Here is a 204493-nt window from a genome sequence, read left to right on the forward strand (position 1 = left end):
ATCAGTGGAATACAGTGTAAAAAAATTAAAACTTGTTCTACACAACATAAATGAATCTCCCAGGCACTCATCATGATGAATGACAGAAGCCAGACATAAAGAATACTGCTATACTATACTATTTCACCTATACTATACTATAGGATTTCATCTACCTGAAACTCAAAACAGGCAAAACTTACCTCTAGTGATAGAGATGAAGTACTAGTTATCTTTGGGGGAGGCAAGGCCTGCTAAAGTATTCTATCTTGGGGTGGTTTGTATATATAAGTGAAAATTTAAACTGTGCACTTAAGATATGTGTACTTTATGTAAATTGAATGTCAGTATGAGAGGTACATGGAGGGGGACCTTGGAGTTTTTCCATTGCTCTGCCCCTTTGATACCACACACAGGCCCCTGAGAGCCTTGCTAACTCCCTTTGCCTCTACCTCTCCTCCCCACCGCCCTCACCAGTGCTATGGAAACAAATTTTTGCATCACATTCTTCCAGTAACTTCCTGTTTCTCTTCAGAAAGAGCCATCCTGCCCATCCTGTCTTGTGTGATCTAGTCCCTAGGGAACTCCCTTAGCCTTCCCTTGGTTCCAAAAATGAGCCAGATTCCTTGTCTAGGGCCTTTGTACAGGCAGTTCCTTTCACCTGGAGGGCTTCTCCCAGCTATAGTTGACTCTTGGACGTTGTGGAGGTTTGGGGTGCTGACCACCCCCCTAGTAAAAAACCACGTATAACTTTTGACTTTCCAAAACTTACAGCGTCGTGTTAGCCAAAAGCCCACTAATAACATAAACAGTTGATTAAGACATATTTTGTATGTTATATGCATTATATGCTGTATTCTTACAATAAAGCTAGAGCAAAGGTTACTGAGAAAATAACCAGAGAAAATCCAGCACTCTTGTTAAAAAAAAACTCACCTGTAAGTGGACCCATACAGTTCAAGCCTGTGCTGTTGAAGGATCAACTGTAATTGCTTCTCATTCTTCAAATGACAGTTTAAACATAACATTTTCAGAGATGCCTTCCAGGACCTTCCAGAATGTGTTGAGCTCTTCTTGAAGTAGTATTTTAGCATTTTTTTCTTCACTGCAACATATTCTAATTGTGCTTACATGCTTGTGTTAGGTTTATGTTTGTGGATTTGTGTTCAGCTCTGTTTTTCCCACCAAATGGGTGTTAAGGATCACTTTTATCTCATTCATCACTCTATCCCCATTACCCAGCACAGTGCCTGGCCCATAGTAGGTGCTCAGAAATGTGTTGAATAAATGAGGAACCTACTTAGTGAATGCCTGCTGTTTGCTGTATACCATATCCAGTGCTGAAGATACAGCTGAGTATGAGATGAACATTGTCTAAGCTCACTTTCCAGAAAGGGCAAAACTTACAGTTTTGTGGGCATAAAGACTATGGGGAGATACACAGTTGAGGATTTCAGAGAAGACTTCCTGGAAGAGGAGGCCCACGAGGTCATGCTTTAAAGAGCTCTGCTACCAGAGGCCTGTTCTGGGTGAGGGCCAAACTTGTGACCAGTTCTGGACTCGTGGTGCTCTTGGATTTGCCCGTGACTGTGACTGTGTAGATGTGGAAAACAGCTTGAAATGCTAATTTTATGAGATCACAGGTAATCTCATTTCTTCTTACTGACCTGATCAGCTTCTGTGTGAGGTGATGTAGTACTTTCAGGGTTTCTCCATATATTTTAAGGCCACCTGGCTCCCTTTCAATCAGCCCAATCTCCTTGGTGATTCTAGTAGGAAGCTCGGAGCTATGGCAAGTCAAAAGTGGCTTTTAGTTTCATCAGCTCCCTCTTATGGTGTTCACTGGGTAGCTCAGAACTGGATGCTCTTGCACCCTCATTTGGAGCAGTGCAGACTGATGAGGCTTCATTGTTTTGCCCTTTACCAGCAATGTTTCATGGAAGTGAAATCATTGTAGGTTAAGAGCCAAATCTTAGTGTATAAACTCAGCCTTTCCCCAAGTATTTCTAATGACTTAGCTTAAAAATATATTTGGTTCTGCCCAGCTTTGCCCCTATATGGAAGGCATGAGTACTTGGCAGCTTGCGGGTTAGGGTTAAGGTTAGGCGCAACACTGCCAGGCAGTGAGAAGGCTGGGGGGTCTGGGCTCTGAGCCCTGAGCCCATCTCTCCCAGTGGAGTGAGTGGGGGCGGCAGGAGGAGAAAACCCCTCTTGCCTTTCGTCACTCAAACACACTGCTCTCTGACCTGGCTGGAACATCTGCTTCCCCGAATTGCACATGGGAGGCAGCCCACTATCTGATGCTTGTGTGGTCCTGCCCTCCAGCACCTACATCCACCAGGAGTTGAGTAGCCCAGACCTCTTTGGAAGGGAGTCTGGGTTCTGTGACCAGTCCCCAAGGTCTCACAGGTTGCCATCACCACTAGAAATTAAGCCGGTGGCAGTTTACTGCTCCTGCTTGCTAACAGTTGAAGAAGACCCAATTGAAATGCTCTAACCAGACTGTAACTGGGGATAACCACATGTAAAGATCTCTACGTGGAGCCATACAGCAACTTCAGAGTTGTCAGGTTGGAGGAATCTGGCACTGTGTTTTGAAGAAATGAAAACCCAGCTCCCGAGACTCTCCTTCCCACTGTGTGAGGGAGCAGACAAGCCACAGGATAGCAGTCTGTAAGTTACTCCCGGGCATCAGGACCGCTGCCAAGGACAGCCATTCTAGTGGCCACAGTGCTCTTTTTGTTAGGGCTAATAAATCCCCTCTTGTTTCCGTGACAAGGAGTTGGGGTTATTACGTTTTGATAACCAAAAGAAAGTCACCCGGACTCAGGAAAGGGGACAGAGTTCTGCTTTCTTCAGCCAGATGGACCCGAGAAGGTCTCTCATTCCCCTCAATCTTGGCCCCTGGTGGGTTTACAAATCTGAGGGGGATGCTCATAAATTTAATTGTTCAGAACTCCCAACAAGTGTTCAAGTCCGTACTTTTTATGAGGCCACGGAGTTGACTGCAACTCTTCACTTGCAATTCCTGAGAGACACATCTTGCCAGACGAGAACCAAGCAGAGACCTGAGCTAGGGCAGTGCCCGTGGCCAGGTCCATATACTGGAACCTGAGGAGAGTAAGGCCTTGGTTCTGTCAGCTATGAAATGGACTGGAGCTGTCCCTGGCTTTCAGGATGACTTGACCTGAAGGCCACAGCACCTATGGCTTCACCAATACCAGAGCCTTGCCTTGTTCCCGCCCCAGCACACCTTCCTTTCCTGCCCATAAGCCCTTGGACCCCTGGAAGTCTGTAGGGCCTGGGATATATCCCTTTTCCACTGTGTAGACCTTCACGGCTGGTCACTGTGGTGGGCTTAGCCTCTAGGGTGGTCCCTAGTCTACAGCTGCTCTCCCTAACACCTCTTCCACATAATCTGAACACCTCTGTTTCACCAAACCCCAAAGAATCCCCAGGGAGTCCCCCAGCAGCCCCTCCTGCCTGTATCTCCCATGTTCCCTGAGGTGGTACCAGGTATTCTGTCCTGCCTACAGGGGAAGGAGCCTGGACTCCTGGGGTCCAGCCCACCCATCAGGTTTCTCCCAGGCCCCTGGCCAGCCCCAACCCCTCAGAACAATGAAAGGCAACCTGGGATCTTAGAGGTGGGGGTGAGACAGCAGCAGATGGCTCTTCCTGGTAAGGGCCCCTTGGCCACAGTACAACCATTTCCAGCCAGTGAAGAAAGGACAACAGGATGCTCAGCTGCTTACACACAGGGGAAAGGGAGGAGTGAGCAATGACTTCCTCAGGGAGGCAATCCAGAGACTGGGGGAGAAGTTTCCCCTTTAACAGATGACTCACACTGCCCTTACCCCCTTTCCTGCCTGGGCCATGCCACTCAAGCTAGACTGGACTGACCTTGCCACAGCCTCTCTCCATGCCCAGCAGCAGACAGCCGGTTGCTCTGTGTCCAGAACGTCCGGCCAGCCCTCTCCAGACTCGCTTCCCAATCCTGTGGATTCTGGAATGCAATTACCCTTCCTGGGGCTCACAGCCCATATTGCAGCTTTCACACTCTGCCCAGGGGAGACCAGCAAGGTAGAGGAGCGAAGGTACCCTTTCCAAACCAACACCATTGCTCCTGCCCCACCTCCAAAACTTGGCTGTGACAACTCCTTCCCTGAAGGCTCTTCTTTCAGACATGCCCACTAAAACTAACATGTGAAATCCCAACCTGGGAGCCCTGGCTTCTGCCATGAAGAATACACAAGCCAACAGTAATAATTTTGGCTGCTTAAAAAAAATCAGTTCTCATTCCTCATGAGCCCCTCTGTGTGGATGTTTGTATTCTGCAGCCTTTCACATTAGAAATGTGAAGCCTTCATAAAAAGCTAGCCATAGCAAATCTGCTTTTCTCTCTCTCAGTGAAGGGGGAGGCATCTCATGCCAAGGTCAAGGTGCATCTCGCCATCTCACTAATGCAGAGCTGTTCCGTCACTGAGGAGCTCCTGAAGTCTCATTCTGCTCATTTCCTGCAGTGACGACCTCTGAGGTTCTCAGCCCTTGCATGGGGTCTGGCTCCAACCAGCTGTGCCTCTAACCAGATACACAGGGGATCAGGTGATTCAGGGAGAGACCCTGTTCCCCGGCCTGGGCCTTCTTGGCCTCCTCAGTGGCAAACTGAGGTGTTAGTCTGGTGGTCTCTGGGGTGCCATCCTATTCCTATGTGCATGTGAAGGGTCCAATCACAGACCTCTCTGGAGAGCTGCAGGGTCACAGCTTCCCTCCCTGAAGACATGGGGACTCCAGGAGGGCCTGGCCTCCATCTCTAGACCCTGTGACTCCACCCTCTTTTCTTGACACTCTAGTGTAAGGGAGCTTGGAATAAAGAGGTGACACGACTTGACAGATATCTCAAATATGTGTGATGGGTACATGGGTGTTTTTTTCCCTTCCTCTCCATATGTATGAGTGTTTGATGAATGCAAACAATAGTTCAGACCTCTAGGAGGTAGGTATGATAGCTGTAGATATACTATTCGCAAAGCAGATTTGATATGTGCACAGTGCAAAATATCCTCAGGTAAGCTTGAAAAGCCCAAGACGGCCTAGTGCTCAAAGGCCACCAAAAGGGCCCCAAGGTTGGCAAGGTTCACACTGAGCCCAAATAAGAACTGCACAAATGAGCTGAAACGAATATAACACTGCATGTTAATTATACTTCAATAAAAAGAAAACAAAACAGAACTGCATGCATGGCTGAACGGGTCTCTAGAACCTCCTGGTCCTGGATTGAAGTCTATGGAAGGGGCCCAGATGGAGCCAGGCATAAGTTGTTTCCGACACTATCTGGGACCATGGGGTTCAGAGTGAAGTGAGCAGCAGTGGTTAAGCGCATGGGTCAGAGCCTGGCAAGTAGGGAGGGAGCCTCTTTCAAGTCCCATCCAATGTTTACCAAGTGCCTCCAGGCATAGCCACTGGAGCCTGGGGCCTGTCTCAGGAGCTAGGAGCACCTCGGAATGGTGGATGGGCTTGTTCTGAGATGGCAGGAACCACACTTGGCCACATAGAAGCCAGCCATCATCCCTGGTCCTTCTCCAACCTACACAGGTAAGGTGACACCAGCACCCAGGGACACTTCCTCCAAACCAGCTGTCCTTTCCGCCTCACATGCTTCCTCTTGTCGCTTGGGATCCACGGCCCATCATGTCCGTAACACTTTTGGCTCTGTTACTCAACTGTCAGATGAATCCTTGCTTCACCTTCTTCACCTTTACCTGGAAGCTGCTGGGGCAAGTCACTTAACAGGAAAGAGGGCTCTACTCTGAATGAATAATTAGCAACCTGAAATAGATTCTCCATGCAATTTGTAAATTCTCCCAAATTTCTCCTTTCAACTCCCCTTTCTGCTTTCACACCTTTCCCACTTTCCTCACACCTCTGTCCCCAAGCTTCCCTCTCTCTTTGCTGCAAAGCATTTTACATCCCCTCGAGCCTTCGCAGAACCTCACAAAATGACCATCATGTCTCTCCTGTATACTCAGCCTGTTTCTGCCAACTGGATCCTCCTGACATTGAAATGTGTGTAAATCTCTTCCACCTTATTTAAGAAAAAAATGTTTTAATGTTTAATTATTTAGAGATAGCGTGTGCACGCACCTGGGTGCACATGTGGAGGGGCAGAGGGGGAGAGAGAGGATCCAAAGCAGGCTCCATGCTGTCAGTTCAGAGCCCTACACAGGCTCGAACCCATGAACCATGAGATAACAACCTAAGCAGAATCAAGAGTCAGATGCTTAACCAACTGAACCACCCAGGCGCCCCTAACTCTCTTCCATTTTAAAAAACCAAACCACCAGGGCACCTGGCTGGCTCAGTCAATGGATGCGACTCTTGATGCTAGGGTTCTGAGTTCACACCCCACGTCGGGCATAGAGCTTACTTTAAAAAAAAAAAAAAAAAGTCACCAAAAAGCCTCCCTTCAATCTAAACTCACCTTCAGCTCCTACCCACAGCTTTAATGAACCTAAGCTCCAGTGACATCTCCAGCTGCAGACCTTCCATCCCCAGTTGCCTCCTCAGTGCATCCTCCTTGATGTCATGTTTACAGTGGAACTCATGGCCTTCTTTCTGTCTTCGAGACTTTCCAGCACCGTGTCACCACTACAATGGTTCATCCCAGAGACTCGGGAGAAATCTAGGATTCCGTTCTCTTCCTGACCCTCCATATCCATTTCATCAGTGACTTCCATCTGCTTTGTCCCCACTGCCACTCCCTCAGTCTGTGAGTGGCTTTCCACATGAGGTTCACATACCCACCGGTATAAGAAAGCCATCTACTAGAGTACAGGAAGAAAATGTTAGAACTTCTATATAGATTTTCTTTTTAATCCTTTAAAATTATTTATGTTTCATAATGTAAATAGTATGTTAGTAGTGTAGTGGATATATATATGCATTCCTTGGCATATTCCAGATTTGGTCCCAGACCACTGTAAAAAAGCTAATAGTGCAATAAAGTGAGTCAAGTGAATTTTTTGGTTTTCCAGTGCATATAAAAGTTATGTTTAGGGGCGCCCGGGTGGCTCAGTCAGTTAAGTGTCTGACTTCAGCTCAGGTCATGATCTCACAGTTTGTGGGTTCGAGCCCCGCGTGGGCTCTGTGCTGTCAGTCCAGAGCCTGGAGCCTGTTCTTGATTCTATGTCTCCCTCTCTTTTTGCCCCTCCCCTGCTCACACTCTCTCAAAAATAAACATTAAAGTTCTTTTTAAGTTTTGTTTTCAATAATACTGTAGTCTGTTAAGTGTGCAACAGCATTATGTCTAAGAAAACAATGTACAGGGGTGCCTGGGTGGCTCAGTCTGTTGAGCGTCCGACCTCGGCTCAGGTCATGATCTCGCAGTTTGTGGGTTCGAGCCCCACGTCAGACTCTGTGCTGGCAGCTCAGAGCCTGGAGCCTGCTTCAGATTCTGTGTCTCCCTCTGTCTCTCTGCCTGCTCCCTCACTCACACTCTCTTTCTCCTTCAAAAATAAACATTAAAAAAAAAAGAAAACAATGTACATACCTTAATTTAAAAATACTGTATTGCTAAAAAATGCTAAGCATCATCTGAGTTTTCATTGAGTCATAATCACTGATCATAGATTATCATAACAAATACAATAATAATGCAAAAACATGAAATATTGGGAGAATTACCAAAAGTGCACAGAGATACAGAGTGAGCAAATACTGTTAGAAAAAATAATGCCAATAACTAGCTCAATGCAGAGTTGCCACAAACCTACAAATTTTAAAAAATGCTGGATCTGAAAAGTGCAATAAAGGGAAGCATATTAGAATGAGGTATTTTTGTATGTATTAATAAAATCTAGATAGTAGTCAAACTTTTGCTGATAGAAGTTCAAGAACAATAAGAAAAATGTGGAGGCCCTGATCTAAATCAGAATTGTTTTTTGCTTGGACAATTGAAATAGTTTCCTGATAGCTAGCTATCTAAAATATACATAGAATTCACAATTTTAACCATTTTTAATTGTATAGTTTTGGGGTGGTTGTGCACTATCACCACATCCATCTCCAGAAGTTTTCATCTTCTGAAACTGAAACTCTATACCCGTTAAATACAAACTCCCCATGCTCCCCTCGCCCCATTCCCTGGCAACTACCATTCTACTTCCTGTCTCTATGAGTTGCTTATTCTAGGTATCTCCTATAAGTAGAATTATAAAATATTTGTCCTTTTGTGAGTGGCTTATTTATTAGCACAATGCTTCATAGTTCATACATTTGTAGCATGTCAGAATTTCCTTCCTTTTTAAGGCTGAATAGTATTCCATTGCATGGATATACCACATTTTATCTACTCATCCATCAACGGACACTTGGGCTGCTTCCACCTTTTTGACTAATATGAAAAAGGCTGCTATGAACATGGGTGTAGAAATCTACATCCCCTTTTGCCTCCCCCTCTATAGTCCTTCTCTGCAACTGTAGTCCAGGCAATCCCTTTAAACGCACAAGCATGGTAAAATCATCCCTCGCTTTAAATTTACTAGTTTCCCACTGCTCTCAGGCAAAATCTTACTATCCTAGTTTCTCGAACACACATTGAAGACACCTGCTGTTTCTTCTGCCCTAACATGCTTTCCTCTCTGCTTCTCTAAGTTGTTTCTTCCTTCTCTCCTTTAGGACCTCAACTCCTGTTCTATTTCCTGGGCAAATAATTCCCTGATCACCCTCCTACACTAGGTCAGGGAACTCTCCCCCTCCCTCTTTCACTTTCCCCTCCTACCACTTGTCACAATTGGCACTATCTCATCGTGCGTATTTGTGGCAATTTTATTGTGTTTCCACTAGAGAATAAACCAATGAGAGTGAGGGCATTACCCTGTTCCTACAGTGCCTGTCAGGACGTGGCATCCAGTAAGCACTCATTATTTGAGTAATCTATTTCAATAATAAGTCTGTGAGGACGTAGCTAACCCCTCCCGCCCACAGGCCAAGCCACAGTGGAGGATAGGGGTGGCCCTGCAGGCTCCGGCCGGCTGCCTTTACCCCCCACCCTAGCCGTCCCACAGGGAGGTCCTCGGTGCCTGGGGTAGGAAGCTCAGGGCCGCCCCCTCCCGGCTCGCGCAGCGGGGATCAGCTCCGAGCCCCCGGGTCCGCCTCCACTCCGGCGTCCGCCTGGGGCGGGGGCGGGGCCGGCCTGGAGACGTCACTTCCGGTGTACACAGCCGGTCCGGGCGGTGTGCTGGGGGCCGGGGCGCGTCGCAGGTGAGGAACGGGAGCGAGCGGGCACTCCGTGGCGCAGGCGGGCGGGCTGGTGGGTGGCCGGTGGGCTGCGGACCGGGACTGGCGACTGGACGAGCTCGCGGACAGCCGCTCCGCTCGGGGGCGCGGGGCCGTGGGCTCCCGCCCCTTGCCCGTCCGCTGTGGAGGACGCCGGGCTCTGGGGGCGCTGGCCGGGCGGACGGAAGCCCGGAGGGGCCTCATGGCTTGTGCCCGGGACTGGGGGCGCCGGGGTACTCCGCAGACGCTGGACGGGAGGGGCGGGGGGCGCTCCCTCGGGCCTCCGGGGCCGGGGAGGTCGGGCTGGCGCCGGCGCCCGTTCCCGGAAGCCGGCGGAGCGGTCCGCGGAGGCACGGCGGCCTGTGGGCGTCCGGGGTCCGCCGAGACTGGCTGGGGACGCGGCCCTCACGCCGCCCCGCGGCTGCCTGGCCGGCTGCGCGCACCTTCGCGGCCGTGCGGGGCCACCGAGGGACACGATTTCCCGGCCCCGCGGAGCCTGCTGGCGCAGTCGAGCCGGGGGAGGTTCTGCGGGGACCCGGCAGGGCTGGGGGCTGAAGGACCCACGCCTGTGGGGCGAGTGCAGGGTCAGGGGTGTGTCTTCCTGCTCCGCGCGGTGCGAGGAAAGAAGCACGCCTGGTTGGCATGATAAGAATTCTGTTCGTACTCCTCACAAAATTTGCCAGGTGAACACTCAGGTTGGGGGACCCCGATTTGAAAAAAGCTTGTTCCGGCACCGTCACCCCCATTATAAAAGCAATTTATTCTCCTCACATTCAAGACAACACAAAAAGTGTTGTGACAATACTTTTTCAAATGACAGTCATCCGCCAGCCTGCCACTCAGTGACGATCATTGCTAACATTTTGGTTATGTCAGTAAATACAACGCATTTCACTTGTATTGTCACTTCTGTGGACTTGATTGCACACCGTAATTTAAAGCCCTGCTGGTACATAGGTAGATTGTTCCCAGTTGGTCACATCACAAGATAATTTTGTCAAAAGGAATCGTCTGATTGTTTTAGGATAAATTTACAAATGAGGTCAAAGGTAACCTTCGTGTAAAAAATCGGTTATATTTGTTTCCTTTATTGACAAGTTGGAAAAATTCTTCTCCGTCCCGGTGTTATAAAAACTTCCATTCATTTTGCTTCTCGTTTCATGGTTTTATTATGATTATTTTTTAAATTTCAGTTTAAAAATTGCTACTCAAAATTTCGTTTTGGTGTAAGATAGAAAATATTTTCCAAATGGTTAGTTGACCCAGTTTTATTGAATAAGCTATGACTGCCGTTTTATCATATTTTAGATCTGAAGTTCTCAGTATGTGTTTATAAGACACTACTCACAAATTTGATATGTAGATTTTGTGAAGACTGTTTTTAAATTTCGTTCACAGTATCTTTTCTTTTTTCTTAATTTTCCTTTACAAGGCTAGGAAATATTTCGTGTTTGGGTGTGGTTTTTTTTTTTTTTCTTTTTCTCTTTAAAAATGAAAAGTTTAGTTTATTGTTTCATTTGCTTTCTTGCTGACAGGATAACAAACTCCATATGAAGAGTTCAGGTTTGTTGTGGCAACTTTTCAGTCTGGCATTTGAGATTCTAATCTTCCTCTATTTTTGCACACGAATACGTAGGTTAGCATTGGAGACCAAGATAGAAAAGCTCTCAGATTCCCTTGGCAAGCCTTGATTTTTCAATCTAAAATTATCTCTGGATTTTTGGAAGACAGCATGTTTTAAGCATCCTTTAAAAAAAAAATTTAAACAAGTTGCATATGATTCTGCTGAAATCTTACTAAATGTTTATTCTGTTTCAATCCCGGAGCCTAATACACCAGAAGCTTTATGTCAAGTGGTGCTTCCAAGACTGTAGGAAAATAATCGTATGTAAGAGCTAGTCGGCTGGGGCATCCCATGGGTTGGGTGTCCACTCTCTTTCTTTCCCTCCTGAGACTTCGTCCTTAGTGGAAAATGATGACCTTCCTCTCTGGACAAAGAATGTTGGTTTGAATAAGGAATAGCTTTACTTTGGAGTTACGGTGGGGCCGGGGAAGGGGGGTGGGGGGTGCCTTTTTCTCTTAGTATAAGTTCACTAAGAGCCTGAATGAGTGAGGGGTTGTGTTTCAAATGTGTTTATCTCTATTGAAACTGCTCTTGAGGCCCAATCGATAGATGCAGTGGCTGCTGCTTACTCATTTCCCTTGACCTTGACCATAAATATTTGGCATGGTAAGCCAGATTTTCTTGCTGTTGTCAGTCTCCTCTTGGTTGGCCTTTTTGACTTGGAGCTATTGTAGTCCTTTTCTTAAACTTTGTGACTGTGGTTTTTCACTTGTCTTTGTTGGTGCTCGTCCCACATCTGTCTATGAGCATTTTGCAAGGCCTAGCTTCATGCCTCTACCTCTTTTCCCCCAAAACAGTGCTTCTTTGCACTCATCCAGTATGAGATCTAGGCAGAGAACCACTTCACCCCCTCACTTCTGTCTCCATACATTGACCCCAACTCAGACTTTACTGCAAGTCATTTCCATACCTCCAACAGACCCCTGGTCATGTTCTCCAGTCTGTGCTTTCTCCAGGTGAGGGAGCCCTTCACTGCTTCCCAAGGTGGACTGTCTTTCATGACTGTAAGGACCTATCTCATTCCATTTTCCTTCTTGATTGGAGTTGTATTTGCGGTTTGCTTTCTGTCCCTTTAACATGATTTGGATTTTGTATGTTTACTCTTAGGGACTTCAGACATAATCTGGTCCCACCCTGGATGAGAAAGATGAGACCCAGTGCTTTTATTGATTAATTTAGTCAGCTCACATTTATGAAGTACTCACAGTGTGGGCCAGTTACTGTTGTGGAAAATTGGAATACAGAGCTGAAAGGCACAGCCTGAAGAAGGCCAAATAAGCAATTGCCATAAAGTGTCATAAGTGCCTAGAAGTGGGGGACACATGATAAGCTCCACCAGGTTTCAGAGATCTTGCCTGTCCTGTTCACTGCTAGTATCTCCAGGACCTAGAACACAGTGTTCTGGGAAAATCAAGTGTTTGTTGAATGAATCAGTGATCATCTGTGAATGAAATGAGAATAAAAGAGCTGTCTATAGAAAAGATGTAAACCAAGAGACATTTTTGTAAGTGTAGTTTGGAGAATTTCAGGGAAAACTTTAAGTTCAACCAAAATGACCCAGCTATAACCCCAAGAAGGCATGATTGGAATGTGTTTGTAGCCAGAATTGCTTAAACTTAATTTTGTATCCTCAGAAGAAAGACTGCATTTCTAGGAGAGGGTTGGGATGGTGTCTGTGGAAATTGGGGTGGTGAATCCAAGAGAGGAATTTGGTGATATGTCTGTAGGACTGCCTGGGGACTCTGGCCAGAGGAGCTGTGTGCAGTCCTTCAGTGAGCCTCTGCACCATCAAGCAGATGGGTGCATCTCTGTTGATGCCTCTACCCAGGAGAATCTTTCCCTTGCTTTGCTTCCATTCTCCTGATACCTTCTGATTAGCACATGGCTTCACATGGAGATTTCCTGCCAACGAGAGATTATGAATGGCTGAGAGCTCCATATGCAGACTGCTCGGATCAGATCCTGGTCTTGGGGTGCTGGCTAATCTCTGTTTGCCCTTCTGTAGAATGGGGATAATAGTAGTACTTTCCTTTTTGCTGCCTCGCATCTGGTAAGTGCTCAGTAAATATTAGCTTTCATGGGTATTTATAAACTTAGTAACTAGCCCTCTGGTTCATACATAGTCATCTTTGAGTTTAGGTGACCTGAATCAGTTGCCCTGGACCAGCTTGCTCCTGGGTGCACTGACAAAACCTAGAACCAAAAGGGGTAGCCATGATAGATACAATTTTCCCAAACCGTTCCCCCAGAGAATCCACCTGCAGTTGTCAGGGAAGATTCCCTGGAGGATGGGCTTGAGCTGCATACTGTAGGAGAACGTTAGTTCGGCACCACAGTGAGGGGAAAGGACTTTTAGGGAGGGCCATGACAGGCACAAAGGTGTAGAGGTGAGCAGGCTGAGGTATGTGAGCTATAGAGTTTTAGGGTAAAGGGTAGGCAGGTACGAATAAGGAAGTAGAGGGAAATGAGATTGGAGAGGAAAGTGGAGCCAGCTCTTGAAGAAACAATTAAGAACAATATGTAACTTATTGGGCACTAACAATGTGTCAGGTATTATGTTAATCCCTTAGACTCACTGTGGTAGCCAGGTTTGGTGCCATGTGTCTTGTGTATATTACCTTGTTTAGTCTTTACAACAACCCCCTGAAGTAGAGAGGTATATTACAGGAGAAGTAACATGTGGAATGTCAGCTGGTTGGTCTCTGCCTGGTGGGTGATTCAGTCTGCACATCTCTGCAAGGCTAACACTTGGTATCTTTTGTACATTTAAAAGCCTTTGTGACTCATGTATTTCCTGATGAAGTCCACGCCCATCAAGATCCTCTGACTTTATGAACCATCTTGGGTTAAAATGTGAAAATATGTGTATCTTAGCATTGAATAAAAAAGGGTGTAGGTGCAGATATGCATCAAGCTTGGAGAAATGTCATTCAGTGAAAAAGGCAAGATGCAGAACACTGTGTATGGGCCCATTTGTGAAAAAAAAAAAAAAAAGAGAGAGAGGTACACATGAAATGTTTTGTTTTTTGTTTTTCTAAGTAGGCTTCATGCCCAGCACGGAGCCCAACATGGGGCTTGAACTCATAAGCCTGAGATCAAGACCTGAGCTGAGATCAAGAGTCGGATTCTTAACTGACTGAACCATCCAGGCGCCCCATGAAATAGGTTTCTAAGTGTAGAAAAAAAATTCCTGAAATGATAGAAAAGAAACAGTGGTTGCCTTTGGGATGAAGCCCAAGAAATCTAGGTTGTTAGACTGAACTAGCTTTTTCTCACATACTCTTTTGTGTGATTTCCTTTTCACTGTATATGTGTATTATATTTTCAATTAAAAGTTAATAAAAGCAAATTTTTAAATGTTTGCCATGTATGTAGCAGTCATTAAGAGGGGGAATGTAGCATAGATGTTGAGAACAGGACTCTATCCAGACTGCTTGGGTTCCGTTCCTACCTCTGCCACTTACTAGTCATTAATCTCTAAGTCACACAGCCTCTGGTTTCCCCATTTTACCCTGTCTGAAAATGGGAGAGGCAGCATTAGCTATCTCCCGGAGTTACAGTGAGGTGTAAATGAGTCAGTACTTGTGAAGTTCTTAGAACAGTTCCTGACCGATGTGTTTTGTGGTGGTGGTGGTGGTGGTGGTGGTGGTGGTGGTGGTGGTGGTGGTGGTGTGGCCTCGTACTGTGCACTACGGTGCATGTGAAGATGGGGCCACCCTGTTGCTGCGCACTTGCAGTTCATGCAGAAAGGGAAGCTAACAAAAAGCAATGGCAGTGGAGGCTGCAGGAGCTCACGACAGGCTCTGGGAACTGAAGGGGCCCATGATGGTTTCATCCAAACAGTGGATCTTAAATATGGGCAACTGCTAGAAAAAGTGAAATGAGAGAAAAGGGAACACAGCGACTTGTTTCAAGGGTGATCTGTGCCCTAGACAGACAAAGAAATGAGACAGGCAGGAGGCTGAAGGGAGCCTGAAATTGGGATACACCGTGTGATGGCAGGTCGTCATTATATGGCAGAGTTTTTCTGAGCAGGTATAAAATAATGATATGATTTATAAATGACATCCTAGGTTTGATGAAATGTACCTTGATCTTTGAAATGGCCATGATGTAGGTGTTCCTGTGTAATTTATTTAATGAATCCCTTAATGCAGGATGCGTGGGCTACTTCCAGGTGGATGCCTGTGGACAGTGCTGCCAGTGAGTGTCTTGGATACAGGCCTCTACATTTACTGAGTCTGTTTCTAGGATTCATTCCTAGATGCTATCACTTTTTTTTTTTTTTTGTTAACTGTTTGACTATGTCCCTTGTGTCTGGGCCACAGTCTGATATGTGGTTTTTCAAATTGGTAGTTGTAAAGAGTGTTAATGGGATAGTTTTTTGAGTGCAGAATTAGATCTAGATATTACCTGGAAAAAAAATCTAAATTTTCATATTAGAAATAATTTTGGGATTAGGTGCTAGCAAGATGGTAATTACAATGGGGAACCTGGGAATCCCAGAGTCTTCCCCTACCCCACCCCCCAGGTCCTAGAGGTGGATGCCTGAGAACTGGCAGAGGAGAGCTGGCCTGGCTCCCAGACTCAAGTGCTGCAGGTTGCGGTAACCTGGGCAGGGAAGTCAAAAGTGGTCCCTCTCTCATGCTCCCAAAGACCTGTCCTGTCCCTGAGTCTCAGAGTAGCAGAGAATGCAGCCACATCCCTGTGCTTCATAATGTGAGTCAGTCCCCCTCTTCAGCCTAGTCCTGGCTCATCTTCCTCCAGCTAGGGGCCGAAGGGGAGGGAGTGGTGAGCAGGGAAATGGGAGGAGCCTTGACCTTCCCTCTGAAGGACACAGGGCAGCCCTCTTAGTTTGTTGCCAGGACTTTGAGAGTTGGGGCCAGAGCAGCAGGAAGGTAAGTACTATTTTTGAAAAATATTGTAACTGTGGTATTTTGAGGAGGAAAAGTTTGCTTTTTTCACTGACAGTAGGGCAGTATGAAGAATCTCACTAGAAGGTAAAATGCTTCCTTCTGACTGGTGCCCAGCCTCTTTCCGAGCGGATAGCTGCAGTTCCTGAGTGAGACTCAAGCTGTGCCAGGTACTGTGGTTTATGGATTTAGGCCTCCCCACTGGACTGAAGAAACTGAGGCACAGAGTTCAAAGAAACTGAGGCGTAGATTAGTAAGTGCCATTCACTCAACTGATAACTACTGAGAACAAAGATGCATATCTAGGTCAGTCTGACTCCCAAACCCATACCAATAATGACTTGCACTTTGTCAGTGCCTGTTTCCAGGAAATCTCTTTGTATTGCAGCATCTTACCTACAAGGTAAAAGCATGAGCTTTTTCTCCCATTAGGTTGGAAGCTCCTCAAGAACAGGAATTGTGTCTGTTTCATTCATCACTGTATCCCCAGTGCCTGGAGCAGTGTCGTGCACATAGTACGGCCTCAGTAAATGCTCGAGTATGTGAGGGCTCATGGCCTGGAGAAGTGGCAGAGCCTGGAAGTCAGTCTGGTGGTAAGCCACTGCAGGCCTGCTCTAGCCCTGTCTTCCCTGCCTGGGGAGAATGGGAGGGATGGAGAGGAGGCTTCTTAAATGTCCTCACTGCTAATTATTTGACCTGCTGGGATTTTGTGAGGTAGAATGGGGTCCCTCTGCCTTGACTCTGACTTGTGGTTCTTTTTGAGAGTTGGGAAGGCTTGCTGGGTGTGCAGAATTGAAGGCAGTGTTCCCAGCTTGGAGGCAGGAGCTGGGTAATTGTCCACTGATAAAATTTTTCAAGGGTGCCTTAAATTTTCAGAAACGGTCCTGAATCTGAAGCATATTTATCTAAAATCTGTGTAATTCCTCTCCATAGTAAGAGAAATAATTTATAGATTACAGTTTGATTTACCCATTTGTATATGAGTTTCTTGATAAATACTTGTTTTTCCCCATTTGAGGTTAATTTTAAATAGGTTCTACAGTGCAAATTGTTAAGAATGAGTAGCACTATTAAGTTTTCTTAAATAACTTTCTAATGGATACATCAATTTTCATTAGTTCAGCTTGCTTTTATGTTAGGAAACTTTGCGAATAACAACTGCTAAAACTAGGCTCAAACAGAGCTGAGTGGATCAAGGCTTTTTCACGTAATATACTAATAAAAATAAACTAGAGGTTTTTAATAGATGTAGATTTGGGGGACCGTTTTAACAATTTGGGTTCAAAAAATTACATCAGTGTTTGTGTTTTTTAAAAAATGATTGACTTTAGTCAACTATACTTCAGTTTAGAAAAAAGATGGACTTTAGGCCATTCTCCTTGACTTATACCCGAATTTCTGTCATTGGCAAAATTTGTTGTTGTGAATGTTTTCATAGTGCTCAGCTGCATTTGATGTGAAAAAATTTTTTTCAATACTTTTTATTTAAAAAAATTATTTAATGTTTATTTATTTTGAGGGAGAGCATGTACAAGCAGGGTAGGGGCAGAGGGATATGTAGAGAGAATCCCCAAGCGGGCTCAGCGCTGCCAGCCTGGAGCCAGATGCAGGACTCAAACTCATGAACCATGAGATCATGACCTGGGTCAAAATCAAGAGTTGGTCGCTTAACCGACTGAGCCACCCAGGTGCCCCTGATGTGAAAAATTTTAAAGGTCCAAAACCATTTTAGTTTATAAATAAAAACCTGGTTTTACCTGAGCAGACTTTCTCAGAAGTTTCAGAGCTAACTTTATTTATCCTTTGGTGATGTGTGGTAGTTATTTGTAGATAAACCTTTTCTTGGCAAGGCATTGCCAGCTGCCCCCACCCCCTGCTTTTCCTTCTTTTGAAGACTTCTGTTGAATAAGGTTTTTTTTTGGCTCAGAGTGTTCCTCTAATAAAATTCTTTCAAAATTTCTATCCTTGTTTTGTTTTAAAGGCAACAGCTTTTGAGTTACTCTTTTGATTTTATAAGACTAAACACAAGTCTTAGGATACAGTAGGTTGATTTATTACGAAAAAATTCAATACCTAGCTAGATCTCTCCTCATGAGGACCCATAATGGATTTTTTTTCCCATTAAATTTTCACTATTTTTCTTGGTATGAAACTGAATATATGGTGATTACCATCCATTTCATTGACGTTTTTACTTATTCATATGCTGTTTACAAAAATAAATTAGTCTTGGGGCACCTGGGTGCCTCAGTTGGTTGAGTGTCCAACTCTTGGTTTTGACTCAAGTCATGATCTCACAGTTCATGGGATCAAGCCCCATGTCAGCTCTGTGCTAACAGTGCTGAGTCGGTGTGGGATTTTCTCTCTCTCTCCCCCCTTCTCTCTGCCTCTCCTGCACTCTCTTTCTCAAAATAAATAAATAATCTTAAAAAAAATAAACTAGTCTTTGATCTTCCTTTCTCTCCCCCCCCCCCAAAATACCCTCAATTTAAGCAAAATTGCCCTTCATCTATATGACTATGTAACACATTTGGCCTTTTTTTTTTTTTTTAATTTTGCCTGTGCTATTTTGAAACTGAATTTCAACTCTGTTGACTTTATGGTTAGAAAATTTTTTTCTTCTGCTTAAATTATCAGTTGTTTGTAGATTACTAAATAAAAAAAGCTCTTCAGACCCACTAATGACAACTTGCTTTGTTATTGTAGAGGAATGTCCTGTTTTGTGGTGATAAATGTTACAGTGTTACAGAGCAAGTGTCAGGACAGGAGATAGTCAGACATCACAGTGTGGAGACAGTTTGTTCCCCTCTTAGACCAGAAGCTCCTGACCGCAGGCACTGATATCCTGGGTTCCTGGAACACTCAGGCACCATTCACACACAGGGTTCAAGGTGTTGCTGTGGGATGGGTATAGTAACATCTTTATTTTAACTATTGTAAATTCGAACATTGATTAGAGTTTCTATTTAGTAGGGGTTTTTTTTTCTATGTCCTTGAGTTTTCATAGCTCACTTTAGGATACATGAACTTTGGATTTTGTCAACTGATCAGTTATTCAGTAAGTTTTTGTTTTGCATTAACAGTAGTTTTAGTAGTCATTTCTTGAACAGAAAAAAAAAATCTTGGCCTCCTTAAAACTTTTTCACTGACATGTTTTACTCCGATAGAACTTTAATGTTTCCGGAGTTTTTGCATGATTCTTTAAATTAACATTCTTTAATTAATTAACATTAGTTCCATGGAAACTGTGTCCGTATAATAGGCTAGTGTTCAGTTTTACACATATTTTTATTTGGGGGCAGTCTCCTGGGCACAGAAATAATCTGGGCTTGGTGGACCCAGAAGTGTCACTTCCTTTCCTCTGGCTTTGGCTCTCCATGCCTGCCTTTCCATTTTGATGTTTTAATGATACCCTCCCTGCTCAGTGATTTGTGTTCAGGAAGCTAGGCAGTGATTACTTTTGTTTCTGCTTTGCGAACTTCCTCCCCCACTTCCTATTTTTACCGAGCAACTACAGGAAATGAGGCAGCTCCTGGCTGGCTGCTGCTAAGCACTGATTTGGGGTGGCAGAGGACAAGGCCTTAGGGCCTGAGCCATTTAAAACATTTTCCACCTTAGTCTTTTCGCTACCTCTTTCCTGTAGGAATCACAGGAACCTGATTTTATGATTGGGTTGAGATGATGACATGTCCTCCTTACCCTTGGTGTGGTGTGGTGTTGCTCAGTAGGAGGGCAACGCTTCTGTGCAGTAGGTGAGAGGTTTTCTCCATTATAACAGTAGGAGCGGGACGTCGTGGCCCAGCTGCTGTCCTGGGTGAACAGTCTGGCAGAAGCAGAGGGTGGGCTGAAGGGACCTGTTCCAAGTAAGGCTGGAAAGGTGGGTTCTGGTCACTTAGTGGGAGCCTTGACTGGCAGGCTCGGAGGGGACTAAAGAGCCCTGTCTGCTCTCTGAGATCTTTGAAGAGTGCCTCAGCCTTTGTAGTGTTCTCCTTCCCCTGAACTCATAATGGTGTTTGTTTTTGAAGCCACTGTTTAGCATTTACCCACTTGTTTTCCCATGATAACTCTTACTGTATTGTGGACCTGTGATAGCTTAACTTATGTAGGAAGTGTGTATCCTCTTCCCAGAGAGAAGTAACTTTTTACACATTAGGTAACTTGAACACAGAAGGTGGACATCTTGGGTTGGGTAATTGTCTTTGGATGAACAAGGGAGATGCCCTGTGCATCATAGGATAGTTAGCATTTCTGGCCTCTACCCCCTAGCACTTGCCCCAGTTGTGATGACCAAAAAATGTTTCCAGACATTGCCAAATGTCCCCTGAGGTGGGTGCATGTGTGTGTATGTGTGTGAAGTATCCTCTCCTCCACTTGTTGAGAACCACTGTGTTAAAGGATTGAATGCTGACTTCTACTTTTGTAAAATGGAATAAAATACAATGTTGGGTTCCAACGCTGAGGTACATCTTCCCTTCTGCGTACTTCAGTTGAAAGAGCTGGGTCTGAGCATCTGACAGCTTGGCTTCTGGTCCTCACGGCAAGCATTCTCTCTCAGTCCTGTCTTGCTTGCTCCAGAAGACTACTGCATGTATAAAGAAGAAAATGAGAGGCATTTAGAGGCTACTGCATGTAGCAGTAACAATAGCTAACATTTATGGAGCAGTTGCTGTAGACCAGGTGAACAGAATTGGTGGGATTGAATGTAAGGGATAGAAAGCAAAGGGACCAGGACAGGGCCCACGTGGGGCAACATCTTGGGTTTAGGCTCATGGTTGGAGGTGCCTTGAACCAAGACAGTAAATACAGCAGGAGGAGCAGGGAGTGGAAGGATGACTACGTATAGTTTGAAGGACCTGAGGAGATGTCTCATGGGTCTAGTCCTGGGAGGGAGGGAGAGAGAGAGGGAGAGAGGGGTCTTGACCAGAGTTGAATGTGGGTGTCATCAAGAATAGATATGGGTATGATCTCCTAAAGAGAAATCTCTTTACTTTTCATTACTCCAGCTCAACTTCCTGTCACTTCCAAGACTACAGCTTTAAGCCATATTCTCTAAGAGTGATAAACAGAATGTTGCCGTCTAGATATTTGACAGAGGTGGGATAGTGCGGTGGAGAGCTCCGCCTCTGGCAGCAGACTGCCAGGCCCCAAACCCAGTTCTCTTGGTGACTCCTACCTTAGCCACGTGGCAAGAACTTGAAAAACTCACTTAACCTCTTTAGATGCTTCACCTACCTCACAGGGTCATGGAGAGAATTAAATTAGATAATATGTAAAGTGCATAGCACAAAGCCTAGTATTGAATACCCACTTGGTTCATGTCAGCTGTTTTTATTTTAGGGTTCTAGCAAGGATTAAATGAGATTATGTAGCTAAAGCTTGGTTTAATGCTTGACAGATTGTCGGCGCTTGATGAATGGTTTGTTTTGTTGAGGAGTGCTTGTGTGAACATGACATGTCATCGGTAGTTTTGTTTTTGTTTTTTGTTTTTTGTTTTTTGTTTTTTTTAAGCAGAGCCTTATTTCTAGCACTTAACCACTGCCTCTGTGGGCAGCAGCACTGACTGTATAAAAATCACCATTAAATAAATACTGAGGATGTACTGATCATTCATCAAATACCTGTTGAATGTTTACAGTATACTTAGCACTCTTGAATATCTTGAATGAGCTCCATGATCCCGAGCGTTGGAGGTGGCAGGGAAACACGCAAACTGGTAGTGTGATGCAGTATGTTACAATACAGTAAAGATAATGCTAAGACGTGGCCAAAAACAGTGTGTTACAGTAGCACACAGAGGGACTCCTAGCTCACTTTTTGCCAAGGTGGCTTCCCAGAGGAGGTGATTTCTAAGTTAGACATCCAAGAGAAGTGAGTATAAACCAGGAGAGCTTTCCAGGCAGAGGGAACTGAGCACGTAGATGGTAAGAGGGAAGATGGCACAAGCAAGACCTGGACAGTGGTGGGCAGTGGGGTGGGGGAAGACAGCTGGGAAGCGTTGTGGACAGCCATAACTGATGTTAAGCAGCAGAGTAGGTAATTAAATTGGCTCTAAAACAATGACACAGCAACCAGAATGGAGCAGTCCAGGAGTTTGGAAGGAGGCTCCTGTGTCATTCCAGCAAGAGGAAAAGATCAGAACTCTGGATCGGCAATAAAGATTGAAGAGAAAAGACTTGAGAGCTATTAAGAAGGCAGGAAGGGTACGACTAAATGATTAAGTGGCTGTAGAGGGGAGTGAGGAGTAGAGTATAGCACCCAGGTGTCTGGCTCACAGGTGGAGATGGTGGATCCAGTAGGTAGACAGTGATGACGTTCACTAAGACAGGAAAGGAGCAATGGAAGACGGGGAGGGTTGTTTGTGGGCACTTGATTTGAGGACCTGTCCGGAAGGTTGTTGAATATTTGGGATCAGGAGCACAGGAGAAAGATCTGGGCTAGAGAGATGGATTTGGGGATCCTCCCAGGGAGAATATGTTGATAATAGAAACAGACAAGGCACAGCATAGAACTCTGGGGGAACCATAGTGCTTCAGGTCTGTCAGGGGACGAGTGGCTCAAAGAGGCCACTAAGAATGGCCAGGGGGACAGGAGTGGAGCTTAGGAGAGCTAGCATCTCCTCAGTCAGCATTGCCTCACTCTTCTTAGTGTGATAACAGATAAGGGGAGCCAAAAAAGTAGAGTCCTAGGACTCAGAGAACAAAGAACTAAATCTTTCGGGCATTTTCTCTTGCCTGGATAGATATTTTAAATTCATGAATGTTGAGAATAAAATTCTTCAAAGCATTTTTCTGGAGTGCATTTCTAAATATGGCTTGTGTCATTCTGAACTGACAAAAAAACATGGAAATGATTGGGCTTTGAACTTCACAGACAATAACTTCACTAATCTCCCTGAAGAATTTCCTGTGGCGTCTCCACATTATCAAGGGTAGATTTAGATTTACATTGTTACAGACTGGAGAGGAGAGAAAATATTCTGTATTTTTTTCTTTGAAGAGGGAATTGTTTATGGAGTGGTTCATGTTTTTTCTTTCTTTTATAACAGCTTTATTGAAATATAACTCACTCTATAATTCGTCCATTTAAAATATATGATTCAGTGATTTTTAGTACATTCAGAATTCTACAGCCACCACCATAATCAATTTTAGAATGTTTTTATCACTCTAAAAAGAAACCCTGTACCCATTAGCATTCATTCCTTATTCTTCTCATCCCCCAGCCCTAGGCAACCATTAATCTACTTTCTGTTTCAATGGATCTGCCTATCCTGGATGTTTCATATTAATGCAGTCCTGTAGTATGTGGCCTTTTGTGTCTGTCTTCTTTCACTTAGCATAACGTTTTCAAGGCACATACGTGTTGTAGCGTGTATCAATGTTTCATTCCTTTTTATGCCTGAATAATATCCCATTGGATGGCTGCTAAATTACATCTTCTTTGTTCATTCATCAGTTGATACATTTGGGTTGTTCCCACGTTTTTACGATTATGAATAGTAAACTTCATATACAGGTTTTTTGCGTAGACATGTTTTTCATTTCTCTTAGGTGTATACGTAGGTGTGGAATTGCTCGGTTATGTGGTAATTCTATTTTTAACCTTTTGAAGTACTGCCAGACTGCTTTCCAGAGTATCTGCACCATTTTACATTCCCACAAGCAGTATATGAGGAGTCCAGTTTCTCCACATCCTCACCAGCACTTGATATTGTCTGTCTTTTTTATGAAAGCCATCTCAGTTGCTGTGAAGTGGTATCATGGTTTTAACTTGCATTTCCCTGATAGCTAATGATGCTGAGCATCTTTTTGCATGCTTATTGGCCATTTATATATCTTTTTCGAAAGGTTCATCTACGCTTGATCATTAATTTTGGCAAGTAAATTAAGTTGCAAAACCTGACGCTGAAAGAACAGATGAACATATTTGACTACAGAAATTAGGTGTGCATGCGTGTGCATACATGTAGTGAAAGATGCTGTAAACAGATATAAAAGATAAAGGACAGGCTCCCCAGAGAAGTCACCAGCACTGTACTCTCCACCCACCTGTCCTCTTCACTCTCCACCTGAGCTTGAGAAACAGAGTGTTTGATGATCCTGTTACCTAGCTGTGACTTTGGAAGTAGGGACCATGATCTCTGCCTTCTTCCCTGTAGCACTTAAGTACCCAGATACTGCCACCACTGCAGGTTTCTGTAGAACAGTGGCCTGACAAGTTAAAGAAGTAGCTTGCCACGTGGATGAACATGTTGAACCATGTATCAGAAATTCCTTCCTTTTTAGGCTTAATGATATCCCATTTTATGGTGGTACCAAATTTTGTTTACACTCATCCATTGATGGACATTCGTCTTATTTCCACCTTTTAGCTGTTATGAATAATGCTGCTATGAACATCGGTGTACAAACATCTGTTCAAATTCTTGCTTTCACTACTTTTGCTGTGTATATATCAAGAAGTGAAATTGTTGGATCTTATGGTAATTATACATTTAATTTTTTGAGGCACCATTGTACTGTTTCCACAGCGACAGTACCGTTTTATATACCCACTGGTGATGCCCAGGGTTCCAATTTTTCAGTATCCTTGAGAACATGTTATTTTCTGTGTGGTTTTTTTCTTTTTATAATAGCCACCCTTAATGGATTTGTGGTGGTATGTCATTGTGGTTTTGATTTGCAGTTTCCTGATGATCAGTAATGTTGAGCATCTTTTCATGTGTTTGTTAGCCATTTGTTTATTTCTAGTCACGTCCTTTGCCCGTATTAAAACTGGATTGTTTGGTTTGGGGTTTTTGTTTTTGTTTCTGTTTTGTTTTTTATTTTGAGTTGTATGTAGTTCTTATATATCCTGGATATTAATCCCCTTCAGAGGTATAATTTACATACATTTTCTCTCATTCTGTGGGTTGCCTTTTCACTCTGTTGATAGTGTCCTTTGATGCACAATAGTTTTAATTTTGATGAGTTCAGTTTGTCTGTTTTTTTCTTTTGTTGCCTATGCTTCAGTGTTTTATCCAGGAAGTCATTGCCAAGTCCACGCTCATTAATTTTTATATATTTAATGAATTTTGCTCTAGGAGAGTATGTATTTATTTATTTAGTATGCTTAAATTGTCCCATTATTGGCCATTAATAACGCTTATTCTTCAGGTTGAGTCTGAGTCCTTTTGACAGGAGTCACATTAGAAGAATTCCTTGCTGCCTGGCCTGATAAGAATTCCTGGCTTATCTTTTTTGTTTCTGACCCCAGATCTAGAATCAGCCATTTCTTTAAGGAGCTCTGGTTTTGGGGGTGGGAAATAGTATTAGGGACATTCATTACAACTGAGATGTGAATCCTTCTAGGTCTTTTTAGTAAAGTAAACATGTACATTTTGGAAAGAAAAAGGTAAATCATGATTTCAGGCTAATATCTCAAAATCAGATGAATCGTTAAAGGATTTTTGTTTCTTTGATTTTATATTTGTGTCTGTTCTCCTTCGTTGGCAGTAACACCAAAGAGTTACAGTAAAAATACTGTTTTCAACTTGAAATAATCCTTCTCTGTGTGGTTATGCCACACTATTTGATAGTTTAGGTTCATTTTTGTTTTTTTTTATTTTTAGGGATTGTTTTCTTTTTGATTTACTTTTCTTTTTTTAGTTGTACAAAATATTTACTTAGTTCTAAAGATAAAACTATAAAGCAAGGTAGATTGAGAGAATGAATGGCTTTCTTCCATGCCCTTGTTTACTCTGTACCACATAGGTAACATTTTTATTGGTTTTTGATTTATTCTTCTATTGCTTACTTTAAAATACATAAGCAAATGTGTGTGCATATCTCCTGCACCCTACTCCACTCTCATTTTATTTTTCCCTTGTTTTTCATCTTAGCAATCATATTTCTTATTTTCAAGAATTCTTCCTTCTGCCTCCTTTATGGTTTGCTTGCTTTTGTTTTAAGGGTACATTATCTGATATCTCTCTAAGGATACCAGTTAAAATTTCTTTTCAGGGACAAAATCTATGTTTCTTCTGGAGTCCAATCCGCTTTTCATCCTAGGTGTCCTTTTGTGTCCTCTGGTTGTTAGGGGTTTTTTGTTTTTTGTGTTTGTTTTTCGTTTTTGTTTTTTTAAGTCTACTGTCTGATGATCCTTATCAGTGAAGAACTGGGTTGATGATATATATAGGTAATTGAGAAAAGGTTCCTGTTTTTCCAGCAGTCCTTTTGCCATAGGAGGAGTTAGCTGATTAAGTGACCAACCATCAGAAGTATAGAGATCAAGTCGATGAACCTATTTCCCACTCCTTACTTCTGTACCTGCTCACTCAAAGCCAGGTGTTTATACAGCTCCTCCAGGAAAAAAGGCTCTGTCCCTCTGCCCGCCTTTGGCTCTGCGTGTTCTGGGAAGTGTTTAGCTCGGCTGTGGTCTGTTGTATCATATAATTCCCTCTGCCTTCTCTTCATCTTCTGGAAAGTGGCCAGCATTTAAATAGACTATATCCCTCAGCCCTACTCATCACTGTTGTGTTGTGATTCCCTTGTCAATGTCTTTATGGTTACTTCATTAGGATTTGGGGCCAGTGGGAAGGTAAGTATGTGTGCCTATTTATTTAGCCCATCATTCTGAAGTGAAGCTACTTTGTGCCATACCGTTGCAGACAACAGGACTGCTTTTTACTCCCATTTTCTCTGCTGGCTAATGACTGAAATGGATTTATAATTATTCTCTGTATTCCCAAATCATAGCTATCACATTGTTGAAACATGTGATGCCTCCTGCCCTAGGATACGTAGATTTCTACTTAGTTCCGGGGTTGGGACCTTTCCAGGACCTTTGTCTGTACTTTTCTCCAGACGAACAGAGATAACAAGGCCTGCCTACTCTCACTTATTGTATGGGAATGACAATAACAAGTTCATCATTTAGTGTTCAGTATGTGCCAGGTGTCATTCTATGTGCTTTATGTGTATAAACTCATTTAACTTCATAACAGTAGTTACTGTTATTATCCCTATCTTACAGATGATGAAACTGAGGCACAGAGAGGTTAAAGAACTTGCCAAGGTCACATAGCTGGTAAGTGGCAGAGCCAGGATCCCACCCAGTTAGTCGGTCCCTAAGGTCACTCTTTTATCCACTGTACTCTCTATAAAGGGAAGCTTTTCAGATTTTCTCAGGCTGACCAAACCATTTTTGATATCAATTAGGAGTATAAGAAAACTCTTTTTATACTTTGTCTAGTTTCAAGCATGTTCTTTGTTATTGTTTGAAATAGAAATTGCTGATGACTTTGATTGCAGAAAGGAAGGTTTTAAATGACATAATCAGGTCTGGGTTCAATTTTAATCTATTGAGAATTTAGCAAACTACTGTGGTGTTGAAAAAACGTGACTTATCTACTAAAATGTCCTCCTCAGCTATGTGTTTGTAAATCTTGGGCATCATTAAAACTTATGAATAAAATACTTAAATCTTACAAGTCTTGGCTACAACTAACTACTGAGGTCTTTCACAATGTATATTGACTTCCACAATGCATATGAACAATGGATTCATAAGTGATTAATATTTTCCCAGTGAAAATTCTTTGTAAGAAAATACAGAAATGTCCTGAAATAGATTGAACATATTTTAGCCCTTCAGGCAGATAAATATGGGGTGAAAGCATTAGAAAAACATTAAGCGTTGAGAAGAATTTTATGTAAAAAATAACAAAAGGGATATATCCAGGTGCTTCTGTGCATGTCTGTGTGCATTTTATACTTTTTATTGTGGAAATGTTCAGTCATACACAACAGTAGAGCAAATGGTTGATGGATCTCAGATACCCATCACCCATCCAACAGTATTTTGTCAGGGGATGTTATCACTGCCATGAAGACAACTCCTTAAATGGATGTCACCACCTTTCCTGCTTCTTAGCTCTTGGCAAAATCCTGTTTGAAAACGATAGAACCTGAGTGTTATTTCAATTCCATCATATTTCCTTGAATTCAACACTGTCTAGTTTTATTATAGCAAAGATCAGCACAGGAACAAACAGATGTGTTAAGAATAAGTAAAAGCCAGTTTTCATCTTCTTAAGGGGCTTGTGTGTTCTCTCTGCCTGGGGAAGAACCCACCTGACTGTGGGACATAAGTGGTCTTGTTAGAAGGGATTATACACACAGGTTCTCACTGAGGCACGGGGAGTACGGAGGGCAGGTGGTTCTTCACCTAGGGCTCCAATTCCAAAACTGAAGGGAGACCTCAGTGTTTTGGATATGTGTTTGACTAGGAGTGTTTTTTCATCAGTTTCTCAAAAGAGTCTATGACCTTCCCCCCCCCCCCCCCCATCTTCCACTCCCCAACTCCACATACATATACACAACACAGAACCATGTCCCGGAGCAGCCCATGTGGGAATCACCTGGCATCTGGAAAGCATCTTTGAGGACTCTGTGTTACCAAACAGCCTCTCCTGTGTGGGATCAGAATTGCGTCCACCACCTAGTCAGAACTACACAACACCCAGTAAGGCTGGGTTGTCAGCCATGGCTGATGGTAATGCTTACCCAATATTCCATATGGGCCCCTACATTTCCCAGCCTCTCTTGTCATTACATTGGTACCATGTGACTAATTCTAGTCAAAGGGCCATGAGGGGAAGTGATGTGTGTTGCTTCCAGTGGGAAGTAGTGAAGAGTAGGTCTAGTTCCTTTTTTTGTGCTGAGATGACTGGAAAACACAAGTTCTGATCATGTCACGACAAGTTGAAGAAGGGCTGCCAGACCCATGCTGAACTTCATGTGAGCAAGAAATAAATCTGTCAGGTTAAGCCACTTGTTTCAGGATTTGTTGCTACAGCATAGCTTAATCTGTCTGCCAGTCGGAATAGTTCAGAACAGAACATTTACATATGTGTTCAGAGCTCTGAGAATTCACACACCCAAGTTTGATCCCGGCGCTCTATGGTCTAGTGCAGCTGTTCAGCATCCTGGGATTTTCCCCCTCATCTGTAAATTGAAGGGCTTAAATTAGATGATCTTTATGGACCCTTTCGGCACCGACGTTTCTAGATTCTGGTTAGCAGCATTTAAGTACAGCTTTCTAATGTATGAAAAGGAGACTAACGCTGGCACTAAAGGTGTTCCTAGGAAACTTGTTTTGGGGGCACCTGGGTGGCTCAGTCAGTTGAGCATCTGACTTTGGCTCAGGTCATGATCTCACAGTTTGTGAGTTCGAGCCCCACGTTGGGCTCTGTGCTGACAGCTCAGAGCCTGGAGCCCGCTTCAGATTCTGTGTCTCCTCCTCTCTCTGCCCCTCCTCTGCTCACGCTCTATGTGTGTGTGTCTCTCTCTCTCTCTGAAAAATAAACATTAAAAAATACAAAGAAATAAAAAATAAAAAAATAAAGGTGTCCCTGGGAAACTTGTTTTTTATTATGTACCTTTTGCTGTTAAATGAGAAGTTACGAAAGGAAAATGGCAATGAAAGATTTATTATTTAAATTCATTTTTTAAAAATTCACTTAAAAATAACAGCTTTATTGAGATATAGTTTATATACCATGTGTTTTAGTACATTCACGGTGGTACAACTATCACCACTGTCTAACTTCAGTACTTTGTCATACCCCAAAAAGAAACCCTGTACCCATTAGCAGTAACTCTCCATTCTACATATCTGCTTTCTGTCTCTGGATTTGCCTGTTCTGAACATTCCGTATGAGTGGGATCATATAACATGTGGCTTCTTGTGTCTCGCTTCTTTCACTTAGCAGTGTTTTCAAGGTTCATCCATTTTAGTTTGTATCAGTATTTCATTCCTTTACATGTATGTAATATATATACATCCAGTATTATATAGCTGTACCACATCTACTCATCAGTGGGCAGACATTTGGATTGTTTCTATTTTTTGGCTACTATGAGTAATGCTGCCATGAACATTTATGTACAGGTTTTTGTGTGAATATATAGTTTTCATTTCTCTTGGGTATGTGCATAGGAGTGGAATTACTGGGTCATGTGGTAACACTATATTTAACATTTTGAGGAACTGCCAAACTGTTTTTTCCAAAGTACTGTCCCATCTTACAATCCTACTAGCAATGTGTGAGTGCCCAATTTCCCCGCATCCTCACCAGCACTGGTTATTGCCTTTTTGTTTGAAGTAATTATTTTTGATGAAGCAGCTATGTGCAAACCAAACAATGAGGAGATTTTAATACATATTTTAGCTTGTTAAGTGATTCTTTTTCACTGTGAACTTAGCACTAAAATAAAAAGTTTATTTTTAATTTATTTTGGAGAGAGAGAGCAAGAGCGTGCGTGGACATGCACGTGCCATTGGGGGAGGGACAGAGAGAGAGGGAGACAGAAGATCTGAAGCAGACTCTGTGCTGACAGCAGAGTGCCCGATTCAGGACTCAAACTCATGAACCATGAGATCATGACCTTAACTGAAGTTGGACGCCCAACTGACTGAGCTACTCAGGCATCCCTTTTTAAAAAAAAACAAAAAAACAAAAGAACAGCAGTCTTTTTATTTGTATATATATATATTAAGTTTATTCATTTATTTTGAGAGAGAGAGAGAGAGAGAGAGAGAGAATCCCAAACAAGCTCCACACTGTCCGCACAGAGCCCAGTGCGGGGCTCAACCCCACAAACTGCGAGATCATTCATGATCTGAGCCAAAATCAAGAGTCAGACACCCAACCGACTGAACCACCCAGGCACCCCTAAAATAAAATGTTTAATGACTAATAACACAATCCCCCAACTTGTTTGGATTTTAGAAAAATTATTTTTATTTGAAAAAATAATACATTCCTTCTATCTGAAACCTAGCATAACACGGTATATTAATTATACTTAAAATTTTTAAATAATACATTCTTGAAGGGAAAAGGAGTAAATGATTCACCAGATGTAATTGTTCTCTTAAAGCATAAATTTGTCTATATAAACTGTACACTTCTAAATATCAGATGGATTGTACCTTATATAGGCTTGAATCTTTAAAAATCACAACGAGGGGCGTCTGGGTGGCTCAGTTGGTTAAGCGGCCGACTTCAGCTCAGGTCATGATCTCTCGGTCCGTGAGTTCAAGCCCCGCGTCGGGCTGACAGCTCAGAGCCTGGAGCCTGTTTCAGGTTCTGTGTCTCCCTCTCTCTGACCCTCCCCTGTTCATGCTCTGTCTCTCTCTGTCTCAAAAATAAATAAACGTTAAAAAAAAAATTAAAAAAAAAATCAATGAAATCCTGACAGGTTGCGCATAATGGAACTGTTGATATGTTACATTAAGTATATTCGGGGTTCAGTATTTAAAGAACAACCTCTGTGTATCTTTTAAGATGTTCATTAACTCTGTGATTATTTGTTTCAAAGGTTGATGTTTTGTATATTAAATTGTTGAGAAGAGGTATACCCCATTATGTTGAGAATATAGGTATTTCAGGTAGTATATTTGTAGTCTATCCTCACTATTCTCAAATTCTATATTTGTGGGTTGACTTAATGACTAAAATTTATTTGTAATACAAAATCAGAACTTGTGAAGCTATTATGGTCATTTTTGGACATATGCAGAGTAACAAAAAATTTTGAATTGCCCAGTGTGCACACCCCTGTGGCTGTCAAACAAGGTGATGCTCTGCCTTCTTATTTCAACTCTTAGATTGTAAGGTGTCTATTCCATAATCTATCCAATGCCATGGTTTTTGCATGTTTATGCTTTATGTTGGCAATTTCACTGTTTAAAAAGCCCCCAAGCATAGTACTAAAGAGCTGTCAAGTGTTCCTAAGCCTAAGAAAGCTATGATGTGCCATATAGATAAAATACATGTGTTAGATAAGCTTCATTAAGGCATGAGGTACAGTCCTGTTGGTTGTTAGTTCAATATTAATGAATCAACAATATATATTAAATAAGATGTTTAAAGAGAAACAAATAAAACAAGGTTGTGTATTGACTGATGAAAATGTTATGACCAGAGACTCATAGGAATTGAATTCTGTGTGCCTTCTAAGAGTATTGATTCAGTATTTGCAAATTACAGTTTGCGTGATGACCTTACATAATGTAACTACTATAAATGACAGGGTCAGCTGTACATGATGTGTTGCTTCTTTCTTGCTGCTTTCAAGATTCTCCTTGGCTTTAGGCAATTTGATTATTTTATCCTACTTGGAGTTTGTTGAGCTTCATGTAGATTCCTGTTTTTCATCGAATTTGAGAAGTTTTTGGCCGTTATTTCTTCAAATATGTGCCTGTCCCTCCACTCCTTGTAGGAATCCCATCATATGCCCAATGGTGTCTCACAGGTCTCTGAGGCTCCTCAGACTGGATGATTTTGATTTATGTTCAAGTGTGCTGACTCTACTCACTTAGTGTATTTTATGTTGAACCACTTAGTATATTTTTTATGTCAGTTATTATATCTTTAAACTCCAGAATTTCTGTTTGGTTCTATTTTTTTCAATACAGTTTTTATCTTTTATTGGTATTCTTTATTAGCTGAGACAGCACTATCGTACTTTCCTTTAGTTCTTTACATATGGTTTCTTTGGTTCTTTCAATGTATTTTTAAATAGCTGGTTTTAAGTCTTTGTCTAGTAAATCCAGTTTCCTCAGGAATTCTTTCTGTTGTTTGTTTTCCTGTGTATGGGTCAAACTTTCTTGTTTCTTTCATGTCTTGTAAGATTTACTTGAAAACTGACCATTTTAAGTGATAGAATATGGGAACTCTGGAAAGCTGATTTTCTCCCATCTCCAAGTGAGTTCCATGTCAGTTCAGATAGAGAAGTGGGATCTTTCAGGGAACTACCAGATAGGTCAAATAATTTTAATTTCTAGGTACCGGAATCTTTGTAGGACCTCTAGCCCAGTTTTGCTCCCTCTGGTGGCTGCCCGCCTTCTGGTTTTCACTGCAAATGCAGCTATTCGTTTTCAACTCTATCACAGAGTTAGAGAACAGGGAATGGAACTAGGTCAAGTTAAAATGCTATAGAACTCACTATTCATACTGAAATTCAGCTGTTTTTCTTGAATAGATGTTCTCCAGTTTTCTGGAAGCCTGTTAGTTTCCAGAGTTTGGAAAAAGTTGATTCTGACCATTTTGGCCAGTGTTCTTATTGTTTTTATGGAAAAGAGAAGTTTTAGAGGTCCTTACTGCAGAGTAAGTGGCAGCACTTTTGATATCATTCCCCTCCTCTTTCTTTACATGTTTTTATTTTCATGAATCTGTCGCTCTTTTCTTTTTTCTTTTATTTTTTTTTTTTAACTAGAGTGCACACAAGCAGGGTCTAGAGGGGCAGAGGGAGAGAGAGGAAGAGGGAGAGAGAATGAGAATCATTTTTTTTTTTTTAACGTTTTGTTTTATTTTTTGAGAGACAGAGTGCAGGCTAAGGAGGAGCAGAAAGAGAGGGAAACAGAATCCAAAGCAAGCTCCAGGCTCTGAGCTGACAGCACAGAGCCCTGTGTAGGGCTCAAACCCACAAACTAGAGATCATGACCTGATCCGAAGTCAGATGCTCAACCGACTGAGCCACCCAGGTGCCCCAAGAGAATGAGAATCGAGCCTGATGCGGGCCGCGATCCCATGACCCTGGGATCATGACCTGAGCTGAAATCAAGAGTGAGACCCTCAACCTACTGAGCCACCCAGACATCCCTGTTGCTCTCTTCTTAATAGTGAAATTGCAGTTTGGATTAGGTCTGAATCTTAGAGTTTGCCAAGGCTTTTAATCTAGAACTTTTTCTTACACTCCAAATTAATCATATAAGCATACACATTTCAGACTAGTGCAATGCACATATTCATGGCTCCACTGGTTTATTATAAAGAAGGAAGGAGATTTGACTGAGACCAGCCATTTGGTAATCTCTGTCTTACTGCCTCTCAGGTCCCACTCTTCCCTTCCCACCCTCAGTGTTTTTTCCCTACCCAAGTGTCCCTCCTTTCTATGCTAGTTAACTTTTTGTTTTCTTCTTTTAATTTTTTTTTTTTTTGAGAGAGAGAGAAAGAGAGCAAGCTTGAGTGGGGGAGGGGCAGAAGGAGAGAGAAGATAATCTTTTTTTTTTTTTTTTTCAACGTTTATTTTTGGGACAGAGAGAGACAGAGCATGAACGGGGGAGGGGCAGAGAGAGAGGGAGACACAGAATCGGAAACAGGCTCCAGGCTCTGAGCCATCAGCCCAGAGCCTGACGCGGGGCTCGAACTCAGGGACTGCGAGATCGTGACCTGGCTGAAGTCGGACGCTTAACCGACTGCGCCACCCAGGCGCCCCAGAGAGAAGATAATCTTAAGCGGGCTCCACACCCGGCTCAGAGCCCCATGCAGGGCTCAGTCTCACGACTGTGAGATCATCAAAACCGAGGCAGATGCTTAACCGACTGAGCTACCAGAGTGCCCCATCTTCCTTTAATTTTTTGCTGAACTTAGAAAAATGCACAAATTATAACAACAGTGCTTAGTTTTTTACCTCCAAATAAACACCCAGGTGATCACCACCCTGGTTAGTCAGTAACTACCCACAGTGCTGCAGATCTACTCAGGAACCAGTGGGTCATTTTTCAGATGTAGCCTATCAGACCTTTGTTCATCTATCCTAAATAGACATTTCTGGAAGCCAGTGGTATATATGTTTTCCTGTATCTCCTTTTTTATTGGTATATAATTCACATGCCATAAAATTTACCATTTTAAAGTGTGTGATTCAGTGGGTTTTATTGTATTAACAAAGTTATATGGTTATCACCACCATCTAGTTCCAGAACATCCTTATCACCCCAGGAAGAAACTCTGTATTAATTAGCAGTCATTTCCCATTCTCTATGTGTCTTTGATTCCTGGCAACCACTAACCTACTTTTATCTGTCTCTGTAGATTTGCTCTATCTGAATGTTTCATGTCAGTGGAATCTCTCATTGTGTGGTCTTCTGTGTCTGGCTTCTTTCACTTACCATATATTTTCAAGGTTCGTCCACATTGTAGCATTTATCAGTGCTTCATTCCTTTTTATGGCTGAATGATATGTATGGCTATACCACATCCTGTTTATTCATTTACCAGTTGATAGACATTTGGGTGGTTTCCACTTTTTGGCTCTTACAAATAATACTGCTGTGGACATTTGTGTATAAGTTTTTCGCTTATGATTTTATTTAGCTGTCATGTGTAAGTTTTTATATGAACTTGTATTTTCAGTTTTCATGGGTACGTAGTTAGGAGTGGAATTTTGGGTCATATGGCAATTCTAACATTTTGAGGAACTGCCAGACGGTTTGCATCCAGACTGATGTGGTTTGCATCATTTCAGATTCCTACCAACACTGTATGAGAGTTCTAGGTTCTCCACGTTGTTGCTCATACTTGTATTGTTTTGTTTGTTGCTCTTTTTTTTTTAAGTTTTTTTTAATGTTTATCTATTTCCATTGATTTATGTGTCTTTCCTCATGCCAGTACTCCACTGATTATTATAGCTTTATAGTAGTTTTTCAAATCAGGAAGTGTGAATCCTCCAATGTATTTTTTTCTTTTTTTTTTTTAACGTGTATTTATTTTTGAGAGAGAGAGCGCAAGTGCAAACGGGAGAGGGGCAGAGAGAGAGAGAGAGAAACAGAAACACGGAATCCGAAGCAGTATCCTTCCTGACTCTGAACTATCAGCACAGAGCCCAACACCGGGCTCAAATTCATGAACCGTGAGATCATGACCCGAGCCGAAGTCAGACGCTTAACCGACTGAGCCACCAGGCTCCTCAACAACATATTTTTTTCTAATACATGTTTTGGGCATCGTGGGTCCCTTCATTTCCATATGAATCTTAGGATCAGCTTGCTGGTTTCTATAAAAAAGGTGGTTTAGATTTTGATTTTGAATTTGTAGATGAATTTGGTGAGAAATAGTGTATCTTTAAGCATTATAAGTTTGATTCAAGTAAATTTTGGAAATACATAAAGTGAAAAAAGAGTATAACTATTTATGATGCTTTCTTTAAAATTAGGTAAGTATATGGGTCTTCTTGGCCTTTCAGGACCAACTAGCAGAGGAATGGGGGTGGACTGTCAGAGCCACAGGCACCCGTGTGTCACACAGAACAAAGAGTGCTCCTCAGAACTGCGCAAGACGCTCACTATAGCCAGCGCAAGGCGATGATTTTCTTTCATAGACCACATGGTTTCTGTGTAAACAGCATTCCTGTTGAGGACTTCTGTTGTACATCAGAATTTGTAAAGCTACATCAGTTATAATAGAGCACTTGGGTAGGGATAGATAGGATTTCCTTATTGTCATAAATTTGAAAAAAGAACATTTGGGAACATTTCTTACAAGTAGTTGTCTGATATGTTGTTTCTTAAAAAGCTTATGAGGGGCACCTGGGTGGCTTAGTCGGTTGAGCGTCCGACTTCGGCTCAGGTCATGATCTCACAGCTCGTGGGTTCGAGCCTCGCGTCGGGCTCTCTGCTGACAGATCAGAGCCTGGAGCCTGCTTCGGATTCTGTGTCTCTCTCTCCCTCTGACCCTCCCCTGTTCATGCTCTGTCTCTCTCTCTCTCAAAAATAAAGAAACATTAAAAAAAATTAATAAAATAATAAATAAAAAGCTTATGAGATTTTTTTGTAATGTTTATTTATTTCCGAGACAGAGAGAGACAGCATGAGTGGGGGAGGGGCAAAGAGAGAGGGAGACACAGAATCTGAAGCAGGCTCCAGGCTCTGAGCTGTCAGCACAGAGCCTGATGCGGGGCTCGAACTCACAAACCGTGAGATCATGACCCGAGCCGAAGTCGGTCGCTCAACTGACCGAGCCACCCAGGCGCCCCAGATTTTTTAAGAGCTAAGATTCTCTTGAACACAGAGCTGCAAATGGCAGCCAGTTTAGTTGTACTTACATGCTACCTGGCTTAGAGTTGCTACACCTTTAGAGTGTGTGTGTGTTTCTCTCCTCTCTTGCTCTTTTAGCCTCCGTACCTTCCTCCGTTCCTTGTGCAATTGTAAAGGCGTGGTGGTTGGCCAAGATGAGCAACAAAGTGTGACTTGTATTTTTTTATCAACAAAAAAGTAAAATGAAAAGAAAGGAAACCTACTTATCAATAAGTAGGCCAAACTATATTCAGAGATCATGTAGTTTGTAGTTTAACAGGGACTAAGTATAACATAACTCGGTAAAATAGACTTGGACTGTTGTTACATTTGGGAGAACAGATAGTTCAGGCAAATGTGAGCCCTGATGTTAGCTGTTTGAGAAGAGTCACACTACTTCACTGTTAAAGGACCAGAGGGGCGCTTGGGTGGCTCAGTTGGTTAAGCATCCGACTTCGGCTCAGGTCATGATCTCGCGGTCTGTGGGTACGAGTCTTGTGTCGGGCGGGCTCTGTGCTGACAGCTCAGAGCCCGGATCCTGCTTTGTATTCTGTGTCTCCCTCTCTCTCTGTCCCTCCCCAGCTTGTGCTCTGTGCTTTCAAAAATAAATAAACATTAAAGGTACCAGAAACTGTAACCAGAGAAGCCCAGATGTTGCTATTTACACCTGTGCAGAGCCGGGGTTTCTGCAGAAGGTGCCCCAGGGTATGAGAACCAGCACACACCCGCCAGGCTTCCCTTTGAACATCCAGAGGGGAACCTAGGTGGGGACGAGGGGAATCCTGTCGGCAGACCTCCTGTCAGCCACTCGCCACACCAGGCTCTGTCTGTGCACTGCGCTTCCGCCCAGCTGGAGTATCCTGAATGCCCTCTGTGCCGTCCTGTTTCAGGGCCTTTGCTCTGGTGGTCCTTTGAGCTGGGGAACCCCACCCATCCCTTTGCATTTGTGAAAACCTATCCTTCGGTCAGGGGCTACCTCACGGGAACATTTTCTTTGTAGCAACCTTCTGATATCTCTCTGTTTTTGCTCCTCACTCTCTTTTCCAGTCCCCCTTAAGGTCTTAAGACTGCTGTAGTTGTTGACCATCCTCACCGTGGTCTGGATACTCTCCTGATCCCCTTGCGAATTTATGAGCTCTTTGGGGAGGAATCAAGGGTTATGCCGAATACCATCACAAATCCAGGCCCTGTTAGCCTCAGCTTTGAAGTGGTTGGTGTGGAATCAAACCTTCCTGGTTGCACTATTTTTGTACAACTTGAAGAATTTTCTAATAGTCACCATGTCATAGTTCAACTCTAGCTCCCCTACCTGCTTTTGTAAGGTTGTCTGTGATTTCTTGCTTATAGCCCGCCTTTGTGGATTTTAGCATTTCAGGAGTTAATGTTTCAGAATTCCTCATTGTCCTGTAACTTTCCTAACTTTATCTTATTTTTCCCCCTCACAGGAAATGACTTAGAGGCCTTACAAATACATCGGCGCATTCTTGCTTCAGACTTTACAATTGAGGGCCAGCCCAGTCTGGAAGCACCTCTTATTACTGTTACAAGGAAACTGCTACCTCAGCAAACAAAAAGAAAGGAGGAGACTTATAATAACAAATGCCATTTTTTAAAAAAACACTTGTTTTCAGAAAACATCAAAGGAAATTTGGAAATGTTTCGCATTGAGAAGAAGCTTTGCAGGTGAATGGATTTGGCAGGCAGGCTCTGTCAACATTCTGCAGAGGTTTGATCTTCCTTCTTCAGGACCTAGTGTGAAGTAACTGGACTGCTTTTTAAATTGCTGTTGATCAGCTTGTGGGTTTGGGGGTTCTAACTTTTCTGGTATATTGAAGATACATTATATTACATTATATTACATTTTTTAAAAGTTAAGTTATTTTTCTGCCATTGTAAATACAAGTACCAAAATATTCTTGCAAAGCAATTATAAGTAAGCATTTTTCTCGGCAAGCATATCTTTTTATTAAGAGAGTGGAATGCTAACAGTTCCTATACAGCATTTTGGACACATGTTTATTTTTGGTCAGGGGTCCTGCCTACACTGAAAATATTAATTACATAAACCTGTCGTTCTTGCATCTACTTTGGGTCACATGGTCACCTGCCTCATGGAAATGCCTTTTTTAAAACTTAGATTTGCAGAACTCCACTATTTTTATACCTAGCTACAGTTCTGGGGGGAAAGAAAATAGAATCAGGACCCTGACCCGCTCACGGTCACTGGGACAGCCACCCCTCCCGCATGTATTGCTGCAGCGCCCAGGACAGTAAAATGGACTACAAGCGGCGCTTCCTGCTTGGCGGGTCCAAGCAGAAGGTGCAGCAGCACCAGCAGTACCCGATGCCTGAGCTGGGCCGAGCACTGAGTGCTCCCCTGGCGTCGACGGCCACCACCACCCCACTGGGCAGCCTGACCGCTGCGGGCAGCTGCCACCACGCCATGCCCCACTCCACTCCCATCGCCGACATCCAGCAGGGCATCTCCAAGTACCTGGATGCCCTCAACGTCTTCTGCCGTGCCAGTACTTTCCTCACGGATCTCTTCAGCACTGTGTTTAGGAACTCTCACTACTCCAAGGCAGCCATGCAGCTTAAAGATGTGCAGGAGCATGTCATGGAAGCAGCCAGTCGGCTGACTTCAGCCATAAAGCCCGAGATCGCCAAGATGCTGATGGAACTTAGTGCTGGGGCCGCAAACTTTACAGATCAGAAGGAATTCAGCCTCCAGGACATTGAGGTAGAGTATCTTCTGTGTCATACTTGGGTAGGAAAATGTATTCCAGAGGGAAGTGAGAATGCGGTTTTCATTTTTTTCCCAAATCACGGCAGTGATGATCATCTTCTTTCTGTTGATACCCTGTCCTTGTAAAACACTTTGTGCAATACCAGGTTCTAAATTGCTTTCATTTCAAATTAAGTAGGTTAAAAGACTGTTAAACAAATCAGCCTGTATTTTATGTTCTTTCAATTTTGAAGTTGAAACTTTAGTTCTGAATAGCATACTGTTAAAAGTACATAGTGGAGACTGAGAATTCTAAATATGAGCATGAACTTTGTGAATTGTCATTATATGGAACCATTGGTTTAATGTAGAAAGTTCACACATGTTTACGGGATAAATTATTTTTCCAGTTCTAAATTAATTGATTAATATATTTCTTAGGGTCTTTGTTAATCGAAATGAAGTATTCTCCCTCTTTCAGGGCTCTAGATTAGAACGTAAGATTAGAATACAAATTTCATTCAGAATAAAGATCTATTTCCTTCATTTAGGAGATCATTTATTAAACTGATCTGCTGCTAGATTAGTGTCACTAGTGTCACTGCTAGATTTTAAAAATCATTGTTAGCTGCTCAGAGAGTTCTTCTGAGTTTGATTTCTCACGTCCTTGTGCATTTTAACCACGTGTAAGGGGTTAGGTTCCTGAATGCTAGAACAGAGAATGCCCCTTTCCATCTTGGGGCTGAATTTGATTTTAGGAAATCACGTCTTCTGAGCCAACTCTGGTGGTTAGGGTGGCTAAACAAGTTAATTTATACTGCTCTGAATTTAGGGGGTATAAAAAAGGTAAGCTATTAAATAATGTGACTAATTTGTATTGTTTAAAAGTGATTTTGAAGGTGTTTCCAAGAGAATTTAGAACTATATTTGAAAAGAGTATTATTGGTGTAAATTAGGGATCATCAGACTTTCTGTACCAAGCAAATAGTAAATTAAGTTTATTTCAGAGAGAGAGAGTGCATGCACAAGCAGGGGAGGGGCAGAGAGAGGGGGAAAGAGAGAATCCCAAGCAGGTTCTGCACTGTCAACACAGAGCCCAATGCCGGGCTCAGTTTCATGAACCACGAGATCATTACCTGAGCCGAAGTCGAGAGTCGGACACTTAACTGACTGAGCCACCCAGATGTTCCCTTCTGCTTTTTTAATAACCTTTATGAATGTAAAAACCTGTCTTACCTTCTGGATCTGTCTGTTGAACTGGATTTGGCCTGTGGGCTGTAGTTTACTGAACCTGCTGGTCATTTTCTTTTGAGTCTGTCCAAGTATATTTTAAATTTCTGATTATTTCTATGATCACATTTTATATTCAGGGAAATTACCATCTTGAAGTGTTTTTAAAATGGCTTATGATAGTTTCAAGTATTTTTTGAGTTACATGTGTAAAATATACATAAAGCATTTTTTTTTAATATACTTTTTGGGGCACCTGGGTAGTTCAGTTGGTTAAGCTGCCGACTCTTGGTTTCGGTTTAGGTCATGATCTCAGGGTTGTGAGATCGAGTCCATGTCAGGCTCTGCACTGACAGTGTAGAGCCTGCTTGGGATTTTCTCTCTCCCTCCCTCTCTGCCCCTTTCCACACTCCCACTGTCTCTCTTTCAAAATAAATAAATAAACTTAAAAAAAATGTACTTCTCAAAAGAAATTCAAAAGGTGAAATGTAAAACTGCTGCTTTACTCTCCCATCCCATTCTGTTTCCCAGAAGTGGCCACCGTTAGCTGGCCAGCGTGTGCCGTTCCAGACTGCTGTCTGGGTACATATGTGCACATGCACAAATGTACAGCTTTGGCCTTTGTTTGTTTTACAGAAAGGACCATGTTGTTCAGCCACCAGTGTGCCTGGTCGCTGCTTTGCAGAGATGTGGCAAGAGAGCAGTTAGGGACTCTGCCCTCTCAGAAAGGGTTATACAGTATTAGACTCAGCCTGTCACAGCTCTCATCCTGTAATGACATAAACACTTAGTTTTTAGACTTTCAGACAAGAGTGGTTTGAAAAATAAGGCCAAAGGCTTTTATTTTAACTTGAACGTCTTTGAGCTCTTTTTCAGCCCATGCCTCCAGGTGCTAGACGAGACAGAGTTAGTCATGGCCCTTTTGCCCTCCAACCCTTGCCTGGCCAGTGCCCTTGTTCCCCAGGTCAAGACAACTAGAGCAGGAGGAACCAGCCCTGAGGACTGGGGGTTTAGGAAGCTACTGGGCTGAAGTTGCACTTACCTTGGCCCTTCTGCTTTCTTGGGACCGTCATGGACCACTTGAGCTGAGAAGGAGAAATATTTCTTTTTTAAAAACTTTTTTTAAATTTTATTCATTTTTGAGAGACAGAGCATGAGTGGGGAAGGGGCAGAGAGAGAGGGAGACACAGAATCTGAAGCAGGCTCCAGGCGCTGAGCTGTTAGCACAGAGCCTGACACGCGGCTCGAACTCACGAACTACAGGATCATGACCTGAGCCGAAGTCAGACGCTCAATCGACTGAGCCACGCAGACGCCCCAGGAGAAATACTTCTAATTGTTGTGGTTTGGGATTTTGACTTGGCTTCCCCACTGAAATGTGATTAGGACAGCTGGAATATTACCATGTTTTTGTACATAATAGGCTAAACAGGCTTTGGAGGCTAGACTGGAAACTAAGTGCTGTTGATGGGTTTTAGAATCTATGGGTGTATTCTAAGTTTCAAACAGCTGACTTATAAGTAAATTCTAAAGTGTGATTGCCAAGTTTAGGCCCGCAGACTTAACATTTTGCTTTTTCCACAGAGCAGTATTTGTTGTTTCTGGAACTTAGGTACTGCCATGGGCCAATAAGGGTCTTACCCTCAGAATACTCACCAATTCACATGGAATGGCTAGGCATTTGGGTTTTTTCCTGTTGGTCTTTTTAGGGTTTTATCGGCAAGGCCTTGAGAGACTCTTTAACATTCATCCCTGGGGCCTCACAATGCTGAACTTGACTGGCTAGGTAGGACTTCTCTGCTGAGGAGCTTAGCCGAGGACTGTGACTGAGGACAGCCCTGAATTCAGTGTTCAAATGCATCACCGTTTTACTTTTTATTTTATTATTTTTTTCTTTTAATTTTTTTTTTTTTAATTTACATCCAAATTAGTTAACATATAGTGCAACAGTGATTTTGGGAGTAGATTCCTTAGTGCCCCTCACCCATTTAGCCCATCCCCCCTCCCCCAACCCCTCCAGTAACTCTCAGTTTGTTCTCCATATTTATGAGTCTCTTATGTTTTGTCCCCCTCCCTGTTTTTATATTATTTTTGATTCCCTTCCCTTATGTTCATCTGTTTTGTCTCTTAAAGTCCTCATATGAGTGAAGTCATATGATTTTTGTCTTTCTCTGACTAATTTCACTTAGCATAATACCCTCCAGTTCCATCCACGTAGTTGCAAATGGCAAGATTTCATTCTTTTGAATTGCTGGGTAATACTCCATTGTATATATATACCACATCTTCTTTATCCATTCATCCATTGATGGACATTTGGACTCCTTTCATACTTTGGCTATTGTTGATAGTGCTGCTATAAACATGGGGGTGCACGTGTCCCTTTGAAACAGCACACCTGTACCCCGTGGATAAATGCCTAGTAGTGCAATTGCTGGGTCTTTGGATAGTTCTATTTTTAGTTTTTTGAGAAACCTCCATACTGTTTTCCAGAGTTGCTGCACCAGCTTGCATTCCCGTCACCATTTTAAAGCTAAGTCAAAGTACTGATCCCACTGTCCCACCCTAGAGGGGGGCCAGTGTTCTGTTCCCTTACTCACAGCCAGGTCTGGGATGTGCTCCTTGATCTCGGTGCCTGGCTAGGAACTGCGGCTGCTCACTCTGTGCTCTGGGACAGACCTGGTGTGCAGGAGTCCTGTCCTGTCTGGACTTGTCAGTGACTTTGCCCCTTACCCTCCCAATCTCATGGTTATAATCTCACTGGTAGAGAAATGAGTTGTAACTGTAGTGTTTCACTAGTTAACAAGCGCTAGGATCATGGTTATGAGGCATGGGGTCAGAAGATCTGGGTTTAGAAAATGACTCTGCTTCTGTCTGTATAGTCTTGAGCAAATCTTCTAAACTCTCTAAGCCTCACTTTGCCCATCTATAAACTGGAATTATAAAATGGAATTATCAGGGCACCTGGCTGGCTCAGTCGATAGTGTGTGTGACTCTTGGTCTTGGGGCTGTGGGTTCGAGCCTCACGCTGGGAGTAGAGGTTACTTAAAAAAAAATCTTTAAAAAATAAAATAAAATGGAATTACCACCCACCTTCCAGAGTTCTGGTGAAGATCAGAGGTGATTAGTGTTTCTGAAACACTTTACCCAGTTGTCATCATTTATTATTATTGCTTCCAACATGGCTTGAATGGTGCTAATAGCCCTTCTCTGAAGTGCAGAACACAACCATGTACCAAACCAACATCAGAGAGAAATGTTCGGCAAGTATTTTTCTAACTGGAATCCTTTTAAGGGGAAAAAACTGCCACTCCTAAAACCGTTGCTCTGTTAATTTCTTTCCTGTTTTGTTTTTTAATGTTTATTTATTTTTAAGAGAGAGAAAGAGAGACAGAGGGCAAAGAGGGAAGGGGCAGAGAGAGAGAGAGAGACAGAATCTGAATCAGGCTCCAGGCTCTGAGCTGTCAGCGCAGAGCCCGACGTGGGGCTTCACCTCACCAACCGTGAGATCATGACCTGAGCTGAAGTGGGACGTTCAACCACCTGAGCCACCCAGGCGCCCCTTTCCTGGTTCTTGAAGTCGGCACCTCCCTTGTTGTAAGGCAGCAGCAGTATTACCTGCCTGATGGAGCAGCTGCCAGGACCTTTTCATCATAAAAGCCCAAGGGGACTGCTTCTACCAAGAGTCCTCCCTCTCTTTGCCTCCCGCCAAGAATGGGACATTGGGGAAGGAAGAGGGCTGGGGGTGGGGTATCCATTAAATATATTTGCAGTACCTAACAACCTTTGGACAAGCCAGTTGACAGTTTAGGTAGGACTTGTCCTCCTCTGGATTTATAGAAAACACATAGTTTACATCGTATATGAACTGGGATTTTGTCTAAATAGGAAATGTGATCTTAATTAACTGCTTCATGGGAATTCCTTTGTATAAGTCTCAAACTGTCAGTCCAGCCAAAATGTGAATTCAGGAAAGATATGGTTTCCCATATTGAATTTGTTCTTTATACAAAGCTTTGAATATCCCAACCAAACCTTTTTGTGAGGTAGACCGCACAGGACCTGCTGTCTGTATCTTTTCTCTTTGAGTCTAGGAGAATCTATCTCTACCAGAGATTTTTAAGATTATGTTAATTCCAGTTTTCCTGTAAAATGCTGGCCTGGCTAAATTGGCTGCTTTCTCCTTGATTTTATCTACCTCAGTATCGCTTGTCCTAGAAATCTGTTATCCGTTGCACTTAAACCATGTAGTCCATATTAAAGCAGTATAGACAATCCTGTAAAGTGTTTTTTTATTTATCAGAAAGTCACAGATGTCCACCTCTTTTTACAAGTATTTATCACTCGTCTTTAATAAAATTCCTTTTTCAGTGCACATGTAAGTAAAAGAATCAAACTGACTTGTGATTCATGCATTCATTGCACAGATATATATTGAACACTTTATTTGTGCCAGATACTGCCAGGCACAAAGGATACACTAGTGAACAAGATAGAAATTGTTCCCTTTGTGTAGAGAAAAGAGGACTGCAGTCTTAGATAAGATAATTAGAAACGGTGTCATTGAGGTGACATTTGACTCACTAAAAAACAAAATTCATCCAAGTAAATTTTAAAGATCTTACTGGCTTTATTCAGCTATTCATGAATCGGGCAGCATCCCATCTAGCAAGCAGATAGAAAGGAGCTCCAAGGAGCTATACAACATAGAAGGCTTTTATAAGGCAGAAAGGAGCAGGCAAAGAAAGTTTCTAGCAAAGAGTGGATTGCTTCCGGCAAGGCCACTACCTTCTATATGAGATGGAACGGGTCTCTTGGGTGGATTACCTGACTACTGTTGACCAGGTGATTCTAAATTGACAGGTTACAGGTATTATTCCTGGAAGAGGCTGAAATTGCAGTTAGGTTAAGTATTAAATCTTGGTTTGCTGATGTGAGGCTTAGCACAAGTGACTCCATTTGGGGCCCCTTGTTTCTTTCTTTATTTGTTACTTATTTATCTAAAATATTTTTACTGTTTTATTTTTGAGAGAGACAGAGTGTGAGTGGGGAAGAGGCAGAGAGAGAGGGAGGCACAGAATCTGCAGCAGGCTCCAGGATCTGAGCTGTCAGCACTGAGCCCGACTCAAATTCACAAACTGCAGGATCTTGACCCCAGCCAAAGTCAGATGCCCAACCACCCAGGCGCCCCCCCCCCCCCGTTTCTTTTTTTGAATAAAGACCTGAAGGAGGTGAAGGAGTAAGCCCTGTTGATAACCAGGAACAGAGGATTCCAGGCAGAGGGAACGGCTAGTGCAGTTTCTGAGGCAAGATGAACCTGAGTGTTTGGAGAGTGGTGAGGACCTATTGTGGCTGAAACAGTGAGCAAAAGGGAGAGTACAGGAGAGTAGGGGCGGGGGAGGTGAGGTCAGAGTGTCCTGAGGTCAGCCTTTTTTTTTTTTTTTTTCAACGTTTATTTATTTTGGGGACAGAGAGAGACAGAGCATGAACGGGGGAGGGGCAGAGAGAGAGGGAGACACAGAATCGGAAACAGGCTCCAGGCTCTGAGCCATCAGCCCAGAGCCTGATGCGGGACTCGAACCCACGGACCGCGAGATCATGACTTGGCTGAAGTCGGACGCTTAACCAACTGCGCCACCCAGGCGCCCCATGAGGTCAGCCTTTGAAGGGAAGGTGGAAGGGAGGGCAGCAGGAACAGCATCCTTGACGATTCTTGTGTGATGAGTGAGTAGCCCTTGCCACTTCTTGGGGTGGTGGTGGGGGGCTCTAGGGCTGGGGCTGGGGCCTCAGTGTTGGGAGGGCATGGCCCTCCGGGCAGATGCTGTGCATAGACATTCCAGAAGCCCAGGGCAGCTTTAGGGATCCCAGGAGTTGTATGTCTTTAAGGAGACTCTATTTTATTTCTTCTGGCAATTTTAGTGGCTTTTCAAGTATCATCACCACTTTGTAAGTGGGCAGGCAGACTTTAAATCAAACCTTTATGTAATTGAATCTCGGCCTTCAACTTTATGCACTAACAAATGTCTTTTGTGTACTGTGTGATTATCTGTGAATCTGTTTGAAATAATTCATTTGTAAGCACTGACTCGTAAGAACCTTAATTCAGACATATTCACATTTCTTTTGGTAGATATATGCCAAAAATACTGTAGAGCAACAGCAATGGAAAATATTAGGGGCTGGTTTCAAAATGTGATTTTCATTAACCTTAATGGAATTAAATTTGCATGTTGTTCCTTTTTTTTTTTTTTTTTTTTTTTGCCTAAAGGTAAAATTCATTGTTTCTTCTTTATTTTCTTTCTTGTTTTGATTAGTAGATCTTTCATAACAGATTATGGGGTCAATATTTCCTAACTATATGTGCCAAGTGAAAACCCAAATTGCTGCTATTAATCAGAAACTGAAGTTCACTTCATTAAAAGCTTATATAAATCCAGTTTTCAGGCTGTTGCTAATTTCTAACCACTCTTTTTGGCTTATTCTTTTATTGAGGTGACTCTTCTAGCATCTAAATTGCCTTCAGATTTTAGCCTTTAGAAGAATCTATAATTAATTAAGCAGCTGGAATTTGGGTGATTTTGTAAACTTCATTGTGGATCAACAAGATGTACTGTCTGCCCTGCCCAATCCGTGTGGGTGGAAGCCACTGGGGCCAGGGGGTGGCTGCCACTCTGGAAGCACTGGATCCTTTGATTTTGAGTGGCCAAGACCCACTGTGCTACCAACTCATTATTCTGAAAATTGCTAATTAAAAGAAAAACAAGGAATTAAACAAATTTCCTGCTTCTCCGGTACAACTGTTTTTTAGCGTAATCACTGGATTTTTTAGCCCTACTGGATGGGGGAAGGTTGTTCTTCTGTTTAGAAAAATCTCCGTATTTTCTGGATAGAAGAGACGATACAATTAGGAAAATCACCATTTTGCAGACCATAATGAATTAACTGACTCGGGCAAGTGGTCAACAATGGAGGATAAAACCAGTTGGTAAAAGGTCACTCGGGAACTTCATAAGGGAAAAAACAGGACTTTCTCACTCAAATCCATTGGTCAACCTCAGCATCACCAAAAATGAGATAACCAGTTAGTTGATCATATCTCCTAAGAACCACACAGTACCCCCATAGTATATTCTTGCACCTCTCCCTCTTCTCCCCTGTCCCCAGGGTGGGAGGGGACCTGACATAATCTCATCAGTCCTCTGGAATGAATTCCCAGTCTACACAAAATACGGGGCGTAGTGGAGCAAATTATACACCACAAGGAAGCCATTAGATCAGAATGTGGCATGTTCTATAGGCAGTTGACCTGATTTAACAAGTCAAGTAGCATGGGGAAAAAAAAAAAGAGGTAGAAGGCATCTAAAATGAGAGTTAAGAGATATGACAACCAAATAAGATAAGCATTTTGGGGTTGAGATTCAAGCAAACAAAAGACATTTTAAAAGAAAATTTGGGAAGTTTGAACATGTACTGTGTCTTCGTTGATTGGGATTTGCTTCAAAACATTCCAGCAAAAAAAGGTGGTATTCAGGAGAAGGGTGATAATAACATGGCAAAATGTTGATGGTTATTGAAGCTTTTTGATGGGTATATGAGGGTTTGTTAACACTCTCTATTTGTTTGGACATACTCCAAGTTTTAAAAAAGGGGGAGAGAAACTTATGTTAGGAGTAGTGAATCAGGAATACCCCATAAATGATTCCATTCCTTGGAGGATTTGTGCCTATGAAGTCGACTCATAACAGAAAGGGGAGTGTTTAGGAATCTTTAGAAAGTCTTTAAGAGTCTTTAGGAAGACTCTTCTGTTTTCTGTCTCCTCACAGAATACTTCCCTTCTGGCACTTCTGATCACCAAATGTGCGCTGGGAGTTTTTCCCACACCGGCAATTCTGAGTCAGTTTTGACACTATTTACTGGAAGTTAGCATCAGACCCCACAGTGAAAGGGCTTAGTCCCACAGGACTGTCCTCCTCCCCTTTAGACACCAATCACATGTCCAGGGTGTTGTTACCCTTGCTTACTACCAACTGGATGTAAAGGAGAGGTTCTCATGACTGCCACCATGGGTTCAGTTAATTTGAGAGAGCAGCTCACAGAACTCAGAAAACATTTTACTTACTACATCATCAAAAGCTATAACTCTTTATCAGCCAGATGAAAGGGATGCACAGGGCAAGGGGTGTGCAGCTTCCACACCCACTCCGGACGCACCAACCCTCTAGCACCTGCCCGTGTTCACCAACCCAGAGGCTCTCTGAGCCCTGTCCTTTGGGCTTTTTCCAGGCTTCATTATATAGGTGTGATTGATTAAATCATTGGCCGTTGTTGATTGATTCTACTTCTAACCTCTCCCTTCCCCAGAGTGGTGGGACTGAAAGTTCCAAACCTGTAATCAGTGGTTGGTTCCCTTGACAACCAGCCCCCCATTCCTAGGGGCTTTTCAAAAGTCACCTCATCAACAAAACTCAGGTATGGTGTAGAGAGGCTTGTTACAAATAACAAAACACACTTTATCTCTCTTAGCACATAGAAAATTCCAAGAGTTTTAGGAGCTATGTGCCAGGAACCTTGGAAGAAGACCAAAATACATATTTCTTACTATAAATCACAATATCACAGGGAGTATTATTAAGTTGTTGTGATGAAAAGGAAAGCAGGTACTTTTCAGGAAAATGAAGAAAATAAAAGTGAGTCAAGGAAGAAGCAGAAAAACACCCCCCTGGGCAGGAAGGACCCCAACAGCAGGTAGGCAGGGTGTGCTCCTCATTTTGGTGACTCAAATGGCAATGTTGCTTTCCTTTAGGAGAATAGGATTTAAAAGTTAATAGTTGCTAAAAAGGCTTCAGGGAACATAAGGGAACTACTAGGTTTGGTGGGCAAATTCGAAGGAAAGAGAAATAAAAGAGTTCCTGGAGTATAATTTTACATAGAACTAGCTTTCCTGAATTATTTTCTCTTCTAAATGTTTATGGTTATTGGTTGGCTTGTGAGATTTCACAGGATTGGATAACAGCCTGTTTTGGCAGCCTCCCTCATCTTTACAAATCAGGATTCTGAGTGTCTGTAAAATGACAGTTGCCTAAAATCCTTCTGGGACCAGCATATACAGGGGTTGTGCCCTGTACCCCGCTGCTGCCTCAGGCCAGTGTGCAGACTTTGTGTGGAGGGGGCTTGTTTGCAGTGTCCAGTCCCCCACGAGACTGGGCTTCTTTGCCCTCTGGCTGATGCTGACATATCCAGAGCCAGGAAGATAGAAATAGCTTGATGTGGAGGAACCCCAGGAGTCCTTGCTCACTCCAGGACCCCTCCTGAGGCCTCACCAGCTCCTTTGGTCTGCTCTCCTCTTTACCTAGCTGCTACCACCCACCCTCCTGGAGAAAATACACACGAGCTGGCTACGAGCTGGCAAAGATGAGTGAGAACAATCAAAAGTGCTCTCGGCCTTGTGGACAAGACAGACAAATAAGTAGACTGAGACAGTAGGTGTGATGCTGTGGGATGCAAATGACTGCTGGTTGGTTCAGAGTTCTCCTGCTCCTCTTACTCTGGCAGGACCCAGCCCCCTACACCAGAACTTCCTACCCAGCCTGGAAGAGGTTAGGGCAGGGCAGAGAACTAGGTTAGGCCCTGATAAGGATTTAGAACTTACACAGAAGGAAATGGGATTTTTTTTTTTTAATTTATTTGCTTATTTTGAGAGAGAGGGAACAGGAGGGACAGAGAGAGGGAGACAATCTCAAGCTCCATACTGTCAGAGTGGAGCCTGATGCCAGACTCCAACTCATGGAACCGTGAATGATGACCTGAGCCAAAACCAGGGGGTGGACACTCAACCAACTGAGCCACCTAGGCGCCCTGATATGGGATTTTTTAAGGGGGATTTTGAGCAAGAGACCAGCATGATTAGACTTGTTTTTATAAAAAAAATCACTATGGCTACAAGTGATAGAAACCAAACTCAAATAGCTTAAATGACAATAAAAGCAAAAAGCAGCTAATAGTGATGTATGCTGTGCTCTGTTCTGAGACTCTACACATTAATTCACTGAATTCTATTAAATTTTTTTTAACTTTTATCTTTTATTTTCGAGGGTGAGAGAGACAGAGCACAAGCAGGGGAGGGCAGAGAGAGAGTGAGACACAGAATCCGAAGCAGGCTCCACTTTGAGCTTGTGCGCACAGAGCCTGATGTGGGGCTCGAACTCGCAAACCATGAGATCATGACCTGAGCCGAAGTCGGATGCTCAACGGACTGAGCCACCCAGGCGCCCCTTAATTCTATTAATAACCTTATGAGTTAGGTACTATTCCCGTTCCTGTTTTGTTGATGAGGACACTGAGGTGTGGAGAGATGAAGCAACTTATCAAAAGTCTCCTCAGCAGATCCAGACTTTAGAGCCAGGCAGTCTCACTCTATAGAGTACAAACTCTTGACTGTAGCACTGTGCTACCTCTCAACAGAACAATATATTGACCTATGAAACTGAAGCAAATAAGCTCTTTGGGCGTGGCTGGATTCAGGGGTTCACACAGTACCGAAAAGACCCAAATTTTGTCTCTTCTCTTTGCCTTCACGAGTGTTCCCTTCATTTCTAGGCAGACTGGACTGTCCTAGACAGAAGGCTAGGCAGACTGTCTCCATGCCAGAGCCCCCAGCAACTCAACAGAAAGACCACCTCTGCTTTCCCTGAGGTTCTGACAAAAGTTCCAGAACTGAGTCTGGTTGGCTTGGCTTGGGTCACCTTGCCTGTCCTTGGACCCTATGACCAGAAAGGTTAAACTGATACGCCGATTAGCCAGGTCTGACTGTATGCCCACCCCAGGGCTGCGGTACAAGCGGAGTCCACCTCCCCCAAGCCACAGGACTGAGAGTTGCTTTCCGAGGGGGGCTCCCTCCGAAGGAGGCCACACCCAGATCTGGAGGGGGTCAGAAGATGAGAAACGCGGTTATAACCCTCCATGTGCATTGCTAAATTGTTTTGTTTGTTTTTCAGGATTTTAGCAATTATGCCTTTCTGTGAAGTCTTCTGTTATGTCTCTTGGTAAAGTTCCATAGTCTCCTTCCTAATGATTGTGTATGTTTCTTCTTAAAAGTCTTTTTTTTTTTTTTTTTTTAATTTTAATTTTAGAGAGACAGCATGCTAGCATGGGAGAGGGGCAGAGGCAGAGAGAATCTTAAGCAGACTTCACACTCAGCACCAAACCTGATGCACAGCTCAATCCCATGACCCTGGGATCATGACCTGAACTGAAATCAGGAGTTGGACACTCAGGGGCACCTGGGTGGCTCAGTTGGTTGACCATCTGTCTTCGGCTCAGGTCATGATCTTGGAGTTCATGGGTTCGAACCCCGAGTCAGGCTCTGTGCTGACAGCACGTAGCCTGGACCCTGCTTCAGATTCTGTCCCTCTCTCTCTCTCTCTCTCTCTCTGTCTCTCTGCCTCTCCCCCACTCACAGTCTATCTCTCTCCCCTTTGGACATAAATCAACATTAAAAAAAAAAATTATAAAAAAAAAAGAGTCCAACACTCAATCAACTAGTCAAGCCACCCAGAGATGCCCATATTTCTTCTTGAAATTCTTAAATAATTTATATTTCAGTTGCTCTAATGAATGAGATACTATTTTAGCATTTTTTTCTATAACATGGAAACATCCTTGATTTTTGTCTCCTTCCACATGACTGAATGCAATAATTCTCATGTTTCGATTTGTTTATTTGGGGTTTTTTAGTGTATATATGGTCACGTCATCTGCATATGTCTCCTCCCTTCCAGTAGTTACATATTTTGTGTTGACCATAAGTTTTAATATGTGAAATAATCACCTTTAAGAGTGAGCATCCGGGGCGCCTGGGTGGCTCAGTCGGTTGAGCGTCCGACTTCAGCTCAGGTCACGATCTCGCGGTCCGTGAGTTCGAGCCCCGCGTCGGGCTCTGTGCTGACGGCTCAGAGCCTGGAGCCTGCTTCCAATTCCGTGTCTCCCTCTCTCTCTGCCCCTCCCCCGTTCATGCTCTGTCTCTCTCTCTCTCTCAAAAATAAATAAATGTTAAAAAAAAAAAATTAAAAAAAAAAGTGTTCCCTTTAAAAAAAAAAGAGTGAGCATCCTTGTTTTGGTCTTCATTTTAATGGGAATGCTTTGGATATATTACTGTTGATTATTGATTTCAACAAATTAGTTTCTCGTATACATGGTACATGCTCATGATAAAAAATTCAAACATTTCTGAATAGCATAAGTCTCCCTTTTCAAAAATAATGATCCTCCCTTCCAATTCCATGCCAGTCCCAGATATAACTACTATTAATTATCTTATGGATCTCTGCAGAGAACAGCAAATAGATATGCACAGAGAAACATATAAGGAAAATACATCTTTTTATTCCCTTACACATATCCTTAATTCTATTAACAGCATACCCGTTAATTATATTACTGGCTCTTAGGTTGAAAGAATAAGCGTACAGTTCCAAGCCATAACAAATGTTATACATGATTCTTTATTCATGGGTGAGTTGTCACTTACAGGAAAGCCTTGTGTGGTTTATGGACTTCCTTTCTCCACAAAAGTCGTGATCTTCCCTGTGCCTGTTGGTAAGGTCACCCTTAAAGTAATCTCAAGGTTTGCAGCTGGTCTCTGTGGGCTGGCTGCAGAAGAGCTGTCCAGGGGAAAAAGCAGGAAGAGTGTGTGTCGGGGGGGGGGGGGGGGGGGGCGGGATCAGATGTCATTTTCATAAAGATACTGGCCTTTTGATGTTCTGCACTCAGCCCTGGAGTCACCATGCTGCTCGCTTGGCTTGGCTTGGCGTGCCAGGCACTGAAAACGCAAGAGTAAGCAAAACCAAGATCCTACCCTCATCCAGCTTAGCTTCTAGGTGGGGAAACAGACCAAAAAACAACTAGCATGTGCAAATGTCAGGTGGTGAGAGGTGCTGTAGAGAGAAATGAAGAAGGATAAGGGGGGAGAGAGAGGTAGAGGAAAGGCCAAGGATGGGACATTTGAGCAATGACTATCAGAACTACAGCTGTACAAATTCCAGAGGGAAGGATGCTCCAGATAGAGCAGTGGTTCATTCCCCAGTGGGTCAGGGTGGGCTGTTCCTCAGAGGACACTTGGCAATGTCTAGAAGTATTTTCAGTTGACACAAAAATGACATCTCCCTTCCCCCCCCCCCCCCCCCATATTAGGGGTAGGGAGGAACTTGACTGTTACACCAGAGGGCACAGAATGGTTTGAAGGAGGAGGCAGTGAACTTGCATGCTAAGGAGTCAGAATATCACTGACCCACTATGTATTTGGGGGACAATTTTTGCCATCTTTTAAGACCTTAGTTTCTCTCTCTGCTTCTGACCAGTGTCCCATCCTTCTTATCCCACACGTATACACCCATGGTTGAATGGTGTTTTTGCAGGAAGTATGGAACATTAGGTGACCTGACTCAGGCCCCAGATCCTGAAACACAGAAGTTTGCAGGAGCACAAAGGTCTTTGATTTATCTTATTTTCAATTCAAATTTACTCGGAGAAGGTGAAATCTTGGTATTTCTCTTCCTTATAGCCCATCACATTGTATTTCAATCCTGCGGCAGAACAGATGTGTAGATACTCAAAAGCTCCCCTCTACAGCCACATTCAAGCTCTTCTGCAGCTGTTGATCTCTCAGAAGTCACCCTGGGAGGAAGGGATTTTCCCTGCTTTTTTGCTTAAAAAAAAAAAAAAGAAAGAAAGAAACCAGGGGCGCCTGGCTGACTCAGTCTGTTGAGCATCTGACTTCAGCTCAGGTCACGATCTTGCAGTTTGTGAGTTCAAGCTCCAGGTTGGGCTCTGTGCTGACAGCTCTGAGCCCTGGAGCCTGCTTCGGATTCTGTGTCTCCCTCTTTCTTTGCCCCTCCTCTGCTCGTGCTGTCTCTTTCTGTCTCTCTCTCTCTCAAAATAAATAAATATTAAAAAAAATTAAAAACGAAACAAAACAGGGGCACCTGGGTGGCTCAGTCAGTTAAGCATCTGACTCTTGATCTTGGCTCAGGTCATGGTCTCACAAACTGTGAGATCAAGTCCCCAGTCAGGCTCTATGTGTGGAGCCTGCCTGGGATTCTCTCTCTCCCTCTCTCTGCCCCTCCGTGCCCCTCCTTCCAAATTAATAAACAAACTTAGAAAAAAACCAGTAAAAATTTGAAAATGTATTCAAAACAATATGATCTGAGGGGTTGTGGTTACTGCATCTGTAGCCAGTGCTGCTGGCATCTCATAAGTAAAGACCAGGGACACTGCTAGCAACATATGAGCCTGCATAAGCCAGCCCCTGTAATGGTGAAATCTCTGGTCCCAAATGTCAATAGTGTTGATGCTGAGACACCCTGATGTAGTGGGAACTGGCTTGTGCAAAAGACTCGAGACAGGAGCTGTGCTCAGAATTTTTGAGGAACAGCAAGAAAGCTGGGTGGCTAGAGCTGAGAAGGATAGGAAATAAGTTTAGAGAATAGTCAGGGGCCTGTTCACATAGAGTATAATAGGACAGAATGAGGACTTTGGATTTTCTTCTGATTGTAGTGGAAAGCCATTGGAAGATTTTGAGCAGGGGAGTACAATAATCCGCTTTCTGTTTTCTAAGACTTCCCTGTGCGAAAAGTTGCCTCTAGGAGAGAGAGTAGATGCTGCTAGTTGGCTCCCCAAATCCAGTCTCCTCTCTCTCCTTAGTAACAAAACCCTGGATTTGTTTTGTTTTGTTTTCAGACATATTGTGCCTGGAAAAAGGACTGGACTCCCAGCCTTCCTTACATCTGGGGGTCTCTTGAATAAATTCAGGTCTGGGAAGATGTAGCTAGAGGTTTGGGATGAGTCTACTGGGAAGTTTCCTTAGAAGAGGGTACACCCTTCCCCTGTCCCAGTTGGCTACTCTCTAGAATGCAGGCCAATGGCTGAAGGTCATTTAGCCACTTAGAACTATGAGGCAACTGAAGAATGCCAGCCTTGCGTGAGGATGCAGAGCAGAAGGATGGGAACTGGGTTCCTTGTGACCCCGGGAGTTCCCATTGCCTGCTCTGGACTGCCTAACCCTAGGTTTATTTTTTTATCTTAGAAAGAAAAGAAGTAAATATCACTCTTGTTTAAGCCACTACATTTGTTTTGTTGCTGTTGGGTGTAGACAGACCTAATCCGAATTGAATGGAGCAGGAAGATCAGTTAAGAGGCTATTATAGTAATTAATCCAAGCAAGAGATGATCATAACTTAGAATGTTAGCAGAGGAGGTGACTAGAAGCAGTTGTACTTGTTTTTTTTTTTTTTAATTTTTTTTTTTTTTAACGTTTATTTTTATTTTTGGGACAGAGAGAGACAGAGCATGAACGGGGGAGGGGCAGAGAGAGAGGAAGACAGAATCGGAAGCAGGCTCCAGGCTCTGAGCCATCAGCCCAGAGCCCGACGCGGGGCTCGAACTCACGGACCGTGAGATCGTGACCTGAGCTGAAGTCGGGCGCCTAACCGACTGAGCCACCCAGGCGCCCCTGTACTCGTTTTTAAGTGTACAGCTCGGTGGCATTAAGCAGATTCCCAGTATTGCGCAGACTTTACCGCCATCCAACTCCAGAACGTTTTCGTCTTCCCAAACTGAAAGCCTGAACCCTTTCAACAGTAACTCCCATTCCGCCCTCTCCCCAACCCCAGGAAACCACAATTCTGCCTTCTGTCTCTATGAATTTGCCTATGATAGGTACCTCATATAAGATCATACAATATCTGTCTTTTTGTGGCTGGCTGCTTTCACTTACCATTGTCTTTAAGGCTCATCCATATTGCAGCATGTGTCAGAGCTTCCCTCCTTTTTTAAGGCTGATTAATATTCTAGCACCGTGGGGGTGTGCATGGGTGTGCATGAGGGAGAGGGGAGGGGCTGCAAGATGGCTCCAGGGTTTATGACAAAAGCACCTGGACCACTGGTAGTACTCTTTACTGAGGCGGGGAGCAGTGGGGGAAGAGTAGCTGGAATAACAGGTCTGCAGTGCTTATTTGACATCCCAGGGGCAATGTCAGGTAGACAGTTGGATATACAAATTTGGGGTTCAGGGCTGAGGTCCGGACAGGAGATAGGAACTTGGGAACAGTAGATTCAATAGATGGTATTTAAAGCTGTGAAACTGGACCTGGTCATCAAGGGAGTGAATATAAACTGGAGAACCAGAGGGCGAATCCAAGGACGAGTGAGCCCAGGGACACTCCGGTATTTAGAGGTCAGAAGATGACTTGGAAGCAGCCTAGGAGTACGCTAAAGGAGCAGCCGGAGAGTGAGGCAGAGATGGAGTAAGTGCAGTGTCTTGGAAGCCAAGAGAAGCAAGTGTTTCAAGAAGGAGCGGGGTGAGCGGGAGGGACGCACTGTCCCAGATGCTGCTGAGAGGTGGTGGGAGACCCCCTTTTCCACCTCAGCCCAGGATTTGCCACAGCCGTCACCGGTTGGAATTCACAAGAATAACAGAGGCAGGCGGTCTGATGTGTGCGGTGAGCCCTCTCTCAGGGAACAGGTGACACACGTGGCACCAGGTCCTGGGATGCAGAAGGCCTCTCCTCAGAGTCCTATGGTGAAAATAATGTTGATGGAGTGAATTTCCACTTTGAATTCTCCATTTGTCTTTTTAATCATTTTTTTTCAGTGGAGATAGTTTAGTATTTTCTTCTTTTTAATTTTCATTTAATGTTTATTTTTGACAGAGAGAGGGAGAGAGTGTGAGCAGGGGAAGGGCAGAGAGAGAGAGGGAGACACAGAACCCAAAGCAGGCTCCAGGCTCCGAGCTAACAGCACAGAGCCTGACACGGGGCTCGAACCCACGAACTGTGAGATCATGATGTAAGCCGAAGTCGGGCGTTTAACCAGCTGAGCCACCCAGGCGCCCTTAGTATTTTCTTCTTAAGACCAGTGCCTTGAGGCACCTGGGTAGCTCAGTGGGTTAAGCTTCTGACTCTTGATTTCAGCAGGTCATGATCTTATGGTTCATAGGTTTGAACCCCACATTGGGTTGTGCAGTGACAATGTGGAGCCTGTTTGGGATACTCCATCCCCCTCTCTCTGCCCTTCCCACTCCCCTCAAAAATAAATAAATAAACATTAAAAAAAAAAAAAAAGACATGTCTTAACCGCTCAGACATCCCAGTTATAGTATTTTCTTCTTCTTTTTTTATTTATCCATCTTGGGAAGGAGAGTGCAGGGGAGGGGCAGACAGAGGGAGAGAGAATCCCAAGGAGGCTCCACACTGTCAGTGTGGAAACCAACATGAGGCTCAAACTGACAGTGAGATCATGACCTGGGCTGAAACTAAGAGCCAGACGCTCAACTGACTGAGCCACCCAGGCGCCCTGGTAATTTTTTCTTCTTGATCAAAGTGCCAACTTTTGATGAAAAATACACTCATATCAACAAAAAGAATTTCCTGAACTCTAATAGGCTCCCAGGCCGTATGCTTGTCTGGGTGACTTAAATATATTTTTATCTATGCCCCATAGAAACCCACAATATAAATTTGCTTGTTTATGGAGGAAACTTGCATTTTGAATAGGAAAAATTACTATAAGAGCAGGGTCCTTTGCTTACCAAAATTAATATGGATTTAGTTACCTTGAGTAGCCTTTCACTTCTTTTATGTCCTGAATGATATTTTATAGTTATCCTTATTAATTGTTAAGATTTATAGCAACATAGCTAAAATATAAAACTCCCTGTGCGTGTTGGCATGGTAATAAATTGTTGATATATTTTCTTTTGGACAGCAGGTTATAAAACAGAACACATAGGGGCTCCTGGGTGGCTCAGTCGGTTAAGTGTCTGACTTCAGCTCAGGTCATGATCTCCCGGTTCGTGGGTTCGAGCCCTCATTGGTCTCTGTGCTGACAGCTCGGAGCCTGGAGCCAGCTTCAGCTTCTGTGTCTCCCTCCCCCTCTCTCTGTCTCTCTGCCCCTCCCCAACTCCTGCTTTGTCTGTCTGTCTGTCTGTCTGTCTGTCTCTCTCTCTCTCTCTCTCTCAAAAATAAACATTAAAAAAATTTTTAAATAAATAGGACATATAATCTAGTTTTTACAAAAAGACCATCTACAGGTACAAATGTAGGCTGTACAGGAAACATGTAATCAGTGGTTATATCTATTTGGTAATATTTGGTAGATTTTTATTTAGCTGATCTTTTTCCCCCTAATTTGTTTGCAATGATTATGTTTTACTGACACAAAAGGTTTTGTGCACCCGAGTGCTCGGTCCATGAAGTAGGAGTTCTGAAACTGTGTCTGTCGATATTTTTACCAGCAAGGGAGCAGCATATCCAGAGGCAGAATATAATCTTGTGTGAGTGATTAGCATTTGGTGTTGGCTCAGCCACCCTTGGGCAGGTGTTAGCTTTTCTTTCCTTTCTGTATGCTCCCTCTTATATGTAACATGGCAGCTTCTTTATGCTCTAGGTTAATACCTGCTGCAAAGAGATCTTTGTCGTTTTGTTAGTTGCTTTTTAAATTTTTAAATATTTAAATACTCCCTGTAATCGATTTTTAGGTCAGACTATACATAGTTGCAGTAAGTTTCTTTTTTGCATTTTTATACTGTAATCTAATCTTCGCAAGCACTTTCCATAGCCTGGGCATGGTCCACTGCATTCTCTATTTCTCTGGAGACACATTTAGGTTTTTATATCACATTCTGGTCTATTGGTTAGGTCATTATGTAATAACTCTGGAATTATCATACGAACAAAAGAGCAAGGTTGAGGGAACTTGGAACCAACTGTAATGTTTAAGGTAAAAGTAAATATTGAAGAGAAAGAAATGATTGAATGACTTTGGAATTTCTAATAAAAGCAGCCAATCCAGATCGCCTTCATTTCATTCACTCTGGACTTTTAAACTGATCAGAAATAAATGATGGAGTTCCTGGACATTTGACCATGTGGTATATGTATCGGTTTTATTTGTTCTTCACTCTAGGGATGTGAGAAAGATGGATTGTTAAGTGAGGTTAAGTAGAAAACGAACTTAGTGAGATATTGTGTGTATCGATATGAAAATCACTAGGTGTGCTGGGGGATGGGTGGCTTTGGGCACTCCATGATCCCAACACGGGCGTAGATTCAGGGCTGAGCCAGGCCTTGCTTGGCCCTAGAAGAGCAGTAACTAAAACTAAAGTTTGAAATATTCTAGGAAGGTAGAGTTAAATTGGTCCTCTGCAACTATGGCAGTGAGAGAGGGTGGTCTTTGGGGGACTGAGTAGGGTGACCTTAAACTAAAACCTGGTTGAACTAATAAAATATAAACATCACCAAGAAGAGAAAGTTTTCTGGTTGTATCCATCAACACAACACCCTTAGCAGCAGATGTGGTATGTGTATATGGGAATGGGAGAGTGAACTCATACTGCGTTTCTGCCACCACCAGGGAGTCCCAGAAAACAAGGTTTCCTTTTAGTAGATCTTTGATGGCTGTTCCAGAATGCTCTGTGGAAATTTAGAGGCAGGAGTGGCAAGGTCAATGATTAGTCTATATTCAGGAATTGGGCCTTTATGAGGAATTGAAGTCACATTAACAGGTTTCTCTTGGGGCACCTGGGTGGCTCAGTCAGTTGAGTGTCCGACTCTTGATTTCAGCTCAGGCCATGATCTCACAGTTCGTGGGTTTGAGCCCCGAGTCAGGCTCCCCCATGACAGTGTGGAGCCTGCTTGGGGTTCTCTGTCTCTCTTTCTCTCTCTCCGTCTCTGCCCCTCCCCGACTCGAGCTGTCTGTCTGCGCCTCTCTCTCTGTCTCTGTCTCAAAATAAATAAACTTAAAAAAAAAATAACTGAATGAAAACTGAGGGGTTTTTTTTAATAATAAAATAAAAGATTTCTCTTAATGCAGAAGTCTGATATTGGCCTGAAATTCCACCAACTTGGGATGCCTTGAATAGATTTATCTTTCTTTCTTTCTTTCTTTTTTTAAGTCTTATTTATTTAAGTAATCTCTATACCCAATATGGTACTCCAATTCACAACCCTGAGATCAAGAATCACATGCCTCTCCTACTAAGACAACCAGGCTCCCCTAGGTTAGTCTTTTTTTTTTTTTTTTAATTTTTTTTTTAACGTTTATTTATTTTTGAGACAGAGAGAGACAGAGCATGAACGGGGGAGGGTCAGAGAGAGAGGGAGACACAGAATCTGAAACAGGCTCCAGGCTCTGAGCAGTCAGCACAGAGCCTGACGTGGGGCTTGAACTCACAGACCACGAGATCATGACCCGAGCCGAAGTCGGACACTTAACTGACTCAGCCACCCAGGCGCCCCTAGGTTAGTCTTTTTAAAATGCAAATGCTGGGGCAGCTAGGTGGCTCAATCGGTTAGGTGTCTGACTCTTGATTTCCGCTCAGGTCATGATCTCACAGTTTAGTGAGTTCGAGCACCACATCAGGCTCTGTGCTGATGGTGCAGAGCCTGCTTGGGACTCTCTATCTCTACCCTTCCCCTGCTCACCCTGTCTCTGTCTCTCTCAAAATAAATAAACTTAAAAAAATTTTTTTTGATGCAAATGCCAATTAAATCCAATTGCTTTATTCATAATTCTTAAATGAGACTGATGTACTGAAGGACCGAACAGATGTTTTTGGATTTGGAATTCCTCAAGAGGTAAGAGAAGCTGCTCTTTCTCCCAAGCCCCTTGTATCCTTGTATCCTCTCCCTGTTTTCATATTGCCATTTCCAGCCAGTCTTAGCAGCTGCTCTCTGCTGTGGATTCATAAACGATGAGACTCATGCCACCTAGGAGTGCCACAGGCCACCCCACTTGATACTCTTGTCCCAGTCCCTTTTCCTCTGTTAGAGAAGACTGAGCCATGCCTCCCACCTCAGGGCCTGACAGTATGCGGGGGATATCAGGGTTCCCCTCCTTTTAGTAGCCACCCCTGTTGTGGCTATGTCCTGGATCTTGTCATAGGGAGACAGTGGCTTAGCGGTTAGGAGTACAGCTTTTGGAGTGGAACATATCTGGCATCAGATCTCTGCTTCACCTCTTATCTCCTGCATGGCATTGGAACAGGTTTCTTTCTCGAAGCCTCAGTGGTATCATCTGGGAAATGGATGCTTTTCTCTTACCCACAGAGTTGCTTCACTGCAAGTAAAGTGCTTGGTATGGGTTAAGCGCTCAATAAAGGTGGCTGTTGGTACCGCTGCAACTGTATAGCTGCATTGACATTTTAAACTGCAGTGTCTCTGACCACTCCACTCATCCGTTCCCCGGGTTGCCATGTCTGTTCTTCAGCCTCACTGAATCTTGCAGTCCAAGCAGCATTCTCCGTGTGAGGGAGAAAATAGCTGCCCACGGCCCTGAGGTCACCTGCTTTTGAATTCACAACTTTAGAGTCTGTATTTCTTTCCACGTTTCTCAGGAAGACCCCCAAGGACTGGCCCAAGTCTGGGTCAAGGTGGGTGGGGTGTGTTCCAGGAGGGGAGCTGGGCTGAGACAGGAGATGCCCAGAGGCAGGCGCTCTCTCTCAAGGTAGTGTTTATGCATCTGTTACTTGAAACTTTTAGAGCAGATATTCTGTGAAATTGCTTTTCCAAATCCAGGGTGGCCATTGCTTTGATCGGCTCTTAACGAAACGTTTACGGCACAGATATTTTGTTACAAGTGTAATTTGGACTGCTGCTCCCTGCATCACGGGTGGGAGCAGGGAGATGCCGAGTTCTTGTTCTCATCATTCCTTATTTACAGGGAAGAAATTTAGATTAAATGACTCATCCAAGGTCAAACATGTAAGAATGGTGGAGACAACATACCAAAAGTCTGCCTTTAAACTGTCCGGCATCTTTTCCCCCACTTATTCCTGCAGCAGCATCGCCCTCCTTCCACCATCCTGCCCTCAACAGGGGCACCCTCCCCAGCCCCGTCCTCCCATCAACCGGTGCTGTCCTATTCTGGACGCTGGGACCCTGCATCAGGCCTTTCCCAGCATTTTCCCTTTTTAGAAGGGGGAAGGGTAGTTAACTCTTCCTTTAGTCCTTCCCTCAGAGAGCCTTTTCCTTCCCACCCCCCCTTGTGTTCCTTCTCCGGTGGCCCCTGACTTTGCATCTCCACTTAGCAGTTTGTTCTCCACCATCAGGAAGTAACCCTCCTGAGGACCAGGACTTGCTCATTGTCTTTCTTGTAGCACCCTCTAGCCTATTGTGCTTTGTACGTATCGGGTATTCACATGTTACATGTTTGCTGAAGGAATGAATGAGACCCTTGAATCATCCGCAGCTGTAAGACCGTGACCCCGGCGTACATGGTACCTGGCACGTACATCTTTGCCGTAGCCGGCAAGAGGCCGAGGAAGGAGGCAGAGAAAGAGTGTGTGCCAGAGGAGCTAGCTCCACTCCTCCTCCCGTGTGTGCCTTGTATGGGGCTTCAGGGTACCCTCGTTGTGGCCTAAACCAGTTAAGATGGAGTTTATTAGGTCCTGGTCTCAGTGCTGCCAGCCGACAGCTGTATCCAGCTGCTTAGAGCCGACTGAAGGCAGTGGGGCATACTGGCTAAGGGCACAGACATTTGAGTCAAGTGCCCACTCTGTCACCTCCAGTTTGTGTCCCCATGACAAAGTTCGTAAGCTTTCTGTGCCTCACTCTTACTGCCTGTAAAATGGGAATGACCTCGTACGGTTGTTCCTAGCATTAAATGAGATAATCCATGTGAGATCTTTAGCATAGGTGAAGTACAGGCTGAGTGCTCGATTGAGGCTGGCTGCTGTTGTGTACTAAATATTATGTACAGTGGCACTAAATACATGCTGTTTATTCCTGTCACATCACTCTAGGTTGCTAGGTCTGCTTCATCTGTGTCCCTCACCCTGCCCCATCTGGCACCGATCATTGATGGGGAGGAGCTTTGAGGCAGGTATGAGTGCAAACCCAGGAGGTTTGGGTGGGGATCCAGCCTGTAATTCTAATTGTTCTCTGTAGGAGGAGGATGCTTTGGTGTGAGATTTGTGTGAGTTTGTTTTAGTTTGGCCCTGGTGACTTCACAGGGGAAAATCGGAGTGAGTAAGTGTTACCACTGAGACTTGCCTGACTCTTTCTCTAGGAAGCAGAGCTCTGACCAGTGGAGATGGAAAAGGACAGCATCGGAAATGTATGTTGGGAGGTGGGGCCAGACTTGAATCTTGTTTTTGGCTGCCTTAAGGGACAGGGCTGGACTAGAGGGTAGACACTGGGGTTAGGTGTTGGTTCCTTGTACAGGCAATGGAAACAGTTACCCAGCCTTCAGCACCTCCCCGAGGCAGTGCACTGATCACCGACAGCCAGTGAGCCCTCCCCACTGCACTCCTACCCGTTGAATAAATTGCAAGCTCAATAAATAAAGTAATTTGTAAGTAAGTAATCCACCGTGTAAACCAGTGGAATATGACATACCCTCCATGGGAAAAACGTGAATGTCAAATTTGGTATGGACCAAACAACTGTAAAAGCTTAGGGGAAGATGTCAGTAATCGGGAAGTTCTCTGCTCAAGTTACTTTGTAAGTGACAAGTTCTTGCTCTCCTTTAAAGAAAAGAAATAGGAAATCTTAGAGAACACCTTGTAGCTAGGGTTGCCTCAAGAAAGCAAACGGAACGACAGTGTCAATAAACAGCCTTGGCCTTGGCAGATAAATGCACATTTGTGTCTTAAAATATTTATGGTCTATGGTATTTTTTTGACATGTAAATTATTATAGTTACATATTAATAGTACATATTAACACATGTCTATAATATGTTTTAAATGAATTCCCTACTTTAATGGATGTTCCATCAACCAACCAACTACTGATAATGTCTCAGGTGAGTGAGTTTCTACTGTTCTGACAGAGTTGTCCAGTATGTTTTGTTGACTCCTAGAAGACTGGTCTATCAGCTTTGTTTCCTGAGACTGGAATTAATGACACACAGCTATGTTAATAAAACTATGTTAATAACATTGTTACCAAAATAACCTGTATCTTTGGATTCCATTTCTAATAAATAGTGTCGTCTTCTAGTCAAACCGACCTTTCAGATTTTCAGTCACACGGCTTTCGCTCTGCCTTCTGAATGCCGTGTGGACATAATTGGAACTGTGGGTTCCTCTGGTTCAGTAAGAGCTCAAAGACAACCAAGGGTTGGTGTGAGCCCGAGTCCACATGAGGGGAGCAGAGAACAGGAGTGGGGGGCTAGCTGGGAACTGGGAATGCCCATTTGAACCATAGGGTTTGCGATTTGGTGGAAATATCTTGACTTCTAGACATCAGGCACCCAGGTGCGAACATGAGAACAAGGATCCTCCTAAAGGCTGGTGACTTTCTAACTTCTGTGATTTCAGACTTCCAAGTGTTGTTACCTTCTGCTCACACTGATAGTTGAGAATTTATTGCACTAATGCAGTAGCAGCCCACAACCTAAAAATCCCCTGGCTTTCTTGTTTTCACAGGTGTTGGGGCGATGTTTCCTGACAGTGGTACAGGTCCATTTCCAGTTTTTGACCCAGGCATTACAGAAGGTCCAGCCAGTGGCTCACTCGTGCTTTGCCGAGGTCGTCGTGCCAGAAAAGAAGAATGGCGGCGGCGGCGGCTTATCTGGCATGAGCCACACACCCGAACTGGAGGAAGCCGTGCGATCCTGGCGGGGGGCTGCTGAGGTAACCCTCCCTGGGGGAGATTGGTGCCCTATGTTCAACTAGGAGCGGCTCCAGAGGACCTTTGCCTGTTGGTTCCTGAAAGAGGCATTTTATTTAGAAGTGTTAGTTTTAAACCGTATCATTGGCTTGTTCATTCATTTCACAGTGAATGCTTTTGTGAACGCTCACTTTGTGCCAGGCGTGCGCCAGGCACTGGGGTGACAGCCTCTGCTCACAGCCTCCTAAGAGGGAGGGCCTACAAAAATAGGGTTAAAGGGCTGTGATGGAGGTGTGCAGGAGCCCAGAGAAAGGGTCCTGCCTCCAACTAGGAGCAGTGCAGCAAAGCTTCAAGGAAGAGAGACCAGGGAGAAGAGGTTGGAGCCGAAGTCTGGAAAGACAGGCCAGAGCTGGCTGCGGAGGGTAAAGCGGCCAGCCAGGCAGCCAGGTGGGGATGTGGTCAGTGACAGCACGTTTCTTGTAGGTATTTTGTTTTGTTTTGTTTTGTTGTTCATTTATTTAAGTAATCTCTGCACCCGACATGGGGCTCAAACGACCCCAAGATAAAGAGCCACATGCTCCTCCAACTGAGGCGCCCCACATATTCTTCTTTTTATTATTATTTTTTAAATTTTATTATTTTTAAAATTTTATTTATTTATTTATTTTTAAAAATTTTTTTTTTCAACGTTTATTTATTTTTGGGACAGAGAGAGACAGAGCATGAACGGGGGAGGGGCAGAGAGAGAGGGAGACACAGAATCGGAAACAGGCTCCAGGCTCTGAGCCATCAGCCCAGAGCCTGACGCGGGGCTCGAACTCCCGGACCGCGAGATCGTGACCTGGCTGAAGTCGGACGCTTAACCGACTGCGCCACCCAGGCGCCCCTTAAAATTTTATTTAAATCAAAGCTAGTTAACGTATAGTGTAGTATTGGTTTCAGGAGTAGAATTTAGTGATTTATCACTTATAAATAACACCCAATGCTCATCCCAACAAGTGCCCTCCTTAATGCCTGTCACTTAGCCCATCCCCCCACCCAGTACCCCTCCATTAACCCTCAATTTGTTCTCAGTATTTAAGAGTCTCTTTAAAAAAAATTTTTTTTTAGGGGCACCTGGGTGGCTCAGTCGGTTGAGCATCCGTCCGACTTCGGCTCAGGTCGTGATCTCACAGTTTGTGGGTTCGAGCCCCGCATCAGGCTCTGTGCTGACAGCTCAGAGCTGGCAGCCTGCTTCAGATTCTGTGTCTCCTCTCTCTGCCCTTCCCCCTCGCTGATGCTTTGTCTCACTGTTTCTCAAAAATAAATAAATGTAAAAAAAAGTTTAAAAAAAAATTTGTTTTTGAGACAGAGACAGAGAGACAGAGTGTGAGTGTGGGAGGGGCAGAGAGAGAGGGAGACACAGAATCTGAAGCAGGCTCCAGGCTCCAAGCTGTTAGCACAGAGCCCGACATGGGGCTCAAACCCACGATCTGAGAGATCGTGACCTGAGCCATAGTCGGACGCTTTAACCGACAGAGCCACCCAGGTGCCCCCAGTATTTAAGAGTCTCTTATGGTTTGCCTCCCTCTCTGTCTTTTCTTATTTTTCTTTCCCTTCCCCTATCTATGTTCATTTGTTTCTTAAGTGAGTGAAATCATACGTGTGTGTATATATACATATATCTATATATATATATATATCTTCCTCTCACTGATTTATTTCACTTAGCATAATACATTCTAATTCCATCCGCATTGTTGCAAGTGGCAAGATTTCATTGTTTTTGATTGCCAAATAATATTCCATTGTGTATATATGTGTGTGTGTGTGTGTATACACACACACACCACATCTTTATTCATTCATCAGTCTGGATATTTGGGCTCTTTCCATACTTTGGCTATTATCGATAGTGCTGCTATAAACATCGGGGTGCACGTGCCCCTTTGAATTGGCATTTTTGTATCCTTTGGATAAATACCTTGTAGTGCAATTGCTGGGTTGTAGGCTAGTTCTTTTTTTAACTTTTGGAGGAAGCTCCATACTGTTTTCAGAGTGGCTGCACCAGCTTTCATTCCCACCAACAGTGCAAAAGTATTCCCCTTTCTCTGTATCCTCGCCAACATGTGTTGTTGCCTGTGTTGTTAATTTTAACCATTCTGACAGGTGTGAGGTGGTAACTCATTGTAGTTTTAATTTATATTTCCCTGATGATGTGTGATGTTGAGCATCTTTTCATGTGTCTATGACCCATCTGGATGTCTTCTTTGGAAAGATGTCTGTCCATGTCTTTTGCCCATTTCTTCACTGGATTATTTGTTTTCAGGTGTTTCCAGGGGGGGTGGGAGTGAAAAGCCTTCCAAGTCAAGACTTTAACTAGGACTGACTAGGACTTTTTGATCCATTTTACATAGTGAAAGAGATAATTTACAGTTAAGGAGTATAATATTGATTTGTTTATATAATGTTTAGTTTTAATCCTTCCATAATCAGTTGGCAGAGTATTTCATGTTTTAGAAATCTCCTTGAGTCAAAATTTTAAATATTATTTACTAGTCTCACATTGTACATTCTCTAATTTTCTTATTATTTCAGTTTTATGCTGTTCTCTGTTCTTCTTTTGAATTTCTTTTCAGTTTCTTTTTCCTGTTTGTTTTGGTCTCTCTTTCCTGTTAAGGGCTTTCCCCTGCCTCTCGGTGTTTGTCAGAGCAGCCCTGAAATGCTAATTGAGGTCCAGTGTGGAAGTGGGACCTGCTGACCTTATTGCAGGTGGCCATTTGTCACCTCGCAGACCTCTGTGTCCTCTTGGTTGCTGGGCTCCAGCCTCCTGATCATGCAGCTCATAGTCATACCCTTAATACCGGGCTCACAGTCGTCTCCTGTTGACATCATCATGCTGAGAACCCAGCGCTCGTGAGGACCCCAGCAGTCCCTTGATCTCCTCACCTTAACCTTATTCTTCACCCTCTACAGTTTGCACAGGCCCTAGTGCTTTCTCACTCACTTAGCCACCAGCCGGTGACCCTGCCCTGCACTGTACCGAGGAAATAGAATCCACCTGGCAGCAGTCCCTTTTCTTCACCCCAAAACCACACTGCTTCCCCCATTCAGACCCTCATCTCTTCCTTCCCTTCATTACAGGACCCCTCCTGTCTGGGGTCCGCCCTGTCCCCACCTTCCCCCACCCTCAAGGCCTCTGTGGTGAGGCCCTGTGTTTTCTCTCCCTCTTCTTCAGCATGCCCTCCCACCCACTACGTAAACCCGCATACACAGAAATCCTCGCTGTTCTGCCCTGTTTCTCTGCTCTTCTCACAGCCAACTTCTTGGAAGTATTGTCTACCGTACCTTTGAGTCATTCTAAAAAAGATTATTATGAAAGATTTCAAGCATATAGGAAATGTCGCACATACCCTGTCTGCCTTTTAGCTTTGTCGAGTGAATCTTAACTTCTTGTCAGTTGCTTCATACCATTTGTTTATTTATTTATATGCTCACTTATTTATTTTTAAGTAGGCTTCATGCCCAGCGTACGGCTTGAACTCACAACTCCAAGATCAAGAGTCATGTGCTGTACAGACTGAGTCAGCCAGGCGCCCCTTTCATGCTTTTTATTTTTAACAGAAAAAATATTATTTACAAATGCAGCTGATTTCCTTTGTACCTTTTTGCTGCCTTACTCACATCTCTTCCTTTGTAGAGATAACCTCTTTTGAATTTGGAGTTTGTGAGTCCTGCACATATTTTTATATTTTTTACTCTGTATACATGTATCCATAAGTAGTATAAGGTGTATCTTGCACAATATGAAACTTTATATAAATAGCATCATTCAGCTCACTGAAATCTGGCTTCCCCTCCTACACAAGAACAAGCATTCTCAGGGGCACCTGGGTGGCTCTGTTGGTTGAGCGTCCAACTCTTGATTTCAGCTCAGGTCGTGATCTCACAGTTCATGGGGTTGAGCCCTGCATCAGGCTCTGTGCTGAGAGTGCAGAGCCTGCTTGAGATTCTCTCTTTCTCTCTGCTCACATTCAAGCTCTCACTCTCTCTCAATATAAATAAATAAACATAAAAAAAAAAAAAAAAAAAAGAACAGGCATTCTCTCGTCAAGGTCACTGGTGCCTTCTGTGTGGCCAAATCCAGGGAACCGTTTGACTCCATTCAGCAGCTCACAGCAATACGGGCCCTTAGAGACCCTCTCTTCCTGTGGCGTCCCTGAAGCAGGCATTAATCTCTTGGGCCATCCTCTCCATCTACTTTGCTAGCTTTTTCTCTTCAACACAACTTATACACACAACTTATGTCCGTTTCTCAGTGCTCATTTCTGAGTGCCCTCCCTGTAGGGTCTCCATATAGCCTTGGGACATTAAGAACTGCCTGTGTGCTGGGGGCCCTCACATATGTGCGACCAGTCCAATTCTGTGGGCTTCAGGCCCCTGTATTCAGCTGCTGCTTACCTCAGGTATCTAGGTGGCTCAGGCTTAGCTTTTCCCCACACCCCTGGTCTTGCCCAAATCTTCCCCATACTAGCAAGTGCTGCCATCCCACACTGGGTCATTCATACATGAAACTGAAGATTTATCCTCCTGTCTTTCCATCACATCTACATCCAGTCCATAAGCCCTGCAGGTTCCACCCCAAAGCATTACCCCACATGTGTCCCTTTCACTGCCCTAGTTCAGGATGTCCCTACTCTCCCCAGACACCTGCAGTGGCTAGATTCCCTTCTCCCCTACCTGTCTTGCCACCCTTCATCTCTCTCCATTTAAAGCTAGATGATGTTGCTACTTCCTTAGGGTGAAGTACCGACCCTTCACCATACCTGCCTAGTCCCACACAGTCTGGTTCATCTGCGGTCGCTGTCTCCCTTGCTCACTGGGTTCTAGTTTCTTTGCTGACATGTCTGCTCACCCATCCCACACTTCTGCTGACTTCCTCCTCCACCTCAAACTCATAACCTAAATGCTGATTTCTGAGTGTTTAGGGTGCTCCTCCCTATTATAGTTCTCCCTGTTTTCCTTGGTGTGTTTTTCTCCATTTTAAATGGTTTAAATGTTTTGTTTGGCCCATGAGGCTGTCAGCCCTAAGATGGTAGGCACCAGGCTTTGCGCTCCATTGCCTAGCCATAGATATGCACCACAAGACCTTCTGGGCCAAATATTTCAGTGAAAGAATCTTAGAGAGTCAAATAGTTTTAAACGGTAAGACTAGTTAGGGTTCAGGGACTGGATGGAATGTAGTCATACATGTGTAATTTGTGAAGCTTTGGAACTTTATAGCATTGTTTCTGCTAATTACCTTTCTGCAGTTTTGGTAAACATTGTAACTCCTACAGCAGAAGAACAAAAATTAGCTGTTAAAAAATGTTATTTGTTGCACAAATGTGACTGCAACAGAAATAGACATTGAAAAATTGGAAGGCAGTTCATCCTGAATTCCTTCTCCCATTTAAGAAATTAAATACATTTTTTCTGTATTCTCCAGTCCTGACCCATATGTGTAAGTAACTTACATTTCATCACAATAAGACATTGATTAGTTTTTTTTTCTTGTTTCTCTGTCTTGTTCATGAACATATTTAATGACCAAACAATAAGTATTTAAATTTTTTTGTGCAGATTTCAGAAGTCTTATTTTTCCTTTAACACTCCAGGGTACGTTTTTTCCCTGTTCTATGTTGGTGTGGCCTTTTACTTTGGTGTACAGGAACACCTAACCTTATATGTTCAATATGATGATTCTGGAAACTCCAAGTGCCAATATTTTAGTTTGGCTGTCTTTAAAAGAGAAATTAAAAATGTAAAGGTCTTACAGGGGTGCCTGGGTGGCTCAGTCAGTTAAGTATCCAAATATTGATTTCAGTTCAGGTCACGATCTCACGGTTCATGAGCACTGCACTGACAGCACGGAGCGTGCTTGGGATTCTCTCTCTCTTCTCTCTCTGCCCCCTCCCCCACCTGTGTGCATGCTCTCTTTCTCTCTCTCTCTCAAAAAAATACATTTTTAAAATGTGAAAGTTTTACATATAGGAAAAATTAATAACAGGTAGGTAAGTCTTTTTTCCAGGGTTTCTTTTTTTTATTTTCCTAAGTAGCTTCACATGCAGCATGGAGCCCAACGTGGGGCTTCAACTCATGACGCTGAGATCAAGACCTGAGCCGAGAGCCAAGATCAGGAGTCAGACACTTAACCAACTGAGCCACCTAGGCGCACCCCACCCTCCCCGGTGTTTCTTAAATAAAGTAGTTCTGTGTCAGGTTTGCTTTCTCTTCAAGATGCTTGGTTTAATCTTCCCAGATTTCTGGTTGCTCACTTGGTAATACAGACAATCCAGAATGTCCGGTATATATCTAATGCTCAGATAGCATCTGGGTTTAACTCCGTTGTTTTTTTTCTTCGTTTCTTATTTTTTAAACATAGCTAAGTCTGTTACATTCTCTTGTGCCTTCCCGTCGCTGTTACTGTTGCAGGCGACATCGAGACTGAGGGAAAGAGGCTGTGACAGCCGCCTGGCGGGCATTGAGGTGCAGCAACTCTTCTGTTCTCAGAGTGCGGCCATTCCCGAGCACCAGCTCAAGGAACTGAACTTGAAAATTGACAGCGCTTTGCAAGTAAGTGTTGTTATCTGAGGACAGATAGAAACAAGAGAGGGCATTCAAGTTGTGAGGTTGAACCAGTTGGAAGGAATAGTAGGGTGGTAGTTGGCCTGAAGTCATTCAGTCACTACAGAAATTTTAAATTCCTGTTGTCCCTGGACTTTGTCATTCTACGATCTGCCATGTAATCTTGATTCTTACAATTTTTTTGCAGGCATATAAAATAGCTCTGGAAAGCTTAGGCCACTGTGAATATGCAATGAAAGCTGGTTTCCACCTGAATCCAAAGGCAATTGAAGCCAGTTTACAGGTATGCTTCTCTTTCTGGAAGCTCTTGGGAGCCGTGGAATGGCAGTGTCGCCATACCAAGTGAACCGGCTGTCTTGGCAGAATTGCCGTGGGTCACCTCCCCTCTCCTCTCCAAACCTTTTGCAGGGCTGCTGTAGTGAGGCCGAGGCGCAGCAGACAGGGCGGAGGCAGACCCCCCCGCAGCCCATGCAGTGTGAGCTTCCCACCGTCCCTGTGCAGATAGGATCACACTTCCTGAAGGGCGTCTCCTTCAACGAATCTGCCGCCGACAACCTGAAACTTAAGACGGTAGCTTTCCATGGGGTTCCAATACCGGGTGTGAACTTGGAAACCGTTCTTAAGGGAAACCTAAGGGCTTGTATAGATTAAAAAACAAAACTGAAGTCAAGGCAGGAGGTATTAGTAAACTGGTGTCTAAAAGCAGACTATGATGACTTATTTTAACAGACATTTGCCAGGTTTATTCCTAATTTTGTTCAGATGTTTAACATAAAGTGTTTCGAAAGTACGCTATAAAATACTATCTATGATTAATGTTTTAGGGGACTTTTGTGAATTAGATAGGAAATTTTATCATGATACCGCAGTAATTATGACCAGTTTGGGAGCGTCATGTGAGCCAGGCATCATGCCAAGGGCTCCACATGCATCGTCTCGTTTAATGCTCACCCAGGAGACGGACACTGCTCTTTTCTCCATTTGACAGAGGAACTGAGGCCCAAGGTCACACAGCTACAAAGTAGTAGACTGGAATTTGAGGCTATGTAGTCTGTTTCCAGAGTCTGCATACCTGACCACTTGGTCATCCAAAATAAAGTTGAGGTTTTCATTGGTATTTATTTTTGCCAGATGATTTTGTCTCCTTATTTAGAGGAATTCAGAATTTCAAAATTCCTCAGCCAATTTGTGTCAGCAAATGTAATGCTATATTTTTTGCTAGTATAGAAATCACGTGTATGTATTAATGTCTGCGTATCCGTATTCTCTGAGGGTATCTGATGACAGTTACCGAAGAAATGAAAATGACATGATTTGGGTGGGGGGACTGAAACAGTGATCTTTTCACTATTGAAAAATAGAGGACTATTGTGTACTTGTAAATTCATTTCAGCACATTGTAGAATCTTGTACAGCTTTATCTTGAGGGGTGAACTCTCATCTTCTCGACCCGTAGCATACGATGTTGCAGCTCATCAAGGAGGCGGGCTGCTACAATGGAATTACACCCAGGGACGACCTTCCTGTGACCGAAGTACTGAACCAGGTGTGCCCGTCCACGTGGCGGGGCGCCTGCAAGACTGCTGTGCAGCTGCTGTTCGGCCAGGCTGGTCTGGTGAGTGAGCGTGTGGGACGCCCCGGAGAGAGAGCAGAGAGTGTTTCCCGCACGGGAGGATGCGGTGCGGGCACAAGTGTGGAAATACTGAATAATTTTAAAAGTTCTTCAGTACTGCAGCATTTACAGCAAGTGGAGAAGGTAGAGGAACAGCAGCATTAAAAAGCCTTTTTTGTTTTCTCGTATAGACTGATAATACACATTTGCAGGGAACCTAGTTGCAAAGTGATGTTGCGGGTTTCCTGTGCAGAAACCTTCCGTGAGTGCTGGTTGATGGGGAGGGCCTCTCTGCACAGCTCGCCCACTCTGGAACGACAGTGGTATCTTTCTGATGCTCGAACATGCCAAGCTTCTTCCTGTCTCGGGCCTTTGCCATTGATGCTCTTCTTACTTGAGAAGACTCCCCTCTGAATCTGCATGTGTGACATCTTTTCGTCTTCCAGATGTCAGCTCGAACACCGCCTCCTCCAAGAAACCTCAGTGGTATAAGCAGTGCCCCCCCCATCCAGTCACTTTGTATCCCAGCTCTCTGTTTATCTCCTTCTTAACAATGAAATAACAACATCAATTCAGAAATAAGTTTAGTCTTTTCACCTTGGGAGAGAAGAGTGACTTTTGTCAAAGGTGGGATCCAGAGATCAATCTCTGAAGTCACCACTTAGCTTTTTGTTTGGCACCTGGGACTCATGTAACCTTACAACCTTGATCCCACTTTCGAGAATTAAATGACTACTTTTGGAAAAGATAACAGCATTTCAGTCAGAGGTTAACAGAAGCTAATTAGAGATTAAGAAAATTTAAAAAACTGTTTCTTTAATTCCTACTTTATTCATAAATGGAGCTGTTGGGAGGATGCTGTTCTTTCGTTTCATGTGGGTGAGGCCTCAGGTGGCCCAGCTCAGGGTGGTGCTGCCTTGTTAGGGCCCGGTGAGGGCCGTCCACAGCGGGTAGTTAGGCTTCCTTTAGGATCCGGCCCTTAATACGGGAAGAGAAGGAGTAAGCTGGAGACCCCCTGCTGAAGTATGTGGGAGCCCACTGGCTTGAGGAAATTGATCCATATTCCGAAAGATCATGTTAGCTCTAACTAGAAAAGCCATAGGGATAAGTTCTCTAGAAAGGAGTGGGTAAAATAAGGCAGACAGACATACAGTCTGTTTTGGGAAAACGTATTTTTTAAAATAAATTAAAAGCCCCAGGTTATTGAGAGAGCAGAAACTTCTTCCAGTTCCTTACTCCTTGCTCCCAGGGCACCTTTGTGTGTGACAGACAAAGAAACTTTAGGTTGTGGTTCTAGAGATGGGAGGAGAGAGGAAACACCTGCCTGGTCCAACAATGGCTATTACTTGGACAGGAAGTCTTTTCCAAAGGACATTGCAGACCAGCTGTGGGAAATCTGTTTACAGCAGTGGAAATCAGCTCCATTAGAGGCTGAGTTCGGAATTATAATAAGCAACTCTGCATGGCTTTGAAATATAACAGATATATAGAGAGATGTAGATTTTTTTTTTTTAAGTAACCTCTACACTCCGCATGGGGCACGCACACACAACCTGAGATCAAGAGTCAGATTACTGAACAAGCCATCCGGGTGCCCTGTAACAGATTATTTTTGAAGTGCTTTATGATTTTTTCTTAAATTCTTTTAGTTATTTGAAAATATAGTCGTCATTTTGTCAAACTGTCGAACTTACCTAGCTACTATATCACCTATGTAATATTGAAGACTCTCCTCCAAATAAGAAGAGATCATTGAGAGAAGAATCATCTTAACACTTCTGAACTACTTCTGTTTTTATTGATGGTTGAGGATAAAATGATCTTGTAAAAAAAAGAGCTTCATCCACTTCTAGCTCGTATTCATTCGTTACAAATGGGCTTTTCTGAAGCTGTGGTTCAATTTTTAATGATGGTCTTATTTCTTTCAAGTGCATAAAGTAAAAAAAAAAATACTAAGTGGAAACAAAATAATTCCTAGTTAACATATTTATAGTTTGGCAAAAAGTACTAAAAGTGCTTGGAAAGTTCAGTACATCTTGCACTCAGAATTTGGTTTCTGTTTATTGAAGTATTACTGTCTTCAGTCATCTTTATTACTTGCATTTGTCTTCATGGGGCTCTTGACTGGCCTCTGCATAACTGCCTTGCCATGGGGATAGTTCTTGCCAGAGTCACTCAGTTTTAGTAAGCTCATGTATTGGATTTATTTGCGATCCATTTTCCTCTCTGAAAGCTGATTGTTGTTTTTCTCACTCTCTCTTAGGTGGTAGTTGACACAGCACAGATTGAAAATAAAGAAGCCTATGCCCCCCAAATCAGTTTAGAGGGCTCCAGAATTGTGGTTCAAGTCCCATCCACATGGTAACGTGACTCTTATATTAACACAAGCCTAATGATTGAAGTTTGCATGTCTTTGAAAACATTGCTTTGCTTTGGACAAACCCCGTGTTAGGTGACGTGTCAGGTCTTGCTACTTGCACAGGTACACGGGCAATGGTGGTGTGTTGACATCATGTGTCATGGTTATCAGTCCATGATAAGGAAGCCAAAGTGTCTGAAAAATAGTCTGACAAGTAGTATAACTAAAATGTTATATACTCCTGGATCATAATGAGCAATATTATCTTCTCTTTGTTACTGAGTCCATAGCTTTTGAACAGAGTACATCATTTTCCCTAAGTCACCAGTGTTTCTCTAAAACTAAGTACAGAACATAAAATTCCTTCTCCTCCTTTGTCTGTTCTAGTAACAACCCTGATGATCTTGAGCTCATGCCATTCCCAACCTGGGGGTGGACTGAGCCATTTTTGTTTCTAGTTATTTAATTCCATTTATGAACTAATGATAAAGTATTCTCCTTAGTTTATTAAAACTCCTACAAATCGGTAAGACAATGGACAGGTGCATGAATAGGTAATCAACAATAGATGAAGAAAATGTGTAACCTCACCTAATAGAGGCAGAGTAAAGAAACAGTATGATGTCATTTTGCCCACTGGTGTTGAAAAATTGTTTTAGAGTAATAAGTACATTTTTAAAATAAAAAAATAAAAGTTTGAGCCCAGACCATACAAAAACAGGCACAGAAAGTGAATAAATCAGACAGCCTTTCTGGAGGGCGGCTCAGTGTGTCAGAAGCCTTGAAAGAAGCGATCTGACGCCAGCGGCTCCACAGTCTGGCGGCTCATCCCGATGATGTGCAGAGAAATTCAGCTAAAGGATCAGCATCATAACTTTATTAATGGCAAAAATGAGCGTGTGTTGGCCGACTTTTGTTATTAAGATTATGATATGAATGAGTAACCATACAGAAAATTTCTGAGACATTTAGGTAGGAAGAGATGGCCATGGTCAGGTGTGATGGCACTCTTGGTGCCCAGGGGGACTAAAATGGGAGCCAGGTAATGCATTCGAGTTGTATTTAAACCATTGCTCCCAGACATGAGAGGGCCCAGTGGTAGACTCTGCCCAGAGTTTTAGAACTTGCTGATAAATCAAGTCACAGTTGATAGTTCACTTCATGTCCCAAAACCTCCCCCTTCCAATTTTTTATCTGATTATTGAGATGGCATACTGTTAACTTATATACACATCTTCATTCCTATCAAACAAGAAACTGAAAGCTCACTTGTTTATAAGATTTTTGTGTTCCTGAATTTGTTTTCCAGTTCACATCCTTCCCCACCCCAAGGTGTACAACTAGTACTAAAATGGCTAATTGCAGTTCACTGGTTCCAGAACTCTCTGTGTATGATTGATTTCCTTTGTAATTCATTGCACCTCCAGTAAAGGCCTTACAGACTGTAATTTCTTGGGGAGGCTCCCTCTGCTGGTTGCTTTTGGTAAAAATACAAAGTCTTTTAAAATGCACGTTTTTGTTTCTTTCAAAGTATAAAGTGTGTGCTTGTTGAGAAGAATGCAAGCAGAAGTGATTGCTTTACTCCACCTTCAAAAAAATAAAATTATTAGCAAAGCCAGTCAAGAATTTATTATATGCTTTGCTTTTAATAAAATGGAGTGTCCCACTGCCAGATAGGGTTTCTTTCATAATACCTTTTTAGATGTATTAATCGTCCTGTTTAAGGTGTCTATCCATTCTTTCTTTCAACAAGTACTTACTGAATACCTACTATGTGTCAGAGATACTGTCTGGCTCTCGGAATTTAAGTATGAGCAACACAGACAGGGTCCCTGCCCCTAATAGTGTTGACCTGTTAATGAGAGGGAGTGTGAGGGGCAGCTAACAAGCCTATGAGTTCAGTTCAAGCCGCGGCATGTGTATGAGGGGAATTAGAGTAGAATGATGTCATATGATGAAGAATAACTGGAATAGCTGGGAGAAGAGAGGCTCTTTTGGATGAGAAGGTCACTTGTGAGTGGTCCTTCTTTGAAGATGCGATATTTGAGAGGAACCAGCCGTGCACAGAGCAGATGGGAGAGCGTTTCTTCCAGGTAGAAGGAACAGCAAATGCAAAAGCCTGGGGTGGGGGGGGTGACCTGGCCTGGCTGGAGATGAGCGAGGTGGTCTTGAAGAGGCACAGGGTCCCTGAGGGACTTGGATTTTTATCCAGAGTAGAATGGCTTTGAGCAAGTCTGTGTGATTTACCAAAAGAATGGCTTTCATCTCTTAAAGAGATATTAGTGATCAACTCTTGAGACTGATGGATACGATAAAAGTGCCAATTTGTGGATTTTCAGAAAGAGAAATTATTCTCACCAGCAAGTGTAGTACTTCTTTCTGCATGACCAGCAGCAGATGCTCTCCTAGTGGGCAAACATATGTGACCAGCCAAATCACGGCCAGGAGTGGCTTGGGAGCACAGAGCAAGTAGGTCCTAATAATCAGCAGTTCCAGGCTGAGAGAGTCAGGTGCATGAACCCTGGCCAGGTCCACTGGCCAACATTCTCTCCCCAGAGCCAGGGTCTGGTTGGCACTGGCAGAGCTTGCCTTTTGCAGTATTTCTGAAGCTGGCCGGCTCGTAGCCTCACAGACGTATTTCTTCTCAAGCCCTAAGTCATGCTGGAGAGTGCCGCTGCCTCCTTAGGATGGCTTCGCAAGGGTTGATTTCACCATTTAACTCCCAGAGTGCTTAGGAGAAGACACACCACATCTTCCCGGTTCTGCCTCTCAGAAGAGGCCTCTTTTGAGGAGGTACCCTGAATGGGCAGTGAGCACCTGAATGGTGGGAAGCAGCTCTCAGGGGAGAGCAGTCTGGGCAGAGGCAGCAAAAGCAAAGGTTCTGAGACGTGGGCAAATCCAACATATGCAGGGAGCGAGCAAAGGCCTTGTGGCTGGGACAAGGTGAGCGGAGGTGACAGTGAAGAGAGATGTGGCCAGAGAGGCAGGAGAGACCAGGTCACAAAAACCCCTGAGGTGCCATTTAGATTTTATGTCAATCACGATGGAATGCCACCGGAGGGTTTTAAATAGGGAAGTCATGTGTTCTGATTTGTGCTATAGGAGGCTCACTCTGGCTACGTGGGAGAGTGGGCCTGGGAGGGACAGGAGTAGATAGAGGAAAGGAGGCCGGCTGGGTGGTTGGTCCTGAGACACAGCTGCTGGAGGTTTCTTGGAGTAGAGCGGTAATAAGAGGGGTGGTGAGAAGGGCTTGGATTCAGAATGTGTCTTGGAAGAAGAGCTGTCGGGAATTGCTGGTGGGTTGGCATGGGCTGTGAGGGAGCCAGAGATGATGTGTAGGTTTGGGGTAGGTCCCTGTGTTGTTTACTTATGGAGGAAGTCTGTAGGAATCAGAGTGGTTTCTGGTGGAGAGGAGAGGAATCCGTTGTGCTGGCCAGACTGCCTGTTAGATGTACCTGAGAGATGTCAAGGGTGCAGTTAGATACTGGAGAGTGGGGTTTGGGAGAAGGAGGTTGGCTGATGAAGGAGATTTGAGTCCTCAGTGTAGGGTAGTCTGTACAGCCACAGGACCGGATGCAGCAGTCTAGGGAGAAAGGACAAAACTTGGGACTCGCCACCATGCGGAGGTGGGGGAAGCGGAGCAGGAAGAGTTGGCAGAGGAGACCAGGAGGGAGCTGCCAGCCAGGTGAGAAGAAAGTTGAGCAAGTTTGGGGGTCATCGGGCTACAGAAGACAGTGCTCCGGGAGGAAAGAAACATTGCAAAACGTTGCTGAGAGATTGAGTAAGGCGGAGACAGGCAATTGACCTTTGACATTAGCAAGAACGAAGTTATTTGATAAAAGCTATTCTGGTGTAGTTATGGGGATGAAAGCCCATTGGTGGTGGGGGGAAGGGAGAATAGGAGGTAAGGGGTGCCTGAGTGGCTCAGTCGGCTAAATTCTTGATTTCGGCTCAGGTCATGGTCTCACAGTTTGCAAGATCAAGCCCCGCATCGGGCTCTGTGCTGACATTGTGGAACCTGCCTGGGATTCTCTCTCTCTTTCTGCCTCTCTCTCTCTCTCTCTCTCTCTCTCTCAAAATAAATAAATAAACTTTAAAAAAGAAAGAGAGAATATGAGGTAAGGAAGAGGAGAAGACAGTGTGTTTGGCTAAGAAGGGGAGCAGAGAAATTCACAGTGTCTGGAGGGGAATGTGGGGCAAAGAGAAAGAAACTGGTCAGTGAGGCTGGTTTGTTGGCCAAAGGGAATGTCATGGGGACAAAGGGGGCGATTAGGTGAGCAGGGTCCTCGGGAAAGCAGGAGGGTCCAGAGCATGCAGTGCTCGCTCGGCTGGAGGGACAGTCTGTGGCAGAGCAAGGCTTGTGTTCCGCCGTGACTGGAGGGGCAGGCGGCACGGGCAGGTGAGCTGGTGCGTGGTGGTGAGGAGAGGAAGCAGACCTCATCTCGTGTGTCTTCTCAGTTACTTGAGAGCCGTGATGGGGAAGAAGGGATGATGGCGGCAGGGATGGCAGGGTCTGAGGAGAGAGGACGCGGGCTGAGGTGGTCATCTTGGAAAACGTTCATTTATGGGAAGGCTGTTTGTTGCTTACCTGAAATTTGCAGCGAGTCTGGGTGGCAGACGGTGAGGGTTTTACCTCCACGGACCTGCAGTTTCCCGGGTGCGGGTGTGAAGCACTAATAAGAAAGTGGGAGCAGGGATGTTCTGGAAAGGAGCAGATACTGTGTTGGCTCACAGAATCTGCACAGGGTAGTGCAGAAAGTCAGGACCGGGGCCGGTGTGGGCAGCAAGAGGGCGTTAGGGCCCCCAGAAGGTATCCCCTCCAGCCAACCCTTCTCTTGCTCCTGAACAGACCCCAGGGAGATCCTAGAGCTCCCCCTCCTCTTGCAGGGCAGCGGGTTCCAGCGTCTGCCTTGTCATTCTTGAAGTGCTCTTCAGTTGCTCAATTTTTATTTGGTGCCAAAAGCATGTAAAAATGGCAGCCTTTTGTAGGAAGCCTGCTTGAAACCCTTTTTCAGGGAAGTGTAGCCCAGACTGACACAGCCCGGTTCGTGCCTAGGTGCCTGAAAGAGGACCCTGCGACCATGTCCCTGCTGCAGAGAAGCCTGGATCCGGAGAAGACCCTGGGGCTGGTGGACGTGCTCTACACGGCTGTGCTGGACCTCAACCGCTGGAGGGCAGGGAGGTCGGTGTCCCCGCCAGTCACCTCAAGTGCTTTATATTCAGGCCCACACTTAGGGACAGCATGACCACATACAGCTTCGTGTGTGCTCACGTCGCTGATAGCGTGTGAGTCAGTAAGGCGAGAAAGCGAATTTTTTGGTAACCTAACTTTGGAATGATTTCAGATTTTACAGAAGAGTTGCAGTGATACCAAGAATTGCTCTCTGCCCTTTACCCAGACTCCTCCAGTTACTTCACATGTCTGCCTTCATTTGTTTTATCACTCGAGAGTAAGCCCATCAAGAGGGTTTTAACCCAACTCATTTACACCTTATGAGCAGAGAAATGTTTAGAAAACTTACTTATGTCCTATATCAACTTTATATCTGAAAGCAGCTGACAGTCACAGATTGTCTCTGGAAATTATGGACATTAGAATGGTAGGGATCTTAAACATCTAGCCATGCACCCCCTTTCTTAACTCACGAGCGATGAGGCCCAGGAGACTGAGGTGGCTTGTCCGGGGTCCCACCAGCGTCGCCTGCCTCCACTCCATACCCTTTCTGACTCTAGGGCTTTCAGTACTAGAAAAAGTGCCCAGAAAACCTTGGAAGTAACAACCATCTGTTCTTAGCACTGTCTGTAAATCACTTCCAAGGACAGCAGTGCTGCACAGTGTCATTGAGTCCCACTCGCCCACCCTGTCTGCTGTGGGGCTTTGTCCACGTCCCTCTGCTGGCCCAGCCCCCGTCCTCGTCCTCCAGGCACAAAGCTGGCCTCTGCCACTTGCATGCCCACTCTACCCTTGCTTCACTCTGTACTGTGGTTAGAGGGTTTCGCTCAAACTCCTCCAGCCGGAATCTAAATGTACTTTTCACAGCCTCATGTTAGACGCTGTAGATTTTTTTTATAATAAATATGGATAGTAAGTACTTAAGTTGCATACACTTAAAAGCCTTGGGTATTCATTTATTTATCTATAAAATAAGGGAACCTGATACCAACTAGAGAGATTGTTTTTGTCCTTAAATGCGTAGAGATCATTTCATTGTCCAATCTGTATATTTGTCTTTTTTTTTTTTTTTTTTTTTTTTAATACATCTCTGTTTAAATAGGGAGCAAGCTTTACCCTGCATACAGATCCAGCTTCAGAGGGAGATCTGTGATTTTGGGAATCAGGCTGACCTGCCTTCTGGGAATGGAAACAAATCTTCAGGTGGTCTGCAGAAGACGTTCTCCAAACTGACATCCCGGTTCACCAAGAAAGCTTCGTGTACCAGCTCCAGCAGCAGCACAAATTATTCCATCCCAAATACCCCTTCCAAAAACATCTTCATAGCTGGGTGTTCAGAAGAGAAGGCCAAAATGCCCAGCAATATTGATTCAAGGTTACAAAGCATTTTGAACATTGGTAATTTCCCCAGGACTACAGACCCCTCACAGTCCACTCAGAATCCCGGTAATCAAATGGCCAATGGTTTTCTCATGGAGAGGCGTGACAACTTCCTGCAAGGGGACGATGGCAAGGATGAGAAGGGTATGAACTTACCAACCGATCAGGAAATGCAGGAGGTGATAGATTTTCTCTCGGGCTTTAACATGGGCCAGTCACATCAGGGCTCCCCGTTGGTGACAAGGCGTAATTCTGCTGCCACAGCCATGGTGACTGAACAGAAGGCAGGAGCCATGCAGCCACAGCAGCCACCACTGCCGGTGCCCCCTCCACCACGGCCGCCCCAGGCTGGGGCCCACACTCCTCTGACACCCCAGCCGGGCCTGGCAGCTCAGCAGCAGTCCCCAAAGCAACAACAGTCCCAGCTCCAATACTACCAACACCTGCTCCAACCCATTGGACCTCAGCAACCCCCACCCCAGCCTCGGGCCCCTGGGAAGTGGGTACATGGCTCATCCCAGCAGCCAGCACAGCCTGTTGGAGCAGGTCTGTCTCCTCTTGGCCAGTGGCCTGGCATATCTGATCTCAGTTCTGACTTGTACAGCTTGGGTCTGGTGAGCAGCTATATGGATAATGTGATGTCGGAGGTTTTGGGGCAGAAGCCACAGGGACCTAGAAATAACACCTGGCCAAACCGTGACCAAAGTGATGGAGTCTTTGGAATGTTGGGGGAGATTCTGCCTTTTGATCCTGCAGGTATGTGACCCACCCCTGCCCCTTGGGGTTTTCAGATAAATATAATCACTGAGGACTTCATAGCGCCTGACACAGCCTTACTTGTGGGGGGAAGTGACCTAATTTCCTTTTAAAGACGCTTTCTCACCGTCGGTTGGTAATCATGGGGCACCTCCAGCAAAGATAGGCAACAGTGGTGAGAATGAGGTTTCTCTCACTATATGGAGGATGGGATTGAGGCTAAGAGAAGTTACTTGAGTAGCTCCAAGTCCCATAATTCAAGCGGGCTCCAGTCTGGGTCCTCCCGTTCGTGAGAGACAAGGTGGCTGGTCCTTTGTGAGTACACAACCTGTTCTGTGACTCTTCTTTGCCTAGACTCTTGGGCCTATGGGAGGTAGTGGAGTACCTTCCTGCCTCATAGAATAAGGCTTCTGGCCTGAACACTGAAAATACCACCAGAGTTATCTTGGGAAATTAGAAACATAACTTCACAACAAACAAAAACAGACTAGGAGGAGGAACTAATTAAGGCCAAAAGCCATAATTAATTAAATTTAAAAGAAAAGTAGGGTCGAAATTGTAAAATAAGGGGCGCCTGGGTGGCGCAGTCGGTTCAGCGTCCGACTTCAGCCAGGTCACGATCTCGCCGTCTGGGAGTTCGAGCCCCGCGTCAGGCTCTGGGCTGATGGCTCAGAGCCTGGAGCCTGTTTCCGATTCTGTGTCTCCCTCTCTCTCTGCCCCTCCCCCGTTCATGCTCTGTCTCTCTCTGTCCCAAAAATAAATAAACGTTGAAAAAAAAAATTAAAAAAAAAAAAAAGAAATTGTAAAATAAAATCTAAAAGAAGAAATCTCTTGAAGCAAATAGACAAACCAATTTATCGTAAGCCTTAGTAAGAGCAAAGAGAGACAAGATTAAGAAAGAGAAAGGAGCTGTCATTCCAGAAATAGGAGAGGTTGAAAGAAGTGTAAGACATTACTACATATGACTCAATGACAACATATTTGAAAACTGAGTGGAAAATGACTTCTTTCCTAATAAAATACGCATTTACCAAAATCGTACCCAGAAGTGGAAGACCTGCCTAGATCTCCGTTAGTGGAAGAGATTGGAACGGTAATTATGAAGCCAACGTGATTCACCATAAAAACTTTATAAAGATTGTTAAAAAAGCAAACTGCAGTCATCTCTTCATGAATGTGGGTAGGGGCAAGACAACCTAGCAGTGTGTCGGAAGTGTCTGATACAGTGTCTGTTACTAAACCCGGTTTACTGCAGGGGTGGAAAGTGGTTCAGTGTTAGGGATTCTGCTACCGTAGAGTAATCCATCGCGTCAGCCAGTTAAATGAGATGCTGTAAAGACTCTAGAAAAAGACACCCGTAATTCCTTAAAACAAACAAACAAACAAACAAAAACAAAAGCACAGAAAAACAAAACTCAAGAGATGAATAGAAAGAAATTTCTTGAATATATATATATAAAGACTTCCAAAAGCCAGTAGCAAGTAGTACTCTATATAGTGAAACAAAATCATTCCAGTTAAAATCATGACCCAGACAGGGTGACAGCTATTACCACCAACAGCATATAACTTTGTCTTAGACTTTCTAGCAAACACGGCAAAAGAAAAAGATACACTAAAAGGCACATCTCTGGGGGCATCTGGGTGGCTCAGTTGGTTAAGCTTCCGACCTTGGCTCAGGTCATGATCTCACGTTCATGAGTTCAGGCCCCATGTCAGGCTCTCTCTTGTCGGCACAGATCCTCTGCCCCCTACCCCTCTCTGCCCCTCCCTCCCTCACGCTCTCTCTTTCTCTCAAAAACAAATAAACAAATTTAAAAAAAGAAAACCATCTTTTTGCTGGCAGCAGAATTAGAAAAAAAGAAAGCTCAATAAAAAAACTTCTAAAATTAGTAAGCAAGTCGGTAAGGCAGGTGGATGGAAGATAAATACAGAGAAATCCATTAATGTCTTCTCGAATTTAGCAAAAGGTATACAGAATAGAAAATATGTCTCATTCACAAGGAGAATACTGTGAAGTATTATAAATAACTACAGCAAATATTTATAGAAATAACCAGTGGAAGAGGAGATCCACTGCTAAAACAACCTGGCATTAACTATTAATGGAAAGAAATGTTTTCTTATGTCTTCTAAAAATTCCTCATACCGTTGCTCGTGCTTGCTTGTTCCTGCTGTCCTTGGGTGGTAGATGTGGGCAGCCCTGCCCACGGGGCACAGGGAGAGCAGGCCTACCTGGTTGCCCCTGACCGGGGTGGGTGCAGCACGGTTTCTCAGCTGCTGTTAAACGGTACGTCTTTTGATAGTCATGTAATTAAATCCAGAGTATAAATGGTGTTTGGCAGAATTTTGCCAGATCTTTGATCTTTGTTGAAGCCTGGGCAGCCTTTATGTCTTTAGCCTAAGGACTTGACTGGCTTTTGCTTCTGGCTCCTCCTTTCTGACCTGCAGGTCCTTATGTACCTTCCTGCAGACCCCACCTGAGAGCATAAGGTCTCTATAGCCCTTTCTCCAAATTAAGGAAGGGCACTCCTCTGGATAGATGAGTTTCAGAAGGCACCCTTTAGGGCAGGGCCTGGGAGAGCAGAGTGCCCCCCCTCCCCCCCCCGCCCTGCACAGACACTCTGGCCCCTGGTGGCATGGTTTGACTCACTAAGAAGGGGGCCTTGGTTTCGGCCCAGCACTACCACCCCAGTGTGGGCATCTTTGTGCATTGCACACAGGGCAGTCTCACGCAGCAGTCCTGTGGCAGTGCCCTGAGGACAGGCCAGTAATGCGATCGTGCCCTGGTACCTTCGCCAGCTTAAAGCTGACAAGTACACACTGCTGAGGCCTATTCAGTTTGTGATCCGTAGATACTTTCCTGCCATATCTTCTTGTCTGACGCTTTCTGTCATGCCTTTTATGCTGTTTTCTCTCCTGCCCATCCTTACTCGGCTCTGTCCGGTATGTTTCCAGTCACCTCTTAATGCATTCTGAAGTTTTAACTCCTCCATTACCACTCTTGTTATCTTCAGACTGAATGAGTAGGTCTGCCGTCCAGTATCCAGGAAAATCCTGGATTCGAGTTGGGCCACGTGGGAATGACATATCTCTGACTGACCATGATGCTCTGATAACTATCAGGTTATCAGTTGGCCAAAGACGACATCTGATGTTCTAAGCTCTTAAGTATGTAGCCCAGACATTGGGAATTTTTAAAGTAACTGGTGTTTAACATTTAATCATGGATCCTTTTGTGTTCTCGGTCTTTTGTTCAGAGTCAGCCTGCCTCTGTCCTAGGTATAACCCTTCTTGACAGTCCCTATGCACACACCACACCCCAGCTTCAGACCTGTGGCTGAGAGCCCATCTCACCATGGCGGGCTGCCGGGCAGTCCTGCTGCTCTGGGCCACAAGCCCGGCAGCGCCTTGGCACTTTTCATTGTGTGTGTGACCAGCACATCCTCAGGAGGCAGGGAAGGAAACAAGAGGCCAGCGTGACCCCAAAACCTATTTGTCCCTTTGTCTTGACACAGTGGGTTCAGACCCCGAGTTTGCACGCTATGTGGCAGGAGTGAGCCAGGCAATGCAGCAGAAAAGGCAAGTTCAACACGGTCGCCGCCCAGGCAACCCCCGGGGCCACTGGCCACCCATGGATGATGCCCATCGGACCTGGCCTTTCCCGGAGTTCTTCACAGAAGGGTGAGTGCTGCGTGTGTCAGGGAGGCGGAGTTTGGGACTGGGGTAAGCCCCGTGGGACCCTTGTGCACTCTTACCAGGCAGTTCATTTCCAAGGCCCCAGATGAGAGAGTGACATCTTGTCAACCCTTCAGGAGGTCAGAGTTCTGTGACAGACTCTTACAATGCCAAGTGGCATGATGTGTCTCTGTAAACACCATCATCAGTATAAATTGATAATTTTCAACACGTGCTCTTCTGCCCTAAACGAGGAACTTATTTGATGGTGTTTATGAGGTAACTGCATGTTTACCACGATCTTGATGTTGAAATGGGCATGGCCATGGAACCCATGTGATTTACGGAATGTGGCCCTTGTAGCCTCCAAAAAGCAAAGGTGTATGATCCAGAGGCCAGTGTAGTGAGACAACGGGGATTTTCATCCTAAAGACAACCGGACGTTGACTTTTCACGTCTCTTATTGCCACCGGGTTCATAAGTCTAGACGGCCAAAGACCATTTCAACTTGTTGCTCTCAAATGAATTTCCTATGCAGAGCACAGTCTTCTGAGAAGAATACAGGGCAACGATGAGCACATGTTACTTTTGAAATAAGGGACAGGAAGAACTGCTCGGGTTTTTAGAAGGGGAGGTGAGAGACCACTGTCTGGTTGTTGGATGAATGCAGGATGAAGACTGTTCCTTCAGGGCTGGGGCAGGCGGGCGGCCGGCCTGGGGGCTGTCCAGCTGGTGTCCAGGCCGGCCGCAGGAGCCCCGGGACCACCTTCTGTTTTTGGCTTTCAGGGACGGCCTACACAGCGGCTGGTCGGGTGCTCAGGCAGACTCTGCCAGCTCAAGTGATGAGACGTCCTCCGCCAACGGAGACAGCTTGTTCTCCATGTTTTCAGGGCCCGACCTCGTTGCTGCTGTCAAGCAGAGAAGGTATGAAGAGATTTCAAGTGCAAAGGACAGAGGGCCACAAGAATGCGATCCACAGCTTATTCCTCTGGAAAGCTCGGGAACCGCATTGTCCCCAGTCAGCCTGGTGTGGGAAAGGCAGAGGGCCTCGGCCACCACTGTCTTGCTGAGTCCTCTCTGGCTACCATGCAGGCTTGTAGCCCAGGTGACTTGACATTGGGTTGGGTTTTGCTGGCAGAACAGTCTAATGCAAGCGGTAGCCAAAAATACCAGTGTGAGGCAGGGGAGGGTTCTGGAGACAGGGTCTGGTCTGCTGATACTGGACTGTGTCGTGTGAGAGGCAGCCCTTTCTATGGGAGGAGCAGGACCGGGTCAACCAGGTTCTAGTCAGGCTTTGCAACTCCAGACAAGGGCTTGGCCCTCTCTGACCCTGTTTCTTCGGTGAAAAAAATAGTAATGGAGTATATTCAGGTCTGAGAAGTTTTAAAAGTAGGGATACGTGGCTGGCTCAGTTGGTGGAACATGCAACTCTTGATCTCAGGGTCATTAGTTCAAGCCCCACATGGGGCATGGTGCTTACTCAAAAAAAAGAGAGAGAGAGAAGAAAAGAGGGGCATCTGGGTGGCCCAGTCAGTTGAGCATCCGACTTTTGGTTTCAGCTCAGGTCATGATGTCACGGTTCATGAGTTGGAGCCCGAAGTCAGGCACTGCCAGGGTAGAGCCTGCTTGGGATTCTCTCTCTCTCCCTCTTTCTCTGCCCATTCCCTGCTCACTCTCTTTCTCTCAAAATAAGTAAATAAGCTTTAAAACAAACAAACATGTCAGGATGGATTGGGTGCTATGAAGAAAAATATAAGGGTCAAGGAGGCTTCTGACGAGCAGAAAACTGAACAAAATGAGGGTGAGAATTTGGCAGTGGGGTATGTGTCAGAGAGAAGAATCAGGGATGCTTTGCAAGTTCTTGTTTGGCCAGAGCATCTGGATGAAGGGGGTGCTGCAAACCGAGGCAGGAGGAGGCAGGAGGAGTGGAACTGACCAGGGGTAGGGTGTAAGATGTCTGTTTTAGACAAGGGACACTGGAGAGGGCAGTGAGACATCGGTGTGCAGCACTGCCTCTGAAACACTGCCGTCCACCTGCAGGAGCAGACTGATTTACTGGGCCCCGAGCCTGCTCCGCCCTGCCTGTGTCGTTCAGCGTCAGAACAGAAATTTTTCATGTTTGTGATTCACACCAACAGTCTTTTAAGTCCCACTTCCCCAGGGCACGGGAAGCATTCAGTATCTGTTGAATAAATTCACAAAAGCCAGAGCCAGGGGAATGGCCAGTGCCCGTCTTCACGCCTGCCACTCCCACCTCCCCAAGCCTGTGGCGGCTTCCGGGAGTGCTCCGTTCACTGGCGACCCACCGAGGCCTCCCCACCTAGAACCAGTGCCCAGAGCCACCAGAGCCAGGTGGCCAGTGTGTCCCCGGGAGGCAAGCTGGGTGGGACGCCAGGGGCCCACCGTGCTGAGCTCCGGGTTCTTTCAGGAAACACAGCAGTGGAGAACAGGAGACCAGCACGCTGCCCTCACCACCTCTTCTTAGCACCGTGGAGGACGTGAACCAGGTATCGTGGGCCTCGTTCTGGCCAAGGAGGGCCGGCTCTCTGGGGTGCAGACCATGAGCAAAGTTGCAAAGCTTCAGTTTTAAGAGGGCTTCAAAGCAATGACAGGTTCTTAACTACCTCAGCTGACTCAGAGCCAGATTTACAGGAAGCTCTGGGGCTGTGCCATCCACGGTGACAGGCAACAGCCACACGTGGCTATTTCAATTGCAACATTCCTTAGTTCCTTAGTGACACTAGCCATATGTGGTAGTGGCTACTGTGTTGAGCAGCGCAGACACAGAACATTTCTGTCCTTGCAGGTTTGATTGGATGAGGCTGTCCCGGGGCCTTGGGGCCGTGGGGAGGTGTGGGGCTCGCACGTGGCTCCTAGGTGTGCGTCAGGACAGAGACCTGGGGAGGTGGGAAAAGACGATGAACTGCCAGAAATGCCCCTAAGAACCCTCTTCTGTCTCTCAGGATAACAAAACCAAAACGTGGCCACCCAAAGCACCCTGGCAACACCCTTCCCCGGTGCCCAGCACGCTGCCGAGCCCGAGCGCACCTCTGTACGCAGTCGCCGGCCCCGGCAGCCAGTGGAACGACACCATGCAGATGCTGCAGTCCCCGGTGTGGGCCGCGACCGGCGATCGCAGCGCCACCTCCTTCACCTACGTGCAGACCCCACCGCAGCCTCCGCCCCCACCAGCCCACAAGGCAGCGCCCAAGGGCTTCAAGGCCTTCCCCGGGAAGGCTGAGCGCCGGCCGGCCTACTTGCCCCAGTACTGACCCAGGGCCGGCCTGCCCGCCCAGAGCTGTTGGGGCCAGCATCCCCACCCTGACTAGCTGGCACCAGCCCCCCCAGAGGACCAGTGCACCCCTGTCCCAGGCAGGGCTCCTTGGGGATGGGGGTAGTTGGCAGCTCCAAGCCTTCAAGGCCTGGCTTCTCAAACTTTGGAGGCATCGGACCCCTGGAGGGCCAGCTGGAGACAGGTTTCTGACCCTCAGGGAGATGCTGGGGGATCTTCAAGCTTAATAAGCTCCTCCGGTGATTCTGATGCAGGTGGGCCAGAGGCCACACTTTGAGAAACACAGCTCTCTAGTTTGTAGTCCCACTGTGTGTGCTGGGAAGGCATCAGGCCTAAAGGCTGAGAGCAAAACTGACCATTCTTCTGAAACCCTCCCCTCCCCCTTCTTAACGCATTGAGTGATGACCACACCAGTCACTGTATTTTATAGCTATTTTTCATATAGGTTTTTAGTTAAAACATCTCCTGCCCCAAATGCATTGAAGATTTTAAGATAACAAATATAGAGGCCGGAGGTTTGTTCAACACTATCTTTATTTAAGCTTAAACAAAATGGGCAAAGTATAGAATATTTGTGATCGGAAGCAATCACCTGGGTTTTCTGTGGGTGGGCAGCCCCTCGCCACCCCAGCAGCACCCAAGGGGTGCAGTCTTTACCGGATTTACAAAAGCAGGATCGTAAAACTGATGTCAGAGGCATATTCCTGATGGTGCATGGAGATGAGCCAGCTGGCTGCTGTCCGTGTGCAGAGTCAGGCTGCACCTGCTGCCCTCAGATCCACACATGGCCAGAGGCTTTGACACGGTCTCGGAACGTGGGGGTGTGGTCAAGAGGCTGCACAGACGCACCTGCACTTGAAATTGCAGTAACATTTGTGAGCTGGCTCAAGACAAACCAATTACGATGTAGACAGGAATTAATTTAAAGTCTTTTCTTTAGAAAAACACAAACAAAAAACCACCTCATTTTCAGTTAACATGTGCCATTAAATAGATGACATCCTGTGGATTTAAGGATATTTTCCAGCCAGAATGGATCCAGAAGAATTGAATGGTGCTTAAATTGAGAAATAATAATAAATATATCTATATAGAATAGACATATCCCACTGTATATTAATTGAGGTTACAGAAGTTCTTTATATAAAACTTATTTAAATTTTTCATATTTCATCTTTGAAAAAGTCTAATTGAGAAAAATCCATAATATTTTCTGGTATGAAAGTTTGACAGTATTAATATTTTTTTTATATTTTCTTAAATCATTAAACCATTTTAATATATATGTTAACTACTAATAAATGGTTTATTCTTTCTAACTCCACATAAGCTTTTCCAGCGAAGATTGTAATAACACATTTATGTTCTCATTTTTCTACGGATATAAGTAAATTTATATTTAAAAATACCAAAAAGAAAAAAGATATACGTATATGTATGTATACACACCAATTCTAGAGGACCCTTAGGGTGTCTGAGCCCAGCCATCTGAGTTCTTAGCACTGTGTTGCCAGGCTGCTCCCAGGGCTCGGGTGTCGTCTTTTGTGCTGTGGGGGTTGCCATTGCTGCCTGTACTTCTGATCCTTTCACCGCGGGTTCCGAACATTCACCTCACCACGTTTACAGAGAACTATTTTGTACATAGACTTTTCCAGGCACGTGCTTTGCGCCCACCCCGCGTGGCCCTTGTCTGTGTTAGCCGTCGGTGTGTGCACTAATCTCTGTTGAAGTTGTTTGTGGCTGTTTCCCTCGTAAGATAGTTTTCTGTTCCCTTCAGTAACGTGTCCCCAGTCCCTTGTATTTCAAGTTCTATTATACTGAAGTACTCTTGTTTTAATAGTGCCTCCCCAAGGACCTCACCCTGGACAGAGGTCAGCCCTTGACGCCCCAGTGCAGGTGACGTCGACACCGCTAATTGTCACTTTCCAGTCTGTTTTGCTCGACTAAGCAGGACATTTCGTAATTGCATCTCCGTGGGCTGTGAGACTGTGTGAAACTGTTTGTGTGGTCTCCTTGCAGGTGCTGTGTTCTCAGCACCACCTTGCTCTGAACACTGGTTATTCCAGGTGCTGCGCTCGGCAGAGGGGTCTCGCCAAAGCGCATGTGTGTGCGTGTGTGAGTGTGTGTGTCCTTTGCATGGCCGGGCGTGGCCGCCTTGCTCGGGCATCAGCAGGACATCGCGTGAATAGTTACAACGCTTCCAAACTGGAACTCTACATTTTGTATCTTACTTTTAAAGCTCCTATAAGTAAAGTAACTATTGGCTTTATTAAAAATATACATTTAATAATATCTTGTATCTCTGTTTAAAATGAACTGCAGCAGACACGTGAGAAGCCCTGCCTGATTCATGACTTTGAAAAGCTGCACCCACGTTGCTTTTGAGGTCAGTTTGTCCTCTGATTCTGAGACCTCGCAAGAGGAAAGAACCCTGGGAGTGTTGGGATGAGCTGGGGTGGGTGGGCAGGAAGCAGACAACTACCGCACATCTCCAGCCGGCTTCCCTAAGGCCAAAGGAGATCTGGATAGACGTCTGTGAGGACAGAGCCAGCGTCACAGTGAAGGAGCCACCTGGAGGGATGCAAGTTCTCTCCTTGGGTTGTGGTCCGCCAGTACCCCCATTCCACCAGCCAGGGGCGCTGTGAGCTGCCCAACCAGCCTTTCCAAGGAGCAGACCCAGGGATGAGCTCTCCCCTTGCTCCACCAGGGACCCCATATTTGGCAAGTAGATCATACCTTACAGGGAGGGACAAGGACTAGTCTCATTGAAGGATGCCCTCCTGCTAAGCAATGGGAAGCTTGTTCAGTGGGAACCACAAAGGGAGGGTGGGTTACAGGGGAATTTCAACTTTTCATTTACAGCAAGATAGTACTTGATTGAGGCTTTTTTTCATGGCCTCGGGAAAAGATACAAGCATCATTCTATAACCTACCAGTATAAATACTAAGGCTTCTTTCTGCCCAGAAGCTGAGCATGGGGACCAAGACCCAGAGCCTTCTAAGTGCACCTCAGGACAAGGTTACTTAGTAACAGCTATGTTGCATGAGTGTGATAGGAAATACACCAGAAGTACCTATTAAAATGCTAGCATTTTATTCAAGCATGCTTTGTTTACCACCAGTACTTGGTGCTGTTCACTGGTTTCAATTCACAGCAGTGGTGGAGACAGAAGAGTTCTGTGGCCAGGCTATGTGCCGGATGGGTGAGAGTAGAAAGCTGAACAGATGTTACGCCTGAACAGCAAGAGGGTCCTTGTGAGGCTGGTGACCCTCCGTTTCCACCTGGGGGATCCTGGGAAAGTAGGGCGTCCAGCTCAAAGAGTGTAGCTGAGTGCGGAACCTGCTTCGGATCCTCTGTCGGCCCATCTCTACCCCTCCTCCATTTGTACTCTCTCAAAAATACATAAACGTTTAAAAAAAAAAAGTGTAGGGGGGTGCCTGGGTGGCTCAGTCTGTTAAGCATCCGACTCCTGGTTTTGGCTGAGGTGGTGATCTCACAGCTGGTGAGTTCAAGCCCCATGTGGGGCTCTGCACTGACAGTGCAGAGCCTACTTAGAATCCTCTCTCTCTTCCCTTGTCCCGCTCTCTCTCTTTCCCTCTCTCTCTCTCTCACACTCTCAAAATAAGTCAATAAACTTTAAAAAAAATAAATAATTTTTAAAAAAGTGTAGCTGAAACACAGCATGCCAATCGTGACACTGTGAGAGGATGGCCCTTTGTGCACACCGTGTGGCCACTGTTGTGACTGCTTCCTGATCTGGAAACACTGAGGAAATAAACCCTTCCAATGGTGAGCTCCTCAAATGCCCAAAAGCCATGTATGTGGAAAGCACGACTGGCTGCCTCCCAGCCACATGTGTCGAGGAACCGCCCGGGCCAGGCTCCTGGATGTGGCTAATATTGAGCCTGAGTTTGGGAGGTGGGCATAAGTGAGGAGAAAGGACTGTTTCAAGAGTGTCATGTTCATTTCCACATCTAAAGTCACTTCAGGGCTAGGGCGCCTGGGTGGCTCAGTCGATTGAGCCTCCAACTTGGGCTCAGGTCATGATCTCGTGGTTCGTGAATTCAAGCCCTGCATCGGGCTCGCTGCTGTCAGCACGGAGCCTGCTTCAGATCCTCTGTCCCCCTCTCTCTCTGCCCCTCCCCCATTTGTGCTGTCTCTCAAAAAAAAACTTGGTTTTTTTTTTTTAATTTAATAAAGTCATCTAAGGGCAAGGCCCTTGCTAGAACCCAGGGCTGCAAAAAGATGCAGTCTCTGTTCTTAAAACTCAGTCTTGTATTTATTTTTTAATATCTTTTTAAAAATTACTTTATTTCCGGGGCACCTGGGTGGCTCAGTCGGTTAAGCCTCCGACTTCAACTCAGGTCTTGACCTCATGGCTCATGGGTTCAAGCCCCACATCAGAATCTCTGGTGTCAGCACAGAGCCTGCTTCAAATTCGCTGTCTCTCACTCTCTGCCTCTCCCCTGCTCGTGCTTTTTTCCAGTCTCACTCAAAAATAAACATTAAAAAAAAGAATGAGAAAACTGGTAAAATTATTTTAATTCCAGTGTAGTTAACCTACAGTGTTATATTTGTTTCAGGTGTACAATATAGTGATTCAACACTTCTGTACTCCATGCACATCGAGTGTACTCAATCCCCTTCGCCTATTTCACCCATCCCCCCCCACCCACCTCGCCTCTGGTAACCATCTGTTCTCTATAGTTAAGAGTCTGGTTTTTGGTTTTTGTCCCTTAAATTCCACGTATGAGTGAAATCATATGGTGTTTGTCTTCCTCAGACTGGCTCATTTCACTTAGCACCATACTTAGCTTCATCCATGTTGTTGCAGATGGCAAGATTTCATTCTTTACAGCTGAAGAAGACTCCACGTGTATATATATAGATAGCACATTTTCTTTATCCATTCATCTATTGACACATTGCTTCCATAATTTGCCTATTGTAAGTAATGCTGCAATAAACATAGGGGTGCATGTATCCCTTTGAATTAGTGTTTCCATATTCTTTGGGTGAATACCCAGTAGTGTGATTACTGACTCACAGGGTAGTTCTATTTTTAATTTTTTGAGGAACCTCCATTCTGTTTTTCACACTGGTTGCACCAGTTTGCATTCCCGCCAACAGTGCACAAAGGTTCCTGTTTCTCCACGTGTTCTTCAACGTTTGTTTTTTGTGTTTTTTAGTTTAGTCATTCAGACAGGTATGAGGTGATATTGTGGTTTTGACTTGCATTTCCCTGATAATGAGGGATGTTGAGCATCATTTCGTGTGTCTCTTGGCCATCGGTATGTCTTCTTTGGAGGACAAAACTCATAGTCTTTTAGGGGAGACAACCCCATCTTTCCCTTCCTTGTTAAGAGGCCACCCTCCATCTACCCAGCTGTTCTGGCAAAACTCTTAGAAGACATTCATTCTTGATTCCTCTTTCCTTTATTCTCCTCTTCCAGCAAGTCCTATAAGCCTATCATTACAAGGGCATTTGAATTCTTTTTAAGGTTATTTATTTTTGAGAGAGAGAATATCCCAAGCAGCCTCTGCACTGTCAGTGTGGAGCCCGATGGGGGCTTGAACTCACCAACCTCGAGATCACGTCGCCAGCTGAAACCAAGAGTCTGACGTTTCACTGAACCACCCAGGTGCCCCCAAAGCATATTTGAATTCTATTATGTTCTTAAATACGCTGCCAACAACCTGGTCATCACCTGACTCCTGCCTCTCCCTCTCTGGCCTCAGGGTTTCCCATACACCTCTGCTACCTCAACATTGCCTCCCCCAGTGCCCACTTGCCTGCTGCTCCCACAAATGCTCCCTGCTTCTGCCTCCATCTGTTCTCTTGGGCCAGAGCCCAACCTCTACCTGGGTTGTTTTTCATGATAGCACTTAGCATTCCCCTGGAGCCATGTTTGCCTTTGACCCTCTCACTAGAAGGGAGGCCTCATGAGAGCAAGGAACAAGTCTTGTTCATGGCCGCATGGCCAGGGTGCAGAATGGCGAGAAGCAATTCCAGAGGAGCCAGACCAAAAGAGGCATTGACGCGCAAATCATTGAGCAAATTCTGATGCCAAGTAAACATAGATAGATAAATTATAATTTCTAATTTTATATTTAGTATTTATTTATAATTATTTAATTTATATGTTATTTATATATTGTTATTTATAATTACTTATTATAATTATATTTATAAAAATAATAAATAACTTAAAATTAGCTCTCACATCAAACTAAAAGAATAATACATGATAACCAGCGTTTGTACCAGAACTGCGAGATGAGACTGACATTAGGAACTGCGGGTAGGATTATACAGCTTTTTACAAGCTCTATAGAGTTTTCCATTCTCGTGGAAATATGCCTCTGTGCGGTACGAAATTTTTTTAAAGCACCTAACAATAGAGTCACAGGGAAAATCTGGGGACGACATCCCGAAAGGACAAAACACGGCCGCAAGCAAAAACCGAGACGCAGGACGAGCTCCTGGCCGGCTGGAGGCGCTGATGAGCCCACTCACGGGTTTTTTGCTCGCGTGCGAGTGCGAGTGCGCGTGCGCGTGCGCATGTCGCCCCACTCAGCCTTTGTGCACATGCGCGCACACGTCCATTCCAGACGTGCGGACTGAGACGTTTGCTAGTTCTCTCTGCACCCCAGCTTCCAACCCCGCGCGGGCACATGCGCACACGTGCCTCTCGGACGTGCGAGCCCACACGCAGATGCGTGCGTATCAGCGCCCCCAACCTGCGCCGAACCCGCCTTGCCTGCGCCAAAGATCGTGCGCACCGCCCTCTCCCGAGAGTGGGCCAGCTCTAGAGGCTCCGCGGAGCTCTTTGGAGGCGCTATTCTGAATCCCTCGGCAAGTCGCCATGACTCAGCATCCCAATGGGCGCAGCGTGGATAGCCCCGCCTTCCCGTGGGCTCCTTCAACTCAGCCGCAGAACTAGCGCTCCACCCACCTTTCCCTCCCCCGGACTTCGTCCTGCATACACATGCCGGTGCTCCCATGTTTCCTGCTCCTGCCTGACTCCTGCCCAGCTACTCCGATTTAAGGCCTGACATATATAAATGCCCGTGCCTCAGTTTCCCCATCTGTAGAACAGGGCTCTTATTTGGAGCTGTGCTAGTTTCACAAATACTCAAGGGCAGCCAACTGGTTTTTCAAGGCTGCACTAGGCTCTGAAATTAAATCCTTCTGCAGAGGTAGGACTGTCCCTGACTTCCTAAGTTGCCTCCGCTGTCAAATCCTCTGTCCCGGACCAGTCTGTCTTGCTGAGGGCCCTTGAAGATGCCCAGGGCCGAGCAGGATCACTTGAACTTTCTGAGCCAGATTTTCTTTTTGTTGTGTTTTAGTCAAACGCTCCAAGCTTCACTGTCGCCAGGATCCTCAGGTATCTGAACACTATACTCTCCGGGTGGTTGCAGACAGGGGTTGGCACAACATATGGTAGCAGTGGTGGCCATGGTGGTAGAAAACAGTAGGGCTTAACTTTTGTGAGAATGTAAAATTACCTTACTTTGAAATTTTTCCAAATTCCCAAATCCCAAACCATCTCCCAAGATTTGATCAGAGATGCTAACCTCACGCTCCAAGGACTAATCACCCTCCTACACACTGCACCTTTCCTGGTGGGTTTCTCCATGCTGCCATATACAAATCCTTAGAGTCGGTCCAAAGGGACCAATAGTAATGTGGTGGTTGAATTTTCCTACCTCCCTGCTTTTTCCCTTGCTGCTGTCCTTTCTCTTTGAGATGCCGTTCTTGGCCATTTCCACTAAAACTCTACCCTGTCAATCAGAATTAATATCACAGAGGCTTGGGGCGTCTGGGTGGCTCAGTCAGTTAAGCGTCCGACTTCAGCTCAGGTCACGATCTTGCGGTGCGTGAGTTCGAGCCCCGCATCGGGCTCTGGGCTGACGGCTCGGAGCCTGGAGCCTGCTTCCGATTATGTGTCTCCCTCTCTCTCTGCCCCTCCCCTGTTCATGCTCTGTCTCTCTCTGTCTCAAAAATAAATAAAGCGTTAAAAAAAAAATATCACAGAGGCTTAATTGATGTTAAAACAGAACTGTGATGATGGGGAATTGCCAGAACGTGACAGGCAGGACAGGATTGCGATAAAGAAAAGGGCTCAGAAGGCAGGCAAACTTGGATTGATTTTCCACTTAGCAACAGAATGGCTATTTTCAGGTTTCTCAACCTGTCTGTTAAATGGGGAAGACAACAGGATTGTTAACAGGGCTGCTATGAGGATTATATGGGAGAACATTTAGCGCAGAGCTCCAAACACAGTAAACTGGCAGAAGTTTAACCATGTTAGTAGTTGGATGACGAATGGCTGTCACGTAATAATGATCTCCTTTGTCCCCTCCTATTTGTTTTCTTTCCTTATGGCCCTCCGGATAGCAATATAGTTTTCTGCTAATATAGAAAATCCATGTAACTGGGTTTTCAAAGCCCAATGTTAAATTTAAAATATTATTGGGAAATCTGGAGTCATTGAACCTGCTGGAATCACAGAGGCCAAACTGCTGGCGGTGAAAGAAGACATGACAAGGGGCACCTGGGTGGCTCGGTAGATTGTCTGACTCTTGATTTCTGCTCATGTCATGATGTCACAGTTCATGAAATCGAGCCTTGCATTGGGCTCTGCGCTGACAGAGCGGAGCCTGCTTGGAATTCTTTCTCTCCCTCTGTCTCTCTGCCCCTCCCCTGTTCTCTGGGGAGTTTTGAAGATGAGCTCTTCAAAAAGGCAATCATCAGGATTTACCTCCAGCCTCTTCTTCAGTAACCAAAGTAGCACCTGTAGGTTTCAAGTGACTGGGAGACATTAGAGAAGACAGTGTGGCAGTGCTTAGGTGAACACGCATAAAACCTTTGCAAAGACTTGGGAGTTGTAAATGACAGCTCAGCTCCAAACAACATCAACGCTAAGAAAAATTACTGATTTATGTTCCAGCTGCAGACAGAAGAGGCCTAGCCCCAGGCACTTGGGTCCTGTACCTCTCTGGGGCTCACGCTCTACATTGTTTTCCTTGACACCGGGGACTGGTCTTCAGGTCTACTCTTTCAGAAAGGCAACTTAACACTACCAAACACGGAATTTCTCTTGCCGGCACTTGTTCGGCTGGCTTATCTCTGATGCAATCAGGAAGGCAGAGGAAGAAACACGAGGATGGAACATAGTGGTTTGGGATAAAGACAACAGACATCCACTGTGGTCACCAAAGAGAGCCTACTAGAAAAAAGGAGTCAGTGGCTACTGTTGGGCTAGAGTCATCAGGAGAATCATAGGGCAAGTGATGATGAGGCAATGGCTACTGAGACTGGCCTTCCTTGGATGAGATTACAAAACATAGGATTTAGGGGCAGGAGTGCTGTTCTGTGTAGACAACTGGCTTGCACGGCTGGAGTATTTCTCAGCGACTCCAGTAGGACAGAGGCTGTTCGGCATTGTCAGGGTTGTGCTGAGTATGGGGAGCTCAATTAAATCTGAGTTGACAGCTGACCTGAAACTGAGGGTAAACAAGGACCATGTGGACAGAGCTGTTCCCTGTAAAGTCCTGCTGACCACTCATTTCTTCAGTCTTCAGCCTTAGCCTGTTTTCCTTCTTCACCTTTACGACGCCAAATATTTCTGGGCAGGAAAGGAAAAGCCATTTGCAGAGGTCAGAGGTGACAGTGACTGCATGGAGCTGGGAGGTGGGCCGGAGGAAGACCTAGGCCTGGGGGGGCATCAGGACAGGACATATTCCTGGATGGTTGGCCTTTCTAGGGGGACCAGGCAATGGAGAAGCTCAGTTTGAGTACCCAGTTTTTGGATCTCTTGTCCTCTCTGGCTGTATTTACTCTGTTTCATCCAGACTCTCATCTAGGCTCATGACTTCAAATGCAATGTATTCACTAATGACTCCCAAGTCTTTCCTCCAGCTGGAACCTTCTCTTCCGGTACTCCAGTCATGAATACCCAATGCAACACCTACACTTCAGATGTCTAATAAGGTTTGTGATCTTCCCCCCACCCCCAAATTTTCATCTCCCCAAGATGCAATGACAATTCCATTTTTCCAGGATCTTGGGTTAAAAAGTGGATGTTACCCTTGGTTGTTCATTTTCTATCTCTCAGTTCTTCAGTGTGTCTAGATCACCATACCCAACTCCTACCACGTTGACCCAAGTCACCTTCATCCCTGGCCTGTATTGTTGCAGTAGCCTCCAATCTGTTACCCTCATTTCCATTCCTGCTACCTTGTGGATCTGTAATTTGTAAACATGTCAAATGATGTCTTTCCACTGCTTAGATCCCTTCGATGGCTTCCTGTCGCTCTCAGAAAACCAAAGTTTTCACAAGGTCTTGTAAGTTCTGTGGTCTTCTTGCTTTCCTTCCCTCTCTGAACTCAACTTCTTTTTCTTTCATTCACACCACGCCAGCTACAAGTGCCTCCTTCCGCTTCTGAAACACCTAAGCGTGCTCGCTGGGGAATTTTCCAGTTGTTCTTCCCTTTGCCTGAGCACTTTCCCCCCAGACATCTAAAGTGGCTGGCTTCCTCACCTTCTTCAGGCTTTTGCTCAAAAAGTCACCTCATTAGTCATTAACCTTGGCCATTCTATTCAAATTTGCAACCCCAATTTCCAGCACCCTTTCCAGCTTTCCTTTTCAAAGTAGCAGTTACCAGCCTATGACCCACCATATATGTATTTATTACTTATGTATCTACAACCCCTGGAACACTACCTGGGACGTAGAGGGAAGTGGGAACACTACCTGGGAAGGTATTGAATGAATGGACGAAGGAAGCAGGCGGGGGAATGGGGAGCTCGGCCTCTTTACCCCAGTCACTTCCAAGCATAGGCTGGCAGACCAAGGGACTGCCTTGTTGCAGGGAGAGGCAAGCTGAGGCCCAGAGCAGCGGTGACTGCCAAGGTCGCCCCGAGGGCGCTGACAGCCGGGGAGCGGAGCGGGGCGGGGAGCGGGGTGGGGCGGGGCGGGCACTGCGCCTGCGCCATAAAGGGGATTCCGCGCACCGTGCCTCCGCTAGCTGCGCGCCGCCCGCCCCCTCTTCCTCTTCCAAGCACGTCCTAGTCCGAGTACCCCGCTGCTGTCGCCATGGCCGCGCTCACCCAGAACCCGCAATTCCAGAAGCTGCAGCAATGGTATCGCGAGCACGGCTCTGACCTCAACTTGCGCCGCCTTTTCGAGGGGGACAAGGAACGTTTTAACCACTTCAGGTGCGCGCGCGGGGCCACAGGCGGGGCGCGGGCGTGCGGGACCCGGATCCGGGTGCACAGGGCGCCGCGCATCGGGTCAGGTGTGCGGGCCCGGGGCCGGGGCGGTCGGGCCGGCGGTCCCCGGGGGTCCTCGGCCGACCCCGGCCACGGATCGGGGCCCAGGCCCAGGCCCAGGCCCCAGTTTGTCCTTGAAGCCTCCTTGAAGCAGGTTCCTGGGGGCTCGCGGAGGTCTTGGAGCCGGACTGCTTAGTCATGAGAAGCAGGCCCCTCCGCCGTTCTCCCTCCGCAGGGGCATCTCTCTCTCCACCTTCTGTCCCCGCCCCCCACCTTTAATGCCTGCCATTTGAGAAGGGGCTCCTTCCGCAGTTGTGGCCTGGGGCCTTAGCTGACGCAGCAGGCGGGAAAGGGCTGTCCCCTGAACCCCCTGGCCCAGAACGGGCGGGGACCCCCGAGGTTTGCGATGTGGGTGGGCGGGTCTAGGGGATTTGCGGGGAGCCGCGGAGAAAGGTGCAGATGTGGGGGCATGATTTCTACGAAGGAAGCTCGGTGTGCAGACCTATGCATGACCAGGAAATGGAAAGGAATCAGTGGGAGGAAATCTTGGGGGGCAGGAATCTCGTGGTGCTCCGGTGACTGGTGCAGGTGTGTTGGGGAGGGGAGGTCTGTGGCTCCAGACTGGAAGCCCCATGACCAGCCCTGCCTTCTGAGTTCTTTCCCGATTAAGTTGAGTCGCAGAGTGGAAGCTCTAGGAGGGAATGGTCACTCCACGGGGTAGGCAGGGGCAGTGCACCCAGCCGTTGTCTTCCCGGTTTTAGCAGAGGAATGGCTCCTCAGGAAGGGTCTGCAGCCCCATTGTGTGAGGCTGGCCCCATTCACTGTGCTGGTGGGCAGACAGGCGACAGCACCGCTGTGCTGAGCAGCTGAGGCTTGTTTGGGGTGTGGCTCAGGGAGAATGTTTTTTTTCTGGATGCAGCTCTGGTCGGGGAATGGGCTCTCCTGAGAAACGGGGTGTGGTCAGTGGTTTCTGCCATCTTTTTGCAGCTTGACCCTGAACACCAACCATGGGCGGATTCTGGTGGATTACTCAAAGAACCTTGTGACCGACAGTGTGATGCAGATGCTGGTGGACCTGGTAATGTTCTGCTGTGGGGGGCTTGACCTGTGACCCACAGCATGGCAAGCGAACCGGGGTCCTGGGAGCCTACAGGTCCTCGAGCAATTTTATTTCCTTCCCTCAGCGGACCTCAGTCACTGCCTCTGTGCCGACACAGGGCTCTGAGCTCCTGCCCTCCCCCGCCCCGATTCTAAGCAGCGTCCCAGGGGATTCGGTGCCAGTGTCTGAGCAGACCCTTCACAGGCAGTGGGGTGGGGGGCACCAGGCTGCAGCTGTCTGTCAGCCCCACTGGGACTGCATCAAGCCAGAGTTTGGTGGCTTGGGCACTTGGTTGCCAGTGTGAGTGGATCAGGCCTCGGTATCTTCTCTTCCCAGGCCAAGTCCAGGGGTGTGGAGGCTGCCCGGGAGCGCATGTTCAATGGCGAGAAGATCAACTTCACCGAGGTGAGCTGGCTTGGGGATGGCCGACTCTACATACCCTCCAGGGCCTCTTCCTTCCCTTTGGGGTTCATCTGACTGAGAGCACCGCACGGTGTCTTCACCTCTGCTCTTCAGCAATGTTTTTGCTTAACGAGGAGCCTGGAAGCCTATTTCCTTGAGTGGGTTGCAGGGCCGTGGGGTGCATCTTCCCCAAGACTGGCAGTCTGGACCTGGTAAGGGTGGAATGCTGTCTGCCTAGAGCACATCTCAAGCCTGCAGGGCGATGGCTTCTCAAGGCATGCTCAGAGAACTTAACTCTGGTCTATCTTTGCTCTGAGTTTTATTAGTGAAAAGAGAAATCTTAGGACAGAAGATCAACCTCCTCAGTGGTAGGCATCAGTAGGAAGCAGAGATACAGCCAGGCCTTGGGGGCCCTGTTCCTGAATTGCTGTGGAAGCCTGGAGGCATAATAATCACTGAGTGCTAAGAGTCTTATCCTCACAGTGTTATTATCCTCCTCACACAAGAGGAATCTGAAGCTCAGAGGGCAAGTCGGTTATCCAAGACGTTATAAGAGATAGCAAAGTTTCAAACTCAACTTGTCTCACTGCTGGGCTAGGCTGAGGGAAGCTGCAGTCAAGGAGGGCTTCCTGGAGGAGTGCATCTTCTTATAGAATGTCGGACAGGAGTGAGGTTGGGCAGGATGAGGGTAGAGTGGCATGATGTCTTCCACCTTAGTGAACCTCCCCTTGGGTTGGAGTCCAGAGACCGTCTCTTTCCTATCCACCTGGGATCTATAGAGCTGTTTCCTTCAAGGGCTCCTCTACTGGCTTCAGCTTGATGGGACTGTTGCTCTCACATGACAAGGACAGCTCCTTGGCACCTGTCACGGGCCTACAGTTTGGTTTGGTTTGGGTTCTGGCAGTTGGTGGGGTGGGGCCGCTTGGTGAGGGACATTTGAGTCCCTTCTTTGCTCCACATCCAAGGGGCTGGGAGTACTTTTCAGAAGGTGCCAGCAACTACCATGTACTCTCACGGAGGAGGTGAGACAAGGTTAACGAGCCCTGGTCCTCTGAGCCCATTGATTGCTTGTCTCTCACCTGTGTTCCCATTCTCTGCCTTTGCTCACTCTGTTCCTCTTTCCTTGGCTTTTCATGCTCTGAACACCGAGGGGCCCCCTGGGCTTTTCCTGGTCTCCCTCCCCCTGTGACTGTAGCCAAAGAGGAGCATCACACGCCTGCCTCCTCCAGGTCCTGGGGTAGCCTCTACACCCAGAAGCACGCAGTAGATTCTCAGTACAAGACTGTGGTACTAACACACCTCAGGGCTCGCTTGCGTGTCAGTGGAGAAAGGGCTGGGCTGACTCCTCGGCCAGGCTGCACTGTGCCCCCCCCCCGGGGGCGTGGCTGCCCTGGGCTGGGGGTGGGGGTGGGGGTCTTCACACGCTGACTGCATCCCCAGGATCGGGCAGTGCTGCATGTGGCCTTGCGGAACCGGTCAAACACCCCCATTCTGGTGGATGGTAAGGATGTGATGCCAGAGGTCAACAGGGTCCTGGAGAAGATGAAGTCTTTCTGCCAGGTAAGCAGCTCCTGCGCTAGACTTGCCCTTGGCCGTGGGTGTGCATGTGTTTGAGAATCTGGGGACCTTGATGGGCCGCCCCTCCATTCTGCTTGGAGAGAACTCAAGGCCTCATCGCATGGAGGCGGTCTGTGTGCTCGCTGGCCTGGGGGCTCTACCCTTGTTGTGATGGACCTACCACTGGCAGCCACAGAGCAACCTCTTTGCTGAACTGTAATCACCTGTGGGCTCATGGTGACAGTCTGGCCAGAATAAAGATCCGAAAAGAAAACTGAGGCCCCTAAAGGGATGGGATGGTAGAGGAGAGGAGGTAGAGCAGGTAGAAGAGAGACTTGCTTTTTCTAATCTCTTTAGCAACATGCCCTTATTTTTTATTCTAGAACTAGATAAATTGAATGGTTTATTTATTTATTTTTTTTTTATTAAAAAAAATTTTTTTTTCAACGTGTATTTATTTTTGGGACAGAGAGAGACAGAGCATGAACGGGCGAGGGGCAGAGAGAGAGGGAGACACAGAATCGGAACAGGCTCCAGGCTCTGAGCCATCAGCCCGGAGCCCGATGCGGGGCTCGAACTCACGGACCGCGAGATCGTGACCTGGCTGAAGTCGGACGCCCAACCGACTGCGCCACCCAGGCACCCCTGGTTTTTTTTATTTAACTTTATTTTTTTCATGCTTATTTTTGAGAGAGAGTGCATGCACGTGGGGGAGGGGCAGAGAGAGAGGGAGACACAGAATCCAAAGCAGGCTTCAGGCTCTGAGCTGTCAGCACAGAGCCCGATGCGGGGCTTGAACTCATGAACTGTGAGATCATGACCTGAGCCAAAGTCGGATGCTCAACCAGCTGAGCCACCTAGGTGCCATGATAAATTCAATGTTTTAACATTTCCTTGACCGTGCCCCCAGCTTGCTCTCCAGAGGCAGCATTTATAGCAGTTTCTGTGAAATCTTCTGAAAGCTTCCTATGCGTGTGCTATGTGTATACGTACATCTCTCTCTTCTTTGAAACGTGTATGTACACACGTATACACACACATGGGTTCATTTTTAACTACTTTTTGCAGCTTATTTGTACTTGTAAATAAGTAAGACATGTCCCTCTGTCCACATAACGGTGCCTCCTTTTCCTGTGGTGGGTGGGTGTAGATGTTGCTTCAGAGATCAGCTAGAGATTTCCCCACATCAACCACTGTTGCCTTAGTGTCTGTTCCAGGGTCGATTCTGCAAGGGTGAGAGGACATCCTCAAGCCTGGGGTACAGGGGTGATGTACGTGTGTGTGTGTGTGTGTGTGTGCATGTGTGCACGCGCGTGCATGCACACATGCACATAGCATGTATGGGCTGTGTGTGCTCTGAGAGTGATAATCTGGGCTCTGGTCAGCTTGTCCCTGGGAGCAGTGACCCCCACCTGTGACTGGCCCAAGTCTGTTTGCTTTGGCTACCAGCCATTTCAGACCTCAGACAGCAGGAGTGATCTGGCCATCAGTCCTGGTGGCCTGGCCAAATGAGTAGAACTTTGTGGGGTGAGGAAGGGTTGGCATCCTGATGAGACTCTGGATTCCACAGTGTTCCTTAATAGTGTGGTCGGTACTTATGATGGGCTTTGGGTGTAGGGAAGGGCCTTTCCAGCCATCGGGGGTGAGTGGTGGAGCTGACACGTGTCAGAAGCTGGTGCTCTTTCGGATGAGCGCGTGTGTGCTCAGGCCTGCGGCGTGGAGAGTGTGGCGCTGGCCGTCCGGGAAGCTATTTCCAGGAAAGCACTCCTTTAGAGCTGGCTGTGGGATACCTGACTCAGACTGATGGGGTATTTATAGTTCAAAAAAAGCTACTGAGTGGCAGCAATTCTACGGTGAGGAACACTCCCCATAGCTGTGCTGAGGTTAGAAGTTTGCCAAGGTCGGGTTGAGGATGCTCGCCATGATCCTGATTATAGTGTCAAAAGTCACAAACAACCTGGGCTCAGGGCACCTGGCTGGCTCAGTCGGTGGAGCGTGTGATTCTTGATCTTGGGGTCGTGAGTTTGAGCCCCACATTGGCCATAGAGACTACTTAAAAATAAAATCTTTAAAAATGAAAAAAAAATTAAAAAATACAAACAGCCTGAGCCCATTTATCAACGAACTAATTAGTAAAATCAGTATATGTTTATATATTGTAGTCCCGGGCACCATTAGACATTAGGGAGCTATGGTTACCTTGACCTGCCCTGCTGTTGAGGATGTGCAATGAAGTTGGAAATGGAAATTGCAAAACTGGCATGTGTTGTAAAACCCCATCTGGTGGAAGAAAGGCTGTGCGTAGTCATATTAAAGACACAAGTTTTCTCCCCTGGGATGCTTTATTGTAACAAAACTTTAATGGTGAGAGGGAGGCTTGAGAAGCTGAAGAACTTTATTTTTTTATTGATGGAAAACTTCCCATGACAATTGGTTGCCTTATTATTTTAAAAAAGAAAAAGGTTGCTGGGTCTTACTGGTTTGGGGAAAGATGTATGTAGTAGTTTTCTATTGGTGTATAATAAATTGCCCCAAAACTTAGCAGCTGAAGACAGCGATTGACGTTTCGGGATTTGCAGCGGCTGTGCTGGCTGGTTCTGGTCTCATAAGGTTGTAGTCAAGATATTGGCCAAGGTTAGCGCTCATCTGAAGGCTTGATGGAGCCTGCAGGATCTGCATCCAAGAGGACTCACTCGCGATTAATGCTGGCTTTGGGGAGGCTTCAGTTCCTCACCTTGCGGACCTCCGTACAGCAGTGTCCTCATGGCAAGGCAGCTGATTTCCCCAAGTGAGTGATCCAAGGGAGAGCAAGACAGAGTGCCTCAGGGTCTTTTGGTACCTTGAGCTAGCACGTGAAATTACATCTTTCATTCCTGTACGACTGTGTTAGTTGTATAGGTCAGTTTTGATCAAAGGAGGAGGGGACAACACAAGGACGTGAACACAAGGAGGTGAGGACCACTGGGAGCAATCTTGGGAGTTGGCTACACAGTCTGCCTTCTGGCTCCCAGTGATTATGTTCCTTCCACATGGAGAACACCCTACTCACTTTCTCCTAAGGCTGTATCCCGTTAGAAGATCAGCTGGAAGTCCAGAACCTCATCATCAGAATGAGGTAGAGGTCGAGCAGTATCTGCATTTCCTTTAATGCAACTCAGATATACTTCCTTTTGATGTGAAGACATGTGAATTAAAGAAACAATTTATTTGCACCGCACACACCCAACCCACAACGGTGAGGTAGGTGTAGGATAGCTGATATAGGAGAATTCCTGTTCAAAGAGAGGGGAGAGGGGAGGCACACAGGAGTCATTGGTCCAAACCATTTTGAAATCCAGCAGGACATAGACTCGAGGTTGGCTTGGTTAGGACTCAAGGTCTAGGAATCATTTCTCAAGGATTTTGGCCTTGCCCTCATTCATTCTTTTTACCTGAAAGGTAGTTTGTGTTTGCAGCTACATAGGTTTTTCGGCCTGCTTACTGCCCATAGAAACGTGGGTATCTAAGGATGCCTGAGTGGCTCAGTTGGTTAAGCTTCCAATATCGGCTCAGGTCATGACCTTGTGGTCTGTGAATTTGAGCCGTACCGTCAGGCGCTACACTGACCGATCAGAGCCTGGAGCCTGCTTTGGATTCTGTGTCTCCCTCTCTCTCTGCCCCTCCCCTGCTTGCTCGCTCGCTCTCTCTCAAAAATAAATGTTGGGAAAAAAAAAAAAAACAACATGGGTATCTAAAGCCCTCTTTTCCTTTTGTACTATCTCTGTCCCTTTCAGTCCAAGCCGGTAGTGTTTCTGACAATTCAGTTGTCTTTGTGGGTCTCCTATGAAGCTTACTGAGGGGGGGTTCACTCCATCAGGCAAAAGCCATACCTACAAATATCTTCAAGACAAGGCCTTTTCTATCATTGTTTTTGAGAGTGAGTTTCCTCCGAAGCCGGATATTTGACCAAAATGTTTTCTGTGTTACCACTTTAGCTCCTTCTGAGATCTAAACAAAGCATTTTATAGCCACACTCTCTGCTTCACCTTCTCACTGTGCCCTAGATTTGATCTTTGCCAAAGAGCCATCTCTTAATTTTAGCCCCTGTTGTCTAGAGAAGCTGGGAATTTCTAAACCCAAGAAGCTAGGCGGTTCCTTTAACACGACTAACGGGTTAATGTACCTGATGGGTGCACAGGTCCCTTATTCAGCTTGGGGGTGGTATGCAGTGTTGTAAACACCAGGAGACAGGAATCGGTGGGGTCCATGTGGAGCTTGGCTGCATGTCTGATGGTCCTGTCCCTGGCACCAGCGCCAGTAGTTGGCATTTCACGTCCCTCAGTCTCTCATACATTAGATTCTGCTGAGAGTTCACCCCCGTTTGGCAAATTCTGACAGTGTTACTGAGATGGGGGTGTCCCCCACTTTGTTAATGATGAAATAGAGTCTAGCTGGGGGGGGTGAGTATGGCAGGGATTTGCCAGTGTGGTCTCAGTAGGACCCTGTGAGGGTCTGGACGTTGGGCTTGAGATGTAAGGATCCTTTTGAGCAGCACTTTATACTTGGACGTTTGGGCTGAACACACCTCCCACTCTGTACCAGCGTGTCCGAAGCGGTGACTGGAAGGGGTACTCAGGCAAGCCCATCACGGACGTCATCAACATTGGCATCGGTGGCTCTGACCTGGTAAGGAGGACTCCTTTGGGATGGGGTGAGGGGTCCCACCCAGAGTCTTGGTTTTTCCAGGGTGAGACCTGGCTTTCCCCACTTCTGTAGGCCCTGAGTCTTGTTTTCTGATGCTGCATCTACCCACAGGGACCCCTCATGGTGACTGAAGCCCTTAAGCCATATTCTTCAGGAGGTCCCCGGGTCTGGTTTGTCTCCAACATCGATGGGACCCACATTGCCAAAACTCTGGCCACCCTGAACCCCGAGTCCTCCCTGTTCATCATTGCCTCCAAGGTACGGGCCTTGGACCCAGCCTGGCTCCCCAGCCCTGTGTGTGGTTGGTGGGGGTGGGGCGGGGTGGGTAGACCCTCCTGAGCACATCGTGCTTCGTGGATCAGGTCTGGCAAGCTGTGCTCAGACTGTTCTTGTCAGGCGGTAAATGCGGTTTACCTGATGGAAACCCGAACTGGTCAGTTAGAACCTTCGTCTTGTTTGCTTGCTTATTTGTTTGTTTGTTTTTGAGAGAGAGAGAGAGAGGGAGACACAGAACTCAAAGTGGGCTCCAGGCTCTGCCCTGCCAGCACAGAGCCCGATGCGGGGATCGAACTCACAAACTGTGAGATCATGACCTGAGCCGAAGTTGGACGCTTAACCCACTGAGGCACCCAGGCGCCCCAGAACTTTCATACCTGCTTGTTCTGTGGGATCTGTGCCCAGCCTGGGTTTTGTTTGTGGCCATTTATGCCCTGTTTACTCCCATCAGTGCACATAAAATATGAAGAATTCCATCTGGATTCTGAGATCACAGCCTAGCTTGGGCCAAAGGAGCTCCCAGCGTGGCCACTGCCCCTTTCCTGGAAGATGCTTTGGCCTTTGACCTGTGGTGAAGGAGTGGTGTGTGTGGGTGGGATGGGGGCTGTGTATGTGGCTTTCACTAGGATTCTTCTCAATCTGGTTGGGAAGTCCTGGAATCACAGGATCATGGTAATACTTCCAGGCCTCTGCCCCAGACAGAACCACTCATTGTGACTTTGTGGACAGTTGGGCAGAGGTTGGAGTGACTGTCACTGCTCCTTGTGATAACTGGGCACCCGCATGGCCTCTGCCACTGAACCCTGGCTCTGGGTTACAGCGACCCTGAGCTGGGGACTGACTGCTGTACTTTCTGGCTGTAGACCTTTACCACCCAGGAGACCATTACGAATGCGGAGACAGCGAAGGAGTGGTTTCTCCTGTCTGCCAAGGATGTGAGTGCTGGGGTGGGTGGTGGGCACTGCGTGGGCTGGGAAGGACGGGGTGGGCCTGCCTGTCCCACCTGAGTGACCAAACCTAATGCTACATGGGTCCCTATTTCTCCTGACGTTGGCAGCAGGAGGCAGCCTCTCTTGGTGCCCACCTTTTCTGGTTAAGACGTTTCCCAGTCCCAGACATATCAAGTGTGCCAGAACCTGCTCTGACTAGCTGATGGCACTTTAAGGTCCCTTGGCCTTGTAGGGCCTTCTCTACCCCTGGCCACACTCATTTGTTTAGAGGGAAGGGACCCTCAGCCTTGTGTCCCTGTGAGGTAGGCTGGGCCTCTAACTCCTCTCTCCTCTTGACCTTGACGTGGGGCTCCTCCAACAGCCTTAGAGCCCAGGACTGGGAGCAGTGAGTCCCACCCAGGACCTCAGTTTCTCCAGGGGTGGGAGGCTCACTACCCTTGGGCGGCCTCTGGACTCAGTTCGGTGTAACCTGACTCTGTCTCTTGTAGCCTTCTGCAGTCGCGAAGCACTTTGTCGCCCTGTCTACCAACACGGTAAGTGCCCGTGTGGGCTCCCAGACTTCCTCCCTGGGAGGGCCCAGGCCACATCAAGGTGTCAAGGTCATAGCCTATCAGAAAACTCAAGCTGAGATGTGATTCACACGTCTGGGGATCTTGGCTGGGCTGATGGGATAGAAGGGGTCAGTTGCCTGTGACGGAGGTGAGCGGCACAGCACCCCTTCTGCGTCCTGCCGTCACATCTGTGCAGCTCCAAAGAGGGATCCCGTTGACCCTGTCTACCTCTGACGCCTGGCTGAAATCCAGAACGCTCCACACACATGATCTCCTTTGGCCTGTGCCACCCTGCCCCTGGCCTGTCCCCACATGGGGTGTGCAGGGTAGGGGTGGAGGGTGCATCCCATTTCTTATATAAGAACATTAAGCCCCGGTGAAGGATTTTTGCCCAGTGACTGCATGAGTCAGTGAAGCTGGGATTAGAACACCGGTCTCCTGCCTGCCAGTTCTTACAGTCTGCCTGGCCCGGGGCTGTGCGAGGTGGGGGGGTGGGGCTGTGTGCCAGGAGTAACAAACCTCGTGGGCACTTGCTGTCTGGTGGGCTTTGTACTAGGCTATGTCAGAGCTGGAAGCACACAGGATTTCCTAACCGTTCCCCCCACCTCCTCTGCCCCTCATATCTGACTCGCACCCCTGCCTCCAGGGCTGCCCTACCCAGAGGGGAGGCAGGAGCACCTCTTAACGCTGGCTGACCAGAGCACCACTGTCTGCCTTCTGCCGGCAGAGTTGAGACTGGTCGGTAGGGTCATCGGTAGGGTCATCTCCTCCTGTCTGACTAGGGTTGCTGACCCTCTGTGCACAGGGGACCAAGCACCTGAGGAACAGGGTTGGCCATCTCCTAAAGGCTTTCTGGGGAAGGGTCACCATCTCAGATACTGGAAGGGGCTGGACAGGTGTCCTGGCTGTGTGACACCTGGCCTGGGAGGTGGCCCCTGCCCTTCTCGGGTTCCCACCCTGGGCTCAGTTTCCCGCATGTCCTGGATGGGTTGGTGTCTGCACCTCAACAGGTCCAGGAGGTGGGTCTTGCAGGGCAGTGTGTGGGCCAGGTCCCTGCACTGGGGGTGTGGCCTCCCGCCACAGGAGGGCTTCACGGACACCAGGCTGCAGCTGTTTCTGGGTATGAGCCGGCCTTGTGTCCAGTTCTAGGGGTGAAATCTGCTGGTTCCTGCCCGGCATTGACCGGCTACTCCAGCCCTGCCCCATCTGCCCGCAGCTTGAATGGCATGACGCCTGGCACCCAGGAGCTCCTGGTCTCATCCAGCTAATGTAGGCTTCCTTCTTTCTCTCCCTTTGCTCCTTTTAGACTAAAGTGAAGGAGTTTGGGATTGACCCTCAAAACATGTTCGAGTTCTGGGATGTAAGTAAAGACACTTCCTTGTGCTGGGTGAATTATGTGTCCTTTGCCGGGCGTGACCACTGAGACACAACATGAGGGGCCTATGAGGTCAGGTCAACATTTATTGAGCACCTGCTGCATGCCTAGCTTTGGGAAATGGCCGAGAGGCCCTCAGAGAGGCTTATGGGGCAGGAGCAGCCCAGTCAGGATGAGGGCTCCACTTCCACTGAGGGCGGGCTGAGCTTGCAAGGCCAAGATGACATTCCCCTGGGTGCCTGCCAGTGGCCCCCACCGTGGGGTAACTGGAGCCACCCTTACCCCCTTCACTAAACTTGAGGTTGTGAGTTATTCTCAGTGTTGACCTTTTTCTGAACTGCAGCTGCAATCTGTAAAGGCCAAGGGGCAGGGTGAGGCAGGAGGTGTGACTGGGCAGGCCTGCTCCGGAGGGGTGGGAACAGCCGGCAGATGGCAGAGAGGAGGTGCCAGGCCTGGGGCCTGCACGGAGCCTTGTCAGGCAGCCTGCAGAACAAACCTCGCCTGAGCAGCCCTAGCAGCAGGTGGTCAGGGACTCATCTCAGCTATGGCCACAGCTGGTGCCAAACAGTGAGCGGGACCTATCCTTGCGGCTTGCCTGAGCGTGGCCCTGGTGGGAGAAAGGCTCCGGCTGTGGAATGCAGGGGAGGCTTGGGGTGCAGGGCGCAGTGTGGGTGCTGTGAATGCAGCAGGCGCTGTTCTAACACGTGACCGTGGCAGGCACACCAAAGAGGGTGTCATCCAATGGGAGTTTTCCCACTGGGGCTGTTTGCAAGCCTTTAGACTGGGAGCTGTTTGCTCGGTGGCCGCATCCACAGATGTGATCTCTGAAAGCTCTGAAGGCCTCGGAGTCTGGGAGAAAATGAAGCCCTAAGGCCCTAAGGCATCTGTTGTGTGTAATGAGTTAACTTCTTTCTAGAATGGGACTAATTATGTACCATCCTTGGAAGAATTGAGAAGAGTCACTCAGATCATTTTCTTCATCCTGTGGCTCAGATGAGGAACCCCGGTCGAGAGAGACTGTGCAGCTTTCTAACATGTTGCATGTCTGATAAAGTAGGGGAGGCGCCTTCTACCTCTTTCCCGGGATCTGGAGCCTGAACAGGAGGTGGTCAGGAACGAGTGGCCTGCCAGTCACCCCTCTGTGGGTTTTCACTGGCCGTAACAGTCCAGCGTGCAGAGATGAAGGGGGGTGTGGCTTAGGGAGAGGCGCAGGTCTCCAGGTAAGGCCTGGGGTAAGGCATGGGGCTGGGGCTGGGCAGTGTGGCCTGAGTGACCGAGGTGGGCACAATGAAGGCCTCCTGGGCCAGGCCACGCATACCACATACACAGTGGCTGCAAGAGGGACCTGCCTTGGTCACTAAGGATGTATATCATTTTGAATCAAGAGGTGTCACCTGAGGAGCCAGGGACAGGGGAAATTTCTGGAGCCTAGTATCTCTCAGGTGAGACAGAGGGTCAGGACAGACATAGGGGATTTTGTACTGGCTTTGAGGTAAGATCAGAAGAGTCCAGTCTGGCAGGGGGACATATAAGTGGTGAGCCTGGTCATTTAGGGTCAGTCATGGGGTAGCCTCGTGTCGGGATCAGGCAGAGGTACGATGGTAAATAGTGGGGTTTCTCAGGGCTCAGCGGCTCAGCCAGAGTCCGCATACATTGGAGAGCTAACTTTGACTGGTGGGGTCTGAAGAGGAGCCAGGACAGGTACAGGTGAGTTCTGAGGAGGAGCAAGGACAGGTAAAGGTACTGATGAGGTCTATGAATTCTGGAAAAGACACCAGTATTTACAGATGGTTCTATCAAGTGAGGTCTGAGAAACCAAAGTCATGTACAGGTACTTTAACCTGGATCGGTGAAGTGAAGTCCCTGGCATAGGACAGTCATATACATCGGGGTCTCTCTTGACTGGTTCTGCAAAGTGAGCATCAGGTCATGGGTGTGTGATCACTCAAATGAGGTGATTAAAACTCAGAATTAGGCAAATACACGTAAGCCCCCTGAGCCACATCAGCCACCTGGCTCTCGGCATCCTGACCACGTGTGATAAGCAGAGCTCAGGGGTTGCAGAGGCCTTTGCGGATCCACAACCAGCCAAGGTTCTGGCACTGGGTTCTGGCTGGGGTGGGGTTTGAGGGGCCCAGAGAGGGAAAGTTAGGAATAGAGCAAGTTATAAAAGGTGAGGACTGGGGAGTTGGGGCGTGTGAAAAAGATACAGGAGCCGTGTTGGTAAGGTACAGTTTGAGAGGCTCGTGGCAGACAAAGGTCTAGAGACCCACGTCTATAGGGTGAGAGGTCTGAGGCCCAAGTCACTCAGGCACCAAGGGGCTCTCACCAGTCCTCCCTCAGGCCCAGGTAAGCAGCCAGGAATTTGTCCCGTCTGAGAGAAATATCTGTTCGGATTAAGTTTGTACAGTGGAGTCGGCCAAGGGCGGTCTGTAGAGCCACATCTGTCTGAGGTCTCAGGAGCTAGAGTCAGACAAGGTGTGTGTAACTAGGCAGGTTTCTTAGGGAGGCCTGGGGAGCCAAGATTTGGCACATACAGGTAGAAGCAGGTTGCTCAGGTAAGGACACTGGAGCCGGAAAAGGGCAGAGAGAGCAAAGTCTGACAAGTGGGGACTAGAAATCCATGGTCAGGTCCAGGTCAGAGCTATGTCCTCAGGTGATATCCAGCAGTTCTGGTCGTGCACAACTCGGTGATCCTAGAGGTGGTCCTGGGTCCCCTGGGAAAAGACTGAAAAGCTGGAGTCAGGCAAAAGGAAGGGGAAGGGGAACTGCATCCATGAATTCTGGGTCTGGCTCAGGGATGTAGAACAGGTCTGTGTCAGGTGGGCTTGAAGAGTTGAGGTGAGATACAGGTTTGTACTTTGGGTTTCTACCAAGTAAGGTCTGAATGCTGAGGTCGGGCTCTGGTTAGTATTCTGAATCTGAGGAGCTGGGGTCAAGCACAGGTGGGTAGAGCTGAGTTTTTCAGGTAATATCTATGAAACCAAAGGCAAGCAGAGGTAGATTGACCTGAAAAGCCATGGTTAGGTTCATTCAACTCTGTCTCACCATTGAGTTTAGGCATACGTCGGTAGACGAGATCTGTCAGGCGAGGCCTAAGGAGCTGGTGTTAGGCTTATGTAGAAAGAACTGTATCTCTTAGATGATCTCTGAGGATATGAAGTGAAGTCAGGAGGACAGGGCTCAGGCTCTCAGGTGAGATCTCAGGAACCAGGATTGGGTACGAGTGACTAGATCTGGATCTCCTAGGTAAGGTCAAGATCAGCAGATAGAACTGCATCTCTGCCTATCTTGTAGAATTATTTTGCAAGATTGACGAGTTGTGGCCAGGTACAGGTATATGGAATTGAGTTTCTCAGGAAGGGTCTACGGAGTCTGTAAATGGCACAGGTTTGTATCCTTGGGACTGTCAGCATAGTTCAGCACAGGTGAGTACAGCAGGGTTTATCAGGTAAGGTCTGTGGAGCCAAGATTAGGGCAGGTTCACAACACTCAATCTGTCCAATGAGTTCTAATAAGTCACAGTCCAGCCCTGGGAAGAACCGAATGTCTTAGGTGAGATGTGAGCAACGGAGATGAGGTATGGGTAGGCGGAGCTAGCCCACTAGGTACAGTCTCAGAAGCAAGCACAGGTAGGTAGAATTGCACTGCCAGGTGTGGTCTGAAGAGCCAGGGTCCAGCACTGGTAGGCAGATCCAGCCCACCAGGCGAGGTCTGAGGACCCAGGGGTCAAGCACAGGTAGGCAAAACTGGCCCACCAAGTATGGTCTGAGAAGCCAGGGTCAAGCCCAGGTAGGTAGAACAGGCTCACCAAGGTGAAGTCTGAGGAACCAATGTGAAACACAGGTAGGAAGAGCTGGTCTGGCAGGTGAGGTGTGAGGAACCAGGGTCAACCATAGGTCCACCAGGTATGGTCTGAGGAGTCAGAGTCAAGCACAGGTAAGTAAAACCGCCAGGTATGATCTGAGAAGCCAAGGTCAAGCAAAGGTAGGTAGGACTGGCCTATCAGGTGAAGTCTGAGGAACTGGAGTCAAGCACAGGTAGGCAGATTTGGCTTGCCAGGTGAGGTCTGAGGAGCCAGGGTCAAGCACAGGTAGGTAGAATTGGCCTGCCGGGTATGATCTGAGGAGCCAAAGTCAAGCACAGGTAGGTAGAACTGGTCCACAAAGGGTGGTTGGAGGAGCCAAGATCAAGCACAGGTAGGCAGAGCTTGCCTGGCATGTGTGGTCTGAGGAACCAGGATCAACCATAGGTGGGTAGAACTGGTCCACCAGGTATGGTCTGAGGAGCCAGAGTCAAGCACAGGTAAATAAAACTAGACCACCAGGTATGATCTGAGGAGCCTAGGTCAAGCACAGGTAGGCAGATCTGGCTTGCCAGGTGAGGTGTGAAGAAGCAGAGTCAAACACAGGTAGGTAGAACTGGTATATCAAGCAGTCTGAGGAACTGGAGTCAAGCACAGGTAGGCAGAACTGGCCTATGAGGTGAAGTCTGAGGAACTGAGGTCAAGCACAGGTAGGCAGATCTGCCTTGCTAGGTGAGGTCTGAGGAGCCAGGGTCAAGCACAGGTAGGTAGGTAGAACTAGCTTACCCGGTACAGTCTGAGGAACCAGGGTTAAGCACAGGTAACACCTCCAGGTACGATCTGAGGAGCCAAGGTCAAGCATAGGTAGGTAGAACTGGCCTATCAGGTGAAGTCTGAGGAACTGAGGTCAAGCACAGGTAGGCAGACCTGACTTGCCAGGTAAGGTCTGAGGAACCAGGGCCAAGCATAGATGGGTAGAACTGACCCACCAGGTATGGTCTGAGGAGCCAGGGTCAAGCAAAGGTAGGTAGAACTGGCTTATCAGGTGAAGTCTGAGGAACCAGGGTCAAGCATAGGTAGGTAGAATTGGCTTGCCAGTTATGGTCTGAGGAGCCAAGGTCAAGCACAGGTGAGTAAAACTAGACCACCAGGTATGATCTGAGGAGCCAAGATCAAGCAAAGGTAGGTAGAATTGGCCTATCGGATGAGATCTGAGGAACCAGGGTCATGCACAGATAGGTAGAACTGGCCTACCAGGTATGGTGTGAGGAGCCAAGGTCAAGCACAGGTAGGTAGAACTGGTCCACCAAGGGTTGTTGGAGGAGCCAAAATCAAACACAGGTAGGCAGAGCTGGCCCAGCAGGTGAGGTCTGAGGAACCAGGGTATGATCTGAGGAGCCAAAGTCAAACATAGGTAGGTAGAATTGGCCCGCCGGGTATGGTCTGAGGAGCCAGGGTCAAGGACAGGTAGGTAGAACTGGCATATCAGGTGAGGTCTGAGGAACTGAGGTCAACCACAGGTAGGTAGATTTGGCTTGCCAGGTCAGGTCTGTGGAATCAGGGTCAAGTATAGGTAGGTAGAACTGCGCTGCCATTTGTGGTCTGAGGAGCCAAAGTCAAGCATAGGTAGGTAGAACTGGCCCACCAAGGGTTGTTGGAGGAGCCAAGGTCAAACACAGGTAGGCAGAGCTGGCCCAGCAGGTGAGGTCCGAGGAACCAGGATATGATCTGAGGAGCCCAGGTTAAGCATAGGTAGGTAGGACTGGTCTATCAGGTAAAGTTTGAGGCACTTGGAGTCAAGTACAGGTAGGCAGATTTGGTTTGCCAGGTGAGGTCTGAGGAACCAGGGTCAAATATAGGTAGGTAGAACTACACGACAGTGTAGTGGTCTGAGGAGCCAAAGTCAAGCATAGGTAGGTAGAATTGGCCCACCAGGTATGGTCTGAGGAGCCAGGATCAAGGACAGGTAGGTAGAATTGGCATATCAGGTGAAGTCTGAGGAACTGAGGTCAAGCACAGGTAGGCGGATTTGGCTTGCGGGTCACGTCTGTGGAACCAGGGTCAAGTATAGGTAGGTAGAATTGCACTATCATTTGTGGTCTGAGGAGCCAAAGTCAAGCATGGGTAGGTAGAATTGGTCCACCAGGTGAGATCTGAGGATCTGGGGTAAAGTACAGGTAGGTGGAACTAGCCATTGGTCTTAAGGATTCAGGGTCAAGCACAGGTAGGTAGAACTGGCCTGTCAGATCAAGTCTGAAGAACTGGGGTCAAACACAGGAAGGCAGATCTGGTTTGCCAGGTGAGGTCTGAGGAGCCAGTGTTAATTAAGCACAGGTAGGTAGAACTGGCCCACCAGGTATGGTCTAAGGTGTCAAGGTCAGGCACTAGTAGGTTGAACTAGCCTGTCAGGTTAAGTCTGAAGAACTGGGGTCAAACACAGGTAGGCATATCTGGCTTGCCAGGACAGGTTTGAGGAGCCCGGGTCAAGCATAGGTATGTAGAACGACCACCAGGTGCAGTCTGAGGAGCCAAGGTTAAGCACAGGTAGGCAGAGCTGGCCTGGCAGGTTAGAGGAGCTGGGGTCAGAGACAGGTAGGTAGATGTGGCCAGCCAGGTATGGTCTATGTATGGATTCAGGGGCATGTAAGGTAGGCAGATCTGGTCTGCCAGGTGTGGTCTGAGGACCCAGAGTCAAGCACAGGTAGGTAGAAATCGCCCTCCAGGTGTGATCCAAAGACCAGAGTCATGCACAGGTAGGTAGAAGCGGCCCACCAGATATGGTCTGAGGAGCTAAAGGTCAAGCACAGGTAGGCAGAATTGGCCTGCTAGGTACAGTATAAGGAGCCAGGGTCATAGAAGGTAGGTAGAGCTGGCCCACCAACTGCAGTGTAAGAGCCACAGGCACGTAAAGTAGGCAGATCTGCCCTGCCAGGTGTGGTCTCGGGACCCAAGATCAAGCAAAGGTAGGTGGAGCTGGCCTGCCAGGTGTGGTCTGAGGAGGGAGGTAGAGTTGACTTTCAGGTGTTGGATTCAGGCAAAGGCATGTACCCTTGGATCTTTGTGGTGGGGCCTGAAGAAGGTTAAGCCTGGGTGGGTGGAGTGGCCACAGGCGAGTCCCACAGCATTGGGGTCTTTAGGTAGACAGACACTGTGGGGTTCAAGGGAGATCTGTAAGCCCTAAGTTAGACGAGAGTAGGTAGATGTGGCTCTCTCAAGCATGGACTTTGGAGCCAGAGATCTACACTTGAGTCTTGTTGGTGAAGTCCTTGGAACGTGGCTCTGGCTTAGGTGTGCTGGCCCAGGTTTTAGAGTTAGAGGGGAGGCTTGGAGAGCATGGGTTAGTCACAGGGAGGGAGAGCCACATCTCAAGGAGGGGGCGGGGGGGCGTCTCTAGAGCACTGGTATACACAGAGATACTTGTGTCTGATGAGGTCTGAGGCTCCTCAGTGAGCGGTTGTTGCCAGGTCAAGCAGTGGCTGCTAATGTCGGATCTGCAAGATGCCGAGATCCATGTCAGACAAGGGATATGGAGCTGGGTTTCTCAGGTTGGGCCTGGGAGTTGAGGTCAGGCCTGTTTAGACAGAGCTGAGTCTCTCAGGAAAGTGTGAGGAGTCTGAGTTGGGCTCAGGGAAGTACGCCCGAGTCTGTCATCTGAGATGTGGGGGGTCAGGCATAGATACGTGGAGCTGGGTACACCCGCTGAGCTTCCTGGAGCCAGTCTCTGACAGGTGTGTGACCCTGTAGTATGAGATACTGGAGCGGGACACAGGTAGGCAGAGCTAACCTCACAGGCGAAGCCGCTGCATCCATGCAGTGTCGTGAGTCCGTGGATCCGGAGTCATGTGGGTAGAGGTATATAAGTGTGATCTTAGGTGGGTTCTTGTCACCTGGATTCAGGTATGAGTTGGCATCCCTGGGCTTGTTAGGTGAAATGAGAAGGCAAGCTCTAGCCCAGGAATGCATAACTGATGTGGCCGGTGAGGCCTGAGAATATGGGTCAGGTGCAGGTGGGGTCCTCGGTGGTAGGATCAGGCATGGTTTGGGTAGCATGGGCTGCCCTCAAGGGAAAGCCAGAGTCATCGTAGGTATGTGTACCTGGGTCTGCCTGGGGACCCTTAGGATCAGGTAGGACAGATGGAATGCCTTGGCCAGGGCAGCTTCCTGTTCTCAGTACCCCAGTCATGCATGATAGGCAGAGCTCATGGTATTGCAGAGGCATGAGGATCTCTAGCCAGTCCAGGGTGTCGTCTATAGCACTGGGGTCTGAGTTACTCAGGTGAGGGAAATAATAGAATTATAACTAGTTAGATAAAGTGAGGTTTGTTGTGGGAGAGGCATAGAATGCTGAACTGACCGAGGAGCTATAAGGTGTGATCTGAAAGAGCCGCTGCAGCGAACATGAGTTCTAGAGACTGTGTCCTGTAGGTGGAGGTCTTAGAGGCTCAAGTCAGACACTGGCATTGCCTGGCTCCCAAAAGTGAGGTCTGATGACATGGCTCAGCCAAAATCAGCAGCTTGGCAGTCTGCTTTCTAGAATTGAGTCTGTTCGGTGAGATCTGAGAGCCCATGTCATACATGGTTTGGCCCCTGGGACGGTGTCTGTCAGGTAAGGTTTCCCCAAACCTGGACTGTTTCCAGGTGAAGGGCCTCCCTGTTCATCTCATTACCCAGGCCAAAAACCTCTGGGCTGCACTTGATTCTCTCATTCTCTCAATTCACCCTATTTGATTGAAGTTCCTGAATCAGTCCTTTGCACCCTCTTCCACAGTACTGTCACATTCCTGATGACCCCTGGCATTCCCTGCTTCATTCTCCAGCGTTGCCTTTCAGCTTCTACCCTCCAGCTCCGCTGCTTCTTTCATCTAGAATGTGCTGTGCTTCTCTTGCCCAGCCTGTCTCAATGGGCCTCCAATAGAGAATTAAGCCCTAATGCCCCAAAGCATCCAGGCGATGTAATGAATCAGCATCTCTTCTTTGCTTCTAGGAGAGTACTAGCCTTGGACCATCCTTGGGACAGTTAAGAAGTGAAGTCACTGAAAGTATTTTCTGTGGGGCTTAACTCTCTCACTATTGAGAAAGGCTGCTCTAGCCACAGGACCTTTGCCTATGCTGTGCTGGCTGCTGGAATGCTTCTCCCCACTCAGTGCTTTCCTGGGTAATGCCTGCTCATTCCTTAGATCCAAGCTCAAGCACTCCTCAGGTTCCTTTCATAATTGGTTTCACTGGTGTATTTCCTTTCTCCCAAGCACTTATATCTCATTTCACATTTATTGGCACGATTATTTCATTTACACATCTGGGGAGCCCCCATGGGCTGCTTCTGTTGCTTGTGATAGCTATGTGGTAGGTGCTCTATAAATGGCTGTTAAGAAGATGTGAATGTTTCAGGAAGATACCGAGTAGAATCTGCAAGTGTGAATGGTAGGCCTGTGTATGTCTTGGGGCTGAGACTACGACCAGGTATGAGCTCTGGGCCTGTCACTGTCCCAGGAGGCAGCCCTAGGCTTGGATATGAGGCACTGGGTCTGTCAGTATCAGAAGGGGCAAGGCCACGCCCAGGCATATTAGTATCTGAGGAGGCAGGGCCAAGGCCAGGTAGCGTTGGATCTTTCATTGTTCAAGGAAGTGTGCTTGGGCACAGGTAGGAGGCATCGGGTCTGTTCGTCTGAGGATGCAGGGCCTGGCACAGGTAGGAGGCGCTGGGTCTGTCACTGCCGAAGGAGGCCAAGCCGGGTACTGGTATGAGATTCTGACCTGTTAGTGCCCAGGTAGGTGGGCTCGCCACAGGTACAAGATGTTGGGTCTGTCACTGTTCAGAGAGGCTGGATACAGGTATGGGATACTAGGTCGGTCAGTGTCTGAGGAAGCAGGACCTGGCACAGGTATGAGGTGCTGGGTCTGTCAGAGTGTGAGGAGGTAGAGCCTGGCACAGGTATGAAGGGCTGGGTCTGTCGGTATTTGAATAGGCCTGGCACAGGTGTGAGGCATTGGGTCTGTCAGCGTCTCACGAGACATGACCAAACACGGGTATGAGCTCTGGGTCTGTCGGTGTCTGAGGCGGCCGGGCGTGACATAGGTATGAGGTGCTGGGTCTGTCAGTATTCGAAGAGGCTCGGGCACAGGTATGAAGCACTGGCTCTGTCAGTGTCTGAGGGCCTAGACCCGGCAAGGTATGAGATGCTGGTCTGTTGGTGTCTGAGGAAGTGGGGCTGGTACCAGGTACGATGTGCTGGATCTGTGTCTGAGGAGACCAGGCCTGGCGCAGGTAGGAGGCACTGGGTCTGTGGGTCTGTCTGAGGAGATGGGGCCTGGTACCAGGTATGAGCCGCCGGGTCTGTCGGAGGAGGAGGAGGCCAGGCCTGGTGCAGGTATGAGGCGCTGGGTCTATCGGAGGAGAAGGCCGGGCCTGGCGCAGGTACGAGGTGCGCCGGGTCTCTCTGTGTCTGAGGAGACAGGGCCAGCCATGGTAAGGTCTCCGGTTGGGTCTTGTGGCTCTGATCAGTCCCACCCGTAGTCTGTCCTGTTGGTCAGCACAAAGAGTTGCCAGCGCCTGGCCTGCTGTCTTGCTTCGCAGAGGTGGGTTGGGCCTGGCCCTCCATGCTGCACCTGTGGAAGAGCCTTGCTTTCAGGGGGCAAGTTTTGTGGCAGGAGGGAGGGGGGGCGGGGTGCGCCAACCCTTGTTCAGCACCTTTTCCTGTCTCTCCTAGTGGGTAGGAGGACGCTACTCGCTGTGGTCAGCCATTGGACTCTCCATTGCACTGCACGTGGGTGAGTGTTTGTTTTAGTCTTGGGAGATGATATTGTAGTCTGAGGTCAGGAGTGGGGTCTCATGTCCCTGAACACCTTCCTGACCCACAGAGGATGCTGGCCCCTCTCCCCTTGGCTGGAACATTTCTTTCGGGTCAGGACGGCAGGCCTTTTTTCTCTTGGGTTTGCAGGTTGGCCTTGATCTCTGTCCCTCACAACTGCCCTCCTGCCATTTCCCATGGTGGATGAAGTTAGATCTGCCTTTGCCCTGAGGGCAGACTCTGATTAGAAAGACTTTCTGTAGGCCCAAGTCTTCCCAGGTCCTTTTTCTTCTGGCTGCACCTCAGCCTTTCCTTGGGTCCAGAAGAAGCTGTGTCCACTGCCAGAAGGGCACCGGGCATGACCATTTCTGTTGACGCTGCTTTTGTGTCGCAGGATTTGACAACTTCGAGCAGCTGCTCTCAGGGGCTCACTGGATGGTAAGTGCTGAGGCTCATGTTCTCTGCCAGAGACATGTAGTTGCTCCAGCTCCCTCTCCTCCTGGGCAGCTGCTCGGCTCTCACTGACCCTGCTCTTGTTTCAGGACCAGCACTTCCGTACCACACCCCTGGAGAAGAACGCCCCCGTCCTGCTGGCTCTGCTGGGCATCTGGTACATCAACTGCTTTGGGTGTGAGACGCAGGCCATGCTACCCTATGACCAGTACCTGCACCGCTTTGCCGCCTACTTCCAGCAGGTACCAGCTGCCAGGCCAGGTCTTGGGTCAGCCTGTGCGGGGGACTGGGAGGCCCATGAGCCCAGGTTCTTGCCCCTCCAGGGGCTTTTCTCCCCCACTGCCCTTGGGTATAGCCAAGGCCCACCTCTGTTCCCAGTCTCAGGGTGACTCTTTGTTACCAGGGTCTGTTTGATCTGAGTGTTAGCCAAGTTTGACGACCATAGAGGGGCATGACTGGTTATCATGATGGCCAGTCAGACCCTGGCTTGGCTAGGGCATGGGTCTCAGCTCGGTCATTTCTTCCTTGGCCATCACTGTGTGCCTGCGATAGGGTGGGGGCCATCGGCCTGGACCCCTATGGCTTGCACTGCTTTTGTCCCTCTAGAAAAGCAACTCACACCCAGTCTGTGGTGCCTCTTTGGGCTACTCACAGCCTTCTGCACCCCCTCGAATCTCCAGGGCCCCCAGGGACCAAACAGCATCTCTCCTGGTCCAGATTCTCTTTCAGGGGGCCTCTTTTCAGGGCTCCCCACAGTCCAGCATCTAGTTGAGGTGACAGACCTCAGCCAGTCTTTCCCTAAGGCAACAGTTAAAGAGGGGCACCTGACTGGCTTGGTTGGAAGAGTATGCAACTCTTGATTTCAGGGTCATGAGCTCGAGTCCCACACTGGGTGTAGAGATCACCTAAATGAATAAACTTGAGGGGCACTTGGGTGGCTCAGTTGGTTAAGCGTCCGATTTCAGCTCAGGTCATGATCTTGTGGTCCATGGGTTCGAGCCCTGCGTTGGGCTCAGAGCCTGGTGCCTGCTTCAGATCCTGTATCTCCCTCTCTGCTCCTCCCCAGCTTGCGTGCTCTCTCTCAAAAACAAATATACATTAAGAAAAATGTTTTTTAATAAATAAATTAATTTAAAAAGAAATACACCAATTAAATATACTGTGACTGGTTTCTGCCCGTAGGGAGGTCCTCCTTAGACCTCCATCCCCACCTTTACCTTCCTGCAGTGCTCTAAGCCAGAAAGCCACGAGCCTGTGTCCTCAAGGGGCGATGAAAGGAACATGCCTGATGATACCCCACAGGGCAGGGCAGGTATACTTGGTGCGTCTCAGGCAGGATTTGGGCATGGTGCATGAGGAAAAGAAGACTTGCAGATAGAGGGCTGGGTTTCTGTCCCTGTTCCAGGGTGACATGGAGTCCAATGGGAAGTACATCACCAAGTCCGGCACTCGTGTGGACCACCAGACGGGCCCCATTGTGTGGGGGGAGCCAGGGACCAATGGCCAGCATGCCTTCTACCAGCTTATCCACCAAGGTAGGGCCCATCTGGCATGGGCAGGGGTGCTGCTCGGGAGGGGGAGGGCCCCCTGGCAGAGACTTCTCCCTGAGGTCAACACTCTCCTATCGGCCATGTGGGTGGCCCCCATGGGCTAGGGTAGGAGCTTGGGTGACCGCTGTGCCCTCTTACAGGCACCAAGATGATACCTTGTGACTTCCTCATCCCAGTCCAGACCCAGCACCCAATAAGGAAGGGTTTGCATCACAAGGTAAGAGCCCCATCCAGCCTCTCCTCACACTTTGTCAGGCTCACATTACACCCAAACTATTAAAGAGCTGATGCATTGGTTGGCGGTTATACTAGTTTCCTGTTTCTGCCATAACAAATTACACAATCGTAATGGCTTAAGACAACACCCGGTTTTTATATGGGTTTCAATGGATCTGAAGTCCAGCAGGCTCTACTGGGTCTTTGCTCAGGGTGGACCAAGGTCCAGTTTCCTTGATGGCAGCTAGCGGATCATTCTCAGCTCCAAGAAGCCACCTTGGCCTGTGGCACTGTCTCAGAACCAGTAGTGGTAGGTGGAGTCCCTCTCCAGCTTTGTTTCTGTCCTGCCTCCTCTGTTGATTCTCTCTGACCAACTTATTTGCCTTCCTCTTCTACTTTTTGGGGCCCATGTGATTACATTGGGCCCACCTATCCCTATCTCAGCGTCTGTTACCTTCATTCCGTCTGTAAGATCCCTTTTGCCATGTCCTGTAACCTATATAGGTGCAACAGCAGGGGCGGGGGCAAAGATCTTACTTACCACAGCAGCAAATGGGAAAACCATCTAGTACCTAACCTGACCTGACACTGGCTTTGAAGAGGATTGAGTGCACCTTATGTTAGGTGTGCAGAGTAGCATGGGTAACTGTGAGCACAGGCTTTGGAGTCAGAGACCTGGGTTTGAATTCTGATTCTTCCTCTCTCTACCTCTGTGATTCAGCACTGTTGACTTGGGGAGACAGGCTCAACTAGGAAAGAGAGGGGATGCTTTTGCCCCTTAGAATCTTACAAGATAGCTATTGCTAAAGTTCTTAGCAGGGTCCTCGGCAAGTCAGGCGTGTTCCTGAAAGGGTAGTTATTGTCATTACCTACTTTACCCTGTCATCAGATGTGACCTGCCGTCCCCTCTCACTTCCATTGAGCTCTACGTTGGGGGCTGGCAACCTGACCGAGGCTGGGACTACCCCAGCTGAGAATTGCCAGGCAGTCTTGCCCCTCTGCCTGAAGCTCAGACAGTACTTCTTGGCAGAACTGGGTGTCTCTCTTGTCAGATCCTCATGGCCAACTTTTTGGCCCAGACTGAGGCCCTGATGAAGGGGAAGTCGACAGAGGAGGCCCGGAAGGAGCTGCAGGCTGCAGGAAAGAGTCCAGAGGACTTTGAGAAGCTGTTGCCACACAAGGTCAGGACTTCTGAAGTGGGTGGCATCCTGGAGTCGGAAGGATAAAAGTTGTGAGGCCAGGGCAAGGATTCACAGCGTGCCTGTCTTGTCCTACTCAGTAGGAGGGGCTGTCCTTACAGATCTGCACATCCCGACCTCTGGGACAGGGTGTACATCCCCTCTTAAGTTATTTGGGGATCACAACTAACCAGGGGACATTCCTGGGTGTTTTCTGAAGGTCTTTGAAGGAAATCGCCCAACCAACTCTATTGTGTTCACCAAGCTCACACCATTCATTCTGGGAGCCTTGATTGGTGAGTGAGCGGGGAAGGTCCTGGCCTGGGGTAGGTTGGATGAAATGAAGCTGGTAGAGCCCTAATGTGCCCCATCTGCCACCTCTGTAGCCATGTACGAGCACAAGATCTTCGTTCAGGGCATCATCTGGGACATCAACAGCTTTGACCAGTGGGGGTGAGTTGCTGCTCCTCAAGGGGAGGGTGGAGAATGCCTGTGGGCAGGCTTACGGATTTCACTGGTGATGCTGGAACCTTCCTCTTATTCTTATCGTCCTGCCAGGGTGGAGCTGGGAAAGCAGCTGGCCAAGAAAATCGAGCCTGAGCTTGACGGCAGTAGCCCAGTGACTTCTCACGACGCTTCCACCAATGGGCTAATCAACTTCATCAAGCAGGAGCGTGAGGCCAGAAGCCACTAAACTCATGCCTGGCTGCAGTCCCTATTGTGACTGGTCCTTCTTTGTCCCTCTTCACCAGAGATGTGTACTGCACAGTCCTTCCCAGAGCACCTTCTGGCTGTAGGCTTGGAGTACAAGCCCTTTGGGGGAAGCTGGTCTGGGATTGCTATCATCACCCCTCCATGTCTGTGTGCCCTCTGTTTTACGACTGGCTGAAGTGTTTCAGTGCAGCTGATTTTTCTGACCGTTGTTCACCTTGTTCATGTATCAGAAAAATAAAGATGCCACAAAGGAGGTTGTAGGCTTAGCCTCTTCTTGTCTCTGGAAGTGGTGCTCTACACAGGAGTTAGGGCAACCAGGAGGAGTGATGTGCCTCGACTGAGGCTTGACTTGTAAGTGGTGAGCAGGTCCAGAATGGAGGATGGTCCCTTGAGAAGAGAGTGGAGGAGACATGGGGCACAAAGTCACAAGGGCAACTTAGCCACTGTAAGCAAATCCTTTTCTTTTATCCGGTCCTCACCTCAGTGATTTCGGAGGAATTGCATGCTTCTGTTCACTGGATACTTAGTTCTAAAAGCTGCATTAGATTATGTCTGTTATGGGTGAATACCTAGCCCAGATCAAGGGTAATGATCATCTTCTGGCCAGATGCTCAGGAAGTTCTTTTCTTTCAGAAGACAGGCACTGAAAAAAGGATTTTGAGCAAACTACCCTTTTATCTTCTGTTCAAGATACTTATCTTCTATTCAAGATATTAAATAATACTTTTGGCCCCTTAGGCAGAAAGGGAATTTTACTTTAAGAGTCAATGAGCAGGGGCGCCTGGGTGACTCAGTCAAGCGTCTGACTTCAGCTCAGGTCGTGATCTCACACTCCATGAGTTCCAGCCCCGCGTCAGGCTCTGTGCTGACAGCTCAGTGCCTGGAGCCTGCTTAGGATTCCGTCTCCCTCTGCCCCTCCCCTGCTCATGTTCTGTCTCTGTCTCAAAAATAAATAAAAGCATTAAGATAGATAGATAGATTGATAGATAGATAAAGAGTCAACGAGCAGAATTGATGGGCAGGCTGGAGGCTGAGCTTTCAGGGTCTACACTTGATCATCATACAGGGTCTAGACAGGGAAACTGCTGCCCCTTTCACAAAAGCCCCGTCATCACAGCTGCCTTCATCCCATTCTCTCCTGGGTTGCCCCTTTCTGAGCTGTACTCTGGGTTGGTCACATGACTTCCTCAAGACAGGGAAAGCTCCTGTAAGAAGACAAATGGCACCCGTGAAGGTTCAAAGGGAGGCATACCCTAATTATGGAATGTGACCATACAGATGTAACTATCTGCTTAAAATACTGCTTGGAAGTTGTCAGCACTTCTCTTTCTAATGGTGGTGTAGTTCTGTTTTGTTTTGTTCTGTTTTTCTTTCCAAAAACAAATGCCCACGCCTCTAAAAATGATTTTTGATGGTCTGGCTCTGTTGAGGCCCCTCCTAACCCACCTTCTTTCTTAATCTAGCTGATAAGTGAAGGCCTTATTTATTTATTTTTTTAAATTTAAATCCAAGTTAGTTAACATAGAGTGTAAGGTGGTTTCAGGAATAGAATGTAGTGATTCATCACTTACATAGAACACCCAGTGCTCATCCCAACAAGTGTCTCCTTAATGCCCATCAGCCATTTAGCCCATCCCCCTACCCACCTCCCCTCTGGCAGCCCTCAGTTTGTTCTCAATATGAGTCTCTCATGGTTTGCCTCCCTCTCTGTTTTTCCTATTTTTCCTTCTCTTATGTTCATATGTTTTGTTTCTTAAATTCCACCAGTAAAATCACGTTTTTCTCTGACTTATTCTGCTTAGCATAATAACTCTAGTTCATCCACGTTGTTGCAAATGGCAAGATTTCATTCTTTTTGATCGCCATGTAATATTCCATCGTATATAAACACCACATCTTTATCCATTCATCAGTTGATGGACATTTGGGCTCTTTCTATAATTTGGCTATTGTCGATAGTGCTGCTATAAGCATTGGGGTGCATGTGCCCCTTCAAATCAGCATTTTTATATCCTGTGGATATAGTAGTACCATTGCTGGGTTGTAAGGTAACTCTATTTTTACTTTTTTGAGGAACCTCCATACTGTTCTACATTATGGCTGCACCAGTTTGCCTTCCCACCAACAGTGCAAAAGGGTTCCCCTTCTCCACATCTTCCACCAACATCTGTTGCCTGAGTTGTTCATTTTAGCCATTGTGACAGGTGTGAGGTGATATCTTGCTGTGGTTTTGATTTGTATTTCCCTGATGATGAGTGATGTTGAGCATCTTTTCATGTGTCTGTTAGTTATGTGGATGTCTTTGGAAAAGTATCTGTTCAATCTTTTGTCTGTTTCTCCACTGGATTTATTTCTTGGGTGTTGAGTTTGATACATCCTTTATACATTCTGGATACTAATCTTTTATCTAATATGTCATTTGCAAATATCTTCTCCCATTCCATCTGTTACCTTTTAATTTTATTCTTTCCTTCACTGTGCAGAAGCTTTTGGAGGTCCCAAGAGTTCATGTTTGCTTTTGTTTCCCTTGCCTCCAGAGACCTGTCTAGTAAGAAGATGCTGTGGCCTGTTTTCTCCTCTAGGATTTTGATGGCTTCCTATCTTACATTTAGGTCTTTCAAACATTTTGAGTTTATTTTTTGTGTATGGTGTAAGAAAGTGGTCCAGGTTTATTCTTCTGCATGTCACTGTCCAGTTTTCCCAACACCATTTGCTGAAAAGACTGTCTTTTTTCCAGTGGATATTCTTTCCTGCTTTGTCGAAGATTAGTTGGCCAGAAATTTGTGGGTCCATTTCTGGGTTCTCTATTCTATTCCGTTGATCTTTGTGTCTGTTTTTGTGCCAATACCATACTGTCTTGATGATTACAGCTTTATGTAATACAGTTTGAAGTCAGGAATTGTGATGCCTCCAGCTGTGGTTTTCTTTTTCAACATTACTGTGGCTATTTTGGGTCTTTTGTGGTTCCATACAAATTTTAGAATTGTTTTTTTCTAGCTCTGTGGAAGATTTTGGTGTTATTTTGATAGGGATTGCATTGAATGTGTAGATTGCTTTGGGTAGTATAGAGTTTTTAACAATATTTATTCTTCCTGGGGTGCCTGAGTGGCTCAGTCGGTTAAGTGTCCGACTCTTGATTTTGACTCAGTCATGATATCATGGTTCCTGAGATTCTTTCTTTCTGCTTTTCTCTCTACCCCTGCCCCACTCACACTATCTCTTTCTCTCTCAAAATAAATAAATATTAAGAAACAAACCAGTATTTATTCTTCCAATCCACAAGCAGGGAATGTTTTTCCATTTCTTTGTATCTTCTTCAGTTTCTTTCGCAAACTTTCTATAGTTTTCACCATACAGATCTTTTACCTATTTGGTTAGGTTTATTCCTAGGTATTTTATGGGTTTTGATGCAATTGTAAATGGCAGTTTGTATTTTGTAAATTGTAAATGCAATTGTAAATGGGATCGACCAATTCCTTGATTTCTCTTTCTGCTGCTTTATTATTGGTGTATAGAAATGCAACTGATTTCTGTACGTTGATTTTATATCCTGTGACTTTATTGAATTCAGGTATCAGTTCTAGCAGTTTTTTGATCGTGAATGCCTTTTCTCATCAGAAGCACTTTCTCTATTACAAAGGAGCAAGCACAAAAAAGTCTGTAGAGAGAAAAATTCTAGGTGGTAGAGTTCCTCAGGCTCACTTGGCTTCACATGAAAGGTCTCTTAGGAGTAGGAGCACTGCTCCTCTAGGCCAGAGGCCAAGTCTCACGTCTTGTCCTATGCGGGAGGAGCCAGCACATGTCCGTTGGCCACACATCCCTTGGCCCTGCTTTATTCTCTCCCCCCATCACCAGCACTGTCACTTGTAGCTTCCACTTGTTGTGAGTTCTTCAACAGTGTATTATTTAGGGTTTTCCAGAAAAACAGAACCAACAGGCTATAGATATATGTAAGGAGATTTATCATGGGAATTGGCTCCAAATCCCTCCTGTGATTCTGGAGGCTGAGAAGTCCCACAATATGCGATCTACAAGCTGGAGACCCAGGAAGAACGAGGCAGGTATGTTTCAATCTGCTGTCTGAGGGCAGGAGAAGATGGATGTCTCAGCTCAAGAAAGAGAATTCTCCCTTCCTCTCCCTTTTTGTTCTCTTAGGGCCCTCAGCCTCGGTGGTGATGCCTATCCACACAGGTTAGAGCAGATCTTCTTTACTCCATCTACTGATTGAAATGCTATTCTCTAACCCTCACAGACAATCCCAGAATTAATGTTTCACCAGCTATCTGGGCATCTCTTAGCCCAACTAAATTGATGCATAAAATTAACCACCATAAACAGCTCTTCAATGTGAGATTCAAGCAGCTTTCAACATTTTCATTTTGTACTTGCTCAAGTAAATACAAACTGGGGGCCCCGCCTCGCTGTCTGTCAGCAGAGCATGTGATCTTGATCTTGGGGTTATCAGTGCGAGCCCCACGTTGGGGGTAGAGATTACATACATACATACATTCACAAAAAAACCTGTATCATAACAATGAAGTGTGTGAATCTGACAGGGAAGTCCAAACTATAAAATCATTAATTAAGTGGAATCCTTCAGATCTCACACATGCAAGCACCTTTTTGTTGTATCGTTCCAAGGACCCCACAAAAATGTTTCTATCAAATTTGGTGTTAAGTTGCCTCTGGAATTCCAGAATGTGGCAGCGATTAACATCTTGAAGATTCATCTTAAGTAGCTTTCATGCTGCGATCACACTTTGATCAAGAGATTGTAGTAGGTAGTGTTATAGAAACAGATGACTGATACTGGAGAAAGCTCAGTAACTGTTGGAAGATCTCTTGCTGTGTTAGCAAGAATACCAATTTTGTAGGTTCTTTTTTCAATAATTAAAATATATCTCTTGAGAAACCTAGCTAAAATAACAAGTATCTGCCAAGTCATCCAGCCTATTTGGCTAGACGGGAAGTGAACACCAAGGTCAGACTTCACAATGCCTTTTAAAGCTATCAGATTGGCAGTGATGAACCAGTAACAAGCTGGTTTTGTCTCCAGGTCTCCTGTGATGGGGCTGGAAGCAAACATGAGGCAATTCTATACTGCTTGGAAGGTGTCAATCATTGAAAACCTACACTTCCTTTTCTTCTTCTTTTTTTAAGTTTATTTATTTTGAGAGAGAGAGAGATCATGAGCAGGGGAGGGGCAGAGAAAGAGGGAGAGAGAGAATCCAGAGCAGGCCCCACACTGTCAGTGCAGAGCCCAATGCAGAGCTCAATCTCACCCCGAGCCTAAACCAAGAGTGGAACACTTAACCGAATGAGCCACCCAGGCGCCCCATCTACACTTCCTTTTCACGCTACTGTATGAAGACTGAATAGTGCTTTTGCAACATGTGTTTTTAAAAGGTCAGGTTTATTGAGGTATAGTTTACATACAGTAAAATTCACCTTTTGGAGTGCAGTTTTGACAAATACATAGTGATGCAACCACCAGAGTTGAGATACACAGTGTTTTCTTTTTCCTTTTTTTTTTTTAAGTTTTATTTATTTATTTAGAGAGAGAGCATGTGCAAGTGGGAGAGGGGCAGAATCCCAAGCAGGCTCTGCACTGTCAATGTGGAGCCCAATGAGGGACTTGAACTCACGAACCCGTGAGATCATGACCTGAGCCAAAGTCAGACACTTAACCGACTGACACACCCAGTACCCCAGTATACAGCATTTTCATCACCTCAGAAGGTTCCTGGTACCCCTTTCTGGTCGATCCCTACCCCGTGAACCCAAACCCTGGTAACAATTGATCTGATTTCTTTCCTCGAAGTTCACCTTTTCCAAAATGTGGCCTTTTGTGTCTGGCTTCTTTCACTTAACATGATGTTTTTGAAATTACCTAGGTAGTTGTACCACGGGCATTTGAAAAAACGATTACAGAAAATTCCAAACATATAAAAATAGTATAATAGATCTCTATGTGCCTGACACCAAATGTAAACATTTATCAACTCGTGGACTGCTCCATAATTTCCTCTATAAGCATTTTGATGTACCTGTAAAAATTAAAGACTTTGTGTGTATCTTAACGATAATACGATAATTCCACTTCAGGTAAAATTTTTTGGCAAGACTATTTTAAAGCAGATCGTGAGTACTTCCTACCTCAGTGCATTCGGAGGCACAGACTATCTGAGGCTCCTGGATTCTTAGCCCACAACAGCAGCAGTCGCCTGTCATCCACTGAAGGATCTGAAGGGGGTGGGGCCGTCTCGCGGTTGTAGCGAGACGCATGCGCGGAGAGGAGCACCGGCTCGGCTGCCGTAGTTCGCCTTTCCACGTGGGCGCCTCGTCGTCATGGCGGCCGTTCGGAAGCCAGTGCTACTCGGGCTTCGAGACACTGCAGTGCGTGGCCGCCCCACGGGGTCGGGCGCCTGGACCGCTAGCAAGCTGGGCGGCCTTCCGGTGAGGTGGGGCCCCGGAGCTGGGGTCGGCGGGTGCTGGTGAGGGCTACGGGGTGAGGTCCCTGGGCAGAGCCCGGGTCTGAGCGCCTTACCTGTCCTCAGGACGCCTTGCCCTCCGTAGCAGCGCCGAGGCCAGTGTGTGAACGTTGCAGGCAGCCTCTTGCCCTGGTCGTACAGGTGTACTGCCCCTTGGAAGGCTCCCCGTTTCATCGGCTACTGTACGTATTCGCTTGTCCCCGCCCCAGGTGCAGCATGGGCGGAGCGCGCAGGTAGGCGGGGAAGTTCAGCAGGGTGGGTGGGAGCTGGGGTCCGCACCAGCCACACGGGATAGCGACAACCGCTGGCTGGTGCTCTGCGTTGCACCCTCACTGCCATTTATTTTTACCCTGAAGCTGGAAGGTGTTCCGCTCCCAGTGCCTGCAGACTCGAGAGAAAGAGGCGCAGGACGCACAGGTAAACCGGTTGTGACCAGCGCATTATGATTTGCTGTAATTTGAGGGTATTTTCCAGAATGTCGTTTAAGACAACCTTTAAGCAGTGGTCTTCGAAGTATGTTGGAGTGGTTTTTGCACTTTTCTGAACCATGAAATGCTATCTTAAGATTTTTGTTGTTTCTTTTAATATACACTGAAGGCCTTGAGGCACATAATTCCCTGAAGTTTCTGTTTGGAAAAAAGTATGGATGTGTACGCGGTTATATGTAACACATATGTGTGTGTTTTATAGTACATATGCTTAGTGTCATGTGTGTACATGTGTATAAAAAACATTTAATAAGAAATCTGAATTTATTGAAATCAAAAAGTAGGGCAAGTTGGTAGCTGCAGAACAAAAATTCAACTTCCTTTGCCTGGATGTCACCTTATATATACACTGAGTTCTTAACATGTGCCAGGCATGGTACCAGCAATATCAGGAATGAAAAGATGAAGATCTGGTGTCTGCCTATATTTGTCAGGGTTCAGTTGCAGGTGATAAAAAAGCACTGAACTGTTAAAGTTGAAAGAATTAGGTTTTTACTAACATTGGTTAGGCTGGAGGGGGCGACTCCAGGAATGACCTTCAGAACCACATCTGAGAATGGGCTTGTTCAGGAGCTGCTAGACCACCTTCTGCATCCACAGTCAGAAAGCTGAGATGTGGTCTGGTGAACTGGAAGCTGCCCTTGTCAGATCTTTTGCCTCCAGATCCTTGCTTTATATCTAGTTACAGACTTTTGCTTCATGGCCTCTCTCTCCACTTCATTCTGTTTCAAGTTTGTGTCTCCCTAGTGGACCTGATGAAGGGAGCCCTGATTATATCTGGAACTCTAACCGCTAAGGAGTCTGGGAAATGTAGTTCTTTCCTGCCAACTTCTGCAGTACATGAAGCACGACTGAAAGAGTTTGGAATAGGTAGTTGAAAAAACCACCGTACTGCATCTGCCACACTGCCCCTGAAAAGGGAAGACAATTTTTTGTCACCTCCAACATGCTTTGGGTGAATGGGGTCCAGAAAGTTGAATCAGAGTGTGCAAGAGAGGAAGATAGTGGTGCGAAGCCTCCCTCGGGAAGGTGAAGGGATTTGTAGCTCAAGCCAAGGGAATAGGTGAGATCACCCAAGTGATCTTGATTCACTGGACTTGATTCACTGGATATTTTTCCAGAAACAGGAAAATGGCCTTGCAGCTGAGGATTGGTGTGAAGGTGCAGATGACTGGGGAAGTGACAGTGAGGAGGTGCCACCACCACAGCGCACCTTGGATTTTGGAAATGATCCCCACAGCGCCAAAGACACAGACTGTACTGCTCAGCTCCGAGATCTCCACCTGCAGGATACTGTCCTGGGCGCTGCTCCTCCTGTTTCTCCCGGGGAAGAGATGGCCCTGCCTTCCCTGGCGCCCCAGTTCCTGCCCTACTACATGTGTGTTGTAGATGAGGATGACTACAGGGACTTTGTCAGTCTAGACCACGCTCATAGCCTTCTGAGGGATTATCAACAGAAAGAAGGAATGGATATGGAACAGTTGCTTTCCCAAAGGTGAGAATGTGTGCTGCTGAGGGTGACAGGTGACTTGACCGGGAAGCTGCCACAGTAGGTGCCCTTTGGTTTTATTCTGGTAGTTGGGGAAACTTTTTCAGGCAGAACTTGTGTGTGTAGCACCTTTCTGCTTCGCTCCTCTTGATGAGAAAGGAAGACCGACGGGGGATCTTACCAGCCAACCCTGAGTTAGCTTGAAACCACTTTGCTCTGTTCATAAGTACCCTCAAGAAAAGGAACAAAGAAGTTAGGGTTGCCAGCTTCTCCAGAAGAGCATGTGTTTACTGTCTCTTTTTTTTTTCTGTTTTTAAATGTATAGCTCAGACAGGTAACTTAGAAAAATGCCATTTGTTTTTTAACTCTTGGCTGTGGCTCAGGAACTGGCCTAGGACTTCAGAGACCCTGCCAGAGCCTCGGCTCATCAGTAAAATGAGAGTCGTGTTGGTATCTCTGTTGTCTGTCTCACCAGAGGGTTTTAGGAGTCACATGAGAGAGGAGATCTTGAAAGGCTTTATAAACCAAAGCCCTCTAAAGAAAGAAGCATGGTCATTTTTGCTATTATAATAGGATATTTGGAAAGATAACCTGTGTTTGTTTGTTCGTTTGTTTGTTTGTTTTTTACCAGAGCTGTTTCCTTTGTAAGCTTTTCAGAATAATGTTGGAGTGCTTGCAGACCCGTTGGTGTCTGAAAATAATGTATAATGGACAAAGAAATGGAGAGAGTCAATGGACATAGGGCTTTTAAAATTGCAGATAATCATCCTAGAGTTGAAAATGACTAGGGAGCAGAGCTTGGGAAAAAATAACTAGGGAGCAGAGCAGGGGATTATGTTAGATATTATAAGGTATTAAATTTATTATTTTTTAAAGTTGTGTTCTTTATTATTTATTATTATTTATAATAAATAATAAAATTTATAAATAAATTTATAAATAAATAAATTTGTAAATAAATTATAAATAAAATAATAAATTTATTATTTTTAAGTTGTGTTCTTTAACTTGTTTACTCTTCTAAATATTGTAATTATCTGGATATAGATGCTCAAAAGCATTTTCTGCTTTTCTTAGTCTTCCTGGTGATGGTGATGAAAAATATGAGAAGACCACAATTAAAAGCGGAGATAAGATATTTTACAAGTTCATGAAGAGAATTGCTGCTTGTCAGGAGCAGATTTTGAGGTAAAGGCACATTTTCTTTTATTGTTTTTCTTGATTATGAGAGTAATACATGTCAGTTTGGAAAATACTGGGAAATATGAGAAAACCAGAATCTGTAATATTCCCCAAACCAAGAGGCTAAGATTTTTTCATTTATTCTATTTTATTTTATTTTATTTTATTTTATTTTATTTTATTTTATTTTATTTTATTTTATTTTTTTAAGTTTATTTTGAGAAATAGCGCAAGCCAGGGTGGGTTAGAGAGAAGAAGAGACATAATCCCAAGCAGTCTCTGCAACATCATTGCAGAGCCCAATGCTGGGCTTGAACTCACAAACTGTGAGGATCACGACCTGAGCCGAGATCAAGAGTTAGATGCTTAACCAACTGCACCACCCAGATGCCCCAAGAGACTAAGATTTTAATATATTATGTTCACTTATTTTTTTATGCATTTGGATGCATGCACGTAGGTAGGAATTATGTGTTTTAATTTTATTTATTTTTTAAAAGTTTATTTATTTATTTTGAGAGATAGAGTAAGTGTGCGCGTGCACAGGGAGGGGCAGAGAGACAGTGAGAAAAAGAGGGAGAGAGAGAGAGAATCCCAAGCAGGCTGTGTACTGTCAGTGCAGAGCTTGACCTGGGAACTTGATCTCATGAACCATGAGATCATGACCTGAGTGGAAATCAAGAGTCAGACACTTAGCCGACTGAGCCACCCAGGTAGCCTGGAATTGTATGTTTTTAAAAACATATTCAGGGGGCACCTGGCTGCCTCAGTCAGAAGAGCATGTGACTCTTGATCTCGGGGTTATAGGTTCAAGCCCCATGTTGGGTATAGAGATTACTTAAAAATTAAACAAATAAGCGCAGGGGTGCTTGGATGCTTTAGTCAGATAAGTGTCCAGCTCTTTTTTTTTTTTTTTTTAATGTTTTACTTTTGAGAGTGAGAGTGAGAGCACGAGCAGAGGAGAGACAGAGGAGTTGGGGGGGGGGGGGGCAATAGAAGATCTGAAGCGGGCTCTGTGCTGACAACAACAAGCCTGATGTGGGGCTTGAACTCACAAACTGTGAGATCATGACCTGAGCTGATTTCGGATGCTCAACCAACTGAGCTACCCAGGCACCCGCAGCATCCAACTCTTGATCTTGGCTCAAGTCATGCTCTCACTCCTGGTTTGTGAATTCAAGCCTGCTTGGAATTCTCTCTCCCTCCTGCCCCTATGCCACTCGCCCACTCGTTCTCTCTCTCCCTCTCTCCCTCTCTCTCTCTCTCAAAATAAATAAATAGACTTTAAAAAAGCACACATAATTTGGATCATACAGTATAATTTTTTTTTTAAGTACACAGAATCTAGGAATATCCTTTTAGTACATTGAGAACTTTGATTTTTTGTTTTTTTGAAGATTTTATTTTTAAGTAATCTCTGTATCCAATATAGGGCTTGAACTCACAACCCCAAGATCAAGAGTTGCATGTTCCGCAAACTGAGCCAGCCAGGTGCCCCACAGAGCTTTGATTATTTTTTTTCACTTGTCTGTTTTCCTGATTTATGGACATTTAATGTTGTTTCCAGACTTTTGCTCTTATACGTTATACTAGTGAATAGATTTGCACCTAATGTCATTTTGCACGTATGCAGGTATATCTGGGGTTACGTTCCCTGAAGTGGCATAGTTAAGCAAAAGGCTGTACAGAGTTGTAATTTTGATTAATAGTACCAGAGTGACCCTCCTAGGACTTCAATTCCTACTGGCAACCTGTAAGTGCCTGTTTTCCCATAGCCTCACCTATAGTGTGAGCTTCATGCTTTTGTATTTCTGCCAATTCAAGTGAAAACGCACATCGGGGTATAATTCATTTTGCTTGTTTCTTATTATGAGCATCTTTCTCTGTTTTTGAATCATTCCTATCCATATCTTTTGTTCATTTTTCTTAAGTTCTTGGTCCATTTGATTTTTAGGAACTCTTTATGTATTAGGGAGATTAGTCTTTTATTATGATTAATTTTCTTGGTTTGTTTGATTTTGACATTGCCTCTGGATATCTCTTTGGATGTCTAATTGTTCCCATCTAATTTGTTTCAATTTTGCACAGGTTTTTTTTTTTTTTAATGTTTGTTTATGTTTGTGAGAGAGAGAGAGAGAGAGAGAGAGCGCGTGTGTGCATGTGCACAAGAGGGGCAGAGAGAGGAGACAGAGAATCCCAAGTAGGCTTGATGCTGTAGCTCAGAGCCCGAGAGGAGCTCAAACCTGCTCAAACCCATGAACCGTGAAATCATGACCTGAGCCGAAACCAAGAGTCAGACACTTAACTGACTGAGCCACCCAGGCGCCCCTCACTTTTGTACAGCTTTAGTGCTGTTACACACCCCCTTCAAAAATCTTAGAATGTCATTTCCCGAAAGTCTAGTTCTAGAAGTGAAATTCAGGATCAAAGGTTTGAAATGTAAATGTTCTTGGTATGTATTGTGTGATTATAGTTTTTACTACTTAGCACAAAGTCAGACTTTGCTCTTAATTCTTGCATCCTCCTTTTATTGATGAAAATCCAATTTATCTTCTTTTTCTTAATTAGGTATGACAGCTAGAAATCTCATAGCATATGTGCCCTCATGAAAACGTGCCCAAATTATGATACCTTCAACAGAATTTTCAGATCAAACAAATATTTTTGATCATATGGCACCTCAACAGTGGCAATGACTCCCAGCTTGGAGACCAGCCCCTGGGAGGGATCTCTTACCAGTGAGACTCACGGCCCACAGTGATCCCTGCTACTTGAAGGGCTGAGTTACCGTGTGCTGAGGTGGAGGAGGACCATAATCACTGTCCTCGGTGCTGGTCACGGAGGCGACAACACTATACGCTATGATGTGTGCCCAACAGAGCTGTGAACAAGTATGCAGGAAACACAGAGGAGGGATCAGAGGCTTCTGCCTTGGAAAGGCATTGTGCAAGAGGGACAGACTTGAGCCCTAAACCCTGCTGGAGGGATTAGAGGTCCAGTATGCTATGAGTCACAGCCCAGATGCATAGCAGTGGGGCAGTGGCAATTCAGTGAGCTGGACACGACGGTGTCTGAATTGAGAGAAGCTTGACTTAAAAGACCGTCCGTTCCCTTTTGCTCCTATAGTCCCATACCTTGACATCCTCAGGGCGCACACCCCTGTTGTGTTTCTTGCCAGACTGGGTGCTCCTCATGCTTGGTACCTAGCACTGCCACGGATTAGATGCTCAGATTGTATATTTTCACTCCGTGTCTTACTAAAGAATTTGTACTTTATCCTGTGGCCAGTAGTTGCCAGCAGAGTGATGATCACTCTGAGATGAGAGAAGAATCCAGGTGAGAGGTGGTAAAAGAGTTTGGATCAAAACAGAGGATATGGGAAGGAGGGGATAAATTTGAGAGATATTTCTATAGTGGCAGGTCTTAGTGACCTCTGGATGTGAGAGGAAAAAATTGGAAGGCAACAAAAGTGCTTTTGAGGTTCCCGATTGTGAAGTTGGATGAATGTTGATGCCGTTCTGGAGAAGGGGGTTTGGGAGGCTCGTATCTGGAGTCCAAGGGTCTTGATTTTTCTTGGAGTACAGAATGTGTCCTTGTCAGTATGATTTATATCTTGATAATCTTTGGCTTGCCTTTCATTTTTTATTTAAATTTTTTTTTCACATTTATTTGTTTTTGAGAGATAGAGACAGAGCATGAGTGAGGGAGGAACAGAGAGAGAGGGAGACACAGAATCCTAAGCAGGCTCCAGGCTCTGAACTGTCAGCACAGAGCCCAGTGCAGAGCTCGAACCACAAACCGTGAGATCATGACCTGAGCTGAAGTTGGATGCTTAACCAACTGAACCACCCAGGTGCTTCCGCCTTTCACTTACTAATAGGGTCTTTTGAAGAGAAGTTTTAAATTTTGATCAAGTCCAACTTAACAGTTTTATTGTTTTGGTGGTTCATATTTTTATTTCCTAAGAAGATTCTGCCTAACCAAAGATAACAGGATTTGTTATGTTTGATTTCCTGTGTTTTCTTTTTTTTTAAGTTCTTTTTTTTTTTTAATGTTTATTCTTGAGAGAGAGAGAGAGAGAGAGACAGCACATGAGCAGGGGAGAAGCAGAGCAGGAGACACAGAATCCAAAGTAGGCTCCAGACTCTGAGCTGTCAGCACAGAGCCCGATGTGGGGTTTGAACTCACAAACTGTGAGATTATGACCTGAGCCAAAATCGGATGCTTAACCGACTGAGCCACCCAGGCACACACCCCACCCCCCTTTTTTTCTTAAGTTTATTTATTCATTTTGAGAGAGACAGAGACAACACAAGTGGGGGAGGGGCAGAAAGAGAGGGGGAGAGAGAGAATCTCAAGCAGGCTCCGCACTGCCAACCCAGAGCCCAATGTGGGGCTCGAACCGATGAAGCTGTGAGATTATGACCTGAACCAAATCCAAGAGTTGGATGCTCAGCCAGCTGAGCCACCCAGGTGCCCATTTCCTATGTGTGTTTTTTTTTTTTTAATTTTTTTTTTTTTAACATTTATTCATTTTTGAGAGTGAGAGAGACAGAGCATGAGCGGGGGAGGGACAGAGAGAGAGGGAGACACAGAATCCGAAGCAAGCTCCAGGCTCCGCTGAGCTGTCAGCACAGGGCCCAACGCGGGGCTTGAACTCATGGACTGCGAGATCATGACCTGAGCTGAAGTCGGCTGCTTAACCGACTGAGCCACCCAGGCGCCCTCCTGTGTTTTTTTATAGAAGTTTTCAGTTTTAGTTCTTACTTTTAGGTTTGTGATCCATTTTGAGTTAATTTTTATATATAATGTATGAGGGTCAAAGTTCTTTTTTATATACAGTTGTTGCAACACCAGTTTCTATTATGGATCACTTTTGTCTTCTTAATCAGTTAGGGAGAGAGGAATGTTAAAATGTAACTATATGGAGGGCCTAGGAGGCTCAGTCAATTAAATATCTTACTTTGGCTCAAAGTTCCTGGGTTCGAGTGCCATGTCAGGCTCTGTGCTGACAACTCAGAGCCTGGAACCTACTTCGGATTCTGTGTGTGTGTGTGTGTGTGTGTGTGTGTGTGTGTGTGTCTGTCTGTCTGTCTCTGTTCTTCTCCCGCTCACGCACTGTTTCTCAAAAATAAATATTTAAAAACATTTAAAAATATATAAATAAACTTAGAAAAAAAACCAGTTCACCTGTTTCTCTCACTCCTGACCCCTTGTCTCTGGAAACCACCAGTTTCTTCTCTGTATGAGTTTGGTTTGTTTTTTTGTTGTTTTTTAGGGCCTGCATATAAGCGATATCATTCAGTATTTCATTCTCTGTTTGACTTATTTCATTTAGCATTATGTCCTCGAGACCGATCCATGTTGCTGCAAATGGCAAGATTTCATTCTCCTTTATGGCTGAGTATTCTTTTGTGGGTTGTATGTGTATATACATACATACATACATATGTGTGTGTGTGTGTGTGTGTGTGTGTGTGTATACACACACACATATATACATACACACCACAATTTCTTTGTCCATTTATCTGTCAATGGACACTTCAGTTACTTACATGTCTTGGGTATTATAAGTAATGCTGGAGTGAACATGAGGGTAAATATCTTTTTGAGTTAGTGTTTTTTGTCTCCTTCAAATAAATACCCAGAAACAGGTTGGCTGGATCATATGGTAGTTCTGTTTTTAATTCTTTGGCAAACTCCATACTGTTTTCCACAGTGTATGCACCAGTTTACATTCCCACCAACGGTGCAGGAGGGTTCCCTTTTCTCTACATCCCTGGCCAACTCCTGTTATTTCTGGTCTTTTGGGTAATTGCCATTCTGACAGTGTGAGGTGGTACCTAAAGTATGCTTCTTATATGGGTCTTGCCTTTATTTTATCCAGACTGTTTGCCTTTTACAGAGTCTTAAGTCCATTTAATGTAATCATTGGTAGTAGTGGGTTAATTTTATCATTCTGGTATTGGCTTTTTCCTCTTTATTTTATTTTATTTTATTTATTTATTTTTTAAGTTTATTTATTTTTGACAGAGTGCGAGCATGAGCTGGGGAGGGGCAGAGAGAGGGTTGGAGACACAGAATTGGAAGCAGGCTCCAGGCTCCAAGCTGTCAGCACAGAGCCTGACGCGGGGCTCGAACTCATGAACTGTGAGACTATGACCTGAGCCAAAGTCGGATGCTTAACCGACTGAGCCACCCAGATGCCCCTTTTTCCTCTTTATTTTTGTCCCTCTTTCCCCTTTTGTTTAACCTTCTCTTCAGTGAATTGAGTATTTTTAGTTTATGATTTTATGCCCTTTCTGTTGCCATGAAAAGTGTTTGCTATAGTGATTATAATGTGCATTTCTGACTTACTGCAGTCTACCTTCACCCAGTAGTTTGCCATTTTATGAACCATATCACAGATTCCCATTTAGCTTTCCCTGCCCTTTGTGATCTTGTTTTCGTGTATTCACTTCTATATATGCTTTATATCCCGTAATACATTTTTATTTTTGCTTGAAATAATCGGTAGTTTATGTGGATAGTTTATAACATATATATGTTATATAATGCACGTAGATTATATATTATATAATAAAATTAAAAATAACAATTGGGCTGGCTTAGTCATTGGAGCATGTGACTCTTGATCTCAGGGTTGTGAGTTCGAGCCCCACATTGGGTGTAAAGATTACTTGGAAAAAAATCTTTAATATTAAAATTAATGATCAGAAAGTCTTTTATGTTTATCTTCCCATTTACCCTTTTGGTGCTCTACATTCCTTCCTGCTAGACTTCCATCTGGTATTACCCCTATGCCGGAAGGACTTTTAATTTTTTTTTTTTTTTTAAGTTCATGTTTGTTGGAAACAGCCACTCAGGTTTTGTCTAGGAATGTATTTATTAATATTTCTTTTAAGAGACATTTTTATTGGATGTAAACTTATTTTTTAGTTGTTTTCCATTCAACACTGGAAAGATTTTGTTCCACTGTCTTGTTGCCTTTAGCGTTTCTATTAGAAATTAGCTGTAATTCTTTTTTTATTTATTTTTATTTTTTTAACATGTATTCATTTTTAAGAGACAGAGCATGAGCAGGGAAGGGGCAGAGAGAGAGAGGGAGACACAGAATCCGAAGCAGGCTCCAGGCTCTGAGCTGTCAGCACAGAGCCCAACGCAGGGCTCGAACTCACGAACTGCGAGATCATGACCTAAGCCGAAGTCGGACGCTCAACCGACCGAGCCACCCAGGAGCCCCAGAAATTAGCTGTAATTCTTAATTGTTGTTCTTTTTGTTGTATTTATATAATTAAAACTATTATGTACTTCAGTGTGTTTTAATTTATCTTCCAGGGGCGCCTGGGTGGCTTGGTTGGTTAAGCGTCTGACTTCAGCTCAGGTCATGATCTCACGGTCTGTGAGTTCGAGCCCTGCGTTGGGCTCTGTGCTGACAGCTCAGAGCCTGGAGCCCATTTCAGATTCTGTGTCTCCCTCTCTCTCTGCCCCTCCCCTGTTCATTCTCTGTCTTTCTCTGTCTCAAAAATAAATAAATGTTACAAAAATTTTTTTAAATAAAATAAAATAAAATTGTTCCATTGTTTTTAAAGGCCCTGTTTCATTTTTATTTATTTAATTTTTTACTTTTTGTTTCATTTTGGATGTTTCTGTTTTCCTCACAGTCACAGATTTTTTTTGTTGTTTCCTGCCTGCTGTAAACTTTTATTGAATGAAGTTCTTTATTCTGATACAGCATTTTTCATTTCTAGTATTGCTCTTTCAGTCTCTTTAGTTTTTATTTCTGTGCTAATTTCCTTATCTGTTTATGCGTGTCTACCTTTTCTACTAGATTCTTTTACATGTTTATGATTGATATTTTATTATTTGTTTTATCCCACTCCTCATATTGATATTTTAAAGTCTTTTTCGGACAGTTCCATCATCTCATCTGTGGCTATTCTTTTTTTTTTTTAATGTTTATTTATTTTAGAGAGAGACAGCATGAGCGGGGGGAGGGGGGGGAGTGCAGAGGGAGCAGGAAACACACAATCCAAAGCAGGCTCCAGGCTCTGAACTGTCAGCACAGAGCCTGATGCGGGGCTCGAACTCACATACCGTGAGATCATGACCTGAACCAAAGTTGGACGCTTAACTGACTAACCCACCCAGGCGCCCCTGTGGGTATTCTTGTATTGACTTTCTTTATGGCTTAAATTTTTCTGCTGCTTTACAAATTTAGTATCTTTTCTTTTTATGGTTTAGCGGAGATAGTATGTTGAAGAAGATCAGATACTGAAGTAAATATCTGCTCCTTAGCAGGGCGTGCCCCTTCTTCTGTAAGGCTGGTAGTGGAGGTCTAAATCCCTTTAATCTGCCTTGGAGTGGAGTCTGGACTGTGTTGCAATTTTAGTTAGATTCAGTTCCACATTGGTTTTAGTGCCCTTGCCTAGACTTTGAATCAAGCATTGATAAGACTTCAGGTATCTTGCTGTGCCTTACAGACTTGCTACTGTTTTGGGGCCTTTGGATTTTCTTTGCTGTCTGGTTTTGCTCCTGGTACTCTTCAAGAAGGAAACAAAGTTTGCAGAGCATGGCCTTCGATACTGGAATGTGACTTGTATGTGGTCCTCATTCAGGGTTCTTTGTTCCCTTGCCCTAGGTACTCTTGGAGTGGCGAACCACTTTTTTTGACCTGCCCTACATCAGAAATCACTGAGCCCCCAGCCTGCAGCTACTGTGGAGTCCGAAGGATATTTGAGTTTCAGCTTATGCCAGCACTGGTCAGCATGCTCAGAAGCACTAATTTAGGTAATAGCCCTTTATTAATTTGAGCTTGTGGGTTTATTACACTAACTTGGAATTATTTTATTTTAATGTGTATTTATTTTGAGAGAGAGACAGTGCGCAAGTGGGGGAGGGACAGATAAAGAGGGAGAGAGAGAATCCCAAGCAGACTCCATGCTTTCAGCACACAGCCCAATGTGGGGCTTGATCTCACAAACTGTGAGATCATGATCTGAGCCAACCGAAATCAAGAGTCAGAGGCCAAGCCATATTCTATCCTTAAAATGATTTTCATAGTGGGGCCATCTGGCTGGCTAGGTTGGTAGAGCATTGGACTCTTGATCTTGGGGTTGTGAGTTTAAGCCCCACGTTGGGTATAGAGTTTACAATAAAAAAAATTATTTTCATAGCATTGTATTATTATTTTTTTAAGTTTATTTATTTATCTTGAGAGAGAGATTGAGCGCACGCACAGGAGGGACAGAAAGAGAGAGAATTCTAAGCAGGCTCTATGCTGTCAGTGGAGAGCCCTATGTGGGGCTTGAATTCATGAAACCTGAGATCATGACCCGAACCAAAACCAAGAGTCAGACACTTAACTGACTGAGCCACCCAGTCACCCCTCCTTTTTTTTTTTTTTAAACGTTTTTTTATTTATTTTGAGATAGGGAGAGCTACATGCGTGCAAAGGAAACGCAGAGGGAGAAGGAGAATCTTAAGCAGGCTCCATGCCCAGTGAGGACCCCAATGCAGGGCTCAGCCCCATGATGATGAGATCATGACCTGAGCTGAAATCAAGAGTCCAATGCTTAACTGACTGAGCCACCCAGGCACCCCTTTTTGTAATATTTGTGATCATAGGAGTAAAGCAGTCATTTTTTAATCAGTAAGTAGTTACCTGTTAACTGGAGGGTTTTTGTAAATGCTTTTTATCAGACTGATAAAGTTCTTGTCTGTTCCAATTTTATGCATTCTTTTTAATAACCGTGTATAAGCGTTATCTATGTCATGTTAACAAATTGCTGCTTAATGGGTCTGTACCAGTTTATGTTGCTGTCAGCCATGTAAGAGAGTGTTTCTGTCTTGGCATCTTTGGCAGCATCTGGTATAAAATGATGAAAAAGTTTTGGTAATGTTGTTAAAAATGCCATTGTGTGACCTAGCAATTCCACTCCTAGGTATATACCTAAGAGAATTGAAAACCTACGTCTACACAAAACCTGTGTGTGAATGCTCATATGAGCATTATTCATATAATAGCCGAAAAACAGAAATAACTCAGATGTCCCATTAACTAATTAATACATAGACAAAATATACCTTCATAGAATATTATTCTATCAGAAGAAGAAATGAAGTACTACATTATACATGGCTACACATGATTATACCTTGAAAACATCATGCTAAGTGAAAAGAAGCCTGTCACAAAAGGCTACAAATTGTATGATTCTGTTCATATGAAATGCCCAAAATAGGTAAACCCATTGAAACAGAAAGTAGATTCATGGTTTCCAGGGGCTGGGTGAGGGGTGCCAAGAAAGAATGAGGAGTGACTGCTAATGGGTATGGGCGTGGGTGTCCTTTTGGAGAGATGAAAATGTTCTGGAAGTAGGTTGTGAATATGTTTCTATAATTCTGTGAAGAAACTAAAAAACACTGAATTGTACACTTTAAAATGGTAAATTTTACGGCATGTGAATTATATTTCTATGAAGAAAAACACCATTTGAGCAGCTGTACAAGCTCATAATACCTTTGGTGATGATGGGGCACCCTGGGTGGCTGAGTCTGTTAAGCGTCCGACTTTGGCTCAGGTCATGATCTCGAAGTATGAGAGTTAGAGCTCCGTGTCGAGCTCTGTGCTGACAGCTTGGAGCCTGGAGTCTGCTTCAGATTCCATGTCTTCCTCTCTCTGCCCCTCCCCCACTCACACTCTGTGTCTCTCTCAAAAATGAATAAACATTGGGGCGCCCGAGTGGCTCAATCAGTTAAGCAAGCGTCCAGCTTCAGCTCAGGTCATGATCTCACCAGTCGTGAGTTCGAGCCCAGTGTCAGACTCTGTGGTGACAGCTCAGGGCCTGGAGCCTGCCTAAGATTCTGTGTGTCCCTCTCTCTCTCTCTCTGTCCCACCCCCGCTTGTGCTGTCTCTCAGAAAAATGAGGAAATGTTAAAAAAAAATTTTTTTGATAAATAAATAACATTAAAAAATTTTAAAAATACCTTTGGTGATTCTTGTAAAGACAATGGAAAAAACAATTATTGCAAAGCAATAATTATAACAATTAGGTTTAATGGAAGTAATTAAGCCAACTTAAATAAATGAGTATTCATTGTTTAGGAAAAAATGTATTAGTTCTCCATATATTTTGGATATTAACCCTTTATCAAATATATGATTTGCACATATTTTTTCCTATTCTATAGGTTGTCTTCATTTTGTTGATGTTTCTCTTTTGCTTGTATTAATTTATTTTTTAAACTGTAAGTATAATACTCATTTCAGAAATCCAGTTACCTGCAGATAATTGCTGGCGATACATATTTTTTCTCTTCTTGTTTCTGTACACATTAAGAGATTAAAACAAAATTGTTCTCATACTTCTGTTCCTTCTTCTCAGAATTTCCCAGTGTCATTGAATATTTTACCCAGTGGAAGTTCCATTTTATCTAGCGATTTCCAAAGTTATTGTACATTTCAACTGTTTCTTTCTTTTTCTTTACTATAAATAATAATTAATGCCCTTTCTGTAAAGGCATTTCTATAATTTTAAGTATTTCTTCAGTATTGAATCTTAGAAGTCACATCTTTTTATCAAAGGATATGAACTTGGAGTGCCTGGGAGGCTCAGTCCATTGAGCGTCTGACTCTTGATTTTGTCACGTTATGATCTCACAGTTTGTGAGATCGAGCTCCACGTAGGGCTCTGTGGTGACAGTGTGGAACCTGCTAATTCTCTCCGTCTCTCTTTGCCTCTCTCCTGCTTGCATACATGCATGCATGCACTCATTCTCTCTCAAAAGAAATAAACTTAAAAAAAATTTTTTTTTAAATAAAGGGTATGTACTTTTTAAGGGAGCCTGGCTGGCTTGTCAGTAGAGCATGCAGCTGTTAATCTCAGGGTTGTGAATTCGAGGCCCACTTTGGGGGTAGAGTTTACTTCAAAAAAAAAAGATATGAACTTTTAAAAAATTCATTTGACACAAGAAAAGAAATTATGTATATTTTGTTGTATTCTTTTGTCTGCTAAATAGGCAGTGTGCTTTGAACACATATAGTGCACAAATACTGAAGATAGATTTTTATGTTGCTGACAATACTGTTATGAAATACCAGTGTCTTCCCTATTTATTGAATGAAATTTCACAATGTTCACAATGTCTAAAGTTGCATAATCCTGAAAGGCTTCTAACAAACCACTACAGCCCCACTCTCACCCCCTCTGCCATCTAGTTGCACTCAAGGGAGACACTGGCAGCACTCCGGGCTGTTCTTCTAGAATTTATTTTTGTACTTCTAAATAAAAGATACTACTTTTTTTTACATTTACCTCTTTTAGACATTATCAATTGAATTTCTGATTTGGCATGGGGGATCTGGGATCTCTTACAGCCCCCTCCCATTCTTCCTCACCCTATTGCTTTCTCCCATACTCCTGGTCAATGTTTGTAATTTTGTAGTTAGTCTGTTTGTAGTTAGCAAAGCAGTGTATTGTGATCACATGTTCTTGGACTTAATAATACCTGTTTCAGTCTTAAAAACATTGTTTTTAATGTTTATTTATTTTTGAGAGAGAGACAGAGTAAACAGGGGAGGGCAGAGAGGGAGACAAAGAATTCGAAGCAAGCTCCAGTCTCCAAGGTGCCAGCACAGAGCCCAACATGGGATGGGGCCTGGATTCATGAACCACGAGATCATCACCTGAGCCGAAGTTGGAGGCTTAACGGACTCAACCAGCCAGACGCCCCAATACCTGTTTCATTCTTATGGCCAGTTCTTCTCACACCCTCCTGGAGGTTCTCAGTATTATTTTCCTCACAAGTCCAACTCCAGACAACCCGGCTCCATGTTTATTTCCCTGAAGACCTGTCCCATGTGCCTTGTTCTCCTGAGCTAGTCTGAACTCTAGGCCTTCCGCACCTCTAGTGTTGCTGTCATTCTGGGTCACCTTCTGCCTTTATTTTGGTATCGCTTTGCCCCTCTTCCAAGTGGGTCCCCTGTTTTCCTGGAACTCTGATCTGCCTCTTTCTCGGTTTACCCTTTCAGTTTTGATACAGCATTTTCTCCAGTAGTTTCCTGAAGAGGGACTGTGGGAAATAGGTATTTAAAGTACCCCATCGGTCTTAAGATACATTTATTCTATCTTTATGCACATAATAAAGTCAGGTATGGAATTCTAAGCCATTAGTAATTTTTTTCAGAATTTTAAAGATTTAATTGCCTTTCTTTTCTTTTATTTTTAAGTACTCTCTACACCCAATATGAGGTGCCATGATATTACCTCATTCTTTTAGCAGCCTACTTATGGAAAACAGTCCCATGCTGGCCTTTGGTCCTCTTATTTCAGGTCACTTTTTTTTTTTTTTTAGGTTTATTCATTTATTTTGAGACAGAGGAGAGAGAGCAGGCCCAAGTGTGTGTGTGGGGGGGGGGGATTGGGGAGAGAGAGAGAGAGAGAGAGAGAGAGAGAAGGAAGGAAGGAAGGAAGGAAGGAGGGAGGGAGGGAGGGAGGAAGGAAGGAAGGAAGGAAGGAAGGAAGGGAGGAAGGAAGAGAAAGAATGAATCCCAAGCACTTACAGTGCAGAGCCCGATGCAGGGCTCGAACTCACGAACCATGAGATCATGACCTGAGCTGAAGTTGGAGGCTTAACTGACTGAGCCACCCAGGTGCCCCCAGGTCACTTTTAGAATCTTTACTTTATCCTTGTTATTCTGAAATTGTGTATATTGTGCTGAGTAGCTGGTAGGTGTTTTCAGTTCAGAAACTCATGTCCTTCAATTTCCTTGAAGATACTCTATTTTTCTTGTGCCTTTACAGGAACTTCTGTTAGTGAAATGTTTGTTTTGCTATTTAGATTCTGTTCTCTTTTGTTGTCTGATTTTTGTTTTGCTTCCCAAGAGTTTTCTTCAACTTTGACTTTATTCATCTTTTTAGTTGCAGTAAAAAATATATAACATAAAATTTAGTATCTTAACCATTCTAAATGTGCAATTTAGTAATGTTAAGTTTATTCACGATATTGTGCAACCAATCTCCAGAGCTTTTTCCTCCTGCAAAACTGGAACTGTAACCGTTAACAACTCCCCAATTCTGCCTCTCCCCAACCTCTGGCAACCACCATTCTGTTTCTATGAATTTGACTACTTTAGATACATCATATAAGTGGAATCATAGTATTTGTCCTCTGACATTGCCTTATTATACTTAGCACAATGCCCTTGAGGTTCATCCATGGTGTACCACGTGTCAGAAGTCCTTTCTTTTTAAAGGCAAACAATATTCTGTCATGTGGATATTCCACATGTGGTTCATCAGTTCGTTTGTTGAACACTTGGGTTGCTTCTACTTGGCTATTGTGAATATTGCTGCTATGAACATGGGTGTACAGATATCTTTTCAAGATCCTGCTTTCAGTTCTTTTGGATATATATACCAGATGCAGAATTGCTGGATCATATGGTAATTCTATTTTTAATTCTTTGAGGAACCACTATAATATTTTCCATAGAGGCTTCACCATGTTATATTGCCAATCAGCAGTGCACAAGAATTCCATTTTCTCCACATCCTCACCAACACTTGTTTTCTGGGGTTTTTTTGGGGGGGAGGGGTGTTGTTTGTTTTTATAGTATCCGTCCTAATGGATATGACGTATTTTTTGGGATTACATTTGCCTTTCCCCTAATGAATTTTTTTAAATGTTTATTTATTTATTTTGAGAGAGAGTGCATGCATGAAGGGGAGTGGCAGAGAGAGGGAGAGAGAGAATAACAAGAAGGAAGAAGGCTCCACGTTGTCAGCGCAGAGCCAGATGTGGGGCTCGATCCCATGAACCGTGGGATCATGACCTGAACTGAGATCAAGAGTCAGATGCCTGGGGGCGCCTGGGTGGCTCACTCAGTAAAGAGTCCCACTTCAGCTCAGGTCTTGGGCTCTGTGCTGACAGCTCAGAGCCTGGAGCCTGCTTCAGATTCTGTGTCTCCCTCTCCTTCCCCCACTCCTCCCCCACTCACACTCTGTCTCCCTCTCTCTCTCAAAAATAAATAAACATTAAAAAAAAAAAAAGAGAGAGAGAGACGCTTAACTGACTGAGCCACCCAGATGCCCTGCATATCCCCTAATGGTTAATGGTGTTGAGCATCCTTTCATATAAATGGCTTGTTAGCCATTGACATATCATTTTGGGAGAAATGTCTACTCAAGTCTTAGTCCTCATTTTGTAGTCAGATTATTTGACTTTTTATTGTTGAGTTGTAGGAGTCCTTTTTATATTCTGGGTATTAACCCTTTATCTGGTATGATTTGCAAATATTTTCTTTCATTTTGTAGGTTGCCTTTTCACTGTTGTGTCCTTTGATGCACATAAGTTTTTGATATAGTCCAATGTGTCTGTTTTTACTTCTGTTGCCTGTGCTTTTGGTTTCATATTCGGGAAATCTTTGCCATGTACTTCCTTTTTAAAAAGAAAGCACACAGTGAATTGTGCCAATCTTAAGCCTACAGTTTGACGACTTTTTGCATAAATACACTCTTGTCATCACCTCCCAGATTAACATAGGGAGTGTTTGCAGTGCCCCAGAAAGCCCCTTGGGCCTCCTTCCTGGGCAGTATACCCCTCCCTGTCTAAGGTGTCACTCTCCTCCATTCCTATATGGATTTGGCCTATTCTGGAACTTTGCACATATGGTGTATGGCTGTTGGGCCTGACTGCTTCTGTTTTATCTTTACGTCTTTGTTAGCTTTATCTTCTAACCCTTCTCTTGAATTTAGTGTGGCCATCCTATTTTTATTTTTCAGAAGATCTTTTTTGTTTTCTGAAACTTTTCCATACCACCTTTTTTTTTTTTTGCTTTATGAGTTCTTCTTTTATATCTTTAAGAAGTGGTCTGTTTTTAAAGTTTTTACTTGTTGACTATTTCCTGCCATTTTTTTTTTAAGATTTTACTTTTAAATAATCTCTGCATCCAACGTGGGACTCAAACCTACAACCCCAAGATCAAGAGTCACACGCTCTACTGATTGAGCCAGCCAGGCACCCCTCCTGCAGTTTTTCTGACCCCTGAATGTTATGTTGAAGGTTTTCTGTAAATGTGTGGTGAACCTTGGAAGTCACCATTACTAACACTAATCAACATCATTCTAGTCCTCATCCTTGACATAAATGTAGGTAGAAAGTTTAGATAGTTGGATGGCTAGAAAAAATTTAAAGATAGGAAAGTTCAGTACATAGTAATTAAAAATACTGGAATAAATGTATGCAAATTTAACATAAGAAAAAGTAAGTGTATGTGAGGCAGTTGGGTTCTTTCACTGTAGGCAATGGGTTCTTTCACCTAGTTTCTAAAAGATCCTTCTGAAGTTAAGAGAATTAACATTCATTCCGTCTGTCAGTTTTAGATAGTATGTGTTTGGCTCTTTACTATAACAAGGACATTTGTGCCCTGCTCCACCCCCAAGTATATTAGTAATTTTTTAAAGATTTTTTAATTTCCTTTTTTTTTTAATTAAATTTAATTTTTTTTCGAGAGAGAGCGAGCATGAGCAAAGGAGAGGCAGAAACAGGAGGGGACAGAGGATCTGAAGCGGGTTCTTCACTGACATCAGGGAGCCCAATGTGGAGCTCGAACTCACAGACTATGAGATCACTACCTGAGCTAAAGTCAGACACTCAATTGACTGAGCCACCCAGGCACCCCTAGATTTTTTTATTTCTTTAATCTCTGCACCTAGCGTGGGGCCTTTGCGTTGACCAGTTGCATTGGTCACCTTTCTCCTCTCCTGTGTTCACATCCTTTTTCTTTCCCTTTGCATTCATTGAGATTCTCTCAAGCCTTTCCTTTCTACCTGTAATTACATTTCACCTTTTTTCTGTTCCTTGTGGCTTCTGATGTTTTTCATTAGATACGTAATGGGGCTATTTTGACCCCCATATCTGTTTCCTTTTTCTCCTACCCCTCCGTTGCCCTTCTACTGTGGCAGGTCTCTGGGCTCAGGCCTCCTGTACATAACTCTGCTATTTGGTATTCTGTTGCCTCTGATTCCCTGCCCCTCCTTCTTTCCTACCCTGGTGGCTACTGGTTCTCAGACTCTAACCTTCTCATGCCTTCTGCAGACTGCATGTTGCACATTCTGGTTGGAAATTATCTCACATTCACCAGGTCATTTCTTCTAAGTCGTTTTATTTTGGCCTTGTTAGTTCAGTCTTTGATGCTTTTCTTTCCATCATCCCTGCCTGCATTTTCCTTTCAAAGTGTTTTTCTTTTGCTCCTCCAAACCAATTGCCTAACTCCTCTCGACTCCTGTTTTCCTGTTCTGTCATCAATGGGAGTTCTTTTCAGTTGTATTTTCTTGATGTTATTCTTCATGGCATTGTCCATTGATAAAGTTTTGTAAACTCTTTGGAATTTTTTTTTTTTTTTTGGCCTGAATCCTTTCTTGGAGGTAGTGTGTTCTATTAATATAATATATTTTTATTTGTTTGTTTATCTTAAATGTTTTTTTGTTTGTGTGTGTGTGTTTTTTGTTTGTTTGTTTGTTTTTAGTAATCTCTACATCCAACATGCACAAACACATAAACCTGAGATCAAGAGTCACACAACTGAGGGGAGCCTGGGTGGCTCAGTTGGTTAAGCATCTGGCTCTTGATCTCGGCTCCGGTCACGATCTCAAGATATGAGTTTGAGCCCCAGGTTGGGCTCTGTGCTGATGGTGTGGAGCCTGTTTGGAATTCCCTCTCCCTCTCTCTCTGCCCCTCCCCTACTCATGAGCTCTCTTTCTCTCAAAATAAATAAACTAAAAAAAATTTTTTTTTAAGAAAAAAAAAGAGGGGCACCTGGGTGGCTCAGTCATCTAAGCGTCCAACTTTGGCTCAAGTAATGACCTTGCAGTTTGTGGGTTCTAGCCCCACATCAGGCTCTCTGCTGAAGGCTCAGAGCCTGCTTTGGATCCTCTGTCTCCCTATCTGCCCCTCCTCCGCTCACACTCTGTCTCTTTCTCAAAAATAAAATAAAAACATTAAAAAAATTTTTTTAAGAAAAATAAACTCACACAACTGAGCCAGCCAGACGCCACATGACATATTTTTAAATGGTTTCAGTGTCCAATATCCTAGACAGTTGTACTAAAGACTTTAAAGTATATTTTCCTGATAAATCTGCTTTTTGTCATCAGCAGTCACTTGCTTTGTGGAAGAGGATGAGTGTGTTGTGAATGAAAGCTAGTGAGCGCTGCTTTTGCTTTTCCTAATTATTTTTTCGGCTTATTGGGTAAAATCACTCCTGTGGCAACACCAGGTGTGCTAATATTGCATCATCTTTCTCCTTCAGTTATCTTTAGTTACTTAACCTCTTTGTTTTATGGTGATCACTTAAGACGTGTCAGGCTCTGTTCTAAGTATCTAACGTGTATTAGTTTATATAATCCTCCTCAAAACAATCTTCTCATGATAAATGCAGTCATTATTATGGAGAGGTGAAGTCACTTGCTCAGTGGTAGAGCTGGGATTTGAACCCACGTAGTCTTGCTCCAGAGTCTGGGCTCCATCTACTAATCAAACCTTCAAATATTGAGTGTATCTCCTGACACTGTCTCTTTGCTGGAATATGTTATATTTTTCAGGTCTTTCTGTGGAATTTGGAACAATTCTAATTTATACATGTGAGAAGAGTTGCTGGCCTGAAAATTGTCAGACTCCCATGGAAGAACTTTGTATTATACAAGAAGACCCAGATGAACCGTTATTTAAGTAGAGAATTTCCTTTTATTTATATAAATTAAAACAAATTTTAATGTCCAGATTTGTGTATTTTTACTTCATTTTGACTCACAAACTATTAACTCTTTGTGTTTTTAAGTGCTGTCCTTTTTGCTTTATGGCACCTGTACTGGGGCAGAAGCGAGATTTAGAACCTCTTGGCTGTGGGCTGGTCTACCCTTCCAGGGTCAGTGGCTTGTCTGGGCATTTTACACACAGAATGTGGCTCCCCTCCAGCCCAGAGGGCGAGTGTTCCTGCACGACCAGCTGGGGAGCCAGGAGCCCTGGTCAGCCTCTTAAGTGCTGCCACCGCACTTCAGCGCACTCCGCTGCCATCCCTGCATGCTGACAGATCAAGCCTCTTGATCTGCTCCAGCTCCTTTTTTTTTTTTTTTTTTTTACCTTTATTTATTTTTGAGACAGAGAGAGACAGAGCATGAACGGGGGAGGGTCAGAGAGAGAGGGAAACACAGAATCTGAAACAGGCTCCAGGCTCTGAGCAGTCAGCACAGAGCCCGACGCGGGGCTCTAACTCACGGACCGCGAGATCGCAACCTGAGCCGAAGTCGGACGCTTAACCGACTGAGCCACCCAGGCGCCCAGATCTGCTCCAGCTTCTTGAGATTCCCACCCTGTGACACTAGCTATTGAGACCTGCCCCTCTTTCTCCCACCCGACGATCCCCAGCCTCACCCATGCCTACCTTCTGCCCCTGCAGCATCACAGCACGGGGGCCCTTTCTCTCGATTCTGGACATAGTCCCTCTTTCCTGGTGTTCACTTTTCCAATTTCCCCTTTCTCCTTTCAGTTTTTATGTTATCAACCCTTCCATTCTGCTACCGTTTGGCAGCAGTATAAAAACACTCCCCCCCCCTTTGGGGCGCCTGGGTGGCGCAGTCGGTTGAGCGTCCGACTTCAGCCAGGTCACGATCTCGCGGTCCGGGAGTTCGAGCCCCGCGTCGGGCTCTGGGCTGATGGCTCAGAACCTGGAGCCTGTTTCTGATTCTGTGTCTCCCTCTCTCTCTGCCCCTCCCCCGTTCATGCTCTGTCTCTCTCTGTCCCAAAAATAAATAAACGTTGAAAAAAAATTTTTTTTTTAAAAACACTCCCCCCCAGCTATGTGCAGACTTGCTATTTGCCTACGTAGATGAGGAAACTGGTATAAACAATTTGATTTGCTACTCTGGTAAACAATATATTAGGTCCAGATTCTCTTGAGGTAAGGTCCTCCTGGGCAGTGTGTGACCGCTGAGGACACCACCTGATCCTGCCTCCCGGGGCCCCTGAGGGAAAGTGGCTGACTGTATACAAACAACTTGCTGGTCAGTGAGGTACATAGGGGAGGAAAAATAATTTTCTCTTTGCCCTTCTAGGTAGTTGGCTGAGGCCCCCGGTAAGAAAAATCAGATTGACAGGAGAAAAACAGAAGTACCTCCTATATAGATGGAAGATACTCAGCAACACCGAATAAACTCCCCGAAATGGCCCAAGCCATTACCTCAAATATAATCTTCAGCTGAAGACGAAAGACGTGGGGTGCATGGAAGTAGTTACGGGAAGTTATCAGGCAAAGCAGAGCGGAAAAGGGTAGGGTTGTTATATACTGTTAGAGAAACAAGATACGAGAAAATAAGTCCAGTGTGAACCCATTTATTTATTTCTTTAACGTTTAATTTTGAGGGAGAGAGACCGAGCACAAGCGGGGGAGGGGCAGAGAGAGGGAGACACAGAATCCGAAGCAGGCTCCAGGCTCTGAGCCGTCAGCACAGAGCCTGACACAGGGCTCAAACTCATGAGATCATGACCTGAAGTGAAGTCAGAAGCTTAAGCACCCAGGTGCCTCACCCAGGCACCCCATTGTGAACCCATTTAAATGTAAAGCTGCAGGGGCACCTGGCTGTGTCAGAGAGAGCACATGACTCTTGAGGTCATGAATTTGAGACCCACATTGGGTGAAGAGATGAGTTAAATAAATAAGAACAAATAAGTGAAGGAGACATAGATCAATTAAGACAAAGGCCTGGAGTGTGTGTCTGGCTCAGTTGGGGGAGCATGCGAGTCTTGATCTCGGGGTCATGAGTTCAAGATCGAGAGATGACTTTAAAAAAAAAAAAGGAAGGGGGCACCTGGGTAGCTCAGTTGGTTAAGCATCCAACTTCAGCTCAGGTCATGATCTCGCAGTTCGTGAGTTTGAGCCCCGCATCGGGCTCTGTGCTGACAGCTCAGAGCCTGGAGACTGCTTCGGATTCTTTGTCTCCCTCTCTCTCAGCCTCTCCCCCATTGGCACATGGTCTCTCTATCAAAAATAAATAAACATTAAGAAAATAAATAGAAAGAAGGACAAAGGCCATCAAAGGTCCCGGGGAGTAGGAGTGGGTATGGGTGGGACTTTCATTTCCTGCACTTGTGTCCTAATTTGAATTTTTTAAGGTGAGCAAGCATTTTACACTTTATACTTACACTCACACAAATCCACAAAGAAAAGCAAAGACCCTCAGAATTAAGGTACTCAGCTCAGGCCGGCCAAGGGAAGACCAGGGAGGCAGGAGAGAAGCCAAGGAAGGTGACCCATTCACTGAATGTCTAGAGGGAGATGTAAGATCAGCATCCTGGGGAGGGCCTCCTGTAGGTTTAACTGCGAGGATGGGGTCTTTCTATAAGCCAGCCCTGTGTTGGGAAGGAACATCAGCAGTCCATTGTGCCCCCCACTCTGGTTGAGCACTCTGGCACTTCCTGCACTCTTGCATCAGGGCAGCAGCCTGAGTATTCCTCATAGACCAGCTTGGTGTGTGGTTGGTGAACCAACAGTTTATGAGAAAGACCACAGAAGTCAAAAGCATTTTCCTATGTTTTCTATCTTTATCCTTTCTCTTCTAATGATTATTTTTTACTGAATATATTTGACATATAACATTGCGTAAATTTAAAGCGTGCGATGCGTGGGGTGCCTGGGTTATTCTATTGGTTAGGCCTCCGACTTCGGCTTGGGTCATGATCTCCCAGTTCATAGGTTTGAGCCCCACATGAGGCTGTCTGCTGTCAGCACAGAGCCCGCTTCAGATCCTCCATCCCCCCTCCTTTACCCCTCCCCACTCATGCTCTCTCAAAAATAAACATTTACAACATTTATTTTTATAAAGTGTGCAATGTGTTAACTTCATACATTTATATATTGTAATATGATTGCTCTTGTAGCAATATTTAGCATGTTGAAAAACAAAATTCAGTCGAGTGAATTTGAAGATCTAACTGGCTTTATTCAAAGATTCATGAGTCTGACAGCATCCCATCTATCTAGCAAGTGGAAAGGAGTTCTGAATTGTTCAAGATGGAAGGTTTTTATAGGCAGAAGGACTGCGGGACAGGAACTTACAAAATAGAGTATTTCAGGCAAAGTTACCTTCCCTTACCAGGGTCAGATTGTATCACTAGTGTTCACCAGGAAATTGCAGACTGATTGGTTTAAAATTCCACTCCTGGGGAAGGCTGAAACTGCAATTAGGGTAGGTATTAACTCTTGGTTTGCTAGCTTGCTCCTTAGCACAAGTGACTACATTTTGGGCCTGTTGTGTCTTTTTTACCAGCACCTCTATCACATTACATAATTATCCTTTCTTTTTAGTGGTTGGGATAATAATTTTTTTCTGATTTTAGAATTAACATTTTCTTTAAGGAACATGAGCATTTGGGAAATACAGAAAGGTTTAAAGAAGAAATTAAAATAACACACAATTCCATGAAACACAGATACATAAAAATATTAACTGTGGTTTTCTTCCTGTTTTTTAAATATATTTTTGTGTTTACAAAATTTATTCGTACATGACTTTGTATCTTTTTTATTTAACATTGTGAGGATTTTTTAATCATATTTCCAAATTACCCTTGCTTAAAAAAAAAAAAAAAAAAAAAGGGCAATAAGCCCAAAATGGAGTTGCTTACGTAAACCTCATGTCACCAAGCAGAGAGTTAATTATAGTTCTGGCTCTCCTAGAAATGAAATCTTAAACCAGTCAATCAGGAATTGCCTGATCAGCATTAGTTAGGTAATATGTCTGATAGATCACCTAAAGGAAAGGTAACCTTCCAATAACCAACCCACTTTTGTAGAACTTCCTTGCTCCTTCTCCCTTATAGCCGTCAAAATCTTTCATTTTGTACAGTTCCTCAGAGTTCCTTTCTATCTGCCAGGTAGAATGCTGCCCAATTCAAATCAAATTTTGCTCAAGTCAACAAAAAATTTTTTTAATGTTTATTTACTGGGGCGTCTGGGTGGCTCATTCGGTTAAACATCGGGACTCTTGATTTCAGCTCAGGTCATGATCTCATGGTTCGTGAGCTCGAGCTGGGCCCCCCAACAGGCTCCACACAGTCAGCTTGGGATTCACTCTCTCTGCCCTCCCCCTGCCCCCCACACACTCTCTCTCAAAATAAATAAACTTTAGGGGGCAGGGAGGGCCTGGGTGGCTCATTTAAGCATTTGACTTTGGCTCAGGTCACAATCTCAAGGTCTGTGGATTCCAGCCCTTTGTTGGGCTCTGTGCCTGCTTGGGATTCTATGTCTCCCTCTCTCCGTGCCCTCACCTCCCTCCACTAGTGCTCTTGTCTTTCTCTCTCTCTCTCTCTGTCTCAAAATTGAATAAACATTAAAAAAATAATAAACTTTAAGAAAAAAGAAAAAAATGATTATTTATTTATTTTGAGAGAGTTTGAGAGAGAGAGACGGAGACGGAGAGACGGTGTCCCAAGGAGGCTCCAGGCTCAGCGCAGACTTGCCTACGGGGCTGTATCCCACCACCAGGAGATCATGACCTAAGCCAGGAGTCGTAGCCTTAACCAAGTGAGCCAAGTGGGTGCCCCAACAAAATTTTTAATACACCTCAGTTTATTTTAACACCCTCTAGAAAAGCTTTGCTTTACAATCCATAACTATAGTAACGGGAGTGCTTGTTTTCCTATTCCTTGACAATAGAGAGTTACACTTTTTCTTTTTCCGGATTAATAGGTGAAAATGATCTAAACACCGCTTTGCATTTCTTCGATTAAATTTTAATACGTTTATTGATCATACTGTTCATCTTCTTTGTGAGTGCCTGTTCACATTCTTGACCTGTATTTGCTGTTTAAAGGACACTTGCTTTCTTGTTAATTTGTAAGAGCTCCTTACATACAGGGGCATCTATTTTTTAACCTGGAAGTAAGCCTTGGCTGGGAATTCAAACCCCAGGCCAAAAGGTGGCCCGTAGGTTTCTTAAGCCGGGTAGCGGTTCCGAGCGCGTCTGTGAAAACACGACCCGGCTGGAGCATCACTGCAGGTGCGAGAGAGAGAGAGAGAGAGAGAGACCTCCTGGCGCAAAGCCGAGCCTTGACCTACACGGTGCGCTCCACAGGTCCCGGGCGTCGCCCGCTCGGCGCCAAATGACGGCCGCACTGCGCATGAACGGAAGCTGGGTCGCCCTTCCCCCACCTGCTTCCGGCCGCGGCTCATTTCTCGCGCCTCCGCCTCCGCCGCGGCTCGTGGTCGTCCCGCCATGGCACTGTCGCGGGGACTGCCCCGGGAGCTGGCCGAGGCCGTGGCCGGGGGCCGGGTGCTGGTGGTGGGAGCGGGCGGCATCGGCTGCGAGCTTCTCAAGAACCTCGTGCTCACTGGCTTCTCCCACATCGACCTGGTGAGGGCCAGGAGTGCGCGCGGGCTGAATGGCGGGCCGTGTTGCCGGGGCCGGGGGGCTCGGGCTCCGGAGGTCGGGACCAGAGTTGGAGGGGGCGGGGCGGCAGCAGGCCTGGAAACCCCGGGGTCGTGGCTGACTGCAGAGAGGGCGCTGCTCGGCGGGGCCAGAGCGGGCCTCGCTGCACGCCTGGCCGGCTCGGGACGCCACAGAGGCCGCGGGCCGGGGTCTTCCTGGCGTCTCGCGGTGCGGCCGCCCCTGCCTCCTTGGCAGCGCGAATTTGTGGCGGCTCTAGGCTGTGGAGGAGGTCTCGTGTCTTTTCGCTTCAGGGCAGTTCCTCAGCCTTAAGGGGAGGCAGGAGGTGATTGTTTCAGTCTCTCGTGGAGGTTGTGACTGTTCAGTTGGGAGGTCTCCCTTAACTCAAATACTGGTCCAGAGCAGAGGGTGGCAGTAATAGGAGCCAATACATACTGAGCGCTTGTCCCGAGACCGGCGATGTTCTGAGCGGGTAATTTGCATTAACGCATCTAATCTGCGCTACCGCCGTAAGGTTGCAGACGCAGTTTTCATCCCCCCCCCCCCACTTTTTTATTTTAAACAGATGAGACGAAAAGTGAGATCTAGAAGGGTTTTAGTAAATTACCTTGAATCAGGAAGCAAGTGGCAGGACTCCTTTGGGGCTCTCACCCCTCCGTTCTGGGTGCAGTCTGTGTGACTGTCATTGTTATCTTCATAGATACGTTAGCTTGTATCACTGAAGATACTAGGATTTTAACTTTTGCATTGATGTACAGTGGCTGTAATTTTATTTTTATTTTTGGCTGTAATTTTAAATTAATTTTATTAATGTAAACTTTTTAGAGATTGGCGATGTTACGTGGAGCTTGGATGTCAGTTTAAAGTGTCTTAAAGTGTAGTGGAAACACGGAATGGAAAAAAAAGTAAATATGGCAGACTGAACCATGAAATGAGGGGCGGGGGAAGAATTTACACATCTTTCCTTTGGCTGTTATAAAGTTATTCTTCCCATCCAGTTCTGTACCACAAATCCAAATATGATTGTGCTGCAGCTGGTACCTGTTGCTGCATGTTTAAAAGAACCGTTTTGTGGGGCGCCTGGGTGGCTCACTCTGTTGGGCATGTGACTTGGGCTCAGGTCATGATTTCCCAACTCCGTGGGTTTGAGCCCCGGGTGGGTCTCTCTGTGCTGAGCCCTGGGAGCCTGGAGCCTGCTTCCTATTCTCTCTCCTTCTGTCTGCCCCTCCCCCCGCACTCGCGCTCTCTCTTTCTCCCAAAAATAAATAAACATTTAAAAAACTTAAAGGAACTGTCTTGTAATAGACAAGACAGTGAATTGGGCACCTGAACAATAAATGCTGATCCTTTTCTATTTAATTTAATAAAAAAATTTAATGTTTATTATTTTTGAAAGAGTGTGAGCGGGAGAGGAGCAGAGAGAGAGGGAGAGACAGAATCCAAAGCGGGCTCCAGGTTCTTGAGTGGTCAGCGCAGAGCTGGACTTGGGGCTTGAACTTACAAACCATGAGATCATGACCTGAGTGAGGCGAAGTGGGCAGTGGGCGCTTAACTGAGCCACCCAGGTGCCCCTATTTGATTTAATTTTTATAATAAATTTAGAAAGTACAAATAGAAAATGTTTAGACGGTTATATATGATTTTCAGAAATTATAACCAAAGCTGTTAAGATGTTTCACAATTAGAATGTTTGATGACTCTTAATATAAATTTATAGAAAGTCTTTAGTCATTCTTATTTTCTTCCTTTATTTATTTGTTTGTTTGTTTATTTATTTATTGTTTTTGAGAGACAGAGAACAAGAGTGGGAGGGACCAAGGGAGAAGGGGTCAGAGGATCCAGAGCCTGCTCCCTGCTGACAACAGCCAGCTTGATGTGGGGTTTGATGTGGGGTTTGATGTGGGACTGAACTCAGGAACTGTGAGATCATGACCTGAGCCAAAGTCAAACACCCAAGCGACTGAGCCACCCAGGCGCCCCTCTTGTGTTTATTTTTAAGCAGCAATTAGATAAAAGTTAAAATGTGACACTTTTTTCAACCTTGTGTGGTGTTTCCTTTCATAGCCCTTAGGTGAGAATTGTAAATGGAGTTGTATGTGGGGGAAGACTTTTGAACTAAAGTAACAAAAACGCAGTAAATCTGCTAAGTGTCATTTAAGAAAAACGGGTCACAGTTAAATCTGATTTATTTGATTTGAAAGAGTAATTAAAGAAATGAATTATATTTATTTTAATAAACCCATTATGATTTTATGCCATCTAAGGAATTTCCAAACATTTGCCAAGATGGTTAAACAAAAAAATGCATTCTTTCTAAAATATTTTTGAGAAAGTTATCTCTGAAATTAAATCTTGATTTTTTTTTTTCATATGTGTTAAAGTATTTTTATCAGTTTAACAATTTTGGTATTACTGGGGAAAGCATTTCCTCTGCTAATGTAGCAAATAGCAAGTTTTGGGTTATGGGTGCTGAGGATAGTGATATTGCTCACACACACCAGAAAATTTGTGATTTATCTGGAATTTATGCACTTGTAGATTGATCTGGATACTATCGACGTCAGCAACCTCAACAGGCAGTTTTTGTTTCAAAAGAAACATGTTGGAAGATCAAAGGCCCAGGTAACTTTACTTTTCTTATACCATTTCTGTTCATTTATATTTTTGCACTTTGATGGATCTTCTCTTTATGGTATCAGATTAACTGGGACTCCTCAGTGGGAGGGAGAATGAATATAGGGGACGGCACCTATTTTGATCCTCTAAGGCTATGCTGTCCTCAATCGTGTAAAGGGTGTCCCCTTCATATTTAAATTTCTGATTGTTTGCTTAGGATGAGCTTTCTGTGTTCCTGCTGATTGGCTTCTCCTGTATTTGAGGGCTAGGGAACCTACAGCCCATGCTCTTGTCCCTTTTAGAAAAAGACAACCTCCCTGAGGTTCTAGCCACCTTGACCTTTCTTTAGTTCCTTGAATGTTCCATCTTGACTCAAGGTCTTAAAACATCTTTTTACTTTGCTTTTTCTCCCAACGCTTTTGGCAAACTCCCACTCTTATCTCCTTTTCAGTTTTCAAATTTTGGCTTCCTTCTCTAGTGATATGCTCTGAATAAACCTCTTAGACTAAGATCTTTCTCTCACAACTTCTACTTTTTTTTTTTTTTTTTTTAAAGATTCTTTGAATATATTTAAGTAATTGCTACATCTAACGTGGGGCTTGCACTCACAACCCAAGATCAAGAGTTGCATGTTCTTCCTTGCAACGGAGCCAGCCAGGCACCCCACAACTTCTACTTTTTCTGTGTATCATTTATCATTGTTTGTAATTTTGTTTATCTACATTGATTAGTGTCCCTTTGGCTTACCAAATGCTTCATACAGATCCTGGTAAATAGAAGATACTAAATACTTGTTGAATGAATGAATGGGTTAACACCTAGTTACTGCATTTTATATTTTTGCTGAAGTTTACCATTCATGTAGATGTATATATGGGAAAGGGCCGGCTCTCCTGTTATTTTTATTAAAATGTGTATAGCTTAATGTTAATGAAATTTTGTCACATTTTTATATTCCTTTAGTTTATAATATATTAAATTTATATGCTTATATTTAATATATTATGTAAGTAGGTGAAATAACAGTATTGTTTGCCATAAATAAATTTGAAATGCAGAGAGAAATGTTGTAGCAATCAATTTAGTAATTGAGTGTTGTTTGTTTTTCCAGGTTGCTAAAGAAAGTGTACTTCAGTTTTACCCGAAAGCTAATATCATAGCCTACCATGACAGCATCATGAAGTATGTTCTAATTATTATGTTGCAGAATTGAGTTTGTTGTGAGTTAAACTTTCAAAGTATATGGTATTTTTATTAGCTACATGAGCTTGAGGTCATTCTGCTTTTTAAGAATTTTTTTTTTTTATCTTAACTATAAAGAACAAACTGATGGTTATCAGAGGGAAGGTGCAGGGGGTGGAGTGGGGGTGGGTTAAATAGATGAAGGGTATTAAGGAGGGCACTTATGATGAGCGCCTGGTATTGTATGTAAGTGTTGAGTCACTAAATAGCTAGTATAACACTGAATTTAAATAATAATTTAAATTTAAATAATTTGTAAAAAAATTTTTCTAGAAAAATTAAAATGTGGTAGCTTGTACTCACATAATAAGTTGTGTTTTTTAAGTTTATATGATTTCAGGGAGTTAGATAAGAGGTAAGATATTTTAATACTTTAAATGAGTTACTTTTTAATGAGAGTTTTTTAAATGAGTTACTTTTTAATGAGAAACTTATAAAGGGCCTTTATTTTTGTTTTAAATAAAGATATAGTAAATTATGAAAAATCCTTATATAATGATCCAGACTTTTCTAAGTATATTACTCTCATTCTGATTGATTTCATCTGTGGTCTTCTTCAGTTTCAAAGGTTGCTTCCCAAAATATTTATTTTGACTATGACTTCTATAATATAACACTAGGAATTGTGAAGGGGTCATAGTTTTCACAGTACATAAATATTCTCTGCTCTCCATGAATATATCACTATGGAAGTGTAGGGGCAAAGGAATCCTGGATCTAAATTATCCTTTATGTATAGCTGTTGTCTGGCTTACAAGTAAATGGTATTAAAAGTAATAACTTCTCATTTGAGGTCTGGAATTAGAGAAAGTCTTACACTTTCTCCGGAAATATGTATCTCCACCTTTTTTATTCTCTGGTTGTTTGCTCTGCAAGCCTTTGCCTAGCCCTATAACCCTCTTACCCGTATTGCTTTCCCAGTGCTGCTAAAAGTGGGAACCCTAGAGGCCTGAACCCTGCCTGATCCTGACCATGTGAGGTGAAGCCAGAGGCCAGGCATATCCTGGGAATGTGTTCTTTGTATGTTCCCAGGCTGCCCAGAGAGGGCCATGGGACCTGTGAAGCCATGCCATCTTTCTGCCAGTTTGAGATCCTGCTCTTGAGCCCTGGGTAGCTGGCCAGAAAGGGTGTCTAGTCACTCACAGGGATTAGTGGGAAGTAATTTCGTTAAAATCTGCTTATGGTATTTGGAAAAAATCAAATGTATAATAGAGACCCCTCCCTAATATCAGTTATTTTTGCACCATTACTTTAATACGCTTTTTAGGACCCTGTATTATGCCGTGAAGATCATGTGTAAGGCCAGTTGTTTTGGTGACATTTGTTTTATTTTGTTTTGTAGCCCTGACTATAATGTGGAATTTTTTCGACAGTTTATATTGGTTATGAATGCTTTGGATAACAGAGGTGAGATTATTTTTAATACATTTAATTTCTAAGTATTTTCCTTCCCCTATAACAAGGCTGTTTACACTTTTTAGTATTTTAAATATTTCCTCAGTAGTTCGAATCCAGAGAGAAGTAAGGTTAGGTTTAAAGTTTACCAGTTGGTTGTAATTTTAACTAGAACAGGCAGGAATTTAGCTATCATATACTCTGCTATTCTACCAAAAGGTGTGAAGATAGAAGTTGTTAAAACGCTAAAGAGGGTGAGTACATTTGGTATGTGGGTGTGTGCTTGTTTCAGAGTATTCCATCACTGAAGCACAGTGTGACTTCCTTCATTTATATGGAGATGAAATATCAATGCCTACATCCCACCAAGACCAATTAAATCAGACTCTGAATATCATAATTTTTCAATTTCCTACGTGATTCTAAAGTGCAATCAGGGCCCTAAAACCATGGTTTTGAGAATGTGGCAACAGGTTGTCAAAGTTAGCATAGATGCCATGGATCTTGAATTATTTTAGATATGGCTGGTGCCATAAAATATCAGCCTAGATTCTATTTCGATGTACACATTTTGAACCATTGAAGCTTTTCACAGTAGGGGGTGATGTTTCTTATAATCAAGTATTGTATAGCCAGTCATTGTTCCACATGTAAAACAACACCAGTGGAGTGGTTTGTAACAATTTTGAGCCAGAAATACCAAAGAAAAAACACAAAGCATTGAAAGGGTCAGGATGACTTACTAGACTCCTCTTTACTCCCCTTGCCTTAAACTGCCTTTATAGTTCCAAGTTGATATTCCACATTCTCCATTCATTGCCATGTGTTACCTGATAATTTTATTAGAATAATAGTAAGTTAAGGACTCAGAATTCACTGAGACAATATTTTAGCCAAGATTACAGCTATAGAATAGAAAGGTGACACTTTGGAATTTAAAAAGTATAGTAAGGGTGCTTTATCTTGGAGTAAATTTGTCATATAAATTCCTTGTATTTGGAATTTTGCTAGCGAATGTCTCTTATGTAACAGTTGTATTACCCTGGTCATAGCTATAAGAAAATTGCATATAAAAATAAAAAAAATTAGTTTGGGTAAATGTCATCCTAATTAAAGGTAACTGATTTTTCCCCCCATCAACTCCTGCTAACTAGTGTTTTTCTTCTAGCTGCTCGCAACCATGTTAATAGGATGTGCCTGGCAGCTGATGTTCCTCTTATTGAGAGCGGAACTGCTGGTTATCTTGGGCAAGTAACTACCATCAAAAAGGTAAAATAAATTTGTTTTACCTCCCAAATATTTGTGATCTTATGGAGGGAAGAAGTAAACTTTGGGTTTACATGATATGGGCTGGTTAGTACTCAAGATGTAGGGATTTTTGTACTCTGATAAAACTAGATACTGTATCAAGTAATAAAGAGTATTATAAGCAGAGATTTTTTTTTTTAAACTCTGTGCTACTTTGTTTCTGTAGCTTGTATATTAAAATTATTAGACTGGTAAACATAATAAAATTGCCTTTTAAAATTCTTTGTAGCTGAGGCTACATGTCATGCTGTAGTTGATATATGATGAAACTGCCTTCTGCAAAGTTATTTTTTATCTAAAGTCTAGGTTCGTAGATCTGAAGAGTACTTTGAAAAATTTTGGTGTCTTTGTGAAATATTTCAAATGTTTAGATAAAACTAGAGAATAATAGAGTAAATAAATACCTGTGCACTCAAACCCAGTTTATAAAATGCAGCATTGTGGTTTGTTGTTGTTTTTTGTTTGTTTTTGTTTTCTAGTTCTTTCAAGGAAATTAAACATAGATACATTTGAAGAATCATTTTGCAGGTTTTGAAACCAAAAGGAATTACACTTGACTTAAAATTTGCTATTTTTATCCATTATTTGGCAGTTTACCCATGTTGAAAATTGTGGCTCTGCTTCATTTGTTTCAGCTGATAAATACTACTCTTGGAAGCTTATTTAGTATCATTCTACAAAGACTGTTGTAAATGTCAGCGTGTGTTAAATTTTAGTTAAATCAGTGGATTCCTTCAGGATCTATTCATAGGTCAAAGCAGTAGTTCTCTTGTTTTCTACTGTGATTTAAGGAATGGCTGCCCCCAAGAAAGCTTATTCAAAGGACACCAGAAATGGTATTATGGAGAAAACCCTGGATCTGGTGCCATTTATGTTAAAACACTATTTGCCAGTTGGGGTTCTTCTTTAGGTTTCTTGTTGAGAGAGAGAAAGTGCATGCATGAGCCAGTGGGGAAGGGACAGAGAGAGAGGATCTGAGTGGGCTCTGTGTTGACAGCAGAAAGCCTGATGTGGGGCTCCAAGTCAGGAACTATGAGGTCATGACCTGAGCTGAAGTTAGACTGAGCCACCCAGGCTCCCCTCAAGTTTTGGTTCTTTAACCATTATTGTAAAGACATTGCTTATTGACATGATCTTAAGATATTAGTATGTATTAAGACTGAGGTTGAGAATTGCTCAATTGAGGAATAGTCATCTGATGGTTTTGAAAAATTGTCTTATGTACCATAGACTTCTTCCAAGGATTCCTTATGGTGCAAGTTAAAATGTAAGCTTAACTGAATTCTTCCTGAAACCAGTATTGCACTGTATGTTAACTAACTAAAATTTAAAAAATAAAATGGAAAAAAAAAAGATGTAAGCCTAAATCAACAAAATGAAGAGTATTGGTTTGGTAATAGCCAGGAATTTTCTGTATATCTAGGTAGTTCTTGAAATTAATAATTACTTTTAATTTGCTTAGTTTTTAGGAAATTACAAGTAACACAAATATAATGGGTAATATTTAAATAATGGAGGTCCACACCTTTGACAGATAATTGGTTAGAAAGCTGTTGTTTGTCTATCTAGTAATTTTTCTTTTGTTTAATGTGATTAAGGTAAACTTCTTGTGTTTGATATTCAGGTACAGTAATTTCCTTTGGGATGTTGTAAGTGGTGTTCACTGGTCCAGGAGTCAGAGAAATCCTGGCTTAGACTTAGCTGTGACTGTGATTGATTCAGTTCATATTTGTTATAGTTCCTCATCTGTAAAGTAAGAATTTTGGAGTCACTAATATTTTAAAATTTCCTTGACAGTACAAAATACAGTTGGAATGTAGATGAATGAATGTTTATGATGATATTACTCGATAGTGTTGGAAAACCACCATCATGGGATAAATGTTCTTCTCATATCCTGATTTTGCAGGGTGTAACTGAGTGTTATGAGTGTCATCCCAAACCTACACAGAGAACTTTTCCTGGCTGTACAATTCGTAACACACCTTCAGAACCTATTCATTGCATCGTTTGGGCAAAGTATTTGTTCAAGTAAGAGTATATATATTTCTGGGTATATTTTCAGTACTGATGATAGGAAATGGGGCTGTTTTTATTTAAATCTCTTGGAGAGATTACGATGAATATTCTTTTATTTACTTATTTATTTTAAAGAGTTTATTTATTTATTTTGAGAGAGAGAGCACGAGCTGGAGAGAAGCAGAGAGAGAGGGAAGGAGAGAATCCTAAGCAGGCTCTGTGCTGTAGCATAGAGTCCAATATGGGGGCTCAAACTCATGAACTGTGAGGTCGTGACCGGAGCTGAAATCAAGAGGCAGACGCTTAACTGACTGATCCACCCAGGCACCCCTAGATGAATATTCTTTTAAATATGGTGGAGATATTCGGTAGATTAAATTCAGTCAACATTGCATGCCTGTTTTTAATTCATTGGTTAAAAACTAATGGAAATTAAAAATACTTTTTAGTGATAACGAAAGTAATACATGTGAAAGTTGGATGCATCAAATATGATAGCTGGAAGAAAAGTTCTAGGCTTACACACTTGAACAAAGATGAACGTTAATGTGCTAAGGATCCAACTTAGAAAGACAGGATAAACTCCAAAGAAATTAGCAGGAAGGATATAATTGAGATAAGAGGGAAAAATACTTTATCGAGTTCATCATGAAAAGGACAGGAAAGATGAATAACTAAATGGAGAATGTAATCTCAGCATAGATTTAAATGATAGTAAAGAACAAAAGGATGATAATAAAAATACCATGCCAGTATACTGAAAATTTTAATGATCTGGATAAATTCATTTTAAAAAACTTTAAAAAACCCCAAAAAATTCATTAAAAAAGAAATAGAAAGCCTGAACTGTACTATGTCTTAGGGGAGTTTAATCAGTCGTTTTAATTCTTAGTAATGCAACAAACCTTTATGAATTTACAGGTGATTTCCACTGAATTTACAAGTAATATATCATTCTAATAAGGTAAACTGTCCTAGAGACATTTTTTAAAAATGCAGTACTTCTTAGTTTTTATTATGGGACTCTGATGTCTTTGATAACGAAACCAGTTAAGGCCATAATGGAATAAAAGGAAAATTTCAGGACATTCTCATTCATAAACATAGATGCAAAAATCCTATACAAAATATTTGCATACAAATCTAGAATTGTGTAAAACAAAAAGTATACCACGACAAGGTTGTATTTATTCTAAGAATACAAGCCACAATTTAATACACATCATTCACTTCATTAAGAAAATAAAGAGAAACTGGATAGCCTTCATAGATGCAGAAAAAACATTTGACAAAATTCAGGAAATACCCTTTCATGACAAAAATTGTGGGTTTTTTTTTTTTTTAAGATTTTATTTTTAATCCTTTATTTTAAGTATTCTCTATACCCAACGTGGGAATTTTACAACCCCAAGATCAAGAGTCGCACACTCCACCAACTGAGCCAGCCAGGTGCCCCTCATGACAAAAATTCTTAATAAAATATGAAGAAAACTTTATCAACCTGGTAAAAGATGCCTTTTACAAACCTACAGCAAATGCTGGTTTTCGGGGAGCCTTGCTGGCTCAGTCGGTGGAGCATGCAATGTGACTTTTAATCTCAAGGTTGTGAGTTCAAGCCCCACATGGGGCATGGAGCCTAGTTAAAACAGAGTTTGTTTGATTTTCTTTGATTACGGTATAATGTATATGCACTCAGAAGAGTATGCATATAATGGTATAATGATGAAATTTCACAAAAAATAAAAGCTTCATTTAGCAGACTTTTTTTCTTTTTAACAGACTTTTTAGAACAGTTTCAGATTTACAGGAAAATTGAGAAGATAGAACAGAGTTCTCACACCCAATTTCCTCTGTTAGCATCTTATGATACATATGTAACAATTATGGAACCAGTACTGGTATCTTTATTAACTGAAGTCCATAGTTTATTTAGAGAGCCCTTTGTTTTTACCCAGTGTCCCTTTTCTGTTCCAGGATACCACATTACCATTAGATGTCTGTCATGTCTCTTTAGGCCTCCTTTGACTGTGACAGTTTCTCAGGCTTTCCTTGTTGTCTGTGACCTCCAAAGAAATTAGGAGGAGTCTGGAAGACTGGTCTGGAAGAGTACTGGTCAGGTATTTTGTAGGATACCCCACTATTGAATTTTTTTTTTTTCATGATGATACTATCATTTTGAGCTGTTGAGAGGGAAATCACAGAGGTAGTTAAATTGCCATTTTCATCACATCATGTGAAGAATATGTTATTGACAAGATTGATGACTGTTAATGTTGGCCTTGATCACTTAGCTAAGGTAGTGTTTGTCCGGTTTCTCCACTGTAAAGTTTCTCACTTTTTTAATGTTTATTTTTGAAGGAGAGAGAGGGTGCGAGCAGGGGAGGGGCAGAGAAAGAGGGAGACACAGAATCCAAAGCAGGATCCAGGCTCTGAGCTGTCAACACAGAGCCCGACGCAGGGCTAGAGCTCACGGGCCATGAGACCCATGACCTGAGCCTAAGTCAGACACTTAAACGACTGAACCACCCAGGTGCCCCTTTCACCCCCACTTTCTATATTGTGCCATGCACTTTGGAAGGAAGTCACTCTGTGCAGCCCACACCTAAAGAATGGGAGCTGTTTTCTGCTTCCTTGAGGGTAGAGTCTTTATGTAAGTTATTTAGAGTTCTTCTGCCTGGAGGGTTTGTCTCTTCTCACCTGTTTATTGATTTATTCAATCATTTACATCGATGTGGACTCATTGAATATATTTTATACTTTGGGTTATAATCCAGTAGGGTATTTTGTTGCTCAGATTGTTCTGGCTTTGGCCATTGGGAGCTCTTTCTGTTGACTGTGCTCTTAGACATATGCCATCAATGTGTGGTGGGGTTTGGGGAGCAATTCCTTGCTTTCTGGTACTAGAAGATGCCCCAGGCTCATCATGTCTATTTCCTGCCATTGTATCAGGCCTTTCTCCAAGGAGCCCTGGTTTCCTTTTATTGAAGAATGGCATTAGAAACTCAGATCTGAATGCTCGCCATGCTATTACGTGTCGTTTCTTTTGAGCCCTTTTAGCGAACAGAGCAAAAAAGTCTTTTTATACTAATCTGTATGTATACACACAAATTTACAAACATTTCTGTTTCTAACCATCTATCTATATTAAGGTAAACATGAATTCATACTAGTGTCTCCCTAAACTCTAGTCCGTTACTACGTGGATCATTCTAGCTTCCTCCCCTTGCTTATCTGTGCACTCCCACTCCCACCAGTCAGAAACCTCCATTATTTACCATTCATATGCTTAATACAAGCATTGTTTCTTTTTTTAACTTTTTAAATGTTTATTTAGTTTTGAGAGAGAGAGAGAGGGAGAAACAATCCGAAGCAGGCTTCAGGCTCTGAGCTGTCAGCACAGAGCCCAGTACAGGGCTCGATCCCATGAACCATGACCTGAGCTGAAGTCGGATGCTTACCCGACTGAGCCACCGAGGCGCCCCATACAAGCTTTATTTTTAATGATAAAAGTTATAAAGCATCTCCTTTGTAATCTGAGATGGCATAAGGATGCCATTATTGCTGCTTTTATTTGGTGTTGTAATGAAGTTCCTAGCCAGCATAATAAAACAAAAAGAAAATAGAAGATTAAGAATTGGGAAAAGAAGAAACAAAACTGTTGTTTACATACGGTATAGTTTACATACTGTATAGTGAAAAGCTCCAAAGAATCTATAGACAAATTATTAGAAATAATGACAGTTTAGCAACATGGCCAACTAAAAGATGGCATGTTTATATGCAGTATCGTGCAGTTAGAAAATATAAAAGTAGATAACTCACTATAAAAGCATATAATTAAATATTAAAGATAATTAAATGTAAAGCATCAGAAAACATGAAATACCTGAGAATAAATCTTAAGATTTGTACGACCCAGTGTGGAAGATTAGTGAGTACTGGCACATAAAAGGAAGTATAAAATAAAAGGAGAGAATGTGTCCTTGATCTCCAAGTTGATCTATAGATTCAAATGCAATTCCAGTTAAAATCTCATCAGAGTTTTTATTAGAATTCATTCAGCTGATTGTAAAATTTATGTCAAGAGTAAGGCCTAAACAAACATTCCTGAAATAAGTTGAGGTGACTTGTTCTAATAGATGTCAAGGTTTAATAAAAACTAAAAGGAAGTTACAGTGTGTTGCTGGTGCAGAGATAGAAAAATAGACCATTGGGACAATGCAGAATTCATGACCAAGGTTGCATAGGAGATCCCAGATGAAAGAAGGGATTAAGTAAAAGGACAATTCATTATCAATGTGGAAAATATTATATTCCCTATTTCAAATAATATATGAAAATTAAGTCCAGATGGATAAGGTATTTAGATGTGAAAGGAAAAACTAAATCTTTCTAATATAGGGGGAAATCTTTATCCTTAGAGTTCAGGAACGATTTCTTAAGACACAAAAAGTGCCAACCACAAAAGAAAACATTGATTCATTCAAATTCATCAAATGTCTTATGAAAAGACATTACATATGAGAAAATATTTGCAACATAAAATCAACTAAAAATTATGTATAATATATTCCTGTAATGAGTAAGAAAAAGACAACCTGACAAGATAATATGAACGGGAACTTTTCGAGGGAAACCCAAATAGGAAATAAGCAAATGAAGATATGTTCACCTTTATGACTAACTTGGAGAATTAAGAATAAAATCACAATAAGATACCATTTTACACTAAGTAGTTTGGCAAAACATTAGAGAAGCAAATTGATAGGAACTCTTACATGCCATTGTGGGGATGGAAATTGGTACAGTGACTTTGAGAACAAGTGGACATTTTCTTGTAAAGTGTATCAGGAACTTTGAGATGACTGCTTTTTTTTTTTTTTTAATTATTTAAAGGATTCCTTTAAAAAGATACCTTTCTTATGTCAAGTACTTGAGGAAAGGTTGGAACATTATATTCCTGTAAATGTTATTAAATAGTTTATAGGGTAACTGAATTAACAAAAAATTTCTGCTAATGTATTACTGTTTCTTAAGGACTGTTAGTAGTAAAGATATATACTACCATGAAAAAAATGTCTCCTTGCTTATTCCTGCTGATTCCTAGATCACCCAGCACGTGGCAGGTGTGTAACAGTGTTTTTTGCATAGCTAACTGCACGTGTACTTGACAAATATTATTCTGGCCTTAGAGTGTTATCCAAATTGGAATGTAAAAGCTGCTCACCTGGATCTCTCTGTTTGTTTATTTAATTTTGAGAGGGAGAGAGAGAGCACGAGTCGGGGAGGGGCAGAGAGAGAGAGAGAGGGAGACAGAATCCCAAGCAGGCTCCACACTGTCAGCGCAGAGCCTGATGCAGGGCTTGAACACATGAACTGTGAGATCATGACCTGAGCCAAAATCAGGGGTTGGACAGTTAGCCACCCAGCCACCTAGGTGCCCCTGCTCATCTGTCTCTTGCTCAATGATTTTAACGTAGGAATTTGCAGTGCCAAGATGATAGGAATGCATATAGGTCTACTAAAATTTAGCCTTCCTTATGTTATGGTTGAAATGAGGGTGCAAGCTATCTAAACAGGTTGCTTTAATGCTTTTAAGTTTATGGAGTATAAAGATTTGGAATATTCTAAATTAGTTGTTTTGGGGGAAGTAAGCAAAGTAAAGATTTGTTCATAATATTTTATTGTACATAAATATTTCCTGCTCTTTTTGTAGCCAGTTGTTTGGGGAAGAAGATGCTGATCAAGAAGTATCCCCTGACAGAGCTGACCCTGAAGCTTCCTGTAAGTAGGTTGGGATATGTTCTCTTATTTAGTGAGCACTACCTTTCTTTTACTAGCTTAATATTGATAGCATAAGAGGAGAAAAAAATAATTGCTGTTATGTGTTAGATAGTATATTATGTGTTTAAGAGACAAAGGAAGAGAGAATCCCACACAGGCACCCCTCCTGTCAACGCAGAGCCCGACACAGGGATGGAACCCACCGACTGAGAGATCATGACCTGAGCTGAAATCAAGAGCCAGATGCTTAACTGAGTCACTTAGGCACCCCATATTATTTCATCTTTGAAAGACTGTTTTAAAAAGTGAGTAGTCCTGTTTTACTAGTGAAGACAAGGTGCAGAGAAATTTCATGAAGGTAGTAAATAGAGCTGAGAGTTGTTTTCAATCTGATTACAAGTCCATACTTTGAACTCTTCTATATGTGGCCTTCAAAAACTGAGGTAGGAAAAGATGCTGATGAGCATATTGTCCTTTCTCTTTGAACTTAGATTGCGTCATGTGCAAGTGACTTCCGTGAATGGCTTTTTTCCCCAAAGGTAGATGAGAGCTTAGTTTTACATTTATAGCTGAAAATGAAATAGTGTTTGTTTTGTAGGGGAACCAATGGAAGCTGAAGCCAGAGCCAGAGCATCTAATGAAGATGGTGACATTAAACGTATTTCCACTAAGGAATGGGCTAAATCAACAGGATATGATCCAGTTAAACTTTTTACCAAGGTTCGATTTGCTTTCTTTATAATTATGGATAGACTTATTCTGTTTTAAAATAGTACATGAAATTGAAATATGCTTTTTATGCCTAATGACGTCTTAATAAGTTGATTGGTGTCATCAGGATAATCAGGTTTTACATTTTTAGCTCTCATGTTAAATCAGTATCTCCATAGGAATTAAAATTGGTGGCTCACTTATACACTCTTGGTCGTCTTTCCTTCCCTCACTTTCACTGAACTTTTTAGTTTTCCTTATAACTGACCTTTGATTCCTGCTGTTTCTTGTCTTATATCCTTTTCCTGCTCAAATCTCTTGGGAATTTGATTGACATGTACTGAATTGCTCTTGAATTCCTAATCCTTGTTCTTGGCTGAATCCCTCTTCATTAGTATATATTATTTGCCTGCTGAATATTTCTGGAGAAATCTAGAAGACTTTTAATTGGCCGTATCTAATTGTAGCCCAGGTAGGTCTTCATGTCTGTGTTTTTAAAAGTCTTTTCACTTCTTTTGTCTTCACTCCCCAGCAAGTTTATCATAATAGATACTTGAAGATTTCTCAGCTTTTCTTAAAAGTGCCTGATATATGCTTAACATCCACACTGAGCAGATGACCTTAAGGATATATTAACAGGTTTGAAACCATTGGACAAAATGTACCTGTTAAGAGAATGTCCCACTTCATGCAAATTCTTTTCCCCTCTGCTGTTTGAGAGGTATCTCTTGGAGTAAAGGTTAATTCTTCTACTTTTCCTTCTCCTTGTGCCTTAGTCTTACAATTTTTCTTTATCACTGTATTTTGCTGATTTAATTACAGTATGTTTTGGTGTGGATCTGCTTTTGTTGATTTTGGTGGGAGTTCTGTGTCCTCCCTGGATCTGAATATGTTTCCTTTCCTAGATTAGGGAACTGTTGTTTCTTCAGATACATTTTTTGCTCCCTTTTTCTCTCCTCTTCTTCTGGGACTCGTAGGATAGAATGTTAATTATGTTTCATGGAGTCACCCAGTACCCTAAGTCTATTTTCATTTTGTATAGTTCTTTTTTCTAAAAGACAGTGACCTGTCTTTTAGGTCACTGATTTGTTCCTCTGCTTCTTCCATCCTGCTGTTCATTCCACCAAATGTGTTTCTCATTTTCTGTGAGATCACGATCTGAGCTGAAACCAAGAGTCGGACACTTAACTGACTGAGTCACCCAGGTGCTCCTGGTTGACTCTTAAACCTGTTTCATTTATTTCCTCATTACAGCCTTTTCTTTGGAAAATGGATTTTGATTTTGATTGTGCTTAAAATGTACTTTATTATAGATGGTGACAATATTTTCCAAACTGGTGTCTGTATACCTATTTCCCTTCCAGTTTGAGCAACAGTTGAATGCCAACATAATCTGAAGTATATCTCCAGTCTGTTTAGTAGGTAACTAAGCATCTGCTGTGTGCCAGTCACCACTCTGACAGAAGATATAGTGGTGAACAAGAGAGAAAATAGGGCGCCAACTCTTTCTAGGTAATTCATAGTTCAAAGGGAAAGTTAAACATATAGCAAGTAATATATTCAGAATGTTGTGATAGTAAGTTCAGATGGATTGGAACCCTTTGATACTAAGTAGACTTAACGTACATATTATTTAACGTTGTTAGACCTAGTATGCAGGTTCAAAAGAGGCTTTCCAGAGGAAGTGATATTTCAACCCAAGACTTTAAAGAATGGGGCGGGGGGATAAGAATGCTATGTATACAAAGAAAGCCTCAGGTTGAAAAACTGAAACAGTGCCCATTAAAGGGGAAAGTGGGAAGAGGGCTGGAAACATAGGCTGAGGCTAGATCAGGCAGGACTTCCTAGGTCATGACAAGGATGTTATACCAAGGCAATGGGAATCCATTAAAAGGTAGTCTATAGGATTACTATGAGAATACAGTGGGTATGCTGTGCCCTCTAGGTCCTGATAATTCCTATTGTAGTCTATATGGGAAGGTGCCTTCTGGGATTGTGCAATGCTAGATCTGAAGTACAGCCCATCTGTATTCCCAGTGTAGCGTGGAGGAAAAGTAGATTGAATAGGACTTAGGATGTTTAAGGTGAGGAACAGTGAAGAATCAGGAATGATAACTGGGTTCCTACTGAACAGGGTGCCATTCTCTGAGATAGGTAAGGTGGGAAGCAGGTGTGTTGTGTAGGGGTTAGAGGAAAGGAGAAGGTGATAGAATCAATTTTGAGATTCCTATGGAATATTCGAGAAAGGACAGGTGATTCTAAAGGCAAGCAGAGAGGTTTAGACTGGGATTCATAGGCCTATAGAAAGAGAAAAGAGCATGAAGATGGTTTAGTACAGAACTCTGAGGGCTTCCCAGTATTTAATAATTGGATAAAGGGCATGGATAGAGCTTGTTCCTGGAAAACCACACTAATTCTCCATTGCCTGGGAGGCTTTCCAGCCAAGTGCTTAAGGTCCTCTACAAAATGTCTCTAACCACATTTGTTACCCAAATAATAATGTGCTTCTCATTTCCTTATGTGTGCACCCATTTCAGATGTTACCATCTCCTTGAACTCTTTATTGATTGTTCTAGAACAAAGTTCCTGCTAGTACTCAAAGCTATGTGATTTTTGCTCTAAATTGTATTCTATTGTATATTTGGCTGCTTTTCTAAAGGTTTAAGGATGTTTAATAAATATTGATAGAATTGAACATATTTTGATAGAACTAGTTCTGAATATTTTTATTAAGCCAATTTTAAATTAATAGCTGACACAATAAGTGTATTGACTAAATCAGCTGACAATAGGAAATGCAACTGAGGAAAAAGTAAAAATACTAAAATCATCTGAAATTCTACAGGATAGTGCCATTCATGTTGATATCTCTCAGTAATGTTTATTACGTTTTTTTTGAAAAAGTAATTGTTTTGTTTTTGAGCTTCCGGGGCGGGTTGAAATAGTAATTGTTTTATTTTTTAACTTTGAGGGTGGGAGCAGACCACGTTTCCAAGATGTTACATATAGGTGGTTAAGAGCTGGTTTTGAGTACTTTACTTTTAAAATGTTTAGGCTTTATTGCTGTATACCCATGAACTTGGAGGTATTACTAACTGGTATCTCTAGGCTCAATGATTTTATTCAATTCTTGTGGAGCTGGTGCATGTTTATTTAGCTCCTTGATTGGTGTGATTTTGCTTCTGATTGATCTTTGGGGCTTTAGGTGTGCCTAGGGGAGGTGACAGGTGCAGTGAGCAGTGTTCAGAGTTCCCTTTCTCTGTTTTCCTCAGAATTTCTGCTTTCACTATTTCAAAAGCGAGGTTCTGTGCAAAAATTTCTTTCTATACAAGGTTTAAGTTTTGTGGGTTTTTTTATCTTTTGGAAATTGTTGATCTGTTAGTATAGAGCATGACCTTAAATCAGAATATTCTATGGTGTAATATTTGTAATCAACAATGATATTGCTATATTTTATCAGCATAGGGGCTGTAGGATTTATGAGATTTTATTTTATTTTGTTTTATTTTTAAGCTTTTTAAAGATGATATCCGGTATCTGTTGACAATGGACAAACTGTGGCGGAAAAGGAAACCTCCAGTTCCGTTGGACTGGGCTGAAGTACAAAGTCAAGGTAAAGACTTTTATGAGGCGCCTATCTGGCTCAGTCGGAAGAGCATGTGGCTCTTGACCTCTCAGGACTGTGAGTGTAAGCCCCATGTTAGGTGGAGAGATTAAATAAATAAACTTAAAAAAGAAATACATTTTAGTCTCTGGGATACCGAAATTGGTAATTCTCTTACCTGAAATCTTTAAATACCTTGAATTTCATTGTAAGAAATTCTAACAGTTTAGAAACATATGATGAAGGGAGATCACTGGAAATCTTATCACCTAGGGAAATAGCCATTATTAACATTTAGGGAATGTCTTTGTAGTTCAGCCCTGTGCACAGAAACAAAGAGGACTTTTGTACATACTTTACGTAAGTTGAATCGTACTATTCATATATTCGTACTTGCTCTTTCCAGTCAGTATTATTTAACTAGTGCCCCTTGGTTAACCTTTGTTTTGTATTTTCCCCGAAAGAAAGTGTTGTGCTAAGTATACATGCGCATACATCTTTGTACCTTTGTGTATCTCTTAAAGATTTAGTGTATTTGTAATTTACAAAAAAAATTTTTTTAATGTTTATTTATTTTTGAGACAGAGAAACAGAGCATGAACAGGGGAGGGGCAGAGAGGGAGGGAGACACAGAATCTGAAGCAGGCTCCAGGCTCTGAGCTGTCAGCACAGAGCCCGACGCAGGGCTCGAACTTACAGACTGTGAGATCATGACCTGAGCCGAAGTCGAAAGCTTAACCGATTGAGCCACCCAGGCACCCCTAATGCATTTGTAATTTTAAATGTGAAAAAAAACTATTGTAGTAGTGGCTACTTCCTTATTCTACCGCCTCTTCTACACATTGTATCTTGTCTTACCTGAATTATATTATACAGCAGTGGTCAGCACACAAACTTAGAGAGTCCCAGGAGATTTGGCTTGTCAGTTTTAAGCAGTTCTCCACAGTAACGAATATTTGACTTTACAGACTAAATTCAGATATGGTTCTGATAGCTTCCACTTACTGAGTGCTGTGTCCTAGACATATCTTTGAATTCCCCAATAACCCAATGAAGTTCTGAGACCATCTTGCAGCTTTCCCATTTCGGTATTAGCACTTTGTTTTTTGAACAAATCTTTGTAGCATCCTGATAATTATTTTAATGGAATTTGTTTCATATTGATTTTCTCATTGGTCAGGCATTAATTAAATTGTTAAATAAAACAAACACATGATGTTTAATAGTGAAATTTCTAATATTTTTTTCCCTTAGGAGAAGAAACCAATGCATCAGATCAACAAAATGAACCCCAGTTAGGTCTGAAAGACCAGCAGGTTCTAGATGTAAAGAGCTATGCACGTCTGTTTTCAAAGAGCATTGAGACTTTGAGAGTTAATTTAGCAGAAAAGGGGGATGGAGCTGAGCTCATATGGGACAAGGTTAGTTTTGAAAATACGTGGCAATTCTGTATCACGTGCTTATTTTAGTTCTTGAACTGTAACCAGAAACTAGTAAATTTTTGGATATCATTTATCGTACCAGAATTTGAGAACATAATACTGATATTGATTGGATGTTTTCATCTCTAATTACTACACTGAACTATGAATTTTCTGTACGTGAATTCAAGTACTATCATAAAACTTGATTCTGATAATGGGTTTGTGGTTTATAATTATGTTGACTGGAGAAATAATGTGAATTGACTGGAGTAAAATGTTTCACCGGTTTAAAAAAGTTTCTTTTGTAAATGCAGATATGTTAATAGAAGTTATAAAATTCTTTTGGAGACAATAGCTCATGGGCCTAATTTAACCTTGAAAGTAATAAAATAGCCTTTCTGTTGAAATAGTTAAAGGTCTGAGACCTCTAAATACAGATTCTTACAAGTTAAAATAATATTTAATAGCAGTTTGTGGTTAGATGTCATATTTTGAAATTTGATGAATTTATTTTAATTGTTAATCAGTGTTTTCTATGTCTACCAGTGATTTATCTGTGATAATGGTAATACGTTTCTATGATGGTAGAGATTTGCCCTGAGTTGTAAAGTAAGGGGAAAAGTTTGGTCAGTTTTACTAAGCTGATAATTCTGTGCAAAGTTTGAAACTTTGGTTGAATTAGACATGTAAACTGAAGCTAGTAAGTTTATGTTTTTGGGATTCTTGAAAACATTCTTTTGGGTTTATGTCATATAAAGATTAACTACTAAACATATATTTGCATTATTACTGTTAGAGTGATTTGGGTAGTTTTCATCTGTACACAGGGCTAGATAATGAAACCATGAAACTGGTAGTTGTTACCCTCTGATTAAAATCTACATCTAATGGGTATGATGAACCAATTGCCTAGGGAAGTAGCTGTACACTGTGTTGGGTACTGTTAAATATTCACACTTAATCCTCATCACAACCTTCTGAAATATTTCTATAATATTCCCTAATAGTTAAGGAATTTCATTTGCCTGAGGTTAGCCAGCCAGCCAGTGAGTATGTAGAGAACTTACATCCTCTCAGTGCTTTGTCTCAGTGCTTTCTCTTCTCCACTTTAGTGCTTTTGAATTATAGGCTAGGGTAGTATGTTCTCAGTGAAGCAGAAAACTTTGCTGAAATCTTAAGAGACCAAGGTACAATCTCAGAAAGAAGATAAACTGTCAAAGGGAAACTTTTGTTGTATTGCCATATGTGAAAAGAAACAGCAAATACAGGAGACTGGTATTTTATGAAGGGAATTTGGAGAGGGAAAACCAAAAGGTGTAGTCCAGATGTTTGAGTTTTTAGTGAAATTGTTTTCTATAAAAAACCTTTATCTCTTTGCCTGGAGTCTGTATTGTCAGACAACTTCCATTACTGACTGATGCACCTGGGAAAGTGTTGCCATCGTCAGTGAGTGGAATTGGTGTTCTGCTCTATACACTTAGTCTCCACTTCACTCGTTTAAGTGGGACTGAGTTCCTAGAGGCCTGGTGGGTCTTGGCTTTTCTTTTCTTTTCTTTTCTTTTCTTTTCTTTTCTTTTCTTTTCTTTTCTTTTCTTTTCTTTTCTTTTCTTTTCTTTCTTTTCTTTCTTTCTTTCTTTCTTTCTTTCTTTCTTTCTTTCACATTTATTTATTTTTGAGAGAGAGAGAGAGCATGGGTGGAGGAGGGGCAGAGAGACAGGGAGACTCAGAATCCAAAGCAGGCTCCAGGCTCTGAGCTGTCAGCACAGAGCCCCATGCAGGGCTCGAACTCACGAACTGTGAGGTAATGACCTGAGCTGAAGTTGGACGCTTAACCGACTGAGCCACCCAGGCGCCCTTTGGCATTCTTTTCTTTTTAAATGTTTATTTTATTGAGAGAGAAAGAGAGCCAGTGAGCAGTCGTAGGGACAAAGAATCCCAAGCAGGCTCTGCACTAATTGTGAGCCTACTATTGATGATCCCGTGAACTGGGAGATCATGACCTGAGCCAAAATCAAGACTTGGACTCTTAGCCCACTGAGCTACCCAGGCTTCCCTTGGCAGTCTTGTCAGGCTACATCCCTGGATCCAAGGAGTTGATAATGAGACCCTGCCCCCAATTCATCCATTCTCCATGCTACTATAAGGCTTTATGGGACTGGCCTCTCCTGTAAGGCCATCTCTTGTTCTAGTTGACGATGGTTGTTACACACATGTGAGAGTACTATTTTAAAGGTGATACTAACTAAATTAGTAAATCTGTGGGAAGGCTTGTTAAATTGTTTCAATTATTGGCAGGATGATCCATCTGCAATGGATTTTGTCACCTCTGCTGCAAACCTCAGGATGCATATTTTCAGTATGAATATGAAGAGCAGATTTGATATAAAATGTAAGTTGTTTTGTAGTTCAATTGTATCACTTAAAATTCTAAGTTATTCTTTTCTAACAGTTAAACATACTCATCTTTGTTTTTCAGCAATGGCAGGGAACATTATTCCTGCTATCGCTACTACTAATGCAGTGATTGCTGGGTTAATAGTGTTGGAAGGATTGAAGATTTTATCAGGAAAAATAGACCAGTGTAGAACAGTGAGTATTTCTTTTTCTTTCTTTCTTCCTTCCTTGCTTCCTTCCTTGCTTCCTTCCTTTCCTTCCTTTCTTTCTCTCTTTCTTTGTATCTTTCACAAATAATCTCTGCATCCAATGTGGGGCTTGACCTCCCAACTCCGAGATCCAAAGTCTCATGCTCTACCAACTTAGCCAGCCAGGCACCCCTGTCCACCCTCTTTTTTTTTTTTTTTTTTTTTTTAATATTTATTTATTTTTGAAACAGAGACGGCATGAACAGGGGAGGAGCAGAGAGAGAGGGGGACACACAGAATCTGAAGCAGGCTCCAGGCTCCGAGCTGTCAGCACAGAGCCCGACGCGGGGCTCGAACTCACAGACCATGAGATCGTGACCTGAGCCAAAGTCGGACGCTTAACTGACTGAGCCACCCAGGCGCCCCAAGTCCACCCTCTTTTTAATAGTAGTCTATATTTTAGGGGAAAAAAAGTAACTCTAAAAAGCACATTAAACAGAGCACCTAAAAAATTAAAACAATAAAATTGATTAAAGCAGTGGAAAAAACATTGTTCCAGTAGTAACCTTATGAGCTCATTTTTAAGCTTCCTGGAAGTTACAGTAAAAAGGAAAATATAGTTGCTTCTCTTATTTTATAAGCTAGTTTGCTTCTAACAGTTTCCAGAGTTTTACTGAATTCTTAGACTCATTGTATGGTTCCTTATAAAGTTTTTTCAATTTTAAGAGTTCTGTATGGTTTTTCAATTTTGTTTTGTCATTTTCTAGTTCTCTCCTTCATTCATGTTTTTGTTTTCTTCATGTTTTTCAATCTCCTTTTCTGTTTTAAACCTATTTTATGTTCTTTGATAATGTCTAAAGTTTTTATGGATGTATGTACTGTCCTTTCTGCTAGATATCATAGTGTTTTTTTGGCCTGTGTGGTATATGATTTGTGGGGTTTTTTTTGTTTTTTTTTTTAATCAACTTAGTGTTAGTTAAAACTGTCTGACAATTCTTAAGGACTTATTGAAGGTGTACTTCAAAGAGGATTTGTGTTTGTTTATATCTGGGTGCCTGGCATCCTACCAATCCAGTACTACTTTTAAATTTTCGGCTTTAGTTTTTCAGCTCCTCTAATCCAAGTTGCAAGTCTGCATGAGCCCTGTCCTACTGTAATGAAACATGAAGGAAGATATTTCCCTGCTCCCCCAAGCACCGAGGTCACAATCATCTGTCTTGCTGTTTTTGTGGGAAAGATATTTTCCTCCTCTTCTTCACTTGCCTCCTCTTCCAGGTCCTTGCTTTATGGGAGTTTCTGTTAGAGAGTTCTACATGCACGAGGGATGGACTAGATTTATCTTTTAATTTTTTCTTTTTTTTAAAGTTTATTTATTTTTGCAGAGAGAGACACAAAGCATGAGTGGGGGAGGGGCAGGGAGAGAGGGAGACACAGAATCTGAAACAGGCTCTAGGCTCTGAGCTGTCAGCACAGAACCCGACGCGGGGCTCAAACTCAAGGACAGCAAGATCATGACCTGAGCCGAAGTCGGACACTCAACCGACTGAGCTACCCAGGCGCTCCTAGATTTATCTTTTAAAACCAAAGCCACTTGGACATTCTCTTTGGATTCCTGCTTTCACTTTGAGTTTGCCTGAAGATGATTTGCATTCTTAACAGCTTAGCAATTTAAAAAACTTCCTGAAAATACTTCTAGCGCATATATTTGCTCATTTATGTTCTCCTTTTTACTATAATGTTGACATGAAAAGACCAATTTATTTTTAGGAATTTTGAAATACATATATGCATATATATTTTTTAATGTTTATTTTGGGGGAGAGAGAGTGCAAGCAGGGGACGGGCAGAAAGAGAGGGAAAGAGAGAATCTCAGACTCCGTGCTGTTCGTGTGGAGCCAGATGTGGGGCTCGAACTCACAGACTGCGAGATCATGAACTTAGCCGAAATCAAGTTGGATGTCCCAGTTTTTAGGAATTTCTAAAAAACTACCTACTCTGCAGTGGTACTCATACTTTTCAGTGCTATTATTGATTTACTCTTAAAATATTTTTTATTGTTTCCATGTAGTTTTGGGGTGAATGGGTGTAGAATCATTGCCAGTCTGCTACCTTGATTTGGTTTAATTCTTTTTGTTAACTGTCAAAATTTTAATTTCTAAGAACTAGATTTTTTTTTTTTTTTTACATTTTATTTATTTTTGAGAGACCGAGCATAAGTGGGGGAGGGGCAGAGAGAGAGAGGGAGACACAGAGTCTGAAGCAGGCTCCAGGCTTCCAGCTGTCAGCACAGAGTCCGACAGAGGGCTCAAACCCACAAACTGTGAGATCATGACCTGAGCCAGAGTCAGATGCATAACCGACTGAGCCACCCAGGCGCCCCTAAGAACTTCATTTTTGATTTCTACCTTCTAGCAGCCTGAGTTTGTCCTGTGGCTACAGTATGCATCCCTTTGAGCTCACAAACAATATTAATTGTTGAATTTATTTAAAATATCTACTCGTTCGTATAACATCCTTCTCATTTCTTTTTACTCAGCTTTTTCCCTCTTGGGTTAATGATGTTTATGTCTGGATTTTTTGGCTCACATTTATAAGTGAATTTTAAGGTGAATTAATAGTATTAGCCTGGGCATCAACAGGGTTAGCAGTTGCTTCCGTTACTGTCGATTTCCCTTCATACAGTTATCTTCCTAGTGAAGCTTAGATCAAACAAATCTGTTTTCCCCATTGAACCCTGCCTCTGACCTTGCCAATACAATGACTAACTTCTAGCAATACTGTTGCTACAGGAGCCCTCCTCCCAGCACTTGATTGCCTCTCACAGGATTTGGTTTTTCTTCTTTTTTTTAAAAAGTAATCTCTACACCCATCATGGGGCTTGAACTCACAACCCCAAGATCAAGAGTCACGTGCTTGCTTTTTTTTTTTAATTTTTTTTTTTTTAACATTTATTATTGAGAGATAAGAGGGCATGAGCATGGGAGGGGCAGAGGGGGAGACATAGAATCCGAAGCAGGCTCCAGGCTCTGAGCTGTCAGCACAGCCCAACATGGGGCTCGAACTCAAACCATGAGATCATGACCTGAGCCAAAGTTGGACACTTAACTGACTGAGCCACCCAGGCACCCCATGAGTCGCATATTCTTCCAACTGAGCCAGCTGGGCACCCCAGGATTTACTTTAAGCTTGGGGAATCTGAGGTTCCACTTTAAAATTCGTCTTAGCAGGTGGCCACACTTAACATGGTCATCACAAAGTGGGAAATTTGTGTATTTACTTCTAGTGTTCTTTTGACCTTTGTTTGTATTGATCTTGCTAGTGTTTGCTGAACTTTGTAGTAAAGTAATAATGACGTTAAGTTTGGGACCTTTTTTTGTTTTTTTAAGATAGAGAAAGAGAGCGTGCTTGTGTGCATGAGCAGGGGAAGGGGAGAGAGCATCTCAAGTAGGCTCCACACTGTCAGCACAGAGCCCAAGCAGAACTGGATTCCAGGAACCAGGAGATCATGAGCTGAGGTCAAGAGTCAGATGTTTAACCAACTGAGACACCTAGGCGTCCCTTAGTTGGGACCTTTTTAAATTTCAGTGCAAGTTTTTTATCCATTGCAATTTTTAAATTTTTCATTGGCTTTTATTTTTTGTTTGTATGCTTGGGAAATCGTAAATAGGTGCTAACATTGCCTGAAGTACATCACTTTTTCTCTTCTTTATATAAACGTTAATGTTGTAGTCGTCAAAGACAACTTGAAAAGAAAAACAGCACATTGGTTCCATGCATCTGTGAAAGTGTTACCATTATTCGGAGAAATTAGCATATTGGTATTTATTATTGGGAGGTTGGCTTAAAATTGATAAGAATAACCACTAGGAAGATACCCCAAAATTGATTTAATGATATCAGAGATGAATACAGCTAGGCCCTTAATTCGCTGTTAGTTTGCAGAATAGTTTATAGAGTCTTCAAGATTTCTTTTCAGTAAACACAGCCTTTCACATGATCACTAACTGTTAAAGAAAGTTGAAAGAAAATCAGTCTCTTAAAAAGGCCATGATTTTCTTTATGTTTTCTGCCATCTAGAAGGGAAGATTTAAGTCATTTTTAAAGTTTATTTGAGAGAGCATGCGGAGCGGGTTGGGGGGGGAGGGGGAGGGAGAGAGAGAGAGAGGGAGAATGAGAATGAATGAATCAGTCCCAAGCAGACTCTCCTGTCAGTGCAGAGCTCAATGCGGAGCTCGAACTCAGAAACCATGAGATCGTGACCTGAGCCGAGATCAAGAGTCAGATGCTTAAGGGAGCCACCCAAGTGCCCCTATTTAAGTCATTTTTTATTGACCGTGCAGTAAAGAAGACCGTAGGCTTCAAATTATATGGTATATAAAAGCATAAGATTTCTGGTTTCTGCCTGTATTTTTTCTCCAAAGATTTTTTTGAACAAACAACCAAACCCAAGAAAGAAGCTTCTTGTGCCTTGTGCACTGGATCCTCCTAACCCTAACTGTTATGTATGTGCCAGCAAGCCAGAGGTGACTGTTCGGCTGAATGTACACAAAGTGACTGTTCTCACATTACAGGATAAGGTAAGTCTATAGGCTAGTAATCTTCCACAAGGTTCGTTTTCCTTTTCCTAAAAAAAAAGAAAACGTAGGCTCCCTTTTGCGGTATAGTTTAACATGATAACAAACTAAACCACATAATTACTGTGAAAGGCTCTGACTGCTAAAGTGCATTGCTCTGATATTCTAGGTTGCTTTACTGTCTGGGTTCCTACTACGTTTTTGGTCTGTGGTTCCAGAATATGTGCCTCACATCCCAGAAAGGAATAGATGAATTTGGATGGAATATGCACCACAGGTTGTACAGAGGTGACACAGTTTCTTGGCAAGCAAGAGACACTGTTAGCAGATAGTGTGTGAATTGTGTTTTCTGACAGACGGTATCCTTAAATGGTCTAGTAAGGGTCCTGATTTTGGTGTGTTAAGTTGGCGTCTTAGGAAATGCAGCATTTGTGCATCTGGATATACCAGTGGCGCTGTGGAGTGAGGGAAATGGAAGTTTAGTGTGTGGTCTGGTCCTTAGGTTCTTCCCAAATTGGTTAGGTTAGTTTCTCTGTGTTTGGGAAGATTTCCAAAATGGCCTGAATGGATGCTACTTCCTACTTTGGGGATCACTTCAGATTGCTTTCTGATAACGTTCATCATCATGTTTCATATTTACCCAACATAGGGGGCATAGACCTTTGCGGCCCAGGCTGCTTGAGAGGGAATAGCCTTTCTCCCAGAATTGATTACATAGGGCAGATTGATTTGAGCTTACGTTTTGATGGAGAAGCAGCAGGATTTGGTATACTGGCCAGCAGAGGCTGATTGCCCCACCCGGTTCCTTAGGAAATAGTTGTAGTTGGTATGTACTCATTCTTGAGCTTAAAGGCAAGTCTACTATTTTTAGGGTAATATGACCTTTAGAGAATTCCCCTGTTATTTTTTTAAAATGTTTGTTTATTTCTTTTGAGAGAGCATGAGCGAGTTGGGGAGGGAGAGAGAGAATTCCAAGCAGACTCCACACTGTCAGTGAACAGTGAGATCATGACCTGACCTGAAATCAGGAGTTGGACATTAACTGAGCCACCCAGGCGCCCTTCCCCTGTCATTTCTAAAAGCAGCTAGTATTTCACAGATTGTTATCACTCTTTATCCATCTTGAAATTTTTTTTTTTTTAAATTTTTTTTTGTGTTTGTTTATTTTTGAGAGAGAGAGAGAGAGAGACAGCATGAGTGGCGGAGGGGCAGAGAGAGAGGGAGACACAGAATCCAAAGCAGGCTCCAGACTCTGAGCTGTCAGCACAGAGCCCCACGCAGGGCTCAAACCCACAAACTGCGAGGTCATGACCTGAGCTGAAGTTGGACGATTAACCGACTGAGCCACCCAGGCGCCCCTATCCATCTTGAAATTTAAAGAGAGATGGCACTTGGGAAGAGGAAGACTAATCCAAGAATCTGTCTTATAAATTTTCCATCTATAGAACATCTTCCACTACAGGATTGGCTTAGAGACTAAGATGAAATGTGTTAAATGTCTAGCTCAGTATCTAATCTGTAGGGAACACCAAGAGCCAATCGGGAGTTTGCAATCTCCCATTTGGGGGAAGTTTTATCTGAATGTTCTCAGTGGTCAAACATGGGAGTACAAGGTGGACAGCATGGGCATGGAGTAATTGGGTGAATTTCCAGTGCTTTCTGCATGTCCTGGGTGTCCTAAAGAACAACTTGCCCCCTTTCCATTTCCGATGGAACGGGAAAGTATGGGGGGAAAATGTCTGTTTTTTTTTCTTTTTTTATGGTCTTTAACTACATATATTAATATGTTAAATTTTTTTGTCTTCTAGATCGTGAAAGAAAAATTTGCTATGGTAGCACCAGATGTCCAAATTGAAGATGGGAAAGGAACAATCCTAATATCTTCAGAAGAGGGAGAGACAGAAGGTATTACACGTTGCATTTATTCACTCTCCTCATTTGGGTAGAAACTATATACATGAAGAAGTAACATGAGTCTGTTCATTGTGCATATTGCTCGGTATCACAGCTGAAAGGGGCAATGTTTGGTCACGAAAGTGCACTCCCTAGGTGGCACTGTCTTGCTGGGATCACCACAGTTCCAGGTGTGGGGACTTCCATATTGTCAGGGTGTCTCAGGGACTGTTTCTCAAGAACCCAGTGCACAGTTATGTTTACAGTGACCATAATGCTCTAGTCCACTAACAAGGACTATCCTTGCCTGGATCCTTGAAGCTAAATTAGTAATGGGAACATTGCTCTGGTCGTTAGGGTAATTTAAGGCTATTAAGGGGTTTTGTTTGTTTTGAGAGAGAGTGCGCATGGGGATGGGATGGGAGGTACATAGGGAGAGGGCAAGAGAGAATCTTGAGCAGGCTCCACACCCAGCTCAGAGCCCACACAGGGCTCGATCACAACCGTGAGATCGTGACCTGAGTGGAAATCAGGAGTCAGACACTTAACTGACGGAGCCACCTAGGCACCCCAAGGCTATTAGGTGTTTTGTCAAAGAGCAGAGAAGCCTTGACAGCCTGCCATAGAGCAGAAAGTAGTACTGAAAATCATTGCACACCTTTGGCTTTCCAGGCTTTCTAGGCTTTCCTTTTCAAAAGTTCAAGCAGGTTGTCATCCCTTTTGTTAATGCATTTGTTGTATAAAGTACAATGCATTTGGTTCTGTTGAAGCTTTCTTAGAATTGGTTATGGTTGTGCTCCCTTCAGACTGTGCTAGTCAATCTTCGTGTACTTAGATGTTCCCACACCTCTTCAGTCACTTTGGCAGCTCATCTCTTTGAGCTGCCATTTTAGTTGATTTCTCCACATCCCCAATTTTGTCATGGTACCATTACTTTGGGCAAAATAAGATGTATTTATTCACACATTTGTTCATTGGTCATTTATTCAGGACACTATGTCAGATCCTGATAGGGTTATTCAAATGTCAAGCCTTTAAATTAAAACTTAGCGTCAGGATTCCTCTTGGCTGTAGTTTCTAGTCAAGAAATTGCTTGAGATACTAGGTCATGAGTAATTCAAGACCCTGTTTTGGCTAGGTAGTAGTCTGTTTTAAGAATCCAGTTGAATGTTTAAGCCCCATTTTAGCTAGCTGTCTTCATATGCACATAGAAAGTTTGTCCATGACGATACACTCTCCCTTGGTTCTGGCCAGCTCTTTCAAATGCTTGGGCTTTAAAAATGGAAACTGGTCAAGAATCTCAGTGGCTTAAAACTGGTCCTTCTCAGTAGCACATGTAGCAGCATACATGTGCTACTGAGTACTAAGGGTGGGATTTATTCAAATACATTTTGGGGCCCTGTGTTACAGGTATAGTCCTGTGTTTATAATTCGAGAATGAATAAGGCAGTGGTCCCTGTCTTGAAGTACTTTAAAGCCTGGAAGGAGAGGAAAGATGGTCAACAAGTGGATTTACTACAATCTAAGAAATAACTGTAGGAAGAGAGCATACAAGGTCGGAAGCCTTGTGAAGGGGAAGGGTCACAGGAGAAAGGACTCCTGGGCCAGTTCTTAAAGAAGTAAAGGCCCCCTGGCAGAGAAGGGAATGTCTACATTTGGGCAGAATCAGCAGCTGCTATAAAACGCATGAGCTTGTGAAACAACGTAAAAGGCTTTCAGAACATCCAGTTATTTGTTTCACTGGAAAGTAGGGTGCTGTGGGGTTGGTGGTGGTGGCACAGCTGGAGGGCTTCGTGTGGCATACATGTGACATGTATTTGTAGTCCTCCCCCAGTGACCTCCTCCCACCAGGATTTATAAGCAGGGAATGTATTAATGTATTTACCTTCTAGCATAGTCTGCAGAGGAGGAGTTAAGCATGTGAAAGAAGAAGCAGGGGGCCAGTAGGGAGAAAAAACTGAAGGTAGTGAGGGTTGTTTACTGAGGCATAAGCAGATGACAGAGTTGAGATTTGCAATCAGAGTTTATGGGTCGGCCAGGTGAAGAAAAGTGTCATTGTTGGGCTTGTACAGGACTGTCGCCAGGACTCTGGCTTTGGAGATGATGTTAATTGACCAGGATAGATGCATAGTAGACTACTTTTCTTTCTAACATGTTGGATCTGAAGAGTTTGTAGTTAAGTAGGGAATATGTAAAAGGGCTTGAGGATGGAAGTCTGGGTAGGAGCTACCATTCTCTAAAGGCATTCCAGATAGATTAAAAAGTTAAAATAAGAAATCTGTAGGGGCGCCCTGCTGGCTCAGTCAGTGTTGCATATCTCGATCTTGGGGTCATGAGTTGGAGCTCCACGTTGGATATAGAATTTACTTTAAAAAAAACAAAAACCTAAAAAAATTAGAAACTGTCAGTAGTGGGGCGCCTGGGTGGCTCAATCAGTTGGGCACATGACTCTTGATTTCAGCTCAGGTCATGATCCCAGGGTTGTGGGATCAAGCTTTGCCTTGGGCTCTACACTGTGCATGAAGCCTGCTTAAGATTCTCTCCCTCTCCGTCTGTCTCTCAGGTGTCCAACTTTGGCTCAGGTCATGATCCTGTTTGCGAGTTGGAGCCCCACATTGGGTTCACTGCTGTCAGCACACAGCCCACTTGGGATCCTCTATCCCCCTTCCTCTGTGCCCCTCCCCTGCTTGAGCTCTCTCTCTCTTTCTCTCAAAAATAAAAACATTAAAAAAAAAAAAAAAGATTCTCTCCCTCTCCCTCTCCCTCCTCCCCCTTCCCCCCCCCTCTCTCTCTCTCTCCCCGCTCTTCTCTCCTTCTCTCCTTCTCTCCCCCACTTACTCTCCAAAAAAAGAAACCATCATTAGTTTCTGGGTTTCAAGGAGGGGATCCTTTCTAAGCATTTTCCTTACAAGCAACTAAATAATAACCAACAAAGAAAAAGATTATTAGATTATATAGAAAATTACATACATTTAACGATAACTAGAATTTAAAATACAGTTTACTTAGCATGTGCCAGGCACTGTATAGGTCAACAGGTTCTATATAGCGTGTCCCTCATGGAGCAAATATTCAATAAAGTGCACTCTGCTGTGAGGAGAGGGTATAAATTGGGAGCAAAGTGAGGAAGCAGTTTTGTAAATGATACTTGAGTGCTTGTATAGGTTAAGAGAGAGGAGCATCTGAACATTCAGGGGAGAAAGGATAATTAAGGCAGAAAGACCCAACAGTAGGTAGGAGGAGGTGGTGACCTAAAAAGTTGGGTTGGAGGAATTGTTCTTCATGGGAGTATTTTAATCCATGTATCAGGTTTATTGAGTGTTAGGGGGTGCTGTGCTAGGTACTTTGCTGCATGAAGCAGAAATGACATGTGGAAACTAAAACTATAGAGTGATTATTTTGGGGAGTCCCCACTGACTTGTCATTGAGAAATGTTGAAAATTTGTGTTGAAAAACGGAAAGATCCATTCAAATCAACAGTTTTCTCATGTTTCTGTAAAATTTGCTGAAAAGTGAAGTTGTTGTAGATAATCTCTTTGTAAGTAGAATATATGTTGAACAACTCTAAAAGTCGTCTTCGACTCCTTCAGGATTCCAGATTAATTTGGTTTGAATGCGAGAGTGTCAGAATTTCTCACCGTTTGGGTTTTTTTGCAACAGTTTTAATAGTTGAGCTTTCATTCAGGGCTGAATTTCTAAGTGTCTAATATTGTAGTGGACTAGTTTGCTAGGGCCACCATTCCAAAATATGCAGACAGAGTGACTTAAGTGACAGAAATTTATTTTCTCATAATTCTGGAGGCTCCAGGTCGAAAGATCAAATTATCCACAGGTTTGCTTTCTCTTGAGGTCTCTCTCCTTGATTTCTGAGAAAAATGTTGGATTATGCCCAGCCTGACAGCCTCATTATATCTTCATCACCTTTTTCAAAAAAAAAACACTCTCTCACATTCTGAGGTGCCTAGGGTTAGGGCTTCAACATACGAATTTGAGGGGATGACAATTGAGCTTATAGAGGGGGGATTAATCTTTTTAAAGCTAATGTGACTGCTCTGTGGAAATATAACTTTAGTATCTAAATTTCTTTCCAATTTCTTAGCTAACAATCATAAAAAGCTGTCAGAATTTGGAATTAGAAATGGGAGCCGGCTTCAAGCAGATGATTTCCTTCAGGACTATACTTTATTGATCAACATCCTTCATAGGTGGGAACTATTAATATTTTAAGTGTAAGAAATTATTTGAATATTTAAAGAGTGAAGAAAAAGATGTTTTCTTACCCGTAAGCCCTGCTGTTCACTTGAAACCACATGGTATATTTGCTTGAGTTGGCTACTCAGTTCCTTTGAGGCTTGACCTACAGAGGAATTTGGGGAATTCTGAAATAAAAGGAATAGGCAAAAAATGTTTAAGGGTAACTATCATCGGTGGTGTCTGATCAGAAAGACCTAGAAAAGGTAGAAATCCAAGCATTTGAATAGTTATAATCAGAGATGAGTTCAGTTTGATAGTTGAACTAAAATAAAAATTTCAACCATTTTAAAGATTCATTAGAAGAAAGGAAGAAATATTTCCCTCATAAAACACAAATTTAACTTGTGATCTTAATGAGATAATGAAAAGAATTATAGATGTTTGAATCACTTTTTTTTTTTAATGTTCTGCCCATTTTATAAAAAAACTTCAAAGTGCTTGCATTACAGAGTATTTGCATGTATATAACACAGTTAAAATACAGATAGTCTTCCATTTTGGTATGTTTACCTGTCAAATAAAGTGCACTTTTGTGCATGCCCATTGACACACCTAAGTTGCACACCAACTTAGGACTTTGGGCATTATCTTACAAACATGGAGGGTTGCTGTCTGCATCTGATTGTTTTACCAGTATTGCCATCTCTTTACAAACATAGAGTTTGTGTAGTTGTTTGGAGAATATCACATTTTATATACTTGGTTTATAAAAAGCATAAAATGACAGGGAAGACTGAATGTGAGTTATTAGTAAGTGAGTTATTAGTTTCACAAAGTTAGACAATTGAGTCAAAGAGAATTTTTGCTAGGGTGTGATCCCTAGTCTCAATTAGACACCGTTGGATGTCCGTGGTGTGCTCGTGTTCAAGTTCACAAGAAAAAACAATGAAAGTGGATCTACAGTAAAATGGAAATATCAGATGGTGTCTAAAGAGGAGGCATAATTAGGGTTTGTTTTTTTTTTATCATATTTTTTAGCTCCTTGGGAACAGAACCCTCCCCCCTTATAACATAACATGTAAGTCTTTTGTTTGACTTTCATGCATTAAACTTTCATACATGTTTTTGCAAATGTGTTACAAAATCAGGGTACTGCCAGTAAAGATGGTGGGGAGACCCAGAGTCCATGTAACCCTGTTCCTTAAACGCCAAATTACTTTGGTCAAGATCAGGGTTGAGTGTATAGACTCTTCACCTGGTAGCTAAAGAAATAATGCCTTAAGAGCAACATTGGGCCACAAAGTTTTAGACTCCGTTTTCTGCTCTAGAAGTGAAAGTTATGTAACATTTTTAAAAAACCTTTTCCCTGATTTGAAGGGGCAATGGTATTGAACACTTGAAGTGGAGTTTTGAATTAACAACAGAAATTTGTTGTGTGCAGTGTTATTTTTAATTTTAGCTCTTTGAAAATCAGCATCTGTATATTTGGTGTGTACATAGTAAATGCACTTGGAGCTTTGAGGAACAGTGTCTCTCTGGTGTGCCTTTGTCATGGGGTCCAGTTTTATAGTGTCTGATTATTTTACAGTGAGGACCTAGGGAAGGATGTTGAATTTGAAGTTGTTGGTGATGCCCCAGAAAAAGTGGGGCCCAAACAGGCTGAAGATGCTGCCAAAAGCATAACCAATGGCAGTGACGATGGAGCTCAGCCTTCCACGTCCACTGGTGAGTCATGGCCCTAGCCAGCCAGCATTTTGTTAATCAACCCACCAAGCAAGACATTATATAGAAACAAACTATGAGTATTTTACGAATTTTACCGTAAAATAGAAATCTGTAGGATTGTTAAAGGTGTAGATTGGTTTGGCATTGGTTGTTTTAATTCTTATGGAAAATAGGAACTATTACTTTTTGTTAGTGGGCTTTTAAAACTAGAAGTGTCACTGAGTTTACTAGTGTGTGAAGACAGTTCATTCTTGGTAGTAGTTTTGGATTTTGTATGCTTGTTTCCCCCTAAATAGGGGAAGCAAATCAATGCATCTCTGTTGAGTGAACAGATGCTCGGTAAGTATAGAATTTTAGAATTTCACAGTTTCCTGAGAACCGGTATGACTTTGGTAAAGTGCATCAGGAGCTCTGTTACCCTGAGTTTTCAGTGCTAGTGCTTGGTGATTTACTGTGCTCGGATTTGGATGTTTACTACCTGCTCACATCACGCAACCCTCCTCTCTTCATTTTTCAGTCAGGAAACTAAAGTTAACTTTTTTTTAACCCCAAGTTTTTGGTGTTCTTTGGAATATGGTTGTTCTTGGTTCTCCTGTCCTCTCAGAATTTTAAAGATGAATTTTGAGACTAACTAGAGCATGGCCCACCTGTGAGCCATGGGTTCATGACCTTTTTTCCCCTCCAGAAATGGAAAAGTCTATCATTCTCCTATGAGGAAGGGACAATGGTCATTTTTAAAAAATCATAATTTGAAATATGCATTGATTGATCCATTACCATGGGGTTTGGGAGGCTTTAGCCATGAGTAAGATAGGCAGGTACTCTGCCTTTGATTTGGCAGGCGTGGGATGGGGGGTGGTACACAAAACCAACTGTAGTGTAAAGTTAAGAGCATGCACTATAGAGCCCACTGTGTGGGTTTGAATCCTGGCCTCGACTTCTGCTGTTGTGTGGCCTTGGGCAAGTCAGTCTCTGTACCTCAGTTTCCTTTTCTAGAAAACGGATAATATTATTGTCTTCTTTATAGGGTTGTTGTGATGATTAAGTGAGTTGTTATATGCAAAGTGCTCAGAACAGTTCCTGGCACCTTGTAAGTGCTATGTATATGTTGTTGTTGTTGTTGTTTTATTATTATTATTACCACCGCTACCAGTATTAGGATATGCACCCTCCCCTTTTTTGTTGGAGAAATAGAAACAAGGAGCTATAATAATTTGAGTTACATAATGCTTGTTACAGTTTTTTTGTTTAGATTAGAAAACAAAAATAGGTGCTCGTTACAGAAAACATTAAAACAGTACAGAAATGTATAATGTATAAAGTGAAGGTTCCCTAAGGGTAGCTATTCTTAACTTTGATGTATATTGGAAATGCCTACTTTTCACTTTCATAAAATATTAGTGAATCACTAGTAACGCCCACACTTTTAACCATTTTTTCCTTTTTTTTTGAAATAAGCACAAGAGCAAGATGATGTGCTCATAGTTGATTCAGATGAAGAAGGTCCTTCAAATAATGCTGACATCAGTGAAGAAGAGAGAAGTCGCAAGAGGAAATTAGATGAGAAAGAGAATATCAGTGCAAAGAGGTCACGCACAGAACAGACAGAAGAGCTTGACGATGTCATAGCATTAGATTGAACAGAAATGCCTCTAAACAGAACCCTCCTATCTGCAGTAGGTCATCTGGGCAGAACCAGGTTATTTGTTATGTCCTTTGTTCCAAAGGGAAAAAATTGACACCGTTGACCTGAAGATGATTCTGCTCCCTTTGAAAGCATTCATTTTGCTAGAACAATTAGAAACATTGCAGTATGCTGTATTGAAAGTAGGATTATAGTTTTAAAGCCCTTTGAACAAAGTGTGTGCATAACCAGTCATGAGATAAAACACCACAATGCATGTTGCCTTTTTAATGTAAATACCCTTAGGTATCATTTAACAGTTTTAAAATATTGTGGTTTAGTAAAGTTGATACCTGGTTATAAATATTATGCCTTTATTTTTGGTTAGAAGAAGAATTATTTTTAGCCTAGATCTAACCATTTTCATACTCTTAACTGACTGAAACAGATTCAAAGAAGTATCACGTGCTATGCATTGAAACTTGTTTTTAAATGTTAACTGGCACTATGTATATTAATGTAAAACAATGTTAATTTACTCAAGTTTTCAGCTTGTACTGCCTGGTATGTCTGTGTAAGAAGCCAATTTTTGTGTATTGTTACAGTTTCAGGTTATTTATATTTGGTGTTTTGTAGAACTCAAATACGACTACACTGTACTTATGGACCAAATAAATGGCATCTGCATACTTGTTATACGAGCCTGCAGAGTTCACGTTTCTGCTGCCTTATTGGGTTTATATACTACTGCAGGCATGCAAAATTCTTCCCTTCTAAAAAACTAACTCATAATGGATGTGAAGGTTAAAAATCACCTCCACGGTTTGCCATAGATGAGTACTTTCTAAAATAAAATTTTTAATGGCAATGTTGCTTTTTAAGTTTGGATTGTAAACAACTGGGCTTTTGTTGAGAATTCATTTAAGTGGTCTTTGCCTAGCCCCAGTAACATAGAACCTTGGCTTTGAGATTCCAGAGCAGGGGAGAGTCTTCTCCATTCTGCAGTCTTCCCTGGGCTGCCCCTCCAACCCCCAATTCATCAAAGTCCCTTCTTGAGTGTACCATTTAGAGCCCAACTCCAGCATACAGATGTGGCCAGACCAGCACTAGATGGATCAGCACCTATGTCTCTGCCCAGGACCTTAGAGTACCCTGGCCCTTAGGGTTCTTCTCTCTTCACACAGATGTGCCTTGAATTTTCAGATAATAGAAACCCCCTGAAGCTGTTTTCCCCCATTCTGTACCTTGGCCGTTGGTGGTTTTGACCACAGTCGATTCAAATTTCAAGTTGATAGCTCATTGTTTTGTTCCCCTTTGTGTAATTCTTATTCTGCCATCTAGCTTATTAATTCTTACTCCTTGTTTTATATCATTTGTAAATTCAGAATGTAATCAAAGCCTTCAGAAAATCATGTTGAACAAGACTCAGCCCTCAGGAGCATGCTGCTTGATGCCCACAAGATGGACTGACTTCCAGCCTTCAGTACAGCAGTGAGCAAGCTGAATCCCCACCTACAACTACAGGAGTCTGTGAGGTTCACTTTACCTTTAGATTTTTAGAAGATGTTCCATTTTCCTCCAGGAAAAAGAAAATCTCAAAATGACAAAACTATGTAACAGACAATAATGAAATATTCTGGAATACCACCTCTCAGAAATGTTTCAGTTAACTGGTTGGTCATTGGTGATCATGGTCAGTTTGGAAATTCCATTCCTAAAACCTCACAGTGCCCCTTTAGACTCAACTGTCCATGTGTTTTCAACATTTTGTATATGTATGTTCTTTTCCATTTTAATGTACATGGCAATGAGTACCAGTTTGATCTGTAGAGATACGCTTGTGTTTTGGGAGACCAGTGCATTTTGTCTCTACAACTCTGTTACTACCTTTTCCAGCAGGGTCTGTCCCTTTTCTACCTGTTTCAATAAAATCAGGGTCAGCAAGGCAGGTCCAACACAGAGGTATTGCCCAAGTAGACTAAGCAGATCCAAGCTGCCTCCACATACCTGGAGCATGGAGACACTCTAGATTTGGCCTTGTGTTCATGGTTTTCCCATGTGAGTTTGTCTTCTCAGTTGGGGAGCCAGACGCAGAGCTCGTCAAGGGTCTTTCCCCAGCAGCTCTATCCTGAAATAGTCTGACAAACCATCTTCCAGCCTTAATGGGAACGGTCTGGTGACTCAAGTATACCTATGTAGCCTGTTGTCTCAAAGATCAATCTGCATACTTGGCATGTATGAGAGGATTCAGTGTTTTAATATAGAATAGCCTGACCCCTTCATGAAATAACCAATCAGGCGGACATCAATGGATGCCAAAACCTTTTGCAAAAGGCTGTTGAACAGAATCTTTACACAGTGCTCAAATGTTGCTATAAAGATAATTTGCAAAACGAAAAAATCAACCTTTGTTAACGGACTGATCTGTCATCGCTATAAACCTGTCTTCAAACCTAGCATCAATAATGGGACAACTTGATGTGTGCTTCGTAATGAGATGATATGAAGAATACAACAGAACGTAGGCAGAAAAACCCATGTTAACCTGAACTTAATCCACCATCTAGACCTGACTTCCAGCTGACAGGAAATAGAGGGGGTAGAGGAACAAACCAAACAACATTAGGAGACAACTACAGAATGTGGGACATTCTGGAACTCAAGTGCAAAATAAATGACTTTAACAATTCTTGTGACAATTGGAAATGGAATAAAGTGATAATGGAATTATTTTCTTAGGTATAATAATGTACTTATGGAGGCTACTGTCCTTATTCTTGGAATATTAGGAACGAAATGAAGCTTCATAACAACTTTTAAATGGCTCAGCAAAATGTATAATAAAGATAAAATTAACATTTATTGAATCTAGGTGGAGCCTGTATACATTGTTCATTGTACTATCCAACTTTTCTCTGAAAACTTTCGTAATAAAGGTGGATATATATATATATATATATAGTCTGTATTTTCCTTTTGAGCCTATGTGACTTTCAAGTTTTGTAATGAATATATTCTATGATTTAAATCAAAAAGGCAATAAAGTTATTAAAAATCTAAGTTGGCATGAGAAAGTGTTGCAGTGATTCCTGGGTCCAACATTTATGAAGTCCTCTGTGTCCTTGTTGCTAGGCTGTGACTTAGGAAGAATTCTCTTTCACTTGAGTCTCCATAGAATCAAGATAGCCAAGTTGCTCCCAGTAGATTAGTGGTTCGCTTAGAAGTTGTAGAAAACATTTGGTTCATAATAGGTGTTCCTGTTCCTGAAAATTGCCCATCGGTAGCAGGCGTCTGAAGGCATCTGGAGAGGACCTGCTCTGTGGCCAAGGAACATGGGCAAATTTAAGCTTCCTGCTAGCCTTTTGTAATCTATAGAAAATCGAAACTTAAGTCAAAGCAGGGAAGAAAGGGTGATGGCAGATATTTCTAGTCATTGTGTCTTGGGGAGGTGGTAAAGGCCTCCCAGCATCTCCATTTTGACCATTTCCAGGAGGATATATTTAGAGAAGTATTTTTATAGACGCTTTCATACTGGGAATACATTATTTGCATTCTGCACACAGAGGGAAGTTTTTTTTTGTCCCCTGCAACTAATTTAAAATAAATTCCAGCCAAGAGTTTTGAGAAGTTTTTGAACTGCTCTCACTAAAAAAAATCAAGTTGAACTACAGGATTATGATGATGCTGTGCAGTTTGATTATATTCTGAAGATACTATGTTATTCTGATAAAATAACATTTTGGGGAGTTTTGCTAATTGTCTCTGACTCAGCTTTAAACATTTTTAATCTTGCAACAAGTGATGACTTACATAGGCAAAGGCTCAGAAAAATTTTACTAGAATGTACAAATGCTCCAGGGTCCTCAGGCTTTTACTTTAGAAATCCACCAACGGGATTGCCTGGCTGGCTCAGTCAGTAAAGTACGCTACTCAATCTCAGGGTGGTGAGTTCAAGCCCAATATTGGGTGTAGAGCTTATTTTAAAAAACAGGGGTGCCTGGGTGGCTCAGTCAGTTGAGCATCTGACTGTTGATTTTGGCTCAGATCATGATCTCGTGGTTTGTGGGTTCAAGGCCAAAGTGGGGCTCCTCGTGAGCCTGCTTGGGATGCTCACTTTCTTCCTTTCTGCCCCTGCTTGCCTGCGCACGTGGTCAGAAAAAAAAAAAAAAAAAAAGATCCACCAACAATTCACTTTCTCAGGTCAATCTCAGAAAAATGTAGGCATTGTGTACAGTGTCATTCATTCTATAAACATGTATTGCATCCCTACTCTGTGCCGTGCCACACTGAGAAAACCTTGACAGCCTGTGTAGAAACCTTTGAAAGCAGTAAGACACTAAGGACTATTCACAGAAACTCAACTTCTTAGAGAAACTCAACTTAAGGTAGCAATAGGCAGTAGGATGGGGATCTGAGGACCCACATCTTCTGTGTTGTCCAGGTTCCCAATTGGTCCCAGCATCTGCTTCCAGCAGCACTGAGTGATGAACACCAACCTCAAGCTCAAAAATGTGATACCAAAAGCTGTTGGAATCAACATTCCCAAATGCTCCCCACCCCCTGCCCCATGGAACTGCGGACCTGCTGGGTATTTGTTTGCCACACACAAAGTTTGTGTATAAATGCCCTTTCCTAGGTGCAGGATAAGGTTTCAGGACAAGAAAGGGAAGGTCCTTCCAAGGAAGGACCAACTGCTCCCTGATGAAGGAAGGAAGGAAGGGGAAATTATCACATCCTAACCCTAATTCTTAGAGTGGGGAACCAAGCCTGTCCATGGCTTTGACTCTTCTGTGCCTCTGAAGAGGCCAAAGGGGGGATACCAGGACCAGGGGAAATTGGTGGACTCAATCTGATAGAAAAAGCTGGGCCTCAAAGGAGGGGATGGAAAAATCCCTTTGGGGACAGCTCCCAGTACATGCCCTCCCAGTAGAGAACACACACCTTGGGTCTGGTGCTGTGCGTGGGAAGACTGGCCCCTAGGAGCTGAGCTGGGAGAGGTACAATTGGGCTTCAAGTGAAAGATTTCCTGCTGCTCTCCCTAGTAAGTACTATTTCATAAGGGTAAAGACTGCTGCAACCTGGAGGAGGGAAAGAAGAGCGGATCCCAGCAACTCCTCCATGTGGAGTTTGGCTGTGTGCCGTCCCTCTTCCCTCAGAACCCAAGTTAGACAGCCACACTTGATTGGCATCTGAATGTGTCCCAAGACCGTGGGGAAAAAAACCTGACTTGTGTCTATAATTGGGGTCCAGACACTACAGACAGATAAGGGGATCTGATGGAAGCCAGATTACAAGGAGAGACAGGAGGATCTTTTTGTTGTTTTTGTTTAAGGTTTATTTATTTTTGAAAGAGAGCACAAGCAAGGGTAGGGGCAAAGAGAGAGAGAGAGAGAGAGACAGAATCTGAAGCAGGCTCCAGGGCTTGAACCCACAAACTGGGAGATCATGACCTGAGCCAAAGTCGGATGCCTAACTGACTGAGCCATCCAGGTGCCCCAAGTTGAGCGACTTTGGCTCAGGTCATGATCTCATGATCTCGTGGTTTGTGAGTTCGAGCCCACATCAGGCTTGCGGCTGTCAGTGCAAAGCAGGCTTTGGATCCTGTCTGCCTCTCTCTGCCCCTCCCCTACTTGTGCTTTCTGAAAAATAAATAAACATTAAAATTTTTTTAAAAAACATTTCTTGGAACATTACTGCATAGAGTATTTTTGTTTGTGTATGACACCATTAATACCACCAAATTGCTCTTCCTGACAGGATGTGCCAACTGACACTCATACCAGTAAAATATATGCAAGTTTCACCACGTCCATTTTTAAATAGTAATGTGGTCAGTGAAATGTGATACTTCATTGCTGATTTAATTTGCTTTTCTCAGAGTGGAGATCATTTTTCATGCAATGATATCCTCCAGATATTTGCTCCCCCAAACACTTGCATCCACGTGTACCTGCCCTCAACACCGTGAGCTTGGCCGGGTGGGTTGGATTTTTGCAAGATCTGAGAGGTGCTGGGGAAGCCACTGCTCAAACGCCAACGGAGGAGAATGGCGCTCCGCATCAATGTTGAGGCCGGACACCCTGGTCAGTCTGCACCGACACAATTCCCCATTCAGGCTCCCTGCGCCCAGCGACACTGTGGGCACCTTCCTGAAATCCTCTGAGCAGGGAGTGCCTGCAAAAGTGAAAAGTCTTCCACTCAAGGTCGTTTTCCGGTTTCCTGAATCCACCGGGTCTTGACAGATGATGGTTTGCTTTTCTTCTCTACAAGCTGTTCGAAATATACAAGGACAAGAACTCGGTAGCTTGTGCTTTGGGGAGACAAAGCACTAGTTAGCTCTCATTCACTGCTCCTCCCTCCCAATGTGGTCCCTGAGGCTCCACTCCGTCCCAGTACCTGTGGCAGCGCAGGTGATTCCAGGAGCCTCCTTGGTGCCTCACCCGGGGCCCCTGAAGGCAGGTGCTGGAAAAAGGGAGTGTCCTCACAGCTCTTCGTGACTGCCTAGGGTGGCCACATCTGGGGCTCACTAGCCCACTGGATTAGCCTGAGGCCTGCTTCCGGCCTGGCCTGGCCTTGGGGGCCTGCGACCTGTCCCCAGCCAACCCTGGCTCCCAGCACTCGGCCCCTTCCCCACTAAGTAGTCGGCGGCTCCTGAAACCGATGCGCAGCTTGTTGGCTGGCTCCGGGACCGTCTGGGTGGGGGTCGAGGGGTCACTCGAGGTCCTGGGGGCGCATCTGCACGCGACGCAGTGTTCTCCTGGGTCCTGGGGCAGGCGC

The 204493-nt window shown here is 44.1% G+C and overlaps 4 protein-coding genes and 1 long non-coding RNA gene across 11 annotated transcripts; all 5 read left to right on the top strand.

The window, feature by feature from the left end:
• Positions 1 to 9135: 9135 nt before the first annotated feature.
• GARRE1 (granule associated Rac and RHOG effector 1) lies at positions 9136 to 92341 on the top strand. Of its 4 annotated transcripts, none has more exons than XM_027044916.2 (15): positions 9158 to 9237; positions 26803 to 26856; positions 38079 to 39373; positions 65010 to 65216; positions 71647 to 71787; positions 71987 to 72082; positions 72208 to 72369; positions 73256 to 73414; positions 75675 to 75772; positions 80827 to 80952; positions 82046 to 83079; positions 86598 to 86763; positions 87544 to 87681; positions 89186 to 89264; positions 89721 to 92341. In XM_027044916.2, exons 3-15 carry the CDS (start codon positions 38879 to 38881, stop codon positions 90027 to 90029), a joined length of 3210 nt encoding a protein of 1069 aa, XP_026900717.1. In that variant the 5' UTR covers positions 9158 to 9237; positions 26803 to 26856; positions 38079 to 38878; the 3' UTR covers positions 90030 to 92341. The 4 variants fall into 4 exon arrangements, with proteins under 4 accessions (XP_026900719.1, XP_026900717.1, XP_053067252.1 ...); XM_053211277.1 differs by lacking the exon at positions 9158 to 9237 and adding an exon at positions 14567 to 15774; XM_027044918.2 differs by lacking the exon at positions 26803 to 26856 and having other exon boundaries at positions 9136 to 9237.
• Positions 92342 to 101077: 8736 nt separating this feature from the next.
• On the top strand, positions 101078 to 127178 carry GPI (glucose-6-phosphate isomerase). The gene is made up of 18 exons (XM_027044864.2): positions 101078 to 101274; positions 102316 to 102406; positions 102764 to 102832; positions 104270 to 104389; positions 108968 to 109051; positions 109181 to 109327; positions 110209 to 110280; positions 110784 to 110828; positions 112153 to 112206; positions 122734 to 122794; positions 123209 to 123252; positions 123357 to 123509; positions 124673 to 124802; positions 124958 to 125034; positions 126086 to 126214; positions 126432 to 126507; positions 126598 to 126664; positions 126770 to 127178. The coding sequence occupies exons 1-18, from the start codon at positions 101153 to 101155 to the stop codon at positions 126903 to 126905; spliced, it is 1677 nt and encodes a 558-aa protein (XP_026900665.1). The 5' UTR covers positions 101078 to 101152; the 3' UTR covers positions 126906 to 127178.
• LOC106975784 (uncharacterized) lies at positions 114542 to 122700 on the top strand. The gene is made up of 3 exons (XR_003415849.2): positions 114542 to 116495; positions 116549 to 122229; positions 122328 to 122700. It is a non-coding gene; the product is annotated as an uncharacterized LOC106975784 (long non-coding RNA).
• Positions 127179 to 131769: 4591 nt separating the features above from the next.
• Positions 131770 to 155360, top strand: PDCD2L (programmed cell death 2 like). Of its 2 annotated transcripts, none has more exons than XM_027044865.2 (7): positions 131770 to 133381; positions 133483 to 133598; positions 133773 to 133833; positions 135032 to 135399; positions 136471 to 136581; positions 145220 to 145368; positions 155184 to 155360. In XM_027044865.2, the coding sequence occupies exons 1-7, from the start codon at positions 133274 to 133276 to the stop codon at positions 155312 to 155314; spliced, it is 1044 nt and encodes a 347-aa protein (XP_026900666.1). In that variant the 5' UTR covers positions 131770 to 133273; the 3' UTR covers positions 155315 to 155360. The 2 variants fall into 2 exon arrangements, with proteins under 2 accessions (XP_026900666.1, XP_014928616.2); XM_015073130.3 differs by having other exon boundaries at positions 131772 to 133381; positions 133483 to 133649.
• Positions 155361 to 160781: 5421 nt separating this feature from the next.
• On the top strand, positions 160782 to 200776 carry UBA2 (ubiquitin like modifier activating enzyme 2). 3 transcript variants are annotated; one of them, XM_027044946.2, is made up of 18 exons: positions 160783 to 160988; positions 163560 to 163643; positions 164749 to 164819; positions 166222 to 166286; positions 167443 to 167543; positions 169492 to 169613; positions 175318 to 175385; positions 175984 to 176105; positions 179610 to 179709; positions 180955 to 181121; positions 183420 to 183513; positions 183601 to 183713; positions 188128 to 188283; positions 190089 to 190185; positions 194273 to 194378; positions 195956 to 196092; positions 197551 to 197768; positions 199102 to 200776. In XM_027044946.2, exons 1-17 carry the CDS (start codon positions 160851 to 160853, stop codon positions 197730 to 197732), a joined length of 1923 nt encoding a protein of 640 aa, XP_026900747.1. In that variant the 5' UTR covers positions 160783 to 160850; the 3' UTR covers positions 197733 to 197768; positions 199102 to 200776. The 3 variants fall into 3 exon arrangements, with proteins under 3 accessions (XP_026900748.1, XP_026900747.1, XP_026900746.1); XM_027044945.2 differs by having other exon boundaries at positions 197551 to 200671; XM_027044947.2 differs by lacking the exons at positions 183420 to 183513; positions 183601 to 183713 and having other exon boundaries at positions 160782 to 160988; positions 197551 to 200671.
• The last annotated feature ends 3717 nt before the right edge of the window (positions 200777 to 204493 follow it).

The sequence above is a fragment of the Acinonyx jubatus genome, chromosome E2 (genome assembly GCF_027475565.1).
Source record: "Acinonyx jubatus isolate Ajub_Pintada_27869175 chromosome E2, VMU_Ajub_asm_v1.0, whole genome shotgun sequence".
Lineage (NCBI taxonomy): Eukaryota > Metazoa > Chordata > Mammalia > Carnivora > Felidae > Acinonyx > Acinonyx jubatus.

What these genes read in the sequence shown, in the direction of transcription:
- GARRE1 (XM_027044918.2), top strand. Translation starts at nt 38,879, where the DNA reads ATGTATTGCTGCAGCGCCCAGGACAGTAAAATGGACTACAAGCGGCGC. An exon ending in TCTGCCTTTTGATCCTGCAG is followed by an intron (nt 83,080 to 86,597) that starts GTATGTGACCCA and finishes GTCTTGACACAG; the next exon opens with TGGGTTCAGACCCCGAGTTT. An exon ending in CCGTGGAGGACGTGAACCAG is followed by an intron (nt 89,265 to 89,720) that starts GTATCGTGGGCC and finishes TCTGTCTCTCAG; the next exon opens with GATAACAAAACCAAAACGTG.
- GPI (XM_027044864.2), top strand. Translation starts at nt 101,153, where the DNA reads ATGGCCGCGCTCACCCAGAACCCGCAATTCCAGAAGCTGCAGCAATGG. An exon ending in GAACGTTTTAACCACTTCAG is followed by an intron (nt 101,275 to 102,315) that starts GTGCGCGCGCGG and finishes ATCTTTTTGCAG; the next exon opens with CTTGACCCTGAACACCAACC. An exon ending in TTGCCGCCTACTTCCAGCAG is followed by an intron (nt 123,510 to 124,672) that starts GTACCAGCTGCC and finishes TCCCTGTTCCAG; the next exon opens with GGTGACATGGAGTCCAATGG.
- PDCD2L (XM_015073130.3), top strand. Translation starts at nt 133,274, where the DNA reads ATGGCGGCCGTTCGGAAGCCAGTGCTACTCGGGCTTCGAGACACTGCA. An exon ending in AAGAGGCGCAGGACGCACAG is followed by an intron (nt 133,834 to 135,031) that starts GTAAACCGGTTG and finishes TTCCAGAAACAG; the next exon opens with GAAAATGGCCTTGCAGCTGA. An exon ending in TGTCAGGAGCAGATTTTGAG is followed by an intron (nt 136,582 to 145,219) that starts GTAAAGGCACAT and finishes CCCTTGCCCTAG; the next exon opens with GTACTCTTGGAGTGGCGAAC.
- UBA2 (XM_027044946.2), top strand. Translation starts at nt 160,851, where the DNA reads ATGGCACTGTCGCGGGGACTGCCCCGGGAGCTGGCCGAGGCCGTGGCC. An exon ending in GAATGCTTTGGATAACAGAG is followed by an intron (nt 166,287 to 167,442) that starts GTGAGATTATTT and finishes TTTTTCTTCTAG; the next exon opens with CTGCTCGCAACCATGTTAAT. An exon ending in CTGAGCTCATATGGGACAAG is followed by an intron (nt 181,122 to 183,419) that starts GTTAGTTTTGAA and finishes AATTATTGGCAG; the next exon opens with GATGATCCATCTGCAATGGA.